The following is a 243,793-nucleotide window of genomic DNA, read 5'->3' on the forward strand; positions in this document are numbered from 1 at the left end:
GGGAATGTCTTGGAAGCTGGAAGCATACAAATCCCCATTGAGGGAAGAAGGAAGGAAGCCAGCCCCCTCCTGGAGAATATCTGACTATGGATGGCTATGAGCATTAAGCAAAAAATAAATGGGACAACATCTAGATACGTGCCCAAAAGAACAGAAAGCAGGGAGGGACTCGAATATTTGTACACCGATGTTCATAGCGGCACTCTTCACAGGAGCCAAAAGGTGGACACAGTCCAAATGTCCACCAGCAGATGAATGGATAAACAAATTATGGTAGATACATACGACGGAATGTTATCCAGCCATGAAAAAGAATGAAATTCAGATCCAGCCTACATTGTGGATGAACCTTGAAAATGCGCTACATGGAATAAGCCAAATGTAAAAGGATAAATACTGCATGATTGCACTTATCTGAGGGACCTAGAAGAGGCAAGTTCACAGTGGTAGAAAGTAGAGATCACTAGGGACTGGGAGGAGGAGGAAATGGGAGTTACTGTTTAACGGGGACCGAGCTTCTGTTTGGGCTGATGAAAAAGTTCTGGAGATGGACGGTGGTGATGGTTGCACAACAATGTGAAGTACTAAATGCCACGGCATTTGTACCTGAAAATAGTTAAAATGCTAAAATTTATATTGTGTACATTTTACCATAATCAAAGTGAAAACAAAGGCAATAAATACTCAAAACCTTTAAAAAAAAAAAGGACAAAAGCACCACATAGTTCCTATGCCTGCCCATCACAGGGATACTGCCCAGTGAATGCTAATTTCTCTTTCTTCTCTCTTGCTTCTTCTCCCGCCACCTTCCCAACCTCCCCACCTTCCCCCACGCAGAGCTCTCAGTGTAGTATCATACTCTGGGACACTCCACATATTCCATTTAATCTTACCTCAGAGGAAGCTGTTCTTTTTTTTTTTTTTTTTTTTAAAGATTTTATTTATTTATTTGAGACAGAGAGAATGAGAGAGAGAGAGCACATGAGAGGCGTGAGGGTCATAGGGAGAAGCAGGCTCCCTGCCGAGCAGGGAGCCCGATGCGGGACTCGATCCAGGGACTCCAGGATCATGACCTGAGCCGAAGGCAGCCGCTTAACCAACTGAGCCACCCAGGCGCCCCCAGAGGAAGCTGTTCTTAAACATCCTCAAAAGGTGTTGCAGAGTAGTTGCAGGACTTCATTCCAGTAGCTTCCTTTCTGTCCCTGGCGTCATCAATGTCTCCTTTTCTACTAGCTCATTCCCATCAATAGACCCATGAGTGCCCCGTCATTAAAAACAACCAACCGACCAACCAAACAAAAAATCCTGAGTCCGTGTTGCTCTCTAGCAACTGCCTCGATTCTTTGCTCTCGCTCACAGCAAAAGTTCTTCGAAATTGCCCATCCTGTTTAACCACAGCCCTGTCCTCAATTCCTACCAGCTGGCCTCCTTCTCCACCACACAACTGAAATGACTGGTGTCAAGATGACCAGTGATTCCCATTGGCCCAAAACCAGGGGTGGGGCCTCATCTTCCTCGGCCTCACTGTAGGATTTAGTGATGGACCACTTCCTCCTGAAACACCATCTTTTCTGGTTTTGGTTTTTGTTTTTTCACCACTCTCTCCTGGTTTTACTCCTGTTACATTTTACATTGACTCTTCCTTCTTGGTCTCCTCTCTCTCTGCTGGGCTCTACAGTTTGAAGCCCCTTTTCTTCTCTCTGTTTTTGCCCTCAGTGATCTCACCCTGTTTCATGGCTATAAATGCCATTTGAAAGCTGATGACTTCCAAATTTATATGTCTAGTTCTGACCTCTCTCTTGAACATCAGACTCATCAATTCAATAGCCTTCTGGACTTCTCCAAGACTGTTTGACAGGCATTTCAAATTTAAAAGGTCTAAAATGGAATTTTAAAAAAAGATTTACTTACTTATTTATTTATTTGAGAGAGAGAAAGTGAGGCAGAAGCAGGGGGAGGGGCCGAGGGAGAGAGAATCTCAAGCAGACTCGTTGCTCAGTGAGGAGTCTGACACAGGGCTCGATCCCATGACCCAAGATCATGATCTGAGCCGAAACCAAGAGTCAGATGCTCAACCAACTGAGCCACCCAGGTGCCCCTAAAGTGGAATTTTTAATCCATCCTAACCTTCCTGCTCACAAACACACTCTTCCTTTATCTTTCTCATCTTAGTTAATGTGGCCACCATCCACTCAGGTGCCCAAACCAAAATCCTACAGATCTGAAATCTGCTTCAAACCCTCCCATGGCTTCTTCTTGCCATCAGAATAAATGACTCACTCTAGACAGAGTCTGTGAGGCAGATGAAGGGGCCCGTGTCCACCTGTGACAAGGTTCACCTTCTCTCAGTGTGCTCCCTGGTGGGCCTCTCTGTCCCTAGGCCGCATTGAGCTCAGTCCTGCCTTTGTACCAGCTATTTCCACTGCCCGGAAGGCCCTTTCCCAGGGTATCTGCAATGGATTCTTTCTTGTCCTTTAAGTCACTGCTCAAATGACATCTCTTTAGAGAAGACTTGCATTACCTTCCAGCCTAACATCATGCTCCTCCCACTTTCCTATTGTATCACCCTCTTTCATTTTCTTAGAATTCATCATTACCTGCAATAATCTTGTGTACTATCTGTACTGTGTTTTTAAATTTATTTTCTCCAATCAGAATATAAGTTCCATGTGACCAAGGATGTTATCTGTCCTGTTTACTGCTATATCCCTAATGATGAAAACATGTCTGGAGCTTGGTAGATGCTTAATAAAGATCTATAAATGAATAAATGAATGAATAATTTTCTACTTTAAGAGATACATGGCTCATTGTCATAGGCTTTCCATCACCTGGCATTGTGCAGACGCCCAGGTCTGTGTTGGAGTCAGCAGCCTAGGCAAGCAGAGTGTCTCAGGATCCCAGAGGGGCACAACAGATAGAATATACATGAATGTTCATGCAGTGGTTTTGAAGTTTATGTGCCCTTTTCCTTGGTGAGGTAGAGTAGGCAAGGCTGGTGGCCTGCTGAGCCTCTATGTCTAAAACGCTCGTTGTGATGAAACTCACAAAGAAGGATCTTCTGTAGAATTATGGCTCAAAAACCTCATCTTCGATGCTCTCCCTGCTGGCTGGTGTCTCAGAACTTGAAATCATCTCATCAACCTTTTTAGGAAGCTGGTGAGGTAAACCACCCCAGGACTGGTTTGGAAATGTTTCTTTTTCAAGGGAACTTTATTTTACTTTTTTTAAAGATTTTATTTATTTATTTGACAGAGAGACAGTGAGAGAGGGAACACAAGCAGGGGGAGTGGGAGAGGGAGAAACAGGCTTCCTGCTGAGCAGGGAGCCCGATGCGGGGCTCGATGCCAGGACCCTGGGATCATGACCTGAGCCGAAGGCAGACAACGACTAAGCCACCCAGGCGCCCCTCAAGGGAACTTTAAACCATTCTTATTTGTTTGGTGAAACCAAGAGGGAGTGATAGAGAAAATGAACAGTGAATATCAGAATCTGAAATACCAGGCCCTGGAAAAGACTGATGATGTCTGTCTGGGTCCTGCCAAATAATAAAGAGGAAATAAATCCCCATTAGGTTAAATAGGATGGGTAATTTGTGGTAGTTGGTGAGCATGACAGTGTAATGAAGACTTCTGCTTGGACAATGATGATTTTCCTAGCCTGGGATTCTCTGAGGACATGCTAGTGAACTGTAGTCTCTGGTCCTGTGGACCTAGACACTCCCAGCAGATGGTCAGGGAGTTATTGAACGCCGACCAGATGCAGGCACTGGGGTAAGCATCTGTGCTTATCATCTCATCTGATTCTCACCAAGATCACCAGTCCTATGAGACAATGATATTCTCAGCTTCCATTTTACAGCGGAGGATGCCAAGTCATAGAGAAGATGAGTAACTTGCTCAAGGTCACGTAGGAGGTAAGTAGCCACTTTTCCATGAACAACATGTTGTCCATGGACCCAGGTTAGGAATCCTTACCCAGATGACTGTGGGCGGGCTTTGAGGCTCTCCTGAGCTCCATGGAATTATATGTGAAAAATTTCACCATATGCAAATATTTGTAGAGAGCGGGTCTACAATTCTCATCAGATTTTCTAAGGGAGTATGACCTCGAAAAATTAAGAATCAGGAAGATGGATGAGAAAGGAAAGGACAAAAGATTATCATTTGGTCTAGAGCAGTTTTTATGCTTTTCTGAAGGGAGGAAGGGTCGCATCTAATCTAATACTAACCTACCCACCAAGAAAAAGACCATTTTGAGCTTTACTTTCTTCAGTGTGTGTAAGGAAAAAGAAAAATCATTGGTAAGTTGAAGATGCTTTTTAAAATTACATCTCTCCCCCGAGAACCAACATGTAATGTAACTATTCTCAAGGGCACGGAGTTCAGTCCTCTGTTCTCCTCAGAAGGCTGAGACATAATATTTCTTTTCCCTTTGGTGTCTAAATGCAAAAATGCATATAACTTTGTTTCTCTCAGAATAAAAGCCTAAAATACGTGAAAGCTCCTTAGTAGAGGAATATTTTTTTTTAAGATTTATTTATTTTTAGAGAGAGAGCGAGAGTGTGTGGGGTGGGGAGGAGGGCAGAGGGAGAAGGAGAGAGAATCTCAAGCAGACTCTGCACTGAACGCTGAGCCCCACATGAGACTCGATCTCACGACCCTGACATCATGACCTGAGCCAAAACCAAGAGTCAGATGCTCAACCTACTGAGCCACCCAGGCACCCTGGTGGGGGAATATTTCTTGAATATATGTCACTTGCCAGCCTCTCTGCCTTGACTGAGGCCATAAATATGTATGGAATACAGTTCTTGATTCCAGGGTTTAATACTTGAGTAGGGAAAACAGATATATATGTAAATGCATGATTTTCTTACTTTATTTGAGTTCCTAAGAATCAATATTAAAGACTAACTTCTCAGTGAAAAGGTGGCAAAGGATATTAAGGCATGAGCCTCATACACACACAAAATGCACATGATCCTTAACCATGAAACTTTGCTTTACCTAATTCATAATATGAGATATACAAAGTATAACTAAAATGAAATTGCATTGCTTACCTATTTGATTGACAAAGGTAAAAAATCCCATAACTACTGTGTTGGCAAGGGGTTGGGGAAAAGACACGATCACAGGTGTAACTGGTGGGAATCTACATGAGAACAACATTTACGGAAAAGCCATGTATTCACCAAAATTTAGAATCAAAGAGACAAAAAGGAGTCAATGGAAAGAGTTTCCAAAGCTTGAATAATCTGACCAACAAAGTAAATAAAACAGTGTTGGATTATCACCTAAAATAAATACCCATGAGTCCACACTGATGTAGCATCATGACCAACATCTTAAGTGTGGGCTGCACATGATGTTTTCCTTGCGGAGAGTACCGTATGGAAAGGGGTGAGGAGTAACTTCAGAGTGGAGAAACCTGGCACATAGCATCAGGGCTAGGTGGTCGCAGTCAATGCCAACAGTGATGAGTTATGTTGACAGTACATACACTTGACGTGACGTGATAAAAATGGCACTTTACCTCTTCTTCCCCCAAAACCCATAACCCCAGTGTAACCATGACAAAAACATCAGACAAATCCCAAGAGAGGGATTTTCTACAAAATACCTGAGCAATACTCCTCCGTATATTTCAAAGAAGGAGCTAACAAGCAAAGGATGGAAATTGCTGACTAGTGAGTGAGAAGCACCCGGACTGGTAACAATGGCACGCGGCTGCGGTGGGCAACTCTACATGTCCAGTGACTGTGATCTGTGTGCTTCTTTTTTTTTTCCTCGAAGCAGCCTGTAGTAGGAGTAAAGACACCAGGGTGCATTGATCCTGGACCTGGACAGTGAGTGGGATGGATGGACTAAGCGTTCTGGGTGTTGAGGGCAGAGCAGTCAAGGGAAGTGGATGCAAGGAGGGGAAGTCAATAAACCTAGGTGGGGCTCAGAGCTGCGGGCAAGGGAGGGGCCGAGGGGTTGGCTCTGGATTTGGTGGAAGGGCATCGGTATGAAATTCCGGGTCTGGTCAAAGTGTGGGCTCTCCAAGTGTGAGATTTGAGGGCCACGCCTTAATAAACTTGGTACATTCACACGATGTTAAGTAGCTCTTAACATTAAGATAAATGGGAAAAGCAGAGGTAAAGAGATGGGAAATAAAGGGTGGTTGAGAAATGTTACATAATCCTGTTTGGTTACAATGGAAGGTCTACGGATGGATTGTTGTGCATATATTGGAAAAGATAAGTTGGGGCCAGATGGGACCAAGTTTCTGGTTTTGTGTCTGCACACAGTGCAAATAACATCTTCTTGTTCAAGCCCAACTTCCTATTGATGGAGGATAGTGGGAAGAAAGGCAGGGGGGACAAGCCCCCCCACCCCCCCAAGAGGAAACTACCCTTAAAAGGAATAAAAGGAAGAAGACTCCATCCTGTTATTCTACGCTTTACTCCATGCCCCAGCTTTAAGTTTTCCTACTGGGAGGACTTATAACTTCTATGTGACAGAAAGAAGGGAATGGCGTTGGGTGTCCTAACCCAGCTCGACAGCCAGTGGGATATTTAAACAAAGAGCTGGATCTGGCGGCCTGTGGCTGGCCAGCATACCTTAGGGCAGCGGCGATCACCTGCCCTCTTGGGTCCCGAGACTACAAAACACCACCCAGGAAGGAGCCCTCTACCCTTTCCCATGGGAACAACTACCTGGTTGGTAGATGAGCATGTGGACACAAACCTGATTGGGTGACAGGCGCAGGGAGGGTTAGTCTGGTTAAAACAGCCCACACCAAGGGGCCCATAAAACCCTCTAGATTTAATTGCCAAATCAGCAAACCTCTAGGCTCCCCTCCCTCTTGGGATTTTTTAAATACTATCGTTCAATAAACTTTGCTTTGCTGCCCGCCACTGTTTGTCTGGTCTACCCCTTCATTCTTCAAAGCAGCGTGACCAAGAACCATGGGCACCAAAGGAAAAGAAATCTTGCCACACTATCAGAGGGTGGAGGTTAAGATGGAGGTCGCTGGGGTAGACTGAAAGATTCGGGTTGATGGACAACTATCCTGATTTCTGCAGCAGGTCAGTGGCGTTAAGAAGAAAGTGAGAGATGCTGCTCTAGGGTGTAAGACCATTAACAACCAAATGAAATATGTGGCTCTTTTTTGCCTGTTGACTCAAGCCAACCAACCAAAAATGATAGTTTTGGGAAATAGGGGAAATCTGAAATGGACTGTGATTTAGATAATATTGAGGAATAACTTTTTTTTAGGAGTGACAGTGAAACTCCAGTTATGTAGAAAACGTCTGTGTTTTTAGAGATGATTCCTGCAGTATGAGGGACTGGAATGACACGATATCTGGGATTTGCTGTAAGAAAGAGCAAAATACAGGATATAGATGAAGAAAGGTGGAAATCTGGATAATTGCTGAATCTGGGGTTTGTTGTAACATGCTCTCTACTTCTGAGTATGTTTATAAATTTTCATACTAAATTTTAAAAAATAACAACTGAACAAAGATTGGGGTCGATGGGATGCCTGGGTGGCTCAGTTGGTTAAGCGTCTGCCTTCGGCTCAGGACAGGATCCTGTGGTCCTGGGATCGAGTCCCGCAACGGGCTCCCTGCTCAGTGGGGAGCCTGCTTCTCCCTCTGCCTGCCGCTCCCCCTGCTTGTGTGTTCTCTCTCTCCCCCTTCCTGACGAATAAATAAATAAAATCTTAAAAAAAAAAAGATTGGGGTCGGGAGTATAGTTAGAGTCATCCCACCTGTAATCCCAGGTGGGCACGAGCCCCAGGCGACACCGCCGTGGGCAGGTAGGCTGGGTGGCAGGGTGGGTGGTGGAGGTGGGTGGGGTGCCCTTCATTCCAAGGCAGAGCCAGGGTGGTCTGTGGTCATAACCTGGAGTTGAGAAGGGGAGCTGACCCCCGTAGGACCCATTTTCTCCTCTTTGCTCAATGGCTGGGAAAACCCGAGGCTCTTTCTTTTGGCATCACACCCAGCTCCCAGCCCACGGAGGACGCCAGCCCACAGAGGCCGCCAGCCCACAGAGGCCGGGCTGAGTGGCAGGAAACAGAAGCTCCGGTTCCACAGCGTATTTGTGGCTACTTAGCTGTCCTTGCTACTCCAGGATAGGAGTGTGATAAACAGTGATTATGGGTAAAGTTTGCGGTGTTTGTGTTTCCCAAGATCAAAACTCTATCTCCCCTCTGTGAACATAAGCCATCAAAAGTTGATCTGTATTTAATTTTCTCTGGGTGGTCCTGGGCTGACATCTTGCCCTTTTGTCTCACCCTAGGAACTAGGGACCCAATCTTTTGTTCCATCCGCTTCTAAGATAGCGCGCCTCCCCGCTGCTGGCCTGGCCTGGCCTGGGATTCTGTGTTCTGAAACTTCGTCTAATGTTACAAGGAACAAGAGATCCTTACATTTCCTGGTGAGCATTCTGGGCGAAAAGCATGTGCCCTGGTCACATTCGTGCACAACTGGTCTGCATTCATGAGAAAGCTGCAGGGCGCGAGCCAGGCTAAAGGGTGGCCCTTTGCTGCCCCCACTTCTAAAGGCTCCCCTAGATTGGAGAGACTGTCCTGCCCCTTGAAATGCAGTAAACCCCTCTTTGGGGTGAGTGAGTAGATTTTGATGGTCAGCGAGCTAGTTGGGGCTCCCAGTGAGCAGACTGTGCCTGCCCCGTGGAGGCTTTTCCCAGAGGTGGAATTGGGGGGTGAGGGGGCAGGGGTCAACCCCAAAAGTTGTGATAACTGCTCTGGGGGACCAGAGCTCACTGCGTTTTGAACGCACCTTGGCATGTCTGAACTCTTCGGGAAGGTTGCTCCTCTTTCTTCAACAAGGAGCACAGATGACTGACCATTCCGACCCCTCCAGTGGAATGTGTTTCTCTTGGCATCTGCAAGGTGGGGCTACCCCAGAAATGCAGAAATTGCACAGGGCCACGGGCTCAGTGACCCGTCATAAGTCACAGGGCACAAGGGGGTCAGGGAGAGGAGCGCAAGAAGTTCAAGTGTCCCTCCTCCCTGTGCATCTCACCCCGGAGCCATCCCCCCACCTCAAGAGGAATGTATTTCTGTTTTTTACTTACCTTCGAGCACTTTCAGGCTCCAAGAAAAATAATGTTTGAGACTGAGCAGCCGTTTGAAACCTCTTATCATTATCCTTCTTTTCATATTCCTGGAAGTCATTTCCTATCAAAAATCCTAAGAAAGCTGGGGGCACCTGGCTGGCTCAGTCGGTAGAGCGTGTGAATGTTGATCTCAGGGTTGTAAGTTTGAGCCCCACGTTAGGTATAGAGATGACTTTAAAAAAAAATCTTAAAAAAAAAAAAATTCCTAAGAATGCTGAATCCAAATTATAAAACACAGCTAGTATGCAGAATTACTCTGATGTGAGCATCTTGAATTCATTACGCCTATGGCTTTATAGGGTATATTTAAAATGTATATATACTAAAGTGAATATAAACTTTAAGATTTATTTTGCCCAAGAGGAAGGAAAGGATGAGAGGAAATTAAAACTGTACCCTGGCGCATTCCCTGGGGTGGAGCCTCACGAGACACCACCGAGGGACCGGGATCCCAGCAGTGGGACCGTGCCCCACCGAGGGACAGCCTTTCTTTGAGGGCGTGCTCATTTCTCCCCAGGCAGAGGATCGCATTTTAAAAGGTTCCCACTCCTTGTCAATTGAGAATCTGTTACCACGAAACCACCTGATCGCTTGGAGCAAAATTGTTTACATTTTTCAGCTCTAGGGATGAAATTATACATCAAAAGGTCAGGGACTGTGGCTCACCTGTGCGTGGGCATTTATCACTCCTGCCTGAGCCTTCCTGGAGATGGGTTCAGAGATAAACTCATTCAGACATGACCATGAAATTCGAGGCCGAGAAAGCGGGCTTGAAAAGCTCCTCTTAAGCTCCCTTGTGTTTCAGGTGAGCCAGAATTCCGTGAACTTATTGACAGATGCTCTGATGACATCTAGGGTGATCCCAGGTCTGCCTGGCGTTCTGCCACCCTTTCAGTCCTCAGAGTCACCTGTGGTCCCTAAAAAAGTCTGGATAAAGATAACTTGTGCGTGCTGGCTTTACGGATAGAAGAAATCAACCCATGTACAACACTTAGAATGGCAACTGGCACATAATAAATGCTGTGTGCTATTTGTTTCAAAATCTGGTCTCCAAAGCAATGGGATCTGATCTATCAATCTCTCTATCAATCATCATCTACAGAGAAACTTTGGGTCTTGCTACTTTGTAGCTGTGTAATTTCAGGGAAGTTGAAATCTTTGTCTCCATGCCTTCATTGGTACAATATAATTAAGAATAAATAGTACCTTGTAACATGATTCTGAGGATTACATGAGTGAAGAGCAAAACTTTTGAGAACAAAGTCTGCACACAGTAAGTATTAGCTATTATAACTATTAAATCTGAAAAGACATACACTAAAATATTAATAGTAGTATTTCTGGGTGGTAGACTCATGGGTGTGTCTATTTAATTTTACGTTCTGTAAGTTTAAGCTTCCTCGAGGACTGGGGCACGTTTTCCTGGTTTTCATAATCTTTGTGTGCCTAATCCCGTGCCTGGCTGAGAGTAGCTGCTCAGTAAATGTTCATCTCAGCTGTTAGGATCGCTGTGGCTGAGCCTCTCTCCCAAATATCCGTTTTTATTGTGCCATGTTTTCACAACTATTAAGGAAGTTTCTGCAACAAAATAGGTAGAGTGAGATGAAATAAGCAAAGCTTAGTAAATAGCAATCAACACGAATGTATTTCTTCCAAAATGGTGTGCCTTTTTCCAGACTCCTCGAGGGCTTGGATCATGGGTTCTGGCTCCACCCTCTCCAGCGAGGCCCCCTCGGTAAGCCGGCCCTATGTGGTTTGCCATAAAAATAACAAACTACTAGTTAATCATCTGCATATGTAGCCCACGTCCTGGTGGCCCCCTGGGAATAGAAGTAAATGAGATTTCATGGAAGTCAGACCTCTGGAGAGGCAGCGAAATTGGCAGTCAAAAAAACAAAAACCGAAAAAAAGCGGGATTACAGGAAAGCATATATACTGTGATTCTCTGTGCATACAATATTACATATATAAGTCCGTATGTATGGAATGTCTTAAATACAATGTAAGTGGTGGTTATCTCTGGGTGGTGGAATTTGGGGTGATTTTTTTTTTCCCTTTATACTTTTTCTACATGGAAAAATATGCACATACACATGTATTATATCTGAGAAAAAGAAAAAACAACCATATACTTCCAATGAAGGGCTCATCAAAGGGAATGTCTCGTTCCACAGACTTTAAAATTCAAGTGTAAAGATATCAACTCTGATGTCCAGTAGGGTTGCGAGATTTAGCAAATAAAAATACAGGATACACAGTTAAATCTGAAGTGTGATGGACAATGCTAAATATTTACCATGCAACATTTGGGATCTCGCCTCTCATCTTCTACAGAAAAGTGGGAAAAAGTGGCAATACTTCTACTCTAATTTATATTTCTTTTCATTCTTTTTTCTATAAGTAGGTTTTGTTTCACATGGTCAAAAATCATACTGTGTGTGTACTATTTTCATTCATTTACCAGGTTTGTGTTGTGTCCCTGTTATGTATGGATTAGGCACTGGGCTAAGAATTGAGAATACCCCAGGGGTAACACATCATTGACTTTGCCTCCCCGAACATCAAATCACTTTTTTATTACATGTTTTATATATAAAACAACTTAAATGAATGCATAATCTGCCATCGAGGTGGCGTATTCCGTATTACTTAACCAATCTTCTGTTGTGGGTTAACTCATTCACTCATTTACACACTGGCTCTTTGCTATTGTAAATAATACTGCCCGGAATGTCTTTGTGTATCAAGCTTTTCTCAAGTTTCAGCATTATTTTATTTTATTTTTAAGATTTTATTTATTTATTTGAGAGAGACAGAGAGAGAAAGCACAAGCAGGGGGAGGGGCAAAGGGAGAGGTAGAAGCAGACTCCCCACTGAGCCCAGACCCCAAGATCATGACCTGAGCTAAAGGCAAAGGCTTAACTGACTGAGCCACCCAGGCCGCCCCCATATTATCTTATTTTTAAGATAGATATCTAAAAATATTTTGAATTTAGGAATCTCATATTATTTTGTCTAAATAGGTTAATTGGCTAGAGAGACAAAAAGTTTGTCTGTAGGTCTTGACTACTAATATATTTGATCATTTTTCCATATACGTACTTACTAATTTTATTTGCTTGATTATCTATTTTTAGGGGTGAGGTCTTAGTGATTTTTCTTATGTACTTTATGATCTTTTGTAAACAGCCTGTTAACTTTGTGTCATATTTGTCATTTGCATTTTCAGTCTGTTGGTATTTTATTTTTGGTTATTGGTTTTTTTTATTTTTGACCGAGAGCAATTTAACATCGTATTTAGGAAAATCTGTTCATCTTTTGATTTCTTCAACTCCTCCTTGGTATAGAATGTCATTTTTTTCTATCCAGATGTTTATTACCTATTTAATTATATTTTATTTATTTTTTGCATTTAAAAACGTATTAAAATCTTAAATCATTTGGAATTTATTTTGGTGTAGACTTGTAGTGAGTAGCTAATAGTTTTTTCCCAAATAACCTACCAATTATTCCCAAAGAAAATTCAGCTTTTCTTTATCTTTCCTATTTATTTTTGTGATGAATTTTTATCATATATTTAATTTTCTTACATAAATAAAGTTTATCTCTGGACTTTATGTAATATTCCTTTGATCTGTCTAGTTGAATATCCTAATTGTACTGTTCTATGTAATAAAATCTAGTAGCAGTGTATTACAAGGTATTATAGTATTATAAAGTGTATAGAATGCAAATTGTTCAGCTTTAGAATATATTTTTAAATGTTAGAGTTATTCCCCTAACTCTAAACTCTTCTTCTGAAAAAAAGGTCTGTAAAGCCTGCGTTGGGATTTGAGTTGAAATAGCATAAAAAGACTATGGACTCTGAGAAACGAACTGAGGGTTTTAGAGGGGAGGGGGGTGGGGGGATGGGTTAGCTTGGTGATGGGTATTAAAGTGGGTACGTACTGCATGGAGCACTGGGTGTTATGCACAAACAATGAATCATGGAACACTACATCAAAAACTAATGATGTAATGTATGGGGATTAACATAACATAATAAAACAAACAAACAAACAAACAAACAAAAAGAAATGGCATAAAAGTGATAAATTAATTTGTTAACAATGGGCATTTCTCCTCTTACCCAATTCTGCTGCTATGTATGTTAACAAATTCTTATGTTTACCTCATTCTACATTTCTCTTATAAAGGCTATGCCTGAGTTTCTCACATCTTTCAAGACTGAATCCTCAGCCAGATGAACTCCACTTTTGTTTATTTATTGTCTCTAAGTAATTGTTCAGTGGAATAAAAGGTTGCGTGGCTTAACGTGATTGGAGAAATCACTGGATTAGTCAATCTGTGAAGACCCCTTCCACTGCTCAAAGTCTGGATTCTATTATGTCCTAAGCATATGGTACTTCCTCGTCCCTGCCCTTCCCTAGCACTGTGCTTTCCTACCTGCAGTGGACTCCCCTCCAGACCTGAGCTGAACCATTGCTGACAACCTAGCCTATGTCTCTCATCCTCTCTTCCTTCTACCCAGGCCCAGGACTGATGGGCTCTCCACTCCTTGGCACTTTGCCATGTATTGTCTCTGACCACCCAAGTCTTGTCTTGACTTTTCAGTTAGAATATACATACTTTGAGAGCAAGAACCATAAATTTCCACCTATGACAACAACACAGTGTTGTGGGTTTTTTTTTTAAGATTTTATTTTTCTAAGTAATCTCTACACCCAACGTGGGGCTCGAACTCATGACCCCAAGATCAAGAGTTGTAAGCTCTTCCAACTGAGCCAGCCAGGCACCCCAATAACACAGTGTTTTATACATTGTATGCATTCTTTAAATACCTATTAAATGTAGAAATGGCAAGCACAGAATTAGAAATGTATTTGTTTCCTTGTCTGTTTTGATCCTCTGAAAGTGCAATTAAAGCATTTGTTAGTGTTCTGGTGTAAGTAAACTTTATATCTGAATACAAATGAAATGCCCACTGAAGATGTAACATAATTTGTTTCCTCATTCATTAGCATTCACTAGCCTAACGGATACAGCGGGTGTCTATGCATAATGAGCTCCCCAGTGATGCTGGCATTCAAGTAGCCCTGGGTGACTGCTTGTGACGGATGTGGTAGAGTAGATTCATGTCCACATCCCTTCCAGTTCTGAGAGTTACTCATTCATCAGATATTCCATGGCTGAGGATATAAAGATGAATAAGATGTGTTCCCTGATCTCAAGAAATTCACAGCCCAGATGGGAAATAGGGCTGTGAATTTCTTGAGCTTAGGGCTATGAATTTCAAAGGAGCTTATAGTGGAGGCAGAAGTCAGAAAAGGCCTCTGGAAGGAGGAAGTGGCTGAAATGCGGAGACTGAACAAGTGTTTCCCAGGCAAATGTAGGTGGAGGGAAGAGTGAACTCGTGGAGTGAACAAATTGAGCCTGGCATGGAGGTGTGAGACCAATGAACTCTGAAAAGTGCACCATGGCTGGGGTGAGAACCAGCTCTTACAGGTCCTAGATTTCTGTGAGTGTGGTCGATTCAGAGCCCAGGCCAGTGAGGCTGGAGTCCAACTCCATGGTTCCGTTCCAAAGGCAGCTCTGACCTTGGCCAGTTCACCAACTGGAGATCACTGGGCCCTGAGGCTCTACAGACCAAAGTGGTTGGATCTGCCCCAAACAACTCCTATATTTTTATAGGATATTTGTTTCTTTGTTTTCTGTTGCAGCATTATATATATATAAAATTACATAAGCACATACATATGCAATGTATATAAATTATATGTATAATAAATTATATAAAATTATATAAAAGCAGAAGTATGATGTAGTATTTTTAAGGAATCTCACTCAAAAGGAAGGGGCAGTCTCCTTCTGCCCTTCCTCCTTTCTGCTGGCTGGAATGCAAACAAAAATACAGATGCTGAAGCTTGAAAACCTATCTTGCATCATAAAGTGGTGCTCAGGGTGGGTCAGCTATGGTAGGACAGCAGGATCTGGGGTCTCTGACAATCATGGAGTTGGCATATTGGCTCTCCACTGCTTACCCCCAGTCTTTCATGAGACAGAAAAAGAGTTGTATTTGTTTAAACTACCATTATTTAATTCTAGTGTTGTTGTTGTTCAGTGAGGTTGAACTTAATTCTAACTGATGCAAGATCTCTGTGATGGGCTGAATTCAGTGCTGCCCAAATTCATAAGCTGAAATGCTAACTCCCAGGACCTCGGAATGTGACTGCATTTGGAGACAGGGTCTTAGAAGAGGTGAGTGAGTTAAAAATGAGGTCATTAGGGTGGGCCCCGGTCCGATATGACTTGTGTTCTTTTAAGAAGAGGAAATTAGGATACAGACACAGAAGGGACACCACGAAGACAAGAAGACAGCCCGCTGTCAGCCCAAGGGAGAGGCCTCAGCAGAAACCAATCCTGCCGACATCTTGATCATGAACTTGTAGCCTCCAGAACTGTGAGAAAATAAATCTCTCTTGTTTAAGTCACACACTCTGTGGGTCTTTTTGTTATGCAGCCCTAGAAAACGAATACAATCTCTCTAAAGGAAGCTCAAGTAAATCAACGAGCATACTGGTTTCCTGGTTACTTTGGAAATAGGTAAACACAATTTAAAAAAATAAAGCTTTAAATACCCTTGCTAATCTCTTCCCCAGTTTTTTCTGGAGATCCGTATTCCTGACATGCCCACTTCTGTTTAGTGTGAATGATTTAAAGTTTACGGAAATACCCAGATTTATGTTGTGCAAATACAATTAACATCTTATATTAGAGTGAGTTAAAAGGCATGGATTTGAAGATTCACTCACAGGACAATAAAGCACAGTATTCTCACCTTACGTTTGTGTGAAAATCTACTTGTGATCATACACAGTCTTCAAACACTAGAAAATGTGTGAGAAATTGCCCCCTTGGCGTAAGGGGGAGGCAGCCATGGAGGCCAAAGGTGGGTTTTTTGTTTTTGTTTTTTTTCCCTGCCAACTAGGTTTTCTTTTGGTGAAGACAACACAGCACAAACTGAGAAGGATTTGTGTTTTTGGGTAAAGCAAGACATTCTGAATAAATGTTTCTTTTTTTTTATTACTAACATAAAATGTTATTATTGGTTTCAGAGGTACAGGCCTGTGATTCATCAGTTTTATATAATACCCAGTGCTCATTACAACACATACCCTCCCTCCCCAATGCCCATTCCCCAGTTACCCCATCCACCCACCCCACTCCCCTCCAGCAACCCTCAGTTTGTTTCCTAAGATTAAGAGTCTCTTATGGTTTGTCTCCCTCTCTGGTTTCCTCTTGTTTCATTTTTCCCTCCCTTCTCCTGTGATCCTCTGCCTTGTTTCTCAAATTCTACGGATCAGTGAGATCATATGATACTTGTCTTTCTCTGATTGACTTATTTTGCTTAGCATAATACCCTCTAGTTCCATCCATGTCGTTGCAAATGGCAAGATTTCATTTTTTTGATGGCTGCTGAATTAATGTTTCTTAAAGAAGAGCCCTTAATATTCTGGTGCTTTGGCAAAAATCTGAAGAAGGAGTGGAAGCAAACACCACGGAGCTGGGGTGCGGTGTTGACAGGAAAGCTCAGGGCAGGAAAGTTCATCACAAACCTCTTGGATGTATTTTTTTCTGTTCCTTGCATAACCTAGCTAGGAGAATAACCTTCTCTGAGGGTCTATGTCAGGTAGTGTCTGAAGAGCTCCCCTAGAGAAGCGTCTGTCTCCAACCTCTACTGACACCTATAGGGTAGAAAGCATTGTAGGGAAAGTCTCTATCCCCTCAGTCTTGCCTCCTTTTGCGGACGGATGCCTCCAGCCCCGGGAATTTAGGTGTTCATTTCCTGAACGCAGGAAGAAAAAGAGCTCGGTATTTTTTGCCCCTTCTCAACCTCACCGGAGCACTGAAGCCCTGCAATTTCTAGGTAGAAAGTATATTAGAGGCTGTTCGTTTCCTGGGGCTGCCAAACAGAGTACCACAAACTGGGGGGCTTAAAATAAGTGCAGTGTATTGTCTCCCAGTGCTGGAGGCGAGAATTTGGAAATTAAAGTTTCGGCTATGCTCCCCGTGGAACCTGTGAGGGAAGAATCCTTCCTTGCGTCTCTTCTACCTTCTGGGGACAACCAGCAATCCTTGGCATTCCTTGGAGTTCTAGACGCCCGGTTCCACTCGCTGCCCCCCAGTCACATGGCGGCTCCTCCCTCTAGCATCTCTGTTTTGTCTTCTCTTCTTATGGGAACACCAGCTACATTGATTAAGGGCTCTCTTACTTCACTATGACCTCATCTTAACTAATTACACCTACAGTGACCTTATTTCCAAAGAATGTCAAATGCTGAGGTAGTGGGAGTTAGGACTTCAGCATATCTTTTGGAAAGACCCAGTGCACCTCGAGATCATCTCATCCCACTGATTGCTGTTCCAGCTATTTGTCTCTAAGGAAAGTTAGGATCTCAGAGGTGAGCTGACTGTACGTTTGTACGAAATTGTGCATTGGTTTCAAGAGACTAGAAACCCATCTTCCTCTAGATTAGGCTGAAAAGAATTCTTGGATGATAGGGTCAGAAGAAGAATGAACCAATCAGACTGTGAGATGTGAGCGTTCCAACTCGGCCACAGAAACTACTGGAACAAGGAGTAGAGTGAGTCAGGATTTCTCCCATTCTCTTCTTCGGGCTTCATTCTCTGTTGAAAGGAGTTCTCCTAAGGGTAGGGGATGTGGCTACTGTCAGTTCCCAAGTCTTACCTTTAAGCTTCCCAGCACTAGGGTCATACACCCTGCAGGAGAGAACTAGCAGCCCATGGGGATAGGGGTGCCAGGACATGGACCTAAATTTTGGCCAGTGGGATGGACTCCCGAAAAAACAAGGGAGTTACTACGGTGGCCACATAGATAAGGACAGTGGAGCAGGGAACTCAACAGACCGTATTGCAGATGTCCACTAGAAAAAGATAATTCAAGAGAGGAAAATCCAATTTTTATGTAAATAACCCAGATGGGTTCCAGAGCTTGTTCATATTCACTGGAGAAATTACTCTGTTCTTTATTTTATGTCATTTAGTAGATCAGGTTTATATCTGTGCCCTAGTGCAGCGATCCATGACATTTACTAAATCCGAATTCAAATAGTAATTTCAGATTAATCTGAAAATTGATTAGGTCAGATGTTTTGCATACATGGTTTTCGTCCTTTTGGGGTGTGTGTGGGGTGTCCAGTATCAGTTTATGAAGCCAGGATTTATTTGTACAGATGTTCAAGTCAATTAGGAACATTCCCTAGAGTTAAAAAGTGGTCATTTTTATTTTTATTTTTTAAGATTTTATTTATTTGACAGAGAGAGACACAGCGAGAGAGGGAACACAAGCAGGGGGAGTGGGAGAGGGAGAAGCAGGCTCCCCACTGAGCAGGGAGCCCGATGTGGGGCTCGATCCCAGGACCCGGGATCATGTCCTGAGCTGAAGGCAGACGCTTAATGACTGAGCCACCCAGGCGCGCTGAAAAGTGGTCATTTTTAAAGTTCATATTTTAGCAAAGGTATCTTTCCTTTAATTTCTTTTAAGGCAATCATGTAACTGTGATAAATAAGCAACTATGCAAACACTGATTCACTCCAGGACTATAGGGAGTGCATTTAATGTAGTTAGCTATTTCTACATTATCACTACTAATTACTTGCCTAAATCAATTATAGAAAGTAAATGCAATTTTTGCTTCTCTCTGCTAAACTACAGAGGACAGAGTGATTATGGAAGCTTGATTTTTTTTTGTACCCAAACGTTAAATTCTCAAGGTCATAGGAGCAGACTGCTGAGCATCAGGTCCAATCTCCAGCTGCCAAAGTGACATCTTCATCCAGATTCAGGTGGGCACCCCACGCCCAACTTGTGTGAAAGCAACTGAACACCTGCCTTCTCCAGGACTCCCTCTCCGGATGGCGTGTCCATCTTCCTTGATGATCAATTCTCAGGCCTACACAACTCTCTTTTTCCCTTTATCCCCGCCTTCTGTGAAATATCCAAATATTATCCATGGTGCTACCTCTGTCAGTGGTTCCCAAACTTGGCTGAGTGCCACCTGAGGAAATTGTCAATGAATTCAGATTTGAGGTCCCAGTCCTGGAGATTCTGAGTCCGTAGATCTAGAAGTGGCCCAAGGATCTGCATGTAAAGCAGCGCCCCCCCCCCCCCCCCATCCCTCCGCCTTGTGGTTTAGGAGCCACTGCCCAGAATATCTCCATTCCCACAGCCCCCGGCACTTCCGGTCCCACCTCTGCATCCAATGTCTTCCCTCGCCAGGTCATCCTCTATCTAGCTGACAGCTCCGACAACACATGCATTTAAATGTCTATTTTTTCCAGGCACTTTGCCAAACAGCGGATGTACAAAGATGAATCAAGCAGAATCGCCCTCTCAGGACAATGCCTTAGTGGGGGAGGTAATCCAGGAAACTGAATCCTACTCCTGAGGTAAGTGCTATGTTTAGGAGACTAAGAAGAACCCCAAGGTTCTCAAAGGGGGAGTGATGAACTCAGCCTTAGAAGGTTTCAGAGAGCTTCCCAGAAGTGATGCTGAATTTAGGATGAAGATGAGTTTATCAGACAGAGAAGGGCTGGAGGGAGAGAACATTCCAGATGGTTTTAAGCAGGGGAATAATAATATGATTAGATTGGGGCTTTAGATTTATCTCTAGACTTACCTTACATCACACGTTGGACTCTCTGTTAGGCTGTTTGCAAGTTTTTGGGGGCGCCCCCCACTGTCTGCCCCATCAACGATTAACTCTTCCGACTTGTGTTCAAGGCCCTTTGTGACCCAGACCATCTCTGTTATCCTCACCAATCACCTCCCTTCCTGTGCTCTGGGCACATGCATTATCGACTCTTCTTTTAAAAAACTGTGTTCTCACTTCTCTAAGACTGTTCCCATCCATCCTCCTGCATGTCTCTCCCCGCCCCACGCCTCTGCTTTTATGGCCTTGCTCATTCCCATTTTTCAAAGTTTATTTCTTCACCTAGTTCATTTCAAGAAACTGGATATACAAATGGATGGTGGCCAGACTAGCTGTAAAACTGGAACGCTGCTCCAAAACTTGTAGTAACCTGCCAAGGAAACCAGTCCTGGATGTACAATACACAGCCCGGGAAACTAGCTGGCTGGAAGTCAGACTTGTAAGAAATCAAACTGCTATCTCTAGTAACAATCCAGGAGGCTAAATAGCAACTTCCATAACAATAAGCCCCAAATGGCCAGGACTTGATTAATAACTGACAGCTTTCTTAATTTTCACCCTGTTTCCAACTTAGGACCAACCAGAGAAAGCCAGATATGCACCCTCACCAATCGCACAGACCGCCCCCCTTCGGGTTAGCTGCCCACAGCTTCCCCACACCAACAGCTGTCGTCGAGGCTCACCTGAAGCTTCCCCACCTCTCTGCTCTTGAGTCTCTGCCGAACACAAGTGACAGTAGCTGACTCACTTGCTGTAGCAACCTCTGCGGAAGTAGCCTTTGCCTCTTCTCATTTGGTTGGTCTTTACCTATTCCCACAGTTTGTAAAACTGTTGAAAATAAAACAATTGTATCGCTGGTCTCTATTCTTTGGATCATCAAAGAAAGTCCATTTATTTCTTTCCTTTGTGAAAGCTGTTCCGTACTCTGTATAGAAAATGACTAATCTCCACACTAGCCGAAGGAGAAATGGTTAGAGGTCCCACGTCACTGTGGGAATCTTCTAGCCCATTTTGCTTGGTTTTATCCAAACATGCTAGAATAAGTCTTGGTTGTTTAGTGAGTCAGACTATTAATAATGCTTTGAAGTTACTTAGTTCAAGGTTAACATTTTATTTTACTAGAACCACTTGACTCATTTATCTGAAGGCTTGGACGGCATGTGGTATTTTCAGCTGTGGGAGAGATGCTCCTGGCAGGCGGCTTGGACCTCGCAGCCAGCCTCTCTAGGTCCTTAGGCAGCCTCTTGGGCCAGCTTCCTAAGGGCTTAGCCCATCATTTCCTTCTGCCCCCTTTAACCTGCTTCTCCCTCTGACCCTCCCGCCTCTCATGCTCTCTCTCTCTCAAATAAATAAAAATCTTAAAAAAAAAAAAAAAAAGCTTTTCCAGTGATACAGAATACCATGCAGATCTGTGAGCCTATCAACCATGTCTGGTTTGGTTTCCCGACATTCTTCTTCTGCCAGGATCCTGTGCTCTAGGAACCCTGAACTACCTGATCCCCATTCATGCCTCCTGCCTGCTGACCTTCATTCTCCTGGTTTGTCCTGCTCGGGATGACCTTCTTCTTCTTCTTCTTTTTTTTTTTAAGATTTTATTTATTTATTTGTCAGAGAGAGAGAGAGAGAGAGCACAAGCAGGGGGAGTGGCAGGCAGAGGGAGAGGGAGAAGCAGGCTCCCCGCTGAGCAAGGAGTCCCATGCGGGGCTCAATCCCAGGACCCCGGGATCATGACCTGAGCCGAAGGCAGACGCTTAACTGACTGAGCTACCCAGGTGCCCCTTCGGGATGCCCTTCTACCCACCTCATCTGGGTACTGGCCATATCCCTCATCCTTCAAGTCCAGGGTCAGCAGGTGGGAAGAGCACTTTGTCGGGGGGTCATTCTGTGCTTTGTTACTTCCTGGCTATGGAATGCTGGACATATCACTTCACTTTTCTGAGTCTGTTTTATCATTGGTGAACCAGCTTTAAAAAATAATTACCAAATGGGTCTGAGGATTTAAAAAAAATGCTTATTAAAACATTCTCAGCTTAATGTGCTCTTTCCTGACATGGGTGGTTACACAGGCATTTGCTTGTGAGAATTCATTGACCTGTATATTTATGTTTGTGCACTTTTCTGTGTGTTGACGTCAATGAAAAAATTAGAAATAACTAGTGCAGCCTAATAGGGTCTTACAAATATTATATATCTTACCCCCTATTCTTTTCCTGTCGGAGGGCAGATGACCAGGATTGGGTCAGATGACCAATGAAGGAACGATGGACTGAGATTCACGGAGCCTAGATGTTTTACAGGAGGACTGAGGGCAATAGATAAAATGTAATAGGAATCAGTATACAGAACGTCCAAAAGGAAAAAGTGCAGTAACGAGTAGAAGGTGTGCTGTAAGAGGATCATTATGAAAAAGCCGAGATTTCAACTGACTGCAAACTTGATTTTCCTCAACAGTCTAGCTTGGCCACTAAGCTCTATGGCCATCACAAAACAAACAAGCAAACAGAAACCAAATCCAACTAGAACAAAACAGAAATCTCAACACAACTTTAGGTTTCGATAGATGTGTGATACTCAACTCCCAGGAGGTAAATGAACCCCCTGATTGCAGGATCTGTCAGACCACACCTATATTGTGAGCATTCAGTCATGGAAGCCTCTTAGGATGGGTCTAGACCAGTGACTGGGTACAAAGTTCAGTGGCTAGGATCCTAAGAGGGGCTTAAAACCATGTCATAGGAAGAGCTGGAGAATTTAGCTTTAAGAAAATATATGGAGGGTGACTGGGAGGGCTTCGTATATAGAAAGGATTTTGTCAAAAGTTAGAATTATTCTATGTAGCCTCGTAAAGGGAAACTGGACTCAGTAAATGAAAGTCTAGATTTTGGATCCTATTAAGGAAGGAGGTAGCTCATGACTGTAGTGTCTTGGAAATAGAATTGATTTCCCATCCGTCACTGGCAGTATTTAGGCAGAGACTCTATGGTTGTGAGTTAGAGCCACTGGAGATTATATTTATTTTGTGGGATGAAGTTGTATGCCTTCTGTTATGGGTTCAATTGTCTTCCCCCAAAAGTTGTGCTGAAGTCCTAACTCCTGGTCTTGGGAATGTGATTTTATTTGGAAATAGGGTCTTTTCTTTTCTTTCTTTCTTTCTTTCTTTTTTTTTTTTTAAAGATTTTAACTATTTCTTTGAGAGAGAGAGAGAACAAGTCGCGGGGGGAGGAGCACAGGAAGAGGGAGAAGCAGGATCCCCGCTTGAGCAGGGAGCCCGATGTGGGGCTCGATCCCCGGATCCTGGGATCAGGACCTGAGCTGAAGGCAGACGCTTAACCGTCTGAGCCGCCCAGGCACCCCTGGAAATAGGGTCTTTGCAGCTGTATCCACATGAAGAGGAGGTCCTTCGGGTGAAACATCATCCAATATGACTGCTGTGCTGGTAAGACCGGACCTGAGACAAACAGTGAGGAGGTCAGTGCAGACACAGAGGCAGGGAGGGAAGCCGGCCCTGTGACAACGGAGCCAGAGATCAGAGTGTAGCTGCCCGAGCCAAGGAATGCCAAGCATGGCAGGCAACATCCAGAAGCTGATGCCCCGCTCTCAATCTTCTAGCCTTCAGAACTGCAGGAGAAGAAAATCCTGTGGTTTTAAGCCACCCAGTTTGTGGTCCTTGCGACAGCAGCCTTAAGTAGTTTAATAGACCTTGAAAATCCATTCAGAGCCTCTGAACCCTCACTGACCAGAGAGCAACAGCACAGCGGGCTGGCCTTGCAGGCCTCGTATCTGTGTGGAGGGATATACTTGCGGCTCTCGGCACCCTTTGGGCGCCCTCCCCCGCAGGTGACAGCCCTAGCCCCTGACCCTCTCGTCCTGGGTGCCTCCCCCCAGCAATGCCCCTGGCTGCTGAAGCCCTGGGAGATCCTAGGACACATTTCTCCTTCCCCTTCCTCCACTGCTTTCGGGCCTGGGAAAGCCCAGGGCTCAGAGTTTGGAAGCTCTGTGAGGCCAGGATCAAGGGCAGGGCTCCCTCTTGCTTACAGTAGGAATAAATAGGCTTTGGGAATATATGGAAAAAGGCACTCAGAGTTGCAAATAACTCACCTACAAATGAACTTTTGGAACACGGTCGTTTGTGAGTTCAGGGACAGCCTGTTTGACGCTCAGGCCTGGTTTCTAGATAAGGTTGTAACATTGCAGCAGATTGAAACCTTCAACAGTCCAGAAACATGCTGAAAGAGCTCATAAAGCAACTCATTTTTCCTCCCACTGAAACTCAGGAATGTCCTTTGAGGACTTTTGCTGAGCATGTGAATGATTTGGTTTTTAAAAAACCGTAAATCAGGACCTCCATGTGATTCCCGCCCAAGTCCAGCTGATCATGTGCCGACCTTGTCTGGGTGCCTGATTCTCCTCGTGGTGAAGCAAACAGGCCCCATGTAGGCCGAGCCCTGATCCAAAAAGGGAGGGTAAGGAGAAGTCCTTCCCCCCCACCCCAGGACGGCAAGTACACCTTGGGCCTCCCTCTGACCTCCTTAAAGAGACAGCAGGGGCTCGAGTCCTGGAGTCCCTACGACCCTCTGTGGCCTTGATCTAGTGTGTGCTTCTGCATGCCGGTCTCCTCGCGCCCAGCCACACAGCTCAACGTCATCCCTTTGCATATTGGGCTTCCACATAAGATCGCACTTGAAAAGACAGCCCACGGCTGACGTATGTAGATGTGTGTGTTGAAAACCACTCCTCGTGGTCTGGAAGAACATTACAGTGGGTTGAATAGTGGTCCCCCAGAAGATACACCCTTGCCTTCACCCCTGCAACTTGTAATGTGACTTCATTTGGAGAAAGCGTTCTTGAGAGATGTAATTAAGAATCTTGAGGGGACACCTGGGTGGCTCAGTCAGTTAAGTGACTGCCTTCGGCTCAGGTCATGATCCCGGGGTCCTGGGATCGAGTTCCGCATCGGGCTCTTTGCTCAGCGGGGAGCCTGCTTCTCCCTCTCCCTCTGCCGCTCCCCCGGTTTGTGTTCTCTTGCTCTCTTTCTCTGACAAATAATAAAATCTTAAAAAAAAAAAAAAAGAATCTTGAGCCGAAATCATCCTGGATTATCTGGGTGGGCCCTAAATCCAATAACAAGTGTCCTTATAAAAGAAGAGAAGACACAGACTCTGAGAAAAGGAGAGAAAGCCATGAGAAGACCGAAGCAGCGATGTGAGTTATGCAGCCAGCAGCCAAGGAATGCCTGATCCCCAGAAGCTGGAAAAGACTAGGAGTGGATTCTGTTCTAGAGCCTTCGGAGGGAGTGTGGCCCTGCGGAGCCCGCCATTTCAGACTTCCAGCCTCCAAACCTGAGGTAAGAAACTTCCGCTGCTCTAAGCCACCAAGTGTGTGGTTATTTGTTGCGGCCACCGCAGGAAGCTAATAGAACCATCACGAGGACCGGGACACGTTCCGTGTAGCTCAGGGTCTGTGTCGTGGTAAAGGAAATATTATAAATCAACTTCTGGGAGTCTATCCTGAAATAAATAAGAAAAGGTGGAAAAATTTAAATATGTTCATCAGAGTGCAGTTTGGGAAAAGTTGGAAACAATCTGAATGTCTCACCAGAGGGAATCAATTAAATAAATTATGGGGCAGCCATTTAGAGAATCCCATGCAACCATTAAAATAACATTACAGAAATGTAGCTACTGATGTGGAAAGATGTTGCCAACTGACTTGTAGAAAAACACATTATGGTATGATCTCATTTAAAAAATACATAAGTCTATATATTATGTATGAATACATAGAAAAATCTAGAATGGAATGTCAACAGTGGTTTTTCTTAAGAGAGTGGATGTTTTAGGTTCTTTTGCTTCTCTGGGTTGTCTGTAATTAAGATGTAATTTATAATAATAGTGCAAAGTATTTGTAAGAACAACAACAAGAACATCAACAAAAGCAATGAAAGGCATTTATTTCGTCTGGAGGAAACAAAAACCGTGAAACTTGTCATCAGCCACACAGTAGGAAATGTTATTTTCCTGTGGAGGATTTAGGAAAATGGGCACGGGAAGGGGTCAATCCAGCACCGGGGGAGCCTTCATTCCTGGGAGGTCAGAATGATGCCGGGCCAGGAGCAAGCTAGGAAGCAGGGGAATGCTAAACTAGACAACTGCAGGACTTGTCAGAACCTTCTACATGCTAACGCCATGGCAAATCTCCAAGAGACCCGTGGGATGACATTTTCCCTCCCACATTATTTGATCACCGAAACAGGAACATCTGATAGTACTCCCGCCCTGAGAAACACAGTGGGGAAAAGTTTGGAACGCTATTTGACAAAAAACAGTTCAACTGAGTGAAGAGTGAACTACCCAGATACGAAAGAAGGAAGAATGTTTCCAGTTTATATATTGCTGAGAAAGACTGGCTGCTCCCCATGAGCCATAAATTGAACACAAGCAGCAATGTCCTAAAACAATATTAAAAGTCTGGCAAATAAGAACCAGGAGCACAGAGCAGATTGGATCCTCCCGGCTCTTTGGGCTCCGCATTTTAGAATGTGAGAGAGGGTCCTGAGAATTCCAGCAATTGTATAAGAGGCAGTCACATTACATGTGAGGGAGAGCCCAAATGGACACACATCATCTGTGTCCGAGGGTTAGTGTACATAAAAGAAAGCTGCCAGCAAACCTCTTCCTTGTGCTGATGGGTGGGGAGAAAAGCAGCTCCTGCCAGAATGAGGGAGGCAAGTGCTCAGCTCAGCATGGAGGAGGTGCCCTTCCCAGAGTGCCCTTTACAGACTGCTGTCCCCATGTCAGGGGCACTCACCTGGTCTTCTTTTTCCTGCCCACATTGACAAACAGTACTACATTTGACTATTCTTTTCTCTTTCTTTCTCTCCCCACCCCCCTTCATTCCTTTCTCCCCCCCCCCAGAATGCTCCCTTAAGAACCCAGAGGCCTGAATTCTATTTGCAGCCAGACCCAGGTTGGCAGGGGGCTGGGAGGGTCGCTCCCCAACCTGCACAGGATGCAGGAGGCCCTGGAGAGAATGGCATGTGAGGGGACATCCTGCGTCGGGACAACACTCCTGGATTTTCACTTCCTGCCCTGGCCGACCAAACACCCCGTGTTCTCTGCGGAGTCCTGGCTGGGGTCGCCTTTCTCCTTCCTGCTGTTCTTTCCTCGGCTAGTTTGTTGCTTTCTCTTGGTACAAGACATTTGGTATGAGGGGCCGCCCCACGTGCCTTTGGGAAGCTGCTGTTGAGTTTTTTATGGCTCTTACATTATGTTCTCTCCCACCCACCCCGAAGCCGATGGCCTTCTGCAGCCCCAGCCCCAGAGCAAAGCTGCTCCCTCTCCCTACCCCTGTCCACTTGCTCAGCACATGTTAGTGTGCAGGAAAATTGCATGGACAGCCTGTTAACCCTGCAGCTTCCCCCCCTCACCCACACACTGATTGGGAGAGTCTAAACTAGGGTGAATCTGCATTAAAAAAAAACAAAACCCAAGTAATTTGCAATGTAGAACCACCCACAGCAGACTGTCAGGCACTTGCTGGCCCAGCTGGAGCCCTAGAGACCCCCTTATACCTGCTCACATCTAAGTCTGTTTAGTTGATCATCTCAATAGTTTTCAACTGGGTCCTCTTCATGCTGATGCAACTGGGTGGATAAAGCCCACATCCTTAGTCTAGAGTATATAACTAGGATGTCCCTGGAATTGATTATCCAAGTTGGGATACTTTGGTGAGCGAAAGGGACACCGTGAATAATTATGTCGAGAGATAGGCACGCCGCCACCAGCTGGATGTACACCCTCTCTGTGTGTGAGCTCTCTGTAAGCTGGCCCCTCCTTGCCTCTGACCTCCTCTGAAGACTTCCTGCAGCATCTGAGTGACTTTGGACACCTTTCAAGTGTTAAGCATTTTTTCAAAAGGGCCACCACAACAATAAAGACAAGACCTGGACAAGAGCTGTGTGACCCAGTGGCTAATCATAGCGCCTCAGCGGCCTAACTGCCATTATGACCCCGGCCTGCTACATTCTGGACAAGTTATTTAAGCTCTCTGTGCTTCAGTCTCCGCATCGGTGATAGAGGGATAAATAACTGTGCCTGGTACATAGTAAGTGCTCAGTAAATATTTCTACCAATGGGGAGGAATATTGGATCATGGCAAGGTCACGATCACGTGGAGACCCGCAGTCTCGTCAGGAGCCTCTGCAGTGTGTAGGCCAACCTCCTATCTGTGTTCAGCTGTTGTAGAGAAACATCTGGAGGTTCAGGGCCAGCTGGAAACAGCTTTAGGTTTGGACAACTACCACTCTCAAGTTCTGTCCCAACCAGAGCAATCTTGGCAATCAACTTGGGACAAAATAAATAGATATACAGCAGGAAAGACCGGGCATCATGGGGAGACCAACGTAGAGAACACAGAGGACCCTTTTCATTTGAGATCTTCCAAAGATTAAAGGAAGTTGGTTTAACCTTTCTCTTGGGGGCCCCTGATGTTCCCTGCAACTCACAGCCAATCAGCAAGTTACTGATTAGCAGGCTTTGTGCACTATTTTCATACCAAGAACAAGATTAATTTTGATAGTAGAAGCTCCGTATAGTGGATGAGCAACGTAGAGAGTACTCTGTTTGAGTTGAATTTGCCCAAATACCCCCATTTACTGTTGACTGAATTTCATTTAAATGGGCTCTCTTCGGGGAGTGGAGGGATGGGGTAACTGGGTGATGGGCATTGGGGAGGGTATGTGTAGTAATGAGCACTGGATATTACATAAGACTGAGGAATCACAGACCTGTAGCCCTGAAACGAATAATACATTAAAAAGAATGGACTCTCTTCTGGGGAGGCGCTTTCCAGTTTGCGAGGCACCTTCACCAAGTGCCAAGTGCGGGCTGGTGATCAAAGCAGATGAGCGATCCTGAGCATCTGCTGAGTGTACTTCTCACTTGTGAAAAGCCTGCACAGGAGCTTTGCTTCCCCCAGACTGCTCCCCGACTCTCCTCCTCAGGAGTGGAACGGGCAGTCTTCCAGGGAATGTGCATCAGTCCAGCTCAACTCCTTTTTGGGTAATTTGGGTGCCGCCTCTGCCAGGCCCTTTCCTGGGCACTGCGGGTCCAGCTCTGGACAAGGAGGAGGCTCTCTCAGCCCTCTTGTCGCTCCCCGATGGGGCAGAGAAATGTGAGAAGTTAACAACCACACAGGTGCTGCAGGCCCAGGCCACTGGTCTTCCCAGCTGCGTGGTGCTCTGATGGATGGAGCTGCCTGAGGAAGAGGCTGGTGAGAAAACCATGGAGATCCTGAGCTGGAGGGTGTGGGACCCCGAGTGTGTGTGTGTGTGTGTGTGTGTGTTCTTGCCCCTGGCTGACACTCACTGTTTACCCTTCGGTCCAGATGTGCCTTCTTGTGGGAGACTTTCCTGCCCATCCAGGTCGGGTTGGCTGCACTGACTGGTGCCCTCTTGTCCCCTGTGCTCCTGTGGCTCAGGCCTGAGGGCACAGTGCCCTGCCGCTCCCTGCCCACCTGCCGGCCTCTTGAGATCCATGCGCCCAGATGAGTGCCTGCCTTGTTCACCCCTGCGTCCCTAGCTCAGCACAGGCCTGGCAGATGATGGTCATTCATCAAATATCAGTTCCATGAAGTGAAGAAGGAAAGGAAGAGGGATGGGGGAGGGGAAGGGGCAGGAGGAGAGGTTTAGGGGAGGAGGGGGAGGGTCTGAGATGGGGGAGGGCAAGGGGGGAGGAGGAGAAAAGGAAGAGGGGGAGGGAAGGGGAGGAGGAGGAGGGAAGTGGTGGGGGGGAGCAGAGGACCGGGAGTCTGTGTTCAGACTTGTTCTCACTCTACACACCCTGCTTTGGGGATCTCTCCTTCCATGTGACAGTTGCCATCTGTACTGGGTTAAATAGTTTTGCCACTGAATTTGTCCCTTCCCGGAACCTCAGAGTGTGACCTTATTTGGAAATAAGGCTGTTGCTGCTATAATTAGTTAAGGCGAGATCATACTGGAGTAGGGTGGTGTTGTTATAAAAAGGGGAAAAAAGACACAGAGATAGACACAGGGAGAACCCCATGTGACAGTGGAGGCAGAAACTGAGGTTGTGTGGCTTCAAGCCAAGGACCGCCAAGGATTGCTGACACCCTCAGAGGTGAGAGGAGGCAAGGAGGGATCCTCCCCTAGAGTGTTCAGAGAGAGCATGGACTGTCACACCTTGATTTCAGACATCTGGCCTCCAGAAATCAATGTATCAACAGTGCTGGGGTCTCTCTGAAGGCTCTAGGGCAGGATCCTTCTTTGCGTCTTCCCAGCTCTGGTGGTTGCTGGCAATCTTCAGCATTCCATGGCTCGCAGGTGCCTCACTCCAATCTGATCTTTGCCTTCATCATCACATGATGTTCTCCCTGGGAGTCTGTGTCCAAATTTTCCTTTTCTTATAAGGACACCGTCATATTGGATTAGCCACCACCCTAATCCAGCTGGACCTCACCTTTTTTTTTTTTTTTTTAGATTTTTTTTTTTTATTTGACAGAGAGAGACACAGCGAGAGAGGGAACACAAGCGGGGGGAGTGGGGGAGGGAGAAGCAGGCTTCCCGCTGAGCAGGGAGCCCGATGCGGGGCTCGATCCCAGGATCCTGGGATCATGACCTGAGCCGAAGGGAGACGCTTAACGACTGAGCCACCCAGGCACCCCAGCCGGACCTCATCTTAACTCGATTACATCTGCAAAGACCCTATTTCCAAATAAGGTCATGTACGTAGGTTCCAGGTGGACATGAATTTTTTTGGAGGAAACTATTTAACTCAGTGCAGTGACTTTTGGCTACAAATTCTTCTGTATCTTTTGAATCGTGCATGTTAAATGTATTACTAGCCACTCACTAGGCACCTGATGCCTATTTGATGCATATATCTTGACCTTATTTAATTGCAGAAGATTCAAAATCCCTAAAGCAAAGCACAGCATCAAGAACCAGGTGTTCCGCTCCGATACTGCCTCCCCTTCTCTTTGGGCCATAACTGCAATAATTTCTAAGGCCCTAAACTCTTAGGGGCGGGATCCCCTCTGTTTCCTGACCAGTGCAACTCCAGCATCTGGCTCTCAGTCAGTGTTTGTTAAAGAATGAATACGTGGATGGGAAGGGATGAATATATTTTTAAGATTTTTAAAAAAGATTTTATTTATTTATTTGACAGAGAGACACAGCGAGAGAGGGAACATAAGCAGGGGGAGTGGGAGAGGGAGAAGCAGGCTTCTGGCGGAGCAGGGAGCCCGATGCAGGGCTCGATCCCAGGATCCTGGGATCATGACCTGAGCCGAAGGCAGACGCTTACCAACTGAGCCACCCAGGCACCCCTATTTTTAAGATTTTAATGCCTTTTGAAAATCATTTTGAGTACTGGCGTATTTAGGCAGAAAGAATGGTAAGTGAAGGGCGCCTGGGTACCTCAGTCGGTTAAGCGTCCGAGTCTTGATCTCAGCTCAGATCTTGATTTCAGGGTTGTGAGCTCAAGCCCTGTGTTGGGCTCCACGCTGGATGTGGAGTTTACGTAAAGAAAAAAAAAAACAAAAAAAGAATGGTAAGTGAGAAAGATAATAACTTACATGTATAAATGCTTTTAACATTCATAAAGCCCTTTTGTACATGATTTAATCTGATGCATCCTTGAGAGAGAAGCTCAGCCCAAGGTCCTTGCTCAAGTTCATGGGGCTAAGATTGGCTGCTTAGAACTCAGATGTCCTTGCTCCTGTTAGGCTTCGAGCCCTCTCTGATTTCAACAAGCAGGTTTTGATGAAACCCAGTCCTTCCTCATTTACTCAACCCAGTCTATTGTGGAAGAAATTTCAATGAGGAAGAAAAGGCCACATTTCTCTTTGAAAATGACAAAAAGATACACTTGAAAACAAGAAACTAAAATTCTAGTTTGACACAGGAAAGCCAAATGATGGTTTTTTGTTTTCCCCCTCTAAGCTAAAGGCTAACATTGGAGGGGCGCCTGGGTGGAGCAGTCGGTTAAGCTGCTGCCTTCTGCTCAGGTCATGATCCCAGGGTCCTGAGATTGAGCCCCACATTGGTCTCTGTGCTTAGTGGGGAGTCTGGGTGTCCCTCTCCTTCTGCTCCTCCCCCTACTAATGCTCTCTGTCTCTCTCAAATAAATAAATAAAATCTTGAAAAAAAAAAAAGACTAACATTGGTATATGTAAATATTAAACATCTAATATTTAAAGCATTTTCTTAAAAAAATTGGCCCTGAGTTGCTCAGATCAGATTATTCCTAATTATTATTATTCATCAGATTTTAAATATTTCTATTTTCCTATTTCTTACTCATGACACATTATTATCTTGGTAACATTTTCTATGAAACTCCAAATACCAATAAACTTTTCCATCTAAATTGTTCATCTCAAGGATTGGCAAACCATGGCCTGTGGCCTGTTTTTGTACAGCTTGAGAGCTAGGAATGGTCATTACATTTATAAGGGTTGTAATAAAAACCAAGAAGATGCGACAGAGACAGTAGGTGGTTTGTAAAACATATATTTACAGGAAAAGATTGCTGAGCCCTGGTCAATGTTTATATATATTATATACATATGTAAAATCCTTGGACCAGAGCATTTATATCTAGCTAGCTATCCCCTCCCTCATCCCGCAAAGGGTTTTATCAAAGCAGATCATCACAAAGCCTCTCTCACTCTCCTGCAAAATAGGCTCCTTCAGCCGTACGGTCCTGGTATCCACGGCTTAAAGGCTGACGGAGAGAACACAGAATTGAACCTCTGCTGCGTTCAGGGACAGTGGAGACACGAGCAGTACAGAGGATGAAGAGCAGCCCCAGCTAAGAAAGGTGGTTTACAATCTGTGCAGAACTTCACATTTTCCAAGTGTAGTTTAATTCCCTTTTATCAATTTTCCAGTAACTCCTTGATCGTCTGTGTTAACTATAGAAAAATCCATGAAATAAAAAAGGTTAAGTAGATGCTAAGCTGTGATGTCAGGCTGAAGCTTGTTTCCTGGTGCTATATTGGTAGAGATTTTAAATGTTCCTGCTTTCACCTAGAGGTGATGGCTTTGTGTTCTAACAGTACTGTCATGACGCCTTCCTCTGAGATCTGAAAGTGGTCTTCGAGCTCTCAGGGACCTTCCGTTAAAGCGGAGATCCAAAGACTGGAAGAGAGGTCAGGACTGGGGAGAGGGCAAACGTTGCCAGGGATCTGGGGCTCCTACATTCCCTTTGCCCAAAGACCCACACAAAGTATGGTTGATTCGAAGGGGGGGTGGTGGGCGAAAGTGGGGGGGAAAGAGCGAGGCAGCCGGGCTCATGGGAATAAAAACACCAGAGGCGTGGCGCCTGGACATCAGTACTCAGGATGCTTATTAGCCAAATGGGCAGATCCTCCTCCCCCTCCCCCCCCAACCCTCCCCAAAGACAACTGCAGGCCTTTACTCCCCTGGCCCCCAGGGTAGGCGTGGCTTAGGCGGCATATGGGACAGTGTGCGGTCTGCCACTTTGATGTGTCTCCTCCCCACCCCCTTAATTATTAGACCGCTGGCTGGCTGCACACAAGTCTTTATTTGCCAGGAGGGAAAAAGGAAAATGTCGAAGTGTGAGAAGCAGATCAATTACTCGCCTCAAGCTAATTCTTTTAACGAGGGAGGTGAGGAGCCCCACTGTTTCTGAAAGAATTCCAGGGATTGAGAGAAAGAAGCTTGCTCTGTGGGTCCCCTGTATTAGTTTGTTGGGGCTACCTTAAGAAATCATCACAAAAGGGCCAGCTTAGAGAACAGAGATTTATGGTCTCACAGTTAGGGAGGCTAGAAGGTGGAGATCAGGATGTGGGCGGTTCCTTCTGAGGGCTGTGAGGGAGCGTCTGTTCCAGGCCTCTCTCCTTGGCTTGAACACGGCTGCCTCCTCTCTGGGTCTCTTCACTTAGTCTCCCCTCCATGTACGTCTGTCTCTAAACTTCCCCTCTTGTGAGGACACCAGTTATATTGGATTAGAGCCCACTCTCACGACCTCATTTTACCTTGATTACCTCTGGAAAGGCCCGGACTCTGAAAAGGGTCACATTCTGAGGTACTGGGGGTTAGCACTTCAACGTAGGAATGTGGGGGGACACGGATCTACCCATAGCGTCCTCCCACACCCCACTATTCACTCCAGGGGTTTACTCTTGCTGCCTTATGCCAATGTCCCCTTTTCCCCACTGCCGAGCCTCCAGCCCTACGTCTCTCCTTCCGTCCACAGAGATCACGACGCCATATGGAGTTTTATAGTCATTCTCAGATTTCCTCTCCATGTTCATTTCTGCCACCGTCCTGGATGACTTCCCCTGTGTGGACAGCCCATGCTGTACCGGAACCTATCACTTCTTTGACTTTCTCTGCACCACGGTGATCTTCACCTTTGTTTCTCTTCCACTCTGTAATGTGCTCCCCGGATATGGTGTGGACCTTGGCAATTGCATGAAGCTACTACCCACCTCTGAAATCTTGAAGACCAATAACGAATTCCGACAGCACTCTCAGCTCTCCCTCCCACACGCCCATCAAACCTGCTCTTGGGGCTGACCAGCCCCTCCCTCCGCCCATTTCTCATTTCTCAGCTCCCTTCTAGCTCCTTCTCCCACACTCTATACGTATATGCTGTCCAATACAGTCACCACTAGCCACATCGGGTTATTTAAATTTAAATAAAATTTAAAAATTCAGTTCCTTGGTCATACTAACCACATTTCAAGTGCACAATAGGCTCATGTGGCTAATGGCAGAACAGCAGAAAGTTCTATGGATGATATCACTCTAGTTCTCTCAGTTGTCCCTTGAACTAATTTTTCATGCACTAGCATCCTGTTGAGTAAATGAATAAACCCTTAGGATTTTTGTGTCCTTGTCTTTCCCCTGTATCTTGACCAACAGATGCACAGCTGTGAATCAGTCCTACCATCTTCCCTGTTTTTGCTTCTACGCCTGACTGATGTGCACAGCTGGAAAACTGATTCAGCGGGGTATACTGGTATCACTTCACGCTCCTCATCTATAAAATGGGGATAATAATAGTGCTCATAAGATTATTGGAAGGACTGAATGAGATAAGGCCAAAAGGTGTTTAACGTATTTGGCAAATAGCAGATCAATATATTTTAGCTTTATTATTATTATTATTTTTAATTCCAAACCTCAGCTGGACTCTCATGTTGTCAACTGCCTCCCTATCTTTCTCAGTAAGTGCTTTCCCACCCCTTCCTACTCCTAAAGAGACATTTTATTTAATTTATTTTTTAAATTTAAATTCAATTAGCCAACATATATGTTGGTTTCAGACAGAGAGTTCAGTAATTCATCAGTTGTGTATAATACCCAGTGTTCATCACATCACATGCCCTCCTTAATGCCCATCACTCAGTTACCCCATCCCCCACCCACCTCCCCTCCAGCAACCCTCAGTTTGTTTCCTAGTCTCATGGTTTGTCTCCCTCTCTGATTTCTTCCCATTCTGTTTTCCCTCCCTTCCCCTACGGTCCTGCACACTATTTCTTATATTCCACATATGAATGAAACCATATGATAATTGTCTTTCTCTGCTTGACTTATTTCACTTAGCACAATACCCTCCAGTTCCATCCATGTTGATGAAAATGATGGGTATTCGTCCTTTCTGATGGCTAAGTAATATTCCCTTGTATATATAAACCACATCTCTAAAGAGACATTTGAGAAGCTTCTCCCTTTCCGTGATGAAAGCCTTTTATTACAGTCTTTCTCTGTGTCAGCAGGAGAGACTTTTCTTTGCAGTTAGTAATTCTTTGTAGAATAAGGCAGATCTGCTTTAAGGTAGTGATTTTTAGTCTCTAAAACTCGTGGTAATACCCTCTTCTAACACAAGGAAAAACAAGATAAAATTTCTGGAAGTGTCTCTCAGTAGGGTGCAAGATCAGTTTCTTGTGGCTCCTGCAACACGTCACTACAAATTTGGTGGCTTGAAACAACAGAAATTTGTTCTCTCTTCATTCTAGAAGGTAGGTAGGGCCATGCTCCTTCCAACGGCCCTGTTCTGGTGACTCCAGGTTGGTGCTCTTTGGCTGAGGCAGCATCACTCCAGTCTCTGCCTCCATGTTCTTGTGGCTTCTTCTCTGGGTGTGTCTCTGTGTCTTCTCCCCTTCTGTCTCTTCTAAGGACACCCAGCACTGGATTCGGGGCCCCTTGTCTTCTTTGCACTGATATTTTTATTTGTGGAGACTGAATGATCACATAGTTTGGTCAATGCCATTGAAAGAAGAATTTATTGCTCACATCTCCCAAGAGAAGGGGGACACCATGCCACTCAGGCCACATGGGGAGCACCAGGTTTGGTTAGGAGGCAAAAGCAGGAGGGAAAAGCAGGAGAGGAAATCCTAGGTCCAGCCTTTAGTGGAGTTTCTCTGGGAAAGCCAAGGCAGGCATAGTAAATGTTTTAAGATTGGCTCATTTGAATGATTCGGGCAGGCTGTGGGCTATAGGATGGTCCCTAGATGCCTGGCACCTGGCCCGGGATGATTTAGGGCAGGAGAAATATTGGCTTGGTGTGTGAGATGGATAAGGAGGTGGTTGGGGCTGGGGACTCAGGATGGCTTTGCATATAAAGGTGTGTATAATCCTGGGCAAGTTGTTATCATCTTTAGCAATTAGCTTGCCCTGGGGGTTGGGGTCTCTCCCCTTCTCTGTGAGGCCCCCAAGTGTCAGAGCTTCGAGAATAGAGCAGGTAAGAAAATACACTTAATGTATTTGGCCCTATGATGAACGGATGCCAAATACACAAATACACCTGGTTAATCCAAGATGATCTCGTGTCAAGATCCTTAACTTAGTTACATTGCAAAGACCCCTTTTTCTATATAAGGCCACGTTCACGGGTTCTGGATGGATATATCTTTTTAGCGTGTGAATGTTAGGGGGGCGCTCTTACACCTCTGACCAGTGCCCTACTAAACAATTGCCTCTCAGATACCCTCTCCCATTACCCTGGGTCACCTCCTTGTCATTTCTTGACCGGACTATCATAAAACTTGCCTTCTTGCCCCACCTGGTTTCCTCCAGTCCCTCCCATGGGCAGCACCAAAATGATCTTTCTAAAATGTAAACCCCATCCTGTCACTCTCCGCTTCAAAAGCCTGCTTCTAAAAAGTGGGACTGCCTCAGCACTAGCTTTCTGAGTGTTGTAGAAAACACATTATAAAGGAAACATTTAAAGCTTGGAAAAGCTTTCAAACCACAGAAAATTTGCTCCAATTTGTAGATTAGAGCAATTTAAACGCATTCATCTGAGTGAGGACTGTGCATAACCTCCCACTCTCACGCCTGAATTAATGAATTAATACGTGCTCCATGTTTTCTCCAGCTGCTTTATCTAATTGGATGCAAATTAAACATGTATACTTAGTAAAGTGAATTTGGGAACTCCATAATCCCTCAGAGAAAACAAATTTCCAAATGTTCAGTATGGCCAACCCATTCCCTTAGACTCTAGCATGAGATAATTTTCTTAAATTTTCCACACTTCATCGTAAATTGAGAACACAGAACTCCCCTATACGTGAGCTAGCACAGGATGAAGAAACGGATTGCCCAGGCCAAAACCTAACTCACTTGAGACCATGCGAACCTGCCTTACTTCAGCAAATGCGAAAAGTCAAGTTAAAATGAGCAATGTTTTTTTAAGATAACTATATCTCAGTGCTCCTTATAAATGTTAATCCTCAAGGATGCATGGGGAGTCACCTGCTGGACCACTTATATTTCCAAAATCACTCCACAGACCAAACTCCCAATGATTCATGAGACTTCCCTATTGGAGAGCAAATCATATTTTAAAAAATATAATTGTATCTCCAAAGCCCAGACAATAAAGATCTCATGAATCAGAAAGTCTCACTGGCCCTGTTGAAGGTAGCCCAGCCAGACGCCCTGGCAGGTGCCACTCTGGGGGACAGGCTTGGGCTCTTCACAGTGTGTCAGTATAACTCAGTTTTGTTCTGATTTATGGAGCCTCTTGAGATAGAAAGTGATAGAAATTTAACTCAAATGGGTGTCATTTAACAGAGTGTTTCTATTGGCTCAGTCACTAGAAAGGGTAAGGAATGGTTTTGTCAGTTGAATCCAGTGGCTGAAACACATGTCTTCCAGATGCATCCCTCTCTCCTTCTTCCGCTCTCTTTTCTGTTGTTTCCTCCTGCAGATGCCAATCTCTAGGAGGTACCTGGCAGCTCCAGGCTCACTTCCTACCAACTCAGCAATGTCAGTGGAAAAACTTTGTTCCTCTGCAAACTCCCTCCCCCAAAGTCCTAGGAACCTAATTTTGGTCACATTCCCAATCCTAGTGACTGGCACACCCGGGTCACTAGCTCATATCTGCAGCTGGTGATGAGCTTTGCTCCATCAGAATCACCCAAGATTTTTCCAAAGGAAGAGGAAGTGTTTTGTTTTGTTTTGTTTTTTCTCTCTTTCTAGAAATAGGTGATTGAATACTGGGCAGGCAAATGAAAATCTGTCCTCCACATACCAGGAAGTGAGTTGGCAGTCTGTAGAAGAAAGCAATGGGAGCGCAGCTCCACCTCGGTATCTTTACCCCCTCGGAGCACCCAGAGAAAGAACTCGTTCATATGTACCAAGATAGGTACACGTTGCCCTTTTTATGAAAAGACACAGCTTCTGAACTTTATCACTCTTCGTGTGCTGATCCATAGGAGGTTCTAGAGAGACCAGGTGATGATGTCCAGGATATTTGTGATGAGTATGTACCCTCAAGCTTCGGGGACTGGCTGGCTTCTCATGCACAACAGCGCGAGTCTGATCATCAGTGTGCTGGGAAGGTCAGTTGCTTCTGCAGACCAGTGAACTCCTCTTCCTGCCTCTTAATCGACTGAGCCACCCAGGTGCTTCTCTTCCTGCCTCTTCTGTAGGCTTGGCCTTGATTGGAATCCCCCCTCCTGAGAGTCCAGTCCATGCCAGGTTGGCAAAGTAAACTGCCATTTCTAGATTTGCTCTCTCAGCCCTAGAAAAGAGAAGTCACTGAACACCGACTTATTGAGTACAATTTGTCCATGTTTTGAAAGCTTAGAAATGTGTTCTTTGGACTACACACTTGGCCTAAAACACCCTATGTACTACCACACACACACACACACACACACACACCACACCACTCACCCCACACATTACCCACAGTTCACTCTTTACAAAGATCTGTTCTTTAGGGCTGAGTCATTAACACAATCCCGTCTTCATCTTCATAGGCTCATTGGAGAAATCTAAGATGGAATATTTGAATTGAAAAGTACCTCCAGGAGATCCATCTTCTTTCCCATTAGTTGATTGACTGCTTTCCTACAATTTCTTGAAGATGGTCAATCAGTTCTGTTTCAGCCCTTCTCCAGAGGTAAGTCACCATGTAGAGATTCCCCAGCCCCCTTCATTGTGCACGCTTTGTGTCATGAGAAAGTTCTCTCCCATATTGATCTAAAGTTGCTCTCTCCCTAATACCGGGCTCTTCTTAAAACAACAAAACCAGTTGTGAGGACCTCTTTGTTTCTCTTCTTAGTAATAGATCAGAGTTTGCACTTCAAACGATTTCTTGGGCATCTCTTTATGAGTTTAAGGTTCATCATCTTTATTTCAGATCGGTAACAAAGTGTATTTCTGGAATGTGTATATGGTTTCCGTATAAACAGTCCCCAAACTCATGTATCAACCTGACAAAGTCTAGACTCAAGAGTTTGTTTCAAAAAGAAAAACAAGCCAGCTATGATAGAAAGAATCGCAAGCCTATAAATTGTGCTGAGGTGTGTTTATATAACTACATAAGAGTTTAAATAAAGCAATCTAAGAGTAAACTAAACTACCAGTCAGAGCTGTAAAAGCAACCTCCACAGGGTCCGTTGAAAGGACAGGTTACAGTTGCCTTGATCTTGCACAAAAGGGAATACAGATTTCCAAGCAGATGGCCAGCACGTCAGGACGCTGCTCCCAGGGGGTAAGTTTCATCATTACCATTCTCATCTTGAGAAACTCAAGTTCAAAGAGATGAGCCACTGCCTCAAGTCAGACCAAGCCCTCATTTCAGGGCCCAGGAATACCCGTGACCACTCTGACCTAATCCAGGTGACAATTTACAGCTGATTCATATGACCCTATTGACTCAGGCCAGTACCCTAAAGCTATTTCCCATCTCATGAGACAGCAACCTTGAGTGGGAGTGCGTAAATTGGCTGTGAGTTTTCATTATATTTCTTAGAGAGGTCTGTGACATGCCCCTGTCCCCTACCCTACCCCATGAATACCTAAAACTCCTAAATCACAGTTCAACCATCACTCATGTTTTCTAGAGAACCAGGGATGTAATTTGTTCAATGATTTTGGCTTATGCTAAGGGTTAAGCAAAGTCAGAAAAGGACAGATAGACCAAAGTAATATATTCAAGTAATATATTAAAAACAAGTCCAAGAGGCTATAGGAGGAAGTCTGTGGGGTTTATAAACTAACAGCAATGCTTTGTAAGATTTCATAGCCACATGTTAAGTAAATGTAATTTTAAGGCAACTTGTTTTATGCGTATGATTACAAATACAAAATTACATATCAAATATATATCTTTAAGACCTATAATCTATTAATATTGGATACTGGAACTATTTAGGGTTCTCGTGGAATTTATAATTAGGAACATAATGGACAGATGGTATAGGTTGGTGGCTCAGAGACATAGATAAATATAATTGTCCAGACTCCTGACATATTTCACCTGTAACACCTTAATTAGCTCCCAATTGGCCCCCCTGTCTGTTGCCTCTCTTTTCTGTAATCCATCCTCTCCAGAGCCATGAGGATGACCCTTGCTGAAAATACGTTTATGGCTCCTTGGCATCCCTCAAATAAAGACCACACCTTTTTTTTTTTTTTTTTTAAGATTTTATCTATTTGACAGAGAGAGACACAGCGAGAGAGGGAACACAAGCAGGGGGAGTGGGAGAGGGAGAAGCAGGCTTCCTGCCGAGCAGGGAGCCCGATGCGGGGCTCGATCCCAGGACCCCGGGATCATGACCTGAGCCGAAGGCAGACGCCTAACGACCGAGCCACCCAGGCGCCCCAAAACCACACTTTTAATATGTCATTTAATAATCTGAAATCTGGCCCCAACACGCCTCTCTAATCCTATCTCCCATCATGTCACCAGACACCAAATATTCCTGCTTTATTTGTTAGGATTCACCTAAGACTCTCTCCCTCATGAAGTCTTTGTACCGTGGAGAACATGTCTACAGCAATCAGCTTGAAAGCAGAATTCTATAAGGGCAGGGAAGTGGATGGATGGTGGAAATAAAGCCATGTGACTTCCAGGCTAGCTTATAACACAGACGCAGCATCTGTCTGGCTCTCTCTCTTGGATCCCAGCTACCATATTGGGAAGGAGCCCAGGCCACATGGAGAGGCCGTGTGTGGGGGTTTCAACCAACAGTCCCAGTCAGGCCCTCAGCTGACAGCCAGCACCAAGTGTCACAATGTAAACCCTCAGGTGATCTCAGCTCGCACCCTGCAAGCCTTCCAGCTGAGGCCTAGTCCTGATGGAGCAGAGAGAAAACCGTGCGCCCTCTGTGACCCACATTTCTGACCCACAGGAGCCAGGAGAGATAATAAATGATAACTCTTACTTTAAGTCACTAAGGTTTGGGGTAATTTGTTATGCGGCCACAGCTAACTAATACAGTGCTGCTCACTTGGTTTATACCCACACCAGGCAACAGATTTTGGTTGCAGAAGTCTGTATACAAAGGTATCACCCAAGGCCCTTTTAATGATGACCTTTATAGGAAAAACAAAGAGAATATTTGAATTCTGACTAAGAAATGAGGGATGTGTGTGTGTGCATGCATGTGTATATATATGTAGTATCTTTTTTTTTTCTTAAGGATTTTATTTATTTATTTGACAGAGAGAGAGAGCACAAGCAGGGGGAGTGGCAGGCAGAGGGAGTGGGAGAAGCAGACTCCCCACTAAGCAAGGACCCCGACTGGGGGCTCGATCCCAGGACCCTGGGATCATGACCTGAACCGAAGGCAGCCACTTAACCGACTGAGCCCCCCAGCCGCCCTGTATGTGGTATCTTAAGCGTGAATAAATCTAATGGGATAGAAACATTAGTCACTGGAGTCCTGGCTGCAGTGAAGTTCCTCTTCACTGAGCCCTGGTGAGCATAGCCACTGAAGTATTGAGGAGAAAGGTGCACTGGGGTTTCGATTTCTGTTATTTGCCCCTGCGTTATTCTTCTGTTGTGTCCTATGGGATTCTTTTTCCAGGCTCTTGGCTGTAGCATTGGTTGCTTCTTAAGGATCTTCGTACTATTTTCAGATCTCTCTCCATGTCTGCAAGGATGTTTGCTCAACTTGCCTTCAAATTCCAAAGCTTCGTCTGTTGACTTGAATGACGATTTGCTCCATTAGAGACCTGACTTACTATTGTTCACGTCTCCATAGTGTCATTGCATGGATGTTCCAATGTTTTTTATTTTTAATTTTTGTTATCTAATTCCTGGGTTAATTTTCCATGATTTTAGTCAGCAAATTAAATATTGCCTGGTTTTCTATATCCCATGGCAGCCAAAGCTCCGTGTACTCTAGCTGCCTTTTCTTGCCTTTCTTCCTGCTTCTCTGGCTGAGGGTCACTGGGCAATGCATGGACATGCCCACTGTGCTTCTTGCTAAGAGCTCTAGTTATTGCTGGGGACAAGGTGAGAGGAAAGATCATGGTTAAAACGGAGAAGATGTGAGGTCAGTGAATCTTCACTGCACAGATGAGACCTAGCTAATGCCTGCTTCAGAGCCGGGTTGCTCATCAGATCAACTCTTTTTTTTTAAGATTGTATTTATTTACTTGTGAGAGAGAAAGAGAGCGCAGGGGAGAGGGGTAGAGGGAGAGGGAGAAGCAGACTCCTTGCTGATGGGGGAGCCCGATGCAGGACTCGATCCCAGGGTCCTGGGATCAGGACCTGAGCCACCCAGGCGCCCAGGAGATCAACTCTTGAATGTATTAGTGGTGGGACTAGGAGCAAACATAATCTAAAAATAATGCTTGTTTTCTCATACATAGTTTAATTACACTGAAATAGGAATGTATCTAATTTGGGGGGATTTCAATTAGCTTAGGGTGAAATAATGAGACGTACTGTGAGGACCAAACTTCGCAAGAACCAGCGTACTGACCGGCTTGTCTGTCCGGCTCCCTGCCCACGCCCTGCAGCCCGCCATCCCCTGATGCCTCCTCACCGAGTGGAAGAAAAAAGCATTGAAGAAACGGCTCCTGGCTGGACATAGGTCTTATTTTCCAGGCTAATAGTTTTTCCAGGGAGAAAGCTCCTTGGTGGCTTGGCTCGGACGTTCTTCCTGCTGTAGGACTAAGCAGCAGCCTGGGCTCGGGGTCCCGCACAACTACCACCCAATCCCGCTCCTCCCACTCGCTCACTTGTTCGTGGACAACTCACCAAACCTTCTAAGCCTCAGTTTGCTGAGGATAATCAGACCAGCCTCAGGGGAGCCAGTGAGGCTTGAATGAGGTCATGCTGGTAAAATGTGTAGCCGAGAGCCTGGTACGTGGCACGCTCTCAATAAATGGTAGTTGTTCTTAATTCTCGACGGTCAGAGCTGTCAGAGACCGTAACAGACAATTCTTTCCAAACTGCTCATTTTATAACTGAGGCCACTAAAGATCAGACAAGTGAGATGACTTGTTCAAGGTCACATAATTAGAGTAGAATTTGGTAATCTGAACTGGTGCTTACCTAAACCCCAGAGATAAAATGGGTAAGAATGAGGAGACAAGGGGCACCAGGGTGGCTCAGTCGGTTAAGCGACTGCCTTCAGCTCAGGTCCTGATCCCGGGGTCCTGGGATCGAGTCCCACATCAGGCTCCTTGCTCGGTGGGGAGCCTGCTTCTCCCTCTGCCTGCCACTCCCCCTGCTTGTGCTTTCTCTCTGTCAAATAAATAAAATCTTAAAAAAAACAAAAACAAAAATGAGGAGACAAAATTTGTATAAAATGGGTGAAAAGTTTTATAGGTGCCCGATAATGAATGTACTTGAAGAAACTGTTCTAATGTGGCAAAATATACGTGACATGAAATTCACCTGTCTAGCCACCGTTAAGCACACGGCTCAGTGTGCATTCACACTGGTGGGCAACCATCACCACCACCCACCTCCAGAGCGTCTTCCGTCTGCCCAGACTGAACCTCGGCCCCATTAACCAATGATTAGTGTACTTTTTTTTTTTTTAAGTAGGCGTCACACTGGGCATGGAGCCCAATGTAGGGCTTGAACTCACAACCCTGAGATCAAGACCTGAGCTGAGATCAAGAGTTGGAGGCCTAACCAACTGAGCCATCCAGGTGCCCGGATAAGTGTACTTTTGAATCAGAAAAAAACAACAACAACAAAAAAGATTTTGAATTGGGAAAGTAAATTTCCAGGGTATCCTCACTTACAGTTACGACGTAAAATCTCGAGCTCTCCACCTTATCTTCAGCTATGAATAGAGCATCGCATTATTTTCCAGAGCTTTTCCTCAGGAACACTGTTCGTTTTGGGTCTGCGGGTGCTGTCTGTTACTTGCTCTCCATCCCTGGGTGTGAGGGCCAGGTGGAGAGGAGCCCCCCGACTCTCCAGGACTTGGTTTTACAGTGTGGACTTGGACTTCTAGCCGCTGGCCTCCCATCTGCCCAGGATCCTTCAGTCCCCGTGGTCCCTCATAGAGTTTTGGTGTTGCTGCCACTGTAGTGACAAGGGGAGCAAGACATGAGCTCTTTCCTACGGGAGAGGGCTGATCCTATGTCATAGGCACAGACGAAGAACAGCCTGGAACCTGGTCTGTTGATGAGAGAGATCCTGTTACCCTGCCCGAGCACTCTCTTCTCTCCAGGCCCGGCACCTGATGTCAAAGCCGGACGTGAATCCAGACTGAGCCAGCGGCCACGTCGAACACCGCTCTGGGAGTCCGGGGTCTGGAGTGGCATGGTTGTGGGGAGCCTGGGGAGTTAAGGGAATCAGAGAGTTAAAGGGTCTAAGTGGGTTGACGCACCCCAGGAGCAGAGCCGACCACGTGCCAGTGACAAGGGCCACCAGAACTACGCTGACAGGACACACCAGGTCCACTGCCCATGGCTGTGACTCACACCTGCCGGGGACCAGGGGCTCCCTCCGTGTCAGGCCGAGGGACCCCCGAGAATGTCTCAGCCGGGGCTCGTCCTGCTTCCCCAAGGAGCCACCCGCAGACTCAGCCTGGCCATTGGGGGAATGTTCAGGGGAGCTTCATGCCCCTTCTCGACTCCCAGGACTGAGTGCCGTCATCAGCCGGGGAGCCCTTCTCCACTGCTCCTCTCAGGAGCTGTGAGTGCATCTTCATCCTTTCCCCTTTACATTTCAATGACTCATTAACAACTACTGAATTCTGTTGTGATAACAGGAAGAAGAATAATAGCTTAATTATGAGCACTTGCATGTGCCTGCACTGTAAAAGCACATGACACAACACACTTTCTCTCCACCACAGCTCTGTAAAATAATTGTCATTATTGCACGATGTGGAAACGGAGGATGTCTAGGGTGAGCGCCTTGCCCGCTTGCACCGGCAGGAAGCAGAGAGCTGGGTACAAGGCCAGGCGGCTGTGGCTCGGCGGCTCGCTCTGGACCCATCTGCCAGCCAAGGGCACTTCCAGGCCGTCCGCAGTTAGACGCCGGTCATGCCGGCTGAGTTCTAAGGACATTCAGAATTGGAGTTGTGTGTTGGAAAAAATGTAATTACGAAGACTTTAAATACAAGCCAGTAAGGATTATAATTGCTCTAGGAGCCAGAAACTGTCATACTAATAAAAAGCCTAATTTTTTTCAAAATGTTTTGCGCTAAAATACATACAATTCGATGGTATTAATTACATTCACAACATTGTGTAAGCATCACCACTACCTAATTCCAAACTTTTTCATCACCCAGTCCCGGCCTGTTAACCTTCAATTCACTTTTTGTCTCTAGGAATTTGCCTATTCTGGATAGTTTCACAAAAGTGGGGTCAGACAATATTCGTCCTATTATGTCTGGCTTCTTTCCCTCAGCATGATGTTTCCACAGTCCATCCACGCCATAGCACACGTCCCAGCTACATGCATTGTGTGGATAGACCACGTTTTGTTTATCCAGTCACCAGCTGATGGACGCTTGGGTTGTTTCCACCTTTAGGCTGTTGTGAACAATGCTGCCATGAACATGGGTGACCAAGATTCTGAGTCCCTGTTTTCGATTCTTTGGGCATATACCTAGGAGTGGAATAGCTGGGTTATAGGGTAATTTTTTTTTTAAAGATTTTATTTATTTATTTATTTGAGAGAGAGAGAGAGAGAGAGAAACAGCATGAGAAGGGAGAGGGTCAGAGGGAGAAGCAGGCTCCCCGCTGAGCCGGGAGCCCGATGTGGGACTCGATCCCAGGACTCCGGGACCATGACCTGAACCAAAGGCAGTCGCTTAACCAACTGAGCCACCCAGGTGCCTGGCTGTAGGGTAATTTTATTTGTAACTTTTTGAGGAATTCTTTTTCGTTATGTAAATAAGCAGGCTTAAAAAAGGGGATAAACTGCAATTGCATGGAGTCAATTTCATTGCTACGGTAACAACCCAACCAAACAATCCCATCTGTGCTTTAGAATGACAATGATATTCTTCATGATGTATTTTAAAAAAAATTTTTAACTATTATTATTTTTTAAGTAGGCTCCACACCCCACTTGGGGCTTGAACTCACGACCCTGAGATCAAGAATCCCATGGTCTACCAACTGAGCCAGCCAAGCACCCCCTTGACGATGTATTTTTAATTTGATAAGGCAGAGATAAAAAGTTGGATTGTTGTGAAAACTGTATTAAAAGTTCAGCCGTATTAGAGTGAATCTGTGGTTTCATCCTAAGAATCTGAATCTCTCCATTCTTTTTTTTTTTTTTTAAGATTTTATTTATTTATTTGACAGAGAGAGACACAGTGAGAGAGGGAACACAAGCAGGGGGAGCGGGAGAGGGAGAAACAGACTCCCCACTGAGCAGGGAGCCCGATGTGGGGCTCGATCCCAGGACCCTGGGATCATGACCTGAGCCGAAGGCAGATGCTTAACGACTGAGCCACCCAGGCGCCCCTGAATCTCTCCATTCTTGAGGTGACATTTGAGACGGTGGGGAGAATTGGCCCTGTTTGCCAACAGCAGTTCTATACAAAGACCCCGGGGCCCCGGGCAGGAGGGCTGTAAGCTTGGGAGACCGGGGGCCTGAAGGAAAGGGCTCCTCTAAGGCAGTAACTGGGATGGACGGTGGTGGGGACCAGGGGCACTGAGTTCTGCGGGACGTTACTCTTTGGCCACCAGTAGGCTGCCAGTGAATCAGAGATAGGTTCAGAGCGGCAGGTGACCTGGAGTCTGAGAAAGCAGGGATGTCACGAACGCCCTGGGTCCCACCCTGAAAGCGCCTAAGAGCAGTCTTCGAGAAACCAGGAGGGTTGACGGCTCCTCGAATTTCTGTTTCCTCTGAAATATCCCGTCAAAGCTTTGCTCTTGTTGTTCAGGTTTGAGCACTTTTTCTGCGTGTGACGACTCTGTGTGGGTGGGGGGACAGGTCTTTGGGGAGGCAGGCCGGTGCGGGCAGGGGGACGCAGCTCTGACTTTGGAAATGCCCTCCTGGTTATTTTGATGCCTTACTGTCTGCCCCGAATGGCTCTCACAAGGTCATGTTAAAACCGAAACACCCTTAGCAAACAGGTAGTAAAGTGACCCCATCCCCATCCATAAAGCACACCAATGACTGTATTTTCTCTCCAGTCCTTTTCCAAGGGTACCTTGAGAGGAGGAGGAAGAGATTGTTCTAGAGTGGCTGCCTCAGGGGAAGGCTCTGTGTCATCAGTTTTCCTCAGAGCCCAGGCCCGTCCCTCACACAGGTCCTTCACTATGGGCATCGCGTCTAAAAGGTGAGGCCTCTTTGGAGGCAGATGGGATTTTTTCCTCAGGGGTTAGCTACATGTTGGGGGTTTCTTGTCCACTGAGGCCCTGGAGTGTATTTGCACTCATGGCAACCTCTGGTGGGGTTCCTGAGCAGGCGAGCAATTTCCAGGGCTTTCTGGGTCCCCCCTCCTCCCTCCAGACCCCTTTCCCACCACTCAGACTCTAGCACGTTACCTGATTCTGTCTGTCAGGCTTGCAAGTCTCAACCAGGATACAGTATTTAAGCAGACGGAGAACATCTTTAAGGAAAATGTCTAATTCCTCTAGCTTTATAAATTATTTACTTTGCATTACCGTTGACCCCTGGACATGCTTCGGCCCATGTGAGGTGAGTGTATCCATCCTTCATGCCATTTTCCACCAGGGCAAGCCTATACTTTTTCCAATGGCCCCTGACTCAGAAGTTCTTGTCCTGCTTCCTGCTGCCATCTTGGGTGATTGTAACATCATGTTGATAATGAATTGGTTACCTCATTCATTTAATTGAGTAATTACTACTGTTGGCTACTAAACAGTGTTAAAACAAAATACAATGTGGAAACCAGACTTGAAAATCCCTTGACAAAACCATTTAAGCCATGGAAGCAAAAGCTAGTTTAGCTTATCCTGCAATGCAGGTGACATTAGCTTGGGTCACTTTTTTTTTTTTTTTAAGATTTATTTGAGAGGGAGAGAGAGAGAGAGCGAACACTTGAGTGGGGGAAGGGGCAGAGGGAGAGAGAGACAAGCAGACTCCCCGCTGAGCATGAAGCCTGACGTGGAGGTCAATCCTAGGACCCTGAGATCATGACCTGAGCTGAAATCATGAGTTGGACACTCAACCGAGTAAGCCACCTAGCCTCCGCTGAAAAATGTTTCTTAGGTTGAATCAAATACTCCATAAAAGATGATATTTATCTCTCAGATATGGTTATTCAGAGGTGATTCCATAAGACCACAGAATTTTATTTATTTTAATTTGTATTTATTTATTTTTAAAGATTTTATTTGAGAGAGAGCACACGCATGAGTAGGGGAAGGGGCAGAGGGAGAGGCAGACTCCCCGCTAAGCAGTGAGCCTAACTCAGGGCTTGATCCCAGGACCCAGGGACCACGACCTGAGCAGAAGGCAGATGCTTAATCAGCTGAGCCCCCCAGGCGCCCCAAGACCACAGATTTTTAAATAACATTACCCTAAAATTATCTAGGTGGAAATATTACCAATGATAACGTTAATTTCCCTGTTTTGATCGCCTAACTCAGGTCCAGAATCAGTGTAAGGTCAGGGCCTGCAATTTCCACGTGGAGTTGGTGTGGAATTGGTAGGTTTGTACAAACAATGCCTCTTTGCATCCTCTCTGTGGGGGCCTGGTTCACCTGGTAGGAAGAAGGGTTTGCCTCCCAGGACATTTGCCCACTTGGGTCACACTGATATTAAAGTCCTGGTCGGGAGAGCTTGTTGGCCTTGTAAGACAGGGCACGAGCTCCGGGTTCAAGTTACTCTCTTCTTCCACATGTTGGAGACAATCTCTCTGGCAGTTAAATAAATAGACCTCTGCCTTTACTGACAGATTCCCTGTTCCTGCAGTTTGGGTTGCCTTGAGCCTTCTTGTAGACGGTTCCTTCCCCTCCCTGGCAGGGGGGTGGGGAGCAGGGGCTGCTCTACTTTAGTCCCCAGGCTGTTGACTGGCTCGGTCCGAGAGCTACCAGCCGCCATTAGGTGCCTGCATGGATGAGGGACATCTGCTCACATTTCTGCTCCCACTTCAAAATCTGCTAAGAACTGAACTCTTCATGCTTGATTTTTCCTTAGCAACTCTCAACGTCGCCAGCTAATTTTGGGCTCGAATTCTCAGGTTGCATGCCAACCTCATTAGGTTTGGATGGAGTTGGATGGAGTTTCTTATTGTTGATGACTTTCGTGTATTTAAACGGGAACCCACCGTAGTGGTGAACGGGGCTGTTTTGGGGGGACGCCATCACAGTCTTTTCCTCCTCAAACCTGTGTGTTCTAACCAGCTGCTTTGAACCCTCTACATTTTTCTAAAACGGAGGAATCCCAAACTACTTACATTAGCATATTCTTGCTCCCAGCTTGCTGCTGGCTGCAGGAGCATTTGCCCCCCTAGCGCACTGGGCATAGGAGCGGGGTGTCCTGGGGTGGAAGGCTGTAGGTGAAATGGTATGTCCATGTGCGTGGTCTCGTGGTTCCAGGAGGCCCTCAAACACCTCCTGCATTGCGTACTTTCTTTTTCACGTTGGCCACGGCTCCATCTGTCACTTTGGCCTCGCTGAGTTCAGATCTGTCAGAAACCAGCTCCGTCTTTCCCTGCCAGCCTAGCTCGTCCCCGCTCCCTCCTTCTCCCGCCAAACACCATCCCTCCTCTTCAGTCACCTCCTGTCTCTGTGGCTGGCTCCAATTTTCAGTCCCAGCTTGCTCGTCACTTCAGAACCAGGGCCTCCCACTCTCCTTGGCTTCCCTTCGCCCTAATTATTCGGCACCTCCGAATGTTTTCTGTTCAGCTGTGGTTTGGGGCCGATGTTTCTGTGTCGGTCGCTTCTGTTTCTACATATTTACAGTTGGTCAATTATCCGTTCTGATGGTGAGCGTGGCAGCATGAATAATTTAAAGTAATTTACGTTTGCCTCTGGAATGCATTTCTGTACTCACACTTTGGGTGTGGGGGCTGTCTGATACTCTGGGAATTCACATGTCAAACTTGGTAATGAAGCCAAAGTATAGAATGCCTTGGGAGGAATGGGGGAGTTATTCAGCATTTTTTCCTCTAGCCCCTGAAATATTTTCTGGCTCTCAACTCTATGATGAAGTTGGAAAGCATCACTTCTCATATAGTTGGCTTGTTCTGGACCCAGGAGAGCCTTTCCAGTCCCTTCAGGGTGTCTGTTCAGCTATTTGTCTGGTACACACTGTCTCTGTCAAGGGGGGAGGTAATCAAGAGGCTGACTTGGAGGAAAATTATCAGGGCTCATGGAATTATCTGGAGAAGAAAAATTCCTTAATTGCATGACTTTGCCAAATGAACATGCATTAAATATATCTGCTCATCAGTGTGCACAGGAATTTAAGGGGTCTGATTGTTTTGAAAAATTGTCCTTGCAATCCTTATTGTAAGATACGTCAGCAACATGATGTGTGATTGAAAATATTAACTGGCTTTAAACGAGCAGGGTCCTTTCACATAAATGGAGGTACCCACACAGGGCTGAGTAAACATTTGACATTCAGGGTGGTGTGCCGGGCAAAGGTTTGCGGCACTAAGCCACCATGAGAAATATTTAAAGTTAGCTGATTTGTTACATAAACACTCCAACCTCAAACTCAGTCCCTCTCCTCTGGGCTCTGCCCTGCCATAACAGAACAAACCTGCCCGTAGTCTCCTGCTAATCCTGCGATGAAATATGGTTTGACAAAGTTTCTGCAAGATTTGATTTGTAAAGCATTTCAGGAGACAAAAATACAAACCTAGGGTGCTGAAGAGAAGGGAAGCCCACCACTCAGTGGGATTTTATGAAAATGAACTCAAAGCATGCATGTACATATGCGCGCAGGGCACATGGGTGAAAAGCCATCGCTCCAGGGCCAGCCCAAGTGGCTTGCAGGTGCTCCCACCAGCCCAGCCCGTCCCTCCAGGATCCTTCCAGTGGCTTCTGGGATCCTTTCACCAGCTCCCCTCCCTCAGCCCGACTGTCCTCCTCAACATACTGAGCTTAGTGTGAGCCTTGCCTGGGAAGGCACTCAACCCATCCTGGACTGTTAGACAAGATTCTGGGGTGGGAGATCTGAATTTGACTGACCCCATACACTTCTTCGTTGTCCATTGAGTCTGCCTAAGGGTCTGTGGTTGCCAAGATGGCGTAAGGATTACACTTGAGAGCCTTGGGAGTCTAGAGAGCGCAGAGCTGATAAGGCAGGGTGGAAATGTGTGCGAAAGCATTTAATTCTTTGGGTCTGAAGAGGTGTCAGGGAGTGAGAAGGTACGGTGGTGACGCCTATCATTCAGGCGGGGCCGCGAAGGGCTACAAATGTGTACTCATTCTTCCAACGAGTCTTTCTTTAGCCCCTTCTACCTGTTATACACTGCATTAGGCACAATGGTGATACAAAAGTGGATTTGGGGTTAATTTTTAAACTTTAGTATGCAGGAGAAAAATTTAGTGAACTTCTCAAAATACAGATTCCCAGGATTCCAGAGAATCCAATTTATTAGGTCTAAATGGAGACAGGGAGCTGCATTTTTAATAAGCATCTCAGGTAATTCTAATACAGATAGTCCTGGGATCAGTTAAAAAACAAAACAAAACAAAACACGTATAAAACTAGCCTAAATGCTTGGGAGTCTGTTAATTGCCCAGAGAGGATTTATTTCTATGTTCAACTAGCTCATATGCACTTAGCTTACATTGAATACACCAGTTGGGGCCAGTCAGTGCTGGTCCATGAAAAATTATAGCTGAAATGACACACCCATAGCCTGGGACTCTAGAAAACAATGCTAGGTCAGGAGACCGTACTTTGGACCCGGGAAGGGTGCCTACCCCAGAGCTTACACAGCAGAGAGGAATGTGCATTAGATGACTTGGGATGACTTCCTGCAATGGTAAGGCTGAGATCACAAGAAGAATTTCATTCTGTTTTGTCTCATGCCAAAGGCTCAATGATGTGGTCTGACTTCTTCAAGTATTTTCTCCATTCTTTTTGGTTTGTGACATCCACCTTCTGTCCTAGAACCAACATCTTACTGTGGTCTGTAGGAAGGCCCAGCAGTAATCATTAAGAATGGTTCTTTGGATAGTCTCTTGAATCTATGGTTATTTTATTTTTTATTTTATTTTATTTTATTTTTTTTTAAAGATTTTATTTATTTATTTGAGAGAGAATGAGAGACAGAGAGCATGAGAGGGAGGAGGGTCAGAGGGAGAAGCAGACTCCCTGCTGAGCAGGGAGCCCGATGCGGGACTCGATTCCGGGACTCCAGGATCATGACCTGAGCCGAAGGCTGTCGCCCAACCAACTGAGCCACCCAGGCGCCCTCTATGGTTATTTTAATGCATGCTCAGAACATGATGCATCTGTAGTTCATATTGCACGAAAAACTGCCCAGTAGGGGGACACTGGCTATTTAGCTCTGTCTCATCTCCAATCACCAATGGTATCCGCCCAGGGTTCCAGACACTGGCTTGCTCTCAGGAAGTTTATGGGCTTTAGCAGAAATGTTGCCAATCTCTTGTTGGATAAGGGCTTGAAGTCAAACCAAACTTAATTGACCAATTCACTAAATCTGAAAATGAAGGCCTCCCTTTAAGAGTGGTTCTAAGTGTGATCTGGGGTCTCAGGGCAATCCATTGAGGCCATGAAATCTGCCCCATGATTTCTGAAACTTTTTTTTCCCCCTGAAACTTTTGATGCTTCTGTATCTCAATATTTTCTCATGACATGAACTGAGACCTTTTGTTTTGAATTCCTCCATCGGTGTACGGTCTGACACCAAGTCTCCTACACCACCTGGCTGGGTTTCCTATGACTCAATTCAATTCAGTCCTGACACCCACTACATGGAGTTAGTGGGGACCCCACAGATTAAAGGGCAGGGTCCCCAACAAGACTGCCTCTGCCTCACTTCTGACGCGTCTCAAGTGGGCTGACACAGGCTCAACGAATGGATGGGTGAATGCGCTCAGAAAATACTTACGGATCAACGACCACCCTCTCCCGTCCACCATTCTGGGGGTTGGGGATTCAGTGGGGAACACCTCAACACGAGCCCTTCAGTCATGGAACCCGTACGTTGATTTCCTTTTCCTACACTGACACGGCACTCTGCACTTTCCAGAGCTTCTCTCATACTGTCCGAGTTAGGCTTCTTTTATGTTGCCTGCCTGTGCTTCTCCCAGAACAAGAATCTTAAGATTCAGAGCAGGAGCCCTGGATGGAGCAGGGACCCTCAGGAGTGACCTGGGGCACAAACGTAGACATGCCAACACCCCAGAGCCGGGCAATGCTACCACAGAAGCAGGATGTAGGCTGCTAGAATTCCATCATAACCTTTTTTGTGCCACGGATCCCGTTCCTAGTGTGGTGAAATCTGTACACCGCTCCCTGGAATCAGGTTTTTATTTTTTTTTTTATTTTATTTATTTATTTATTTTTTTAAAAGATTTTATTTATTTATTTGAGAGAGAGAATGAGAGAGAGAGCATGAGAGGGGGGAGGGTCAGAGGGAGAAGCAGACACCCTGCCGAGCAGGGAGCCCGATGCGGGACTCGATCCTGGGACTCCAGGATCATGACCTGAGCCGAAGGCAGTCGCTTTTTTTTTTTTTTTTAAATTTTTTTTTTTTAAGATTTTATTTATTTGCGAGAGAGACAATGAGAGACAGAGAGCATGAGAGGGAGGAGGGTCAGAGGGAGAAGCAGACTCCCTGCTGAGCAGGGACCCCGATGTGGGACTCGATCCCGGGACTCCAGGATCATGACCCGAGCCGAAGGCAGTCGCTTAACCAACTGAGCCACCCAGGCTCCCTGGAATCAGGTTTTTAAATGCCACGTATGAGTTTAAAGCAAGCCACTGTGAGAGTGGAATGTGATTATTGAAATACTGAAAGGTAATCAAATTTGATGATAGCAATATACGTGGCTCTTTCCTTACACGTGAGGTGACGAGGTGGCTGGTCTAATAGCTGTCCTTTTGAGGCTGTGATGAGCATCAGTGCTACTCGGAATCGCTGCAGAAACTGCAATGTCATATTAAAATACCAGTGGTTTCTTTCGGTGGCAGACCCAGGGACTGTTTTACTGCTGTGGTTTGTTGCTGACATACATAATTGAAGGAATTGCTACATTACGGTTAGAGGTTAGTAAAAACAAAGGTGGAGCTTCCCCCCCCCCCCATTCAAGTTCATGGACTCCTGAATTCTAGTGTATTCTCCCTTGTTTGAAGTGTAGCTATAGAAGAGCTTTTTGGGGAGGGGCTGGTCAGTCTGTCTGTTAAGAGTTTAAGGAATGAAATGAAGGTCTGTTTACTAACCAACTGGTCTGCCACAGTAGTTAACTTCTTCAATGGATATGTATTATAGGTTTGTAACAAATGCTACAAAAATGCACTTATTATTATTAGTTAACTTGTACCCCCACGTACGTACACATTTATACAAAAGCAATGGATGAATATGTGTATGCAGATTTTTCTGGAATAAATAAGGTAAGTTTCGTATACCCTCTTATTTATGGGAATGTGTAAATTATAAACAAACCAACCAACCCACCTGGCTAATGTCAGACCTGAGGATTCTTTTTAAATATCTAGTGTGAAGAATACTCATATATTGTTTTAATGGGGTCAGCACATTCCAGTTAAAACAAACAAAATAACCCCAGAAATAGAAGAATAAAAAGAATAGTAATGAATGGGTTGGCTAAGGGCCTGGCTGCTACTTCCCTGAGTCTGCATTCATCTCTCCCTTGTTATCAGTTAATCCCCATGGTGTGTTTCCCTGGGAGCTCGCAGAGGCTTCTGGTCTGGGTCTTAACCTTTGCCGGGGTGGATGCTACACGACTGCGAGCAGGGTGGGAGCAAGCCCCCACTCATCGAGGGTGGTGGGGTGGCTCACCGGGGTCCCCCGCCATTTTGGGTCTGTTGGTGCTTTCTCCCATTTCAATTATAGAGGCCGAGAGAGATCAGGATCTACACTTTTTGGGAAGATTTCTCACTTAAAACCACCATGTCAAAGGTTGTATGATTTCTTTTCCTTAGGCCTTGGCCTCCGAAGAGATGGTAGATAACGAGCTCTTCCCTAAAATAACACCTTCTCCAGTCTAAGAAGGCCTCAAGTCATTGAGTTGATAAGCCCGTTGATGAACCTGCTAGAGAGCTTCCTTATCACTTGGCAGGAGTGTATTGTAGCAGGTTAGTGAATGGGAGAAAACAAATCCATCAGAGCTCGCCGTAGGACAGCTAGGGGAGGTAAATGAGGCCACACAAGCGGAGAACAGTTTGGGATGCCCAGCAACACCTGGGCTACGGGCCGTTCATCGTGAGCGTTTGAAAAGCTCTCATGAGTGTTTGAAAAGCTCTCCCACATCTGTGTTCAGGATGCTTTTACTTGTTTGTTTGTTTATTTATTGGCCAACTGCCTGGTGAAAGGAGGTAAGGGAAGAAGTCTCTGGTCTAAAGCCCGTGGAATATAGATTTCTAAAAATATGTTTTGTAAAAACACTTTCAAAAACAGAAAATGAAACTGAATAGCAGAGGAAAATTATGAAAAGTCAAATAACAGAAGCCGACTGCTTAAAAATGAATTTCTGAGCAAGACTGCTTCCTGAGGCCATCCCATGGAGACCAAGTTTACTGTGGACCCTTAAGACCTTCAAAGTGTTAGACGAGTTGGTTGTATGTTTGCAGAGGTGTACTCCCTGATAAAGGACGGGGACGGGGAGCGCCACACACACCCTTCGGAACCAGCAAAATCGTTCTTGAGACACAGGCTTGGTGTGGGGAGGCTTTCTTGTTATTTTTTAAATTTATTTTTTAATTTTTAAGATTTTATTTATTTATTTGAGAGTGAGCAAGAGAGTATAAGCAGGGGGAGCGGCAGAGGGAGAGGGAGAAGCAGACTTCCCCACTGAGCAGGGAGCCCAATGTGGGGCTCGATCCCAGGACCCTGGGATCATGACCCCAGCCGAAGGCAGACGCTTAACCAACTGAGCCACCCAGGCGCCCCGAGGCTTTCTAGTTATTAAGCTACGTTTTGGAACAAATTAAATTGTGCATAAAGACACATTATGCGCAGAGCAACTACTGAGCAGGGTCACTGAAGGGTGTAGTGCGAGAAGACGCAGGAAAGATCCGATGGCAAGGTCCCCTGCAGATGTGCCTGCAGGACATGTAAGGCATTTATGGTGACTGTTTTACTTATACTGCTTCGAGGACAATCACTTCTTGTTTGCTCCTGAATCCTTGGTTTTGTCTTAACTTTTATATAATTTTATGTTATTGTAGGGAGACATGGAAACAAAAAAGGGTCAGCAACTCCCGGGAAGGGGGTCCAGGCCATAGAACATTCTTTCCTACGAATGAAGGGTTGGACAAATGGACAAACATTTGCCAAACACCTGACCTTTAAGAGTCGCCTTCCTTTGCCCTATGGGCCTGGAGAGCTTAATGGCCATTGAGATTCGTTCGCTGGGGGAAGAAATAAGCATCAACCTATTAGTTTTTAGGTAAGTGATGCAAACTTCACTGGCACTGAAAACAGTTCTGGATATAAAATGTACTTTGTTTTCCAGGGTATTACAACTCTCTGGCAGTCAGAAGATTTTACAACGGACCAGATATTTCTGTGTGTGTGTGTGTGTATGTGTGTGTGTGTGTGATTTCTTTGTTAGGTTTCCAAAGCCCTTCCCAATTTTCCAGAAGATTGGTGTCCGGTCACAACCCCAGAGTGAACAGTTACCTCTAGAGAGCAGAGTCTTATCTGGCATGGAAAACTTGCTGGTTGGTTTTCTAGATACATGTTTATTTGCAGTCCAAAGACAAAATAGAAAACTCCAGAGTGGAAAATGCTATCTTTTAGTTCACACTTTTTTAATCCTTCCATCCCCATAAAAAACTTTCTGAAGTGTAAGCAGTGGGAAATAATGTAAACTCTGCAGAAACGGAAAATAAATTAGTTTCTTTCAAACTCGGTGGAGGTCCTTTTTACTGGACACTGTCCTCGGTTGCACACAGAATTCAGTCTTGAACAAAGAATAAATCTTTGGCCTATTTCCCCATTTCTCCCACGTTGCGTAAGAGGCATATTTCTAGTCCACTTTCTTCTCCAACGGCAGCAAAAAGGCAAGGAATAGTCTGTTTCCCGAGCCTGGAAGACAAAAACATGTTTCCGGGGTTGAAGAACAGCTTTTTACCCTGTGGTGTTAAACTGTTAATAGGGCTCTAAAAAGCCGGAGACTGAAAGAAAATTCAACAGCAGATAAGTGATTCTCTTCACAAGACGAGGCCGAGGCCAGGATCCCTGTTTGGAATCTTTTTACCTGAGAGCCGTGGAAAATCCGATGCTGCACCGCCCTGTGACCGCGTCCGCGTAGATACTGCCGGCAGCGATCGGAACCCCCTAGAAGATCAGGCAGAAATCCCAAAATTCTAAATTTGGGCTCTCAGTCTCTAAGAGCCTGCTGAGTGAGAACGCTCAGGATTTTAGATTAAGGATCCTGTTGCCTCGGATTTCGGTTTCTCTTTTATGGTCGGCACAGAAAGTGAGGTCTGAAAAATGCATTTAGGGCGTGAATGGAAGGGAGGAGATCTGGCCCTTCTTACTGATGTTAAAGCTTTGCTGTTTTCTCTCAAAGAATATTAAGACTCTCGGATGCTGCTGGAGCCTGCCATCTTTTCCGAAATAGAAGTGATCAAACTACATTTTAGAAAGAACAAACAAAGCAAACACCTCAGTTCCAGAAAATATGTGGCCACCACTGCAGAAGAAATGTAAAGGCAGGTATTGGGCCTTTAATCTGAATTTATACATGCAAGAATTTATCTGTGGGGCCAGGAGTTCACACTTGGCTGGAATACAGCGAGTCGGCCTCCCACAGATGAGGGAGGGGTCTGGAGCCAGAAGGATGCTTGCTTAGCTTCAGAAGAGAAGACAGGGATGAAGACAGGGGACCAGGAACTTGGAATACCCCCTTGCATCTGACTCAAGTCAGGGAAGTAAACAGAAAACAAGTACTGCAAGCATAATCATCATTAACAAAAAGGAAATATTTTTGAGGTGAGGAAGGGAGGTTTGCCTGGTGTAGCCCCCGACCCCCCACCCAGAGAGGGGGCCGGCCTCATTCAGTCGCTCTGGTGCTGCTCCTTTACCTGAGGTTCAGTGACTCCTGTGGAGGAAGGGGGGGGGTGGTGCTCCGTGGACTGGAAATAACCCAAGGAGGGCAAGTCTGGAAAGACCTTCCAAACTTGAGATGCGTGGTGGAAGACCAGCTGATTAGCCACGTGACCTCAGTATCCAGTGGTTTTGTGTTTAAAGGGGCTTAGAGTAGGTGGTTCCATGTTTTAAGAAAAGGCAGAGTGTTGGCAGAAGTACAGAAAGTCTGAATATAGATTTTACGAATTGGAAAGGCAATAGCTACGGTGAGAATTTAAAACGGAATCAGCTGTTCAGTGTTATCCCGTTATTCAGAAAACCAAAACCAGTTTCAGAATTTTATGAAGACAGAATATATGAAACATTCTATCTTGGTATGGGACTGATAAGTAATCAAAGAGTGCCCAGACAAGTTTCTTTTCTTCTTCTTTTTTTGGGGGGTGGGGGAGGAGCGAGAGAGAGAGAGAGAGAGACAGTGTGTGAGCTGGAGCAGGGACAGAGGGAGGGAGAATCTTTTTTTTTTTTTTTTAAGATTTTATTTATTTATTTGACAGAGAGAGACACAGCGAGAGAGGGAACACAAGCAGGGGGAGTGGGAGAGGGAGAAGCAGGCTTCCCGCAGAGCAGGAAGCCCGATGCAGGGCTCGATCCCAGGACCCTGGGATCATGACCTGAGCCGAAGGCAGATGCTTAACGACTGAACCACCCAGGCACCCAAGGGAGGGAGAATCTTAATCAGGCTCCATACCCAGGGCGAAGCCCAACTTGGGGCTCGATCTCAGGACCCTGAGATCATAACCTGAGCCGAAATCCAGTTGGATGCTAACTGACTGAGCCACTCAGGCGTCCCCACAAAGAGTTAAGAACTTCCCACCTATTAAGCTTCCAAATATTCTATTTTAGTTAGACAGATGTCAATGAGATGGTAAAGACAGGATGGATGATCTAGTCCCCAGCAGCTTTTATTTAAGTGGCTTGGGCTTCCAACTGTGTACTCCAAGGATGGCTCGGGATGATGCACTCACTGACCTTTTTCTTGGAGCATAATGGTGATCAACACTTTTTGAGCGGTTCCTTGGAAAGATAGTTTCAATGAGCACTGAGTGTTATATGTAAGTGATGAATCACTGAATTCTATTCCAGAAACCAATATTGCATTGTATGTTCACTAACTAAAATTTAAATTAAAAAAAAAAAAAAAAAGACCCAAAGCACAGAGCCCAGGTGCTCCCCTTGGGAGCCCCGAAACCTTGTGGTTTATAAACTGGGGATGACAAACCCTGCCAATAGAAGTGCTGGGCAGCAACCACACTCGAGATGAATTTATGATTATTAAATATCATCGAACATTTCTGCTCTAAAGGCAGTTGTTCAAGGAAGAAATGAGCTTCAAGAAAAACCTTTTTTGGTAAATACCTAACATCTAGAGCAGGACTAGAGTCAGTCTGATGCTGTACTCAGCCTAACTGCACATGGGGATGAAGGGAGTATCTGAATTCTTCAGGAAATCCGCCAGACTTTATTGTGTCCACTTGAAACCCGCTGAGACTCAGAAGTATGATAAAGGTTCAGGATGAGATACCAAAAGGGGAGGGGAAAAAATCAGAACCAAAGACTGAAGAGTAATGTGGCAGGGCCCGTTCCACTGGGACAAACAACTTATTCTAATTAGCTCTGTTTGGTGCCGTCCAGAAGAATGAATCAGGCCCTTTTTCTGACAACAGTGAAAGCACCACAGGGGAGCCCTGGAAAGGAGCAAGAACTCTGGTGACTTCTTGGCATCTCCTGTTCATATTAAGTCTCATGCGATTTCCTAGAGGGTGAGGTGAGCAGGAAAGGAGAGAAACAGACATCAGCAAGTGCAGTCTCCCACGTGGTAGGCGTCGGCAGCAGGTGCCCCAAAGCCCACTGCAGCCGAGCGCACGGAACTATCTGGAGTCTGACCGCTATGGGACATCTCCTCTTCCGATGCCCAAATTTGTCTAAGTTGACTGTCATCCGAATGTTCACATTTTTATATTTTGTACTTTTAATAACCACAGACCTTTGGCTGTTAGTAGAGGTGGTCCCTGACTGCCGTATGCGTGAGGGCACAGGACACAGACTGTTTGTGGGGTCATTATACTGAGGAGTCCAGGGGGGGCCTGGGTGGCTCAGTCGGTTAATTTCTCAGGTCATGATCCTCGGGTCCTGGGATCGAGTCCCGCATTGGGCTCCTTGCTCAGCGGGGAGCCTGCTTCTCCCTCTGCCTGCCGCTCCCCCTGCTTGTGCTGTCTTGCTCTCTCTCTCATATAAATAAATAAAATCTTAAAAAACAGCAACAACAACAACAACAACAAAAAACAGCAAAAAATACATTGAGGAGTTCCGGAGAAGGAACGTTTGCTTTGTATAGTGGTTTTCTCCTGCAACACCGGATCCATTTTCAGTTGTGCATGCAAGGGTCAAGTGATGGGTTTTGAACGACTGCCCAGCAAGCCTAGAAATGGGATTGGGCAGTTCACGAAGCAGAAAGGAGCCCTGGATGAATGAGTGGGAAGGGAAAATGACATTCGATGAGAGAGTTCAGCGAGAGATAGCCCTATTATACTTGGACGAAAAAGAGCTTGGACAAAGTCATAGCTTTTAATACCCAAATAAGTATCTTTTGTTATACAAAAAAAAAAAAAAAAATCACCCGGTGATCCCCAAATTATAGGTCTGCTCAAATAACTGGTTACCATCTTCTAGAACGGGCCAAAGTTCACTTACTCTGTGACTGAGATGCAAAGGGCATCCTTTGGTTTGGGCATCAAGGATGGGGTGAGAGAGAGTGAGCAGGTCCTGGTGGAGCCTCGGCATCTGTGTTGATTAGCTGTGCGACTTGAGCACGCTGCTGGCCTTCCTGGGCCAGAGTTTTCGTGGTGCCGAAATAAAACTGCTCACCTCGCTGGGTTGATGCCAGCATGACGTGGGACAGGGATGGCAGAGCGACTCGTGCCAGCTACGGAAGGAGAGGCAGGGCCAAGCAGGGGAAAGAGCCCCCACAGGGTTCCTTTTTTGTGGCAAGAGATGCCTTAAACAAATCTATACTCAGAGGGGACATGATTTGACTTTCACTGGACAGGAGCCCATCTAACTGTATATCCACGTCTAGGAGTGGCCCAAGCCACAGGCCCTTATTAGGTAGGAATTCACAGTAACCAAGTCAGGAAATTACTTATCAGACCATATTTTGTAGTACATATTAGAAAACCAAAACAAAATAAAACTAAAAAACATTTGGCAGGGAAGGCGGGGGGAGAAAAAAACCAGTAGAAAGCACAGTAGCCTACCTGACTTGGGTCCTGTGGAAGTTGGGTTCATTTAGAATAAGCCTTTAACTTGCTCTGTTTCTGTATCAAGATCTATATCATAGAAGCAGGGCCGGGTGGGCAGTCCCGGCATGGTGCTCATCTAGAGGAGAAAACAGAACATGAGCCATTAGCAGATGCTGCCAAGCGATCACTCCGAACACGGTACATCTAATGACCAGACAATTCAATTCAGCCTCCCGTAACTTTAGGTCCTATATACCTGTAGCTCTCTAAATTCACCATCTGCTATTTCAATCTTTGTTTAGGAAATCAAATAGAAAAGGCAGATGTCAGCTTCCTGAAAATGGAGACCACTTACCTCCCCCCACGGCCCCACAGCACATCATAGCTCCGAGACTGATTTTCAAACGCTTTCTTTCTAAATGACAGCTTTAAAAAAGTTGAGCCCCTTTGCTTGAAGGGGCCAGCGGGGGTGGGTTAAGTGGACAATAGCCTTCTCCTCACCCCCAAGACACGTTTTTGTAAAATCTACAGCTCTCGGAGGACAGTTTGGGACCAGCTGCTCTGCCCTGCCGTAAGAACAGTAACTGATGTTTGCTGACCGCTTACTATGCACCAGATGCTGTGCCAAGTTTCCCTTTTTTGACCCTCCCGACAACCCTGTGAGGTAGGTACTTTTATTATCTCCATGCTACGAGGAAGGACACGGAGGTTTACGGAGGTTAAGCCACTTGCCCGAGGTCACACAGGTAATAAGTAGCAAAATGGGAAATTGGACTCCAGGCCTATAACCTCAAAGGACTCATTGAACCACCACCACGACCGCTGGGGCACTCTGGGGGTTATGGGTTTTACACGGATAACTTAATTAAGTCCCCCGCCACCCTGAGAGGTGGGTACTAATTTCAGCCCCACTTTCTGGATAGCACAGAGCGCATTCAGGCACAAAGGCATGTGCTCAAGGACATCCAGCAAGTCGGTGGGGGAGACCTGATTAAAACCAGGCCCCCACTCCTCACTGCTTTGCTGCAGTGTGTGCAGATCAGTTTATCAAAGTGCGTCTCTGCCCACTTGCACCAGAAACCCTTGGTGTCCTGGGGAAAACTGCTGATTCCCCCAGTGACTCACACATTAAAACACGGTCTAGGACCTACATTGTGAGGCTCCTGGATGATCTACTCTTTATTGATTATTTTAGTATTTCCTACTATGCTTTAATATTGCACTTTGCACAAAAAGGATGCTTGTAAAGCAATGTTGCATGCAGTCGTGTGGAAGAAAGACACCTGGCACTGTGCTTAGCTTCGCTCTTCTTCGAGGATTAAGTGCTGTGTCTTGCAAAACTCCTGCCTGTCCTGGCCGGAGAACATTCTAGTGAGATGAGGCTGTGAAACAGCTAGCACTTACAGCTCCACGGTCTGCCCACTTCTTCCCACCTGGCAACAGAGCTCAGCTCTCTCACTTGCTTCGGCACCGACTTGGCATTTCCCCCTCTGCTGTGCGCCGCCCCCCCCTCACACTCCACGATGCTCTTCTCGTACATGGGTCTGTGGACCAGGAGCAGCGGTATCACTGGCAGCCTGTTTGAAATCTCAAATCTCAGAACCTGCCTCAGGCCTGCTGAATCAGAATCTGCAATTTTAGCAATTCCCACGTGATTCGTGTGCATGTGACCGCTTGAGACTCGCCGCTTGGACAACGTGGCCGAGGAGGCCTCCTTTCGCACTGGCAAGGGGGCTCCCCCGGTAGAGGCGGTGAGGAGGAAGGGGACCGGAAAGCCCGCTGCACCCCTGACAGCCGTAGGTGGGGGACATCCGTGCACCCCGAGAGCGTGGTGAGGGGGCCACGGGGTACGCTCTCCCACTGTGAGGCACGGCTAGGTCCTGTCTTGCTAATTGCACAGGACGGTACTTTAGGTATATTATGGGCTAAAAAGGCTTCTGAGGCCTGCTGGAATATAGCTACCATTTGTAACGTGTCTTGGAGAAAACGTGCTCTGCGTTCCAAACAATTAACTGCAAATAAAGTTTCGGCACACAGCCTGCTTGTGCGGGGGGCGGGGGGTACGACTTCCTGTGTTTTCAGACTTCACTTATGTGGACGGCTACTTAGCCCTGTTAAGTTATGTTCCTAGCAGAGCAGCGACATTTTTCTCTGGTTACTACAGTGGCTGCACATAACCGAGGGACCCCAGAAAGAAGCCCACGCTTACTCTTCTGGCCCTGGGACCCCAAACACAAGGCCATTGGTGGCAACTGCTGCCATTTCTTCACCAGTTGCCTGTGTATAACCCACAGCGGTACTTTACAGCAGTTTCCCTGCCTGACTACATTCTGACGTGGGCATGTGGCGATGCTTTCATAATGTGTGTGTGTGGGGGGGGGGCGTGGATTTGGGAAAAGGAAGCAGCATCTTGTAGTAGAAGAAATGTCTGATCACATTCAGCCACAGCCATGTTGCCCCATTCCTTGAATCAGCTCTGGGGGTCGAAGGCACATTTAGTTGGAAGAACGTTACCCAGACTTTGCTGCTTTGGGGGCCGCCACGCTATGGGCCCCAGAGCCGACTTCGGTGGGAGGCAGGCCTGCCTCCACACACGGTGAGAAGGCCCAGGAAGAACCCTGTGCATCTCGGCCCATCCGACCAAAGCCACGGTGGCAGCTTCTACTATAGAGAACACCACTCCCCTGCCTGCTCGTTTATGCTAGTTTTACCGACGTGAAAATTCAACGCTTCATCATTAACTTTTTTAGCTGAGGCAGGACGGAGGCTGACAAAGGGAGAGTGTGGTTCGTGTCGATCCAGGAGCCGGTCTACTGGCTGCAGCAGAGCCGAGCATGCATCTTTTGGTCATTCCGATGCCTTCGGAGCAAAACTGGGAACTAAAAGGAGCCAAGATATTAAATGCTGGGAGGTGTGAAATGTGTTTCCTCTATTTTCAACCCATTTCTCTCAAATGGGGGAAAAGTAGTTCAGTCAGAAGACTCCCACGTTCCTCTCCAATTATGCAATCGTCACTTCCAAGAGTCAGGACCGGCAACAGCAGACGGGAAAGCACACAGAGTCTGAAGAGCCAAGGGACTCCCTGCCCCGTGGACAGAGAGCCATCCCCCAGTAAATCTCCTTTTAAAATAAAAGTTCTCCTGCTGAGCAGACACAATATGGAATTATGGTAGCAAGACCTAATACACTCACATCAAATTCTCTCCAATAAAAAATTCTGTTATCAAGGGATTGTGGCCCCAGACAAGAGTCAGAACTGCACTATGGGGAAGAAAGACTTTGGACAGCCCTTGGGAGTTGACCTCTGGCCCCACGCCTGGGGTCAGAGGTGATCTGTGTTGACTTTATTTGTATGTCCTCTAAGAAGGCCCCCTGCTTAAAATAACAGGGGAGCCACTAAACTGTACTTACTTGTCACGCTGCATTAATGGATTCTTTCACAAAGGCTGAAAAACATGGGCTTTTGCCCTTCATGACCCCCATTTTAACTACAATGAATCTTCCAAATCTTTACTGATTTCTGGTTAAGCTTATTTTGGAGAAACGATGAGTTCTATGATATAAACATATATTAAACCTAGTTCAAGAGAAAATATTCATATACTTCAAAGTAGTCATTGTAAGTAAAAGAATATTCTCAGCATGAGTAGAAAAATTACTAAAACTTCTGTTTCTTAAAGTGATGGAATCATAATTTCTACTTAGCCAACATATCATTGTAGTTTTGTTGTATTTGTGTAATTTTTTGACTTCTCCTTCAATCTACTACTTTTCATACTGAATAAATCACCCAGTTTTATTTTGGTTCAGAAACAAGTACTTTTATGCACTATTTTATTCTTGTAGCTCATGATCCGAGGTGGACTCCCTTCTGCACACTTCCTCCCTCCCTCCAAGAGATGATAGAGCACAGTTGATATATATCATCTTGGTTCAAAAATGTAAGAATTGAAAAAGACTGCAATGGTTAACTACATTATGATATAACTTAAATAAAAAGATTCTTATGAAATAATAACTCAAAAATGTACGTTCCTCATTAAGCGAAAGTATTTTCTGAGTTAGAACTATAGTGTCCACTGCTTCTCAACCTTTTGGCTAAGATCAAGCTTAAATACAGTGCCTAGCAATATTAGGCCTCAATAAATACTTTTTAAAATAGATGAGTAAAAATGGAGGATAATTAGGAAATTAGGATAATTAGTGAATTAGGAAACAAACAAGAAGAAACTTTCTTCTTGTCTGTCCTCTCCCGGCCGAAGCCCGGGGGACCAGAGCGAGACGCGGGGACCATGGTCAACACAAGCTGACGGCCCTCGACTACCACAACCCGGCTGGCTTCAACTGCAAAGATGAAAGAGAATTTAGAAACTTTATTGTTTGGCTTGAGGACCAGAAAATCAGACACTACAAGACTGAAGACAGAGGTAATTTAAGAAACATCCACAGCAGTGACTGGCCCAAGTTCTTTGAAAAGTATCTCAAAGATGTTAACTGTCCTTTCAAGATTCAAGATTGACAAGAAGCAATTGACTGGCTTCTTGGTTTAGCTGTTAGACTTGAACATGGAGATAATGCTGAAAAATACAAGGACTTGGTACCTGGTAATACAAAAAATGCTGACAATGCAGCTAAAAATGCAGAGCCATTGATCAACTTGGATGTAAATAATCCCGATTTTAAGGCTGGTGTAATGGCTTTGGCCGACCTTCTTCAGATGCAGCGTCATGATGATTACCTGGTAATGCTTAAGGCAATTTGCATTTTGGTCCGGGAGCGCCTGAGCCAGGATGCAGTTGTTAAAGCAAATCAAACGAAAGAGGGCTTGCCTGTTGCTTTAGACAAACATATTCTTGGTTTTGACACGGGAGATGCAGTTCTTAATGAAGCTGCTCAAATTCTGCGATTGCTGCACATAGAAGAGCTCAGAGAGCCACGGACAAAAATTCATGAAGCCATAGTAGCTGTTCAGGCACTTATTGCTGATCCAAAGACCACAGACTGGGGAAAGTTGGAAGATGAACATTTTAGGATTTCAGCTTCTCATCTACTTAATACAATTGGGAACCATGTACGCTCTGGCATGTGTTTGGAAATCGAATGTCACATTTTCAAGGGAAGAATCCTAGAAAATTGACTATGTTCTCGAGATTTACCATCACTGGTTTTTCTTTAATAAAGTTCAGGAAAGTGGAAGAAAAAAAAAGAAACTTTCTTGAGGATGGGGCTTTTTCTTTGTTTCTTCCCTTCTTCTTTGAATACGAAATAAGCTACTCTAAGATGATGTGTAAGGAAAAATGGCCAAGTATAGATGTCCAATGACTGAAAGAGAAGGATATGAAAAATCATTCTAATAAAAACAGATATTGCTGCTACCACTTGAATTTCCATTTGCCTGACTTAGCAGAGAGGGATGTTCTGGGATTTCTTCCTGGGCAGTTAGGTAACATTCACCTGCACAGCTTGTGACCACATTCCAAAGGCGATCTCTGGTTACTGGCTAGCGATACTCTTGAGAGCATGGGGGTGTGTCCTGTTGGAGTGCCCTTATCTTTCCTGGTGGCTGATGAGGTCCTGTTCCTGTGTGAAGGGACGCGGTGATGTTTCATTCAACTCAGCAACCTTTGCTGAGGGCTCACTATGGGGACACGAAGGTGACCAGGACCTGGTCCCCGCTTCCAGATGGACAGACCAATAAAGCAGTCCACTGGGCTATTTGGACCAAGTCACCTTACTTTTTTGGTTAAAAAAATTTTTTTTTCATTCTATGATTTTTATATAACAAGAATTTATGTAATAAATTCTTAACTTACGACTTTCTAAGACTAAGTCCTGTTCGATTATTATAAACATTACCATATTGTGCTCACATATCGTGTCAGTATTACACAGCTGAGATTATTCTGATTTATGTCAATGGCCTTGAATGAAAAAATGAGTAAGCACAGTTACTCTTCTCATCTTCTGTGAGGGATGATTATCATTTTCTTTTAGTGGTAGGAAGCTAGTCCCTAACTAACTTTTCTTTCCATTTATAAAAATCTACTTAAAAAAATATTTTAAACATAAAAGTAAAAAACAGTAGAAGTAAAAGGCAGAGTCCTCCTGTCCTTATACGCTTCCCAGACGGAAGCCCTGTAAACAATTTGTCAACTCCTGGGTAAGTTTCTCTTCCTATTCAAGCCACGTGTCTGTATAACGTATACTTCGATCATTTTGTACAGAAATCGGATAATTCCACGTGGACAATTCTGAAATCTGATTTTCAGGGAGATTAACATTGAAAAGAGATAACTGGTAAAACTCCCCCTAAACAAGGGAATGCTTGCCGGCGTGTGTGAGTCAAGAGTTGTCACTAACACATTCAATGCGTGAGGTCCACGGGCCTGCCTTTTGGAGAAGGAGAGATGGCAGGAGTCCTTTTAGAGAGAAACAAAGATAAATGTGATGCAGGGTCTGACTGACCAGACGTACACAAAGGAAATGAAGAAATTTTGCAACTTTTTTGCAGTGCCTCAAGCATCAGCTAAAAAATTCACATGTTTTATAAAGGACTAACAGTTTGGAGTTGAAAGACTTTGAGAAGTCTCCCCCCACTCCAGAATTTTTTCCTTTATTTGTTCTGATTGTAGGGATGGTACTCCTTAGTCCGCTTTTATCTGTGGTTATCGGGAACGCCCTCACGTTGGCTTGCTCAGGAAGACAACGTCCTTCCAGTCCCCGTGCCTGGAAGCTCAGGGGCGGCACACTGAAGGCTCGGCTGGGTCCTGCAGCCCCCAGGTTTCTCTCTGCTGTCCTCTGGGTGTTGGCCTCATCCTCAGGCTTCCTGCTGTGTGGGCAGCTCTAGGCCAAAGACTCATACCCCAAGACATCCAAGCAAGTAAGAATGTCTTCTTCTTCTTTTTTTTTTTTTTTTTTCTGGATTTCTTTCTTTTATTTATCAATTTCAAATTAATAACTTGGTGCCCTGGCAACTCCAATGGTAACACCTCTAGTGCCATATACCTATCAGCACTTAACACGCACTGTATCCCAGTACTTCCTACAACCCTCCAAGGCCAGTGTTACCCTGCTGCTATTATCCCCACTTTGCACATAAGGAAAACAAGACGTGGAAACGCATGATCACGTGCCTCAAATCACAGAGCCCAGACCTGATGGAGCTGGAATTCAAATGCAGTGTGACTCCCGAGAGCCGGCCCTACCCATAACCACGGAGCACTACGCCCCCACTGTCATGGCATTGAGTTCACTGCCCCTGGGTGGCAGTTAAGTGTGCCGGAGCCCCAGAGGGCGGGAGGGTCTCCCCACGGCTGGATATTGACCCGTCTTATCAAGCTACTGACTTCTCAGCTACGGCATTCAGGTAAATAAATTTACATGGATTTGTAAAGTAAACTCAGCTACTTTACAACTTTAGCCTGGATTCCTTCTAAACTGTAACATTTATTTAAGGACATGTTACATGGCTTGTGCTTGGGGTCGTATCTTTCCAAATTACATCTTAAAAATCTAGTCAGAGCAGTTAGCAGTGAGTAAATACCTTATGACTGTTAAAAAAAAAAAAATCTCCAAAATGATACACATACAACAACACCAAGAGTTTTTTTCTTAAAAATAACAGGCTTGCTACTCTTTAAAGATCCTCTGTGAGACATGGATTATTTACTCCCCTCTGACACGTGTAAATACCATAATCCACTGAAATAAATGAAGAGCCACATCAATTTTTTACTTAAAAATTTCAGGGAAACTATTTCATAACTATGTTTGGAATTTGTTCTGGTAACTAATTTTAGAGGGACGGCAAAATCTAAAATAGACAAATCTAAAACAATGCTAACCTTGGACCAACCAGTTGGTTTCTCTGTCACTTACAGGCCTTTGTTTTTATTCATTACCAAAAAGATCCATGAAAGCCACACTTACACAGATGCAGCAACGGGCTCTAGGCAGTCGTGTGGCCTTCCCTGGGGCCCATGAGGACAGGAATCACCAGTGCAAAGGCTCTCAGGGGACGTGTGGGGGTGGGGCGGCAGTAACCCACTGAGGACCAAGCTGTGGTGGGACAGGCTCCACGCCTGTAGGACTTGTGTGTCCTTGAGTGAGTTAGTTCGCTGAGCCTTGGTTCCTTACCTGGAAATACAGTCTGAGTATCAAAATATCTACATTACAGGGTCTATTTCAAAACTCAAACGAGGTAAAGAAAGGATCCTAGTTTAGTGCTTCACCCACAATTGATGCTACTATCATTTTATTACAGAATGGACAACCGTAACTGTGTCTTGAAGGGAGTGTGTTGTAAGTTATTTATGGTAGACACGGGAAAAGGAAATTTGAAAACAATTCTGATCTAGGATGAATTACAGATTTCTTTTCTAAGAAAAAAATGTTCGGTGGTCTGGTGAGATTCTCCCCAACTTTTCTGGCCCTACAAACAATTTTAAAAGCCAGGCTTTCTGGTCTTCCTACTTACGATAATCAAATCTGAAGCTAACCCCACAAAAGTCCAGCCCTAAAGTACTCAAGCAAACAGGGACTGCTCTTACTGAGGACAGATCTTTTCCAAGGAGAAGCCTCTAGAAGCGTGATGATGACCGGAAAGCAGGCGTGGCTCTAACCTGGGCTGAGTGGGGAGGAGATGAAGACCCCTGTGTGTGTGTGGGGGGGCAGGGGCATGTTCGGTCATCAGCCAGCTGCCGGACAAGTGGCAAGCTGCAAGCACCCCCAGCAGCGCTGGCAAAACAAACCAACTGAATAATGCTTCACCGTTTGGAAACTTGATATTAAGTAATCAAATTCTGGTTTCTGGGAAGCTCGTCATCTGAAAATTAACTGAGATGTTCTGGGCATGGATTTCATCCCAAGGTCCTAATGGCAATTAAATCATTATTCTGTAACCTACTTAAAGGGGAGAGAAGAGGCAGGGGAAGGGGAGAACCGGAAGGAGGAAGGCAGGAGTGGGGGATGAAAACTGCTTTTACTTAGCTGATCTGCTCTTTCTCCCCAAGGTGCTTGTTACAGCAACAGAGCTGCCCCATCATTTACTCTTTCCCTTTCGTCTTCGCCCAGCCTGGCCCCTCCGACCCCTGCGGAGCTCCTCCCCAGGGATAAGAAGCTCCTGCAGCAGGAACACACGCCAAGATGGAGGGAAATGGTACCCATTTCTTTAATGTCTCCTTTATGCTGCTCTTGGGACCGAGGCAGAGCGGTGGTCCAGGGAGCCTGCCCGGAGGAGGAGAGCGGTGGGAGCTGCCTCCTCCAAGGCTCTACCATGCCACCTAATTTAACTATTTTAAATACTAGAGTTCTACTTTGTTCTGCAATGTTTTTTGTAAGGGGGTTCAGATCAGATGCTGGGGAGGGCCCAGGACCTCAGACGCGGTCTCCGTAAGGCACATGATGGACTGAATTATGCCCCCCCCCCCCCAAGTGGTGAAGTCCTCCGCTCCAACAGGACGAGATGGAGCCAGGGCTTTGAGTAAATGAGGTCCTAAGAGCTGGGCCCCGATCCGATAGGACTGGTGTCCCTGTAAGAGGAAGAGCCACCAGACGCATGCACACATAGGGAAGGCTCTGTGAGGACGAGGCTACCCGGAAGCCAAGGAGAGGGGCCTCAGGAGAAGCCAACCCTTCAGACACCTCGGTCTTGGACTTCTGGCCTCCAGAGCTGTGAGGAAATAACCCCTGCTGCTCCACCCCGCCCCGGTCCGTCGTACTTTGTGGTGGTGGCCCAAGCGAGCGGACACACCGTCCTTATGCGGGTAATTCCTTCCCTCGACACCCTTTCCTGCAGGTCAACAGAACATGTTTTTCTTCTGTCACTTTCCCCGATGCCTGGACTGAAAGAGTCCTAACTCCGCTCCTCGCCAAGGCTTCTCTGAACGGAACCTTTTTTCTCATGGCAGGGCCAGACGATAATTACAGGACTGTGGGTGTGTGGGTGCAGCCAGCCGCCCCTCCTGGATTTCTCCCCTCCCTCTTCACCCCTGATCCCCGGGGCCTCTAACACTTGGGGGCACAGCAGCTGCCCAGACCTGCTTCCTCTGGGTTAACGCCCTGGAAGAAATAGAACACTGTGGACAACTTACCCGCATCATTCACCATTCCCGGCCCTCCCCCTTCTGTTTCTCACACAGAGAATGAATACATTCAAAACAAGGCAACAAGCTAACAGAGCACGATGGATGGCAGATGCTCTTCGTTTAAATTTAATTTTTATCAAAGTGAATCATGTACATGGCTTCAAAGGTCACATGGCTCCTCAAGGCGCCCTGTACGAGGGGACAGTTCCCTGTCTGCCGCTGCCCGCCGGCCCTCCAACGGCCTTCCCACTCCACAGAGGAAGCCTCTCCCCACTCCCAGTTTTGCTTTTTCCTGTTCGCTGCTCTGGATTTTGCAACGTCAGTTATTATCTGTTGGCTTTCTCCGACCGAAGATGAGGACTTAGTTCTGACATCCTACCACTCGCGCTCCCCTCCCCTCCTCTTTCCCTCTCTCAAAGGCACACCTATCATTACCTCCGGTGAGGTCAGGATTTACTGGGCTATAAATATGACCCGGAGTGAGACCACCACACGTATTCTGAACATGCTGCCATTCTGGTGCAGCTCCCGCCTCTCCTAGAGTTAGAAACGGTCTTGCGTGGTCATGAGCTCAGCTTGCAGCGTGCCCATCACTCATGCACCAGAACCCTGGGACGGCACTCCAGGCCCGCGTCCTGTGGCCAAGCATGACATGAGCCCCCCTGCAGCCTGCCAGTGCCCTCTGTGGCCTTTCCTGCAGCCCAACGAAACCACCGTGTGTGTGTGGGGTCTCTCTTTGCCACGACCCTGGGGATTCCCTGCTAGTCCTTTCTATTGTCTGTTTCCATTTGCGGAACCCACCTTGTGGTAGATACACCCTCAGGTGACTTCTAGGAACTGCTTCTTCATGCTGAGACCTGTCGCTCGCCCTTAACCAACAGAATATGGTGGAGGTGACGGGATAGCGCTTCACCTGTCCCGCCTGCTGGCTTTCAGTGAGTACCACGTTATGAATGGGCTGAGAAGGCCACAAAAACCACATGTAGCCTCCAGCTGATGGCCATCGAAAAGCTGGGCCTTCAGTCCTACAACTGCAAGGAGCTCCAATCTGCCAACAACGCTGTGAGAGGAGCGCCAGCCTCAGATGAGACCACAGGCCCAGCTGAAGCCATTACTGCAGCCTGAAGGAGAAAACTTCGCTAATCTGTACTTGGACTCCTGATCCACAACCGTGACATAACAAATGTGTATTATTTTCAGTTGGTAAATTTGTGGGAATTTGTTACACAGCATAGAAAATAGAAAATCAACACCTGTATCTTCCTCTTTTAAACACCTTTTCTCTTGTTTTTCTACTTACTGCAACTTTTATTTTATTATTATTTATTAGAGAGAGAGTGTGTGTGCACGTGTGCGTGGGGGGCAGATAGTGAGGGGCAGAGGGAGAGGGAGACAGAGAATCTCAAGCAGCCTCCATGCTCAGCACGGAGCCCTACGAAGGGCTCGATCCCACGACCCAGAGATCATGACCTGAGCCGGAATCAAGAGTTGGATGCTTAACTGACTGAGCCACCCAGGCGACCCACCGCAACTTTATTTTAAAAACTGCATTATTTAGTAACTTGGCATACAATAAGCTGCACATGTTCAAGGGTAAAGTTTACGGTATACTATTTGCAAAACAGGCTGCTATAAGCATTTATATACAGATCTTTATATGGGTCTTTATAGGTTTCATTTCTTTTGAGTAAATAATTAGGAAAGGATTTTTTTTTTTGGTCATATGGTAGGTACATTTAACTTTATTTTTTTTTTTTTACTTTAATAAACTATCGACTTATTTTCTAAAGGGTAGTGCTGTCATGAATTCCTTCTAGCAGCTTAGGAGAGTTCCAGTTGCTCCACATCCTCACCCATATTTGGTATGGTCAGTCTTTTTAAATTTTTTTAATTTAAATTCTATTAGCCAACATATAGTACATCATTAGTTTCAGATGGAGAGGTCAGTGATTCATCAGTTGCATATAACACCTAGTGCTCATCACATCATGTGTCCTCCTTCATGCCCACCCCCCAACCCACCTCCCCTACAGGAACCCTCAGTTTGTTTCCTAGAGTTAAGAGTCTCTTACGGTTTATCTCCCTCTCTGATTTCTTCCCATTCAGTTTTCCCTTTCTTCCGCTATATAGTCAGTCTCTTTAATTCTAGACATTCTGATAGCCATGTACTGGCATCTCCCTGGGGCTTTCATGTGCATTTCCCTAATTTTCCTGTGCTTATTACCCATATATTTGCCTGGGTAGCAGTATCCATTCAAATCTTTTATTCATTTTTTTAAAGGAGTTGTTTGATTTCTCATTATAGGGTTTTGAGACTTCTTTCTATATTCTGGCTACAAGTCCTTATCAGATAGATGATTTGCAAATGTTCTCTCCCCTCTGTGGCTTATTTAGTTTCCAAATATTTGGGGTTTTTCCAGATGTCTTTCAGTGTCGATTTTTTTTTTCCAGTGTTGATTTCTAAGTTAATTCCATTGTAGTTAGAGAACCTATTTAGTATGATTTGAATCCTTTAAAATTTATTGACACTTAATTTGTGGCCTGGGATACGATCTATCTTGGCAAATATTCTGTGTATGTTTGAAAAGAATGTGTATTCTGTTGTTAGATGGAGTGTTCTATTAATGTCGGCTAGGTCAAGTTGGACTGTGGTATTGTCCAGGTCCTCTATATCTTTATTAATTTTCTGTTTATTTGTTCTGAGGGGTTTTAAAATCTCTCACTATATTTGTGGCTTTGTCGATTTTCCCTTACAGTTTTGCTCCGTGTGTGCTGAAGCTTTGTTATTAGAGACACAAACACATAGGATTATTATGTCCTGCTAATGAAATGGCCCTTTTACAATTATGAAACCACCCTTAATATCCTTGGAAATGTTCTTTGCTCTAGTTCTGTTTTGATACCACTCTAGTTTTCTTCTGATTGCTATTAGCATTTTCCCAGCCCTTTTCTTTCTAAACCACTTATGTCTTTACATTTAACGTGGGTTTCTTGTTATATATTTGAGACTTGCCTTTGTAGTCAATCTGACAACTCTCTGTCATTTAGACTATTTATATTTAATGTGACTATCGATATGGTTGGGTTTAAATCTACTGTCTTGCTATTCTTTTTCTATTTGTCCATCTGCTCTTTGTTCCTTGTCTCCTCTTTCTCTGCCTTCTTTGGATTGAGTATTTTTAATGATTTCATTTTCTTCTTTGGTTGGTTTATTAACTCCAACTCTTTGCTATATTATTTTAGTGGTTTCCTTAGTGTTTATGCTACACACATTTAATTTTTCACAGTGCACCATCGAGTGATATTACTCTACTTCATATAGGGACCTTGTGCTATTGTGGTCATATATTTTGCTTCTATATATTTTATAAACCCCACATTTCTATTATTTTTGTTTAATACAGTCATTTATCTTTCAAAGAGACTTAAATACTAAGAACAGAAGTCTTTATGTTTACCCATGTGGTTACTATTTCTGGTGCTCTTCAGCCCTTTGAGTAAATCCAGGTTCCTGTCTGGTCTAATTTTCATTCTGCCCGAAGGACTTCTTTCAATATCTCTTATACTTCAGGTTGGCTGGTGATCAATTCTTTCAGCTTTTGCTTATCTAATAATGGTCCTTATTTCACCATAGTATTTGAAAGACATTTTAACTGGGTAAGGAAACCTAGGTTGAGAATTTTCTTTCAGTGCTTTAAAGATGTCACCCCACTGTCTTCTGGTCTGCATTTTTTCTGACGAGAAACCAGCTGCCAATTTATCTTTTTTTCCTCTGTACATAATGTGTCTTTTATCCTTTGCTTATTTTTATGATTTTCTCTTTATCATTGGCCCTAAGCAATTTTTTATATTAAAAATATTTTTTATTGAGGTATAATTGCCCTATAACTTTATATTAGTTTCAGGTGTACATCATAATGGCTTGATATTTGTATATATTGAGAAATGATCACCACAGAGTCTAGTTAACATCTGTCACCATGAATAGTTACAAAACATTTTTTCTTGTGATGAGAACTTTTAAGACCTACTCTCTTCTCAATGTTCAAATGTGCAATACAGTATTAATTATAGTCATCATGCTGTACACTACATCCTTTGACATTACCTTTTTATAACTGGAAATTTGTACCTTCTGACCCCCTTAAGGGACTTGATTAAGATGTGCCTTGGTGTAATATTCTACATATTTCTTGTATTTGGGGTTTGCTCAGCATCTCAGATCTGTGGGTTTATAGTTTGTGTCAAATTAGGAAAATTTTGGCCATTATTATTATTATTTTTTAAGATTTTATTTATTTATTTGACAGAGACACACAGCGAGAGAGGGAACACAAGCAGGGGGAGTGGGAGAGGGAGAAGCAGGCTTCCCGTGGAGCAGGGAGCCTGATGCGGGGCTCGATCCCAGGACCCTGGGATCATGACCTGAGCCGAAGGCAGATGCTTAACGACTAAGCCACCCAGGCGTCCCTTGGCCATTATTTCTTAAAATATTTTCATTCCTCTTCTTTTTCTCCTGTGGGACTCTAATCATATGTATTTCCCATCACCTGAAATTGTCCCAAAGTTCACTGATGCTCTTTTCACTTTTTTTAGCCTTTTTTGTCTCATTTTAGGTAGTTTCTACTGTTATGTCTTCAAGTTGACTAATCTTTTCTTCTGCAATATCTAATCTGTTATTAATTAGAATATTTTTTTCACCTCAAACACTATAGTTTTTATCTCTAGAAGTCTGATTTGTCATTTTTATGTCTTCTGGCTCCATTTAACATGTTAAGTCTTTCCTCTGGTTTCTTGAACATACATATGGACTACCATCATAATAACTGTTCTAATGTCCCTGTCTACTAATTCTATCATCTGTGTCATTTACAGGTTAATTTTGATTGACTTTTCTCATCATAGGTTGTATTTTCCTACTTGTTTGCATGCCTGGTAATTTTGGACTGGTTGTCAGATATTTGATCTCGTTGGATCCAGGATATTTTTGTATTTTTATATTTAGTTCTGGGACACATTTAGTTACTTAGAAACAAGTTTATCTTCTGGAATTTTGTTTTACAGTGTTGCTGGGTGGGGCCAGAACTGTATCTAGTCTAGGATTATCTTTTCCCCTACTGAGGCAAGATCCTTAGTATTCTAACCAGGGTCCCCTGATTATGAGGTTAAAGCACCGGAAGCAGGCACCTCTTCCTGGCTCTCTGTGGGAGCCATGCACTGGTACCTCTCGTTCTTTTGGGTGATTCTTTCTTGGCTTTCTCTACACACAGGAACTGTTCACTTGAAAACTCAAGGACGACCCTCAGCAGGCCTTCAGAGCTCTCTCTCTCTCTCTGTGTCTCTGCCATCTGCCCTGCAAACTCCAGATGCTTTGGACCCCCAGCTCCATGCCTTCAACTCCGTGAGACAGCTGAAGCCTTCTGGGTTTCCTCTTGCTACGCAGCAGCATGGAGTCTCTTCTCTAGACAACAGTGGAGGCCACTTGTTGGACTCATCTTGTTTGTTTCCCATTTCTCAGGGATCAATATCCTTTGCTGCCTGATGTCTGAAGTCTTGTGTGATATTTTCTCAAATACGTCGCCTAGTTTTTTAGTTGTTTCAAATGGAAGGGTAAATCTGGTCCTTCTTTTTCTATCTTCACTAGAATGCAATTTACTTTTAAGACTGTTATATGCCATTGGGGGAGATATTATTATATTATAAATGTTGAGTATGAATTTTATAGGCTGATGGAGGTTTTAAAGGTTACTATTATGCCACTCACTCTACCTACTAGGTAAGGTTATTGGAAACATGGTATTTTTACATATAATAACAGAACTGGACTCTAAGATATGTAGTCCAAGAATAAAATTATATTCACAATTAAGGTCCAATGGCACAATACAAAGGACTAAAAATTAAATCACTTTCTTAAACCCAGAGCCAAAATTCCATTCATTTATTAACATGTAAAATAAATACAGGAATTCTCTGTGTGTGTGTGAGTAAAAAGCTTGCAGTCTTTAAAAGGGAACATGAGAAATTCTATACTTGTGATTCAGATTAAAATGTGTACTTTTTAAAAAGCAAACTGTAGAAATGATTAGGAATAAAGCAACATACTTTTATGTTTAAGTTTATAAATTGAAAACCAATATTAAAAGAAGAGGATTCTTTAGTTATCTGCTTTTCTCAATCAGAACAAACTGGTTTTCTCTGAACTTTTCTTTTTTTGGCAAGTCAGCTCCTTACTTCCTTGCTTTGCTACTGACACAAGCCGCAAGAACCATCTGAAGTTCAGTGTGCCTCTGTCAGCTGGCCTCTCAGTGACCTTGGGGAATGAAAGCTTCTCATGATGGCACATTCTCAAATAAATCTGTGGCTCAGGCATCTGACAAGTGTCTGAGTAATTCACTAGCATGTTGAAGTACAGTGATACCATCAGCCCATTAGCTATTTTCCCATAGAAACCAAGCCAATAAAGCCTGGATATTTCATATACATATACAAAGATGTTATATTACATATATGTATATGTATATGTATATATAGAACACAAATTATCAATGTAGATGCACTTTCCATCAGCAAACAGTTGTATCAGCACCATCTGTCTCCCAGCCTAGTTTCATTTTCACTAAAATCTCACTTTTCCTTCTTCCTCATTCTCTCCCCCCAACCATTACACCTATTGTAATGTAATTTTCTGGAAGCCAAAAGTCAATCTGGTGCTTATGTGAAAATATAATTTCAAGCACAAACATCTCCTAGATTTGTTTCATATGCTGTTATGTTTCAGAAGTGACTGGAGCAGGGCTCCAATTTTCCTAAATGAACTGGGACTAGTGGGGGGCTTCCCAACCAGCTGCTTCCCTCCCTGCAGTCAGTGGGGATTTCCATAGGGGAAAGGATGAGGACTGGCTCTCCGCCTCAGGCCCTTTTCATTTCATTCCCGCCAGTACTTGGGGACACTGGGAAAGTAAAAATAGTTCTCCATGGAAAAGAGGTTAGAGGGTCCTAAGACAGTATGACGTATTTATTACCCAAACATAAAACTGCATGGACCTCTCTTCTTATAAATCACAGGTTGAAAAACAATGGCCCACATGCCAAATCTAGCTGGCCTCCTATTTTTGTAAATAAAGTTTTATTGGAATATAGCAACACTCATTTGTTTATATATTGTCTATGGCTGCTTTGGCACTAGAGTAGTGGAGCTGAATCGGGAAAGAGATGGTACAGTCTGAAAAGCCTAAAGTATTTACCATCTGGCCCTTTACGGACAATGTTTGTTGACTTCCATTCTAAAAGAGAACTTGAGAAGAATGTGGGTATTCTACAACTTTCCTTAAAGACATCAAAAACATTTTGTAACTAGTGAAGTGCAGATGTCAACTGAATGAGACAGGCTGGTGACAGTCTTAGAATCTAGATTACTGGTTGAACAATAAACACATTTTTCAAAAGGGGCATTAACCTGGTATATTCTCAGTGTTTTAGGGGATTGGTGGGGTGGAATCATTCTCAAGTTAAAAGATACTTAATTATAAGTGGTAGTATTAATTCATAGCATTTTTTAAAATTTAGAATCTACTTCATAAAACCTGATTTGTAGATTGTAGATAAAAGTTTTACTTGGAACCTGATTTTCTTTCATTTTAATCTCCTCACTTCTTGGAGATGTGACCTCTTCTTGCACCCAAGGCTATAACATTCTGTTCCACCTGGGCCAGAGGTGGGAAGTCTATCTGTCTCTGTGTCATCCGAAGGCTGAAAGAATGACACTTAACTCTTGCTAAGAGTCAATGGAACCAGGTCCTATGTCAATATAAGAGAGCGCTTACTCGATGTGGGAGAGGTTAGTGTTCTACTCTGCATTGAAATAGAAAACAAGGGTTCTATGGCGTGTTCAGATTATCAGTGGGAATTGTTGAGGGATCTACGATCTCAGAATTCTGAGATGGCAGTTGGAATGATCTAGCATTTGTTACTGTCCTTTTAGACCTGGCCCTTTGTCATGTAGGACTGTCTGGCAAGTGGGCCCAAAGGCCTGGATTGGCTCTGAGACAGGAGGGTCACCAGAGGGACCTTAGGAGGGAAGTGATCCCTGGATAGGCAGTTAAGCAGAACCAAGGACACGATGCTTACTCCAGAAACACCGAGGCCTGCTGGAAGAAGGGAAGCTGCTACGGCGGAGTGGTTTAGCTAACAGTGGAAAGGGGCACTTTCCTAAATGAAAAACCCAAGTTATAAATCCCGGGTAAGGGACTGCAATAGGAGAATAATACAGTGGCGAATTTGATCGAGGGTGAGGAGCAGTAAAGGGAAAAAGCACAGAGTAAGTTAGACTCTACTGGATGGATTTTGTATTTAGCCTTTGCCACGAATGGCCAACATCCAAAAGTCCCGTGGCCTATCAAGCCAGCAAGAGAGCACCTGGCTTGTTTCTGACCATCGCTTACTCCTCTTGGCTACATAACCGGGAGGGCTAGGGGCACCCCATTAAAAAAAAAAAAAAAAAAAGTACCTAATTAAAAAGATTGTGATCTCCGTGTACCTGGGTTTGGGCCTTATGACTGCAGTCATTTTGGAATGAAGCCACAGCTAAAATATCATAGGGTAGAGGTGGCTGAACTTAAAATATGAAGTCAGTACTCAAGGTACCCCATCCCCCCAATCCCCTGCCCCTGGACCCGCCTTTCCCAGCATCCCAGGCTGAATTCCTCATCTTTCACCAAGACCATCCCAAATTATGATTGATGTACGGACTGCAATAAAACGATACCATAGTTTTAGTCCCTTCCAAAAATTTAATGAAATCAGGCACACTGGCACAAGTCCACACGAAAGGAATCAAAGCTGGATACCATGACCACTGCTTCAAAGAAACTGAGCTGAGTTCAAAAGAAATAAGGCTGTGGACAAGTGCTGATGCCATTCTTAAGAATACTGACGGTTGGTCCCATGAATGTATCACTGTTGACAATGCTAAGTGTGGTGAAAATGGTTCCTTTCTGGCCCACGTAAGAAAGTTCTTGAATTTTTAGCTTTTATATTCTGTCAAGTTTAACTGTCTTATGTTGTAAGTAAATGATTTCTAGGTTCAAAAATTTATGCGATTCCTAAGAAGCTTAAGAAATTTCTATTTAACTTTGGAAAAAAATAATTTGGGCTGGATACTCAGAGTATCGAGAGAGTCTCCTGGGATTTGTGAATGGAAACATTAAAAGCCTGCAAAAGTCCTGAAAGAGAAGAAAGGTCAGAGAGTGGGCTGGGAAGCATATGGATGTTGTAACTGAATCCTCAGTTCACGAAGAAGCTGACCCGCAGCGGCTACTTGGAGCCATGAGGAAATGCCTCAGGATTTGAAAGCCCCGGTAGTGTTATTAACCGCGTCCAAGAATAAAAAGTGAAAAATGATACTGGAAAATCCTGAGGTGTCTCCATCTTCATCACTGATAAGATCTTGGCTCAAGTTCCTCTCAATGGGTCACTAGTGGCACTGGTGGCCCGCGAAATCACAATGTGGCTTTTGATTACGGTGCGGTCAGGCAGCCATGCCTCCGTGGCTGCAGACAGGAGGGCAGCATAAACTCCCCTTTGTCATCTTTTGATTTAATCAAAACACAGGGCTGCTATCAGATCTGTATTCTAGCTGCTATTTCGGTTTGTTTACCCAGAAGTCTCCTCTGCTGCCAATGGAGTGAATCAGAATCGTGTTATCTGTTTAGCATTAATCATCTCTTTCATGTAGCCATGCCTGAGAGTCAACTTGTTATTCAAATGCTACTTTCAAGTCATCTTGGATGTCCCTTGGTGCCTTGCTAAAAACTACGAACGTGCAATCGAAAGTAACCGCCCGCGGTTTACAGGCACGGCAGCCCCATGTGCTACGTGGGACACCGTGTCCGCGGGACGTCGGCACAAAGGAAGGAATTAATGGTGACGCCAAGCTGCCAGGCTGCTACTTCCGTTCCAGTTCCTGGAGAACTGACCACGTGGTGGGCCTGGGTCTGGGGTTTGAGAGATTTCACTCCCAAGTGCACAGAGATACGTGCTTACATACAGTCATCCACCTTACTTATAGTTCACATGCAATCTCATTTCCAGGGTTCACAGGCTAGAAGCTGTTATCTATTCCTTATGAAGCTAATAAAAATTGTGATTTAAAAGAGGGATGAGATAATTTGCGATATTGTTCAGTGGTGAAACTAACAGAAGTTGATTTTATAATAATGAAATGGATATGGTTTTAACATATGTACAACAAAGACCTGCATACGCCGCTTTCACGCTGAGCATGAAAGGAATGAGATGGGCAACGGTAGGAATTTGGGGGGAATAAGATGAGAAAACTTAAGTTTGAGAGGACCTTTCTTAGGGGGCTGGTGGGGGGAGAGGCCTTAATCATCCCAACAAGGACGCAGTCTGGTCGCTGACTTTCTGGAAGGGCCAGCCATAGACAAAGGATCGACCCCCTTTTCCTGTGGTTCTTTTTAAGCCAAATCATTATGTTTAAAAAACACCGAATGCTATCCAACCTTTATGAGTACGGGGACTTCTTTTCAAAGTAGAAATTAAGTTCCTGTGGAAATGTGTCATGAGAAGGACCACTGTAAACTGAGTGTTAATGCTTTTAAAGTGATAATGCTTTGTAGTTCATGTATGCTACCCCTCTGCCCGTAACTAAACAGATCGTAGTTTCTGCCTTACGGGAGATGCTTGATTTATCTGCTCCACAGACCAGGCACAGCCTTTGGGGTCTTGCCTGCCCAGCACGCTTATCGCGGTTTTCTTGTAACCAGAGGCCACGCCCTGTGGTGTGGGTGGGCCTGCCTCGCCTGCAGTGATGGGGTCAGCCCTGGGACATGAAGCAAACAGGGCCTGTCGGGGGATTCCTGAATCCTGCGATGCAGCAGATGACAGGACAGAGAGGGTTCCTCTTCCTCCGAGATAAGTGAGTTTTAAGTGTGAAGTAGGTCATTCGGTGACAGGAAGGGCATCGCTCCGAGGGAGGCCGGGCTGAGAACGGGAGAGCAAAAGACAGAATCCTGACCTCAGCTGTGGCTAGAGCCACATGACCCTAGAACCTGTGTGTTTTCTGGGTTAACGCCTTCCTTCTTTGTGTCCAAGTTTGAGTTGAGTTTCTCTTATTTGCAACTAGAACAGCGCTCTGACAGTGAGCATCAGGCCTCACTGGCTAGGAATGATTCCACCACAGGCCCCTGCCCAGGGCCCTCGGCCTCCGGGGAAGGGAGGTGCTGGAGGGAGGCAGGAGCCCAGCCAGAAGCCGCCAGGGGCGGGGGTGGGGGGGTGGTGGTGGGGGGAACGTGGCGCCCGAGTCCCCCTGCAGGCCCTCCTTCCCACAGACAAGGGAAGGAAGGCTTGCATGCTCACTTGCCTGCCTTAGAAGCTCCTCCTTTCCCTAACCTGTCCTTGCTGTTAGCCTGGAAGTGGAATTTCAGATACTCCTAAATTAAATCACACCATAGGCGCAAAACTGTAAATAAATGTGCAGGAGGTCGTTTAAGAATATTAACATGTTTGCTAATCTTGAAAAGTTATAAGCTATGATTTGGTTTAATATTTTGTACATATATATATTTTTTTTGAAGAATGGTATTAAACCAATCTTCATTAAGATGGCAAAAAAAAAAAAAATCAAACCCCTATTTCTGACAAGTTAAAAAACAATTTAACACTTTAAGGGAATGTTTCAGGAATGTAAGAAATGGCATAAAGAGACAAATTTTAGATTTACGAAAACAAAGTGAATTTCTTTGCAAGTGAACTCTGTAAGTGAAATCAGTGGTTTTTAAGAGACAACTCCTCAAACTGACTATTTTTGCCAAATATTTACCTTATTTTCATTCTCTGATTTTCCAGGACTTTAAGATAGTATATTTTTAAGACAAACAATTTGATTATATATTTTGAGAAACTCTCAATCTGTGAGTTCATCCAGGAGTGGCCGGGTCCCAGTGGAAAGATTCATGACAAAGGTACACTGATTATCTTTTAAACTCCCCCAAATGCTCACAACTCCTTGCAGCAACTATAATATTACACTGTACTCTATTCAAATTATTGCCCCCTTGGAAAAAAACAAAACAAAACAAAACCAAAAACTGGAACACAATTCAGATCTTTGGTTTTAAAGGTATGCTTTCAAACCCTACATTAATTTCCAACGTGAGGCCAGGTGATGTAATATGACAACTGCCGTTACTTTCTCCCTTCCCATCCTTGACTTTGGGTGTTTAATTATTCTGTTTGCTTAAATGTCTAAACACATTTGCATAAGTTTGCAGCAGTATCAAATGGAAGACTTCATGAATTTGTCAATATTATTTTTGGCTTGCTTCATGGAAAGGAAACATGCTATGCTAAAAGCACAAAATTCTGAACAGGGAAATAAGCAAATTGCTGTTACATCTATATGAGACATATTCGTTAGTAAAACAGAAAAGAAGAGAGAGATGGGCGTTTAACTGGATTACCCATCTTGCAAAACATTCACCCCTTTTCCTATGCTATGCTGCACAATGTCAATTAATCATGTTGGAAAGCTGAAAGAGCAAAGACTGTTTTGATGACAAATGAGACAGTAAATGAAGCTGAGATAGGAATAAAGATTCGAGAGGGAGGTATTTTGATTCTTTTTCAGTATATACGCTCAGATGATACAAATGATTGAAACTTGGTTTAGAATCTACATTCTACCATTGAGTTTGACTTTGTATATGTTTTACCATATCCCCTGAGACAACTGAGAATAATGCAAAACTGCCTGTTAATAACCACACAGAAAGTAGCAAACATAGGTAAATGCATCCAGTCTAGCCACAAAAAGGCCAGAGTGGCCATCAGAGAAGGTTAAGTGTTTAGGCACCAAGGTTACCTCCTAGAACCAAAGCCAAATTACATGTGCTGAGCTAAACGATGTCTCATAGAACACCAATCTTACTGCTTTCTTGTCTGCTCTATCTAAGCTTAAGGCCACCCAAGAATGAAATCCAAAACTGAATAAATATGCAGCAACCTCATTTTACAGTCTTCAAGTTCCACCTTATCCTCTATCAGAGCTTCAAGCAAATAATTAACTTGTTTTGAGTTTGACTTATTTTCATTTCCCATATCCAAGGGGTCACCCTGCTCCCTCTTGCCCCCAACATACACCAAATATACAAAATGCATTTTTTAAATCTTGCTCCTGGCCCTAGAATATAAGTAATGTGATGTCAAAGACTTTGTCAGATTTATTTTTTTATTCGTGGTAGCTAACAAAGTGCCTGGAAACATAAAAATATGAATAGACACGAGAGTAAAGAGAAGCAACAGGTCTTAGTCACTTATTGCCCTTTGATACCCCAGGTTGACTGAACATCAGTGACTGGCTTAGCAGCTGCTTAGAAATTCCATCCAGGTGGAGGCCTTGATGTGATCAACTTGACTTTTCAGGTTCTAAGAATCAGGCTTTTGGTGAAATAAGTTGCATTAAGCAAACTTACAAAGGGCCCGTTTTATAATATAAATGCCATTCTATGCCATTTTATTCACTTACGGACAATGCATGACTTCGCCATTTTGAGAGACAGTGTGGAATGATGGGACAGCGACAGATGTGGAACAGAAGAACGTGCAACCAGGGGCATGTTGAGGGGCCTCCATTTTCTCTTTTATGTATTGGGACAGTTGGACCAGATGACCTCTAGCATGAGGATCTGGAGAAACACAACGTTGGGCTTTCTCACTGTCTGACTTTGGTTTTAATAACTATTTTGAGGTGCTAACGACTCCAGAATTTATAGCACAGATTTCTTCATCGAACCCTAGATCCAATATCCAGCTGTCCAGTGAACATCTTCACTTGAACTAATGACAGATGCGTCACTCAACATGTTCGAGGCGGAATTCATTATTGTGCAGAAAAGAGTTAACATAGCAGGCCCGAGAATGCTATCCTTGGACCTGCTTGCAAGGCTGGTGTCTACAACTTGGATTCTGGGAGGGTTCTTTCCATTCTCTAACTCCCAATGGGGGCTAGCAACATGGTTTATTTATTTTATTTTTTAAAGGTTATTCTATTTATTTATTTATTTTTAAAGATTTTATTTACTTATTTGACAGAGAGACAGATACAGCGAGAGAGGGAACACAAGCAGGGGGAGTGGGAGAGGGAGAAGCAGGGGGAGTGGGAAGCAGGCTTCCCGCCGAGCAGGGAGCCCAATGCGGGGCTTGATCCCAGGACCCTGGGATCATGACCGGGAGCTGAAGGCAGACGCTTAATGACTGAGCCACCCAGGCGCCCCTAGCAGCATGGTTTATACTGAAGATGCTTTGTTTTTTGCAGTCTGGAATTGGTATGTGCCAGGCAGAGGGGGCCTACGCAATCAGCCCCCCCAAAAAAGTCCTCGGTGCTGAGTCTCTAATGAGCTTCCCTGGCAGACCACCCTTCATATGTGTTGTCACAATTCGATGCCAGAGGGATTAAACATGTCCAGTGTGACTTCCCTGGAAGAGGGCTCTTGGAAGTTTGAGCCTGGCCTCCTGGGGACTTCACCGCACGTGCCTTTTCCCTCTGCTGATTTTGTTCTAAGAGTCGTAGCCCCGAGTGTGACTACATGCCGTCTGTGACTCTGGTGACTCACTGAACCTGGGGGTAGTCTTGGGTTCTGTTATCTTCCCCCCAAAGCTGTATGTTCCTCCTTTATTGCTTATCTGAATAAAGGACAAACAGACCTACTGGAGGAACAAGTCAGAAATGTGAGTTCGTCTTGAATTCTCTCCTCCCCTCTCCTGTTCATACAGCCCAGTTTATTTGACCCCTGTCGTATCTCTCACACCTGCCTCCTCCTCTCATCTCCCTAGGCCTCCGTCTAGACCCGTGTATCCCCCTACTACCACCTCCTAACTAGGTTTTCATGCTTCTAATCTCTCTTCTCTCCACTCCACCCTCCAGACCGCTGTCTGAGGGAATCTTTCTAAAATGTGAACACAATCATGATATTGCTCTGTTTAAAATCCCCCGGCCCTGGATGTTGCCCTCCTGCCCACCGTCATTGCTGACACTCACTCAGAATCTTGTTGCTTGCACACACGATCACTATCACACAGAATTTTAGCCATGCTTTCTAATGCCTTGATGCTTTATATTCCTGTCCCATATCACCTGGCTAACTTGTTCTCATCCTTCACAATCAGGCAACCCCGTGTCCTGCCTGCCGCCCTCCCTAGCCCTGCCAGCCCTCAGTGTCACCCGCTCCCATGGGCTTTGGAGCACGTTAACGTGCTTGGTCTCTCAGAAGGAAAGAGCTCTCGGCTTTTCAAGCATCCGTACATTTAACTGCTGTCCCTCACCAGCCTTTGAACTCCTTGAGGTTAGGGTCCAGGCCTTTGTTGTCTTGTTCTTTCTCATGGCCTAGTACACAGCACTCTTCCATAAATATCAAAGGAGTGAATCAGAAATAAGGAATTTGTGTGGTTGCACAGCAATGCATTCATTCAGCTAGAATGGCCTAATGAATCGTCACTGTTTGCCTGAGTATCTAAAGTGTATCTAAAGGAAGTGGATTAGTCAATGAGAAAATTAGTTTCAATGAGAGAACTCTGTCACCTGGATTCTCTTGGTGATAGCAATAAAACCATATTCCTTAGGGTCTCCTTTTCTCAATTCCAGGTGGTCTTATACCTTCTGCTGTCCACATTCCACCCTGGGGTAATGAATTTAATTCTTCACTATGTAAATATTAACGGAGTTGTTTTGATCAGATTTTTCTGAATCGCTTCCCACAAATTCAGAGCTGTTTATCTTAGAGATGTCCGCTTACTGACCTTGGCCTGTTTTGCCCTTCGTTTAAATCCTAATATCTTTCTCCAAGTCTCTACTGTTCCCTCCCTACATTACATGAAGGATTTGAGTCTGGAACCAAGCAAAGCCAAAATCTACTGGAAGCACTGACTTCCTCATAAATAAAACGGATGATTCCCCGGTGCATTATGTAATACACCGAGGAGGAGCCTTTCCTTACCATCTCGTGGCTGATCTATACATGCCCACAGGACACAGAGCACTGCCAGTCTCCAGGGTGAGGGTTCTGAATGCCATGTCAAGGACACCCGAGGAACCATTCTGGGGCATGCCAATCTCCATGTAGTCTGGTTAGCAAGAAATACGCAACATCTCCTAACAGTTCCCAGGAACGAATTTAACACTATTTAACAAAATGGTAAGAGAAGAGCCTCAGTACTCAGGGATAGGTTTTACACATTTGCATCCTTTTGTAGTTGTCATTTCTCATAAAAAAGGAAGAACATTCTTAAATTTTCTAACTACAGAGGCTTACAGCTACCAGGGACCTGGGGATTTCATCCCACCTAAGTGGTATAGGGACTTGCTCTGTGGCAGAGGCAAGACTTTCAGTCCAGGTGTCCAAATTCAGTGCACTCACCACTGCACCATCCTGCCCTTCACTGATTAGCTGTCTTTTGGTTTAAAAATAAACGTTCCTTTAGAAGTATTGTGAAATGTATAATATTGGTGAACTGCTATCAAATAAGTTAAAACAGTAAAAAAAACAACCCTTGGTGCACACATGCAGATGTCCCACCCCCAACTTGCTTGGCCAGGCCACGCCCACCCAGCCATGCAGGTGGGGTCAGGAGTCCTCGGAAAGGAGGGGACCAGGGCTTTTGGAAGGCGTGGGGTCAAGGGTGCGCATGAGCCACAGCCTTTCCTTCTTGGGGGACAAATCGTACCTCTCCCCCTAAACCCTAACTTTCATGATACAGCTCTACCTTGGGGGGGGTCAATGGGCTTCTGTAGGCTAATTACCAACTATCATATTGAGAAATTTGCAAACATATAAGGGAATGAGTGACTTTTGATGGCGGTCAGCCTGTGGGTCACCCTTATAAGCCAGCCAGCAAAACACAATTCGGCAAAGCGTGCCGAAGGAGCTTGCCGGAAGACCAGAAATGCAGCCTCCCCCACCAGTGCACAGGCCAGAAACAGATGCGACAGACCCCAACACTCAGTGCTCCCATACGTCCTGCTCCTCCATGAACCTTAACATGGCCCCGACCCTCCCAGGGGGTCAAGCTGCACCAGGTGCACGTCTTGCTTAACTCTCTGTGTGAAGCTGTTTCTACTTTATCAAAATAGCAACATGGGAAGTCAGCCTAAGCTCTTACTAGGTGCCGAAATGAAACAAGAAAGTGAAACGCTCAGTACATAAGCCATGGGTTGTCACTGAATGGCAGCGAGAGTGAGGATTCTGTGTACCGCTTTCCTCAAGGAGAAGACTATTTCCTGGCATGTCATTTTTTTTTTTTTTTTAAAGATTTTCTTTATTTATTTGACAGAGCGAGACACAGCGAGAGAGGGAACACAAGCAGGGAGAGTGGGAGAGGGAGAAGCAGACTCTCTGCTGAGCAGGGAGCCCAATGCGGGGCTCGATCCCAGGACCCTGGGACCATGACCTGAGCCGAAGGCAGACGCTTAACTGACTGAGCCACCCAGGTGCCCCCTTGGGGTGTTTTAATTGAGAAAGATAAGGTGGCAATACATCTTCGTGTGTATGGATGTGTCTATTTTAAGTCTAGATCTCTTTGGTCTTAGAACGTGCTGACGTGGTATCCTTACTTATGTTTTGCTCCCTAACCTTCCGTATATCTGTTCCAGGAGATGAAGGTTTTCAGCAAAGAACGTGAGGGAGCTTACCTTTCAATAAAATTTAAAAATTAGATTGATAGAAATCAGGATCGCAGAAAATATAAACTGAATAGAAGTCAAGGCAGTAGGTGTGTGGTCCAGACATCCTACAATTATTAGGGCTCAGCTGTTTAATAGTTTTAGACCTTCTCAAAAACCAAAGCAGAAAGGGGAAAACACTCAGGCCTAGGATGTGCCTTGAACATGTACTTTCATTCTCCAGGGAAAGAAGCAGAGAAAACAAAGTAAAAAACCCCCAAATGTTATTGACACTTAGGACTGGAAGAAAGCCATTCAATACCTGGAACTTACTGTGTGTTAAGCACGAGGCCTGGCATTTAAGACTCAGGGACGAATAGGAAGTCCCCACCCTCCCAGGACTCACCACAGAACTACAACCCATTACTTTCTAAGAAAAAGACAAGCACACGGGTCTCATAGCTTGGAGCTGTGAAAACTGCAACAGAAGTCATGGTATAAAAGGAATGCAAAGAAGTTATTGAACCCAGAGGACCCTTCCCTGTGAGCTATCTAGAAGGGGCCCCAGGTCAGAGGAGTGTCCCACATTAGCAAGTTGGGAAAGTCCTCAAAAGAGGACACTGTTCCAGAGGGACAGACAGACTTCATAGCCTTTCAGAATCACCATTTCCAAGCAGGCCTGATAAAAAGCCAGGCAGCTGATAGTTCCAAGATTATAATCTCTGGCAATGGCATGGAGTGAATCTCTTTGACCACACTGTGTTCTTATGCCTGGCAGATCAACCATGCGGCTGGCAGGGCTGACAATGTATCTGTGAAATCAGGGAACCAAATCAAGTCTCTCACCTAAAGAGATGATCAATCCATCCCAAAGACACAGAGGCCAGGGCTCGGCTTTGAAAACAGTTCTGGACCTGCTCCAAGCACATTAATTAATGGGGGACAGAAACGCTAAGATCTGCCCCCTTAAAAGTGGCTGGTGTTATTCTGGCTGATATTCAAAGATACTCAAAGCAAAGGTTCCAACTAGGAAAAGTCACAGGAAAATCTCAACATGTCACAAGGAAAAGTTCACCTTCTGAGTGACATAGGCTTCCGCTAACCAAGTAGAAAAATTATTCAGAAAGTTTATCCTGACTTACTACAATTTTAAAGATTATATTGAAATTAATGAATATCAAGCAATATGGTTTTGGATACCATATGCTCCCATAATGGGATTGGTTTTGGAGTAGATCATCTGAAGCCACTCTTTCTAATTAGATGGTTACCAGAACCAAGGGTCACTTTCAGTAACTCCGAGGATGTGAAAATAAGACCATATAATCAGTACAAACAGTACAAAGATGGTATACTATTTCTAACAGGGCAATGCGAGGGTTGAATGGTGGTTCTGCCCCTTACTAGCTCTTTGATCAGGGAAAGTTACTTAACCTCTCTGTGCCTTGGTTTCCCTGTGTGTAAAACAAGGACAATGATATTACCTACCTGGAAAAGGCACTGTGAGCATTAAATCAACCAATACATACAAATTGCCCAAAAGACCACCTGACCCCCAGCGAGTGCTCAGTAAGTGTTCGCTCTGATTACAGTTTTAATTTTTATTACCTTTATAATTTATATAAGCATCCCTTTCTTTCTAGCTGTTCTTCTATGCATTTTCACATTGTTGAATTATGGGCTATGAATCTCATTTATTTTTCCACTAAGCAAATCAATTATTTCTCCAAGTCATTAAACAGCATAAACATACAAACATGGAATATATTTAGAGACAATCATTCTGGTCCTGAAACTATCCGGACATTAGTATCTTTAACCCTCCCTTCAGAGAATCTTTTTAAAAATTACATAATCCACTTAGGAGAAAAGAATGGATTCTTTTGGGGCTAGGAAGATGTCTGCTCATGTGCTCATTGTCGAGATACAGAAAAAAAGAGAGTTAACAACTGCAGATCTGTGAACATTTACTGAACGAGTGTAGGCAGAGTTTTTGTTTTTAGAGTTATGATACACGGGGAGCAGTGTCTGCATGTGGATAATAACCCAGGAGGGAGGACTGGGGTGTCAGGGAGAGATGCAGAGTAGGCTGGGGCACTTGAGATGAACCGGACACTCCATCAAGCTGGGGAGCCTGAATCTGTGATCACAAGGAAGCGCTAGAGTAGGATTTATGGGCAAATGTTCTTTCAGGGCTGCAGATATTCCCCACCAAAGCTTCCACATCCTATTAACTGCCTACTGTCCAAATAGAAGAAGAATCTATCTGAAGCCGTCATCTGCGAACTTAATGTATTCTTCCTAAAGCTTCTGTTCTTTTTCCAGTGATGTGGTGGTGGCCATCTTTCCCCCCCCCCCCCGTCTGAAATACTTCCTATTCAACAGAAAGATATAAGGTTCCAATTTATGCCTTGAATGAAAACTAAAAGGGCTTCAAAGAAGCCGAATAGATGTCCTGTTGGAATCCCATTGTTAGGTGGTTTGGTGTCTCTTCTGCGCCTTCCTGCCAAAACGATTCCATTTCTAAAATCGAGCACATTCCATTCTTTATGACAAACTTATCAAAAATAAAATGACCTCCAGCTGTCAAAACAGCTTGAAGAAAAAGTCAGTGATGGTTATTATAAATAACAGAGAACTTACAGCCATCTATGTAATGATTTTACCCACGTGAAAAGTACTGGTAAGTAAATAGTTTTTAATCGGCATGAAGGGACTCCAAAGGAGTCATCTGCTAAATTCATTAGGGACAGAAGGCCAATACCAGTGTGGATCTGGGAGCTGGACCGCCCATCCTCAAACTGACCTTTAGCAGACCAGTCCTTGTAACAAGTATTTGCAGGCCCAAACTAAAAACTGTCTCTTAATACGAGTGGTACTCAGGATTTTTCACTGCTCAAAGGGAGCCTTTCACATATCATTGTGATTTTATAGGTTTGATGACAAGTTAACTCTTTGCCATTTGGAAATAGCTTTCAACCATGCCACAAAAAAAGAGAGCAAAGCTAAGGGAAACTCAGGTTATTGGTCCCAGTGGACTTACAATAACTGTGATAGAGCAGCAAAGAAGATGGAAGTGGAGGATTCTAATGGATCAGCGATATCTGTGCAAGTCAGACAAATAATGCATGGCGCCTCACAGAAGAGATTGCTTCCTTTATTTGTAGGCCAATTCTCTTTATTTGTGTAATGTAGTTTGAAGCAACTTTAAAAGCTTTTGATTCATAGCAAATAACAGCTCACTCAGAAACCAGATAATTGAGGCTTAATGACTAAATGGATATAGAAAGAGTATTTCTCCACTGTTCCCACAGGCAGCCCTACAGTGCAGAAGCAACCCATTTGTCCCCTGACCCAGCCCGGAGTTGTCCGTTTTGACACTTCTAGCCTCCTTGGTTACCTGGTACAAGATCCATCCTGTAAAAGGACTCACACATCCTGGGTGATGGAAACTGCTAGAGGTTTTGTTTCTCTGTTTTAAAGACAATAAAGAGGGGCGCCTGGGTGGCTCAGTCAGTTGAGCGGCTGCCTTCAGCTCAGGTCGTGATCCCGGAGTCCTGGGATCGAGCCCCACGTCGGGCTCCCTGCTCAGTGGAGAGCCTGCTTCTCCCTCCCCCTCTGCCTGCCTCTCTGCCTACTTGTGCTCTCTCTCTCTCTCTCTCTCTGTCAAATAAATAAATAAAATCTTAAAAAAAAAAAAAAAAAGACAATAAAGAATGGCCCGGAGAGCGTGCATCGTGGGCATGCAGCACACCCCCTGGGGCCACCATTCAAAGAGACTGCTAGCTTTTGAAATGGTCTGCTCACATCAGTCCACTGGCTAAGGTCTTCTGATGGCTCAGTCTCCCTGTATTCAACTCCCAGCTATGGCCACTAAGGCCCTCCATGGTGGGGCTCCTGCCCACTGCTGTGTCTGGAACGCTTCACCTGAGCCCCCCACCCCCGTAAGCATTGCTTTTTCAGGACACCTCGAGGGCACAGCCGGGAGGTTCTCTGCATTGCTGCCCCTTCTCACAAGCGACGTGAGTCCTTAGTATCCCTCTGCACCTTGGCACCATCAGCACGTTGCTGGCATGCATGTGTTTAGCGCCTCCCCCTAGCATAAAGCATCTGGGGTCGGGGCTGGGTGCTTCCGGTCTTGGTAACCTCAGTGCACCGTGCAAATTAGACACGCAAAAATGTTTTTAATTAGAACGAAATTTAGAAATTGTACATCACTCCATTGTAAAAAACTCTCCAAGTGTCACTCCTGGCAGTGCAGGAAACTAATCTCTGTCTCACAGATGACTCGGCAGGAAGTTCAGTGGGCACCTCAGACAACATGTAAGTCTCCATGTTCACGGCCACAGCAGCTTGCCATCTTTGTTCTTTCCAGGTATAGCCTTCTAGGTCCCAGGAGGCACCTGACACTCCTTCCTCACATTCCATCCCTTGTTGGCTCCTGTGACTTCTACTGGTCTCCCAGCACACACACATTCCTCTCCACGTCCCCTGTCCTTCCCCCGTCACCGGCCCATGACATTCACTCAGACCTTGGCACAGGCCCCTCAAAGGCTCTTGGCCTCAGTCTCTCCTTCAGGAGATCACGACCAGGGTGGTTCTCTGCCCACAAAATCTCAAAAGCCCTAGTACACCTCAGTATGTCATTCAAAGCCATCATCTCAAACCAGTCTTCCCAAGTGGCCTTTGCTTTCTTTGAAGTTCTACTGCATTTATCATTTACATCTTTCGTTCGGCAAGCAAACGCACAAGCTATTTGTTGCGATTTTGAAAATGTTGACGCCTTATTAATCCAAATATTCTCCCCCCCCCGCTTAGGGTGACATCACATTTTATGCTTTGTTATGTGTGTCAGGGCTTAACACACCTGGCGCGATGAAAACACACTGATTGATCCACGAAAAGAAAATATCAAGACATTTACAATCTAAGTTATTCTTGAGTAAAGACCTCGTAAGCTTTAATATTCAGAACACTAGCACTCTCCCTTGCCATTTATCATCAACCATGCTCCGAGGGCTGGTATGGAGAGTAATGAGCTCATCTGTGTAAAGCACTGGGAACAGTGTCTGACCTGTGGTTAAAATACTGTTGTGTGGAGGAGGAGAAGGAGGGATGGAAGATGCAGCACACAGGAGGAGGACTGGATACATCCATGCAAAATGTGGATAAGCAGTTTCCACACAAACGGCCAGACTGCCAAGCCGTACCATTTGGCGGGATACTTGGGTCTGCGAGTCCATATGTAAGCACAGTAATAAAAATATATTTGGACCTGGTTTATAGTCAGTAACGGGCTCAAGAAGAAAGGCTAGGGCACTGATTGGGAAAGGCTGGGGTTATGAGCGGATACGGCTGGTGGGCACTAAAGCCGCTGCTATTAACTTCCTAGAAGACTGCTTTTCCCAACTGGAACTTCACTTTGGGATCACACGAAGGGTGAGTTCACACCGGCAGAGAATTCTGTGGAATTGGCAGCCTACCAACACACACAGGCAGCTCCAAATGTATGTTCTACACTGGGCTTCCAAGGGTGGAAAGGTCAAGAGAACTGAAGACATGGTCCTTACCCAGGAGGGTCTGGATGAACAGGAGATACTGGGCAAGGCGGCGTGGGAAAGACACAGACACCCCACCTCTTAGCTGGGTGGAGCTGGCGGCACAAGGGCAAGGGCACACTCAAGTGAGAGATGGACTGACTGGAGGTGAGCAGGCGTCGCAGGGGACCGTCTCCCCAACGCCAGTCCTGGGGGGAAGGTCTGGAGCTTGGGAAAGTCTGTATTCAGAGGAGAAACACAGATAAATTTGGGAATGGGATGATGGATTTTGGAAAGTGTAAGGAAGATAGTTTTATGGGTCCTACAGTCTCTAGAGCTGATTCTTGGGGTTGGAATGAAGCTCCAACAGAAGAATGATGTCCATGATTGATGCAGCAACTTCTGCTGCCAGCCCTAGGTCTCCTCGTTAGCACACTGTGGTGCCTTTATTACTAATACTTAATGCAGTCACCCCAGCAAATCTTACAGGGGGTTGGCAATATGTCTATGAATTTTCTTTATGGGTCTTCCAGGGACTTATAAATAAATACCTCCATTTGATCACTTAATCTAACATAAGTTATATCCCCAATACCTAAGAGCTTTACATCTGTTCCCTGATTAAATTAGATCTGTGATACTCACTGGTATAAAATATTTTGAATTTTCAGTGATACCTAGTAAAGACTAAAGGACAATCAATTCTTTCAAAAGTGATATACAGCAGATATTTTATGGAGACACATAATATGTCAATTATGTATTTTAACATTTAAAAATCTGATATCCATGGGTGGATACATGAATGAACACATATATTTAGGCCTGTAAACTGCCCTGAATTCAGATATTATCAATTATATTTTCCTCAAAAATTATAATTGTAGGTTTAAAGTGTGATATTTTCCGATAAATCTAGCTTCTCTTTCTATTAATCCATTCCCACCACGCCCTCAAACTGACCCTGAGGACCGCTGGGCCCTTTAGTTGGGAAAACCGGCATTCTCGTTTGTATTAATTTTATTTCTCTCACATAAATTACTGAGCTGCTTCCGATTATATGGATATTACTAAAGACTGGGATATCCAAGTATACAACAAAGAGGCACAGAACTAAAGAGAAGCTCCAGGAGTACCAGATAATTCTACGGGTGTCTTTCAGAAGTTCTGGACTGGGGAATGCTTCCATTATCAATGTTATGCTCTAAATCCAAACCAAACACAGGGAGAAAACAAGTAGGCTGTAGATGGAAGTGGAGGAGAAACGGGCCAATACTTCACCAATCCCTAGAGAAAACAAAAGATCAATATACCGATTGTAGGGCTGGATGCCTAAGCACTTAAGCACCCTCTTCTCAGTTTGTAGAAAAGTAAGAAGGAACCAACACATGGGGATTGATAACCACAGGTGAAAACTTTAACTCAATGACAGAGATATCTGAAAATGTTATTACTCAGCCTATTACCCCGGCCAAGGCCGATTTCATTTAAAGTAATTTTATATTTATGCTAAAAATAAATCAGCATCAAACTAGGGGCAAAAAAAGATCCTGTAAGCAAATGGACTTGGACCTAGGCAACCTTCTGCAATAGAGAAGAAATGTCATTTTCATGAGTCACAGAGCTTCCCCTGGCTCGTCAATCTGATAAACGGTTTCTGGAACTCGAGAGTGCTGCTGGTCACCTTCCTTTCCCCTAAAACACGTCACACCGGAAGACAGGGACGACTTCTCTCCTGCTGGACAGACACATGTGTAGCTGGCCTCTGGACACTGGGGAGGAAGATGTGGTCACAAAGCAACCAGGCAGCCTGCTGCAGGGACGTCGCGGGGAGGAGCCAAGTGGATGCCTGAGCCAGAGGAAGGCATGTTGGGGAGAAAGCAGGAAATTCTGATGCAGAGATGAGGAAGGGCAGCGGGCAGGGGACCCAAGCTGGGTGGGCAGAGGAAACCAAGCAGATCCCCAGGAACAGAGTGAAAGGACATGGTACGAAGAAACAGAGCCCAGCTGGGGAGGGAGAGCCATGGACAGGGCGGGAGGCTGGTTCATTTCAGGTGTTGGGGTAACCAGGGCCAAGGAGCAGGGGAGACAGAAAGGCTGTTTGCAGGACTCAAAAGAAATCAGCTTAGAATTCTTTGTTTATTTGGGAGGATTGGGGTGGGAAGGCAGGGAAAGCAAGAGAGGGAGGGCAAGGAGTAAAAAGGAGGGGGTGATTTTGTAGTTTCTGAGGGTCTGAGGGATGCTCCATGGCCAAGGGAGTTCCGCATGATCTCATGGGACAGTGAGCCCTTTACTACGTGACTGCTTATCCACTGCATTTAAAGTACACCCCCGGTGGGGGGAGCTGCCTGGGTGGCTCAGGGGCGGGGGTGGGTGGGCGCCTGGGTGGCTCAGTCAGTTAAGTGGCTGTCTTCAGCTCAGGTCATGATCCCAGGGTCCTGGGATCAAGCCCCACGTCGGGCTCCCTGCTCAGCGGAGAGCCTGCTTCTCCCTCTCCCTCTGCCTGCCGCTCTGCCTACTTGTGCTCTCTCTCTCTCTCTCTCTGTCAAATAAATAAATAAAATCTTAAAGTGCAGCCCAGAGAGTGAATGTTTAATTTTTTCACTATGTAACTGGCCATAAATCTTTGGAAAATGTGGGGAGTGATGCATTTGATTTGAACCTACAAGATCTGAATTAATTCACCTTCATGCTTAACCGAGTGAAGCAAGTTTATAACCATGCATCCCTAAGTGGGGCCGGCACACAGAGGAGGGAACATATCCCCACGGAGCTTGAGAATAACGTCGCTGACCTGAATCAGATCCAGTAGAAACTAAACATTCAGGACATACTTTTACAAAGTGAGCTTAACAAAAACATGAGAAAGAACAAACCGGCCATGACTTAGCGGGGTGGGGCCAGAGTCTACTTCTTCACCCCCCCCACCCCCTGCCCCCCAGTCCACTAAGTCTCCACCCAGCATGAGTTGTGGATGACATCACTCACTTCCCAACTACACTCCAGCAGTTTCCTGCTTTCCAGAGCCCGGCCAAGCAATGCAGTCAGCGGCTGACCAGGTCAGACCTGGGCAGAGATGGAGCCGGGTCAGGTTAGAGTGGAAATGAAGGCCACACCAGTGCTCGTTCGTTTGTTCGCTCCGTAAACTGCTTGCTTTACCACTGATCTTTCGGCCCCTCTTCCTTGGATAGACCCACACACCGTGATGGGTCCAGGCCAGGCCAATCACGGCAGGAGCAAAAAACGCACCAACACTGCTCTGCTCCAGGAAGAGTGCAGGGACCAAAGTGAAGGGCATGGGAAGGGAGGGGGGAGCTTTGACCCGCTGCATCGTCTAGTCCCCCAGCCAAGATGTCTTTCTCTGCTTGTCAGTCTGTGAGGCGAAAGCACTCAGTCTATTTCTGTACGGTTTCAAGGCGCTGCTCTGCCTCCCAGAAATGCTCTACCTGGCAGTGATCCCCATATCAGTGGCCTAGGACAACATAATCCCTTAGGTGTGAACCAGGAGGCTGCTTAACCCCAAGATTCTAGCCCATATTCTTGTCCCTGAGAGTCGTCATGTCCTCATTTTATGCCCCATGTTTGTCAATAAAGAAGATTTCATATTCAAGAGGGCCTCACTACATGAGGACTTCTTTCTAAGTTCTTTGGGAGGCTCGGTGTGTGATCGAAAGAGAATAGTCAGATACACTGAACACTAACATCAAATGGACCTTTGGTGGAATTCACAGGTAGCTGGACACCTCTCCATGCAGCTGTGAGCTCCATGCAGAGCTGTGTGAGAGCGCCTGAGAAGGGAGGACGTACTCATCCGCTCTCTACCCCATGACGGTGGCCAAGAAGAGCCCCTGGACAAGTGAGCAGAGAAAACACAGTCTTGTGCTTCCATAGCAGATCTGGGGCCAGCAGACATTAGACAGAACCAGACGAACCACACTCAGGAGTGCATTTCTTATGGGAACATCCTAAGTCCTCTGTGCTTCCTTCAGTGTCTCAACTTTACAGGTGTTTAAACCCTGCGGGGCAGCTGCGATGGGCAAGGTGATGCGACCTGCCAGATTCCACCTGCTGCACATGTGTCCTGACTCTCTGGCAACCGACTGGCCTTATATAAACATTGTTTCCAAGTGCTTTTAGTTAATCACCTGCCTATTTAGTGTATTTTCTTTTCTTTTAAGATTTTATTTATTTATTTGAGAGAGAGAGAGAGAGAAAGAGAGAGAGAGCATGAACAAGGGGAGGGGCAGAGGGAGAGGGAGAAGCAGGCTCCCCGCTGAGCAGGGAGCACGACTCGAGGCTCGATCCCAGGACCCTGAGATCATGACTTGAGCTGAAGGCAGATGCTTAACCGACTGAGCCACCCAGGTGCCACTATTTATTGTATTTTCATGTTATGAAAGGGACACATGCTCCATGCAGATATTGAAGTAAGCAGAAAAGTAAAGAAAAAAAGCTATTTATAATATAGCAGCCCAGTGTTACCATTTTGGTGTCTTTCATAGTCTTTCTCTATGTGGGGTGTAATTTACTTCTCAATACTATCATGGCACATACTTCACTTACAGGCTAATATTTTTATGTCGTGAAATTTATGCCACATGATTAAAGAGCCCTTGTAAATTATAGAAACTTAAAGACAATATCAAAACAACGTGACCAGAAGACAAAGACCACCTAGTAGATTTCTTTTGGCCCAAGACTGTTTTGGAGAAATTTAATAAGCTATTAGGTTTATTGAACACCATAAACCATGAGCTTTGAAAGAATTTTGGAAACGTAACAGGGTAATCTAGAATACAGGGTAGGAAAATCTTGAAAACAATTTGCTCTTTTCTTCCCACATCAAAGATCTGTATTTGTTAAACTGTTTCTTACAGGGAGATTCACTAAGTAGTGAGGAGCTGGGCAAGAATCTTGTACTATTTTGGAGCTTTCAATAATATGCCAGAAATAATATGTAAGTACGTCACTAAAGAGAAACAAGAATACATACGTGCTTAGTAGGAATGAAGACTTATTTTACAAAGGAAAAATTAGCTACAGCCAGATGGGAAACCCTGTGAATGCATGTTAGAGTGGTAACAAAGGCCTCAGATGTCCATAAGCTGCGTAATCCTTGTATTGGGTGTTTCTATACAAACAGCTTGGGGAAAAGTGAAATGTACTGGTGAAAGGTCTATGGTAGTTAATGGTATTTATTACCATTATTATTGTATTGTGTAATAAGTAAATAGAACATGATGAAAAAATTAAATGGCAAAAAACATCGGCCTATAAGTAAAGACAGTGGGGGAGGGGAGGTCAGGCAGTAAATATTTACAAAGCTAAATCTGGAGGGGAAAACTGAACTCCCCAGCATTTTACCGCGTGATTGCTCAAAGTCAGCAGGGCTGGAGATGTTTATTGTTTGAGGACAGACTTGCTTTATTGACATTCTCCCCTTTGAGACCTACTACGTAGTCAGAGGGTGCTTCTCCTTTGTTCTCAAGTCCACAGCTTTCTGTACTTGTTATGTTTTCTTTTACTAGGGTACATCATAAGACCCATTAGGGAAGGACTTGATCTTGTTCACCTCCACGTGGTTGTATGAGAGACTGAGAGAATGAATGAACACTGCAGAAAAAATGAGAAGCTTTCTGATTTTTGAGGTCTGAGTTTGGGCTTTCCTTCCGGAGTGGATAGACGGATATGTGTTTCACAAGTACTCAAATAAGCACGTTTCGTGATTAAGAGTAAGAGTGACTCACGATGCTAGAATTTTCCCACCTGCAGGAACCAGCCCCTCCGGTGTCCCCATTCCCCTTTCCCTCGGTCATCTCGGCAGGAAATTACTACACCGTGTCTCCTGCACGGGTGATGAATGTTGGAAGCATTTCAGCAGACTGGGGCAGGGGCCAAAATGGGATCAAGCAAAAGTAAATACCAGCCCTTATTAGGCGATCCTGGCCTCCCAGCGGTGCGTTTGCCCTGATCCACGCGCAACTTCCTGCCGGCATGGAAAGCGGACCTCTAAGGCCACCGCCTCCATGTGACCGTGACCGTTCCCTGACTTCCAGGAACTTCTTTAGTCAGACACCACTTCCTTCCTGGTTCCTCAGGCTGGATTGTTTCACTGATGCTCCCGGCCTTGCCCTGAGGTGGGGGCGCCACACGGTGGCAGAAGGCTCTCCTCAGGACACCCAGTGAGCCCACGGCCGCCCCCCCGGGGTCGAATCCACACAGTTGTTGTCCTATGAGTGGAGCAGCGGCGGTTCTAGAATTCTGATGTCAGAACTGCTCTCACACGTGGTGGTGGCGGGACGGGCAAGGATGCATAGCATACATTTGCTTATTAGTGACCACAGGATTTTAGATTATATGATGATTTTTATTTAATGACTATCAAATGCTCAGAACTATTAAGGCTATCAATTATTGGTTCCTAATTTTTATACCAAACCATTGTCTCTCTAATTCAGTTCTATCTACCTCTATTAGCTGTAAGCTGCCAGAACTGGAAAGCTTCTTTATTTGGGGGATTACCCAGAGCGCTGAGCACAGTGCCTTATGCACACTGGCTGAATGAATGAATGAATGAATGAATTTGTTGGGTGAGATACTGCAGGGTTTTAATCTGGGCAAGACAGGATAGATTCTGAAGGAGGCTGACTTTCTCCTCAGTTCTGCCCCCCCGCCCCCCGCTCCGTGGCACGGCCCCTCGTCTCTCGGTCTTCCAGTCTCTCTGGGCTGCTCTCCCAGGCTGTGCTCTTATTCCTAAGCAAAGGCCTTCACTGACCAACGCTCAGGAGACTTTTAGCACTGAGGAGCTGCCATCATTGAGGCCATTCTAGGGAGCATAAAAAGCAAACTCTTCTCACTATCCATTTTTGTTAATTGAGGTATAGTTAAGTTATACTCAATAAAATTCATCTTTTTTAGTGTGTAGGTCTATGAGTTCTGACAAAGGTATATAGTCATGGAACTATCACCACAATCAAAATAATCAAAATATAGAGTATTTCCATCACCCCAGAAAGTTCCCTTGTGCCCCTCTGCAATCACGCCCCTCCTCCCTTCTGGAAATGTCATTCGGCACCCATAAAATTTCAACCCTTCTCCCTGTACCAACACTGTTGCTACACCTCCCGCGGACTCCTGTGGGATTCCCTGGTCTCCTCACACCCCCCAGACCTTCAATGGGTCCTCCCAGACTCCTCTCAGGGCTCTGTAAATGTAGACATTTTTAGAGTATGGTCCTTCACCCTCTTCTCACTTCTGTCGTGCTTATCCTTGCTTCTCCCCTGTTCAACATCTGCTTTCATCTATATTCTTAAAACTCTCAAGGCCTTCCTTTCTACTCCTTCCCTCTGAGTGCTGTGTCTGTATTTCTAATAGATCCACAGACCACTTTATATATCCTGTTAACCCTCGCAGTCCTCCACATCTAAGCCAGACTCATTTCTTGCTCTGCCCATCCGCCTCCCGCCGTGTTCCTTCCAGGACCGACGGCACCACCATCCCAGCCAAGCTACAAGTGGCCGACCCCATGACCCCACGTGCAGGTGGCTACCCTTAAATATGTCTCAAAGTCGCCTCTCTCTCCACATTAGCTTCAGTGATCGCAGTGTTGACCTTGATGAACTCTGGCCTCAACTGATATTTCCCTGGCTCTGGCCCTTGGCCCTCTGAACATTCTCCATCGGCTGTCAGAGCTCTTTTTCTAAAATAAAAATCAGATCACCTTCTTCTTCTTCTTATAAAAAATACAAAAACCCAAAACAAACGCAGAAACCATCCTAAAGTGACTCCCCGGTGTGCACAGGAGAAAAACCCAAGTTCCCATTGATGGTAATCAAGCTTTGTAATAGCTTGGCCCTGTCTTGCTATCCCAATGCCATTTCTCAGCCTCCCCATCCCGTCCAACCCCAGCCACACTGGACTTCTCTGGGCCTGTCATGTACATTGTGCCCTTGAGTTGAAATTCACTGTTTCCCCGGGTTGGAGGTTGCAGCTTTTGTGAAGTATTCGTGACTCTCTTCTTCCACATACCCTCCTCTCTCACCCACCTCAGTCGGAAGCTACTCTTGCTACCCCTGGCTGAGGGCATTCAGAATGCCAATACCATGCTTTCTAGACGCCCCTGTGCTCCTGACACCCCACTGGTACCTCCACGCCTCAGATGCAATAAAGAATTCAAGACACGCCTACTGAAAACATTTTGCCCAACATTAGATAAAATGTATATACACCAAGGCAAAAATTTTGCATTTTTTATGTACTTTTGCCTATCCACTGCTTATTTACATCACAACAGAGCCACATGGGCTTATTAAAAAAATTGTTATAATGTTTCCTGCTTGAACTTGGATCAATCTGTAACAACAACAATAAGGATAATGGTGACTTAGAATTTTTTTGTTCTAAATCTAATCCAGGAGCACTCCAAGGATGAGAAGTCGGATTTTGGCCACTGATGGTTACCAACGGAAGGTCTATCACTGTGTGGGCTATAAAGAAGCATTTTATGTATAAAGCCCAACATCATGTATTTTAAGTGCTTTGATAAATTTTTATATCTTTGGTATTTCCCTTCCCTCCATAAAATATCTGAAATAACATAATTATCCTATAGTAAGCAATCCCACCACACTGTTAAAAATGAAAACTCATTTAATTCGCTCATTTTCTAAGGCAGAGTTTCCCACTTGATGTGCTGAGGAGGAAGGCAGATGGTGAAACACGGATTTTCCCAGCCTTTGGAGGTGTCTGGCATGAGCAGGCACCTCCATTTATCTGAATAGAGTAAAATCTTATCATTTTGAATACAATAATGTGAAAAAGGTCCAGAGACACTATACTAAGCCATTCCACTGTTTAAACATCAGACCGAACTGTACCAAGTTACTCTCTTCCGAGTTCTGTGAGTGGAATCAGTTTTATGACTCAAGAGATCCTGAACACCTGATCTTAAAAAAAAGAAAAAGAAAAATCCAAACCATGACGGCAGAGGAGTTTTACATGGTGGAAGAGAATGTTTAGAAAAATAGCAAATACTATTACTTCCCAACACCTGACTTGCAAAGTGTAGGCAGAACATAAGGATTGAAGGCATCAGGACACACAGCCTGGGGAAGGCTTCTGGAGAATGCTACTCACCGTTCCAACCAAAGGGTAGATGAATCCAGCACCTATGCTGGCCCGGACATCACTAATGGGCAAAATGAAATCTCTGGGTACACCTTTCTTGTCAGGTTCGTGAGATAGAGAAAGGTGGGTCTTTGCCATGCAGATGGGCAAATTTCCAAAACCCTGTAAGAAAGGAAAGGAAAGGTGTTCACTGAGTACAAATTAGTCTCCTGTGTGTGTTCAACTTGACGACACACCATCCCTGAGGCTCAGATCAGGCACACGGCAGGTGCCGGTTCACTGGGCAAGAAGATGGGATGAACCCTCATTTCCAAGCAACCGTCACGTGGTTGAGGGTGTCTATTATTTATTTCGGAGAAATCTCCTTAAGGAAGGCGCCATGACGTGTGTGTTTGGGAGAAAGTGTGGCTATTTTCAGGCGAAGTAGAAGCAATAGCAGCTGTTGAAACTATTTCCAATGATATTAATATCTGGGGCTCAGAAAGGTAATCTGGAGAAAGGCTCTGTAATGAGGCTCTCAGTCCTGTTGTTCCCTCATTCTTGGAGGCTGTCAAGAAGCAAAGGGTCCCTTTGTGTTGGTTTATGAATCACGGCTATTTGATCTGCGATTACATTATATGAACTAAGATGAGGTCACTTTTTAAGCCTCTTATTTCTAAGGACCACAGGCAACGCCTGACCCAGAGTTCCAAAGGTGAAAGGGCAGGAAGTCACATGTGGGTCTCACAAAAAGGACAGTGTCCTCGCAGCCTGGTTCCGATTAAAGGGTACATAGTGTCCCTTGAGAGACTTTGCTAATTGATGGCAACCACATACTGAACACATAACTTTTAAGGAATATTCCCTCAGTAGACAGGGATAAAAGGAATGCAGTCTTCAGAGGTAACGCATGCAGACTTTCTTATGATTCAATTTAAAAGTATTTGGACAATTTTAGGATATTTTCATTTGTGGGGTGGGGCCTTTCTTTTTTGAAATGCTGGAATACTCTCATACAATGATCAGAATTCTGCTGGGGGACAATCACAATTGTTCTGGTAGGAATTTTGGGTCTTAGAGATCATTCAACTAGTGAAATAATTTGAACTGATGTAGGTTTTCAATTTAACATTTTGCCAGTACAGATATTTAAAAAAAAGAAAAAAACCAATATGGTATATACTAGCACCATATTAGTTCATATAAAAAAGAAGTTTTTTAGACTGAAAAAAAGGGAAGGAACTAATGTTAGAACAAACAATAGTCCTTAAATATTATTAAAAACTTGTGAAAAAAAAAAAAGACTCATGACAATGACCTCACTTTACTCATTTCATTATATACGAGTGAAATTTCACTGCAGATCCATGCCGGTGTGTAGAATAATTCTGGGGAATTATTTATTTTTTAAAGATTTATTTATTTATTTGAGAGAGAGAGAGCATGCAAGGAAGCAGCAGTGGGAGAAAGAGAGAATTTCAAGCAGACTCCCCACTGAACGTGGAGCCTGATGCAGCGCTTGACCCCAGGACCCTAAGATCATGACCTGAGCTAAAATCAAGAGTTGGACGCTTAACCGACTGAGCCATCCAGGTGCCCCAAGGGAATTATTTATTTTTTTAAAAGCACAAGCCGAGGGGCGCCTGGGTGGCTCAGTCGTTAAGCGTCTGCCTTCGGCTCAGGTCATGATCCCAGGGTCCTGGGATCGAGCCCCGCATCGGGCTCCCTGCTCCGCGGTAAGCCTGCTTCTCCCTCTCCCACTCCCCCTGCTTGTGTTCCCTCTCTTGCTGTGTCTCTCTCTGTCAAATAAATAAATAAAATCTTAAAAAAAAAAAATAAAATAAAATAAAAGCACAAGCTGAGGTCATATTTGGAAAATTCTACGAACAAACAAGTTGCTGACTATCTTACCAAACCTGGGAGAATACTCTGGTCAGCACTGGTATATTCAGCATAATGTCAAATACGATTTACAAATAGGATTTAGGAGTTGGGAATTGAAAAAAGGAGATCCGTGATGCTCATGATGAAGCTCTTTTGCCGGCTAGCTCTTGGAAGTGCTTTGATTTCTATCATATCATAGCAAACCGGAGGGGGCATTCGGGGCTTAGGGTCATTTTGGTCGGGGTGGCTGAATGAGCTGCAGTGGATGGAATCCATGAAACACGATCATTTTTAGGACCAGACTCAGGTGGCTGAGTCCCCACCACCTTCACAGCCGCTTGCTGATTTGCCTTTGTCACTCTCTAGAGGTAGACGATGACAGGACCTTCAACTTGGGTGGAAAATCTCAGCACCAAGCCAGTGAACCACTTGCATAAAAAAGGAACACCAAACACCCCCATATTTAAAAGCTGCATGACGACTTGCCTTACCTGGCATCGTGTAACATTTTTAAGATAGTAAGAGCCCTGCAATGAAGAGGGGGTGCTACACATCGTCCAGCTCTGACACCAGAGCCACACATCCAAGAAGTTTCCGTGTTTCTGGCTGAGCAGGAGGGACTCACCACCACATGTCACAGATCCGACACCACCCATATCAGCCACCTGATAACCACGAAAGTCAATGATGGATCTATCAGAGGGTACACACCCTCGCCCTACTGTTCTGTTTATAGTCAACAAACTACCCAAGGATGTTAATTCAATTTTTGTAGACCACGTAGATTCAATCATGTTCGGCTGGTGAGACTTATAACAGTCCTTACGTCAAGGTGAGTATTTTAAGAGCCACAAGGCGGATTTTTTCCCCCTTAAAAGTGTAACTTTTACCTGTTGCGTGTAACGATCTATTTTGGATTGTGCCTCAGGAGACAGTTCGATATCTTTGGCTCCATACACAGCCTGTGCAATGGTTCTTATCTTTTCTACGATTGGAAGCTGGAGAAACACAAATGACAATGAAATCGTTAATGTTAATCCGGTTAAAGAACTGAAGGAAAGCTGAGTGAGCTTTTCTGCAGTCGCCTAAAATTTCCTACCAGATTTCCCCCTCAAGAGCCGTGGCATTTGAAGCAAATACTCTTTCCTCTATCACCCTTAGAGTATGAAGAAGCATCAATAAGCTTTAGATTTTGAGCCAACTCAAAGGCTGCTTATCTAGTTAATCATTTTTATCCATTGCATTGTTTTAAAAAAATGTACCTTATACTACGGTCTTATAAGTCAGAACAGGAATCTCCTGAACAAATACTTAATGCTGGTGTTTAAGTGCCTCTGAACTCAGGTTATGTGACAGAGAACATAGCAATATTAAAAACAAGTACGTTTTTTGTGAGTAGGAATGGGCTGATACATATTTTTAAATATTTTATTTATTATTTATTTATTTATTTATTTATTGCAAGAGCACGAGTGGGGGTGGGGAGGGGCAGCGGGAGAGGGGGGAGAGAGACTCTCAAACAGACTTGAGAGGAGCAGACGTGGAGCACAATGTGGGGCTTAATCTCATGACCCTGAGATCATGACCTGAGCTGAAATCAAGAGTCAGATGCTTAACTGACTGAGCCACCCAGGAATGGGCACCCCGGAATGGGCTGATATTTTAAATGCTGATGTGATCACTTAATTGGGAAATAAGAGGTTGAAACTAGTGTCAGTTTAGCAAATTATGAGAAATCATGGAGGCTGGGAAAGAATCCAAGAAGGCTAGGTATGGGCAAATGAGTGTGTGGGGTGCATAGAAACAACCTTCCACAATGCTGGATGGGAAGCCCGGATGCCAATGGCTGGTAAAATACTGAAAGTGATCTGGAGAAAAAACAATGGTTCATTAGGAAAGGAATATGCTATAGATAAAGTGACCCTTATTGACACCAATCATTTGACAAAATCATTCATAATTTTACTGTGCAGAGAACATACACAGGCGTCATGCAGTTAGTGGATTTACTGTTTGGTGAATAGCTATTGGGCCAAGTGCCCACTGGTGGAATGAATGTCAACCAAGGGGCAGAAGTCTTTCATGGCCTGCTCCAAAACTTTGCTCGGCAATGGCAAACGGTACATTTGTATGAATTACTGTTGATATACACAGGAAGGAGAGTTATCCAACAGGAGAAAATAAAAGCTAGCTCTATCCCCTCAATCTGATAGAACCCCAAACTGCTTTAAAATGTGTTTTTCATTATTCTAGCATTTATTACTATAGAGTTATTCTGTAATCTGGAACTGAAATATTGGACGTTTCAACAAATAATAAATGAAGGTGCAAGTCATTATACCCTTTCACTGAAGGACATAAAAGATGGTCTGAATCAATGGAGAGGAATACTTTGTTCATTGGTGAGAAGACTTAATACTATAAAGATGTCAGTTCTCTTAAACATAACCTATTAGCTCAATGCAATTCCAATAAAAATCCCAAGAGCACTTTGGGATGCTTGGCCAACCAATTCTTAAATTCACAACAAAGAGTAAGAGCACAGTTAGGTAAGATAACTTCAAAGATAAATAAAACAAAAAGAAGAAAGATAGGGGACTGGCCTTTCCAGGTATCAATCACACTACAAAACTATGGCAATTAATTCCATATGGTATTGGCACACGACTAGACAAATCAATCCATGGAAGATAAGAAAGAACCCAGAAGGATACCACAGCAGGTGTGGGATAGTATATAGTAGAAATGACACAAAACAGGGAAAGGGCTGACTATCCAACTGACTTTTGGCTGGAGAGAAATAAAATTAAGATTCCTACCTCACAACTGGTACCCAAATAAACCCAATACAGAACAAAGGCAAAACTTTTGAAATTAAAAAGCTAAATAATGGGAACAAAACATTGGGAACTCTCTTTACGGTCATGAGGTAGGGAAGGATTTCTTAAACAAGAACAGGATACACCCTAAAAGAAATGATTTATAGATATGACATCAAAATTTAAAATTTCTTGTATAAAAAAAAGACTATAAATAAGGGTAGGGGTTAAGGAACAGTCCTGGAGAAGGTAGATACATGCAGATATTTAAGTCAAAAGATTAGCTACTGGAATGAATTTAAAAAAACCTCCTACAAATGAAGAAAAAGACAAACAAATATTTAATTCTGGGCATAAGGAGTGACTAATAACCATATGAAAAAATGCCCAATCTCATTAATAATCAATGAAAGGCAAACTAAAATGATGAAAATCCAATTCACACTCATTAGATTAGCAAGAACAAAAAGCATGAGAATATCAAGTAGAGGTGAGGATGTGGGGGCAATAATCCTTCTAAGTACTCCTGCCTTGGTTGAGATGCTCATGGTCTAGCCCATCATGAAGCTTCCTAACTGGTCTCTTCCCTTTCAATACACCGTCCACTCTACCACAATCTAACCTCCCCAGAAGGTACCTAACTAAGAAAAACTAAAAAATCTTCAGCTTGCCATGGCCTACTGAAGAACACAATCTGGTTGTGACATTTAAGGATCTGCACAATATGTGCTCTGAAGCATAACTAGGATAGGTCTCCATCTCTTAATTTTTCCCCATGTCTTCTTGCTTCTGGGCCCTTACACATAAAGCCTCTTTGTAATCCTGCAAGCTCAGTCTGGGCTAAGACTCCCTGAGCTCTGTAAGGTCCATATCCAAGGTCAGCTTCTCCAGGAAGCCTTTACTGAGCCTCCCAAAGCACATGTAGGCCTTCTCTTCTCTTCTGTCCAGATGGCCCTGGAATGCTCTTAACGTATATGGGTGCTACACAGGACCAGGGGTTCAACAGGGCCTGGCAGTGAGGGGCTGCTGGCGAAGCTCAGGCTATTTTAGGGTGCACTGATGGACATCAGATGGTAATGGTCCCAGGATCAAACTATGACACTGAAGTCTACCAGATGGCCTTTTGTAAACCACGTCACAGAAGAATTCAGCAAATAATCTGCACCTCTAGTAGGAACAACTCCAGAAAGAAATGATCATTATTTTCCAGGAAGGCAGAATGTGGAGCATGGGCAGAAATGAGAGTGAAGTCATTCTCAGCCCAATGTTTAAGGAAAAGCTGTAATAACCAGAGCTGCCTCCCTAAACAGTGACCTGTCCACTCCAGGAGAGATCAGTATAAGCCAGTGATGGTGCCAGGAATGTTGTAGAAAGAGTTACTGCGTGAGTGCAAAGTTGAGGATGGGCTAGAGAGAGAGCCTTAGAGTGATTTCTACTGTGAATGACACCACATTCATATCAGGTGAGAAGAACGCCCAGCCCATAAACTCTTGGAGGTCAAGGACCAGCTAGAGGTGGGATGTAATACAGCCGCCTGGAGAATAAATATTACCCGTTGACCACACAAGGATTCCATGTGGTCCAACGTTTATAAGGATTACAAGATAGTTCAGGTACTGATGTGCGGAAGACAGCAATGAGAAGGGACTTTTTACTGAACCTCCGATCTCACTCATTAGCATAATATATTGATGGGCACTGAAGTGCTTGCTTTCGACCCTGCGCTTAAGCTAATATGATCTCCTCTGCTGGTCAATAAATGCTTTGCAAGTAGCAAACCTTTTTAAGAAACAGAAGTTAAGAGGATGCTGGAAAATATTTCTAGCATCACACAGAGCAAGCACAATGACCATGCTTGGTCGGGGGGAGTCCGATCTCAGGGTACTGTGTTCCCTAAGTAGTGTAAGAGCGGGTCCTGGGCCACAGGCAGTGTCTCCCCATGGGCACAACAGCACAGCTGGGTGGCAGCTCTGGGGCGAGGGGCCTAAGAAAGAACACGGCCCCTTTTTATGTTTCCTCCTCCCTCCGATGGGCAGGTAGGACCTGTGTACTGTTCTGCTACCACCATTGAAGCAACGTGGAGAAGGGGAGCTGTGCACGTCACACTCCGCACCAACCCTAAGTGCTATCATTATGGAGCAAGGGCCACAGGGTTGACAAAGAGAATTACGTTTGCTCCGGAAGTAAAACAAAATGACAACAAAACAGATAGTACTACTTATAACATATTTAATGAACACAGTGCACTATTTACTGAGCTCTAGGTTATGATTTGAAATTAAAAGGTCAGCCAATTTTTTTAAGAATATTTATTTATTTGAGAGAGAGAGAGAGAGAGAGAGCGCACAAGCTGGTAGAGCAGCAGGCAGAGGGAGAGGGAGAAGCAGACTCCCCGCTGGGCAGGGAGCCCAACGAGAGGCTTGATCCCAGGACCCCGGGATCATGACCTGAGCCGAAGGCAGACGCTTAACCAACTGAGCCACCCAGGTGCCCGAAAAGGTCAGCAATTTCTATTAAGATAATAATTAAAGAGCTCACATGTGAACAGGGTAATAGTAGAAGGATGATTAGTGAAGAATTTAGTGTGAGCGGGTATTTAGCTGATGCATTACAGGTTTTTAAACAGGAATATATGTCATTTCAAGAAATAGATGTATATTTAATTTTCAGTTAGAGTAAAATATACATAATAGAAAGTTAACTATCTTAACCATTTTGTTTTTTTAATTTATTTTTTAAGAAAGATTTTATTTATTTATTTGAGAGAGAGAGCATGAGCAGGGTGAGGGGCAGAGGGAGAAGCAGAAATGGAAACACTCTAGAACAGAGGTGTCCAATGGCAACTTTCTGTGATGGTGGGAATGTTCTATATACATGCTTCCCAGTCTAGTAGCTGCCAGCCCCACATGGCTACTGAGCAGGGAGCCCGACGCCCGAAATCATGACCGGAGCCCGAAGGCAGACACTTAACTCACTGAGCCACCCAGGCGCCCCCATCTTAACCATTCTGAAGTACATAGTTCCATATTAAGTACATTCATGTTGTAAAACCAATCTCCAGAACTATTTTCATTTTGCAAAACTACAACCGTGGCTCCATTAAACACTAACTCCCTGCCCTCAGCTCCTGGCGACTGCTCTTGCACCTTCTGTCTCTGAATTTTGGCTACGCCAGTGACCTTGTACAAGTGGAATCAGACGACACTTGTCCTTTTGCACTTGGGTTATTTCAATTAGCATGAACCTCAAGGTTCATTCATGCTGTAGCCTGTGTCTGAATTTCCTTCCTATGCCATTGTATGCATCCACATTTTTTCTTATCCATTCATCCACCACTGGGCACTTGTGTTGTTTCTACCTTTTCACGGTTGGGAATGATGCTATGATGAGCACAGCTGGACAAATACCTCCTTGACACCCAGCTTTCAATTCTTTTGGGCATTCAGAGATACATATTGTTGGTCTACGACTAAACCACCTTCCTTTCTAATGTTTACTTGAAAGTATTTTGCGAATTTCAAGCAGGTGCCAGACTGACTTTGTGAGCTGTGTAATTATGGTTTTTTAAATTCCTATAGGAAAATTGCTACCACCCAAACATGACAGATGACCCAAACACAACGTGTAGAAAAGCAGAAAAGGGCCAGCTGCATGAGCCCTAGTTGGGTGCTTTGTTTCCCCTCCTTACCCTCAGATGCCAGATCTCCATGCTTCCCAACAAGTACTGATACCTGCCCCCGGCAAGTCCACATTTTTGATGCCCTGCCCCCAGTCTTGCTATGCCTGGAGAAGGTGAGGGTGCTCCCCTGAGAGCTCTGACACGTGCAATGCTGTCCAACGTGAGCCGAAGAGAATGCACCCCCTCCCCTCCACCTCACCCCACCCCTCCCCTGCCTGGCGTGTGTCCTGCAGCCCCACGCTGAATGAATCGAGTGATCAGCAGACGGAGCTATGTACCCCAAGACCAGAATCCTTCCAGGACCCTACTACAACTCTTCTTTTTCACTCACGTGTACAAGTGAATAAATAAAATAAAAAGATGATCTCGGTTCATGTATCTTTTGGGTTTAATATGAAAACAAAAAACCATGCTGATAAGGTAGTTCCCATTGCATACAACCTATTTATATTATGTCCGTAGGCAAGGGACTTCCTGTTGTACCTCTGCTCACTTTGGGGGAGAAGTGCAACCGTTAAAGGAAAAAGAAAAAAAAAAGAGCCAAGCTCATTCCAATGATCTTGATCTTAACTTGATATTCATTTATACTGCTTTGTTCTAAATGGCAATTTTTAGAAAACAAATAAAATGGTAAAATAAATTATGAATGTTTATGCATTAATCACTCCTGGCTTTCCCCGACTCTATAAATATTTACTAATTTCTTTGTGCACCACATCGTTTACCCTCCTATCCCTAAGGTCTAGGAGAGTGGCTTGCACGCAGTAGGCGTTCCACAAACATCTGCTGAATGAATAAATTACCACCGAGGGCAAGTATTTTCAAGATGTCATGATAGGCAAAGGACTTTGGGCATCTCTTGAACAAAGCACTTCTGATGGGGTGGGGACAGTGACACATCACACAAATGTGACAGAAGAGAGTGTGTGATAAAGGCTCTGCATAAGCATTACTACTAAAGACGGAAGAAGACGGAAAATTTCAGGGCAGAGGGGAAGGCACAGGAATCAGCAAAAGCGGGTGACATGTATAAAGGAAGTCAAGTCACGCTTGAAGGATGGGAAAGGTTTTAATTAAGCAAGGAAAGGAAAGGTGATTCTACACAAAGGGAAACGCACGTGTCAAGGTGTGAATGGCAACACAAAGTGTCTTCTGGAAATAGGACTGTTCTATGTGTATTATGCACAATTGCTTAACATGTTAATAAGCCCCTTCACAAAGTCTGGTGTCGATGCTAGTATCTTTGATCATTTTTGAACTAATGTCATGTTAAATCTTCATCTTCACCAAGATTAAAACTCTGAATATATTCTACATTTATTCCCTCCCAGACCTCTTAAATGCATATTTAAGAAATGGAAACACTCTAGAACAGAGGTGTCCAATGGCAACTTTCTGTGATGGTGGGAATGTTCTCTCTCTCTCTTTTAAATTTTTATTTATTTGAGAGAGAGAGAGAACGAGCAGGGGGAGCAGCAGAGGGAGAGGGAGAAGCAGGCTCCCTGCTCAGCAAGGAGCCTGATGCGGGATTCGATCCCAAGACCCTGGGATCATGACCGGAGTCGAAGGCAGACGCTTAACGGACCAAGCCACCCAGGCGCCCCTATTAAATTATTTAAGACCTGTTTTGTAGTGAAATAAAATTGGTCTACAAATTCCAGAAAAGCAATTACTTAAATTTTTAAAGTATTTTTTCGTAAGAAGAAAATGCACAAAAAGAAAGTGAAACAGGACAAAACTAAAATAGAACAAAATTTAAAAGAAGAGTTAAAAAGCTTCTAGAATCAAAGAAAATGAAGTGTGAAGGTATTACAACATAGTTGCATCTCATTTTACTGGGAGGTCAAGTTCTAAAGTCAGCAGCCCTGAGGGTCTCTTAGGAGACCCATGAAAACACTAAGCAATACTCTACTATCAATAACCCAGAATTTCTCAAGCCCACAACTGTTGAAGTACTGGAACACATTCTGCAGCCACACTGAAAGTTCTATTGTTTTACCAAGGCCATAGACTGAAATTCATACAAGTTAAGCGATCCTGGGGATTAAGGAGTGCATTTGTTGCGATGAGCACCGGGCATTGGATGGAAGTGTTGAATCACTGAATACATCTGAAACTAATCTTACACTGTCTGTTAACTAACTGGAATTTAAATAAAAACTTAAAAATTAAGTTAAGCGATCCTATGCTGTGATACCAGCAAAATGTATTCCAATGCCCATAAAATGTTTAAAGAGAAGGATCAATTAATAAACTTGTTAGTTGAACAGAAATCTCTGGACCCACAGTAATTATGTCAATTCCTATTTTGTATTTTAAATGAGGCATGAATTTTAAATGATCTACAAGTGCAGTTTGGTATAAATAGCCTTTCTGGTACTTCAAATGAAAGTATAATGTGAAACCATCGATGTTAATTCATCCTGAGCGCACAGAAGGTATCAGGGGTACATTGCAACATACCTCAGTGTCACGGGGGCAGTGCTCTTACTGGGAACAATGGACCCTTGTATCTTTGAGAAAGCTTGTCCCTGGCTGAAAACAGCACATCTGAGCTACTAAAGGTGGACGTGCTGACTTCCATGAGCCAGCTCACTGAGCAGCTATCCCTGCTGGCTCTTGGCTCTGAGCAACAGGTTAACCCAGAGGACTCCCAGAGGAACCTCGTTCTCCTAAGGCAACCGGGATGTGTGGTGGATATAGCTGGGGTCCGGGAACAGAAAAAATGCTCATCGCCAATGAATCTCTATTTGTCTACATCAAATGAGGACCATAAGGAATTCACATGGGTGATCTTTTATATTCTCAAATAGAACATAACAGCAATGTCAAGGAAGGAACATTAGGAATAGGTGATTTTTTTTTAATTAAAATTTTTTTGGTTTTATTTAGATTCAAGTTAGTTAACATACAGTGTATTATTAATTTGGGGGTAGTCTTTTTCCTTTTTCTTTTTTTTTTATTATTATGTTGCGTTAACCACCATACATTACATCATTAGTTTTTGATGTAGTGTTCCATGATTCATTGTTTGCGCATAACACCCAGTGCTCCATGTGATACGTGCCCTCCTTAATACCCATCACCCGGCTAACCCATCCCCCCATCCCCTCCCCTCTAAAACCCTCAGTTTGTTACCTGGAGTCCATAGTCTCTCATGGTTTGTCTCCCCCCCCCCCGATTACTCCCCCCTTTAGGTGATTTTAATGATCTCTTCCCATCCAAACGAGGAAAGGATGATTGTGGCCTGAGCATGTGGCTTTGCTAACTAACACATAATGTATTTTGATGGCATATGTGTTGATTCTCTTTCCACAAACTTTGCTAATAAACCTCGATGTGTTCTAAGACTAGTACAAATGAATGCAAGGTGTGGTTTGGGTTCTATTTTCACGTGCAAGGAGCCCTTGTTTTTACAAGTGTCTCTTTTTCTTGGCTGTTCAGCAGGAGTCATGAGTTCCCTCATGGATCTCTTGGAGATGTGCTTCCAAAGAAAAAACTCTGGGTGTAACAGTCTCACTGAAGAGCACAGTAAACTACAGGTGACCTTTGAACAATGTGAGAGTTGGGGCACTGACCACCCTCACCCATAGTCAAAAATCCATGAATAACTTTTGACTGCCCCCCCACCCCCAACTTAATGACTAATCGCTTACTGCTGACTAGAAGCCTTGCCCATAACATAAATAGTTGATTAACACATATTTTGTATGTTACATGTCTTACAGACTGTATTCTTAAAATGAAGTAAGCTAGAGAAAAGAAAATGTTATCAAGAAAATCATAACAAAGAGAAAATACATTTACAGGACTGTACTGTATTTACTGGAAAAGATCCGCATGAGTGGACCTGCAAGGTTCAAACCTGTGTTGTTCAAGGGTCAACTCTCCTTTCATGAAAGGAAACAGAAATCATTTTTTGATAAAAAATTATTCCTAAAACAAGTCCCCAAACTCTCTGATACTGGAGTGACTGAAAACCTATGCTGTTTTGAGTGTTTTTTCCCTAAAACCCTAAAGTTGAAGGTTTTTCTTTTGAAGTGGTATGTTGTATGTGGTACCTTTAAGGATAGTATCTGTGATAATATTAAGTAACATTCCTTGAGTGGATAAGGATACTGTCCCTACACAGTGGTCTCCTGTCACCTAAATTTAAGTCAGAATGTCCGGGAAATGGATGGAGTGGTGGTAGAAGGTGGCTGGCTAATGAGGGGGGACCCTGATGGTCCACTGTACATACCGAGCCTTTCTTAATTGGTCCATGATTTTAGATCCAAGAATGCATTTCTGGAAACTTCTATCTTAGTGACATTCCATTTTTCATGTTAGAAGAGAGCATTTAAATGAAATTACAGGAAGCGTTGTGGAATGCCCAAGTGAAACAGATAACAGACCACTCTTTCTTTCCTGTCAGGTGTTATTTCTAGCACCAAGGAAACAGAGCTGGGACGTGCCTGCCAAAACCACGTGGGGCAGAGTAGACCGCATTGAGGAAGCTGGACGGGTTCTAACAATAGGATCTGATCTGATGAAACCTACCAAAGACAGAAGGGTGAGGCAGCCAGGAGGCTGACGAGGAAGCGATACATTGCAGGCCAAATGAGACTTGACAGAAAACACAGAAGCCAGGGCTGAAACAGAATCTTAGTTTGATGGAGATTTGAGGTGTGTCTGCAGAAGGGTGTGGTTTGGTTAAGGGAAGGCAATGTGGGAATTTGCAGCTGAATTGTGGAAAGGAGGCCAGGGACAAGAGGCTGATGATGGACTTGAAGAAGTCCAGGTTGAAAGACCAGAGCTGGATCATAATAGAAAGCAGAACATGAGAGAGTGTAGGATTTCTGAATGAGATACCGAAGTGTCTGGAAAATAGAAGGGGCCGCTTTCTAATAGAATACTCCAAACATTCTGTTGCACAGCAAGGGGGGAGAGCTCAAAGGGACACTGGGAGCAGGCAGGCCAAGGGCAAGTCTGAAAAAGGGAGGAAGGAGCCAGACGAGGTCAAAGGGCCTGAAGGGGGAGATAATGGTACAAGGACCAGGGCAACAAAAACAAAGCACATCCCTTCTCCTTACAGTGGGGTTTCTTTTCTTTTCTTTTCTTTTCTTTCTTTCTTTTTTTTTTTTCAATTACTGGGAAATATAAAAGACATACAGAGACGTGCATAAATATCATTTTAAGTTTTAAAATCCTATTAATTATAACTATATATACAATGTGAATGGACTTAATGCCCCAGAACTGTATGTTTAAAAATGGTTAAAATGGGAAATTTCACATTATGTGTATCTGTACCACAATTTTAAACACTATATATACATATATAGAAGTACTTACACTTATCTTTATATATTTATTTCAAATTTGAGGTTCTAGCTGCAAATGCCTGCAGGCCAGTTAGAAGAGAGCTCACAAAGCAACCCTAACAACTGACGTAGATTTAAGTTTGAATCGTTAAGAAATAGAAAACAGTTCCTCAATAACCAACCTAAATACCACACTCCCAATCCCCCTGCCTTAAACAGACCAGCAGGAGAGCAAACTCTCCTAAACACGCGTGTGGGCAGTGAGAGTGCAGAAGCTCAGAAATCAGGGACGCTGGCTGCCCTGGGCTGAGCCTTCCCTCCCAGCAGGTCTGTTTTGATCTCCCTCCATCCAGTCCCTGCTGCGATCAAGAGTGGCTTCACACAAAGCACAGGAAAGACCTTCTAATAAAAACAAACACTATCCTCTCTCGCTGTCAAGGTTACACCTCGAAATGTTTGCAAGGTTAGAGGAAGGATAAGAAGATGATTTTCAACCTTAACTCCTGATTTAACACATAAGATTCAGAGTCGGATTGTAAGCTGACTTTCGGGGCCCCAAGGCCTCTGCAAAAGTGACTGGCCTTTTATTCTATCCCTAATGGCTCCCAGTTCTAATGCAGAAAGAATGCTGAACATCTTCCTTTAATTTGGTGCCTTTCATTCTTGGTGCAATAGGAAACTTGGCTTCTAATTCCTGGTTTCAACCCACTTGAACAGGAAACCAATCCTAGAGCCCAACACAGTCACCTGCGTTACAAGACAATTCTTGAAGGTCAATTCAGGAAGCCCTCTCTCCTCCAGAAGTGAATGTGAGGAGAGAGGGACAGCTGACCTTGGTTGCCAGCTTCCTGTGTTCCTGCATTTTACTCTGAGGCTTTTCATTTGGTCTTCACAGCAACTCACAGGTGTTGATGTCAGTAATTTTCTAGATAAAGAAGCTGAGGCTCAGAGAGGTGAGTTAACTTGCTCAACTCTGTATCCATCGTAGGAGGCCAGTCAAGATTTAAACTTAATTCTGCATGACCTCAAAGCTTTCTTCTTTTAACTATACTATGTTTTCAATTGCCCATTTGCTATGGGGCAAGTCCCTCACCTTCTCCAAGCTTCTGCTTCTGGTTTGAAACACAGAGTTGAGCCCACACACCCCAAGGCACTGGGTGAGATGTGCTTGAGGTAATGCATGGAACAGGGATTTGAAAGCTAATAAACCATAAAAAGAGATTCGTTTTTCTTTCTGCTATACTATTTTCCTACGCGCTTGCGGGAATGGAGATATTGGTCAACTGTAAAGATCTGTCAAAAGTCCTACTACAAAAGGAAAAGTTACAGAGAAGATGACTTCTAGGGGACTGTGATCATCCCAAAGGGCTGTAAGGAAACCATGAACTTAAGTTTAAACATATTTATTCTCACCGGATAAACTTCCTTTGAGCAATTCGGCCACTGCATCTTATTTCCTGTTCTATTTTTTATTAAAACATTTTTTTAAAAGATTTTATTTTTAAGTAATCTCTACACCCAACGTGGGGCTCAAACTCACAACCCTTGAGATCAAGAGTCGCGTGCTCCACCGACTGAGCCAGCCAGCCAGGGGCCCCTCTTATTCCCTGTTCTAAAAAGTTATTATTCAGAATTAATCACCAGCTGCCCCCAGTTCCATAATGAAAAGTTGCCTACTTAAAAAAAAGGAAGTTGTCTACTCTTGAATTAGAGGCTACTCTGGGGGCACCTGGCTGGCTCAGTGTGTGGAGCGTGTGACTCCTGATCTCGGGGTTGTGAGTTAGAGCCCCATGTTGGGTGTGGAGATAATCTAAAAACAAAATCTTTTATTTTATTTATTTAAAAAAATATTTTACTTATTTATTTGAGAGAGAGAGAGCGACAGAGAACATGAGTGGGGGTAGAGGGAGGGGTAGAGAGAGAGGGAGAAGCAGACTCCCCGCTGAGCAGGGAGCCCCATGCAGGACTCAATCCCAGGACCCCGAGATCATGGCCTGAGCTGAAGGCAGACCCTTAACCGACTGAGCCACCCAGGCGCCCCTAAAAAGAACATCTTTTAAAAAAAGAAGCTACTCTGATAAAAGAGGTGCAGAATTGGTCTCTGAAGAACAGTGGCTGCTTAACTCAATTTTCTATCAAGTTCAGCACAGACCCCCAAGTCAGAAGTGCAGCCTGTTTCCTGCTTTAACTCCGGGCTCACCATCGTCAAGCCTCTCGCTCTGGGAGCTGTCCGGCCCCACAGTGTCTCTGAGGTCAAGTGTTTCTTCTGCTCCCTAGCTGTTCCTCCTTCCACTGGGGTTTTGAGATGATTCCTCTTTCCCATACAAAAGCAATCACGTCCTGCCCTCCTATACTAGGTCAAATGCTTCTGAATGGTCTCAGGTGACTTTCTTCTGTAACGCAGAACTGGGGCAGAAATGAGACACCATCAACCCTGCGCGGGATGCATTCCTGGTGGAACACAGTCTGGGGAGATAGCAAAAGGCCCACAGGAGCTCAGTCTGCGCTCAGAAGCAAAGGCAGCAGGGTGACTTATCCAAAGTACTTTATTACTTCTTTTTTTCCTGTAGGGTAATCCCACACATATCAACCTGCCAAGCGCTAAAGGGTTAGTTGCGGGGGAATGAAGAGTTTCAGGAAAACCCTGAATTAGCCTGTAAAGGTTCACCAACACGATATACAAGAAACGAGGAGGGAAGAAACGTTTGAGCTGTGTTACAGACTGCACCAAGGGATAAAGATTTCTAGACAAGATTGTAAATGGTCTTCTATTATCTAAAATCACCCTGCCAAAGTGAGGAACACAGCGATGAGGGAGGCAGCACGCAGTGAGCTAGAAGCAGCAACTGCTCTTCTCGTTGTGCGGCGATACGCTGAGATGTTGTTGGTTCTCTGATAAATAATTATGCAATCCACATCTAATTTCTGTGTTATAAGAAAAGGGAGAAGAGTATGCTGGCAAAGGAGGCAAGAATCCTAGGAAATGCAGGACTTTAGTCCACAGTACTATAAATCTCCCCCCTATTTATAGGGAAGCAGACATTTTAACAGCATTATCTCCATGAAGAATGGGAATTCAGAAAGAAAATTAAAATATCGGAGAGGAAAGGGGTTCACCTTTAGGGCAGTGCATGTGTGAGACAGCGTTAACTCAGGAACATTTCTTCGCTTTGACCCACCTTCTTTTCACTTGGGAAGGTTTCCTTGAAAACAGCCCTACTTTGTGAAATCAGTCATTCAGAACCTGCCTTTGCCACTCAGAGTGGGGTGGTTCCAGATCAGACGGCAGTGGTCTGAGGCTCCTGGAGCAGGCCAGGGAGAGTGAGGCCCCTGACAGTGGTCTGTGTGAGAGGGCCCAGGGCGGGGACAGGCGCTGCAGACAGCCGGGCAGGCTCGCCCAGGCAGGAAGGTATGGCAAGGAACACAGGGCCGCATCTACCTTCTGTTTCAGATCTCCAGGGTCAGAGAACTCACCTCTTCTAATTAGACCATTTTTCTTTATGTCAAACCTGGGTCTCCTCCCTTTACTGATCTCCACCCCCTCTGTATCCCAGAACATGCTCGTCTCTTGTTCATGACATGGCCTTTCAACATGACAAACCTTTTGTGGCCTAACTATCCCAATTCGGTCCTGAAATTCATCCGTTCACATACATTTACGGAGGGCCCACAATGTCCGTCCTGTGCCTGTCACCGCCGTCCTTCCTCTGCAGGTGGGTCCACCCCTTTTAAGGAGTAGTTCCCCACCCTCATCCCCACTTTCGAACACAGTACTGAATTCTGAAGAACAGAGCAGGAAGATCACCTCCATCATTCTAGATACTCTCCCAGCTCTGCTTCTTTCAGGATATGGGACACTGGGAAGCTATGTAATGTCCTCGTACTTTAGTTTCCATGTGTATAAAATGGGGCGAATACCATCAGTTCCTACCCAACAGGGATGCCGAGACTAAAGCAGTTAACAGGCACAAGGTGACTGCATGCCTGGCACACAGAAAGCCCTGGGTAAGCATGAGGCTTAGCAGTAAGATTAACGTCAAGCTCTTGGATGATGTGACTCTGCTATGTCCTGTTGGTTTATGCACGTATAAACACGTATACTGTTGGTTTATGCATCTGATCTGGAAAGAGGAGCGATGTTACTGTCTGTGACATTTGAGAGACCCACAGAATGTGCGAGGGATGAAGGAATGGGAGAAGAAGCAACCAGCTTAAAGGCTGAGCACCCTGACAATCATGGGCTATCAATGGGGACAAATCCAGTAGCCAGGGCTGAAGCCGCAGAATTCAAAATAGAGATGTGCAGCTCGGTGTCAAGATGAACTGAGTGGGGTCCTGGGAAGTTCAGATTTTCTGACTGAAGGCTCATTATCCAGCTGTTTAGAAATGCATTAGACAACCCAGCAACTCTACTTCTGGGTGTATACCCCAAAGAATTGAAAGCAGAGTCTTAAAGAGATATTTTTATACACATGTTCATAGCAGCATTGTTTATGAGAGTCAGGAAGTGTAATTAGCCAAAATGGTCACTGACAGATGAATGAATCAACAAAATGTGACATATACATACAATGGAAGGAAGAAAATTCTGACCTATGCAAGAACATGGATGAACCCTGACATTACTCTCAGTGAATGATACAGACCGAGTGTTTGTACCCTCTCCTGCCATTCGTATGTTAAAGACCAATCGTCAATGTGATCAGTGTTAGGGGACATGGGGACTTTGGGGGCAACTAGGTTGATGGAATTAGGAGGAGGCGGGGCTTTCAGGGTGATTAGGTCAGGAGACGGGAAGCCTCAGGAATGGGATCAGTGCCCTCCTAAAACAGACCCTAGTGAGACCCCAGTTCTCTTCTACCTGAGGATACAATGAGAACACAGCCGTGCATGACAGAGGAAGCCGGCCCCACCAGACGCCTGCCCGAGCCTTGATCTTGGATGCCCCAGCCTCCAAAACTGAACTTTTGTTGTTCATTAGCGACCCAGTCCGTGCTAGTCCTTCCAGCAGCCTGAAAGGACTGAGATGGAGAATAAGCCCATCATGAAAGAGACCAGAACTGGATGGTTTCACTTATATGAGATATACAGACCAATCAGATTCATAGAGACAGAAAGGGGAAGGGTGGCTACCAAGGGTGGGGGTGGGGGTGGGGGTGGGGGTGGGGAGCTGGGGCTTAATGGGTGCAGAGGTTAGGTTTTGCAAGACAAAAAGAGCTCTGGAGATGGGTGGTGGTTGCACCACCATGTGAACGTCCTTAGCACTTGAACTGTATACCCCAACATGGTAGAGACGGGAAGTGTCAGGTTATGTGGTTATACAATTAAACATATTTCACAAATACCACACATATAGCTCCAGAAAACCACAATGAAGGATGAGAACCATGGCAGAAACAGACGAGGAAGATACTGCTCATGATTTCACAAGCCTTAAGAAATTGCTCAAAAGATGGGGCGCCTGGGTGGCTCAGTCGTTGAGCGTCTGCCTTCGGCTCAGGTCATGATCCCAGGGTCCTGGGATCGAGCCCCACATCGGGCTCCCTGCTTGGCGGGAAGCCTGCTTCTCCCTCTCCCACTCCCCCTGCTTATGTTCCCTCTCTTGCTGTGTGTCTCTCTGTCAAATAAATAAAAATCTTTAAAAAAAAAAAAAAAAGGAAAAAAACGTAAGTTGCTCAAAAGAGCAAGCCCTGAATGTGTCAGCTGTCGAATCCTGTTCCCCAAAGCCCCTCCTCGCTCAGGCCTGCTCCTGGGAAGTAGAGGGTAGCTCTGGGAGCACAGGCCCTGGGGCAAGGATAGCTTCTGCCCGTGGCCATGGGCCTTGGTCAGGTGGTTCAACCTCTTTCCCCTGCACTTTCCGTATCTGGACGGGACAAGCTGTGCGCCTCACCCCACCCCCGCCCCGCCACCCCGCCACTGGCCCGATGCACAGGGGAGGTGGAGCCTACCTGAACATCATACAGGAACCGGAAACGGCTTCCCTTATTGGCAGCATCTCTCACAGCCCGAGCCAGCTGCACCGTCCCTTTCCCACCGACGGACCAGTGATAGCAGGGGACCGCATCAAAGGCGCCAGCCCGCTTCGCGAGCTCACAAACTAAGTCAATCTCAGCGCGGGTGTCAGTCCTAGTGATGAAAACATTTGTGGTTTTGCATCTGTATTCATTTAGTGATGTTTTTAAAGAAAGACTAACCGTTCATACAGAACTTTGCTCCCTAACACTGAATATATTCTCAACATCAAAAGTGGTTACGTTGTGTTTAGATAAATCAGACTTAAAGAAAAGCATTGGCGGGAAAAAAAAAACCTCTCCAACAGGACTCAAATATTTCAAGTTGTTAAGGGTTTTATTGAGAAAATCCCATAACATAACCCTTTGATCATCCACAGTCTTTCAGACAGAAATGCCGGGTGGAATTTAAAAAAAAAATAAAATAAAAGCCAAGGAAATGTTAACTCACTATATAGATTTCATTTCCCATAAACATTTGGGAAACTTCTGTTAAAATGAAACCAACCCAACCCAAACCAAACAAACAAACAGAAGGAGCAGAATATTTCTATATAGTTTTAGATGAAGCCGAGAAAGACCAAACACCCTCGAGACACAAACAAGAGTTCACACGGTGGCCCAGCAAGAGGAACATATTTTAAGTGGGGGGCTTCACTTACTTGAAGACATTCAGAGCCACAATAACGGGAACCCCAAAGAGCTGAGCAATCTGAATCTGCTTCTGAAGGTTACAGCAGCCGTCTGCCACCAGCTGGATGTTCTGGAAGAAAACCAGACCCCCATGTACGCCTCCCACCAATGCTGCCAAACTTAACTGGCCAGTCCACTCTGGCGGGTTTTGCTTCCATCTTGCTCCCTTTACTGTCCTAGAAGCTATTAAACAAGCCCATAAAACACTTTTTCCTCCAAGAAAAGGTGGCTTACAGAAGGAGGAGGCTCATTTTCACAATAATTTCTGGAATCAGTCTGGGTCCAATGGTGTATCGAGGTCTTGAGCCAGGCGGCTATTTCTGCTGCTGACTGGTGGCCAGGGCACAAGCAATGTGCTCGTTCTCTTGTAGGTTGGTACAGGGCCCCGGGAGGGTGGGGAGCGTGGCCCGGCCATTCCCGGCTCAAATCCCGGGTGCCACCTGGAGGAGCTAAGAGGTCCTGTTGCCAGTAAATCAAAGTCTATTTACCCAAGAGTCAAGCACTCAAGTGAGTGATTAGAGCCAAATGTATATGCTCCAAAAGCCAGTTTTTTCCTTAGCAGAAGAATACACGGGTGTAAGCTTCCTATTTGTTTCTGTGCTGGAGACTGGGCTCCTGTCTGATGGCTGCTCAGAGGGTAGGAAACAGTACATGTGTGACTCCTACATCCATCATTTCTTAATTGATGAATGTTAAATGAATGGACTTTATCCCTCGCCCCCACCCATTTCCTCCGGGATCATGAGAAAAGCAGTTTCCCAAGAGGCCACTGGGGGAGGACTCATTGACTGATTGAGATTCAGTGGCCAGACAATGGTTAACTGGACTTAAATGGTTCTGCACATAAGCCTTCAAAACACCTGCTCTTACCTCCTCTGTATATTCTTTCTTTAGCGGGACACCAGCAGTTACCTGAGACAAGAAAAGGCAAAAATGAAGAAAAAACCCATTAGAATGCTTATTCTGATACTTGTTGCATTTAAGAGTAGCCAGGTAGGTTGAATTTCTAGCAGCTTCATGGCAAATGCATCCGAATGAGCCCTACTGGACTGCAGTGTTTGTTTCTGCAGGGGCTGAAGGACTTCCTTTCTCCCACCCTACCTCTTGCCCACACATCTGCACCCACCTCCAATCCTGGGCACGCCACCACCCAGCAGATGCACAACCCCCACTTCATCTCCTGGACCCACTCCCATGGAAGCCAAATACATCCACAAGGGTACAGAACGGTAGCAGGGAACCCTCAGAGCAAACGCCTTTTACTTAACTGTACCCAGCAGGCTGGGCGTGTTGAAAAGCCCAAATATATTGAAAAGATTTGAGTGGATTTGACAAGGGTAACTCGCTTGGAAATCAGCAACTTGCCAATGTGTTTGCCAATCTGGGGGCTTGGTTTTCTTCTCTTTAAAAAAATAAATGGTGGTTAATTGGCATCGTACTAAACACTGAAGGAGGAAGATTTATTTATTGTTACTGGGAATCTTGACCACTTTATCCTGTCCTTTTTTGTTGTTGTTAAAAAAAAAAAAAAAAGCTTACTCTGATAAAGATCTAAAGGAAAAACAAATCATGGTCACTTTTTGAAAAGGTGCATTTAAAAGCACAAAATGTACTTTTAAACCAACAACTGGCAGCCCTAGCTGAACATAAGTCTTATTGGAAGCTTTTAAAAAACACTGATGTGGGCGCCTGGGTGGCTCAGTAGTTGGGCGTCTGCCTTCGGTTCAGGTCATGATCCCAGGGTCCTGGGATTGAGCCCCACATAGGGCTCCCTGCTCGGCAGGAAGCCTGCTTCTCCCTCTCCCGCTCCCCCTGCTTGTGTTCCTGCTCTCGCTATCTTTCTGTCAAATAAATAAATAAAATCTTTAAAAAAAAACCACTGATGTCCAGACCAATTTAACCAGGATTTCTGGGAGTGAGACCCAGGATCAGTATAGGTGATTCTAACTTGAGCCAACATTGAGAACTTTCTTACTGGTGCCCATTATCCTAGCATAAAATGGAACTTATAATTTGAGTGAAACCTGACTTATATAAGGTGTACCCATCATTCTCAATAAATTCTAAATAATGTTAAAGTAATTCTAAATAATGTTAAAGTAACTGCCATTACTTTCCCCGTTTTGGGGCCTATTTCTCACAACAATGTAGGGGGTGGCAAGGGCAGTTTAAAGATGAAGTATTAAAGTTGAGTAAGTAATATAATTTGTAATATTAATAGATTAAAGAGAAAAAACATATCTCAATAGACAAAGAAAGTTATTCAACATTTATTTAGAATAAAATCTTGGCAAAATAAGAATAGAAGCCAGTTTCCTTAATTTGATAAAAAATATATACTACAAACCTACAGAAAAATCATATGTAGTGAAGAAGTATTAAACATATTCTCTTCCAGATCAGGATAATAAAAGGAGGCTTACTATTACCACCCCTATCTAATACTGCACTGCCAACTAGAAAGACCTAGTTAGCGACAAGAAAAAAGTATAAAGATTAGAAAGGAAGAAACAGAACTGTCATTATTTTCAGACATGACTGCCCACATGGAACTCTCAAATGTCTACAGATAAATTAGTACAATTACTAAGACAATTCTAAAGTCACAGGGATGTAATGTATAGCCTGTGACTGTACTTAATAATACTGTATTGCATACTTGAAAGTTGCTGAGAGTAGATTTTTTTTAAGATTTTATTTATTTATTTGAGATAGAGAGAGAGAGAGAGCGCGCGCGCATGTGCACAAGCAGGGAGAGGGGCAGAAGGAGGGAGAAGCAGACTCCCTGCTGAGCAGGGAACCTGATGATGCAGGGCTTGATCCCAGGACTCCGAGATATGACCTGAGCTGAAGGCAGATGCTTAACCAATGAGCCACTCAGGCGCCCCGAGAGTAGATCTTAAAAGCCCTCACTGCAAGAAAAATTTTTAACTATGCATGGCGACAGATGCTAACTAGATTTGTGATCCTTTTGTAATGTATACAAATGTCCAATCATTCTATTTCACACTTAAAACTAATATAAAGTTGTGTGTCCATTACACCTTAACTTTAAAAAGTCAGTGGACATAAAAGTAACATATAAGAATCCAGAAGTAACCTGTTAAACTATACAAGAATGTAAAGTACACAGTAGCAAATCCATAAAAAGATGAAGAAGCCGTTTGTGGAACAAACTGTAAATCGTTATTAAAATACACTTAAAAAGACCCAAATCAGTGAAGAGGCATTCCCATCATCTTAGACGGCAACCTGTCAAATTTCCCTAAATTGATCTATTGATACGATGCCCTTCCAATAAAAATCCTGAAAAGATTCTTTATGGAACTTTATGAGCTAATTCTAAAATACATATGGAAGTCAAAAGGACCAATACCGGGCCAGGCACGCATGAAGAAACAGAACACCCTGGTGTGGAGTTTGCCATAAAGGTATCAGGGCAGCACAGACACAATTATATGTAAATAGACCAGCAGAACCGAAGAGAGATTCCAGAAGAAGACCTACACATGTATCACAAAGTAGGCCTAAAGATAAGACAGAAGGAGGGACTATTTAAATAAATAGTACTAGACCAATTGGTTATTAATATAAAAAAAAAAAAAGAAAGAAAAGAAGATCTGGTGATTGCACCATGCAAGAAAATCAGTAGCAATGGGTGTGATGGTTAATTTTAGGTATCAGTTTGTGCCACAGGGTAGGAGATAGTTGGTCAAACATTATTCTGAGTGTTTCTGTGGGGTGTCTTTGGGGTGAGAATAACATTTAAACTCGTGGACTCTGAGTAAAACAGATCCGTGCCATGCCTTCTACTCCACGCACACCATGTGGGTGGTCTGTATCCAATCAGTTGAAGGCCCTAGTAGAACAAAAAGATTCTGTGCAAGAAAAGTTCTCCAGCGGACTGCCTTCAGAGTGGGACTGGAACTGGAACATGAGCCCTCCTAAATCTTCAGCCTGCTGACTGACTCTGTAGATTTTGGACTTGTTAGCCTCCAGAGATGTGTGAGCCAATTCCTTATAATAAATCTCTTTTCGCATAAATACACAGCATATTGGTTCTTAATACAATGTATTTTAAAGAATTAATGGTAAAGGATGTCAAGATCCATAAGTATAACAATGTTAGTTCTTACATTGCAGCATGAATGGTCAGCACTTTGGAAGACAGGATATGAATTTAGAATTATTGGGGCTAAAATGGGCAAGTTCAAGGGTGACAGGATTTTCCACTGCACAGATTATGGAAAAAAAACAAGCTGAATAAACATAAGAGGCTGCCATGGTTATTTGTGTAATGATACCCAAAGGAAGTAGAAATTATAATGGATCAAAAACATTACCACAGAGTTGTTTCAAGTAAGAAGGAAAGACACTGAGATGGACAATACAGAGTATAGGATTAAGAAGATGAAAGTTCATTTATCATTTAGTTGTTGAAAACACTTCCTGGATACAGCCTTTATAGCTCTATTAGGGATACACACAATAAGACATAGTCCCTGATCTCAAGGAATTCAGAGTAGAGAAGGGAGACACACAGAGACAGTCATAAACCAGTGTGATGTGGAAGGCTCTTCTGGAGCTCAGGAGAGGGATACTAAGCTTTCCCAGGCTTCCCGATCCTTTCCTTCTATCATTCTCCACCCAGATCTGTGCCTACCAATCGTGAGCCCTGTTAACAATCACTGGGCTGGAACCATGATGTGAAGTGGAAGACGTACAAGAGTAAGGTCAGAGGGAAAAGCAACCACTGTAAAACAAGCACATACATTAAGAGGAACTAAAATAGGATTATAAATCACATAGAGAATTTTTATGGGACAGAAAGGAGACTATGGAAAAACACTCGACTAGAACTCAAGAGTCTGGTTAGTCCCTTAAGAAGATGGATGATAGGAAGCAAATCACTGAATCCTTCTGTTAGCTTAGTCATTTCATCTTTACAAGGACTGAGCCAGACTCAGACAATCTCTAAGCCCTTTCCAGTATCAAAGTCTTTTGATTTTATAATGTTCAGGGTGCAAAACAGTGAGGGAGAAATGGAAATTGGTATACAGATTCAAAATCTAAAGTTAAGGAGTCATTGTAGCAACAAATGGTGTTTCGAACAAAATCAGAATTCTTTAGGATCTACTGCTTAATGATACATGTGTCAGTCTTATACCTGAATTAATGATGAAGCTTTCGGCTACAATGAACTACTGAAATGTTTGGTTTTACTAGTGGATTTGGGATTCAGAAAATGTTTAACCTTCATTAATGCTCAGCTCTGCCTGGTGGACAGAGAAAGGAATTTGGATCTAAACCTCAGACTTCAGATCTGGCTCTCAGCAGGCCAGGTCACACTGCTCACATTCCCCAAACTGGTTTGAACCTCAAATCCCTTCTCTATAAAATGGGATAAAATAATGTCAGCCTCTCCTAGGACAAAGAATTGCTAACATGATTATACAGTGCCCATCAGAGATGTATTTCATGATGGCAAAAATGTTATTTGCTATGTAATAATCATTGATTATGTGACTTCTGTATACACAGTATTACCAATTAAGCAATCAGATTTGGTAGTTTGTCTAATATAACAATATTATAAATGATAATGACACTCCAACTTAATTTTATTTCAAAGATGAAGTATGTTACTCAGTATAACATTTCTTATTCTCCCTTTGAAAGAAACCTCAAAATGAAAAAAGAAAAAATTTTCTTTCAGATGTATGTGAATTACATATATGACAGATTAATACCAAAAGTCTGTAAAAAATGTTAAAATAGGGCATCTTTTCCAAGCAAAGCTCTTTTAGAAATAATTCAGTGCTATAACAGAGCTATAAAGTGAAATCAGAATAAGCAGAAACAGAAGGAAAATAGTTCTAGATGAAATCTGATGAGACACTGCATCAGTGAACCAAAAAACTATCTGTACAAACACTAAAAACCTCACCCACAAAAGCAATCACTCTAATCCTTATGTTCTCTGCTGAGGAACAAGAGCTTCCATCCTCCCATCACCATAGGGTTATAAAATGTTGACCTGAGGTTCAGGTATAAATCTTGGGACTCAAAAGTGCTCACATTATGCTCCTTCCCAAAATACTGCTTAGAAATGACTTTGTGAGTGTCACCATTTACCGGAATTTACCAAATGGTAAGTGCCTCAAAATGGTGACATGTGAAAAAGGAGACGTATAAAAATACTGCAGCTATGGAGCGGGTTTGAAGGTTTCAGATGTGAAATTCTGCTTCCTCTTAATTTTAAAACATGTTTTGCAGGGCGCCTGGGTGGCTCAGTCGGTTAAGCATATGCCTTTGGCTCAGGTCATGATCCTGGGGTCCTGGGATTGAGCCCCGTGTCCGGCTCCCCGCTCAGCGGACAGCCTGCTTCTCCCTCTGCCTCTGCCTGCCACTCTGCCTACTTGTGCTCTCTATCTCTCTATCAAATGAATAAATAAAATCTTTAAAAAAATAAATACATAAAACGTGTTTTGCTGGGAAGGAAGTAGGAGACTTACGCTTGGCCCGCCTCCGTGCATCTTCAGAGCGCGCACCGTGGCCACCAGCACGACCGCGTTGGGCACCAAGCCAGATGCTCGGCACTTGATGTTGAAAAATTTCTCCATTCCAATATCAGCACCAAAGCCAGCTTCAGTTACTGTGGAGAATCAAGGTGGAAACTTGCTATCATCTTCTCAAAACAAGAGTAAGTTTTGGCCATCGTCGGTATGACTCGGGTTCAAAGGACAGCTGAAATTCCCCACCACCTTGTTCCTATGCATTGCATCTTGTTCCTATGCAACGGGACACCGATTTTCCCACAGTCATAGAAAATGTTCCTCTTCCCTCCATTCTCTAAAAAGATGGCTCCCCACTCTGCTTTAGACCACCATGCCTTAAGGATTCATTGCCAAGGCCAAGATTCTTCTTCCAGTATGGACACCCAAAACAAAGCATTTCTTACCACAGATGGTGTCAACTTTTTAACTGGGTTCCAGGCTGCATCAAAGGACACTGCTAGCATGATTGCCATAGAAGACCCTTCTTACTGTTTTACACATGCATAGAATCATTTATTTAATGCCACCTGGTCATTTCTGTCTATTGACAAAATTCAAGTTAGTTGAGTAGCTTAAGAAGATTAATCATCAGGCTTGATAACATAGCATCTTTCTTCCGTAAGCACAGACGACATTCATCTTTAGCCATCCCCTCCTCTGCCCCCAAATTGCTAGAAATGTTACTGTGGAGGTAGCTTGAGAGAATTCCTAACATTGCCTTCCAAGATATGACTATTGACTGGCATGTGGTCAGCAGCATCATTTCCACACACAGAGGAGAGCTCTGGGATGGGCAGCACCAGCACCACCAGGGGGCTTATGAGAAACACAGATTTTAGGTACCCCAGACCCAGTGAATCAGAATAAGCATTTTAATGAGATCCCCAGATGAGATGAATGCCCACTAAAATTTGAGACGCACACTCTAGGAAAAGAATAATCTAAATGCAACAGGAAGTAAACATTTATGAAATATGCACTATATATTGACTGTCCAACCAAGGCCATAATTTTTGGAAGAGACAGGGATTGGCAGTAAAAAAATTACTAAGATAAAATCAAAACATTTAAAATGTGAATGAACGAAGATATTTGTTTTGAGCAGTCACTGAATGCACACATTTTAACAAGAATTCAGAAAATAAAATCATGTCACATATAATTTCAAATTCTAAATACATCAACCCGTCATTCTAATTCTTTATGGTTTCCTTTAAGTACTTCATATGCCTGTATAATTTTTACAGAATAGGGTAGAATTTTGTAGTTTGCTCCTTCACTTTAAAATTTTCAGAGTTTTCTCCCTGTACTACAAACTTTCAAAATTTATGATCTTAAGTGGCAGCTTATAATTTTGTTAGGTTGATGTATCAAGATTTACAAAACTGTTCCCCCTGTTATTAGACATTTGGGTTGTTTCCAATATAAATAATGCTGCAAAATATCTGTGCATATGAGATTTAACCTCTTTCAAATTATATTCTTGGAATAAATTCCCAAGGGTGAGAGCATGGTGCCAGAGGATGTAAAAAATTTTTATGACTGTTGATATGCTTTTGACAAATTGAAAAGTATTTCTTTAAAAATATTCAATTTGGAATGAATTTAGCTATAAAGTCACTTTGTCCTTTATTTTATTTTCTTTGAATAAGTAATATAGCAGAATGAGCTAAAGAAGCAAAAGACATTCCTTTTTACCACTATTTGGGACAATTCTAGTGATTTGATTAGTGGTGGTCAAAACGAGAGATCATGGACAGTAACAACCCCTATCTCAGTGGTACCCCCTGGGAAAAGCAGTGGTGACTTTAGCATGGTAGTGGTACAGTGGCCCCCAGAAGAGGAATGTTCAGTTGGTTTTGTCAATGGTCCTTACAGAGTGGGCTCCCGGTAGGGGAAAGGTGACCATCCTCCTGGTTAGTATCAGACAGACCGTGTCCAGTCCGGACAGCTGTGCATATGAGCTGTCAACTGAACAGTGACAACCAACAAGAGAATGCTGGTGAGTTACTTAACCTATTAGAATCTCAATGTCCTCATCTGACTTGTTGGGGGAATTAAGCGAGATAGCACATGTCCAGTACTCTGTTACTGCTTTATGGTGCACAGTGGGAGCTTACAGAAATGGTCCGCATCATTATTACCAAGAGAACAATTCTCCCACTTGCTAGAAATCATACTCAATTCTTAAGCATTTGTTGAATTCCTGCTACATCCAGGCATTTTGCTCAGGGTAATGGCCCAGGATTAGGGTCCCTAACATCAAGCATTCCAGGGAGCTGAGGGGGAGAGACTGTCTGCTATTGGACTGCAGAGAAGGGGGACGTGGTGCACGGGGATGTTGCAGGGTAGGGTTGGAGAATGGGGATGATGGAGTCAGGCTCTGGGGGACAATAGGATTTCTCCAGGCAGAGAAGTAAGGAGTTGGGGGTGGAGGGAGGTTAGGGAGGAGTGAAGGGATTCACAGGTAAAGGAGAGAGCAAGAGCAGAAATCAGCTTGGGAAGATGAAGAGAAATGATCCATGATGACCGGAGAAGTCCGTTACCTCACCCAGCATGACCTGTTCTCTGGTCTGATCAGCTCTGAGGAGTAGGGATACAAGTAACAGAGCGGCGTGTGTGTTTTTTTTCAATGTTGTTATATTGGAAAAACTGCTCTGTGTTGCCCTGTAGCTGGAAGTAGATGAACGTGTGCAGCATTTGGTCAAGGTCTTTCCAGTTGGATGCCTTTTCCACTTGAAGCTCCCCTATTAGACTAAGCTCCAAGAGGAAAGGGGTCATGTCTGTTTGAGAGACTGACACTGCAAGGCATACCAGTAGGCACTGGATGAATGTGTGTATCTCTAAAACAAACAAAAAGGGAGCAGGAGAATAGCAAAGTTTTCTAACACTTGGTCACAAATGTATTAATAGCACAGTTCATTTATAATCCTTTCATTCCCCTGAAAAGCTGCAAGCTCAAGTTCACTTCAAAAACCATCTCTTCTCTTCCTTCAACTTCGCCATGTAGTCGCCATGCTCTCCTACCTTCATCTGCTCACTACTGCCTCAAGGAAAACATTCAAGTTCCTTATCATAAAAACTAAGGCCACCCCGATGTAACCTCAAGCACACGCCTATGTCCATGTTCACTCTGCCTGAAATCTTGTGCTTTACTAATATCAAGCTTCCTGCAGAGCCCACACATACTATGTTTGTCACCTCTGACCCTCCTCCAGATGGGAACAACTGGAGTGTTCCTCTCTCCCACCTCTCTTCTTTAACTCATTGTCCAAGCCTCGGCCCAGATGCTCCAGAAGTTTGCCCCAATCCTCTCAGGGGAGATGGTCAGCCCTCCTGCCCCTCCCGGCCCTCTGGTTTGCTCCTTCACCGGGCCCATACCTATCTCTGCATGCGGCATCCCAATTAGACTTAGGTGGCATCTCCCACTCAGAGGACAGGGACCATGTCCTCCTCATCTCTGTATGTCTGCTACCTGTCACGGTACCTGGCGCACACAAATGAACGAATTATCAGAGATGTGAAGAAACTAGCGGAGTGGGATTCAGAGCCAGTGGTGATCGAGTCAGGGCCATCGTTCAGTGGAGACAGGAAGATACAAAAAATAAAATTAAATAATTAACAATGTTCTTATATCTCCCTATCATGCTTCCTTTTTCCCTGACAGTAGCAAAATAGGCTTAATAAAAGGTGTAAATGTCATATCTGATAAAGGTATGACCATGCAGATGTCTACATGGGCCAGCTAAGCTTAATTTCATATTTTAAGAGACAAACTGAAAAAAAAAAAAGAAAAGCAGCAACAAAGAGAACTGCAGTTGGGGAAGGAAACAGGATACAGTAATAAAGGTCCAAGGGCTGTGACTTCCCAATGCAAAGGAAATATGGAGGCAAATAATGTGTAGAAAACAGAAGAAAGTGCCAGATTCTCACACTTTGCAGACTGCTCTGAAATATGGCATGGAATCATTTTCTAGGTTACTTGTTTTTGAATATCTGGCTGCTAAGGAAAACAGTGTGGAAAAGGTGTGCTGGAGCACAGTCACTAATCACACAAGGAAGCACCACTTCCTAAGGCGACATCCACACGTATCAGCTTGGAAATGGACAGCGCGCACTGCTGTGTATCTGTGTATTGACGTGAGCAGGGGACAAGCCACTCCCACCGGCAGGTTCCAGTTCCCAGACGCTTCCTGAGAATGGTCAACAGAGCAACCTGTAAGTTAAGTTTTCCTAGTGATGTGAAATAAGCAATTTAGTCACTTACCCTATTTGCTGCTATTGATAAATTTTAAAAGACGTACATGCTAAAGAGTTACTTAATGTTGACTTTAATAGACAGCTGTTCTTGAGTCATGAGGCAGGGACACTTACTATGACTTTGCATTCTTGAAAAGCATGTAATATGCTTTTCTGAAAGCTGCATATTTAAAAAGGCTCGCAGGAAAATGTTTGTGTGTGCCACAACAATTATTTGTCTTGGCAATCTCTTTTGGGGGGGGGGGGCAGAGGTCACAGCTATTCACCTTACAACATGACGGAAAACAGGAAACTGACTGATACTCTTCTGTGTAAGCACAGAAGCTGTTAGGTCATGATTTGGTAGCAAGGCTTGACTCAAACTTTATAACCCATAATCTGTTCAGAAAGGAAGTGTCGGTGGGTCTGCGCTGGGAAGGGACTAGCTGTTTGGACAAAGACTGTTAGCACTTTCGCAGGAAACAGAGCTCAAGGTTCAGGTGGAAAGTGACAACCGATCCTGCACAACCAGGCTCCTGCTTTCCGTGCGGCTCTGCGAGGGCGCTGAGTCACACCGGACAAACTGAACAGAAACGGCAATAAAACACGACTGGCAGGCACATACCGTGTCTATGAAATTCTTCGATGAGGCAGAGGGATGATTTTTCTATGTCAAATTATCCTATCATGTGTCCAATGTGCAGTACACAATGCATTGAAGATTTTCATCACAATGAGGACTCAGATAAGCAAGTACCAATCAGCTAACTTACAAAAAAAAAAAAAAAGCATTTACATCACTACCTCATAGGGGGGACCTAAAAATCATGGGTTCACAAAATTCTAGAGTTCTGAGGGAACGAACTTCCTCGGGGCTCCCAAGTGCCTGGCCAGTTACCTTCCTGAGATGGTGTCCCGGGTCCCTCGGATGCTCAGCTCAGAGCTCTCTTCTGCACTACACGCTTTCTGCACTTTTAATTAAACACATGCATCTCAGCATTAAGGAAAAACCTCCATTTTTTCTCATCTAACAATTACTGAACCTCTATTATATTGCCTGGCCCTTAAGCACTCATGTATGTACTCATGTCTTCATTTAGGGAGGAAACAGAGTACATTTTTAACATGACCAAGATCAGAAATATGAATCACCTCATTAAAAAGGAACATCTTTCTGACTTCTCCCCATTGTACTTTTTCTTGCTTGAATTCCCTCTGGTATTTCAAAATTTTTATTTATTTGCCACTACATAGCAAATTTGAATTCAAGTCTGTTTTACATTTACTTCTTTTTAAAAAAATTTTTTTCAATTTAAACTCAATTTAGTGAACATACACTGCATTATTAGCTTCAGGGGTAGCACACTGACTTCTGAATGGTTCATGCTTTGGTACATTTACTGAACCCATTACTATGGAATCACAAACCTTAAGGATAGGTCAGTAGTTCTCTAATGGGGGCTGATTCTGCCCACCCCCTCCCCCTCCCCCTCCACGAGACATTTGGCAATGTCTGCAGTCATTTTTGGTTGTCGTAATTGGCATCTAGGAAGTAGAGGCCAGGGATGCTGCCAGATATCCTACAATGCACAGCATTCTCACCAACCCCCTTCTGAAAAAACCCCAAAACTAGAATTATCTACCAAAATAACAACAGAGGTTGTTATTGCTGTGGTTCAAGCATGACGAAGGAGTCTTATACTTTCTAGATACTCTTCCTGAGAATGTTACAAATCCATTAGACGCCGGAATAAAAAAAATTATATAAAATTGTTATGTTAACGATACCTGTATATACCATAAGTTCCTGAAATAGGATAATGGCAGTATAATTTCTGCATGCTCACTACACCACGGCAGTTCCTGGAGATGAAAAGTAGCGAGCGCCTCACTGGGATGCTGCACTCCCCTCACCGAGAAAGAAAGGAAGGATGGACAGAACAAAATCAATATGGAACAACACAGGTGGGAGCAGTGGTCGGTCTTCCTGCCAAGAAGAAACATATACGATGGGGAAAGCTATCTAATTAGAGACTGGGCACAGGGAGAGCACAGAGACTGATTCACTAAGCACTGCCTGTGTGTCAGGCAACATACTAGACGGCGTCTGTCTTGTTTCACCCTTCAGTACCTGCGAGGGACCTTGACCTGTCACATACGGCTTGTAAGGCTAAGGATAAACCCTTCTTCCCAAGCTCACACTGCCCTGACGGATGGAGCTCAGGTCGAAACCAAGGCCCGTCTGACTGCGGTCTATGCCCGTGTCCCTGCCCTGCCGTCCTGTCCACGAGCCAACTAATCACGCCGCATTTCTCCAGCTGAACTGCTTGGTAGGTGGTGCTTCCAGCGAAAATCTTGACACCTTGTACTTCAATATTTTGGTACAGGAAACGTAGCTCTGAATTCTTTTCCTGAACTCTGATTGGTGACTTGTTTTCTCATTGCAATATGGGTCTGCTGTGGTAACAGAAAGCGTGTAATCTGGAGTCTTGTTCATTATGATATGCCTTTCTTTCTTTTTTAAACGGAATCCATAAATTTGTTTTCTCTCTTGGAGCAAATAATCTAGGGATTGTGAATCACAATCCTCTCTTACTTTTTGGTCTGTGTGCCAACAGGGCCAAGTCCTGGGCAGCAGCGGGGAGTTTACGAGAGAACAAGGAAAGAGCTCCCAGAGACGAAGCTCCCCAGACCAGTTCCATTGGGCTTGGTACCCAACGCAGCAATGGGCCACAGCAGAGAACACTCACTCGGCCACCTGGCCTCCCGAGAACCAAATGGCCCCCTTCCACTGGGAGAGTCAGCCCCCAAGACTTGACTTCCCAGCCTCCTCCAGCCAGGCATCTGCCTTCCCATGACTGGTTGGGGAAACGAACAACGCCCATTCTCTTGCACGTTCCCGTTATCACCACGTACGCAGTGGGAGAAAAGGCAACAACTGCTTTAGATCTAAATTCTCATGTTTGTTTTTACCTTGGGGAAACCCCTCCTTGGCTCTGAGACAAAGTTAAACTGAGGCACCAAGATCATTTTTCCCTGAGTTTCTGGCTACTTGATATGCCTGATGCTGTCCCGAGGATTACTAGCGGAATTTCCACCTGCTGGGTAACTAAGGAGCCCTCGATTCCATGTGTCCTCAGAATATCAAAACTTTCAGATTTCATAGCCAATTTATAACGGCAATAGTTTTTTTTCTTTATGATAAATGCAAAAACATAGGTATCAAATAGATGACATACTGAGTACCCCATTCCTTTTGGACATGAACTTGAGTTTATGGACTGCGAGAGGGCTCACGGAAAACTAGTCCTTGCAAATCCACTTGGCTCAAAAGGGGTTGAGGTAAGAAATATGTCTGCACAGGGCCGACTCTGCTAACTGGATCCTCGGAAGAATTTCTTCTCAACAGAGGGAGGAATGAAACTGTAGCCTCCATGTAGTCAGCACTTATTTTCTCCCAACAAATCAGAAATAAAAATAAAACCTTTGTACAGGAGGAAGCAAGGAATATGCTGGACTAGACTTCCTTCTGAAGCATCATGGGCTATAATTCCTGAATAGTGCTAAAGCAAGTGGAAACTAGACTCTTCAAACCGACTCCTTCTGCCCTATGTAAACATGTCTATCCAGCTGCAACTGTTTGCAGATAAACTCAGGGAACACTCCATTCAAAGTCACATATTAATTTTGAGGATCCAAATCACCTTAAGTCTATGAAATTTTATAAAAAATCAAATCCCTTCTGCTCTTTTGGATTTGTCTATTTAATCTATGTTCTTCTTTGCTTTTATTCAATGTCTTAAGGTGAAATTTCCCTAAGAATATGTAGAACCAACCAGGCACATATTAGGAGACCCACATAAAGAAATCAGTAATTAAACAGTATTCATACTAGCCTGAGCCTTTCCACTTACCCTTTTGGTGATGGCAATGCTTATATACATATATTAGAGAATTTTGGTAGTAGTATAGAATGCATGAGAAAGTTATAGAGGATGTATCTGGGGAAAGGAAAGAAAAAGATAAGCAAAGTATAAAAAGGACAGAGATCAACTTGAACCATAGTTTTCAGTAATGACAAAAAAAAAAAAAACGTTGGAAATACCAGTAATGCCACTAAGATGCGCTTTGGTGTCAAGACCCAGAATTTCCTTCCTCTGGAATTAATTAGTTATAGATGCTGGTTCCCATTATTTGAAACCGTCATTAATCATCCTATTTTATAAAATAATTTTGACCAAAGTGAAATTTAATTTTGGAAAAAAATGTTGAAGATGAAAATTAAATTATACATGTTATTTTTACCTCCCTTATAAAGTCCAACTGAATTAAATTCATGAATCCATTATCCAAATAGTTCCCATCTTCTTGTTGCAATCATGAGCATTTGTACAATGTCATCGCCATGACCAGGGTTTTAACCCTTCTGTTTTTAGCAAACAATGGCGTCCCAGAGTTCTGGCTAGAGGCCTGGAATTTCGGATGACTGCATGGGGGCAGAGCTGTTCTCTTGCTGCTCCCAAGAACTGGACACAAGGAAAATAACTCAAAAGAGAGGCCAATTCGGAAAGGATTTGCTCCTAACATGTCTCACCCTACAATAATCAAAAGATGAAATAGGACAATTTTCATGGAGCATTTTATGAAAACAAACACAAGGAAGACAAAAGTAAAGAGGTCAAAAGAGAAATATATTTATCTGAAAGCTTCCCGGGGCGGGGTGGGGGGGGGCGGGAAACATAAAAAAACCTATAATAGCTTTTTCTGCAAGTACAAGAAACCCAGCAAGTGAAACTATGATCATGGAGCTTGAGAACAAATGAAATACATCAACATTCCTAGTAGGGCAACTTCTAATAGAAGAAACTAAGACAGACAGAAGAAAACATTTTAAACTTGAAAGCTGGAAGATGACAATGTATTCAACAAACAGGCAGAGCTGGGATTATCCAAACTGAAGGCAGAGACCCATTAGTGGGTCACAAAATCAACGTATGGGGTTGCACCCAGAATTAAAAAGAGAAAAAGAAACAGTATAGGAAATATTAAGATACATCACACAAGAGTAAGTAGTATTGTTTCAGAAGGCGTGATTCAGTTTTTTTGTACATGCACACATGTGTGCGCACATGCATGTGTGATAAAAAATGTACTTGAGGCTCTCAATTTTGGTCAAAACATCCAAGGGTCACTGGCCCAGACTCTACTTTTCAGGTTTCTTATCTAAGAAGGGAGGAGGCTAGACCTGCTGTTTTTACATTCATGTCTAGTCCTACTGGTTTCCTGAAAGATCAATGTCATGATTATTCAAGCCTGGCTCCATTCTGCTCAGCGTTGGTGCAATCAGCACAGGGAGCTCACAAGGAACAATGACCGCAAGCTCAGTGTTATCAACAATGATCTTTATATTTAGGGTGACAGGTGCAATGTTCCTCTCACTGATCCTGAGGCTCTATTGCTGGGCGTGGAGGCAGGAATGGTCCGCACGGTCCTGCTTTCTATGTTTCCTGTGGTAGTTGTGACACAGACAGGAGCGTAAGACTAGCCCCCCCTACCCCATGCCTGTCCAACAGGACTGGACCTTGAAAGGATCCAATTTTAAGACAATAAAATGAGAACACGCTGAAAAGACCAGTAATTCATGTTTACATTTGTAAAAAGCTCCAAGTTAAGAAAACAACCTTGAAAAGGAGGCATGCACATATTTTTTCCTTGGCTTATTTTCAGTATAGGCTTTTTCTGTTTAAAAAATGGATATATTATTAGTGATACATTATTGGAAAATTTGATGTGAAGAAAAAAAAACAAATCAGGCACTTTTAACTATTTTCACTAGAATCTATGTTCCTGGCTATCACTCTACTGTTGACAGAGGAAAGATACCCTTGAGATGTCTGGTAGCATATTTTCTAGGGAAAAGGTAACAAATAATGAGGAATAATTCTAATGTTCCCACCTCCTGACCTCTACCCTATCCCTAAGCCCCAAAGGTGCTGAAACCACAGTTTGCCTTACTTCTCATTTTGTATAAACGAAGAGTGAACCCTCAATTTGCCACTTCTTTCTCCTCCGCTTCTCTTTGGTATGTCCCTAGCTTGGCCTTTCCTCTACAAGTGGGTCTGACTTGGGTAAAGCTGCTGATGAAAACAGGATTATTTGTATTATATATAGGATTATTTGTATTATACAGGGAAATGCTAAGTGTATAGAAATATTATTGTTATACTGGCAAAGGTAAGCGTTTATACAAGGCTTCATTATGGCAGATATTAACATCTGCCAGATAATATTTTATTATATAATATTCCCTTATAAGGAGTCATGATTTATAAAACCGGTCTTACTTTTGGCCATGTTCTAAACTCTTCTTCAAAAATGATCTGTGATGTACTTAAGAATGAAAGTGAGCCGGTCGGTTTGGCTGACTTAAAGATAATCCTAAGCATGGTTATGTAGAGAAGCCAGAAGTCTGCCTCTCCTCCACCCAGCCTGGCCACCTGGCAGGTGCTGTCAGAAAGGAGATGGTGACATGGGTGATGTGGCATTAACTCAACTATATATGTTTGGAAAACCTCTGGAGCTATGTCATGCTGACAGTGGGTTATCAACCCACCTTTCTCTTTGAAGGAGACCATGTAGAATCAGAAAGTGTCTTAGCTTCTCTTGTAGCTAAGTATGGCTTGGCTGTAGTTAAGTCTGACTAAGGTGATTAATTAACAGAAGTGTAGGGTGTAACTTCCAGGAAGGCTCCTAAAAAGGGTGTGTGCCTTTCTTCCTTCTTCCTGTTGGCTGGGATACAGATGTGATGGCAGGGGCTTGGGTAACCATCTTGGACTACTAGGTAGCATAGAGCCCCTGATGATTGAGGAGCTGCCATTCCAGTCGACTGGATTTCTTTTATGTGACAGAGAAATAAACTTGCATTTGCTTTGGGCCCCTTTCTTTCGCTGTTGCTGTTATTTGTGGGTGAACCTAATTATAACTGATGCATTTGTGAAAACAAAGCCTATTCAGAAACATTAAAGCATTTTTCATTTCTATCATTTCAGTTTGCACATTATTTCAACATTACGCAGTGTTTCCTTTCTGTGCACAATAGTAACTCTGGGACTGCGGTCAAGGTTACATTTCTAATTTAGAAAAGATGTGTGAGATTTGTTTAAAGTTTTGCTGATGAAAGAGCTGAAATTTTAGAGGTTGAGATGTGCCCATAAATTCCCCACAGCTATGCGATGCAAAGTAACTGTTAGAAGAGGGTCTGATCACAAGCTCCAGAATTCAGGCAGGAAAGCAGGAACAAGTATGTATGCCAGTATGCAGAAGGATAGGCTATACGTGTGGAACTCCAAAGGGTTTCCTGCTCATCTGACTTCAAGAACGGTTCTTGCTCTCAATGCTATCTCCTTTGTGTGTGTTATGTGCTAAACCAAGAAATGCTTTTTGGAGGCAAAAAACTGTTTTTGTAGTTGTTTTGAATATTTTTAGAAGTTACATCATTAAATTATTGCCTAACCCTAAAAAGTAATAAAAATCCACACTCAACCAAAGCATTCATGCAATTTTATAAAACAAAAAAGGACTAAACAAGATGGGGGGAAATCAAGAGAAGGTACTCAGATTGTTGGTGTTTGACATTCAGAATGTTCGTGTGCCTCAACACTTGAAAATATGGACATTTTTTAAAGGATTTTATTTATTCATTTGAGAGAGAGCATGAGCAGGGGGGAGGGGGAAGGGGAGAGGGACAAGGAGACTCCCGCTGAGCAGGGACCCTGATGCGGGCTTGATCCCAGGATCCAAGGATCTTTTTTTTTTAAGATTTTATTTATTTATTTTGACAGAGAGAGATAGAGAGACAGCGAGAGAGGGAACACAAGCAGGGGGAGTGGGAGAGGGAGAAGCAGGCTTCCCGCTGAGCAGGGAGCCCAATGCGGGGCTCGATCCCAGGACCCTGGGACCATGACCTGAGCTGAAGGCAGACGCTTAACGACTGAGCCACCCAAGCACCCCAGGACCCCAGGATCTTGACCTGAGCCGAAGGTAGACGCTTAACCGACTGAGCCACCCAAGTGCCCCGAAAATATGGAAAATTTTCCAAGAACCTCATTCATTCGAATATAACTGAACATCTCAGTGTGGAATAAGGAGCACTTCGTGGACGAATAAGCCATCCTTGATGCCCCTGGAAAGCAGCGCACGCAGCCTCGGTTTCTCCCAGTTCAGTGTGTAGAGGAAGCCTTACCACCTGGCTGGGCCGGCCTGACTACATCAGCTATTGGCATTCATCCATCACTTCCACTAGAAAGTAATGTAAAGCCCTGACCCTCTAAGCATGACTATTAACATCTAGATTTAGCTCAAAAATGCTAAATACTTGACCACATTCTAATGAGGACTGCCAATCAGAGGCTCTGGTCTCAGCCTCTGTCCTAAATTACAGACCTGAATTTCCTCTCCACCCTTCTCCCAGTGCATAACTAACGAACATTAACATTTTGCCACAATTGCCTATTTTCCTTTTACAAAGAAGGTAAACAACATAGAGAGAGCTGAGGTCCCCCCGCCATCTCCCATGCCTGGGCCCCCAGTTGAGCTCCTCCTCCCCCACATCCCCAGAGGGAAACTCTTACTAACTTGGTGCTTATCCAGGTCTTGCATTCCTACTTGTACATACATACAAAGGCATAAACAAAAGACAGTGCTATTTTTGTATCTTATGAACATGTTAGACCATACTTACAATCCCACAACCTGCTTTTTCACTCGACATTGTATTTCTGTGATCTTGTGTTTGTGGAAATACACGGAGATAGTCTTGCAGGTCTTACAGCACCCACATTTTTACCTGCTGACAGAGCCTTTTCCTAGGGAGGGAGCACCCTTGGATAGGACTCTTGCCCTCCCCACCCCCCCAACTATTCCCCTTCGGGAAGCGGGAATGACTTATGTGAGGGAGGTGGGGGTGGAAAGAAACACCATCTTCATGGGAGTCCTGGCAACAGTAATTCTACAATATCATTCTGGAAGCCCTCAGTAGAGAGCCTGCTTCTCCCTCTCCCTGCTTGTGGTCTGTCGTTCTCTCTTTCTAAATAAATAAAATCTTTTAAAAAACCACAAAAAACCCCCCAAAGTATTAATAGATAAAACAACTTTATGGTTGGGACGCCTGGGTGGCTCAGATGGTTAAGCATCTGCCTTCGGCTCAGGTCATGATCCCAGGGTCCTGGGATGGAGCCCCACATCGGGCAGGGAGCCTGCTTCTCCCTCTCCCTCTGCCTGCCTGTCTGCCTACTTGTGATCTCTCTCTCTCTGTCAAATAAATAAATAAAATCTTTAAAAAAAAAACCCAAACAACTTTATGGTTGAATCTGGTAAGAGAGGAGGGTTTTAGAAAACACTAATAATTAATGTTTCTTTCTCTGCCCCCCAAAAGATGTAAAGAGGTCCACAAAAGGCTCCACTGTTCCTTTAACAGTTACCAGTTTCCTAATATTCCTTGCCAGAAATTCTGCTTTCTTCGAATAAGAACAGTACAATATTGTAATTATACCAAACATTGCTACAAGTTTAAAACAACCTCATGGAATTATAATTTTCTAAACTACAATTCACATATTAGGTAAGGGTAATTTGACTCTTTTTAGGTTGAAAGTTCTCAGCCAAGATAGGGTAAAATAACAGTCACACAATGGAAATTTAGAAGTCATTCACTGAACACTGGATCTTAACAACCTCCTTAAAAAGCCTTGCATTTTGTGAATTTCAAACCTCAAGTTTAATCTTGATCACATTTTAAAATCATTTTATGTTAACTTTCATAGTACTAATCTCCATAAAACATGATAAAGGTCTACTTTAACTCCACGTTTTATGATGGTAAGAACAATTACATTAGGAACATTGTTTAGAATATGCATAAATCTTTTTTTTTTTTTAAGATTTTATTTTATTTATTTGACAGAGAGAGACACAGCAAGAGAGAGAACACAAGCACGGGGAGTAGAAGAGGGAGAAGCAGGCTTCCCGCCGAGCAGGTAGCCCGATGCAGGGCTCGATCCCAGGACCCCGGGATCATGACCGGAGCAGAAGGCAGACGCTTAAGGACTGAGCCACTCAGGCGCCCCAGAATATGCATAAATCTTAACGAGGGATAGGCTAGATATCTCATTGAAAATAAATTGGCATTTTGTAAATGTAAACAGTTGAGGTTAGGTTAGATATTCCTAAAGTTCAAAACTTCTTTCAAAACTTTCCCCAAACATTTTACTCTTTTTATTTAATTGCTCTTTATTTAAATACCGCTTCAACAAACTACCTGGCAAATATGTCCATATTCACCATTAAAAGCCTAGTGGAAATTCGGACACATTTACCAGCAGGTAAGTCATTCAGCCAACTCATGTGTATTAATAATTTTTCATTCAAAAAACATTTAGTGCCCATTAGGAGCTCTGCATAGGCCCTATGATGATGATATGGAATGACAGCGACCACTGAGGAAACAGTAAGGCACAGTGGGAAGAGCAAAGGCTCTGGGGCCAAGGACTTAGGTTCAAATCCCTGATCCTCATTGCACTACCTGTTTGCCTTCAGACAAACTAATAATTCACCCTGATGCTCCATTTCCTCTCCTAGAACAGGAGGTTATCCTGGTAACTATCTCCTAGGGTTGTTATAAAACATATGAACATATATAACACCTATAAAGCCCCCAGGAGGGTGCCCAGCACACAGCAGGTCCTCAAGGAAGGTAAACTCTTGTCCCTAGGAGTAAACACTTATCCATGCCAGGAACTTCTCTATGTGCTTTAGATCATGGTTTTCCCTGGCTTTACAGATGAAAGAACAGAGGTGCAGAAGGATTGTCAGTGCCCAACAGAGGGGTACCACCTGGGGGTCTATCTGGTTCTCCTAGTGAGTGGGAGGAGTTGTGGGTGGGGCCAGGATGCTGGACATCTTGCAACATGCAGGGTGGTCCCACAGAAATTTGTCCCCTGCCCACAGGATCTTCCCTCCAGACACTCTTGTAGTTGAAAAACCTGCTTATGATTATAGGGGGCTAGAACCTTCCCCCTAGTTTGTTTTACATAGAAATATAGTATTTTTTCAAGCTATCAATATATGCCCTTTTTTCAAGGAATGCAAACAACAGTGAACACTGAAGAAAGGTTAGCCTTAACTTTGCCACGAGTTGTGTGCTTTTTCAGAAGATCATGTCACCAATGCCAATAACCACTTGTGACATCTGAGTGGCCAAGAACACCTAATCCTTCTGCATTCATGCCTATCCTGTGCACTCAGTCTTACAGATGTGTGCAAACACCTGACCACTCGGAACATCTTCTAATGTAATTGAAATAGTGATGAAAAAGTTATGAACTGTTCCCTTCCCTGCCTCTATAAAGTTCTCTGAATTGGGAAGACATTTAATGGCTTTTTATGGAGAAGCTAGGGATACAGCTGTATACAGATGGGGCGCTCCCACAAAGGGACGGCCCTGGAAACAGCAGCTGGGAGGAGAGCCAGGAGAGGCTGACATTTAGAAAGAGCTTTAAGGAAGAGGAGAGAAGCCCCACCCGATGTGGCTAAGAGCTGAGCAGGATGAAGCTCAGAACTGACCAGCAGAACGTCGGAAAGAAGATTCCCCAATAAGAGATTACACGGTGGGGAACGGTGGGGGTGGGCGCAGCGGAAAGAGAGAAACAGTTTGGAGAATGGCTTTTTTTCAGAAGAGCGTTGGACCTATAGACTCTACAAGGTCTACATAAATAGACAGAAGTGAGTAACTCATCTCAGTAGGATTACAACGTCCTTTACAAGGAAGCCTGCATAGAAGAAGGGCAGGATTAGAACAAAATGTGAAATATCTGTATGGACATACTGGATAGGACTTGAATTTTCTTCTTATGAAAAGTTTCTGAGTCCTCTATAATGATTAGAATATTACTTTAACAAACAAAAGGTATTTGTTTTATATTACATACATGTGGGATGTTCCCAAGATATTTACATTTCCCCTAGGTGAAATTCTTACACAAGTGCAACGGGAAATAAAAGCAAGAGTATTGGACCTATTGACTCTGCAAGACGGTTAAAAGTAGCATATCCTACGTGACTTAGCTACTCTATTTTTTCAGATTGCAAAATGATTTGCATCCTGCCTCTCTCCCCTTGGCAGTGATGGTCTTTCCCAAATAAGAAGCCGAATCCCTCATGTTTTGATTAGCATCCCTTTTGGCACCAGAGTATATTTGAGATGTTAAATATGCCAGTTGAATTTCAGACCGTATGTTTTTAATTTTCATGTTTAATGCCATTGCAAAGACTCTCTGCATTGTTTCTCAACAATTTTTGAGTTTCAGTTTCTTGAGCTCTTTTGCATTCCATAGTGCAAGGCTTAGGCAAGACAGGGAGATGCTGGAATGATATCATGCACCTGTGAATCCACTGGGCTCCAGGGCATCCGGCATTCTCCCTGGTAACCACAGAGTATTTTGAACAAGGCCTTCTAGAAGGATTTCCCTAACCTGAAAGGAGGGTATTTGAAGCAATCCAATTCCCTTAGATCTCTTAGATCCCTGGTGTGGATGGTCCTGGATGCCTTTGTATAAGAAGAGATACAAGCAACAGTGTTTCCCACTGGCAGAACTCAAATCCCTCTATGAGTTTCATCAAGTGTACTCACACAGCTATTCTTCACTTGAAAAATGAATTAGTATTTGTGAAGAGTTATCTAAAAAGTAAAGATCCTTAGCATCTTAAGGTAGAAATGGTAGCTGGCATCCACTGTTCCATGTGGGTCTGGGTCTGTACTTTTTCCAGCATTACTGCACGTCATCCGCAGAATAAGCCTTGTGATAGGTACTGGAGAAACTGTGATTTGGGTAAGTTAAGTGAGCTACCCAAGGACACGTCCAGCACACGGCAGAGGGCAATTCAAACCTAGGCAGCTGGATTAGTGTTTTAGTTTTCTTTGGCTATTTATCGAAAAGATACATGCACCCCTAGGTTTACTACAGCATTATTTACAGTTGCAAAGATAATGGAAGCAACTCAAGTGTCCATCGATAGATGAATGGGTAAAGAAGATGGGATATATATACAGTGCAATATTACTCCGCCATAAAAAAGAATGAAATCTTGCCATTTGCAACAACAGTGGATGGACCTAGAGGGTATAATGCTAAGTGAAATAAGCCAGAGAAAGACAAATACCATATGATTTCACTCATAAGTGGAATTTAAGAAGCAAAACAAAGGGGGAAAAAAAAGACAAAGAAACAGACTCTTAACTATAGAGAACAAACTGGTGGTTACCAGAGTGGGGGGAGATGGGTTAAATGGGTGACGGGGATTAAGAAGTGCACTTATCTTGAGGAGCACTGAGCAACGCATACAATTGTTGAATCGCTATATTGTACACCTGAAATTAATACAACACTGTATGTTAACTCTACTTGAATAAAAAATAAATAAAAAACCTAGGCAGCTGGAGCTGGCAATCTAATATATTTGGCTGCTCTATGGAAAATCATCTCCATTATCTTGATTTTCAGTGTATGTAGCAGAAAATGACCTAAAAACTGTTATCGGCCAAAACAGGAAACAAAAAATATTAGTGTAACTTAATATTACTCTAACTTAATTCCACCAAAACTCTGAAAGATCAGGTTGTAAAATCTGGTGATTGTTAATTAACAAATCCTGTTTCTAAATTTTTTAAAAAAATTTATGACAGAGTTGATACATACAAAATATATGTAAGCTGGCAGCAATAACTACAAAGTCTTATCATCAATACACAAAATTCAGGATGGTGGGCACTTCGTGGAGAGGCAGAGAAATGGGGTGGGGGGGCATGACTTCTCATAATTTACTATCCCATGTGCACCATGGAAAAAGACAAACAGAAACTAGGCTTCTAATTAAAAACTCTTCAACTACTTTCCCACAAGAAAGGGGATAAATGTTTTGTATTCTTCTTCTGCAAATCAATTCTAGAAAATTGGTATCATCACATACTCTTTTGCTGAGCTAGATCATAAAGACCTGAAGTTTTTGACATCTTCTATAGTGAAAGTTATTTCTTCCTTATCTCAAAAACACTTTTGGATTGATTTATATTTAGAGACCATATCAGCAATACAAATAATAATCAAATAGATGAACTGAAAGTATTGCAAAAGTTAAGATAGTTTTATTCAAAGTATCTTGTCAAACAGAAAAGTAAATAGGCCATAAAAGTAAACCTTCTTTTCAAAGGCCCACGGGACCGTTTATGACAAATGTTCAGAACTAGACAACATAGAATTAGAAGAGGCAGTAGGATAGCTTTTCAATTCTCCAAAAACCAGGTACCACTGCCAAGGCAAGTCCAGCATCACGAGGTGACTAGTCAGGGGGAGGAGGAGATGATGCGTGGATCTCCTTCTTGCAGAAAGCCTGGGCTCTGCGGCTGGGAAGCAGTGCCGGAGACCATCTAACTGGTTGCTGCTCTTCCCTGGGGAGGCGGAATAGGAGGGAGACCCTCACTTGGCCAGAGTAGGTGGATTAGAGAGCAGTTCCAAGTGCAGGCCCCACCACCAGCAGCGGCCTTGAACAGGGCATGGAACGAGGGGAGCTGAGCTCCTGATTGATTTAAATCTATGGAACCTGCTTGGCCCTTTTTTGTTTGTTTGTTTTTAAGGGCTGGGGCTGACAGCCACCTCCAGAAGTCACCGAGGAGGAAAAAATTTCACAAATGGTATGACTTCGGGAAAAGGGCCACCCTAAACGAACAGAAATCTTGAGATATTTAGAGGCCTACATGTAAGAGGCAGCATTTTATAAGCCAATATCGATGATCTTTGTGATTCCAAAAGCAGAAATCATGAACAGAAAGGATGGAAAAAGAAAGAAAGGTACAATGAACACATTTAAAAGACAAGGCACGGACAGGAGAAGATACTTGTAACACATAATGGCCAAGTGGTCATATTCAGACCTAACACCTCACTCCTGGGAACAGACCCTCGAAGACTGCTGCACGGAGACTTGTGTTCGTATTCTCAGAGATACAAACTAGAATGTTCCCGGTAGCATTATTTGCAACAGAACACCAGAAAGGAATCTCAGTGCCCCTGAAGGAAGAGCGCACAAATGCATGTGCCTATGTTCATGCCAAGGAAGACTTCACTATGGGTTGGATGAGGCTTCTTTGATCACAGCTACTCGGATAAATGCGGGAATGTCAGTTTGAACAAAAATAGCCTGCCTTCTGCTTTTGGGTGGCCTGCAACTTTTTTATAGTCTTTAATTTTTTTTTTTTTTTTTTACATTTTTTAATGTTTGGGAAAAAAAACCAAAAGAGGAATAATACTTCATTGCATGTGAGAATTAGGTGAAATTCAAATGTCAGAGTCTATGAATAAATCAATCTATTGGAACACGGCTTCCTTCCTGCATTTTTCGGGGCTCCCTGTGGCTGCCTTTTGCAACTGAATACTTGCACAGAGATGCTATGACACACAAAGCCTATAGAAAAAGTTGGCTGATCTCTCTTGTAGCGCAATGCAGATAGTAAGATTTATTAATGCATAAAATTTTCAAACCTATAAAATGCTACAGAAACATGCTGCATATCTGCGGTTCCCAAATTGATGTGCTGGGCTGTCCTGAGCCACTGCACTGAACTTGGAGGAGCCATGGGGTGTTTTCAAATTTGGAGGGAAGCTCGGTAATACTTGACATCTGTTGAGCCCTGCAAGTTCTACTCTGAGGTAGTTCCTGGTTTCCACTTTATCGCCCTACACTTCTTTCAATGACATATGTTTGTGAAGCCAAATTTTTGACTGTTGCTGCAGTAAGAGCACGAACAGTGTGAAAGCCACTGGGGAACAGGAAATGAACTTTGAAGCGTCCACCAATCTCAAGGACCGAGAAGTTGTTCAGTGCCCAACAAAGACACACATCTCAATAATAAGTTATGGTGGCTATTTAAAAATGAAATAATATCGGGCACCTGGGTGGCTCACTTGATTGGGCGACTGCCTTCGGCTCAGGTCATGATCCTGGAGTCCCTGGATTGAGTCCCGCATCAGGCTCCCTGCTCGGCGGGGAGTCTGCTTCTCCCTCTGACCCTCCCCCCTCTCATGTGCTCTCTCTCTCTCTCAAATAAATAAATAAAATATTTTAAAAAAATGAAATAATATCTTTCCTTTCAATTTGTATGTATTCTTTTTTTCAGGCAGCTACTAAGGTGGTCAAGACATAAATATCCATGAAGTTGTTTGGACCTAACTACTTAATAAATAGATGTGTTAGGTATTTCTGTTGGCCTCATATGCCTTAGGAAAAAACTGCTGAGACACTACATGAAAGGAGAAGGTCCAGGAATCTCTGTTGTAGATCTTTTGCGGATACGTACTTATGGAATAAAAGTATAAACCACGCCTGGAAATGATAATCCCTAAATTGGGAGAGTGGCTTCCTCTAGAGAAGCAGAAAAGGGAAGGAGATCAGGGAGGGATTCACAGGGACCTCAACTCTGTGTTGAATGTTTTATTTAGAAAACAAAACAACAAACTAAAGCGCACATAGCGATGTTATGATTTTAACACAACTCAGTGAATGATGGGAATACAGGCATTTATTATATTAATCTGCATATTTTCCTGGAAACTGTATACTCAGTATATTTCACCTTTTTTTCCCCACTTATGTTTTTTAAGGGCAGAAGACTAGTTGATGAAAGAGGGAAGGGTGACTTTATACAGAAGCACGGGCAGAGAAAGGTGGGGTGGAATAAGGACCAGCCCCGAGAACGAGGGAGAATGTGATCAGGTCTCAAGCTACATTAGAGACGTCAGAACTCCTGGGATAGTGAAAACCACCTTCTCTGACTGGGCTTCTGAATACCGGGCTTAAAGAACACCACTGGTGGGGCGCCTGGGTGGCTCAGTCGTTAAGCGTCTGCCTTCGGCTCAGGTCATGATCCCAGGGTCCTGAGATGGGAGCCCCGCATCGGGCTCCCTGCTCGGCGGGAAGCCTGCTTCTCCCTCCTCCACTCCCCCTGCTTGTGTTCCCTCTCTCGCTGTCTCTCTCTCTCTGTCAAATAAATAAATAAAATCTTTAAAAAAAAAAAAAAAGAACACCACTGGCGATGAGTAGTTTCCCCGAAGATTAGCACGTGACAGACACCTCCGTACTTCTTGTCCTTGATTTAATTACGGATACAATCACTGGAGGAAAAAAAATTGGAAGTATCCTAACAAAAATAGAGCCTAGGCTGAGATCTGTGTTTCTAAATAATGTAAACAGAGTGAGGTCTGGGAGAATTCCAGCTTAGAAAGCTGGGAGACCACTTGACGTCAGATTTTTTTAAAGGGTGGGTGAAATTGTAGGAATGTTTAGTTTGGTCTGGTTCTCTTCTACTGAAATGAAAGGATATTTAAAATTTGATGGCAATAAAAAATGGAAACAGACAACAAGCCGGTGACTGGTTGAAGCTGCGAGCAGGGTTTCCTGAAGCCCAAGGAGCAAGATTTAAACGTTTTGCAAAAGGACAGTGGATAAGTAAGGGGAGCAGTAAGATGTTGTGACTCAACAAGATAACCTTCTAATTAGTACCGTATTAGGGAGAAACATCTCTTAAAGTAGTCAGGAGAAAAGAAGACGAAGAAAAAAAGCCCCTACACTGGAATTAAAATTAAAAATAATAATAATAATAATTTACAAAAAAAAAAAGAAATGAAAGAAAACCCAAAAGTATCCCACCACTGTTGGCAGACATTATTACAGTTCGGCACACTATAATTATACTGGTACGATTTTAAGTTGTGGCCATCCCCTGTAGACAGGTCATCTGAAACTTGGTGTTTTTTCATGGGAGTGGGTGGGAACCAGCTAAAGAGAAACGAGAAAATCACTGTAGGCACAGTGGTCAGTTGACCTGTCTGCACAGGTTTTGGCAGGAGGGGGCCCTGAGGTTGCACCCTCTGCCACTTACTGGCTGGGTGACAGAGGACACGTGTTGTAATCTCTCTAGGCTTCAGTTGGGTCATCTATAAAAACGAGGATAACAACCCCACCCCCCAGAACTGTTTCAGGCTTCGGTGAGAATGCAGGTGACGGCTGGTTTGGAACACAGGTCTGCAGCTCGGGAACCGCTCAGAAAATGGCAGCATTTGTAATGAAAATATTAATGAGCCTTTGCGTCCCAATCACCCTCAGTTTGTCTTAGAATGACCATGGTTATTTATTCTGATCTCGAAACCCTAATCCTGAAATGTTCAGGGCGAAGCTCAGTGCATGATTTAACCACCAGGCATTGGTCTAACATTTTCTCCTGACCCACAGTCTGCTCTGCTTATGTACCCAGGCAGCCTGGGGAGAACCCAGGGCAGGTCAGTGGTGCTCTCTGCAGATGCCAAGGAGAAGACTCACACTCAATTCAGGCAACGTCTTGCCCAGCACTTTGGAAGAGGATGCTAAATGTCAAATGTAAGTGGAACGTTAAAAGCCACCAAAGCTTCGTATAGGTCACTATAAAGGAAGTATGGGGAAATGCCACACAGCATCCCTTAGGCTATGAGGAGACCCTGGGTCTTCATCTTTTTTGGATCATGGACCCTTTTGAAAAATCTAACGAGAGTCATGGAGCCCTTCTCTTGTTAAAAAAAGAAAAAAAAAACACAACCAACCAACCATATAGGTACGTATAGAATTCTGTATTTAATCACGGGAGGGGTGGCTGGTAGCTACCAGTTAAGAACTCCTAGCTTAAACGCGTACAAGTGTACGCTGAATTCCAGAGTGAAGGAAAGGTATTCATTCGAAATGGGAATCCAAACCAAATTAAGAAAACAGAAAGCAAATTTAAAAAACCAAGGATCATGTGTAAGTTTGAAATCCTTACAAATAGTTTAAAAATGAGATAATTTATTAAAGCCTAGAAACTCAATGTTGTTTTCCTTTTCTTTCTTCTTATTTTTAAAAAAATAACACATGATTAGGATTTGATGCCAAAGAAATGTTTGCTTTTACAGCAGTGAATGGAGGTTAAGTGGACTCCCATGAGGACTGTTGGCTAAAGGAGGAATAGAAATAGCTATCACGGGGACCACAGCATTTTACCCCCAAATTCTCAGGGGCTATTTTGGTCTAGACTGACAAATTTGTGCAATTACAGTTAACTGAACAACATGGGTATGAACTGGATAGGTCCACTTATATACAAATTTTCTTTCTTTATATATATATATGTGTGTGTGTGTATATATTTTTAAGATTTATTTATCTATTAGAGAGAGAGAGAGACAGAGAGAGCGAGACAGCACAGTGCGGAGGAGAGGGAGAAGCAGGCTCCCTGCTGAGCAGGGAGCCCGATGCGGGGCTCATTCCCTGGACTCTGGGATCATGACCTGAGCCGAAGGCAGACGCTTAGCCGACTGAGGCCCCCAGGCGCCCTCAGATTTTCTTTTTGATAAATACAGTATAGTACTGTAAATGTATTTTCTTTTCCTTATGATTTTCTTAATACTATATTCTCTTGGGGCTCCTGGGTGGCTCAGTAGGTTCAGTAGCTGACTTTTTTTGATTTTGGTTCAGGTCATGATCTCAGGGTCCTGGGATGGAGCCCCACGTCCGGCTCTGCGCTCACTGGGGAGTCTGCTTGAGATTCTCTCTCTCCCTCTACCCCCCTCCCCGATAAATAAATCAATCTTTAAAAAATAAAAATACTATTTTCTTTTATCTAGCTTGCTTTATCTTAAGGTTACGGTATATAATATACATAACATACAAAATATGTGTTAACTGACTGTTTATGTCATTGATTGGGCTCTAATCAACTGTAGGCTATTAGTAGTTAAGTTGTGGGGGAGTCAAAAGTTATATGGGGATTTTCAACTACACAGGATGGGGATCAGTGCCCCAACCATCAAACTGTTCAAGGGTCAACTGTAATTAAATAAACTTCACTCTATTTTTAGTCTAAACGGAATATTGATCCCATTATCTTGGAATAATTATTGCAGAGTAGACAAAATAATTCCTTCCCTGTGTGTGTTGGGATAGAACAAAAAATTAGACTAAATATATCTCACAAAACCCATAGTATTGGGAAAATTCTATCTAAGAGATGCCTATCATCTCTTAAGGTTCTTCGTTAATCAGTAGGATACTTAATCTCATAAGTGCATTGCACTTACCACTGAGGTTCTGTTTATGGGCTTATCCCTCACACCACATTATAAATGACTGGAGGCGAAGAAACATGTCCTGTATCTCATTCCCAGCTCCCACCGTATATTACTTGACATAACAGCAGAAGCTCAATACATGTGTACTGAAGTAAATTATTTCAAAGGACTTAAATAAATCTTCAGTTACTTCTTTTCCAAGGTATGACATAGAACTGAAGTTGCTAGATTGTTTGCACATTTTCAGTTTGACCCAGAAATTCTGTCAGGGTGCTCTTTTTCTGTAAATTACCCTTTCAAATCCTTTGCCCATTTTTCTATTGGATTACTTGTCTTAAAAAATCAATCCATAATTCTTGGTGGTTTATATATATTCCAAATGTTAGTCATTTGTCTGTTACCTCTACAAAGGTTTCTCCTACTCTGTCACTTGTTTTTGAAATCCTATATCTTTTATCATACAGAATTTATCTTTTAACGTAACCCAAATTATCAATCTTCTTTTGGATTTGGGCTTTTTATATCTTAAGAGGCACAGACTTCTATAAACAATGACTTTTCTGAGGACATAAATTCTCTCACAGACTTCAGATAAACCTATGTCTACTGCATTTAACTTCTGTGGGAGGATGTTAAAATGGGGCTCTTTTGGTTTCACTTTTGTCTGAAGCCCCAAAACAGTGTCAATTGTTCTCATGTTAAAGGGTGAAGCTAAACCTAGCAGCATTTGCAAAGACATTATTTGAAAATAGATTCTGTATCCTTGAGCCCAACAGCTACCTTGAGTTTTCAAAGGGTTGATCAAGTTAGAAGCCAGGAAAGGATTTCTTCAAAGAAAGTTATCAATGTGCAGAATCCCACTGCCCACATCCCAGTGGAAAGGATACGGAGCTAACGAGTGAGGCTCTAAATGCACAACTGGAGGTCCCTCTAAGGCAGGGGCACAGTGGTGGGTTGGGGATGACTACAAGTCTGCAGGCTGAAGAGAAACAGCCCCTGCAGCGGAGCAGAGACTCAGGTGAGAGTTGTAACTGCACTCTCACCAATGGTAAGGTCACAGGTCAAAGGTCTGTGGTGCCTGGAGATCAGGTACTGAATCAGCAGTAGGACTTTCTCAAAGGGATACCGCCCAGAGGGTTTCTGCCAAGAGTGTGGGTCCTCTGCTGGAAGAGGCTGGATGGGTACCATCGAATGTCCAAGCTTCAACCCTAGAGGGGCCAGAGGCAAGACTAAGAGCACGGTAACGGGGGACAGAGAAAAAGCTACCGTTCCCTTCTCATTATCAGCCAAATGCAGGCCCAAGATGGGAGAGACTTAAACTGGAATGAGATTTGGAGTTATTTTATATAAGACTACACCCACATTTTTTATTAGAATGAGACCATTCTTATGACAGAAAGTGATTAGAGGAATTTAAAACAATGTTTAGAGGAACCAGCTATTAATTGAAATTTCATCCAATGTAGCCCACAGACCAGGCTTGACCAGGCAAGGGGGGTAAGAGCACTGTTTTCTGATCATGCCCTGCTCCCACAGTTCAACACCTTGGCTTTGCTTCCCACATTCCAGTGCAGCCATGGCATTAGGGTACCTCCTTCGTGAGAGTTTAACATCATGGGTCTTGAGTCTACACATATTTTGCAAGTCACTGCTGTCACAGTTATACATAATGAAGCACGATCTTTATTTATATTAAAACTAACATGAGTTACTTGCGTACCACGTTCATAGCAGCATTATTCACAAAAGCCGAAAGGTGAAAGCAACCCAAGTGTTCACAGACAGATGAGTGGATAAACAAAACATGGCATACACAAATTGGAGCATTATTCAGCCTTGAAAACCAAGGAAATTTGAACAGATGATCCAACACGGGTGAACTCTGAGGATATTATGCTACGTGAAATAAGCCAGTCACAGGAGGGCACAAATACCAATATGAGGAATAGTCAAAAACTCAGAGACAGAAAGTAGAAGGGTGGTTGCCAGGGGCTGGGGGAATGGGGAGTGGGGAGTTATTGTTTAATGGGTACAGAGTTTCAGTTTTGCAAGATGAATGGTGGTGATGGTTGCACACCAATGCAAAAGTATTTGACTACTGAATGGTGTGCTTAAAAATGGTTAAAATGATAAACTTTGTTCGATGTATTCTACCACAGTTAAAAATAAAATCACTCCCCCCACAAAAGAAAAACCACCCCAAAACCCTAAATGAAAAAGGGGAAATTTAACCTTTATTAGTCAAGGATCAATGATGGGGAGAGTAATAATGAGAAGTGGCTAAGAATTATCACCGAGTCTTGCCATGTGTCAGGTGCTGTGCCAGGACCTAGCAAGCAGTCTCATTCAAACCTCATTCAAACCTAGGGGGTTTAAATAGGGTTCTATTTAAAGCCCCATTCTACAGATAAGGAAACTGAGGCTAAGAAGGGTTAAGTTGCCTAATGTCACACAACTTGAAAGGAGTAGAGCCAGTTACTCTGACTCTAGAGCTAGCACCCTAACCCATCCGGCAGTGGGCAGATTTCTGTCACTGAATCCTCCCCCACCTACAGCCTCTTAAGACTAGAAGAGATCATAGAAAGCATTAGCAAAATCACTGACATTTGACTGGTTTGCCATGGTTTACGCAGCCATTTCTCACTTGATACTACTCATTAAAATACTGCAGTTATGAAAGGAGGGAATTGAACCCTAGAGAAGCTAGGTAACTTACTTCAGGTCACACTACCAGGTAGGGTTATGATCCCACAGCTTTGATCTCAGGGTCAGGGCTGCCCATCCATACGCAATTCCTCATTTCACCTTTTTCACATGAGAATGTCTACAAGGGACCCTCCCAGAGAGGCTAATGGATGGTCCAAGGTCACACAGAAAGCCAGTATGTTTTGCATACATCATCAGCCTATACCTTTAAAGATGCTTTGCCACGATAACACATATTCTGTAAATGTATATGGACAAAGTAAGGATTGGCACAGGAGCAGAGAGCTCTGTCAGCACATAATAGAGTGTTTTCTTCTAGAAGCTCTTTCATTTGTGGAGTTGATGCATTAGAACCACCACTTCACATAAGCACCCAACTTTTCAGTGCCTGCCCTTCCCAGACTCCTGGTCCATTAGCTCTACAGTTATGCTATGATCAATGGAGCAAATCCATTTAGATGGCATGTCCAGCCACTCTCATAGTAGATTCCGTACCAAAGCAGCAAAGTACACAAGAACTATACAATACAGACCTTGAGGAATGAACTACATAAATTCTCATTGGATCCTGACTGCATGTCTATAGGGAATTCTTTTTTTTTTTTTTTTTTTAAAGGGAATTCTTAAAAACGGTCCCAATAACCCTGAGTGAACTTTATAATGGCTGAGCATAAAAGTGCAGTGCTAAGTTCTTTAGCCCAGTAGAATCTTTTCTAGTAAAATAACTCACTTCTGAGTTTGATTACAAGGCTGATGATTAGTGTGAAAGAAGCAACTGCTAGACTTGATGATTACAGGCACGAACGTGGCGAGTGGAAATTACCTGGTGGCATGTGAAAAATCTGCCACTGTGGTCTGATGTCAAATGATGGTGTTATTCCAAGAATCCTTATTTGTTTGCCCTTTGTTGCTTCCACCTCACGGGTGGGACTGGGACTAGCCCTGACAGAGCAAACTCTATGGCAGCTACCCCCTCTTCCTGACTGGAATTTCCATCGAAAACCGAAAACCAGCAGGTGCCACCAAAGGACACCTTTGCAGCAGCACAACGTCTGAAGTCCGACCAATTAAAATTTCCAAGTCTAATGGCTGGGAATCTCCCCTCCATTCGACACAAAAACATACTCCAATTTGAGGAAGAGCAAACTGATTTCGACTGCTAATAACAGCTAACAGTTAACGAGCACTTCTTCTATTAATGACATACAGCATTAGGCAGTATGCTCCATGAAGGCAGGGCTGGGTCTGTTTTCCTCACTGTGTATCTCCAGCTCTGAGTAGCATGCCTTGTGCATAGTAGGTCCTCAATAAATATTGGCTGAATCAATAAATAATCTCATTCGGTTTTCACAATAACTCTATAAGGTTTGCTATAATATTGTAGTCACCATTTTATAAATGAGAAGACTGAGGCTCAGAGGTCATTAAAATGTGTCCAAAATCACTCTAGCAGCAAGTGCCCGAGCTCATATGCAAACCCATGGGTACTTGACATTGAATCAACAGTTCAAACACAACATTTTACTAGTATAGACGAGACCATAGTGCTTTTCCAATATTGAGACCATCTTTGAAAGGTCGGTCTAAAAGAATATATTTTGAGTCAGAATGGACAGCACTCTTGTTCAGTCATCAACTTTTAGATTTCTTCCATATTCTACAACTAAATTTAACAGAAATGACTTACCTACAAATCCTTCTTGACCAACCAGTTTCAGGGCTATTTTATCAGCCAACACTGAAGAGTTGCCGTGGGCGATGTTAGCAAAGGGGCCAGCATGCACAAAGACAGGTGTCCCCTACAGAAATTGAAGAACAAATTAAAACTCTCAAAGACAAAGGGAGGAATGAACCAAGATGGTGAGTCTTGGTATTTAAAGACTCACTGAAGCCATTCTGCTTTTATTAATACTGCATATTCAGTGTGCAACTTCTCTTGAAGAAAAAGAAAACACCTTCATCACTCTCTCAAAGGACCAAATTCCTGGTATATTCTACAACAGTGTCATTCTACACTAAATGCTGAACTAGGGAGAAAAACCTATAAGGATTGATTAGTTCCTACTATAATTTTGATAAAGCACTCATTAGCTGCCTCACTGACTATGAAGTAAACTATTTACCTCACTTGATAGTATTTTGCATTTTATATATATTTATTTTTTAAAGAATAGAATTGAACCCCAATGGTCTAAGAGGCTTATTTAAATTTATTTTTTTTCCTCCATTGAGAAATCAATCACTTCAAGAAAAATCTAAAGAAAGCAAAAAAAAAAAAAAATCAAAAAAATTAATGACCTGTGTAGTATGGAAGGACAATCCCATAAGGTTTACGTTCATTATAGCTCGTTTTTATATCTACAATAATAAACTTGTTCTTCTGATTTTTACAAATTCTGTTTTAAGTCTTTCTCATTGTTTAATTGGCTTACATATTAAAAATCTGGTAAGTATTAAGACAATAAAAGCAAAGAAAATTTTCACTCTTGGTACAATGCTAGAGTAATTCTTACTAAAAAGGCAAAAACAACAACAACAACAACAAAACACCAAATCAACCTCAATATAAAGGAATTATCAAAACTTTTAGATTTAATTCATTAAAGAAAATCGGTCGATATTTTCATTTTAAATGCCATTTCTATAGTTTTCCTTTATCAGTGAGAACAGACTGTAGCCCTATCTAAGGGAATTTATCCACATGTGTTGCAATGTTGGGGTTTTATTCCGAGCCCAGCCGGGGCCGCTGGGGTGTGTCTGTGAGGCCTTGGTTCCACCTGTGAAAACAGAGGCTGCCCTCTTACTGACAGGGGGAGGCAGGGAGTGAAGGGGCGGGGGAAGGCTGGGAGCCATGGAAAATTCCCACGAACCACGATGGGCTGCTAACCGAACATATTTCAAAGACGAGAGAGCTGAACAAAAGCAGGAAGAAAGGCAGTGAAAGAAAAATCATCTCTGAGAATGAAAAAGACAGAGTTTATCAAAGCCATTCTGTGAGTTCTCTATTTACTTTTCTTCCCAGAGTCCTCAGGAGGCACAATGACAGGGTCCTGATGAGGTCACACAAATGTCTGTGGAAATAAAGCTGGCGATAGGAAATCCAAACGTAGGTGCCTATGGATATTTTCATGTGTGTGTCTAGTGTCTAGATCTGTATACCTCTCTTTAACTTCTCACTTCTGTCCAGATAAACCTTTTAAAAGCTCTGAAGAAAACACTGTTTAGAAGAACTTCAAGTCTCCATCACCTCCCCTTGCAGTCCGGGAACGTGGCTGCCTGTGGTAAGCTAGTGGAGCTGGGGACAGTATTGTGAGGACAAGGTCACAGGCTCCGTCCCTGGGTCTACACACTGCGGCATTCAGTGAGGCCCTCGGTCTGAGAAGCACCAAACACTGGTCTCTGGCGAGGGACAGGTGACAGGGTGTGGCCAGATCAGCATGAACACCTCACTGTTCCTGAGATAACCACTCTAAGGACTAGGTCAGCAGCGTTTTAATTTAAAATTAACGGCCTCACCGTGAATTACTCACTAAAGCAGTATTAGAGCCCTGTTTTTCAAACTCCTAGTCTGGAGTCTGAATGGACAAATTTGTCGAACATCATTATTAGACACTGAAACACAGAGACACACATGCTCACATGCTCACCTAATATTTATGGCTATGATACAGTACACAGAGTTAAGTACTTAGTTAAAAAACTATGATGGGGCCTCTGGGTGGCTTCAGTCGACTGAGTGGCCAACTCTTTTGATTTTGGCTCAGATCATGATGGTAGGGTCCTGAGATCGAGCCCCGTGTTGGGCTCTGCACTGAGTGCGGAGTCTGCTTGAGGTTCCCTCTCTCTCTGCCTGTGGTCCTCCCCCCGCTTGCACTCCTGCTCTCCCTCTCTCTCTCAAATAAATAAATAACATCTTAAAAAAAAAAAAAATCTTTCCAGGAGATTTTAACGTGCAGAACTGAGAACTACCAGTCTCCCGGCAACCCGCAGAACGGTAACCCTTGGAAGTCCGCTATGGGAGTAACAATCAAGTGTATCCGAACATGAGCACTAGAGCACAATCTGTACATTGATCAATGATTTTCAGACTACTGGACGATTTAGATTCCTAGTGTCACTCATTAGCCAGGTCATCTGGAATGATAAGGACCCAGGTAGCAGAATTCATACATGCAGATATTTTCACTGAATGTTGTGTTTACTTTTTAAACGATGCCCACTGTAGGTTAAAGTAATGACAAAGTGTCCTAGCCTTAAATGAAAAATAGACAGAAATGTGAGTACCACAAGAATGGTCTAGGAGCAGCCCATTCCCTAATAGAAGCTAGACTTTTAGAATGGGTTTTATCTTAAAGGTGTGAGTAATTTCTTTTAAAGATTTTATTTATGTGTGAGAGAAAGAGAGAGAGCATGCACAAGCAGGGGAGAGGGGCAGAGGGAGAGGGAGAAGCAGACTCCCTGCCAAGCAGAGAGCCCGACACGGGACTTGATCCCAGAATCCAGGATCGTGACCTGAGCCGAAGGCAGATGCCCAACTGACTGAGCCACCCAGGTGCCCAAAGTGTACGTAATTTTTAATTTAAGAAAGATAAGTATTTGGGGCTCCTGGGTGGCTCAGTCGTTAAGCGTCTGCCTTAGGCTCAGGTTCTGATCCCAGGGTCCTGGGATCGAGCCCCGCATCGGGCTCCCTGCTCCGCGGGAAGCCTGCTTCTCCCTCTCCCACTCCCCCTGCTTGTGTTCCCTCTCGCTGTGTCTCTCTCTGTCAAATAAATAAATAAAATCTTAAAAAAATAAAATAAAGATAAGTATTTAAAACAGTAAGCTGATTATCCCTAATAATGATGATAATAACATGTTCATTTTTAAGGGAGAAGTGTTATGAGGAAGCAAAGTATGTTTCTTTATAAGTTTTTTATTTTCATTCACTTATTTATTAAACAAATATATATTTTTAGGAGCCATATAGTAAAAATAGTAAGTATTCATTTAATTATTCAACAAATGTTTGCTGAGCACCTAATATGTGCGAAGCACTTTCTAGCAGCTGCGATCTGGTGGTGAGCCAGGTGGAAAAGGTCCTGCTCCCGTCCTGGTGGATGGACGGACAAAGAAGTAGGAAACTCTTGGATGATACTCCGTGCCACGCCCAGAATGACAAGACAGTGGTAGGACTCATGACTGGGGCTGTGTTGGACTCAGTGGCCTGGGAAGGCCTCTCCAGGGTGCTGAGATTTAAAGGACATGAGTCCTAATGGACAAGAAGGAGCCAGACACATGAAATCAGGAGGCAGGGAGAGAGAGAATGAGGGAAGAGGCAGGGAAGGGCCAGATCCTGCAGGGTTTCCAGCCAGAATGAGGACCAGGGTAAACCACCCAAGAGCTCTAAGGACCTGATTCAGTTTCAGAGCTCTCGGGTGGCTGAGCAGAGAAAGGATTCTGGAAGAAAGAGTGTTAGCAGTAACCACTGTGGCAAGGTGGGAGGGTACGCTGGAGGCCGGGGCAGCGAGAGAAGTGGACAGGTTGGAGACGCTTCAGGGAGGGAGGGAGGCTCTGCAGGGATGGAGATGGGGGGGTGCCAGGGAGAGGGAACCGGGCTCCAGGACGACTTCTAGGATTTTGGCTGGAACCGCTGACTAGGTTTGAAATCAAAGACCCTATTTTATAACCAAGTTTGATATGCAGTGGCTCTCGGTACATCCATAACTCTGAAATTCTGAGGTCACGAGATTCAGAACAAGAGTTCAGGGGTCATGGGGCACCTGGGTGGCTCAGTCGGTTAAGCATCTGCCTTCGGCTCAGGTCGTGTTCCCAGGTCCTGGGATGGAGCCCCACATCGGGCTCTCTGCTCGGTGGGGAGCCTGCTTTTCCCTCTCCCTCTGCCACTCCATTTGCTGGTGCTCACTCTCTCTCTCAAATAAATAAATGAAATCTTAAAAAAAAAAAGTTTGGGGGTCAGCACGTGGCTGATGGGGGGGGAAGTACAGCTGGAGAAGTGAGGGCTCAGACCCTCTGACATTTAGAAGCTGAGCCAAGGCCAGGCCAGCAAACAAGATGGAGGGGAAGACAGTGGGAGGCCCAGGGCCACGAGCTGTCCCAGAAGCCAGAAGAACCAAGGGCTCCAGAAAGAAGAAACATCAGCTGGGTCGGACCCTGTGAAGAGGCCACACAGAGAAGGACAGAGAAACAAAGACTTGGTCATACGGAGGGACAGGTGACCATGACAGGAGCATCCAGGAGACGTGGAAGCTCAGGTCAGGCTGAAGTTACTGAGGAGAGGCAGGTGACAAAGCGGAGACCCAGGTCATAGACATTAGTATTTGACTGTGACAGAGAGCAGAGAAATGGAGCAGTAGCTGGGTGGGGACACTGGGTACTGGGAATTTTGGGGACTGTTTTGTTTTGTTTTAAGACGACTTATATCAGAGCCTGCTTGCATGCCGATGGAATGGCAGGAGAGAGGAAGGAGCTCATGCTGCAGGAAGGAGAGGCCCCACTAAGAAGGTGCTTGTGCTCTCACCCCCCGGCTCAGCACTGCACCCTCACCTCGGACCTTCCAGGTCTGGCTGGTTCTGCCATTTCTGTCATGTTGCCTTGCATCTGGATTCTTGTTCTCTGCTGGAGCCTTTCTGACTATACAGCAAATCCCTGCCCACAGGCCTTTGCGTTACATGTTACCCTCTGCCCAGAAAGCTCTTCCTCACACGCAGCTCAGTCTCCTGGTTTGTTCACATCTCTGGTCATCAGACGCCACCCACCTTGCTCTCTGTTCTCTCATTCCCTCTTATTTTTCTAATTCAGTCCTCGCCACCAGCTGACATGCTATGTACTGACTCATTTCTCCATCCTCTGTCTCCCCCACTAAGGGACAAGCTCCAAGAGGGTGGGACTTTGTTGTCCTAAGCTCCTACCGCAAGGTCTGCCCAAGTCATGGGTTCAGTGAATACTGAATCTTCACAATAGCCCTGCTAAGTTAGTCTTCATTACTATCACCATTTTACATGGGGGAAAACAGAGGCTGAGATTAGTAAACACTTGGCCAAGGTCACAGTCAGTAAATGGCAGAGGGTACATTCAAACTGAGCTTTCTATCGGCTGAATGAATAAATGGATGGAGGTTCTGCTTGTCTTCCTCCAACCTACTTGTCCTCTGGGCAAGAGCAGGGCAAATCTCATGAAAGGGGGGTACAGCATGTTTTCCTGGGAAGCATTTCTCAGCATATACTCTGTGTTTTGTTTGGGAAAAACAAACCAAAAAACCCTAAACCTAATGATTATGAGAAGCTAAGTCCAAAAAAGGCAAAACAGAAAACATCACGTAAACATCACTCCACAACTTACCGACATATTAGATACGGAATTTTTATGTTTCTACTGCATTACCCAAGGAAAGAATCTATACATACACTTTTAACTTTTTCGGATGTCCAAGGACTTATTCTGATGCTCCCTGTGGGCTCACATTGGCTGGAAATGCTCACGTTGTGTGGGGATGTACACGCAATGCAATGAATGCAATGCCAACAATTTCTTTTTTTAAATATTTAAATGTTTTTTAATATGTAAAAAATAATTGTAGACTTAATTCAATACTAGCAGCTATTATGACCTTTAATTTATCACAATAAATATTTTTTTTTAATTATTAACATAGAATGTATTATTTGTTTCAGGAGTAGTGGTCTGTGGTTCATCAGTCTTACACAACACCCAGTGCTCACCACAACACATACCCTCCCCAAAGTCCATCACCCAGCCACCCCATCCCCCCACCCCCCTCCCCTCCAGCAACCCTCAATTTGTTTCCTAAGATTAAGAGTCTCTTATGGTTTCGTCTCTGGTTTCACCTTGTTTCATTTTTTTCCTCTCTTCCCCTATGATCCTCTGCCTTGTTTCTTAAATTCCGCGTATCAGTGAGATCATATGATAATTGTCTTTCTCTGACGTCAACAATTTCTATAAAAAGAAAATCACTTACTTCCAGGGTCTGCATCAGATTTGGTTTTATTGCATCTTTCATCAAAACTGTCAAGGCACCTGTGACCCCCTAAAGGAGAGAAACAAAACAAAACAAAACAAAACCTGCTTTAGATTGCTGACAAAAGATCATCTGTGCCAAGGTGAATCTTGTGGCCGTTTCTGAGCAGCCTGCCTCACAGGGGGGCATTCCCACAGGCTGCGCTCACCTCCGAGCTGCAGGGAACACAGGCTGGAACCTTCTCTCCCCCACTTGAATGGATGTCAACCATTCTAAGATGTGATGTGATGGGGAACTGGCAGTCCTCGCCTTTTTTAAGAAAACCTTCCTTGATGGTGTTTACGAGGCTTGCCATAAAGCAGATCTTTCAGTCTGCCTAAAAGTGTCTTCTGGCAATTACGCACATTATTTTTTCATTACCAGAGATTATGCTATTGCCTGAAGAAATCAGATGAAGTAGGAAAATCAGGCTGTTGACTGAGCAGGAAACGGAGAGGGGTAAAGGGGAAGGTCTAAAAGCACCCATTTTTCTAAAAGCAACGAAGAAACCACTGGTTTCCCAATGCATCATCCCCCAGAGAGAGAAGGCACTCAGTAAGCGGCTACATTGGAAAAGCTTCTCGTTTTCTGTGCCTCCGGCTGTCTGTCTGCCTGGAACAGAGCTGATGTCACCCGCACATAAAATGCAGCTGCCTCCTCCCAAGCCCACAAAGCTCTGGGTGGGGCTCCCACTGCGCCCCCGTTTCCCATTCCTGGAAAAGACAGATGGGAGAAGAAAGAAACAGGGGAGAAATCTGAGAACTGCTGGAAAAAGTGGGCCAAAAAAAGTCCACAAGGAAAGCTTTAGAAAAACAAAACCCACAATACAAAACCCTTCCACCTTTTCGACAGACACTGGCCAAGTGCCTTCAAAACACCGAGACCATAAGGCAACCATGAGTAAATGCCGTGGGAACATCGCCTTGAAAAGATAAATATGGCACGTCACAGATCTCAACACATCAGGTGGCAGAATCTTGAGGGTGTAAGGTTTACAGGAAAATCCAATTTATTTTCTGCTTTCCTGTACAAAGTATAAGAAATGTCACCTACCTGTTACAAATAATATTAGGATGTTTTACTGTGAAAGCTGTTGGCCAGGAAGGGCTCAAAGAAATTAGTTCTCTATTCTTTACACAAAGCAGACAGCAAAGTAGATGTCCGCTGAGCTTTCTGGATGCTGTGTTTGCTTATACTTCCCAGTATAAGCAAGAAACTAGAGAAGGATGGAAGGTGGACATTTCGATTGGACTGCCTCAGGTAGTGTGCACCTCCTTATTTTCCTGGGACATCTCTCATCTTATGTTGCTCCTAACACATTGACTATCCTCGAGCCCATGAAGAGAGAGTAGCTCTGAGGCTGTCATGGTCACTCTGAACCCTGCACCTGTTCCATATCCCGAGTCCAGGGGGAGAGAGTCTGGATACATTCTTCCAGAGGATGCCAAAATCGATCATCTTAGGAGAAACGTTTAGAAGCCATCTACTCGAATTCTCATGGCAATACGTAAGTCCTTTTGGCCAAATCAGAGTATATAAAAAAATTATAAAGTAGTGAAACCAAAAGACAGAAGCTCCTAAAACCTCCCTCAATTTTCCATGAAAGACCAGCTATTGATAGTTCCAGCTGCATAAAACATAATCGGAAGAAGTTAGGAGCTTTTTGTAAACAAGAGACACAAAAGATGACTAAAAAGAGTAAACTTGGGATTTATTTTCAGATCTGAGGTTTTTATCACACACACGCAAAAATAAATGTAGAGAAATCATATTTGCAGATTAAGTTTCAAACTATTTCGGATGCATATTTATTGATACCTAAGATTAAGAGGATACAGGGAAATATACTGATACAGAAACCATAATATGTTAGTTTCCGTAGAAACGTCGCAATGTTCGTAATGTTTAAAAAACAGTACCTTTACAGCAAGCTGGATTTGGGTTTTCTTGTCAAGCTTTACATGAAGCATCCTAGGGGCTGCTAATAAAAATACCTAATTGAGTTTATGAGACCTACGAGATGAGTCGGTCAGATTCATCTCTCCAAAAGTGGCCAAAAAGTAATCAAGACACTCTGGCAAAGGATTCCAATTACATCCTAAGCCCTCAGAATTAAAATATTAATTTGCCTTTTCTGTTTCCAACTATCAGCGTGCATTTTAGCTGCCATCACGGTATGTGAGCCGTATGTGGGAAAGTTAGCTGAAGATCAGAGTGCTTAATGGCTTTCCCAACGCCTACGTCCTACCTACGCACAAGCACATGAAACAGCTATACCACCAATGGGGTTTAAGTTAACAGCAAAGTAATTACGAAGAGGAAAAAAGATGAGCATGCCAGATTAGAATGAGCGCTCACAAGACGCAGTGACGCGCCAGGATACCCAGGAAGCTAAGAGATGGCATCATTGCACTCAAAGGGGAGCAGGATGAGTAAAACGGATTAAGAGGAAGATCTGGTGTCGTAACGGGACACCCGAATATAAAACACAGAATTAAACAAGCCAGGGCCAATTTTCACTCTATCTTCCCTTTCATACAGGTGCAGTCACTTTCTTCTTATTCTTTGGAAAGGCAATCTGTCCTCCATTTAAAGCAGGCATGATCGCCCTTTGTGAAAAAGCCGTGAGCTAACAGGTTGCCCCGCCCAGCGCAGAGAGCGCAGATCGGGGCTGCCAAGAGTCCTGGAAAGCTTAGGAAATAAATGTCACGTGCTCTGGTTGCAGCCAGGGACGAGCACATTATAGACGCTGTAAAACAAACAGGCTTGTGAGGGGAAAACGTGAGTGTAGACATGGCCTGGGATTTCTATGACACATGCTGGTAAGAAGACCTCCATTCTTCTGAACACAGGACAGGGCCACGGCGAGCTCTCTCGAGCTCCTGAGATGGACACACTCACCAAATCTTCTGCTGTCACAGGCTGCCCATTTTTGTCACTGGCCACCACCATTCTTCCCAGCCGCTCCTTCATGTCCTCCAGGCTGTCAGTCAAGGCCAGCACTGCCATGATCTCGCTGGCCACTGCGATGTCAAACTGTGCCTGAAAAGGCAAAGCAGAAGTACTGGTCAGCGACAGTGCCATCTGGATGTCCATTTGCACCAGGGGCGGTATTTCAGCAATTAATTTCCTGAAGGCCTGGCGGGGGGGGGGGCGTCCAGCCTCAAAGCGCCAATCTCGCATTCGCAAGTGTTTGCACTGCTGGAAACATGCACGGTCTTGTGCTTGGTGCCCTCTGGGGCGGGCTCTCTACTGATGACCAGGCACTTCTTTGATTTTGTTCTGCTGAGCAGGACTCAGCCTGGCTGGACCGCTGCGACCCCCGCCCGTGGCACTCTGTGGTTGGCTTTTGCAGCATGTCTCAGACTTGTAATTAATGATTAACGCGACTGTCTGACGCATGTCTCTCCACGACCGAAAGTGGTGCCACGAAGGCAAGAACCTTGGGAAGGCTTTACCCCTGAGTCCCCAGCGTGGAGGACGGGGTGTGAAACCCAGCAGGCACTCAGTACATGTCCCCTAAATAAATACCTGCTGGCCGCCTCCACTGTTATCGTTGGTGTGTCCAAGGGGTAGCATTTGTCTGTCCAGCAAAGAGATGAGGAGCAGACAGTGAGAGATGGTGCTGGGGCCAGTTTCCCAGAGTTAGAGCTTCACACAGCAGTGTGGACACCCCGTTGTGTATAGTCCCCCCAAGTCAAAAGGTGACACAGAATCAAATTTACGCTGCCCATGGGGGCTTGGCCCCATGAGACCTTGAAGTGCCCAGCAATGAACACTGGACGGAAGCGACTTTCCGTGAAATATGTCTGGGCCTTCCTAGTCCCTCTCCTGGCTCTCCCTGCAGCCTATACGCGGTCCAACAGGAACCACGAGAGAAACGAGGAACATGCCTTCCTCCTCCTCATGGTTCAGCCACTGGACAAAATCACTTCATTCGGCTCTGCCTGAATTCTCTTCTTCCCAAGGGGCCTGTGCGGCAGCCAAGTGCAAGCTTACATAGAGAGGAAATGGGCAGGGGTCACCTTTGGAAACATTTTATTGTCCCTTTCTGTCACTGACAAGAAAGGAAATGAAGGAAATAAGGAGCTTTCTGGCTACTTCCAGGTTGAGATTTCATTAGTCACGGATGTAGTGAAAAAATATTACCTGAAAATCAAATACAACTATGCTCAATTATTACATTTTCAATATAACCCATTCCAAACATCAGTGACTTTTCATTGTATGATATTTAGGATTCTCTATACTACTATTCCATTATAAACGGTGCACATTAAAAATGCCTGAAAATTTTGAGGCTTTCTATGCAAAACATGAAACTAGAGATACTCTTAAAATATTAACTATGTAAGTAATTAAGTAGCATTTATAATACACATATAAGCTCTACATTTGTAGTCATTATAACTTCAAAATTTTGTACCTTGAAAAACATCGAAAATGAAACAAATTAGGTCAATTTAAGTATCACTTATTGGGACCCCTGGGTGGCTCAGTGGGTTAAGCATCTGCCTTCGGCTCAGTTCATGATCTCAGGGTCCTGGGATCGAGTCCCACATCGGGCTCCTTGCTTAGCGGGGAGCCTGCTTCTCCCTCTACCCGCCGCTCCCCCTGCTTGTGCTATCTCTCTCTCTGCTCGCTCTTTCTCTGACAAACAAATAAAATCTTTAAAAAAGAAATAATTATTAATTTAATTTAATTTTTATTTTTTAAAAGATTTTATTCATTTATTTGACAGATACATGGCGAGAGAGGGAAAAGAAGCAGGGGGAGTGGGAGAGGGAGAAGCAGACTTCCTGCTGAGCAGGGAGCCGGATGTGGGACTCGATCCCAGAACCGTGGGATTATGACCCAAGCCGATGGCAGATGCTTAACAACTGAGCCACCCAGGCGCCCCCACTTATTAATCTTATTGACTGAAAGATGTACCTAGTATCAGGCTGCTCATTTTTGTTTTGCAAATAAAGTATTTCGGAATTATATAGAGATTTTCATTGTTTTTCACAAATTTACACAAAGGACAATATGCGATGTTGGATGTATGTGAATCAACATGGCTTTTCTGGAAGGTAATGTTGAAATGTGTATCACTGAAATGTGTATCAACAACTTTGACTCTTCAATTGCAGATCCGGGAATGTGTCCTAAGGATATCATCAGACAATCCACACAAATATGTGTGTACGTTCCTGCAGCTTATGATAGTCCAACATAACAAGTACCCTAAGTGTCCATTTACAGGAACTGGATGAATTGGTTACAGTACATCCACAAGAGGAGTAATAGAGCCATTAAAAAACGATGATATAGATCTACCTTTACTAACATAAAAATATGTCAGGGGTGCCTGAGTGCTTCAGTCGGTTGAGCGTTCAACTCCTGAATTCGGCTCAGGTCATCATCTTGGGTGGTGAGATCGAGCTCCGCATCGGACTCTGCATTCAGCAGGAAGTCTCCCTCTCCCTCTGCTCCTCCCCTGCCCCCTTTCCTCTCTCTCAAGTAAGTATATCTTTTAAAAAAAAAATGTCAATAGAGTCTTGTGGTTAAAGAAAATAGTTAAAGCTCATAAATATAATCTTTTTATTTAAAAATAAATGTATACATAAAGCAGTACAAGATACAACCCTGGGTAAGTAACTGAAGATAATATGCCTGCCTTTCCATTTGTCAACCAGATTACAAACCAGATGCACTATGTGTAATGATTATAAGGCACTTAACAGGCATTCAAATCACAGCCATTATTAACCTCCCATCTCTCCAGTACCTGGTTACAGTACAAAAATACTTGGAGAAAGTGTGTAAGGGCTTAGTTACCAATACCCCCTCATTCCCAACCCTTTTTCAGAAGTAACTCATGTCAGAAGTTGGTGTACATCTTTCCCGCTTCCATTCTGTGTTTATATACATACAGGAACATGTATGCTGGCTTTTTCTTAATATAACCTGGATTAAACTACAGACTTCAAATTATTTTCATGTGTAATTTTTTTTTTTTTTTTATTCTTTGCATTTCCCAATCAGGATGAGAACTCTACTTGCTACTTCCCCTATGGGCACTATAATATTTTCACCTGCCATATCTACGGTACAGAATGATGTACGGAAGATATGAAACTGCCCCTCCTGATGGATGTTTAGACTGTTTCAAATTTCACCATTACAAATAATGCTGCAGTTAATACCCCTATACATAGATTTTTTTTTTTTCTCGCACATGGGCAAAAATTCCTCCACCTTTACTTTTTCTATATCCTAAAGCTGAATTCTTGGGTCATTTCAAATCTTAGTAAAACAATCATCCAAGACACTTTACTAATTTAAACTCCAACGAACACTGTATAAAGGCCTCTACTTCTTTGTAAACTCAGTAACATTCAATACTAATTTATTTGTTTTTATAAGCGCACGGGTAAATAGTACCTCATTGTTTTAACTTGCAGTTTTACGATCACTTGTTGGCATTTTATCTGTGTTTACAAACTGCTCTTATTCTATGCATTTATTTAGCAATTATTGAATACCTATACTGCTCTATCACAAAGTTCGCAGCTCTGACAATAAAAGCCCTGCCCGTATAAAACTCACGTTTGAGGGAGAGGCAGAAAACATGCAAGATAAAGAGCGCAGGCAAAGGAAAGAGGGAGTTGTGGGACACGCAGTCCCGGTTTTTTGTTTTTTTTAAGATTTTATTTATTACAGAGAGCATGCGCACGAGCAGGGGGAGGGGCAGAGGGAGAGGGAGCAGCAGACTCCCCGCCGATGCGGGGCTCCATCCAGGACCCTGAGATCATGACCCCAGCCGAAGGCAGACGCCCCACCGCCTGAGCCCCCCCCCCAGGCGCCCCCAGGCAGCCCCGGCGGCAAAGGTGAGCAGTGAAGGCCGCACTGGGAGCAGAGTATGTGAGTAGCATATCGTGGAAGCTCTTTTTAAGTCTGGTGCATTACTCCTTCGTTATAGCTAATGCAAACATTCCCTCCCACTCTGTTACTGGTCTTTTGATGTTTTTGTATGTGTCCACTTCTCATATTCAAGAGCTTAACTTTTTACGATGTCAAAATGGTCTCTTCTTTCGGGGCTCTGCATTTCCCGTCCGTGACATTCACACCTGCAGCGGCCGCTGACGTGTCCGACTTGTCTGGGCTACTGCTTTTGCATCTTCTACTCAGCACGCCCGACTGTTGTTGCTTTTCTTCTCAAGGAGTCTAAAAACTCCTTTTCCTTCAGGAGTCGGAATCCATTTCCCAGGGCCACTTCGCATTGAGTGCTGCCGGTGAGAACTCTGATGCCCACTCGGGGCTCGCTCCTGAGGGACCAGCCAGGACTTTTTTGTCTGTGGCAGCTCTTCGGAATTTTGTTGTACCCTTAGTGTTGGTGTGAGTGTTACACTCATCCTGCGTGGCCCTTGTCAGAGTCTCAAATGTGCAAATTCATGTTTTCCATCAAGCCGGTGCATTTGCTTTCTATTATTTCGCTGAACACATTCTTCCCTCCCTTCTGTTGCTCTCACCTGGGCCTCCTATGCGATGCATATTAGAACTTCTTGATGGGTCTCCCATGTCTTCCGCCTTTTTCTTTACACTTACAGCTTTCCCTTTGGTACCGTGTTCAGACAGAATTCCTAGGCTTGCCCTGCCCTCTCTAATTCACTTAAGGCTTATTCTCTTATCCAGCCCACGAACTCGATTTTTATTTTCACACCATGGTCTTCCTTCCAAGATTTTCATCTCTTTTTTTCACAGCAGGCATTTTTCCTTGTATGAAGGCTCTCTCAGTCTTCTGAGGATACCGATGGTATTCTTTGTAAAGGCTCATCCCACAGGACTTGCCATCTTGTTTTCCTTGGCCATTGTGAGCGTCCCTTTGCTGGCTTCGGCGTCACGTTTCGTGATGCACGTTTACTTTTGACGCCGGTGATTCCTGGCTTTGATCCTCATTTTTACCGGTCAGTGGCCCTGATTTCTGACGACCCCAGCTTACCTGCAGAGATCAGAGAGGGCAGGACCCAGGACTCGCCGATGTTCCACTACCAGGCCTGTGCACACTCAGGGCCACGGCTAGTCCTTCGGATGCCATCCACGAGGTGAGAAAAGGTTGCCCTTTCCTTAAAAAAAGTGCTGCAATCGGGGCACCTGGGTGGCACAGTCGGTTGAGCGTCCAACTCTTGGTTTTGGCTCAGTCGTGATCCCAGGGTGTTGAGATCAAGCCCCACATCAGGCTCCAGGCTCAGTGGGAGTCTGCTTGAAATTCTCTCTTCCTTTTCCTCTGCCCCTCCTGTTCGTGCTCTCTCTCGAATAAATAAATCAATCTTAAAAAAAAAAAGTGCCACAATATACTGCTTTCCTTTGAGGAAGATGCTTTTCACTGCCTATAGGAGGCACAGTACACATGCAAGTCTGTGACTGTGACGTGAGGGGTCCCCCGGGCTGGGCGGGACACTGAGGCGCGGGCCTCAGGACCACACTCAGGCTCCCGTGCTGCAGCCCAGCATAGGGGTCACGGGACGGTGCCTGTTTCCCTCTCGGGAGCTGTCCCCATCCACTGACGCTGAAGGATGTGCGGGCCCACTCTAACTCAGAAGTAGGACATCTCTTGCCTTTGAATGTAGAGACCCCTAAAACACTCCCATCATGTTTGGGGCTGTGCTTTCCTCCGTGAATCCAACTCCATCTTCCCAGCTTTCAGAAGCTTCCCGAAATTATATGGCAATGATTCTGGTTTTCTAGCATGGATTTGGACTAACTGTTGGAAATCAGTTCATGGGTCCAAGTTCCAGGATACAGAGGAGCAGGGAGGGAAGGTAGATGGGCTTAGTTTGTCTTGTAAAGGAGCCTTTACAAAGTCTTGATTCAATTCTCATATTCGCTGCTTAATTCAAAATTTCGAATGGTTCAAAAGTCTATTAGGTATGAGAACTGAATATTATAGTAAAAGTGATTATTTTTTCACTAATAAAAATTCGACAACGTAAAGGCCATAAATCTAATACCATCTTAAAATATAAGGTTTATTATCATCTAGAGGCTTGTTGCACCTGATTGAAAAATTACAGAATGATTTTATGTTCCCTAAGCATCCTTCTCCACATGAAATGAAGGTGAGCATCATAATTTACCTTCTGCATTTTCTGCGTTTGGGTAATAAGATGTAATCCTTAAAAACACTTCAGGCTATTAAATAATGGGGTGTTTATTCTTTGGTTTATGAGACTTGAGTAATGTGTTTGAGATTTTCTTTCTTTTTTTTTTTTTTAAGATTTTCTTTATTTGACAGAGAGAGAGCACAAGCAGGGGGAGCAGCAGGCAGAGGGAGAGGGAGAAGCAGGCTCCCCACTGAGCAAGGAGCCCAACACGGGGCTCGATCCCAGGACCTTGAGATCATGACCCGAGCCAAAGGCAGCCGCTTAACCAACTGAGCCACCCAGGCGTCCCTGAGATTTTCTTTTTTCAGCTGTTAAGCAGATATAGTATTAACTTGGTGGATTTGCAATAAAATATGTAAAAATTTATATTCAAAAGACACCCTGAGTGGTTCTTCCCAGAACTACAACTAAAGTCACCCAGGAAAAGGATGGTAAGAAAATACCAGGGCCTTCCTGCCTCCTGATCCTCTCCCAGTCCTGCTGAGGGATGGGAAGCAACACCTTGAAATGATGAGAAACCCACTGGCCACTGCAGGTGGACGACCGGGAAGAGAGAAGCAGAGAACCAGCTTCAGGGTTGGTATAAACCAATGCTAGCAAGAACAAAGCCATTCCCATGAAGAAATGTCACGTACCTGCCGGGAATACCCCTTCTCTGTGGGTGCCTGCCCAATCGTTATTCTTCGTAGAAATCGGTCATTTGTATCCAATACTGAAAAAGAGAAAAAGTGTCTTCAATGCACAAGTATGGACTGGCTGCCCCCAGGTGTCTAGAGCTGTTTTGAGTGCCAAGGAGGCAGTGGGGAGCAAGAGACAAGGTCTGGCTTGCTGCAGCCGACATTCCAGTGAACAGACATAGAGAGGGATCGAATAAACAAGAAAATATCAGTCCGGGGTAAGTGCCGTAAGAAAATAACGGCAGTGATATGATAGAGTGTGTCAGGGTGGGGGTGAGGGTGGGGTGCCATTGTTTGACTAGGTAGTAAAGGAAAACCATTTCTGAAGTGGTCACATTTTACACTGAACCTGAGTCACAGGAAGAAGCCAATTCATTTCTGAAAGGGTTAAACACTGAACAACTGTTAAGATCCAGCAATGACACTCCTAGGTATATAACCAACAGAACTGAAAGCAGGGACTTGAACACGTCTTTGAGCATTCATGTTCACTGCAGCATTATTCTCAGCACCCAAAGGTGGGACAACCAAGCGTCCACCAACAGGTGAACAGATAAACAAAATGTGGTCTGTAGAAATTACACAGCCCAAACCAAGGGAATGAACCACAACACGGATAGACATTGAAAATCTTATGCATAGTGGAATAAGCCAGATGGAGAAGGACAAATGTTGTATGATCCCACTTAGATGAACTACCAAATTCAGAGAGAGAAAGTGGAACAGTGGTTATCAGGGGCTGAGGGGGAATGGGGAGTTACTGTTTAATGGGTACATAGTTTTTCTTGGGGATGATGAAAGGTTTCGGGTATAGACGTTGGGGATGGTATAACCGCCATAAGCCTTGTGAACGTAGTTAACGCCACGGACTGCACACTCATAAATGGTTAAAATGTCATGATACTTACATTTTACCCCAATACAATAAATAAAGTAGTAACGTGGGGGGGGGGGAGAAGTCAATTCTGATCAAAGCAGGCACTAATTCTTTGTATGGCTTTCACTGGTTGGTCTGAACTGCACTGATTTGTATTTGTTCGTAAAAACTAGGTTTGTTGAGTGAAAACCGAAATTACAATGGCAGGAAATCAGTGAGAAGGACGTAGGTTTCACCAATAATTCATGTGGCTTCAAACAACAAGCTGCCCACCCTGACACTTACAGCCAATTTACTAAACGCATTATATAGCACTGACAAAAATGATGACAAGAATTCTGCATTTTGGGACTGAGAGCATCTGTAGGATGAAAAATGTTAACCTTTTCTTTCACACACAAAGCACCAGCCGGCCTGCCCACCTTGCCCACCCGTTGTTCCCTGACTCAGCTGGTCCCACTCCCCATACAACACGCCCTCTCTCCCGCACGCACTCAGACACACTAACACACTCAAGCGCACATTCAAACATCACGCATCAAGCACACAAAAGCCTTGATGATTTTAAGGTCCAAGCAGAGTCTATACAGAGAAAGGAACACTTTCCAAAACTCTCACTAGCTAGTACTTATTCCCAAGACCCATGGCGCAGTCACCATAAAAACACTTCCCACTCTTATGTGCGGGGTACACAATCTTGGCATAAGATGGCTATGATGTTTGCGATGGAAAAGCAGCTGCTGTTACTTAGCAAAGAGAACACAAACAAACCAAAACAAAAAAAATAAAAAAGGCTGGCAGGATCCGCCCGAAGCACGGGCATCGGAAGCCTGCGTGTGCATTTAGTGGGGTCCTGGCAGAGCGGGGCGCCTCACAGCCCAGCGGGCTTCGGATGTCCGTGGGGGGGAGGCATGTGGGTGTGTCAGGGCTACGGAAGAGGCATGAAAATTAAATTCCTACACACAACATAGATGCCAGAAAGGAACCCTAAGTTAGTGATGCTTAATTCATGGCCTCTCAATGATAGACCTAAAGGTGGAATGCGGAATGCACATATTCATTCCAGAAATAGTTACTGAGGGCCAATTTTGTGGCAGGTCCCATGCAAACTGGACAGGGATGCAAAGATGAACAAGACGTCAATCTCTGATCGGAGGCGTTGACTCGCACAGGGGAGATGAGGAAGGTGCAAGGGAGTGTGGGTCTAAAGGGGGCCTTGGGCACTACCGTGCTGCCCGGGTCTTGAGGAACACCCAGGGCGCGCCTAGTGGCTTCCTGAACAACAACAGCGGTTCAGGTTCTGGGCGGTACAAGGTACTCCGTCAGGGGCAGGGCCGCTGTTTTGGCTTCGGTGGAAGAACTGTCATGATTCCCTGCAAGATTGTCCAGGCAGTGCTGGGAACCAGTCACTGATGTCACCTCACTGAGGGTGACTGAGGCTTGTGGGACCTTGGCTAACGGCCTGGAGGCGGATGAACCAATGAGACAGGGAAGGGAAGGCTGGGGTTGGGACGGTGCTCAGACAGGCAGGGGCTCATGCTCCTCTAGGAGCCGCAAAATGACTCGATGGCTACTGTTCCTTCTTTCTATGTTAATTGTTTCTGGAATAGTCTATGGGCTCTGGTCCCACATGGTGGCCAGGCAGTGAGGTCTTATATAAGCTACTGATAGTCTGACAGGAGGCACAGGATGAAAGAACCACCAGTTACATTTCTTACAGAGACAGAAAGGGTGGCCGTTACATAAATACACACCATTCATATAGTCTTAGAGGAGGCGTTCAGCCCCACGCCGCCCCTGAGCGTCCCCCCTAGTTACCAAATCATATAAGGACCTAACCTCATCACAAGGGTTACACTATTTCTAGGTCAAATCTCATACTGCCTTAAAAAAAAAAAGGAAAAAGACCCTACATTAAATGTCCTCAATTCACATGATAAAGAGTTCCATTTTTTTATATTAATTCATGAGAGCGAGAGCCAAACTACTTAGCAAATGTCATTCTAAACTCCTCCGATCCAGGTTGCCTGTCTACACCAATAACATTTTCTTCACTTTCATGCCATAAACAATCATATAATTCTAGTATTTATCTGGAATAACTTTTTAAAAGTTGTCACTTCCAGGGGCGCCTGGCTGGCTCAGTTGGTTAAGTGTCTGCCTTCAGCTCAGGTCACGATCCTGGGGTCCTGGGATCACCCACATCGGGCTCCCTGCTCAGTGGGGAGTCTGCTTCTCCCTCTCCCTCTGCCCCTCCCCCTACTGGTTCTCTCTCTAATAATAAATAAATAAATAAATAAATAAAATATTTAAAAAAATAAAAAAAAGATAAAAGTGGCCACTTCCGTTATTTAAAAAAGTCAGTAGGCTTCCCAATAAAATGCTGATAATGTTCATATCCATTACTACAATTAATGTATGTCTGTTAAATAATAGAGTAAATTGTGGTTCATCCACAAAGGAATATTCTAGATCCATTTAAAATTACCATCACAACAAAGAGCCAACTAAATGGAACATGCTACTTAAAAATGAAGCTGGTAGGATCTAAAACCTATGGACCTAAATGAAACATTTTTTTTGAGTTTCCAAAATGATGTTACTCTCCTTCAGTTTGGGAGACCCACACTCAGAAAACCCCATCCTGCAACTACTCCCACGGTGGCACCTACTGATGGCTTGGGCAGCGCCGGCGAGTTTGCAAAGCACTCTGTGCTACAGGAAGCCACGCAAGGCAGACGCTGGTAATTATTACTCCATTTTACAGATGAGAAAACAGAGTAAGTCGTTCATTAAAAGCTGCACAGCTCATACATGGTGGAGCCAAGACTCAGTCTCTGGTCTTTGTCTCTCCACCTCACGGTTTGCGGGAAAACACTAAGTTCTTAATGAACTGGTTAAGTGGATTCTCAGAAGGGAAGCTTCATGACGGGGTGGACCCGGGCTGTGTCCGGGAGAGTCTAGGCAAGGAGATGGGGTGGGGACGGTGGGAGGACAGGCGGAAGGACGAGGCTAGGCCCAGCTGTCTGGAAAGCAGACAGGGAGGAAAAGCCCCTGGGGCCACACCGCGGTGGTGCTTCCGGACAAGTTTTGTGGTGGCCCTTGTGCCCCACACAGGATCTTATCAACACACTGGGGGCTTCTGAGCAAAGAGGTGACAGAACAACATCTCTACGTTATAAACCTACTGAAGTGGGAGATGGCAGTGCTCACAAGAACTTCTATTACAAGGTAACTGCAATCCATCCGGCATCTGATAAAAAAGGTTCTGGAAGCGGGCAGAAAGGAGGAAAGCGAGTGGGCAGGTCTGAGGAGAACAGACAGAAGGGTCAGGAACCCCGACCACCTCCTAACCCGCCCGAGACACTCTGAGCATCGTCACGCGCTCCTGGCCACAGAGGAGAAAACTAAGTCATCTTCCTTGGACGCGTGTCAGGGCGAGTGAATGGGACAGAGCCAGGCGGGGCAGCTGGGGCAAGATGGGGAGTGACGTTGCCTCCCCAGCAGGAGGCGAGGCTGAGGGGAGAGCAGGGCTTGAAGCCCACGGCGGGATTCCGGATCCCCGGCTGGGAGCTCGAGGGGAAGAAATGAAACCGGGTGCTTGGGAAAGTGAGGAATAAATGTCATCCCGACCCGCAGCCAGCACGCACCTCTCTGCCACGTGATGGTGGAGGGGTCGATGTCGAGACGGGCGAATTTACCCATTTCCTCTTCCGTCAGTGCGTTTGGATCTGTCTTATTTATTCCCAGTTTCTAACGATGAGGAGGGGAAAAAATGTGAGGAAGAGAAAGCAAAATGTAACCCAAATTATCCCTCTTATTTTATTTCTTCCATGATTGGAAAGTCTTTTTAAAACTACACTGAACTAAAAACCAAACCAAACCAAAAACAAAACAAAACAAAACACCAAAACTACACTGAACTTTGAGTAAATTGTAGATTAGGCCAATTCCTAAACAGATGCCCAAATATCCCCGAAATGGAGGACATGGATATTTGCAATATACCCTAAAATGACATGAAAATGAGGCATGGTTGGTAGGACACAGAGACTCTCGGGACTGTGCTACGTGGTCACACGTGCTCTACTCAGAAGGGACATCGACTGCTGTCCACATAATTGATGTTCCAGCTCATTAGCTCTTCTTTCAAATATAAATACCAATAACTCAGGCCAAGTTGATACCTATTTTTTTTTTTAAAACAAGTTATCTCTAATTCACTGTGGGGAAAAAAAAAAAGGATTAAAACTCTCAGTGCATCTCTTTCTGTAAAGGAAACATTCTAAGAAAGTTCATAATGAAGTGTAAGAAAGTAACCTGAAAATACAAATGCCAACAGAAACGATGTATGTTGTGACTGCTGAGTTTGGTATATTGTACAGTATTCTCAAACAAACCAAACGTGGTTCAGGAAGAAGCGGGGGGGGGGGGGGGTTTTGTTTTGTTTTGTTTTTTTTGACAGAGAGAGAGATAGCGAGAGCAGGAACACAAGCAGGGGGAGTGGGAGAGGGAGAAGCAGGCTTCCTGCCCAGCAGGGAGCCCGATGTGGGACTCGATCCCAGGACCCTGGGATCATGACCTGAGCTGAAGGCAGACGCTTAACGACTGAGCCACCCAGGCGCCCAGGGGGGTGAGTTTTTAAAACCAATTATCACTCATCAGTGGCTGCTGCTTATTATACCATTAAAGTTAGTTTTTAGTCTCTGAAAAGAGCAAGGGGGGAGTCAATGTGATAAGTAGGACAGCAACGAACAGAACTAGGAAATGATAATATGGGTGAGAATCAAGACTGCTTCTACTAGTACAACCTTTGCATCTTCCTGCAATAAAACCTCACAGAGATACATTTTCAGAGGCTAGATCTTACCTCCTAGAAATCAAAGAAAATTCATGAAAGAGAAGAACTCTCGGAAATTTGATTTGTCCGTTGACTAGGGTACTCTAGATCTGCAAGCAGTCCTCTCAGTTTATAGTTGAAGGAACTAGGACCTCTAAAGGGGAACTAATTTGTCCACCTGCTCTTTGGCATAGCCAGGTCTGAGGCTTTGGGTTCTCTTCTCTCTGTTACACTGTTCTGTCTCTAGAGTGTAACTCCCCAAAGAGTGTCTGAAAACCCAAATCAAATCACGTTCAAAACTGCTGGCTTTGATCATTTTTCTGATTTGTCTCTAGGATTATTTTCTTGTTGAAGAGCCACTAACTGCAAACTTACTTTCAGCCGAGCAAGCTGAATGCTTGAAAACTCTCGGACACCATTCACTGAAGGAACAAGTCGATTATACAGCGCCTAAAAACACAAAACAAAAATAAAACACCACATAAGCTTAAGAGCCAACTATGAACTTGGATAATTCACAGGATATGACAAAGTTCATTACATTTATAACCAAACTGTTTAGATTAGAGACCCTATTAAAATTCTTGGCTAATATAAGCAATGCAGCCTTAAGTTCTATCGTTTTTAATAAATCTGACTAGATCTGAAATAAGGAACATTGCAAAAGACTTTGCATAAATATAAATATTTCTTTATCTACATAGCCTCACAACCATCAAATTAATATTTATCTGTCTTTGGCTTCCAAAACTCACAAGGGATTACTTTCATTGGAGCAAGTCAGGACCCTTGTAAATAGGCCAGAAAGTCCCACTTTTATCCATGTCCTATGTCTATGAGGAATTAGCACCTGTACTCTATCCCCATCAGGTGTGTGTTTACATCAGCTGCATGCACCTGAAGCCCAACAAGGGGGTCTAATCTCTTTCACAGCACATCTAGAATGGCTACATTACAGGCTTAAAAAGGTATCTTTCCAATCCCCTTAGTACAGAGCAGAGATTGGACCTTTGGACAGAATGAAGAGAACTGGCCTACCAACTGCCTTTAAAACTGAAGTCCTGTCTCAAAGAATATTTGCCTTAAAACGCACAACATAATTCACCCAACAATGTGGCAGGGGTCATAAACTCATTTGAGAATCCGACCAAAAGTATGGATCTTCTCCCCAAGAAATAAGGACATAGAGAGTTCACAAAATGTTTAATACAATTTCAGGCAGTTTACAGACTCTAAAGCTTTCCCATGAACTTCTTAAGAATCCAGAAATCCCAGGATAAGATGCCCAGAAGGGCCAACAAGGAAACTTCCTCACCTTATCGGTTTGAGTGTTTTCATGCAGAATCCTTGTGTCAAGAGCGGCGGCCAGGAGGTTATTGGCAGCAGTGATGGCGTGGATGTCCCCGGTCAAGTGAAGGTTGAACTATAAATGACATGAAAACATCTTTCTACTTGTCTCCGACAAGCACGGCAGTAATTCCAGAGACTTTCTGAACAAATAAACTATTGCACTAATTACACATACCCTTATAATGAGCTAAGTCCACAAAACAGCCTAAATAAAAAAATCAATGTCAGAGTTTTCCACTTGACACCAGAGAACTCTTAAGCGGACTGGCTCACCACAGATTCTTTCGTCTTTCGTTCTTGGGTTAAGGGTGAGACGTTCTGATGGCCTTAATGATCCTCATATAAAGTATGTTGTGGCCCTTGTTTTCATGCATTGTTTTTATGATTTAGAAAATAGTGTCATATCAGATATACTTTAAAATGAGGCAGGGAATAAAACAAACAGTAACAGTAGAATAATATAAAATATGACAGAAAGTCTGAGAAGTAAAAAACATGTATCACCCTCGAGACTCTATTCTGTTATTTTCCTTCCAATCTTATGTGCATGCATGTTAATTATTTGTAGACTCAGAATACTTATAATACATTTGGTAACTTTTTGTTTAAGAACTTATTACGTATTATTACGTATTTTAATGTAATAATCTTGTTTATATGTAGTTACAGTTCAGAGGGTCTGTATAATAGAGTAGATGTACCAAAAGTTTTCAGTCTCCTATGTCCAGACATTTAACTTGCTACCAAATTTTCACCTTTGCAAAGAAGGCTACAATTACAAAGAATACATGCAAATAATATTTTTAAATTAGTTGCTAATAAGCCATGTATTTCCAGCAGTGTGGTTAAAAGATCTTGATAATACCACCAAAATTGCTTTTTGAAAGAATTGAAGTACCACCCCCAAAACACCAGCTGATCAGTTAAAACCTCATTTTATAAAATAAAGTATATCATCAGTAGAAAATATGAAAAATTACATATGTATATTTTATAAAATTTGTCATTTTTTTTAAAGATTTTATTTATTTATTTGACTGAGAGAGACAAAGCAAGAGAAGGAACACAAGCAGGGGGAGTGGGAGAGGGAGAAGCAGGCTTCCCGCTGAGCAGGGAGCCCAATGTGGGGCTCGATCCCAGGACCCTAGGATCATGACCTGAGCCGAAGGCAGATGCTTAACGACTGAACCACCCAGGAGCCCCTAAAATTTGTCATTTTTAATATCAAGATCATAACACCATAACAGTTTACACCTTGGCTTTTTTTTTTTTTTTCTTAAGTAGGTTCCACACCTAGTGCGAGCCCAAGACAGGGCTCGAACTCACAACCATGAGATCAAGACCTGAGCTGAGATCAAGAGTCAGTCACTCAACAGACTGAGCCACCCAGGTGCCCTTACACCTTAACTTTTATACTTAGTGTTAATATTACTAGCATTTTTACATCATTAAATAGTCTTCAAAATATACTTAATATGATATCCTATTATTAGACATTTAAGATTGTCTCCCCGTTTTTTTTTTAATGCTACAAGCTGTGTGAAAATAGCTTAAAATTAAATCTTTGCACACACAGCCAGTTTTTGCTTAGGATAAACTAAGAATGGATTTATTTGGGCCAGAAGGTATGATACTGTTTTTAAGGCACTTGATACATATTTTTACTTGCCCTCCAGGAGAGCTTTACCAACATCTGCTTCCCAGCAGTGTATAAAAGTGTATTTCAATCTCTCGCTGCTAAAATTTATTATTAATTATTATTATTATTATTATTAAAAAAATCCAACTCTGTCAATTTGGTAAGTCAAATACCTGGTAGAAGTTTTAATGTAGATTAATTTGATTATTAGTGAAAATAAACAATCATTGGCTAGTTAATATTTCTTTTCTGATGTTTCTATTGAATCCTTCCCTCATGTTACAACTGGCTTGTTTTTCTTTCCTGCCACCTATTTGATATCCACTGGGGTGTCCACTGGCCCCAAACAGGCTTCTCTTCTTCTTCTGACCACAACCCCTTTGCCCCTGCATCTCCAGCCACATGGCCATTACCACCCCCATCCTCCATTTCTTAAACAACTGAGCCACCCAGGCATCCTAAAGATTTTGGTTTTTTATTTTTTATTTGAGGGAGAGAGAGTGAGAGAGCCTGAGAGGGGGAAGGGTCAGAGGGAGAAGCAGACTCCCTGCTGACCCCATCCTCCATTTCTGGTGCTTTTTTTTTTTAGTAGGCTCCATGACCAGTGTGGAGCCAATGGGGGGCTTGAACTCATGACCCTGAGATCAAGACCTGAGCCAAGATCAAGAGTGGTACAATGAGCTGACTAAGCCACCCAGCCGCGCTGCCCCCCATCCTCCAATTCAATAAATGGAGTTGCTCAGCCCACTATCTTGGATGTCCTCCCCCTTTCTAACTCCCCACATCTAATTCTGCAAACCCAGCAAACATGTCTTACATCACTACCATCCTTTCTCTGTCCTCAATGCCGCACCACCATCTTCCCCCTGGGCCTCCTTACTAGACTCCTAGCATCTGCTCTGGACTCCTAGCAGTCTATTCTCTGCACAGAAGCCAGCCCTCTTCTTATAAAACTCAGGTTATATCAATATTATTACTCTGTCAAGATCCCTTCCATGGCGGACCATGATATTCAAATAATACCCAGGCTCTTGGCCATGAACTTCGTAGCCTGAAAAGAGCTGGTCCCCGTCCATTTCTATAGCTCACTCCCTCCAGCCCTGCTGGCCCACGGACACGTGCTGGTGGCCTCTTGTTCCCTGAGGAGACCAAACCCCTTCCTGCCTCAGTGCTGACCCCCGAGCAGGTGCCTCTGCCTGGGATACTCCCCCCCATTCTGCACAACCCTGGCTCCTTCTCACCCTTCAAGTCTCAGTATTTTCACCTTCAATTCCTCAACCCATCTGGAATTTATTCAAACATTTCCCCATGATTATTTATTAAGGTTCTTTTGGTACACATTGTCTATTCATGCAGTCGGTCAACAAATGTGGTCTGAGTGCCGGGCATTGTGCTCAGAACTGGGGATGGAGAGATGAAGAAGATACGGGAGGTCTTGGAACTCAAGGAACAAACTGCCTGATTGTTTCTGGCTTATTTAATGATCATAAGGCAGTTGCAACTATCATATGCCTCAAGTTTGCCCCAAGTCTGAGCCATGCGGCTGATGCCATATGACAGCAGGACACCAATGCCCTTTGAATATCTGCGCAGAAATTCTCGAGCCATTCCCCTGGGCATGTTCCTTGTACTCCATATCCCCAACCTGGCCTCCTGGCTCTGGGTCTTCCTGGCTTGTGAATATTACTCACCCCCTTTCAGATGGGAGGCTCGGGGCTATCTTTTCGGCAATGCCCCGCACTATTCTTTCTCACCCCACCCCTAATACTTGAAAAGTGTCCAGATTTTCCCTGTAGCTTCCCTGACACTCAGGCCTTCATAGGTAAACACCTTTCCTATTCATTCAACGAAACCAACAAACATTTCCTAGTGAGCCTCTACTGTGCGCTGGGCGCTGGGCTGAGTGCTGGGTCTGTGGCCGCTAACTCACCATGGCCCACTGAACCGGATGAGAGCAACAGAATAGGAGGGGATCTGGGGGGTAGAACAAAACTTAGAGAAGGACAGGCTGGGGCAGGGAGGGCAGAACAGGAAGGGAAGAACGCTCCAAGCTTGGAATCAAGAGACAACAGGGCAGGAGTCAGCAGATAGTCTGACGAGGTGGGGAGAGGGAGGGTGGCTTGTGGGGACCTGAGACAGGAGGCTGGAGGGATAGGCTGGAGCAGCACATGAGGACCTGCCTCGCTATACTGCACAGACAGTGATGGAGTAACTACTGAAATACACTCAACAGGAAAGCAACCAGCTCAGACTTGGGTTTTGGGAAGATTTCTTGGGACCAGAACTAAGAGGCCAGTGCAGAGAGCAGAAGTGATGATAGATGGATAGATGGTCAGATGCAGGGGACAAGGGGGTGGTTTGCGGGAGTTGGAGTTCTTACAGAAATAAGAATGGACACCTTTGGCCCTTTTTGCCCATTTTTCTTAGGAACTATTTTATTTTGTTTTTTATAAAGATTTTTAAAAAATTTATTCCCTTGAGAGAGACAGAAAGACAGAGAGAGCACAAGCAGGGGGAGCAGCAGAGGGAGAGGGAGAAGCAGGCTCCCTGGTGAGCAGGGAGCCCAATGTGGGGCTCGATCCCAGGACCCTGGGATGATGACCTGAGCCGAAGGCAGACGCTTAACCATCTGAGCCACCCAGGCACCCCTCTTCAGAACTATTTTGGAGTCTCACTTTGCCCAAGGGAGGAGTCCAAGTCCTCCTGAATTGGGCAGTATAACTGATGACTGAGGAGGAGATACGTCTCCACTGTCTTACCCAGAAGCCTTGGAGTCACATGGGGTTTGGGATTCAGAATTTTTGGTAATTTAGAAACATAGTGTGATATACCTCTAATTTTTTAATAATACACCGAAGCAGGGTGTAGGTCCGCATCTATTAATCAAATCTGCAGCAAAATATATGAATATTTATACCAAATGCCATAGACGTAAATAGTTCGTAACAGTAAATGTCAGGTTTTGCCACTGTAAGTCATGCAAATGTTTTTGGTTTTCAGAGCCTTCAGGATTCTGGGACTGAGGATAAAGGACTGTGGGCCTGGGCTTATGGGGCCCAGAAAAAAGGTTCCAGGAAGGGAAAACAATGACACATGACATGTTTTTTGCTGAGCTCTTACCTCCTCCATGGGGATGACCTGGGCATATCCGCCACCCGCAGCGCCTCCTGAACAATAAGAGCAGGGACCATTGAAATCATTCATCAAGTACAGCGACACAGGATGAACGGGGTCCTAGGGACACAGCTCCCCAAACCCACCAGGAAGGCCTGCACCCCCAAGATGAAACAACAGGTAGTAAAAAACATTAACTGTCTTTCAAAGCAGAATAAAAGGGGAAAAAAGTCCCGACTTTGTCCAACTATGCAATGGAAGGACTTCAGTTTCTTGGTTTAAAAAAAAAAAAAAAGGTAAAAATAATACAGCAAATGTCATTACGGCAAACATGAGATTATTTTATTCATTTATTCTCAGATCTATGCAGCTCCGTGTTATCTAAATTGCACATGCTTGAAGTACCAAAAAACCTTCTTCAAAAAGATCCATCTGGTGAACTCAGACTAACACATTATAAAATTCAGTCAATTGATTTTAGATAATAGTATGTAAGGTTTGGTATGCTGACTATTGCTCAAAATAGTTCAGTTACTACATTAAAAAGATTGCGCTTTCTTTAAACAAGAGTGATACCTTCCGCATCCTGTCATTTTTACAGTGTGCCATGTTTTTTATATGCTCTCTCATTTGGTCCTCACAGCCCAGTAAGCCAGATACTATAAACCATTTTGCGCGATCACAGATGTGGCTCAGAGAGGTGACAACTGGCTAATGGCCACACAGCGGTAAACGACACAGCCACGATTTAAACCACAGCCTTCTTGCTCCGAGTTTAGTGCTCATCCCGCCGCATAATGTATGACATCCTATGAGTTATCAGTATTTAATGAGCTAGGGCTTATTAACAGCTGTGACAGTAACATAAATATTATCCTGTTAAAAACCACAAAGTGCCAAGGACAAATAGTAATCGCAGCAATAAATGCTATTGTAATGTGAGCTGAAGGACGACCTCACGATAAATCAGCGGAGGAGTCCTGAGTGTGAGATGCCGGATGTGGGCCCAGCACAGCCGGCAGAAATACCACCACATCTCTGGCCATGGCCAGTCAGTTTCCAGAGCTCGGCAGGCCTGACAGCAGCTTTGACAGGATGAGCCCTCAGGCCCAACTGAAAGGCTCTTTAACTGTTTGGAGGGAAGGCCTTTCTCTGTGGCAGGGATGATAAAATACCAATATGAATGGCAGAATTGCAAAATGGCTTGGCAAAGAAGGTCCTGATGAGCTCGAAGGCTTCTGCCCCAGGCTGGAGTGGTGAGCACGGGCCCAGCGACTGCTCCAGGGAACCAGGGAAATGGGCTTCCTGCGGGGCTCGGCTGAACCCATGCACTGCAGCCCCGTCTGCGGGGGGAACACCTTGGGGTGACCACCATGTACTGAGTGTGTGTGGGGGGTGCCCATGGGGATGAAATGTACCAGTTCCTCCGACAAGTTTTAACTCCCTATCTGTTGATAATGTTCTTTCACAACCTTTCTGTGCCCCAAATTTTGCTCTGAAAAATGTACCAGTTGTTAAATCACATACCTTTAACTCCAAAAGTTGGTCCTTGAGAAGGCTGCCTGAGACAGGCAAAGGAGTTGATGTTCAGGTGTGCAGTCATTGCTTGTACGAGCCCAACTGTCACGGTGCTTTTCCCTTCCCCAAGAGGGGTGGGTGTGATCCTGGTTTGGGGAGGGGGAAAAGTGAATTTCATAATATTTCCTGAACAACCTATGCAAAATCAACCTAAGGTACCAGAACCAAATCAGAGGATACTGGAAGAGAACACATCATCCCAAAGTTCACTTAAGTGTTTCAATTTTCATGGACCTTTATAGTCTACCCACATGACACAGGCCATGCTTACGCTAAAGCCAAGATACAGACACACCTTCAGCAAGAGACCAAAAAAGAAAAGTTATTCAGCAGTGATAACATTCTCAGCTGCAAGAAATGGCATAGAATTATCCATCAAATGGTTTAAATAATCAAGACAATGTTGTGTCTCATTCTCTCTTCTAGGGCCATTTACTGGGAGCACAATGTGGGTACCAGGCCTACTCAGTGATCCATGGCCAGATTCTCAGGATTGGAAGGCATCCCGTCGTCCCCACTCTTCCATCTCCTTCTAGATATTAGTGTTCAGGGCTTGTCTTTGCCATGTTCCAACACAGTGATGGAGGCTCATTACCTCTAGGGTAGCCCATTCATTTCCAGATAGTTTTTACAGTTAGAGAGTTTTTTTGTCCTAAAGAAGAGACGTCTGCATTCCAGCAGCTCCTATCCCCTGGAGTCAGATACTCAACTCCATTCCTTCTCATCCAACAGCCCCTCAAATATTGGGAAAGAATTCGCCCCACACCCCTCAGCACACTAAGGAGAGCAGAACTGCTCTGGAGGAGCTTGGTGACCACAACACCCTACAAAACCAAACATCACACCACAGTTACACCATCACAGCCAACAAGTAAGAGGACAAGCGTGTGTTATATTCCCAAGTCAGGACCCCTAAAACTGTTCCTTGGCATACTCTAACCAGTGTTCCAAGATTTAAAAACTGTCCTTGTGGCTTACAACTTGGTCTCAGTGAGTTAGGTGGCGCGAGTCAGGTTGTCCAGGATGCTCCATCACAACAAAACTGATAATCAGAGTTTTTTTGACCTACGAAACCTAGTGATGTGACCACAATGAACTAACGTCCTTAGATATATCATCCCGTCCCCAACGACCTCAGACCCACCATGGCAATACAATCAATTCTTCTTTTATTAAACATTTATTAAGTACTACTATGTGCCAGGCCACTAGATCCAGGGGATGCAAGTCCAAGTTGGACTCCATCACTGCCCTCCCAGAGCTTACAGCTGATGGGAGATATGGACAGATCCACTGGCAATTAAAATGAAAGTGATAAACACATAGGACAGAAATTTGGCAATGAGACTGTGTTACGAGAGCACGTGGCAGGAGGATCTGATGAGATCTGGAGCATTAGGGAAGTCTTCAGAGAGAAAGTAACACCGAAGCTGAGACCTGGCAAATGAATAAACGTTAGCCAGATAAAATTGAGGGTAGGTTTGGGGTAGTTAGTATGTGAGGCTCTGTGCTTTACACTTATTGGGTTCTTTTTTATCCTCATCTGATTGATGAGGAAACTGAGGAATGAGAAGGTTCAGTAACTCGCCCGGGGCCGCACAACAGTAAACAGTATAGGTGGACATCAAAACCAGGCAAGCCGCCGGACTTCCCCAGGTCACTTCTATGGAAACAAGAAATTCCAGGTTACTTCTATGGATAGAAACTGTTTAACTGCTGTTAACCACTAATTAGCAATTTAAAGCATGGCAACAGGAAAGATCCCTCAGTGAGAGTAAACACAGTACAAAGAGGGGTAAGGACAGAACTGTCCAGAACATGTTCTCTTAAGGAATGGTCAGAAGAAAGCAAAAGGAAACTCAGAAGGAGCAGAAGAGAGAAACCTTGAGGGTGAGGCAGGGGTGTGACAGGGGAGTCTCTGAAGGGAACCCCGGAAGTACGCACAGAATCACGTGACGCAGAGACGCCTGAGGCCAGGTGAGGGCCCGGCAGCCATCACTGCGAGGAGGGACAAGGCTGGTGGTAGGGAGCTGGGGCGCCAACCCGAACTCGCTTGGTGAAGTAAACCTCGAAACTCCTCAAGCCACACGGCACTTGGTCATCATGAAGTCAGTTACAAGTGAGTGTTTACACTTTGAGTAAACTTTCAATTTTCTTAGTACAACAGGAAAAAAAGCAGTTGGTCAGCCACAGACATCAGAATCTTATGATAGCCTGAAAAAAAGTGTGGTATCAAAGACAGGGTAGATTAAGTACCGTACTGACCATTTACTGTCTGCAAAGGAATAGGTGGTTTGCTTCAGTGTGTCACATGAAGAATTACATTTTCATTCCCAAGGATGTGCTAACATAGCTGCTGGAGACCGCCCAAAGCAGACACACCCAGAAGTGACCTCCTCAAAACTTCGGCTAACCATCCAATTCTTAATTAGAAACACAGGACCGCTTAGCTTCCTGCCAACTAATACAATTCAGAAAATCAAAAAAGCAGGAAGTATTTATTGGGAGCAATAAAAGGAGAGCTACAATAAAAATTTTATTTTACCTCATTCCTACACTTGATTGCAGACTTGGGTTTATTAATTGTTGTCCCACTATCCTTAACTCTGACTCCAAATTATCAAGTTGGTTCAGAAAACAATGAGCACCATGTTAACCTAATTTCTTTTTTCTATAAGAGCTTAGAGTTTATGGAGTGGGAACTGTGGTTTTTGTTCATTCTCTTCCTCAACATCTCCCTGCAGCTTTATCTGCTCCTCTCTATATCCCACAGCATTTATTGTGTATTTATTATGTAAATGTTCTGAGGGTATCATGACGAGCTTCCTGACACGGATGTCCTGCCTACCAGCCCACAAGCTTGCTGAGGGGAAGGACTATGCCTATTCTCATTGCATTTCTGTCACCTGTCCAGGCACATGTGAGCAAAAAACGCTTGACAAAGCAATGATGTCTTTTCTAAGACAAATACGTTTACTGTCGACTACAGTCACAATGTACTGAAGTACTCTGTGACAGTTTAGACACATACTAAAAGAAGTTCACCATTTACTCCAAGGTCAAAGAGATTGCTTATGCAGATTATAGTGTTTTGTAAAACTGCATGGTTCTCAAAATCTAGACTCGAGAACAGTATTATTATCATGAGCCATGGGTCTAACCAGGGGCTCCAAAACTACACGCTCAAGCAGCGTGTGAATATATATCACTCATCCCAGGTATCTTCCCGGCTGGGAAGTTTTTAAAGGCTTTCATGCCTGACAACAAACTTTATAGTCCACTGGCTTGTGTTTCCCATTGCACTTGACTGATGTGAGCAGTTCAAAGGCCCCGTCAGTAGTGGCTTCTTCTAAATACATGTAGCAAAAAACTCAACGGATATTTAAATAGCCTTCCAAGGCAGAAAAGCAAAATCTTAAAGAAGTCAGTAAAGGTTATTTTTACACTTACCAAAAGGAATATTAAAAGAAAAAAAAAATCAAATGAGGTATTTGGCATGCTACACATGAAAGAAAGTGATGCGAATGATTTTAATTACTCTTTAATGTGAAATTCAGTCTGTTCACAGACAAATTTGGGCTTCTTTTTGACCTGCTCTGTCTGAGCAATTCAGAGAAGTTCTACAAACTTCTGCACAGAGATCGGTGAAGGGCCAACGGAGCCCGAGCCTGCACACACATCCAATGCCCTACAGCTGCACTCCGAGGCAAGTTCTCAAACAAATTCCTTTTCATTAGTGTAACTGGGAAAATATGTAAAACTCAAGAGCCCCTAAGATTCTTTTGGCATATTTCCCTGAACAAGTCCCAATACTTTTCATTTTGTCAGGCAAAGCAAATACAGTGATGTATAGGTGTAAATACCACGCGATGTGTAGCTGATGGAATACAGATGATTCTGACGGAATGAGAAATTCTGAAGTTTGAAGAATAGCTTTTAAAACGAATTAATCTGTGCTGCATTTGGGTTATTAACAGAAGATTTTTTTAAATCCCATTGTTTTATATTTTATTTCTACTGTTGACACATTTAAATCACATTTATGCGTAAGTTCAAATGTGCAACCACAAATATATTATTTAGGTTTCTTGAAGAATTACTTGAGTAAAGCATGGGGAAAGACTCATGTTACAGTATTCAGAAATAAAAGCAGGACACCAAATGGTATTTATAGCATGATCTCAACGTGTAAAAAGGATAGATATAGAGAGAAAATCCTGGAAGGAAATATAAAAATTTTTTAACACTTCCGAGTCATGAGAGATTTTGTTTTCTCCTTTTTGCTTCTCATTATGTTAAATATTTTATACTGTAAGCCAGTCTTATTTCCAGAATATAAAAAAAAATCTTGCAGGAAAAGGAAATAATTCTCCATTTAATGGAGGGGTCCTTTCTATTTCTGAAGAAGCAGGGACAGCATGTGTAATGGTTTGACGATTGTCACTTTCCATAACTGATGTGACCAAAAGTAAAACTACGGAGGCGGTCTTTATCGCAAATGAACTTTTCATTTTAGATTATAAATAAAATGACTGTCTGGCGTTTTAAACTGATCTCAAATATCCAGCTATTAAAAAGTTAGATTAAAAAGGCAGCTTACACACTTAAAAAATACATCATTTGTTGTTTGTGTGGTTTACACAGTGTGGTATACATTTTCTAAGACCCTTCAGGCTTTCCTGCAGATGCAGGTACATCTCAGATTCCTACCCCCACAGCTTTTTTTCCTGATGCAGTTGAAAGGAACACAATTTAATTTTTGTTCCTTCATAGATCTTTGTTTTAAAAGGAACATATACCACAATTTCAGAAAAAGAACTGTTTATCTCTTGGGGTTAAATTTGTACTTGAGAATTGAAGTTTCACTTCATTTCTATCGACAATACGACAACCTGGCTTCTTCAGCTCAGATGCACATACCAATGCCAGCAAAGAGACAGGGCGGGACAAGAAGCAATGTTCTACTGGGCATGGGCCGACACACAGCCATAATCCTGGGAAACCAGGCTAGCTGTCACTCTCCAGCATGCGGCCAGCCCTTGACGGTAGGACTTCAAGTTAAGAATCCGATAACAATACCATCAGAGCTTTTGTTTCAGAAATATCACTTCTGTGTTCCCAGCTAAGGGCAGGGCCACGTATAGATTTGTTTTTATTTCCAGTATTAACAAGTGCCCAAAAGAGTAAATCACAGCCACTCCATATGAAAAATTACTGCTTGATTCTTCCTTGGTATACGGAGAGCCCATCCTCCTGGGTTTTCCTTAAATCTTCTCACCTTAAGCACGGGGAGAAAACCAACAAATCCACCTACCAAAATCAGTCAGAGCCTGGAAAAAGGGAAGCAAATTTGTGGATAAAATACTAAATTTACTTTGGAAGTTCTGAATGTCCCAGAGTTTATTTCTGAAAATAAACTTGTATCAAGCACATTCCACAAAAGCAACACTGATTCCATGTGTGCGCCATACCCTGGGACCCAGTGGTCCCCCAACCCACTCCCCAAGTCAGCTGGCTCCTTTCACGGATCTGGCCCTGGGGGTTCCTGTAGGTGAGGCCAGCCTTTCCTCTCAACATGGAGCTTTCCTGCAGCTCAGTTACGGAGACATCAGGGGTGGGGTCCTAGCTTGGAAAGGACCCCAGTAGGACTGGGAGTCCAACTATAGTGAGCCTGAAAGCCTGAGGGAGATTTAAGCCACAGGCACGGTATAAATTCCTTAAAACCACAGGCACTGAGTGACTCTGAGAGCCCTAGCTGTCTATCCTTCCAAAAGAGTGACAGAGGAGCTGGAGAAAGAGAAGAGAGAAGGGGAGGGAAAGAAATATGAAGAAATTATTTGGCCATTAAGGAGGTGAAATTATAGATAGTAGTTTTATCTTTATTTTAAATAGTTTTAAAACATTGAATTTAAAACCTCTAGGGACTTTTCCTAAGGCGGTCATTAGGCAGGTATACAAGTGAGCACACACAGGGCTGTTGATTTTATCATCATTTATAGTGGCCAAACATGGGAAACAATTTGAGTGCCCATCAACAGAGAGTGGGCTAAATAAATTGTGGCACAGCCTTATGATATTTTCAAATCATTTTTTGGCCTGAATATCCTTGAAGAATTAGAAGCACGCCGACCTGTCGGCCACTGAGCCACCCGGGGCTTCACGGTGCTGGGAAGATGTGTGACATGGAGTCCACCCGCATCCCAGGCATTTTTATTGCCCCCTGCCCCAGAATCTAGGATGGGAGCAAGTACAATGATACACAGTCATGCAAAATGATCGCCAGCTCTACACTGGCCCGCACGGAGTGAGCTAGGTACACGACACACTGCTGAATAACCACACTGTTTACAGAACAGCGCGGGGAAGATGAGCTCATTTATGAAAGACTCCCTGTGTCAAGATGATCTCAAAGGTTACCAGCCCCTTCCTCCGGGTGGTGGGACTTGGGATGTTTTACTTCCTTGTTGATACTTTTCTGCATTTTGGAATGGCTTTATGAGGATGTGTGCCTTTATAACCGGAAAAAGAAACAAGGCGTTTACATTAATAATAAAATCTGCAAAAATAAAGTTAACCAAGAGAAGAGTCCAGTTGTAAGAGACGTCTCTGCCTGTTAACAAACAGGTTTTTGTGCCTTAAGCCTTGGCCTATATATCATCACTAAGTCACAATGAAATTTCAAGACAATAAAGGAATTTATACGGTCTCCTGATGTTCCCTCAGGTCACACTGAAAAAATATTTTGAATCCCTTGTTTTCTATCATTTTTCAGCCCGTGAACATATTTCTTCTTTTAAAAAGAGGGAAAATAAACACTCCTTTTCACAAAAGCTCTGCATTTATCTTTTATAAAATGACCAACACAAATGAAAATGGCCCAATATTAATTTTAAAATGCAAGAAAGAGAAATAATGAACTTTTATAATGCAAATACATAAATAAACATTAAGGATATTAACAGGAAAATCACCTATACATTTTCCATTAAGATGTTATTTCTGAGTAGAACACAAATACCCCCTGCTCAGTTCAAAATATTTTACTTTTAACTCTTATTTTGATTTTTATCACAAAAAAAAAACTAAATGAAAAACCCAAGACAGAACAAGGATAATCAAAACATAATATAAGAAACAAAAAAATAAAATACTGGATTAGCAACTCGTTACACTTTATATTTTGTGGAGGAGACTAATTTGTTTTGCACTGCAAATGAAAACTTACCTCATGTCAAATGAAGGAATGCCAAGTGAAATGGACAAAAATGTCAAGCTTGAGAAAACGACGGATGTGAGGGGTGTGATGACAGATAGAAATAGGGAAGAAAGTTTTATAAACATGCTTTCTTAGTAAAATAGATTTTAAAAGTAGTCTTACCCAGCTACTAAAACGTATTTTCCATCTGCTTGATCCTTTAACCTTTCCAGCAGGGACAAACGTACTTTGGCTTTGCTTTTGCCATAGATTTCAATTTCATCTGCAAGCAATCCTATCTCCTTGGCAAGGACATCCACGGCTTTTGGAGTCTGTGCTTTTGAAATCTCAAGATCGCTGTGGGGGAAACACGTAAGAGGCGAGAGTCTCCTCAGCCTAGGTGGTCACTGCTAGAGTGAAAAGTCATACGCCACGCCAAAAATTCCATCAAAGCAATTGCTTTGTGGTCCTCTCTCCCAAACAGTATTAAGTACAACTGCTACTAATTAATGTGCATGAAAAAATGGTACATTTCTTTAGGGAAGCAACTCTTAAAAACTCATGAAGATCGTAGAACTCTGCCCAGGTACAAAGGTAACACCGATGCTACAGGAGAGAATTGTATATTCCTTGTAGAGTACAGGGCTCTCTGTGGGTCATCACTGTCTTTGCTAACCATGAATAGATGGGTCATTGCATAATGCTCTCACTAGGCTAGCTGCTTGTGTCTCTTGGCTATTCAAAAATGTGGAAATGCTATTTTGTTTTATCTGTGTCCATACTTTTCCCTCTCTTTTTCCTACTTTGAATCCAAAATCATATTTCAAAATATTTTATTAATCGCATAACCGTCAGTAAAAGGACCTAGCACTCGAAGCTCAAGTTCAGACACAGGAAAGTTTAGGAACTCCTGAGTGTCACTGGGCAAATTGTTTATTCTATTTTCCTCGCAAGATGAGAACACCACTGTTCAGCTTACAGGAGTGCTATGAAATTGGCAGGTGCTGAGCTTCTCAGAAGAGTCTTTTGGGGCTCCTGAGCTCATCTACTTGTTTTAATGGGGGTTCAGGCCATCCATCTGCTGGACTGAGCACCTGTTTGAGAGGAAGACGTAGCAGGCACAAGACAGAGCTGGGGACAGCAGGCCTCAGAGACTCGGTCAGTCATCAGGGTTGACACCTGGGGAGACAGCAGTGCCCTGCCTCACGCTGGGGCCCTTATTTGGGGGCCCAGTAGTCTCCACTGGCAGGCGGCCCCCGGCTCTGATTTTTCTTTCTCTCGCTCCTGCTGATACTCGACTTGAAGCCCTCACACTGCTCTGTGTTCTCCTCCACGACCCCATGGAAGTCTGACCTTGGGGCACGAGGTAACAGTGAAACCACTTCCAACCCGAACTTCTCTAAAGTGCGCTAAGTACGGCAGCTCAGAGAGGGTCAGTGCAGCTCAACCCAGATGCAGATGAGGGCTGAGCTCTACGCTTCCTTCCCCGGCTACACCTGCATTTTCATTTCCAGTTCTCCCCCTCTTGCTTCACTGCCTATGCTCCCACTTCATTTTGCCTTCCTGTCTACACCCGTTTTCTCTTTCTCTCCTCCCCAAATCTCTTATGGAAACGCCGACTCTTAGAAAACCTCCAAAGTTTTCTCCTCACTAGCTAAAGAGTGACAGTGATATCGTTCTGATTTTTGAGGAATTTATAAACTACTCAGCCTGTCTTTCTCCCCCACCCGCCCATACCTCAGAAGTCAAATTTGGTTCAGCAAATAAAACATTTCTTCCCCCAAGTGGAATTTATTTAGATTTATGCAAAGACTTTGGTACACAATTTGGCAGAGTCCACCTCATTTTTTTTTTCGCTCTCTGTAAGTAGAACGTACTCATTTACTTTTAAAAATTAAAGTCTTTTAACAACGTAAGTAACTTAAGATATTTGATGAAACAGATTACACAACAAGAGGGGTGACATTACAAAACACACATTCCCTAGAATTTATGTATTAATGAACACAGAAGGGGACTATGATGTTCAGTCTATTTCAGGGGTGAAAACATAGCCAGGTGGGTAGAATGGAACCATGAGTGTTCAGCTGTGGCACAAGGAAACGGATCAAATCTAAAAAGCAAGTTGTTATCAAATGAAAAATTCATCAATTCCTGGAGGCTTTATCTACTGATGATGTGTTGTTTTCAGTGCATTGTTTTCCAATGGCATTTGTGCATGCCTGCACAAAGAGGGTGGGGCCAATTCACTGGAGTGGGGGGCAGCCAGGGGGACCCACGATGAGGCTAGAAAATGCATTTCTCTGGCCCTGATACCATTTTTGAAAAATTTTATTTTATTATGTTAATCACCACACATTACATCATTAGTTTTTGATGTAGTGTTCCATGATTCATTGTTTGCATATAACACCCAGTGCTCCATGCAGTACGTGCCCTCCTTAATTCCCATCACCAGGCTAACCCATCCCCCTACACCCCTCCCCTCTAAAACCCTCAGTTTGCCTCTGGCTCTGATATCTTATCTAATGAATTATTCCTGCAGTATATATTTCCAAATTTATGCAGAGAATATATAGCTTGCACTTCATTAAATGCTACTCTGAAGAAAATACCCATCTGGAGCATCACAGCAAACCCTGTCAGATAGTAGATATTACTATGTTCTGAGGAAAGCTGAACTCACTTCCCACATAGAATGGGGTTTGGTTTGGTTGGTCATATGCCCCCAGCGTAGACACCTACGTGGCTGTGAAGACCAAGCTGACAGATGAGTTGGGCATTTCTAACACTGGAAAGCATATTCCAAACATCATATTACTGTATTTTGTCAAATAGAAGACAGCATTATGTTATAGACCACTAAGAAGAAAAAACAATGCCATTTAATGCAGGATACATCAACAGTAAGGGACATCCTGACTTCAGAAATGAAAGAAATATACACCCTAGAACTGATAGAATATGGTACACATGTTCATTACTATTTAATTTTTAGGGCTTAAACAATAGAATAAATAGTGCAGCAATGTGATTAGAGAAAATTATCCACCATCAAAGCCATAATACCACGAAGTGTGCCCCCACCCAATGGGTAACTTTGGATATCTGAGGCACTTTGGTGCCCTGACGTCACGACAAACAAATCTGGTGGATACCTCGGCACGGGGGAGAGAGGCTGGAGTTTCAAGCAGTGAAGTCTCCACCTTGCATGCTGCTGTTCACGTAGCCATCTCCTTCCACTGCTGACCATGTTCTTCAAGGGACAGAAAGGAAAGCATGTTATCCAAGTAAAGGCTGACAGGGTATGTATCTCAACTATGAAGATACTGTTCAGGGATGTTATGTCATGAAAAGGATTAGAGTTGCAAAATAACCCAAGTGAATATCAGGAACACTTTTGTTCACATGTAATTAGCGTTGTAGGTTTGTCTTAAAAAGGAAAATGTGAGATATAGGTACTTTTAAAATAGGTTAAGTGTTCACTAAAGTCGTCAAGTACTAGAATAAAATTATAGAGTGGGTTCCCCATCTCAGAAGAGAAAAAATGAGGGAAATGTGAGAATGCACGAATGATCAGCTTGGATGCCCGGCTTCCAAACTCTGCAACACCATTTCAAGTATGATCCTTTTACAGTTGATGTAATAGAACAAGAGCACTGAATTGTTAAATGGTGATACACAAAGAGAGCCAGAGAAATAAAATTTGGCTTAGGTTGAAATGTGACACAGTCCTTAGAGAAAAGGTATCATATCCCATTTGGAAGTAACAAGTTTTATTTATTTTTATTTTTTTTAAAGGGGGGGGTCAGTTTATTTATTTCTTTATTTTTAGTGAGCGCCATGCCCATCGTGGGGCTTGAACTCATGGCCCTGAGATCAAGAGTCGCATGCTCTACTGAATGAGCCAGCCAGGCGCCTCTGGAAGTAAGAAGTTTTCATCGCATATACCATGTACGTAAGAAAGAAACTAAAACATGCTTTTGCTTAATTCCAGTGTGGCTGGAATTATAGGCTCCGGTTTCTCTCCTGATATTCAACTCAAGGTCACTGCCAGCAGAATGCATAGCTCGCATGGTGGTGAGCTGGAGATCTTGGGCTTTGGGTCATATAGATGGTTGTGGTTTGAAAAGCAGTCCGCAATCTTCAATACTCCTGTCTTTGAAAGGTGAGCCCGATTCCCTTTCCCCTGAATGTGAACTAGATTGGTGGCTCGCTTCTAGCAAAGAGGAAACAGGTAAATGGTGGTGGCTGACTTTGACAGCTAGGTCATAAAACCTCCTACGGCTTCCTCCTTGCCTTCTCCTTTGGATCACTCATTCTGGGGGAGGTTAGCTGCTCCTATCACGAGCAGCTCTACTGAGAAGTCTGCATGGTGAGGGTCTAAGGCATCTTCCCAACAGCCATGTGAGTGAGCCATCTTGGAAGCGGGAGGCTCTGGCCCCAGTAAAGCCTTCTGTTGACCTCCTGATTTCAACTGCATGAGAGACCCTGAGCCAAAACCATACAGCTGAGCTGTTCCCAAATCTCTGATCCACAAACACTGTGAGATAATAAATGTTTATTGTCCTAGGTTGCAAAATTTGAGGGATAATTTATTCCACAGCAATCGATAACTAACAACAGACCCTGATTTGGGTCCCCGTCCCACACTTGTCATGTCACCAAAGGCCTTATCTACCAAATGGGAATGACATTATCTTCCAGGGCTGTTTTAAGAATTAAATGACATTATGTGTGTAAGGTGCTTAATACTGTGTGTGCTCAACAGAAAACACTTGCAAAATGTTGGCAACTATTCATCAAAGCTCTCAACTCAAAAATTCTCAAAGAGCTGCGTCAAACCAACCTGAATCCGCAGAGCTGCAGCAAGGAGACTGACATCATTCTCTGCAATGAGACCATGAAGATGTACCCCAAGAGAACCATCTCCAAGCTTCCCTAGAAAAAATTTGAGGGGAAAAAACAACAGACTTTCAGGATACTGTCATTTACAACCAATTGCTCCTAGTAAAAAGCCAGCACACTGAGTGATGTTCTCCTTTTCAGCCAAGGGACTTAGGCTGTCATGCACAGCTCCAGGTGGGTCACCAGTCCCTGGCACAGCCTTGGGGCTCTTGACTGACTTTAGAGTCAAGACTGGGTAAAAATCGTGCTTCTACCTCTAACCGGTGACTGTGACTTTGGGCCTGTTAACTACCGTAGGTAGGTAGTTACAACCCCACACAAGTCTGTGAGAATTGAATGTGACACCAAAGTCCTGGGCATCTAATGTCTATGTTTAAATGATTCATATGAAATAAAAGCAGTTTCACTTATGTTTACAAAGTATAGGAAGGGGGACTCAAACACAGCATAATCGCAAAGTGCTGTGTGAAAGATCAGGCTGTCTTTGATAACTTTAAAAATCCCCATCATAAAAGTGAAAAGACCAATTTTCCATAGGAACTGAGGAATTGTGTTTTAGGATATTAATTTTAGGGATGACCTGGTTTTCAAACTACAGAGGCATGTGGAAGGATTCTATCCCCTTCTTCAGTTGGCACTTACAGAGGTTATGAAAAGTAAGCACACATGTAAAATGCTTTAGTTTATATCCTCCCTTAGAGAAAAGAAACATTTCTAATAGCAACTTTTTTGAATTAAGAAACTATTTTCCTCTAGTTTGGACCACTCTACTTTTAAATTATCCATTTTGCTGACAGTCCTTTGCAAGAAAGAGCACAAAACACTTAAGAGTAAGTGTTTTGTGATGTTCTATAGTCAAATGTATTAAGGGTGTTGGAAAATCATATCCCTCCGGTATCATTTCAAGATTAGCAACACTTTACAGTTTTATAAATCATATTTAGGCAAAAGCCAAGAGTCTAGAGAATGAGAATTGTTTTGTTTTGTTTGAACCACTAGAGATCTGATCTAAAGGTCTTGTCCAACCATTATGGAAAAGAAATATGCTTCTCTCATTTTTATCTCTATCTTTAAATGATGAGGAAATAAGAAAAAGCTACAAGTCAGGAGCTGGTACCAATTTATCAATGCACATTCCCAGGACAGAATCACAAGTACCCTGCCATCAGAGTGATATGACCATTCTTCCATAGAAACTGAGAAACTGTATTTTAGGATATTAATATGAGGGATGACCTGGTTAAAAAGTTCTGAACCCAGAGAACTTGAAGCAATGAAGACGGTAACTCAGTGCATCAGGAATAACATTCTTAACAAATTTCATGGCTAAAGAGAATCGAGAAAGGAAATCATTACCTCACCCTCTGCCTGTGTACAGGCAGGGCTCCACCCGGAGGCTGTCTACACTCGGCCTGCCAAGGCTGTCTGCACTCAGCCTGCGAGTCCGGCAGGGGTCCCAGGGGTCCCGTCCCAAACCAAATGGGTCTTTTCACTTCCCACTAAACACTCCTCATTTACTCGTGGTTCTTCCAAGCACAGGTCAATGAATCACTTTAAAAGATGGCCTTTCATTTATAATTTTTTCTTGCTAACCAAACTTGCTACAACAAGAAAATTTAAGGCTAACATGTCATATTGCTTTCCCTGGAAATCAGAACCGTGCTTTCCCTGACAGGAGCTGTTTTGAGACCACCCTGGGAATTTTGCCAGAAATGAAATGGGAGGGACCAACGCAAATTCTTCTTCGGTCTTCCTGCTATCTCTGCTATATGGAAACGTTTCAGCTTTCTTCAGTCTGGCCCAGGGTACCCTTCTTATCACAAAAGTGCTGTATGAACCCATAGATTGAACTCTCAAATAGAGAGTTTCTCATCCTCTGGGAGAACAAGGAACTCAAAAAAACTTCATGTGAAATTTTGAAAACAGGAAAAGCTAAAAAATTACAAATCAGTACAGATAACACTTTCAAAATCACTGGCCATTAGTTTTAAGTTAAATATATTCATCTTACAGGATAACAGTAAAATGCAATAAATGAAATCTTAATATAATGTTTGTAATAATGCTCGCAAGGATTGAACTCCTAGCTTAAAACATCTGAATTCCACTATCAAATAACAATGTCTTACTATTTTTTAAACAGAATATAATGTAAGAATCTTCCAAAAAAGAAATATAATTAAAATATTAGTATCAACTTATATAAACAGCCCTTTTGAAATCACTGATACCGAAGTAGGAAGGAATTAACACATGGCTGTATATTCTAAACAGCTTGAGACTTTTTTAAAAAGTCAGAACATTAAATGTGTTATACTGAGAACTAGTTAAAATTTGAAATGAAACCCGGCAGTAACATCTAAGTCCAAATCTTCCAGAATTTCCTGGAAAAAAAAGGTAAGGGAAACAGGTAATAGATATAACAGATTTTAGAATAATTGGAGTTCAAAATTTATAAGCAAATATCCTTATTTTATTCCAAGTGCACGAAGATAACAACCATATTACATGCGTGTCTAAGGTCTCTAAAGCTACCTTCTTACATTCTCAGAAACTCACTGGGAAGAGTCCTTCCCTGGGCTTGATTTTCAAATACAGACTTAACATTTTGCTAATATGAAGTCTACAGCTATTCTGTATGCTAGAGGTGTGAGGACAATGAAGTGGAGGGAGGGGGAAGGAGAGCCACTGGCTGGCAGCTCCTAAGAAAGAGGTGCTGTGAGGCAAGAGTTCATTTATTCCTCTCAAGAGCCTTGTTCCCACCTTACTCACAAGGAAACTGAAGATCAGAGAGCTTAAGTTATTTGCTTAAAGTCACACAGCTTGTAAATACGATGCAATTAAGAGAAAACCAAAACCAAAACCAAAACCCCCCTCTTCTCTTTGAGTAAGATCAATCTGACCTAAATTCCATGCTTTTCCCACTACATTAATTATACTACCTCCCTTTGGGACCATAAGAGAGAAAGGTGGAGGCCTCCCAGGATCCCCCAGATCATTAGCATGAACCCCGAGATGCACCCCACACTAAATACACCTATGCTCACTTAAAATGATGCTGTCAAATACTCTGACCCACAAATTGCTGTTTTGATACTCTTCCCTGGGCCCAAGACTTAAGACCAGCTTCTCTGTCCCATTTGGCACATCAGGAAATAAGTCTTTTTTTTTTTAAAGATTTTATTTATTTATTTGACAGAGAGAGACACAGCCAGAGAGGGAACACAAGCAGGGGGAGTGGGAGAGGGAGAAGCAGGCTTCCCACTGAGCAGGGAGCCCGATGCGGGGCTCCATCCCAGGACCCTGGGATCATGACGTGAGCCGAAGGCAGACGCCTGACGACTGAGCCACCCAGGTACCCCAGGAAATAAGTCTTAATATTAAGAGTGTGAAATGCTCTTGCTTAGGATGAATTCTGCTCTTTAGCAAGCAGAGCATTACAAAATCACAGCTTCTGTGATTTGAAACTTAATAATAAAATATTCTTATAGCTAGAAAACTGAACATTAACATATCCCTCTTTAGTTAGTTAGTTAGTTATTTTTACTTGGTAAGGATTTATTACCTAATCATTAAGTCATTCACTTTCTCAACTCACTTCCAATAGATCAGATTTTCCCTTTGGCATCTCACAGATTTTTATATGCCAGAGTAAAGCACCATAGTATCATTCAGTGCTATTTGGGGAAGATACATGTCCCTCTTTTAAATCTAAACATTAGACTCATGCCACAGAAGAGTGAACAGATCCAACAAGGTAGGTGTAATTGTTATCTGAGCACTGCTTCTGGGATATCAGCCATCTGAAAAATCTCTCCTGGGATTAGGTATTCAATAAAATGCCTCTATAGAATTACCTCATTATAAATCACCGCGTCCCATCTATTTTTATGGTGGGGGCGGGGGGCGGGAATCCCTGTACCATTAAGATGAGTGTGAAAATTTCATTATAAACCCTGCCTTTACCCAATCACCAGTTTATTAAGAATTCTTTTGAAATAAAAGCACCTTTCCTTTTAATAATGCTTTAAAAAGTCTCTTTGTTTAAGATGGCAAGGTTATGCAAAAAAGAAGGGAGAAAAGCCTTTCTTCAATCTATTTAGAGATCAAATTTTCATACTAATCAAACTTGTTAAAATTAAAACTGACTGGGGTACCTGGCTGGCTCAGTCCATACAGTGTGGGACCCTTGATCTCACAGTTGTAAATTCAAGCCCCATATTGGGTTTAGAGATAACTCAAAAATAAAATCTTTAAAAAAAAGGGGGGGATCTCTCTAAAAAATAAAAAATAAATAAATAAAATTAAAACTGACTATCAGGAAATATCATGCTCTTATGAATAATGCTGACTGCAAAATGTTCATCCATTTAATCTATTTCATCAGTAGAGCATTTTTCATGTTTCTCTTTGCCTCTCAGCCCTATTTTTGAGGAGACAAGTTCAAGGAGATGTCTCTATATTTGCAACTCACTTAAAACTGCAATCACAGTACAATTCTGAGTCCAAGTTTATTCATTCATTCAACACTCAGTATTTACTGAGCATGTACTATGTGTCACGTACTATTTTGGGCACTAGGCATTCAAAAATCAAGAAGAAAACTACTAGTATGGGACCAGACACATTGAAAATAAACTAACCATGGACACTGGGGAGGGTATGTGTTCTGGTAAGCGCTGTGAATTGTGCAAGACTGTTGAATCTCAGATCTGTACCTCTGAAACAAATAATCCAATATATGTTAAGAAAGAAAAAAAGAAGAAGAAGAATGTAGCAGGAGGGGAAGAATGAAGGGGGGGAAATCGGAGGGGGAGAAGAACCATGAGAGACGATGGACTCTGAAAAACAAACTGAAGGTTCTAGAGGGGAGGGGAGTGGGAGGATGGGTTAGCCTGGTGATGGGTATTGAGGAGGGCACGTTCTGCATGGAGCACTGGGTGTTATGCACAAACAATGAATCATGGAACACTATATCTAAAACTAATGATGTAATGTATGGGGATTAACATAACAATAAAAAAATTTAAAAAAAGTAAAAAATATATACAATATATATATAAATAATATAAATATATGTACATTTAAAAATAAATAAATAAATAAATAAAATAAAATAAAATAACCATAGTCAGTCTACATAATTGTTCTGTCAAAATATAATGCCTTGGTCTTTTTTGTTCCCCTAGAAGGATCACTGCATTGAAATCGAATGTTTTTATGAATGCCTTTAAAAAACTAAAGGTCCTCAAAAGAAATGTATTAAAATAAGGCAGTTTCACTAAAAAAATATTATGTCACCTTCATATATTGAAGCATAGGGCTCAAAGGGATTCCAAAAAGTAGCTTCTCCCACCAGCCAGGGTTATGCCAAAATTGTCCTAAATATATAAACTCTAATTTAAAAAAACAGCAAGTAAATATAACAGCAAAGAAGCATTCATTTAAAAGAACATAAAGTCAGAACTGGCTTTCCTAATCTAAATTCTAAGCAGAGGAGCAAATCTGCCATGCCCATCATTTATGGGCTAGGCATTGGTTTTTTCAGGAGGGAAAAGAAAGTTATACCCCAAAACTACATATACTTCAAAGAGGTCATTTAGTGCAAGCCTTCTATTTGCTAAAAGGAGCAATGAATCCTATATTCACATTATATTATACCTCTAATTGCTTCATTCATCTGTGTGCTCTTCATCCAAGAGCCGAGTACCTGAGCATTCTGGGAAATTCCTGAGCATCATCCCTTGCATCCTTCAATCCACCCCACCCCCTGCAGCCCCAGAGGGTTTTTAATCTGACTGGTTAATTATGGGAGGCGGGACATTTCCTAGAGGGGTGAGTCCATTATTTTTCTTTTTGAAGAAACAGTTATTATATGAATTTCAGTAACATTTATATCACATTGTTTTCTTTTCCTTCTATTACATTCCAATCAAATTAAGTTTAGTGCATTTTTGGTGGAAAAATGTAAAATAGTTATTTCAAGGTGACTGGATCAAAGTTTTACATATACACACACAATCTGATACTATCCTCTATTTCACTCTCCTATAGAGCAGTCTAGGTTTCAAGATCTAGAACCCCAGTGTGGTCCTGGCAGAAGTGGAAGAGGGCCGAGGCCTCCACCCACTTTGGCTCCACTTCTGACCACCTTTGGGGAAAAATGCCACACACCACGCCAGCTCAGCACAGTCCTCTCCAATGCTGAAATCTGAAGGCTGCAGGTAATGGGGAGGGAGGGTCTCTTGCACACACGTTACTCAGGGACTTGTAAAGGTGGGCTAGGTACAGTGGAAAGCTTTCTGAGCCTCAGAGTGTCTTTCAGGGAGTGAGAAAAGGGCATCCCTCTGGGCCCGCTCTACTGGCCCCTCGCCTGAGCGCCCTGCTGTGGGCACGGCCTGAGCTCCTTTGAAGGTGGGTCTCGTGTGGTCCCAGGCACTCCTGGATCCCTTGGTGAAATACCATCCTCAGACCACCTCTGTTTCTTTCTTTTCTTTTCTTTTTTTTAAAGATTTTATTTATTTGACAGAGAGAGAGAGAGAGAGAGGGCACAAGCAGGGGGAGTGGCAGGCAGAGGGAGAAGCAGGGTCCCTGCTGAGCAAGAAGCCCGATGTGGAGCTCGATCCCAGGACCCTGGGATCATGACCTGAGCCGAAGGCAGACGCTTAACCGACTGAGCCACCCAGGCACCCCCACCTCTGTTTCTGATGGTGACTTTCACACTGCTCTGAGGTGACTCTGGGGCTCCAGGGAAGTTTCTGAGGAGTCAACACAAGAGGCAATCGGGGAGACACAGAAGGGCTGGTCTCCGTTCCCGTCCCTTCCAGCAACTGTTTTCATCTGCTTTGACATGTGGAAATTCACCTAAGGTTTCTCTGGGAGAACAGATTCGGCTTCGTTGTATGAGACTGAAAACCACTATTTCTAGCGTACCTCACACATGGACAAATTATCTACTTCAGGTCACAGGTGACTGGACTGCTCAACGCGAGAGGCCAACAGGGGCACGTCTGCACGTGGGCGCAGGAGGCGGCTACTGTGGTTGGCATCTTGGCTTCTCTTTGCCCGACAATATGGTTTCAATATCAGGTAACCCAAAAGGTAGGCACATCAACATTCTGCGTTTCCTATCCTGGGCACGGATGTTGACGATGACCAACCTTTCAGGGATGTCCTCTCTTCTGAATAAGGTTCACGTTTCTCATAACAATCTCACCTCTTTTCTTCAGCAGCCCAACACCAATTTTAAGACATTTACCCACCTGATAGGAAGTCATTGGAACAGTTGAGAACTGTAGTTCCTGGTTGTATCCAAGAAAGGGGAATCTCTTCTGGCTTGGGAGAGCCCAAGACCACAATATCAGCCTCAAGAAGCTAGAAAGAAAAAGAAAAACACCATGCATGTTTTAATCTGTGGCAGAGACACATGACTAGCGATCCGTGTCAACTAGCTTCCGATGCAATAGATGACCATCCAGAGGTTGGTGCCACACGGATGACATGGACAGACTCACATCACTGACTTTCTAATGCAGCACAAATTAGCACAGGGCGTGACTATCATATCCCAGAAAGAAAAGGAAAAGGAGCAGTCAGCTCAGGGCCTCCACTGTGGGCAGTTATTGCCATCCACACGTCTTCACCACTAACTGCAGTGTCAAGGAAAAGGGGCCACGAAAACTGCACAGATGGAAGCAGGAGACTGAAAGGTGTATGGGGTGGGTGGCATCTGGATTCACGCAGCAGCTCAGGAGGAAGACGGGGGGGGGTTGGAGGGGAGCCACTCTAAGATCTGGCCAGTTCGGCACAGGGTCGGGGGGGGCGGGGGGTGGCGCTGCTGGCTTGTTCAACTACACAGTCCAAATTAGGCCCATATGGAACTTTTACTGGATCTATGGGAGGATTTTCAAGAGCTCAAGAAAGAATCTCATTTTCCTGGAGGCTCTGCTTAGTCTCTTGTCAAACTGCTCGTTTTTGTTTTTTTGTTTTTTTGAGAAAAAGAATGCAACTATTAGCACAAAACACATTCATCACAACCGTCCTGTCCAATTTTGATAACAATGCTGGAGGAACATGTCTGGTAGGAAGGTAACATTTAGAAGAGATTGGCTCTGACCTCAACCAAAGAATGGCCACCTGTCCCCATACCATCCCAACTAAGCAACCGACGATCACAAACTGGATCCATACGTGAAGAGCCAGAAAAGTAAAGGAGGAATCTGAGACCCCGTGGGGGAAAAGAGCTATGACTGCGCTTGTCAGCTATGTGGGTTGGTGCTACTACACCCATTTAATAGACAAGGAAACTGAGGCTCAGAGAGTGTAAGCACCTCTCTGGTAAGTCCTGTTTCCCCTAGAGGAGCCAGTCTCAGAACACTCAATCAGGGGAGAAAGAGACAGCTGCCCGGCCTCCACTCTCCCACAATGTTTTCCTTCCCCCATTGCTTTTTCCATAGACTTCAGTGCCCTGCAACTGACTGCAGATTCTTTAGAATCAGACAAAGGAGTGGCAGACAAAACATGAAAACAGCCCCACTGCCGTGACCACCACCCAACCACCCCATCAGTGAACGTGCTCCACATGCCCTCAACCGTTCTTAGCTTGGACAGGCTGATCGCTGAAGAGCCCAGGGAAGCACTAGGTGAGCAAGTCAGCCTAAGAGTCTGTAACACAGTCTGGGCAAGAGGCTGCATCCGCTAACGTCTCTTAGAAATCTCAGAACAAGAGATGGCAGCGAGGCAAAGCAAATCCATGACGGTCCTACCTGGTTTATGAAGAAAAAACGCCAGGATCTAGAAAAGCTCCAAGTGTCCTGATAGAGGAACATGGTAACAATTGGCTTCTTTCTTTCTTTCTTTCTTTTTTTTTAAAGATTTTATTTATTTATTAGAGAGCAAGTGAGAGAAACAGCATGAGAAGGGGGAGGGTCAGAGGGAGAAGCAGGCTCCCCGCTGAGCCGGAAGCCCGATGTGGGACTCGATCCCAGGACTCCGGGCTCATGACCTGAGCCGAAGGCAGTCGCTTAACCAACTGAGCCACCCAGGTGCCCGGCATGGCTTTTTTTCAAAGAGCCGATAAAGCCAACCTTTAAAGTTAACATCCCGGGAACATTGATCAGTTTGATCACGTCAACAGGGAAAAGGGAATTAACATTCGCTGGGTCCCACTAATGAGCCAAACAGTGCTCACTGCTTTTCTCTATCGTACTTCATTAAGGCCCAGGAAGAATACACTGAAATGGTGTCACAGTAAATCAACTGCATTAATCACACTAAAAAGAAGAGAAGTCCCTACCAAAACAACCATCTTTTTTTTTATGCTGTGGGACCATGACACTATGAAACAGAATTCAGAAGTTTACTGCTAACATCACCAGCACCCTGGTGCAGTTCATGTCACACGTCCTCCACAGACAGATGTGAAAAGCAGCGAGATTTTTGGGTGATGTCATATTTAGGGGCGAAAAGTGTTCTTAAGGAAAGAGGATTTTAAACATCTGAATAAAAACATGTATTTCTTTATGTACTGATACCACTGCAGATACTCAACCACAGTAAGCCTCAAGAGAAACTCAATGTTTAACTCTTGTTGGAAACGATCAGCAGATAAGAAACGCCATGGCGCTACATTTTCACGCACAATAGCAGCAAAAACAGAACATGTTAAAACTTCTATAAAGAGGAAGTTAATATGTACAAGACTGAAACATTCATTTTGGAAAAAGCCAAGGATCAGAGGTTCACACAAGTCCCCTAAGAACACTTAGTTTCCTACACGTGGTGCCTTTGATACAACCTGTTCTTTTCATTACCTATAAATCTCAGGGATCTCATTCCGACTCCGCAACTCTGTGTTTAAACACAACCCCAAAGTGGGCTGTGCTAATAAGCAACTGGAGGACAGTTGATCCCACAGAGAAAAGACAAAAGTCTCTGCCATTAGCAATGATCACATTGGAGATGCTAATTCTTTCTGGAGAGGAAAACTGCTAGATGCTTAAATCAATAAGTAACTCACTGAGGAGCAAGGAAGATTTTAATGAGCTAAAATTCAAGGAGAATTATCGTCTCGCTGGCTGTTTCTACTTTCCTCCTCCCAAATGGGAAAGACCCTGGCCAAAGCCTGGCTTGAAACTCTACCTCATAACAAAATATTGCTTTTCTCTGCTGAGGCTTGAGTAGAAGCAGCTTACAGAGCACCGCCCACTCCCCAGGCAGAAGACCAAATGTTAAAACAATAGCAAGACACAGAAATGCTGACGTTTAATGTGGGGCATGTGGGAGTAACGTATAGTTCAGATATCATGAAAACTATTTTTCTCTACGTCATTGATTTTTAAGAGCGGGGGGCAAGCATCAGAAAATGGACAGAGGGAGATGGAGGACAGATGTGATTTCAAGGTCATAAGGAACATCATGGTTTTGTATTTAGCAAAAAAAAAAAGCATCTTAAAATTCAAATTACAGGAAGTACAGCCCCCCCCCGCCCACTTGACTAGAAGACAGAATTTATCTTTTGCTATCAATGTGTTTTGAAAGGGCACATATGGGGCAGGGGCGCCTGGGTGGCTCAGTCGTTAAGCATCTGCCTTCGGCTCAGGTCATGATCCAGGGTCCTGGGATAGAGCCCTGCATCGGGCTCCCTGATCCGCGGGAAGCCTGCTTCTCCCTCTCCCACTCCCCCTTGCTTGTGTTCCCTCTCTCGTTATCTCTCTGTCAAATAAATAAAATCTTTCAAAAAAAAAAGAAAGAAAGGGCGGGCACATATGGGAATCTCAGGTATGAGATATACATATATACTAAAAGCTGGGATGAGTAAAAAAAACCAAGGTCGAGAGAGAGGTTTTGATGAATCATGATTATATTACCCGAGACCTATACAACCTGTTTCTATATTCTTCAGAAGTTATCAACACAGTTCAGAAAACAGAGTTCCAAAAAAATAAACCAATGGGTCCTTTCTCCAGGAAAGCTGTGCTTCTAAAATTATAGTAACTTAAAGAGAATAAAAAAGGTCCAGAATTCCTTAGTGAATATCCTCAGCGGCCACCCCTCAGGCCCTCAAGGGTGGAGACTGATGCGGGGCTCGATCCCACAACCTGTGAGATCATGACCAGTGCTGAAACCAAGAGTCCGATGCTTAATGGACTGAGCCACCCAGGCGCCCCTCATTCTTCCATTTTCGATGAACTGGGACACACTGTCGTCTGGGTGAGCCCGGTCACGTGGCTTTACAGATCACATCTTCCACAGCAGATTCCTCATGGTGCTTTGCAACAACAAGGAGAGTCTGTGAAGTCTTACAGGGCACAGAGGCTCCTTGACGATCTCATGGCAAAGTCCTAAAAAGAGTTAGGTTCTTCTTTTTTTTTTTTAGGAACATAGATATTTAATGAAATCCACAAACAGAAAACAAATTTTTTTCTTTTCTAACCCATCCCCCCATCCCCCCCTTTTTTAAGTTTTAATGGAATGTCACTTTTCTTTCTGTAAGTGCCAAATTCCCAAATGTGCTGACCTTTTCTTGCTGACTGACAAGTATCTGTTAGACTGGGCTACTCTGGTTGCCCTCAGGCCACCAGACGTGTTTTAGGAAGAAGGTTACTCTGGAAGCTGGACTGAGAATGGGTTGGAGGGAGTGGGAGGGAAACATGCAAGAGGAGGAGACATTTGGTGGGAAGCTGGATGCAGGGGTTTGGAACTCAGGATGGTCAGGGAGGAGGGGAGGTAGGCTGGGACTCGTCAGCAGACAGATGGAGTTAGACTCAGAACCTTGGAGATCTGAGAGAAATGGGTAGAATGGGAAGGAAAGGGGCCTTAAGTCACCCCTGGGAGAACTCAGATTCCAGGAAAGAGAAGAGAAGCAAACGGTGACTCTGGTGTGGCCCCGTAGGAAGTGTGGTGTAGTCACACAGGTGAAGGGGAAAGGGCACAGTAGACAGGTTTGAATGACACCCAATGGCCAAACTAAAAGCAACAAAATCCATTTTTGGCAATTAGGAATCTATCCGTGACTTTCCTGTAGAAATGGGCATTATCACCCGTGCCTGGCAAATCCCTGCCATTTGAGTCAAGTGTGTTCCCTGCAGATGGAGACTTCATTCAGGCCGAGTGTTTCATGACCAGAGTCCCTGTTTATTCATGCGTTATTTTAACTTAGGACGTCTAACTTTTTATTTGAATTAACTGAACCTCTACCGTAGGATTACGGCTTTGTACCTATGGATCGATATCCACGCTTTACCGAAATATTAAGCATGCTATCAAATAGAAACATTAAAATAACTGACTGTGTAAGTACTCTGATATAAGAACACCAACCCATTTTCACTCAGATACTGTAATATTTTGGCAAGATGAGAGAATGACGATTTCAGCAAAAGGTATTCCCCTACCCTCTTCCCCGCACACCAAGTGATCTCATCCTGGGAGAATTCTTTTCCTTTCACAAATTGCGTGTGCGTCTTTTTTCCACTCTCCTCTGTGATCAGAACAAATCATTGGCTTTTCTTTTCTTTTTTAAGATTTTATTTATTTACCTGAGACAGAGAGCATGAGAAGCGGGAGTAGCAGAAGCAAGCTCCCCGTTGAGCAGGGAGCCCGACTTGGGGCTCAATCCCAGGACCCCGGGATCATGACCTGAGCCCAAGGCAGACGCTTCACTGACTGAGCCACCCAGGCACCCAGATCATTGGCTTTTATTTTATTTTTTTTAAAAAAAGATTTTATTTATTTGACAGAGAGAGACACAGCGAGAGAGGGAACAGAAGCAGGGGGAGTGGGAGAGGGAGAAGCAGGCTTCCCGCTGCGCAGGGAGCCTGATGTGGGGCTCGATCCCAGAATTCTGGGATCATGACCTGAGCTGAAGGCAGACGCCCAACGACTGAGCCACCCAGGCGCCCTGATCATTGGCTTTTAAAATGAAGACCTATCTTGTGCTTATTTCATAAATCAGAATGACTACAAGCCAAATGGACAGCTAGGGATTATGATTACAGCACTCATTTACCAACATTTTCTCCCAAAGGATAATAAATGACCTCCCTTTTTCTACATGTTCCTAAGTTCACCTCTTACTTCACCATTCGACATACTTAACGGCTCCGTATTTGAGAAGAATACCAAAGAGATTCAGCTGTGTCCAGAATGATAGAAAAGATAGTTACTCCGTCTTCAGGGGCGCCTGCTGCTGACGTGGGTTATAACACACGAGAGAAGGCAAACACAACCTCACATCTGGTAATGGGTATTCTTTGATTCATCAAAAATAATTCCCTTCCTCCCACTCCAGGGAGAAAATTAAAAAGGATGGCTAAGAGACACAGAGAGAAAGAGAGAGTCTGTGGGTGGTGAGAGAGAATCTGGTATGACAAAGACTCAGAACCACATGGCACAAAAATGAGGAAAAGGCCCAAGTTACAGTTCTCAAAGCAGCACTCGGCCAGCCAGGCCTCACGGAGGCAGGACAATCTACCTTTATTTTGTTAACCCCGAACCTCAATAGCTGCAGCCTGGTGGAGTTAATGCAAGGTGAGGCAGCTGTGGGAAATTGAACTTTGCATTTCCCGACACGCTCGCATTTTCCAATTCTGAACCTTGGATTACACATCGGGCCGTTTTTGCATTCCACTTCCTCCGAGTCACTCTCCGGGGCCTCGGTCACCTCCTGTGCAAAGTGAAGAAGTTGCACTCGACGGAAGGGGACTGAGGTGCAGTGGGAAGAATGCTCTGGGGTTACAAGACCTCGGTTCAAGTGCAGGCTCCGCTGCTTCTCATGGGTGACTAGGCTCGCCACACTTCATTTGCACGTGTAACATTAATGAGGTGATAGAGGAAAAAAGCTTTGAGAAGGAAATCTTTACCCAAACGTAAGGTGCTTTACTGTTGTGGATTACGTTTAATACCTACCCATTAAAGTATTCTAATTCCTTAAATTAGATTTTAATTCCTTAAACATCATTTACACTGGGGAAAAAGGGGTGAAAGGTGGAGCCAGGCTCTGCCGATGGGCAGAAGGGCCAACAGGGATAACACTAGGTGCGCTGGAGGGGATGTCACCGGCCTGTTCGCCACAGGACGTAGGGAGGGAGCCCTTCTTTTGTGCAGTATACACCTCAAACTATGTACGACTAACAGGTGTGTCACCATACGTGGTCCCCTGGAGGGCATGCCCGTCAGTTCCAGCAGGTTCTCTCACAAATTCTCTTCTCACCAGTGCTAGATATAATCAGCCTGATTTGGGGACTTTTAAAAAAGTCCCATTCACCTCCTTATCTGCTGTTATTGAGCAATGCAATGATCAGAGAGTGGCAAGAGTGAAAAGAATGGGAGGTGACATCCAAAGGCATTTTCAGTCCAGGAACATGGACAAATCTGTCAAAGAACGCTCAGGGCCCTACATGACTCAGGTCACTTAGTCACACATTACTGAATAACCTTGGTATTTGCTTGGCACAAGATCCGTGGTGCCCCGAGACCCGGGGCAGTCTCCTTGCCACCTGTAACCGGTGCGGGTGGGGGGAGAAGAGAGACCCGTCGAGGCGCCATCCTGCACGCCCCCACATGTGACCAGGGTGCCCCCACGCACCCTCTCAATAGGGTGGACACCCTCCCTGGAGGGCTGGTGACAAGTCCAAGGCCTCAGGGAGGGAACAGTACTGAGTCTACTTCGGCTTCCTCTCTTAAAAGGATTTCTGTGGGGTGATAAACTGTTGGAATAAAACAACGTGAACTCAACGCAAGTCTAACGTCTTGGGCCTTGGTCTCTCCGATGTTTCACATCTGAGCTGTCAGGTGCTTTCGGGTGTAAAAGATAAGACTGTAAAGGTACTTTTAAAGACTGGGTTTTGTGATTGTCTGGAATGAGAGCTGACTCAGGACAGTGGCTAAAAATTCAGGCTGTAGTGCCACCTCCATTATTTTAAAATTAGATTTGGAAAGTCTCTTTACTTCTGAGTCTCAGTTTCCTCCTCTGTGCGATGGGGAGAATGAGGGTCCTGCCGAACAGGAAATCTGGGCAGAATCAAGGACACAACATGAGCAAAGCGCTGAGCCTGGTTCACAGGACTCACTAACTCAATTAATGTGAGGTACCGTTCCTGCCATTATAATAAGGCCACTGGTTTGTGGCCTCTTCTTGTGAAAAAGAGTGATTATGCTCACCAGAAACCTTGAAGGCCAGAAGACCTGTGGGGTGACATATTTAAAGTGCTGAAGAAAAAATATCTGTCAACTGAAAATTCTCCATCCAGCAAAAAGGTACTTCAAAAACAAGGGAGAGAGTAGTATATTTGCATATTAACAAAAGCTAAAGGAGTACATTATCACTAGACCTGCCCTACCGGAAATGCAAAAAGGAGCCCTCAGGGTAGAAATGGCAAGTCACTTGACATTAACTCCAAGCCTTATGAACACATAAAGATCTCCAGAAAAACCAGTATTATTGTATTTTGGGTTTGTAACTATACATTTTCTTCCCACAACATTTAAAAGGCAAATGCATTAAAAATTAAAATATATTAAAAAAAAAAACCCAATCATGTAAACTCACTAATCTCATCCAGTTTAAAAGCTGGAATTTTTTACCCAATCTTTGGAAAAAAGATTATTCTTTTTTCAAGATTTCATATGTACCATACAAGTCTATTTAGAATTTTCCAATTCACTTTTAAAAGCCTTCTATAAGCCACGCTATGTAGTGAATTTAAACTGGAAATGATTTTGTAATCACTTAGCTTTGCTCAAAAAAAAAAGACACCTTTTGATCCTTCAAATGGGAAAGACTTGTATTTTTCCCTTCTTGTGTTAGTACTAGTTTTGAGGGTCTCTGTGCTCAGAAGGAGAAATGAGATCCTCTGAGAAAAACAAAATAAAACGGTTCTCTTATTTCTGGGTTATTTCTTCTACACACAGCTGGGACTGACCCGATTTGTCACAGCTGAAGGCCATTTCACCCCGTCCTCTAGCCGTGTCTAACCACAAATTCAGAAGAGGCTCTCCTGCTAGCAGTGTGAGTAAGGGGGTGTGCACGCAGGGCCCCAAGGAACCTGTGAGCCTCTCTTCCCTGGAGAGGGGCACCACTCCACCTCATAAATACTAAATGCAGAACATTCTCTCACCTCAAACTGCTTTTGGCATCAGGGTGAACTCATCAAGGTGAGGCAGAGAGAAGCCAGTTCTCACTGGGCGGGTGGCTCTGTCCAGTCCCCGCCTGGGGAGACATTCTACTCCAGGGGCCTGGGAAGATAAGTGTGGGGCCTGTGTTCTGGTGGTGGAAGGAACCCTACCCAAAAACATCATACCTAGTGCTTTTGCTTACTGACAGCCCATGATCCTCCATTGCATGCAGCTAATTTGGACAAATGCCCAGACATTCTTCCCCTCCCCCACGTATAAATGCATAACTTCTAGCAAAGCCCAGAAGTGAAGCTCAGAAACAAAGCAGGAAACTTATTCTTAATTTTCAGTGACACACTCAGATGGGCATAAAGCGGTAAAGTTGAAAATTACAGAAGTCTACTCTATTTTCCACAAAACTCTGAAAAGGCAAATCTCAATTCTTCATGCTTAGGCTCCATGGAGATTTTATGCATAATCAGAATCCATTTCTATTCAACTAACTCTATGTAAACATCCCTCAACATTGTAGGAAGGAATATATTCCCGTAAGAAGTAATTAATAAACAAGGAACCCCCACCAGACCGGACTTGAAGTAGAGTGGCTTCTGAGGGACACAGAGCTTGCGGGAAGGAAGAGGTCCACATTACTTAAAGTTGGTAATACTGGTGCGGGGGCGGGGGTGGTGATAAAGGCCAAAGCTGGGCACCCACTCTCCCAGACACCCTCCCTTAGTCTTGCTTTGGTTTCATCCTTTCCACCTCCAGATGTTGCAAGGCCCTCCCTCAGCGACTCCTTCTGCCAGCCATACATTGGAAGCATGTCTACTGGGCTTCCAGTGAGGGACCCAGGTCCCACTATTTTATTAGCTTATCTCCTTATGATTTCATTGACCCACTGACTTTTCCACATTGTGAAACTGGCCAGTGTCTTTCCTGACTCACCATTAATAGCAGCCAAGCTATTAATGTGGATGTTCATAGGTGCCAAGTTCTGTGCTAAGCACACTTGTACGACTGAACCCCCCCGCAGCAGCCCTATGGGGGGGGGAGAGGTATGATCCCCACTCTACACATGAAGAGACAAGGTTCAGAAAAGTTAAGTGACAGCTAAGGCTTGAACCCAGAGCTGTTTGTCACCAAAGCCTATGTCCTACCGCTTACCAAGAACACAAACGTGTCTGACCCCGAATGCTCCCAGGCAGTTCCTACTGGTCACAGTCGGCTGTGACTGCCTACACGTCACCCCAAACTCGAGAGACTACATGTACTGTAGGAGGTGGTAGGCAGGACTCTAATGTTACGTGGTCACCTCCCGATCCCGAAACCTTTCATGATGGAAATCCCCAACCAGACAGCCAACAGGGGGAGCTTGCCTCATGTCAGGTACAAATAAGCCTGTAAGAAATGCTTTGCAAAGATGATTTCCTTCGACCTAATAGCCATAATCCTTTGTTTTCCCTTTTCTTTCCCCAACACTTAGCACTGCTGATTAGGAGAATCTAAATGTACCATAATCTTACATTGCACTATTCGTTGTTGATGAAATGAGAAAACAAGAATCCCAAACTCTTGTTAAACTTCCACGTTCACTGTTTCTCACAGGGAAGGTTTGCTACGGGTGTGGCAAGCAAGGGTGGACACACACCCTGACCCGGGCAGGTGCCCCCGAGTGCCAACCCCGCGCCCCGGTGTTGTTGGGACCACATTACCTGCTACCACTGTCGTCTGCAGAGGGCTGCAGTCTGAATTCTTTGCAACAAGGCCCAGCAGTGGCTTGCGTTTTAGAAATAAAATACAGGAGGAGTGAAAAGTCAAATGTCAGGCAGAAGCATGGAGGCTCGTCTGCGGGGAGGTAGTTGGCTAGTGGAGTGCTAGCTGGGGGCATGAGAAATGGAAAGAGTAAGGCTTTGTCTTGCGGTGCGACAAGTAGTAAGTAGGCCAGGTAGAGGGGGGCCAAATGCCAGGAGCCAAATAAATTTCAAAGACCAGTATGAGGAGCCCTGAACCGGCCTTTCCATATTTTTGGCTACAAAGATGAAGCAATAAGGAGAAAGGCCACAGTCTCTAAGATTCACGTGGTGCCACTGTAAGTACCCAGGACTCAGGAAGCAGAATGTGTGTGCAACAAGAACTATTCAAGAGAACCTTCCTGGATATTGGAAAACAGGAAAGTTACCCAATTTCTAGATTCTCTAGAGAGTAAAGCCACTAGATCGGTCTCAAAGGTAGGATGAGATTTATCCATCCCAAAGAAGAGTCAAGGTGATTTATTCCCATAATAAAAAAGTACTTTGAAAGATGTCTTTGTTTTACCAAAATACAGATACAACCAGCAAAGTATCTGTGACAGCTGTGAAAACATTCAGTTGCCAATGAAGGTATTTTTCTCTTTTTCACCACAGCTGTTCAGTTGAGAGCAGGGTTTGTTTTCTTCTTCTGCTAAGCTTCCAAATCAAAAATTCTCAGCTCTGAATTACAAAGCACAGTCCTTGAATTTTCTTGAATAGGCTGCCACCACGTGGTGACCACTAAAAAGGCACATAGGTTTTGAGCTTAGTTGGGAGACCACGTTTCTGAGCTGTCTTAATGGGAGAGTTACATTGATTAGATCCAGCTGCCGGTCAAATATTACACTTCTCTGTCGTTGAGACACCTGCCTTCCCTGGGCAGGACTACAACTGCTCGCATCTGTTCTCATGGCGCAACATGAGAACATGTATTTTTCGATGTTGTTCTGCAGTTACTTTATTGTCTTTAACACACTTTTAATTTAACTTCACTTTGCATGAAATTTGTAAAAATTCATTGCCATTTTTGGAAATTAAAAACTTTAACTGTTCCAGCCATGAAAATGTAAAAGGATGATAGAATGCACCTGGACACCCAGCCCACTGCCCAGAAAAAAGGCATGACCAATACTAGTAATCCTTTCCACCGACATCCACATCTTTGTCCTGGTAAATGGTTTCCTGATTTGGTTCAAGGACCATACATTATTCTTTAGTCTTTTACTTTATATATGTAGCCCTAAAGCATAGATATATATGGTATTGCTTTTAGACCTTAAATAAATGGTGTCACATGCAATATACCCTTTCGCAAATGCTTTTTTTCCAGCAGTACTATATTAAAGGATTCTTTCACATTGATATTTACAGCTCAAGATCTCTTCAACATTGTCTTGTTTTTGCCCTTCTACCTCTGTGTAAATTTTATTTTATTTTTTAAAGATTTTATTTATTTATTTAATAGAGAGAGAGAGAGAGAGCACAAGCAGGGGCAGACGCTTAACCGACTGAGCCACCCAGGTACCCCTTCTGTTAAATTTTAGAATCAGTTTGTCAAACTCTCCAAAACAATAAAAGTCAGGACTTTGACTCAAATTTATAGATTAATTTGGGCAGAATCAGTATCTTTAAGATATTGAGTCCTTTTTTTTTTAACAAGGCCAAATCTCTTTATTGCAAAGCCACCAACATGCTGCCATGTTTGCTTCTCTTGAAATTGAGTCCTCTTATCCATGAACATGGTATCTCTGTTTTTGAGTCTTCTTAATGACCTTCATCAAAATTACATTTCTTTCAAAAGATCAGAAATAACTTCTGTTAAATATATTCTTAAGTGCCTTATATTCTCATTGCTATTATAAACTCTAATTTAAAAATTAATTTAAAAAAATTAATAAAAAAATTACAGGGAGCCTGGGTGGCACAGCTGGTTGAACTCAGGTCGAGGTTTCCAGGTTGTGAGATCGAACCCGAGCCCCGAGTCAGGCTCTGTACTCAGTGCAGAGTCTGTTTAGGACTTTCTCTCCCTCTCCCTCTACTACTCACACGTGTGCTCTCTTTCTCTCAAAGAAATAAATCTTTAAAAAATAATTAATCTTTTAACTATGGGTGTGGTGTTTAGAAATGCATTCGGTTTTTGCATGTTGATCTTATATCCAAGAACCCAAGTGAACTCTTACTCATTCTCATATTTTTTTATAGATTCTTTTGAGTTTTTAATGTAGGTAATGGTATCATCTAGGATTGATGACAGTCTGGTGTCTTCCTTTCCAATCATTACAAATTCTCCCTTTCTTCACATTACGGCACTGTCTAGTAATTCCCATACAGAGCTGATTAGGAGTACTGATAACAGGCACCCTTATATCTTTCCAAATTTTAAAAGAAATGTTTCTAATATTTCATTATTAAATGAAATACTTGCTCTAACTTTTTATAGATATTTACTGGGTTAAGGAATTCCTTTAATTTCCTAGACTAAGAGGTTTTTTAGGAAAAAAATCATAAAGGATTTTATCAAATGACTTTTCTGTATCTATGATGGTGACAGCATAGTTTTTAATCTGATAATGTTGTGAATTATGTCAGGAGATTTTAATGGAATTTTCTGATATTAAACCATGCTTGCAATCCTATGATGACCCAAACCTGGTGCTGGATTTGGTTTGCTAACATTCTGATAATGATTATTTTATCTATGTTCACAGATGGAATGAGCCTGTAATTGCCCTTAAGCATCCTGTCCTCTGGTTTGGACACTCATAAAATGGGTTAGAAAGTGTTCTTTTTCTATTCTTTGGAGAAAAGATTATGATCTGTTTTTTGATGACGGTAGAACTCCTTTTGTTTGCATGTTTGGTGGGTAGACTGATCCAATATCTTTAATGTATGTAAGTCTAATCAATTTTACTTAGATCCATTTTGTAAGTTACATTTTTTAGATGTTTTCATTTCATACAAATTTTCAAATTTACCAGTCTAAATAGTTCATAGCCTCCTTTTTAGAAAATAATTTTTGTTCTGCAGTTATGTCCCTTTGTTCATTCCTAACATTACTGGTGTTCTCTTTTGGTTTTGATTATTTTGGCTAGTGGTGTTTCCATTTTACTAGACTCTTCCAAAAGCCGACTTTTGGCTTAGTTGATAATCTCTGACATATATTTGCTTTGTATTTCATTAATCTCTGCTCTTTATTGTTTTCATCCTTTGAGATTTTCTGCTTGTTCTTTCTCTCACTTCTTATGTTCAATGATTAGCCTATACATTTCTAGTCCTTTTCCAATATAAGCACTTAAAATTATGTTTCCCCCATGAAAGATGCTTACCTTGCTTTGAAGCTGAGGTGTTTTCCACTGGGAGCTCATTGTCATGGACCCTCTCCTCTGGAATAGGCATTGCAGGGCAGCTTCCAAAGACCCATGGGCTCCTATTACCAAGATCTTCTTTCCATCTAAGTTGACACCTATCCACCAAATGGAAATTCAGTATTATAATCAAAACTTCAGAGCCTTTCTCCCATGCAGCTTTAGCGTTAGGAAAAAGAACCTTTTAAAACTTGGCCCTCTGAGCCAAGTTAGAGCCTATAATGACTATCAGCCATGATTTACTCTTTCTTTGTGAATGTTATGGCTGAGTGACTGAGAATCATCATCCTGATCATTCACACAATGGAAAAAGTGTCTACATGGCTTATCTCAGCTTAATGGCTAATGTCTTAGAGGTATGTATTCAAAATTAATCTTCTAATGGAACTTTGGTATATATTTTGGAGGAGTTTTTTTACCGAAGTAGAGTTGCCACACAATGTTACATTAGTTTCAGGTGTACAACAAAGTGATTCGACAAGACTATATGTTACACTGTGCCCACTATAAGCATAGTACTGTCACCATAAACGCTATTTCAATACCACTGACTATATTCCTTTTGCTGTACCTTTTATTCCTATGACTTATTCATTCCATAACTAGAAGCCTGTACTTCTACCCCCCTTCACCCATTTTGCCCACAAACCCTGCATGGCAACCACCAGTTTGTTCTCTATGTTTATGGGTCTGTTTCTGCCTTTGTTTGTTTTTTAGATTCCACATATAAGTGAAATCATATGATATTTGTCTTTCTCTGACTTATTTCACTTAGTATAATGCCCTCTAGGTCCATCCATGTTGTCACAAATGGTAAAACCGCACTTTTTTTTTTTTTAAAGATTTTTTATTTATTTATTTGACAGAGAGAGACACAGCTAGAGAGGGAACACAAGCAGGGGGAGTGGGAGAGGGAGAAGCAGGTTTCCCGCTGAGCAGAGAGCCCAGTGCGGGGCTCGATCCCAGGACCCTGGGATCATGACCTGAGCCGAAGGCAGACGCTTAACGACTGAGCCACCCCAAAACCTCACTCTTTTTTATAGCTGAATAATATTCCATTGAATATGTATACCACGTCTTCTCTATCCATTCATTTATCAGTAGATACTTAGCTTGCTTCCATATCTTGGCTATTGTAAATAATGCTGCAGTAAACATAGGGGAGCATGTTATCTCTTGGAATTACTGTTTTCATTTTCTTTGGGTAAACACCCAGGTAGTGGAATTACTGGATCATATGGTATTTCTATTTTTAATTTTTTGAGGAATCTCCATACTGTTTTCCAAAGTGGCTGCACCAGTTTGCAATCCCACCAACAGTGCACGAGGGTTCTTTTTTCTCCACATTTTCATCAACACTTGTTATTTCTTTTGTTTTTGATTCTAGCCATTCTGATTGGTGTGAGGTGATATCTCATTGTGGTTTTTATTTGCATTTCCCTGATGATGAGTGATATTGAGCACTCTTTCATGTGCTTGTAGGCCATCTGTATGTCTTCTTTGGAAAAATGTCTATTCAGACATTTCTAATATTTTTTTTTAAAGATTTTATTTATTTGACAGGGAGATAGAGAGAGAGCACAAGCAGGGGGAGCGGCAGGCAGAGGGAGAGGGAGAAGCAGGCTCCCCACTGAGCAGGGAGCCGGACATGGGGCTCGATCCCAGGACCCTGGGATCATGACCTGAGCCGAAGGCAGATGCTTAACCGACAGCCACCCAGGTACCCCAGACATTTCTAATATTTTAATTGGATTATTATTATTATTGGGTATTGAGTTGTAAAAGTTCTTTATATATTTGGCATATTAAATATTTTGCAATTTTTGTTTGATGGTTGTATGTTTTGGTATGGAGGAGGGACATTTGCTTCTCTTTTACTAAGCTGGAATAGAGAAAAATTTAGTTAGTTAAATTTTTATATACTCAGCTAGAAAGTCCTTAAAATATATAAAACACACAGTAATAATTTACTCATCAATCTGATAACCAAGAAAAAGAAATTGTTCATTTCTATGTCACTGACATAAAAGAGAAAGGTCAAGGGGAGAACAATGGAAATTATGGAAATTAAATACTGATTATTGAAAGAGATACTGCTCACTGATAAATCCCAATCAAGGTTTCCACACCCTGAACTATATCTGACAGCTTCCTCATTTAAATGTTAAATGTAAGTTTTATTTACATTTACATATTGACAGATTTGAGAAGTTGAAACTTGGAACATTTTTCATTGTGGTTATTTTGAGTGTTTCCTGAGAGAAGCCGAGCCTTTGTTCACAACAGGCCACTCATCTTTACCAGTTTCTTTTTTTTTTTTTTTAAAGATTTTTTATTTATTTATTTGACACAGAGAGAGACAGCTAGAGAGGGAACACAAGCAGGGGGAGTGGGAGAGGGAGAAGCAGGCTTCCCGCTGAGCAGGGAGCCCGATGCGGGGCTCGATCCCAGATACTCTGGTTTCTCTTCAGATCGCATAAATCTTTCATCTTTTACCAGTTTCTTTTTAAAACTATAATACAGTTAATCTTGTTAGAAAAATCTGTCATAGTCATTTGTATCTCCCAGATGATGAGAAAAAGAGCCGACTTTGAATATCACTTGTTTCTATGTTGAGTATCACTTGTATTATCTATGTTTCAGTTAGAATCTTCTGGAAAGAAATCCTTATTTAAAAATCACGTTAAGGGGCGCCTGGGTGGAGGGCGCCTGGGTGGAGGGCGCCTGGGTGGAGGGCGCCTGGGTGGCTCAGTCGGTTAAGCAACTGCCTTCGGCTCAGGTCATGATCCCAGGGTCCTGGGATTGAGCCCTATGTTTGGCTCCCTGCTTGGCAGAGAGCCTGCTTCTCCCTCTACCTCTGCCTGCTGCTCTGCCTACTTGTGCTCTCTATCTCTGTTAAATAAATAAATAAATAAATCTTAAAAAAAAAAAGGGGGGGGGCGCCTGGGTGGCTCAGTTGTTAAGTGTCTGCCTTCGGCTCAGGTCACTGTCCCAGGGTCCTGGGATTGAGCCCCACAGCGGGCTCCCTGCTCAGCGGGAAGCCTGCTTCTCCCTCTCCCACTCCCCCTGCTTGTGTTCCCTCTCTTGCTGTGTCTCTGTCAAATAAATAAATAAAATCTTTAAATAAATAAGTAAATAAGTAAATAAATAAATAAAATAAAATAAATAAAAATAAATCAAGTTAAGTCCCAAAAAAGGGAAAATTGGAGCATTTCTGAAGGAGCAATCATACCTGACTTTTCAAGAAGTTCAATCACAGCTCTGGCCACAGGTGAGATGTAACATTCATGGGCATCTCCACGGACCAGCCTCCCCAGGTTTATGTCTGTTACTCTGAATTTGAAAAAAAGGAAAGTTGTAAGTCAAAACTTGGTCAAAACTCACTCATCTATAACTCACACGTATTAATCCCAAATAATATCCCCATCAATGTTGGACAGATAGGCTATATTAAATCATCAAATATAAATTAAGGAGTGGGCAGGAATGAAGACCACTAGTTTCTTAGAGCAGTCCCTTGGGAAACTCTGCAGTGGCCCCTGTGGGTTGGGACAACCTTGGGAATTCTGGTTCTGCCCAGATAGCAGGACCAGAGCATAAGGCCATGCAAGGCCTCGCTGTTACACCACTGTCATGTAGCCAAACTCACTTTCCTTGAGGGCATTTATATCTCAATCAGTATCAAAATCCAGGACCAATCCTAGAAATCTGGGGTGACCTAGCAAGACGTGGGATTCACAAGTCTGATCCCCATTTAACATCAGTACTTCCCTCCATGGTCACTCAGAAATAAAATCCGAGTGACCATGTACTTTGAATGGCTTCTGTGCTCTTCCTCATTCAAATCCAGGACCGAATGGTCCGTAACTATCTAGCTGAAACCGACGGTCTCAATACAAGTTAGTAACAAAATGGAGACACAGAAAAGTTTTCACAAAAGATTTGAAATTACACTTTGATACCTTCAGGTTCTGGATGTTTTCTCATTGATTAGGGCTTCTTCTCCTCTCTAGTTAGTCTAGTACTGGATCAGAGGTTTTCATGACAACATCTCAACCTGTGTTTGGGTCTATCCTCGGTCTGAGGGCCCACAGAGGCTAGAGTAACGGAAGGAGCCTGGGTGTGTCCGCCAGGCGGCAGCCTTCCAATCCAGCCCCCATGAGACACACTGGATTGGGAGTTTAATTTTTCAATTTGCTTATAACCTTGTAACGCTAAATACCTGATGTTCTTTTTGGTCGCAGTACAAAACATTTCCTATTTCCATGTAGGAAAATGAGGTTTTTACTCTCCATCAAATCGCCCACATGAATGGGCAGTACTCCTTGTCCCGTGAAGCAGATGTCTTGCCAGATGTGAATCAAAGACACAGTATTAGCACACCACATATTTATAGTTCTTCCCCTCTAATTTCAAATAAAACCTTGTGTTATGAATAAAAGTGCTTGTTTCGCTTTTCTCAACTGGCCTGGCACTAAGGAAGCATGTGGGACTGCTGGTGACTCAGGACTCTGGGGTGTTTCTTTGGTCTGGCAGAATTTTCAAGGAAAACCTTATTTAGAAGAGGAAGGCTGGTCAAGGACTCCATAAGTCAGGCAGGAGGTTACGAAGTGACAATGTGAAGGACGTTACTTCCAGAAAGGCACCCAAGCCAAGAGCAAGTACCCATTCCAAAATATGTAACTTTCTTATACGGAATTTAAAAAGCCCTCAAATTCCTGAACTAGTTAAAGGATTTCTTCCACTCTTAATTACGGACACAGCTGAAACAGTGGAACTAAAAGGAAAAAAAGTCACAGTAGAAAACTCATTTAGCAATGAGACTTGATTTTTTCTTTTATATTTTCTCACCCATCCACATCTTTTTCTGGTTTCAAGGCATTGAGGACTTTGTTGCTAAATGAGTTCTCGGAGATCTGAAGGGCAAGGCCATGTACTCTGGTGTCTTCGTTAATCTTCAAGATTTCATCTATAATCTACAGAGAAAAAAAAAACAACCCTAAAATCAGTATTACAAAAATAAGACCCAACAGAAGAAGCTTTACATTAAAAAAAATAGATTCATAAAAATGCATCATTTCTTTTTCACTCCTTGTTGAAGACTTGCTGTAAAGCAGAATGAAGAAAGTCTATTTTCTCTTTTCATCATGTTTATAAAAGCTTTCAAAAGCAGCGCAGAATTTTAGTGACTTCTTAATCTTTCTTATTGTGCTACTCCCTGCCACAACAGAACCAAACCAAACCAAACCAAACGTTGAGTTAGGCAAAAGATAATTCCACGATTATATTTGAGTGAAACACACTGCCAGCCTTCAGGGAGACCAGGAGGCACGAATCTCAAGAGTTCCAAACTGGCCCAGACAAGCCTGTGTTTCAAATGCAACGTGTTCAACAAAACCTTCCCAACTGTCAACCCCAAGAAGCCATCACTCAAGTCCTCATGTTCCCTGGATCTGAATGGACCCAGAAAGCATTTCCAAAGGCTTGTGATTGATAAATTCGAAGCACAGATATCTCCTTTTTATAGGAAACACTAAAATAATTCACTATTTCTGAAAAAGACCAAAGTACAGCTTGGGAAGGTAATGTAAAAATGTAAAAGCTAATGAATGGCTAAGTGTGTCTTTCAATAAGAAATGCTCTATCTCTCTATCTCTATTTTATGCCAGGAGATAACATATGGATTCATTTCACTTCACAATATTATTCGTTCATAAGTAAAAGAGATACCAGCCCACGGATATGGGTCTCACTGTGAGAAGTGTTGCGTTACCACCTCTGTTTCACTGTCCAGCAAAAATCACTGTGGTATTTCCACCCGGTAAGAGAGGAAAACGCTATTTGATACACAAAAACCAGGAAGAAAACTTTGTTTCATTTATTCACCATGCTTTCATTCATTCAACAGATATTGCATGTTTTGAGTACCTATTCTGTGCCAGTTCTAAGACAGGAAATACAGTTGCGAATAAAGTGCCTGCCCCCCGAGAGCTTATATTCCAGTGGGGAAGACATGAGGGAAAACGAAAAATAATAATGGTATAATCTCTGGAAATGGTAAATGATGGTAAAGAAAACTAAAGCAGATTAAGCAAGGTAAAGGGCTAATGGAGTAATGGCGGGTTGGGGGTGGTCGGAGGGAGTGACATCGAACGAGAGCCCAGAATGCAGTGAGGGGTCTGTGGTTACCCGTACCTAGGATGTGGCAGACGCAACAACGAAATCTTAATTAATAAATTAAGATCCTTACTCTTTTCCAACATAATAATAACACCACAATACAAATTTACATTTACTAGAATGTCAGAGAAAAATAGGGAATAGATGACTCCGTCAAAAAATAAGTCAGGGAATAGAAAAGGTGAAGGGCTAGCAATACCAGGGGCAAACAACCCAAATGCAGACAATGGGTGTCCTTCTGCAAAGGGGCAACAAATGTCTCTGCATTTGTTAATGCTGGTACGTCAGGGGTCAATATCTGTAATATATTATAAAGACAAGTGTGGCAGAAACGATTTGCCCAGATACAGTTTCCCTTCTTCTTCAGCAATAGACTCTTGGTTTTTAGGCGCTGTAATAAATGTTAGATCATTTGATGATTTCCACCTGGTGGAAAGACTATTATTTCCCAGGCTTCCTGGCCAAGCAATGAGGTTCAGGCCACTGGCATGGAAGCATAACTGAAGCATAACTGTGACTTTCAGGAAACTGCTCCTGAAGGGAAGAGACTGGGGGCCTGTCTTTTGTCGTTGTCCTTCCTTTTTCTTGCTGGTGACAAGAAGTTGTTGAACTGAGCCCCATGATCTGGGAAAACAAGGAAGGCTAAAAAAGTCCCCCCACCCTCTGTGTACTGCAAAGAACCAAGTACAGGCCCTAAAAATGCCCATTCACTGTCTCATAAATGATGAGGTGAGCTACTTGCCTCCATCTGAACAAAATGCTGAAAACGTTAAGTTTCCTTCCTTCCCCTAGGTTGCTAAACTTTGACCCACCCTTCACTTGGTTAGCAGACAATCCCTTCTGAGAAGAGTCTGGCCTCAGGGTAAAACATCTTCTGGCCTGCTATCCCATCAAGGTCCTCTCTCATCCCACTTTCTCACACTGGGTTCTTTCTGGCCTTCTCTACCCCTCCCTGTAAAAGAAAAACCCTTTGGCCTACCTCTCAGAGGATTACAGATCTTATGGTCAGAGTATACTCCCTATTGCAATATCCTTTTCAATTATGTCTCTCCTTACTAAGTCTGGATTTATCTGACACTGACTAGAATGTGGATGTGATCTGCAGAGTTGAATCCGCCATTTGGATACGAGATAGTCCAACAGACGATAGAGCAGCAAGATCGAAGGAGCCTAAGTTTCTGGTGACCCTGTGATGCCACAATACCAGCCTGCTTCTAAACTTTACTTATGTACGAGAAAAATAAACTTCCGTGTTATTTCATATTCTGTTACTTGACGTTTTCCATCATGGACAGTCAAATCAAATCTTCACTGCCACAGCCCGTCTGAAGAAAGGCTAGTCACAGAAGGGCCAAATGCTAGCATGGCCCGTGGTCCAATTTCCTCACCACTACTTATGGGGGTGGCTGCTTCTCCCAGCCTTGAGATGACACTTGCAAAGGCTATTACTCCCAGAACATTTGCCTGGAAAGGACGCTGAAGATTATCTCATCCTATTCCTTTATTTTCTTAATAAGGCAACTGTGACACAAGGAAGCCAAAGGAATGGCCAAGGACCAACAACCCGTCATGACAGGGCGAAACCAGAACTAGTCCTCCAGACCCCGACAGCCAGACAATTTCCACTAGACACTGCTGCGGCAGCCAAAAAACACAACCCTGGTCACCAAGTCTAACTCAAGTCTTCAACAGAAACATGTATTAAGGGACAAACAGATCAAGGAGCATTTATACCAGAGGGAAAAGTGAACTCTTCCCTCTAAGAATTCAGCCACAAAGACAAGACTGATCTTTTCGAATGACAACTAAGAGATGCTAACAGGTATATTATGTCTAAAGAGGAAAGCACCCTCTGTTCAAGTGCCCGTGGTCGTTACCTCGGCTTCACTGCTATCCGGAGGAAGGCAAATGTGAGTGATGTTCAGACCAGCCTGCAAAAGGAACACAAAGTTGTTCTGTCACTGTGAGAGAATGTAGCGTCAAAAAATTAAGATGAATTTGTAGAATTCAACAATCCTCACCTCCTCTGCCAAATTCTGGTTTATTTCCTGCATCAAGTTATCATCACCTGCCTTAGGAGATGGGAGTAAGAAGGAGAATGTAACACCAACAAAAATATCTTCACAAAGCACAAAACGTAATACAGAGACTAATTTTGTGGTTATAAATTATCCAATTTATTAGAAAGAGAAGGAAATGCAGAATCTTATTGCTCACAGAAGGAGACTAATAGCTGGTATTTATTGACATATCAATTCTCAGCTTTCAAATTATGTTACTTTTAAAAAGTAATAGCCCTCCTAAGGCTCATGTAGCCACCCAGCCAGCCCCCTTTCTAAAGGGTGTTTGGACACCACAGACAGGACTTTAGATGACTTGTCCGTAGCTGGAAACCCATCAGCAAGCAGAATCCCAGGAGGTCCAGGCTCAGATCATCACTTTTCTTTCAACCTTCTGGCTTGCCTAGCTTTGTAGGGGATGTGGAGACAGACCCCAAGAATGCAAGTGACTTGAGCATAGCTCCACAGTCTTGAAAATCACAGCGCCGATGGCATTCCAGGCTGCTATTCTGACACATTACATGCGTGCCAAAATGAGGTGGCGGCCCACCTGCTGTGCTGTGTGAGCTTCCAGGCTTGGCTCACCTCCTGACTGCCCTGCACCTGTTACCCCATAGGGGTGCCAAGAAGGAGGGCAAACAGCACCAACTACAGTTGGGAACGAAGGGGCCGCAGTCAAGAGATGTACATGAAATGCCAAGTCCTTCTGACATGTATTGACGTGTGGCCCTTCAGGCTTATGGCAGGCTTTACCAGGTTTCGTAGTAAGATTATCAAGCCTCCTTCTTCCACAGAAACAAAGGGGGAACTTTTCCCCTTATCACGTTCAAGTCACATCTGATAAGCATCTCTGAGCACATATGGACACAATAATGTCCTACGTAACACAACTGATGTGGGTGCCTACCTCCTAACCTCTCAAAGCAACTCACAAAAGACCCATTCAAGCAGGGAGGTAACTAACCAGTGACCTGGTAGAAGCAAAATGACCAAAGGAAGAGGGACATGACCATATTTTCATGTCTGCCCTCTCCTCCCTGTTAAGACCACTTTTGTGACAAGAAATGCCCTGGTCTTCTGCGGACAATTCTCTTCTACATTGAAAGGCATCCTAAAAGAGTAGCACTGAACCATGGTCTCAGCTTACCTGAATAATAGCAAGCACCGGCTTAAAGGTAGGGTTTTTTTCTTGCAATAAATTCAGAACCTCTTTTGAATTCTGAATGACTTCTCTGCATTGAGAAAGAAAACCAACACACAGTCATGTCTTTGTTAATGACTAGAAAGGACTGATCCAACACATTTTCCTAGAAAGTTCGTTCCTGTAAGTGAAAATAGTTAGACGACATAAGGATGCGCTCCAAGCGTGGGAAGTGCGGCGAGGAGGGGCAGGATAACCATCTTGAAGTACAACACAGAGTAAACTGTGACCGTGTGATTTTAAAAATAAGCAGAGGCGTGCAAACTAGATGTTAACAATTATTTTCCAGGGGTGAATTCTCTTGTATTTTCCAAGTTGACTGTAATAAAACCCTTGCGTTTCTTTTAAAATAATCCCCTTCCTCCACCCACATCCATCCCTAGGGGGCCCCATGGGGACTGCAAACATTGGTGGGGGGAGGGTAGCAGAGACTGGGGAGGGGGCTTGCTGTCAGATAAACGGGTGGGTCACGGATAAATCCTAGGTCCCAGAATTCAAAGGAATGTGAAGGGAGAGGGTGGGGAAGAAACAGAGGGGAAGGGAGGGGGAGGTTGGAGGAAGGGTTGCAGGGGAGGGATAGGAAAAGGGAAGTGGGGGAAGAGAAGGGTGGATGGGAACGGAAACACTAGGGCTGCATTAGAATTTGATACTCTCCCCAGGCCTCTTACGGAGAGAGCCTGTCAGTCCTCCTCGGGGTGCCCCGCCACCCAAGTCTGCATTTGGACTTCCTAAAAGTCCCAGCAGGTGCCATCACCACCTTAGTACCACTGGTGGGAGGAGGACAAGGGGTGCCAGCCCAGGCAGGGCAGACCTAGGTGATGTGGTACAAGTCACGTGCTTCTTCTGCAGTCTTCTGGGATGAGCGATTGCAGACTCCTTCACCCCCATCACTGTGACGTGGTCCTCACCTGCATACGAAGTTGGCTTTTCTTCTCTCATGATAATAGACAAAAGGTTCAGCCAAGGCAGCACCCAGGCCCTGTGTTAAGACCGTCTTTAAGTTTTGTTTTCTATCTGATAGGGTCTTACGTGTACCGAACAGCTTCCAAAAACTACAAGGTGAAGTTCCAGCCAGATAGCATCAGCAGTACATGGCTGAGGGCACAAGGGCATTGCTCAGTTTTGCCCAGTTTTCAAAGAAGCTGCTGAGCACACTGGAGGAAGCTGCTCTTCAGTAGGTAGATGAAAAGAGAGGGGTGCTCAGGAGGCAGAAAGGCTTTAAAACTCAACCAGGATGAGCCTTCCCACCTGACACTGGGCTACCCGAGGCAGAATAGGGAGGCATGCAACTGTACGTGGCCTGTGAAGATTTTCGTCTGTTTTGTTTCTAAACAATTGGCTGAAGCAACTTAATTCTCCGAGAAAAAACTGTATTATTGTGTTGAATAACTGAGACTATGTGAAAGTTTACAAATTGCCTTATAAATGAGCACTAAAATCTCCTGTCCAATAATGTGTGGCTGAGGGCCACATGCTACGCTGTTTCCCTGCCTTTCATGACTGTTAATTTGGGCCGAGTGGGTCCTTACTTCTGCCTGGTTCCGGAAGTCACTGGAGCGTAGGACCCAAGTGGTTTTTGGCAATGTGCATGAGGATCACCTGGGCAGCTTGGTAAGAAGCAAGGTTTCTGTGTCTCACCCCAGAAAGTCAGATTCGACAGGGCTGGGTGAGGCCCAGGAACGTGCATTTTCAACAAGGGAGCCAGGTGGCTCTTAGGCTTGGGTAGAAGGGAAACAGCCATGCACCAGGACGTGGGCCTCCAACGGACCTGCATGATCAGTTTACTGAATCTCTAACCAACTCCAGTAGCCTCATCCGTGAAACAGGTGTCCTATGGCTACCCTAGGACACTAAAAAATACTCATTTGACAGCAACAATTTCCCCAAAAAACTGTTCATAGCCTTGACCACCACCCTCAATAGCGTGAAGGGACCAAACACTTCTATAAAAGCACAAACCTGTCACCAACAAAGCAAATAAAGCTGGCTAGTTCTCCCCACCTCTTGTAAGTGTGATGTTTCATTCTTTGGGGTTATTCATGATTCCTACAGTGACAATTAAAGTAAGTATGAAAGCAGTCACCAGGCTTAACAGATCTAAAAAGTAGCATAAATGTTTCTAATCAGAGATTTTCTCACTCCTGGGAGAAAAGCTGCCTTGTCAATTTCCAGCTAGAAGGAATGTGTGACTCTCCAGCCAGGCTGCCAGGTGTCATTACTGAAGAAGATTGTAAGAATTTATAATGTAACTAGTAGATTAAAGTATCTACTACTGGAAAAGACTTCAATTACCTCCATTTTGACCTTTAACTTTTTTTTTTAAGATTTTATTTATTTATTTGACAGAGAGAGAGACAGCGAGAGAGGGAACACAAGCAGGGGGAGTGGGAGAGGGAGAAGCAGGCTTCCTGAGGAGCAGGGAGCCCGATGTGGGGCTTGATCCCAGGACCCCAGGATCATGACCTGAGCCGAAGGCAGACGCTTAACGACTGAGCCACCCAGGTGCCCCTGACCTTTAACTTTCTAATTGATGAAATTCTTCCTTCCAGCTTATCTCTTAACTCAGGCAAAAGACTTGGAAGGCAAAGCATCCCTAGATGGGGGGGAACACAAACCACTCCCTCAAGCAATAAGGACTGCCCTGAGCCAGCAAGACCCCACCGGTGATTGACCCCAAGACAATGACCCGACCTTGACCGCCCACCTGCCTGTACCCACCAACCTGAGTCCCACATTTTCCTTATATAAACCTAGAAGTATTTGCAGCACTTGGGAGACAGTCTTTGAGATATTAGTCCACTATCTTCCCGGTGTTGGCCTCACTGAAATAAATTTCCTTCTTGTCTCACCCCTTGTCTCTCTGCCTTTGGATTTGGTCAGCGGTGAGTAGCTGAACCTGCTGGTCTGGGACCTTCAGAGGCAGGTGCTCTCGCATGCCGGCGCCCAAGTTAGGCTAGCACTCACTCTACAACATGTCGGTCTCCCCTTGGCTGGGAAATAATGTGTCCACCGGGCATAAGGCTGCTGGAATAATGACCTCACTTCTCAGTCTCCCTTGCAGCTAGCTGTGGCCACGCCGGAGTCTCAGAGGCAGCCGCTGACGAGGTTATTTAAAACTACCAATTTAAGGACATCCCTGAATGCAGAGCCCCTTTATTGATTTCAAAGGCAAAAGAGGTACCAGTGCACACATAGGGTTAAAATTTCCAAAACAGTGTCTTCTAAGGACAGCCATCAGTATTCGGAGAAATAGCCCAGGCTGAAAGCACCGCAGAGCAGTTTAATAAACCTACAGCACTGGTAATTTCGTGGATACATTCAATATAATAGTAACAGTAGTATGGACACAACTGAGGATGGTTTGGATGACTGGGTACTTCCTATGAACACTTCCACTCATTTTCCTCTTTAAGAGAATTCGGAGCGTGAGCTGCACATGGCATCGGCTAGAGAGCACATTTCCCGGTTCACCTGTGACTGGATGGGCTCATGACATTAATTGCTGGCCAACAAGGTTGTGAGCACTGGCCAGATGGAGGCGAGGAACGTGCGGCTAAGAGAAAGATCCACCAGCACCCTGGCCCCCTTTCCCTCGTGCTGGCTGGGAGGCAGGTGCTGGAGCAGTAAGCAGGCATCATAGGGTCATCATCCTACCTTCCCTGTCTGCCTCCCTCTGGACGCTAAGGTCCACAACACTTGGCGGTATCTTGATTAAAGCAGCTTAGCCTGCTTCCTACTCATGCATAGGGCTGATCTGGGAGCTCGAATCTTATTTGCTGTGTTTCACCCAATTTCAGATACAGAATGAAAGACATGCCACTGTTTTACAAACCCCTAAGAAAGAAAAACAAGCTGGCAGTTAAACTATGGCACAATCTTTTCTTCACAGATGGTGTATTCTGTAAGTATTAAAAGAATTTTTAAGACTGATTTAGATATAGATATTTTGTTTGCCATAAACCACTCGTATGAGCATAAAAAGTAAAACTACCAAACTGAAACATTCCTAAAACTTCTTCACATTCAGGATATGACTCTTCTGAGTGACTTAAAAAAAAAAAAGTATTTAATCTGTATACTCAGCGTGGGGGCTCGAACTCATGACCCTGAGATCAAGAGACGTGCGTTCCTTGGACTGAGCCAGCCAGGCACCCCAAGTGACTTTTTTGATTCAAGAGTCCTTGACGGCAGTTTCTTTTTTTCCCCCCATTCAATATCACCCTCTATGCCATCAAAGGTGTTAGTGATGTGGCATTTTTTGAAAAACCGTATCACTTTTGTCCCTGGGGTTTTCCTTAAATTCCTGACACCCATTCTGCAAGTTTTCTTGTTAGAGCTTTCTCGATTCTACCAGGTATCACTGGGCAGTTGTCAGAAAAAACCAGAAATCATTTCATTTCCTAAAATAGCCCTTCCATGACTTGTTGATGGAAATATTGGGGATTAATGGAGAAATTAGAGGTCACTATGCTTTTGAGGGAGCTTATTCGTTCACTTTTCTGGTATATTTCATGAAATTAAAAAAAAAACAAAACCTAACATACACAGATTTGTGGATATCTCTCCTAGGTGACTCCTAGCTAGGCCCACCTCCCTATTTCCTCCAGTCCTCGGGGAATCTCTTGGAGGAAAGTTTTGTTAGATGATGCACATAAGTCAATTAAGTTACAACAATATGCATGGCCAGGTTCCCACAGGTACAGGCAATGACAAATAGGCGATGACTGTCACGTGACCAACAGCAATTGTCAGACAATCGATTAAAGACTAATTTTGGGGATATTAAAAAATATGCCTTTTAGGATCAGCAGAGTATAGTGATGTCCACAACAACTTTTGAAACTGGTGATAATGGTTCCCATTTTGTATATGAACAGAGATCAAACAGCTTGCCCCAATTCTCACACCTAGGAAGTACTGGAGTCATATTGCAAAGCAAAGCACCTATTCCTTAACCGTAATCCCATGAAGCAGTAATTCATTGTACAACACTTTCTCTTCTTAGTTTAGAACAGAAGGGCCAGCAAACTTTGACACACCAGGTTAAAAACAGCTTTTGCACTTCTAAATGGTTAGAAAAATCAAAATAATAACATTTTGTAGCATGTGAATATCATGTGCAATTCAAATGTCAGTATCCATAAATAAAATTGGCTTTTGTCATTAAAAAAATTATGAAAATTTTTTTTCCTCACATAAAAGTGCCTACATAAATAGCTTCTATTTTGCCTACTGCCCTGCGAAACCTAAACTATTTACTATCTAGTCCTTGGCAGAATTGCTAACCCTTGGCTTAGAATGCTCTAAAATAAATAAATAAATAAATAGCCAATATTTGTGGAGGTCTTGCTATGACAGTTCCTAGGTTATGCATTTTGTACGTGTTCTCTCACGCGTTCCTTTCCAGAACCCTGTGAGGTAGACTACCACTCCCCCACGGGAGTGCCGGAATTGAGACTGCCGCCCAGGGCCAGCAGGATCCTGACCCAGGTCCCCAAATGACCACTCTGTTCATCTCTAAGTCAGGCAATGAAAAGAACATTCATGAATACAATCTACAAATGAACCCAAATCTTGAGCGATGCATTCCCCATCATGTCCCAAGTGGCCACCCTACACATGGCACTCTTTCCAGGAGGAAGCATCTAGCAGTGAACAAGAGACAAGGCCGTGGCCCCACAGAGCTTTCATTCCAGGAGGTTGGGGGAGACAGACAATAAATGAAGAAGAAAGTGTCAGGTAGCCGTAAGAGCTACCCAGAAAATAAGAGGGGGATGGGGTGGTGATTTCTGCCTCCCATACTGTCTTCAAACCCTGACCCACTAAGGGGAGCTCAGCTGTACCCTGGTGAAATTCTAATGACCCGAAGAGAGGTCTTAAGTACTCCTACATTCCGAAAGAAGACAAGATAGTTTAAGCAGAAGGCTCCTTAGAGTCATCGGCTACACCATAAAGGGCTTTGGGAACGGAGGAGGGAAAGGCAATTACTTTCACAAGGAGGGACAGAAGGAAAAAGGAAGAGGATGTGAATGGATGGAGAACAGCCTACTCAGTGACATGGCAACCTGGAACAGGAATCCTCCTTGGGGGTGGAGAGGCAGGTAAGGGCTTTCCCGGCACCTCCAGGTTTGTCCTGAGTGCCTCGCTCCACAGGTTTAGTTCCCCAGTGAACCCACTTCTCCAGGAAGGGCCATTCAAGGCTCTTCCTGCCCTCTCTCCCACTGAGGAACAAGGAGAGGGTGCGGGTGGGGGGAGGAGGGGCACAAGTGGCGTCTCCGGTGGGGGGCAGGGAAAGGCTGGGCCCAGACCTCCCGCAGTTCATCTCTGTATCGGGCGAGAACTTTCTATACGCAGCTGCGCTGGGGACTCCTGGCCCACCCGTGCAGCGATGGGGGGCACGAGTGGGCCCGACTCCTCGGCCGCATTCTGCCTGTTGTCAGGTGGGCCCGGCTCCACGTTAACGCGCCCAGAAAATGATTATGTAACTCAAGAAAGCACGCTTCCCCACCCGCAGGAGGCTGCGGCGCTGCCGGCCGCGGAGGACCGCGCAGGTAGGCGCCGGCGCCCGGCCAAGGCCGCCTCTCCCGGGCCCGGGGCCGCATCACGTCCCCCGCCCGGCCCCGCCCGGCCCCGCCCCGGGCGCCCCTCCTCCTCCGCGCTCCCGCCCTCCGCCGCGCCGCCCCTTCCCCGCCCCGCCGCGCTCGGCGCCGTTGCATCAGAGCCGGCCGGGGTGGCGCACGTGGAGCGGGGCGCGCGGGCCAGGGGCGCGGCACCCGCAGGGGATGCCCATGCCCGCGCCCGCGCGATCCCGTCCCGCGCCGGCCCGGGCGCCGCCGTCCCCCGCCCCGCACAAACTCCCGCCCTGCGATGCCCACGCTCCCCGCGTCAGCCGCCAGGCGCCCGTAACAAGTTAGCACCAAGCACTCCGAGCCGGAGCCCGGCGAAACACCCGCGGGGGGGGTGGGGGGGCCGGGACCTCACCGAGACCTGAGCGCCCCGGACGCCCCACCTCCTGCGTCCCCGGCCGCCGCCACCCGGCACCGGAGCGGCGGCGAGCGCCGGACACTCACCTGACGATCGAGTCCCGCGCCGGGGGCGCCTGGCTGCCCTGGCCGCGGCTGCTTCCGACTTGGGAGTCCCGCAGCCGCCGCTGCCCGAGCAGGCCCTCCCCGCCGCCACAGCCGCCGCCGCCGCCGCTGCTGGCGCGCCAGGGCGCTCGGAGGCGGAGCGGCGGGCCCGGGGGCTGCTGCGGACGGCGGAGCCCGCGCAGGAAGAGCGGCAGGCGCGCGCTCATGGCGCCGGGGCGCAGGCGGGACCCGCGAGGCGGCGAGAGCGAGGGGCGGCGGGCCCTCCGTCCAGGCGGGGATGTGGCTGCGGAGCACAGAGAGGCGGCGGCGTCAGGCTCCTCCGGAGGGTGGCGGGGCGGGCGCCGGGCAGGGAACCGGCTGGCGGGTAACGGGCCGGTGTGGCAGGAAGGACCAGCACCTTCCTCCTCAGCCGGAGCGGGAGCCCCTAGGGGGCACTGCACCTAGAGGCCGTGACGTGGAGAGGGCGGGGGCCTGCGGGACGCGGGGCTGCTCCTAGTGGCCTGGCCCTCGGAGGCAGGCTTTCGGGCACTCCGTCGCTGCTGGAAATCTGACTAGGATAAAAATCGGAGGAGGGTGGGGCGTCAGGGCGGCCTCTGGTCCAGCCCAGAGAGAGAGTACATCCTCCCTCTGCCCACGATGCTGACAAAACCCTGCCCCAGGTGGGAGTTTGCTTCCCGGAAGGCCACTTGGCCGTACCCCAGGCTTAGATACCCGGGCTTGGATTTGTTTAGGCTGGAGGTGGTCTAGCAGTGAAGGATGTGTGGGTCTTGGAGTTCAGAGGCTGACTTGTAGCCTTGGGCGAGTTAATCTTCTGTGAACCTCAGCTGCCTGCACAGTTAAAACGAGATTATCGATACTTTGTTTATAATCTTATCAGGATTATAATTCGCAAGTAAAGCGGGAATATAACTAGTGCAAACTCCAAACACGGGTTTTCCAGTAGCTAAACACTGTACAAAGTACTGGAGTGCCATTTCATTTAATCCTAACAAATGTATAGATCTTTCTGGAGTCATGATGAGGTTACCTTCTGATAAAGCGATCCTAAAATTGAAACTATGTAAATTGAAAATGCATCGAATACTCCTAACCTACTGAACATCATAGGTTAGCCTAGCCTACCCTAAAAGTGCTCAGAACACTTACTGTAGCCTATAGTTGGGCAAAATCATCTAACACAGAGCTTGTTTTATAATAAAGTGTTGAGGGGCGCCTGGGTGGCTCAACTGGTTGGGCGATTGCCTTCGGCTCAGGTCATGATCCTGGAGTCACTGGATCGAGTCCTGCATCGGGCTCTGTGCTTGGCAGGGAGTCTGCTTCTCCCTCTGAGCCTCCCCCCTCTCATGTGCTCTCTCTCTCATTCTCTCTCTCTCAAATAAATAAATAAAATCTTTAAAATAATAATAATAATAATAAAGTGTTGAGTATCTCATGTAATTTATTGAATGTTGCGCTGAAAGTGGAAGAAAGAGTGGTTATATGGGTACAGATTGGTTGTCAGTATATGGGTTGTTTACCCCTGTGACCACGTGGCTGACTGGGAGCCTCCTCTGGCTACAAAACTGCCCAGAATGAGGAGAGCATACTGCTGTGTATTGATAGCCCAGGAAAAGAAAAAATCTGGTTGCAGTTCCATATCTACTGAATGCTTATTGCTTTCACACCATCATGAAGTGGAAAAATCGTAAGTTGAACAGTCATAAGTCAGAGACTGTCTGTAATGTGTTGAATATTGTCCTGACTTTCAACCTGGGGGAAATGGGTCCAGAGAGGTCAGTTGTATGGAGGTTTGCCTGAGTCAAATGATCATGTTCTTAATCCCTTTTTTTTTTTTTAAATCCCCTTTATTTATTTATTTGAGAGAGAGAGAGAACGAGCAGGGGGGAGACAGAGAAGTAGATTCCTGCTGAGCAGGGAGCCCCATTCGGGGCTTGATCCCGGGACTCCAGGATCATGACCTGAGCTGAAGGCAGACAACCAACCAACTGAGCCACCTAGGCGCCCCTGGTCATGTTCTTAATCTTATACTATTGCCTGCAGTTTTCATTATAGGGTGATGGCCTCATTTGACACAATTTGACTTTGTAGGGGAGAGGAATACTTAACATTGCCACAACCCTGTGAGGTGGGTATTACTACCATTTTATATTGGAGGAAACAAAATCACAGAAGTTATGCCTTGCACAAGCATATGAATATTGGAAAGGAGACTTGAGTGGTTCATTCACCTGCTGCCAGTGATGATCTTGGGCAAATCATAAACCATTTGGAGGCCTGTCTCATTATAAATTGGTGGCCATTCATTTAGCAGACATTCATTGGACACTAGTGAACATGCACAACTGGTCACCAAGATGAAAATCACCCAGTCCATAGGGAGTATATGGGAGATATCTGCATCATCCTCTTAATTTTGCTGTGAATCTAAAACTACTCTAAAAAATAGTCTTAAAAAAAATTACCCAGTCTCTGTTCTCAGGAAGTTCCAATGGTAGCTCCGCCACAATAGTGACAATTAGCTACTCCACCTAATGAGTGCTGACAATAGTGATATTTAAAATCACAGTGGAGACCATATATTGTATGATCCTAATTACAGGAAATGCCCAGAATAGGCAAATCTGTAGAGACAGAAAATACATTAGTGGTTGCTTAGAGCTAGGAGTAGGGGGAATGGGGAGGTGATAGCTAATGGGTACAGTTGATGAAAATGTTCTAAAATTAATGGTGGTGATGGTTGCACAAATTCATTAATATTCTGAAATCATTGAATTGTACACTTTAAAAAAAAAAAGATTTTTTAGGGGTGCCTGGGTGGCCCAGTCAGTTAAGCATCTGTCTTTGGCTCAGGTCATGATCCCAGGGTCCTGGGATCCAGTGCCACACCAGGGAGCCTGCTTCTCCCTCTCCCTCTGCCCCTCCCCCACCCCCACTTGTTCTCTCTCTCCCTCTGTGTCAAATAAATAAATAAAATCTTTAACCCCCAAAATTATTTATTTATTTGAGAAATAGAGCAGAGCGTGCAAGAGAGAATACGAGTGGGGAGAGAGGGGCAAAGGGAGAGGGAGAAGCAGGCTCCCTGCTAAGCCGGGAGCCTGACGCAGGGCTCGATCCCAGGACCCTGGGATCATGACCTGATGCGAAGACAGATGCTTAACTGACTGAGCCACCCAGGCGCCCCTGAATTGTATACTTTAAATGGGTGAATTGTATGATATGTGAATTCTATGTCAATAAAGCTGTCCCCCCCCCCCCAAAAAAAAGGCTTGTGAGATAAGGTGTTGGGAGTGCTGGGGTTTAACTGTTCTGGAGGAGAATTGGAGACAACAAAGGATCTGATGCTTGAGCTGAGTGGTCTTTAAAAATATATATACTATTGGGCGCCTGGGTGGCTTGTTGGTTAAGCTAAGCGACTGCCTTCGGCTCAGGTCATGATCCCGGAGTCCCGGGATCGAGTCCCGCATCGGGCTCCCTGCTCGGCAGGGAGTCTGCTTCTCCCTCTGACCCTACCCCCTCTTGTGCACTCTCTTTCTCAAATAAATAAAAATAAAAATCTTTAAAATATATATATATATAAATATACTATTTATTTATAATCTACAGAGGAGCATAAAGTAAAAAATAAAATCACTCATAACACTATCACTGAAACATAACAATTAATTTCGATCTTATTTGAAATTATTTTATAAAATTGCAACCATACTATATATATGCATATGTATGTGTATGTGTGTGTGTGTGTATATATATACATATATATATGTCTCTTCTTCACTTACTATATATCTGATTTAATGATGTTAGAAAGGAGAACATTTGAAAAAATGGTTATATATTATAACCTATTTTGTGGGTAGACCATAATTTATTTTACCTCTCCCTGTTGCTGGTTGTATTGTTTCCAGTTTTCGATGTGACAGTGCTGCTGCGAATATCCTTTCATTCGTCAGTAGCTCTGTAATGAGATCCTTCTGTGTGCTAGGGAAGAATGGGAAGAAGGTTGACAGGAAGGGGGTGGAAGGTGGGGGGTGTCACTGACCTCTCAGTCATCCTTTGCTGAAGCAGTTCTCAGAAAACTCAGAACTAGTAGTTGTTAAACTGAGAAAGAAA

The 243,793-nt window shown here is 43.9% G+C and overlaps 1 protein-coding gene and 1 pseudogene across 2 annotated transcripts; one reads left to right on the plus strand and one right to left on the minus strand.

Moving 5' to 3' along the window:
* Positions 1–57,294: 57,294 nt before the first annotated feature.
* On the minus strand, positions 57,295–240,105 carry MTHFD1L (methylenetetrahydrofolate dehydrogenase (NADP+ dependent) 1 like). Of its 2 annotated transcripts, XM_032407667.1 has the most exons (28): positions 239,663–240,105; positions 232,539–232,623; positions 231,353–231,403; positions 231,209–231,262; positions 228,003–228,127; positions 226,384–226,484; positions 223,113–223,249; positions 209,143–209,254; positions 201,822–201,913; positions 200,131–200,228; positions 197,156–197,329; positions 189,727–189,863; positions 188,206–188,252; positions 183,412–183,519; positions 182,472–182,546; positions 180,907–181,009; positions 176,338–176,414; positions 169,458–169,598; positions 166,518–166,586; positions 160,230–160,341; positions 131,376–131,515; positions 125,731–125,772; positions 124,830–124,930; positions 124,105–124,282; positions 107,246–107,353; positions 104,502–104,654; positions 62,086–62,206; positions 57,303–57,766 (listed from the first exon to the last, which is right to left on the minus strand). In XM_032407667.1, exons 1-27 carry the CDS (start codon positions 239,884–239,886, stop codon positions 62,117–62,119), a joined length of 2,934 nt encoding a protein of 977 aa, XP_032263558.1. In that variant the 5' UTR covers positions 239,887–240,105; the 3' UTR covers positions 57,303–57,766; positions 62,086–62,116. The 2 variants fall into 2 exon arrangements, with proteins under 2 accessions (XP_032263559.1, XP_032263558.1); XM_032407668.1 differs by lacking the exons at positions 169,458–169,598; positions 176,338–176,414; positions 180,907–181,009; ... (13 more) ...; positions 232,539–232,623; positions 239,663–240,105 and adding an exon at positions 166,726–168,140 and having other exon boundaries at positions 57,295–57,766.
* LOC116634667 lies at positions 65,334–67,290 on the plus strand (annotated as a pseudogene).
* Positions 240,106–243,793: the final 3,688 nt, after the last annotated feature.

The sequence above is a fragment of the Phoca vitulina genome, unplaced genomic scaffold, assembly GCF_004348235.1.
Source record: "Phoca vitulina isolate PV1807 unplaced genomic scaffold, GSC_HSeal_1.0 scaffold9, whole genome shotgun sequence".
Lineage (NCBI taxonomy): Eukaryota > Metazoa > Chordata > Mammalia > Carnivora > Phocidae > Phoca > Phoca vitulina.

Bases quoted from the DNA above. Each gene is read 5' to 3' on its own strand.
- MTHFD1L (XM_032407667.1), bottom strand. From the start codon at position 239,886: ATGAGCGCGCGCCTGCCGCTCTTCCTGCGCGGGCTCCGCCGTCCGCAG. The intron at 183,520-188,205 runs GTAAGAGCTCAG...TGTCATTTATAG, and splicing joins AGGTCATCCCCATGGAGGAG to TTCAACCTTCACTTGACCGG. The intron at 160,342-166,517 runs GTAAGTGATTTT...CAATTTCTGTAG, and splicing joins ATCTGATGCAGACCCTGGAA to GGGACACCTGTCTTTGTGCA.